We start from the raw sequence: 243,793 nt of genomic DNA, 5'->3' as shown, positions 1-243,793 counted from the left end.
GACCTCTCTGTGGTGCACATACTCTACTTCCTCGTGTTCTTCAGAGATACATATCATATCAACACAATGTTGAAAATAACAATACTGCACAAGATGAGACGAGAGCATCCGTCGTTGGAGTATAAGTATGCGTTTTTTGTGCGAAACTAGTAGCATGCAACAGAGTTACGTAATTAAATAATTCAAAAATGAATGTATTTGAAATCAGTTACAGTTACTGAGGAAAAATATGCAATTACAAAGGTTCCATCCTATTATATTGTTGTCGGTAAAAAGCTTAGCCCATATGTAGAATATAATAATCATTGTGTTGCTCCGTTCTAATCTTAAATCAAGTAATATTGAAGAAGAACTTTCAATAAAAGTAATCAGTGTTGAGTATTGTGTGTATTTTCAGCTTTCAAGTGTAATAAGTGTTACTTTGTATTACTTGTAGTCGTCCCATTACTTATGGCATATTTAGTAATCTGTAACCTATTTTCTAAAGTAACCTTCCCAACACTGTCAGTACGTCTTATCTAATTGTATTCACATGGTGACTCTGACACTCCAGGTTCAGTTTCACGAGCCATGATCAGGTTTTGCTTACTCGCCATCACAGATTGCAGATTCTGAACATCAGAGGAATGAGGAACCCGGCCAGGAAATGCTCCTTCCTCACAAATGCTCCTTCCATTCCAGCATCAGACCTGCTGACATGCTCGTTTGGTGCTTCTGCTGCATTGTCTCCACCAAGAACATTGTGAAGCCCACGCAGCCAACACCCTGAGCTACAGATCCGAATCACATGTAGGTCAAAGCACATATTGTGAAACCCTTTTTTTCTTCATTCGTAATACAAAGTTTGGCCGCTCCCGTTACCTTCTGTTGGTAAAGACAGATAATAGCTCATGTGAATCAGCTGTATAAAGGGACTCCTGAATAAAAGTAAAACAAGGAGACAGTGTAGCACTCAAATAGTGTCTGAATTAATTTCACCTGCTACTTTATGAACCTCATCTTTACTCCTTTAAATGTGGATAACGGCCTCAGAAGCCAGCCAGAACAATTTAGGTCACCTTTTTGCTTAATAGAGATCTTAGTGTAGCCACTACTGCCACATCTCTGAAAAGGTTCCACACATTATGCTCAGATGTTTATCTCGGAGTTTCACGCTACTAATATATAAAGAGAGGAAGCAAATTCACATAACATGAGAGGTCTTCGGGCCTGTAGAAGGCGCATAAAAAAAATAAAATAAAAAAAAAGCAGCTAAATGTCTTAATCATGCTCCGGTGGATGTGAGCCTGCGAGCTCCACTGAGGACAATGACTGTGTGCTTTGGAGCAAGAGATCAGCGACAGCAGCAAGGACGATGATGTCTGTGGAGGCCGTTATATAACTGGAGCTGAACATTTTGTCTGTCATAGTTACAAGGTTAAAGAGGGATACATGAATACCAGTCATAGTCCCCGAGAGTCATGTGCACCGTCGTTCCACCGGCCCGAGTTCATCCAGGCTGACATCATTCAGTTCGGCATTTTTGGAGCAAAAGGAATGTCTGTGTTTGATGTTATTAATCAGCATGTCTGCCTCTTTAGACACATGACTTCTCTCAGGGGTTCAAGGCTCCTTACTGGTGATTCAGTTAGAAAGCCCATATGGGACAAATTATTGTTGAAAGAAGAGTATTTATATAAGTCTTAAAACATGTCTGGAGGGGACCTAGAGGGGACCTATGTTGATATACAGTATGTATCTTCACAGAGAGCGATGCACAGACCATGATGCCAGTTTGTGAGAAGTTATTAACTCCAGTCAAACTAAATGAGGGACAAACTATATTGTTGCAGAAATTGAACCCCATTACAATTGTACAAAAGTATTCTAGGACTTAGATTCCTTGGAAGAGTGAAAACTATCTTTGAGGGTTGGACAGAGGGCTTACAAAACGATTGAAACATCAGGAACTATGTGTAACAGGTTGTTAAGGTGCATGGGAAATCAAGTCCAAGTTATTCCCAAGAGAAACAAGTGGTACAGCCAAGTGTCAAGCAAGTACAAAGGTATCCACGTACAGGTAACATGAGAGTTTCCATATAATATTGAACAAACTTTTTCACGATGACTCCAAAGGTTTGAAACATCTTTTAGAGGAACAAAATCCAAGATTCGTTTCCTCGGACTTCCTTAGAGACAATATAGCAGTAAGCCGCAGTTATCTTCGGCTTCAGCAACAGCATTTACTCTTTGTTTCTAAAAGACAAACAAGCATTGATATCAATGTGAGGAAGTGAAATGTAGTCAACCTGTTTCACTCCATTTCATGTGTGTTTGAGGTGAATCAACGTGGGCTGAACGTTCAACATTCATTCTATGCGGAGCGCCTCTGTCTTCTTAAAGAGACAGAGGGTAGGAAGGATGTCGTCGCCCGTTGCACAGACCTACACCATTTGTGCATGCCCAGTCACACAAAGCAGCTCGAGCAATATTCAGACTAGCCTTCAGTTTAAGCTTGCAGGACATGGCCCAGTAACCTACTTTCCCCACAACATGCTCTGTAACATCAGAGACGGGGTTGTGTTTGTCATCAGTTGGCAAACCTTCACAGCAGCATATTTTCAGCAAAGAGACTTAAAAAGAACAAAAAACAGACGCAGCACTGCGGAGGCAAAAACAGAAGAACCCAATGATCACAACGATTTATCCGTCCATAAGTCTTTTGCTCAGTTTCCTCTTAAAGGTGACATACGATGTTGTAAGCTGATGCTCTTTGCTTATTAACGGTAGAGGAGACACAGACATGTATAGGGACAGAAGAAGGAATTAAATGGCACAAAGAGGACAGGATGAAGGGAGAAATTGTCAAAAAGATTGTGATACTATGGGGCTAATTGTGAAAAGGATTGTCATAATTGTGAAATGCTACACCATAGTAATGGGTTTATTAATTATAATTACAGGATAATCAGTCCTAGTTATATAAACGTTTCTTAAAATCATGACAAGCCTGCACTTGATAGATAGATTATGAGATTTCTTGTATAATAATAATTATATTAATAAATTAATTGTATTGCCTGCTGCAAAAACTGGGGTCCCCCCCCCCTTCCTCTGTGTACATCCCATCCCACTGCAGTCCATGTATCAGGTGAACAGCACTATAAACTATAACAATACAACCTGAAATCCTTAAACTAGTGTTCTGAGTTTCCAGGTTAACATAAACCACAAACACCAAAAGTGACACATAGTAACATAGCATTGATAGTGAGCCACTGACACAGTTTCACTCGAATAACGATGACACTGGTGATAAAGTACGACCATTGACCACTTGGAGATTGTGGACTAATGGACTGTGTGCTGATTGAATGGTTGAATTGCTGTTTTAGCAGTTGGTGTTGTATCTATCCTCAGTTTATTTATATGGGATAAAGACAACTTACCAGAAATTGCAACATGAGTACATTTGGATTGGTAAGAGATTGATAATGTCTGCAGTTCAATGAATTTGCTTTATTGCCCAGCCTTTATTTCTACCCCATAATTAATACAATAATTATTTTCACAAGTGAGAAAGTGAAACAGCTGTCAGCAGAAGGCAGCCATAGCACATAAAGGACAAGGAGTATCGGTGACTCCTGATCTCTGTTTCTGTAGGAGCAGACTGTATACTGAAATCTATCTAGCCCACGGTGTAAATTAGGGTTTGTTGGATTCAGTGTCGGGACCAGAAATTAGCTGAAGCGAGAGGACGGCACCATGAGTCACGAGGCCGGCCCGAATGTTTAGCAGCATGATGTAAATGGGAGCATATGATGCAGTGAACACCCCGGTTCAGTCAGTCATGGACCAGCCCATCCTGTCCTACTCAGCTGTCAGCACACATCCTCATCGCTATTCATGTCTGCTGGGCCGAGCTCAGCACTGACGCAGCAAGCTCAAGCCTCAATGAGAGTGTACTCGGATGAAGACGAGGAACAATAATTTTGGACACCGACATGAATTGCACAAAGGCTCCTTTCAACTACAACACAGGCATTTGGTTGTTTTTTTTGTGTGTGTGGGGGGGGGGGGGGGGGGCAGGTCCCCTTAACAAAGTGGCACAGTTGCCATGGACTTGGCATCAGTCTTTTAGTTTAGAGGAGTGAGACATGATCCTTGCCTTATTAAACTCGTTTTACCATCACACCATGCAGCATCTCTCACTTACCCCAGTCCCAATAGCCTATGTCTTCACACACAAACAAACCCTCTCCATTACCCTTTTAAATGAATGCCACTGACTTAGGCTTACAGTTCTTTCTCCTCTGATCATACAATGTTGTACTTTTCAGATTTAATAACGTGCCATTGTAAAAAAAAGCCCCAAACCCACAGCTGGTGTCCAGGTGGCAATGTCAACACATACAAAACTTCAATTAGTTACAGTACAGCACTTCATTAAGAGAGACCCTTCACGCTGCTGCACACAACATCAGTGCAAGAGACAATGTCCATCTCTTCAAATACACCACTACAATGCACATGTAGGTTCAATATTTAAACTAAAACGTGAAAAAGCACTCACTGCCTCCACACATCAGCTAGTGTTAAACTGAAGAGTGTGAAGAAAGAGAAAACTATGAGCATGTTTAATTTCAGCGTCACGTTACAAGTCAAATCGAAACGGACACGGTGGAGCGAACCGTTCGCGCGTAACGACACAGAGCTGGAGCCTTACCGTATTCTGCGAGATAAAACGGGGGTCAGAAGAAAATCAAAACGGAAGCATGCGGGAAACCGAAACAAAAAAAAAAAAAATCCCCGACGTCCTATATTCCAAAAAAGTTGCCCAGAGATGGAACACAGCCTGTGGAGGAGGAGGTCCTGACCCAGCCCACACACCTCACTCGTTATACAGTCTCCGGTCCGGGCGAGTCCTGTCCACATGCACGGATGAAAGCTGAATGAAGAGATTTCTCTGCAGCCAGAGTTCGTCCACTCTCAGAGTCCCGCCCACCGGACTATATACTCTACGAAATGAAGTTATGCGTTTGTGTGTATAAGTGGTGGTGGTGGGTGGGCTTTAAAGATGCCCTTTAAATGAACAGCTCGTACATTAATGTGATTAAATGCGCTCCGGAAGATCCGTTAAAAATGTTTGAATTCTAATTGCCTGATCATGCAAATCATCAACAGGTTATTAAAAGCTCTGAACGCCGGTATTCCATATTTGTACAGTACACTGGTGTGCTTGGTGTGAGTCATGCCTTCTGCTTTCTGAGTCATGCTTTCAAAAGCTATTATATACAGCCGATCTTCACATATTGGTCCATGCAATGCTGAAAATGTAAGACAAAAGCAGTTGTGAGAGGAATTAGTCCTCTAGGTTTCACATAATCCAACAAGGCGTTGAACACTGTAATCAGTTCTGGAAGTAAGGGCCCCTCTGAGACCCCGAGGATTACTGTCTCTAAGAGGCTGTAGCGGACTCAGTTTTATAAACTAAAGTGAAGATATTGGTATCATGTGAAACTAGACGACGTAAGGAATCCATCGGTACCATATCATACAAGGGGGGGCTGAATAACGCTTCAGATGGGCTTCTTAGGCATCTTCAAAGGGTCCCTTGACCTCTGACCTTATGTTGATATGATGTGATATGTTTATGAGAAAACCCACGAGTCTCCTCTTTACAGATATGCACACTATGATTATCCCATGCCGTTTTGATACCAAAGCACAGCATAATGTGGTATTCTGAAGGGATTTTTGAAATGGTATAAACCCCAAGATTTGCTACAATTATACATGAACAAATTAATTACACAAAACTTGACACATATTACTGACTTGCTCTACTTAATCTTCAGGTTCGCAGTTTTTGGATGATGTACACCATTTGGAATATACTGTTCATCTGCTGTCTCAAGATCCCCTGTCCCCCCTAAAAAAGACTAAAATGGTATGTGGCTCCATTACAAGTATGAAATACCTGCGTTCAAAATTGGTAGAACGGCAAAATGTAGAAAGCACTGATGCAGAAATATGGCCCTTGTGAAAGTTATATTCTATATCATATCACATTATTACATATTATAGCATATTAGTGTTGTAACTGGTCGAGGTTGTGGAGCTAATTTTGACTTTATTAATTGGGTATATCGAGTCGCTCCACCATGAATACACACCTTTACAGCGGAAGTGTTGTCACTCCTTGTTTTCTTTGATTCCTCTGTTCCTTACAAGCAACATGTCAGAGGCTTGTTGAGATACTGCACATACTTAATGAAAGATTAAATGTGCCGGCTGAACGGCAAGTCTGACATGCTATAATTTAGTAGACAGGTGAAATGGTTTGTTGTGAGTCAAGGCTTCAAAATAGCTGCAAGGCTTGAAGGACTGTTTTGCACAATGACAATAAATTATTATGGTCACTATCACATGGCAAACAAAACAAAACAACTACAGTAGCACATTCCTGTGGTGCATTTTTGGAAGTTGCATCAGGAGGAATGTAAACAGCGGCAACAAAAAAATCAGATTGATCTTGTGTGGTGACTTTTTTTCTTATATACGGTATATGGAAACTGTCCATAAAAGTTTTAAGCTAAGACACAACAAACACTGTGTGGCTCAGTGCTATTCTGCAGGAAAGCACTTTTATAATTATTACCCATTAAGATACAAAAAAAAGGTATCACAATATGTAAGTGTCCCTTGGAAATGAATACTAACCGTAGATTACTGAGATACAGATTTAAGTAACAACGACATCACTCTCCCAGAATGAATTTCATAAGGGATTTGCTATCATGGTAGGGAAGAATTCAAATTAAAAATTGATGCAGCAGAGGGCAAGATTTTATGACTTTTTGGTGTGCATCAATTTTCAAAAATAGTGGATCCTATACTTCGCATAATGCAACTTCCCTGTGTTTTTAGCAAGACCCTGAGAAAACTCCTCCGGGGGCACAGATGTGATAACCCTCATGACTAAGAAACTGACTGAGTGCCCCTTTAAGATAAAAAGATCAGCAAGCCTAAAAGTGTTCTTGAAATTAATAACAAGGCTATTCATAATTATTTGACAGAAAACGTCTGAGACCTTCAATCACAATACATCTGTGATGAAAGGTCAACTTTTAGTCAGGTAACTGCACTACGCTGCCTTTCTTTTTAAATTGAAGTGTCTGCAGAGACACTATATTGCATACTCAGACACTTGGTATTGAAATTTATTTTGGAGTTAATATAAAAAACAAGCTAGACCATAGCTCCAATTTCATATGCTAAGCATAATGGTCAAACCACACACAGACACAAAAAGTCAATTTAGTGGCATACATGGCAAGTGGACATACTGCCCATGGTGATACCACAACTCCTAAATCCAATAACAATCCATCTGCCTTGCAGTTGTAATGCCAGACGGAGAAGGATGTTACGTCAGTCATGCACTTCTTTTGTGGGCCACAGTGGTAAAAATAGGTTATAAGGGGATTATGCCTTTCTCAGTTCTTTCTTTGTGAATGTCAGATAAGTTGGGGAACAAAAAGCAAGAATCATAGCACATTTACCTTCAGTTTTACAAGTAACTAGAGGCATCTTGGTTGTTGTTTTTTTGAGACTCAGAAATGTTTTTATTTCAGCAAATTATTGCCTGTGAAAAAAAAAGCAGTGCAACACTAGCTCATTCAATTGTTTTTACTTGTTCTGGACCATCTAAATACGGTAGGTATAATTTGTTTGTACTTTTCAAAACTTGTCACAACCACATTGGAAACGTCCACTTTGACAATGAGCAAAAATAACTGTACCATTTTATTAGAATCATATGGAAATCTAATCTAATCTAAAATGTAGAAGATCCATAATTACCTAATCATAACAATAAATGCACTCATTGAAATAAAACTACTGGACATTTTGCAGGAGGGAATTTGATTGATGTTGGTAAGTTTGGAAAATGACCACTTTAGAATATACCCTGTACCTTTTCTTTGTTACCATTAAAGCCAAGGAGGCCTCTTACAAAATGAAACCCAGATGCTATCTCTGGAGCGACGGTGTCCAAATACAGCCCAATTATCAAACAGGAATGCACATTTCATTGAACAGAAAATGGTCAGAGGAACACCGTCTTGTGAACTATCTGTGTGCCCAAACATGTAAACAAATACGATTTCAACAGTTTCAACTTTATCAATGTATACTGTGTATGTAACCTTTATGTATTTGACAGCAACATTTTGTGAACCTTAGGGTGCACACATTTCCTTCTACAAGATGATACATACATATAGAAACGTATTTTCCCTTAGTTGAATTTGAAAACTAAAGTAGGGAAATATAAAGTATGTCTGGTCATTAAATAAAGCAATTATGTTCCTAATTTGTAGGACTAAGAGTTGTAAATATGAGCATTTTATCATTTATTCATCTTGGATTAAAAAAACAAACAAACCAATATCGCACTGTTTCACTGGAGGGCGCTAACACAAAGCACCAGGTGGCCAGGGAACAACTTGAGAAAGGAGGAGGCCATTCACTAGCCTGTTTTAGCTACACACACTTAGCTACTGTTAGCTAGCCGGCGGCTAACGAGCAAGCTAGAACATCAGTTTGTCTTGATGTCGTCCGTCTCATCAAGTGATGGCAGGAGAACGGTGTTCACAAACCGAAGCTGGTGAGTGCTGTGCGTGCATTTGATCCGCGACAAAACATTTAGTATTCTCACAGTTTCCAGCTGTGTGCCTGCTAACGCGCTAAGCAACCGAGTGCAACCCGGAGCTAGCTAACGTTAGCTCGGCTCAATAGCAACATTAGCTAGCACCAAGCCAACACACTTCTGTTTCATTTCAGAACTGTATTACCTCATTGCCAGATTTCTACAGTCTGGACCCTGTAAAAAGGCATCACAGGTAACGACACACAATAAGCAAGATATTGACTAAACCCGTTGGAAAATAATTCAATAAGTAGCTGGTGCTAGCAGCTAACGCTAACTGTGTCCGTCTGTTGTTAGATTCTGATTGAGGAGCTGGAGGAGTATGAGGTAGGTTCAGCTGGTCCTTTCTGTGTTTATTGACATGTGAGGTTTCCGTACTGTTGCGTATCAGTTCGCTTTTTGGGGAACTTTTCAGTAATTGTGGTTGGTGTCAGATAAGGGAACGTGTTGCCGAGCCGTATACATACTAGCAGTTTGGTGCCGTCTCTAACAGCTTGTTTTTTAACTTTAGTTGGTCCCTCAAAGATGGAGTTGGGACGGGAAGAATTACAAACGGACCTTCCAAGACTGGGTGAGTGTGAACTGTCATAATTAACCTTTTAATTAAATTAAGCGCATAACCTTTACGTTAATCGACAAGTATCGCTTAGTGATGTGGATATTTTAATTAAATTAACCACCCAGAAGAGATGCTGCGGTAATGTGTTTGTGTTTATTTGAACACATTTAAACATTTATATTAGTACGGGCCCGTTGGAAATAACTATATATAGCCTTTGGTATTGTGTGGGCTAGTAGGAGGAGATTAGAGACGAGGGTAGGTAGTGATAGGCTGAGCCAGAGCCAGAGAGCTCTCAGTCATCCGTTGGAGCCAATGAAATCACAGTTGTATTTGCGAGCGAACCGGAACATTCGTAAGAGACTCTTGTGATTGGCTGTGAGCTTCTCTGCACCGCCTGCTTCCTTCCCTCCCCCTCCCTCTCCTTCTTCAATGTTTTTTTCAACTAGCTGCATTACAAAACCATGTCACAACAATGAGCAAGTATAAACAGGAAGTGAATAAAATAAGTTAGGTCATTTTTGAGGAAGAAGTAATAAATTACAGAGGGTCTAAACAGTCGAAACAGTGTTTAAATCGTGTCTTTGGGGATGTGTTCCAGTCTCATAAGTTATGAAGTAATTAATACGAATATCGACAACAATCTAGTTTTTATGCTAGCTGACATTTTGTTGATTAAAGTGAAATTGATTTAAATTGAGCTAAACGGATGAATTGGTCGGGCCGACATATTGAACAGCATTAGCTTATTGCTGATATTTTGGTTTAGATGTACATGTCTGCTGATGTCTAAAATGTCCCAGTCTGTACACGTCATGGTCACAAATCCTCAAATTGGTCCATTTAAATAATTGCGGTTTTGCCTGTAAAAAGCACTGTCTGTTAAACGGAGCTGGTTTTAGTTGTTTGTTGTAGCATTTTTTTGAAAATATAACAGAGATGATAATATTGTAGTGTTCGTTATTAAATGCTACTTATATATTGTATGTATTGTTGTATTGGTTTGTGTTATTATTGTTGTTGTTATTATTATTAATAGCAGTCTGTGACTCCTGCAGGTGATTTTGAACCAGCACATTCCTGCAGACTATCTGCTCCGTGTTTGTCAGCGCATAGGCCCGCTTATAGAGAAGGAGATCCCACCTAGTGTTCCTGGAGTCCAAACACTCCTGGGGCTGGGAAGACAGTCCTTGCTTCGTACTACCAAAAGTAAGCCTTTCTCTCCAATCCTGTAGTTGTTTTTGTGTGGTTTGTTTGGTAATAGATCTGTATTTAAATCAGTGATCATTCCCTTTCCACACTATGCTTTTTAATTCATTACCTGTGTAATTTAGGTTGTAGCCACAAAGTATGCAGTGGCTCAGCTGTTGCTGCACTCCACCGAGGCCGTCCACCAGAACCTCCGGTCACCAATGGAGAGGCTCCCAGTGTTGGTGTGTAAAACTTTCAAAAATATATTTCTACCCATTACGAGGTCCCGACGCCCCGAGACCAATTCAGTTAAATCTGCTTTAGCAGTCTGTAGCTTCCACCAATCATTGTCATTTGTCTTCTTATCAAGTGGCTATCTTGGATGCTCGCCAGGCCACAGGCACAGCTCGCTTCAGCCAGGCCCTGCCGGCTTCCTCCTACCAACATATGAAGATACACAAACGTATCCTCGGCCACCTCTCTTCAGTCTACTGTGTAGCCTTTGACCGCACCGGCCGCAGGATATTTACGGTGAGTGGTGATTTTCTGGTTCAGATGATTACTGCAGCAAAACTCTACTTGAAGGTTTTCACTCGTTTGTGTTTCCGTCTGCTGAGTCGCACTTGAGCAAACTATTGGCAGGGGTGAAGTACGTGAATAGAAGGTTCCAGATGAGTGACGATGGAGGCTCTTCAGTCAAAGCTAGTTCCCAGTCAAGCAGTGTTTTTTTTTTATTTGTTACCAATGTCCTTTGTGATTTAGGGTTCTGATGACTGCCTGGTGAAAATCTGGGCCACAGATGACGGCCGGCTCCTGGCGACCCTCCGCGGCCACTCAGCGGAGATCTGTGACATGGCCGTCAACCACGAGAACACCCTCATCGCCTCAGCAAGCTGCGACAAAGCCATCCGAGTGTGGTGCCTGCGTACCTGTGCACCCATCACTGTCCTGCAGGCCCACGGCGCCTCCATCACATCCATACAGGTGAGACTGGTGCATTTTAAAGGAATAACTCAAACAAATGTGGGAATGCAGCATGATGTTTTTAACCAACACTAACTTTCTGTCCCTTTTAGTTCTGTCCTGCTGTCAAAGGGACAGCGCGGTACCTGGGCTCCACCGGTGCAGACGGCATGGTGTGTTTCTGGAAGTGGCACTCGCTCAGCATGAAATTCCAGTAAGTGTTTTAAGCATCATTTGAAGCTTTTTGAGCTTTTTTTTCCTACCATTTCTAGCTCCAGCAGTTGTCCGTCTCCATGGAAATATCTCCAGCTGTTGTGTTTCTCCTCTTGTCTCAGTGATCAACCCGTCAAGTTTGTCGAGCGGTCGCGTCCCGGAGTTCAGGTCTCTACTTCCTCCTTCAGCAGTGGTAAGCATATATTCCCTGTCTGCATATATTATGTAGCCCAGACAGTGATGAAGTAGTGTGTTTTTTTAATCATTGTAGGGGTTTTTGTTGAACGATTCTGTTGGCAAAGTGGGAAACGTTTTGATAGTTTGTTTTAAGATCTAAACACATTAGTAGTGCTTACTGATATAAGGCTATTGTTGTAGGCTGCGTATGTTCTTGTCCATTTCATTCTTTCTTTACTGTTCATAGGTGGTATGTTCATGGCCACCGGTGGCACCGATCACTTGATCAGAGTCTACTACCTTGGTGCTGACACTCCTGTGAAGGTCTCTGAGATGGATGCACACACGGTAAGAAACAAAACGCATTCTTGTTCCATTCTGTTTCCCTTCATTGAAACAAGAGCTCTCCGTAAATTCAATACATGTCTCCGCTTCCTGTTTCAGGATAAAGTTGTAGTCGTCCAGTTTAGCAATAACAGCGACAGGTGAGTGTGCTCACTGGGATCATCGACTTCAAATTGTTTCTCCGTGTGGTTTTTCGAAGCCTCTGACTTGTGTGTTTGTGTGTATGTGTCCAGCTTAAGGTTTGTGAGCGGCAGTCGCGACGGCACAGCCAGGATCTGGCATTACCAGCAACAGGAGTGGAAGAGCGTCACTTTAGACATTGCTGCCAGGCTGCCCGGGTAAGAGAGTGAACAGCATTACAGAGTTTGATGGAGCCTCGTCCGTCTCCGCGAACCGCTCAGTGTTTCATGCCTTGATGGGATGTTTTCCTCCAGGACTACTGTCGCCAACGGGGATGATAAAACCAAGCTGGTGGTGACCATGGTGGCCTGGGACCGTGCAGACCGCACCGTCATCACGGCGGTGTCCAACTACCTGCTCAAAGTGTGGAGCACAACCACTGGCCAGCTGCTGCATGTTTTATCTGTGAGTGGCTAAAGCTGGTATTTTCTGCTGTGCAAAAAATAACAAAACTGCCACTTTCTTCTTTTTTTTTTTACCAACCGACCGCGTGATGCTCTCTGTTCAAGGGTCACGACGACGAGGTGTATGTGCTGGAGGCTCACCCGTTTGACTCCCGCATCATGCTGTCTGCCGGCCACGACGGCAACATTTACATGTGGGACCTGACCAAAGGAGCCAAGATCCGCAACTTCTTCAACATGGTAATTCGTCCAACAATGATCACCCATCCGTAGTGTTCTCTCTACGCCATCATCAAGCTCATGTTGACATTTCTGCTTCCAGATTGAAGGGCAAGGCCACGGGGCTATTTTTGACTGCAAGTTCTCGGCCGATGGGCAGCATTTTGCCTGCACTGACTCACACGGCCATTTGCTCATCTTTGGCTTCGGCTGCAGCCGACCGTACGAGAAGGTAACGACACGTAACTGTTAAAAACTTTTTGAGGTTACACATACTGTTCTTCAATCATAAAATTCTGAATTGTCAACAAGGATCTGAAACATTGAAGGCACGACTGCAAATAAAAAAGGAAGCAAGCCCAAGTTTTTTTTTTCCCCTCATTACCTACACCAACGTACTCTTTATTCCCTCCAGATTCCTGACCAGATGTTCTTCCACACGGACTACCGGCCTCTCATCCGTGACGCTAATAACTACGTGCTGGACGAGCAGACGCAGCAAGCCCCACACCTCATGCCTCCACCCTTCCTGGTGGATATTGATGGAAACCCTCACCCTCCTCACTACCAGCGCCTGGTGCCCGGAAGAGAGAACTGCAAGGAGGATCAGCTGGTACCCCAGCTAGGATACATGGCTAACAGTAAAACCTGCTCATTTATTACTCGTACCGCTCCGAATGCTTGTATAGTAATTGTATTGAGTATTTATTGTAAGTATAACTGACAGTTTCACCCAAGATCTGCCTCTTTTGCTGCTTAGGTGATGGAGAGTTGGTTGAGCAGGTACTTGGGCAGCAAACGGCAGAAAACAGAGAAAGCCTGTTGGACGATCTCATCAGACAGTTGCAGAATGAGCAGGACGAGCGTCACAACGAAGAGGAGCCGGCTCCAGACGCAGAGGGTATGTGTAACTGTACATTGTGCAAAGTAAAGCTGTTTACTGGGATTTTAGGTTTTATATGTTCTTGTTTTGTCTAATGTGCTCAGTGTGACTTAACGTATGCCTTTTTAAAAGTCTGAAATGTGTTGTAAAACTGAGCATGAGCATTGTGCGGGTACTAGGTTTTTAATAGTTGATTGTTGTTAACTTCTACTGCCAAAGTGCCATATTTGCCAAGTAAGTTATTGTCATAATGAACAAATCTCTTCGTATTTTCAGCGGGTGATGAAGCAGCGGTGGAGGCCTCCTCTCCGGCTGCTGAAACACACAGGAGTGGGCAGGTGGGCGGGGTGTGGCAGATGCAGCACAATGCCCTGCGTAGTCAAGTGGCCACCGAGAGGGACCTGCTGGCCTGGAGCCACAGAGTGATGGTCAATGAAGTGCCAAAAGGCATATCCAGGTGAGGCAGAGATAGTTAGATGTAAGGACATTACAGAGAGTCTATTTAGATTTTTAAACAAATTAATATTTTTATATATATATATGGTTTTTTTTGTGTTCATTTCACGATGGAAATTATAATTTTTTTATTAAGAGTTGTGGAGGAGTGCAGACGAGCCAAAGGCGACATGGAATGTTCTCTATACAATGCAGAGAGGAGGAAGAAACCAGCAGCCTGCACACCCAAGGTATGCAATGCTTACCGTAAAATAAAAATATATATATATATATATATATATACACATGCCAATTTATTCCTGCTCAACTTATTTTCTAACCTCCTTCCATAGAGCGATCTGCTGACTTCGCGCCTGCGCTCCCGGCCGACCAAGAAGAAGCAGCAGCGCCACGCCTATCAGACCCGCTCAGCTCCAGTCCGCCGCGCCGGGACCAGGAGTCGAAATTCCAGCAACCGACGTAACTCTGACAGCCAGTTGGACTCTGACAGTGACGGAAATGTACGCCCCGTCTTTCTACGCTCCATCTCCTAACGTCACATGACAAAGTGGAGCAGTGTCTGTTTACCAGCATTCATAACAGTGACGGTGCTTTCTGTCTTTTTGTTGACAGGCAGCAGCGCAGGCGGAGCAAAGCGCAGCCTCCTCTGACGGTGAAACTCGGTGGCAGAGCGAGAGCAGCTCCAGGTGAATGTCTTCTACTGAGCGGCCTTTTCCAGATGTACCGGTAGTTACGACCGGCCAACTCACATCCACCCCTCTTTCCCTCTCAGCAACTCCTCCAGTGAATATTCAGATTGGACAGCCGACGCCGGGATCAACCTGCAGCCGCCGAAGAGACCGACCAGGAGGTCTGTACAGCCCAAAGGTTACAGCAGCTCTGAGGAGGAGGAAGGCGATGGCGAGGCAAAGGAGGCCAAGAGGAGGGATCGTGAGAAGAGGAAGAAGCCTAAGGAGACCAAACAGGTACGCCAGCAGCCCCTTTACTCGCAGTGAATGTCTCCACCACACGGTGCAGGAGAAGTTCTGGACTTGATCATGTCATTCTCATTGCACATACCTAGAAACCCACAGCCTCTCTGGCTGGACTCGATGCGGAGGAGTGGCTTCCACCGTCGTGGATAATGGAGACCATCCCGCACCGCTCTCCTTTTGTTCCTCAAATGGGAGATGAGGTAAGGAGTGTCACTCTCGTATCAAACAGAGAAATACATTGTGTCACTTTCATTTTGATCACGATTCTCCTGTCCTCCAGCTCATCTACTTCAAACAGGGCCACCAGGCCTACGTCCGGGCGGTGCGCAGGGCCAAGGCCTACAGCATCAACCCTCAGAAGCAGCCGTGGAACAGACTCGACCTCAGGGTGAGGCGCAGTGTTGCGTAGAGGCCCTCACATGCTCCATTAGATGAGCTGTTAAGAGAGTTTGTTAGCAGCAGCCAAATGTTGTAACTTTCGGAAAGTGGTAGTCTTATGGTCAGGCCCACTTTCCAGGGCAGTTGACCAGGTGCAAAAAATTGGCAGAGCTGATCCTCTCCGTCGGTCTTTCACCACTGTTCACAGCTGAACCGCATAGTTCATCTCTGTGGTCAGCCTGCTGTGGTTGTTGCTAATTGGCTAAGCTAAGGTGGTGAACATTGAAAACGTTGTACCTGCTAAACATCAGCACGATAGCGTTGTCATTGTTAGCTGCCTAAGCACAGCGCTGCTAGCATGGCGAACATGGCACGATAGTCGCTGTAAGCATCTTCCAAACAGATGTTGTTTTTGGCTTCAGGGGGTTGTTGTGAGTGAAAACAACTTGTGGAGAACAGCGTCACTGTTTTACCCTTTGTGTATTTTCCTCTGCCCCCTCCAGGACCAGGAATCTGTGAAGGTGGTTGGGATTAAATACGAGGTGGGACCTCTCACCCTCTGCTGCCTAAAACTGGCTTTCTTGGACCCACTCTCAGGGAAAATGACCAATGAGTCGTTCTCATTGAAGTAAGCATCTACATGCAGTACAAACAGTGCAAGATAATAATTGTTGCAGCGTGTGCATTTCATTTCGTTTTTCATTCCCACACTCTAAAGGTACCATGACATGCCTGATGTCATAGATTTTCTGGTGCTGCAGCAGTTTTACAACGAGGCTAAAGAGCACAACTGGCAGCCAGGTGAGTAGTTTGAAGTGATGTGTTTACCACTCATGATTTGATTTTACTTCACCTATTACTTACTTATCATCAGGGTGTTGTCCAACATACACAGTGCTGCATGAATACAAGACACAACATTGAACCAAACAAACAAAACCATACTGCAAACATTTAACACATCGGACGTTACGAAAAGTGGATGCAGTGCAATCAATTCACTTCCTTTAGTGTTCGACCGAGGCCTACTTAGAACCCGAACTCTGACTTATTAGTTTAATAGGCTGAGGAACAAAACAGTTGTTTAACGTGATCTATCTAGCCTGGGGGGTTCTAAATCTTCTGCATGATGGCAAAAGCTGATTTTTCAAATAAAATGTCTGTGAGAGGGGTCTGACGTATCGATACCAGCCAGAGACAACATTCCTTTAGTGTACGCGGTTTAAAAACAGATCAAGAACATGTTCGTTGTTGTGGATAGTGTACCGTCCTTCTCTTTAGTTTGATCCGGTCTTCGCTTTGCTCTCCTCCAGGTATGAGGTTCCGCAGCATCATTGATGACGCCTGGTGGTTCGGCTCCGTGGAGGACCAGGAGCCTCTGCAGCCAGAGTACCCAGACAGCCTGTTTCAGTGCTATGCAGTGAAGTGCGTCTGTGTTTCTGCAGTGTTTGTGCTGCTGGAGTGTTAATGCTCTTCTTTGCTGAACCGATGTCACGCGTCATCACAGTTGAATCAAATAAGCGATTTGTAATCTTGCATACAGTGTGATTTCATTGTTAACTAATTCTCTTTTTTCTTGTTTCGTCAGGTGGGATAATGAAGAGCGGGAGAAAATGAGTCCCTGGGATATGGAGCCTATTCCTGAGGAAGGTCAGTGGTATTATTAATGTGACAATTCCATCAAGTTATTAACCGATGCAATTTTTGTCATGTCAAAAGAGTTTTACCAAGTTTAAAACACAATTGTACTCCATAATAACTGCAAATGAATAGATGTACTGTATGATATACCATTTCCATTCAAACTGGACTATATGTCGAAGGATGTTACTCCAAAACATCATTTAATTATGATACATTTCGTCTCATTAATTCCTTTTGAAAATAGGAACTAGAGCATTAAGGCCACATTATGGTTGTGAATCGGGGCTTTAGAAGACCTTTTAGTAGAGTACAAGTATTTTACATAGTAGTTTTGAGCAATTAACTAAATACCTTTTCATTTTCTGACACGCTCTGTGGCTCCATCAGCGGCGTTGCCTGAACAGGTCGGTGATGGCGTGGAGGTGGCCGAGGAGGAGCTGAAGGCTCTGCTTTACACGCCTCAGGAGGGAGAATGGGGCGCTCACACGCGAGATGAAGACTGTGAGAGAGTCCTCCATGGCATCGATCAGCTTCTTACTCTGGGTAGGCCACCAGAAGGGTCGACGGCTGTTTGTTCGTTGCGGGGGGGGGGGAGTCTGATCTCGTACGTGTCTGCCATGTTTGATCTGGTTCCTGTCTGTCCACAGATGTAGCCAAGGCATTCGCGTTGCCGGTGAACCTGCGGGAATACCCTCTGTACTGCACCGCGGTGGCTTACCCCACTGACCTCAGCACCGTCCACAAACGACTGGAGAACCGCTTCTACAGGTGAGGCAGCGCGCGTGAACACGCATTCCACCCTCGCCGTAAATTCAACGTCCGGATGCCAATGCGTTGACATTTGAGCTTGAAGTGTGTTTTTTCTCATCCGCTGCAGGCGGATCTCTGCATTAATGTGGGAGGTGCGCTACATTGAACACAATGCCCGCACTTTCAACGAACCCCAGAGCCCCATTGTAGCAACGGCCAAGGTGGTGACTGATGTTCTTCTGCACTACATCGGGTAAGTTCATGGAATAGCCACTTCAATGGTATTCTGGGGTAACAGTAATGAACACTGCTGCTCATGTGACTGATGCCTGAGCCCTCTGTCTCCTTCAGCGACCAGAGCTGCACAGACATCTTGGATCTGTATCACAAACTGAAGTCTGAGGTCAGCAGTGGAGGAGAAGATGAGGTGAGAATTCGGTTGTGTTTTTTTTTTTTTTAACATTATGGTACCTATTCTTTTCATTAGATTACAGTATTTGCTGTAAATCGTCGTTTTAAGTTTGTATGTGTGCCTCTGCAGGCTGAGTTGGATGTGGACTCTGACACCCCGGGCACATCTTCAGGACATTGGGTAAGAGAGTCCAGTGTCGTAGAACACCACAGACTTAAATCATCTGCAGTAGCTCCGGTGTTAATTCATTTCCTCTTCTCTCTGCCAGGGAGCCGACCCGAATTCCAAGAAGCGTGGTGTGGTTTTGGATGTGACTCTCTGGCTCGGTCAATGCAAAGAGCTGGTGCGTCGAATGATTGTCTCGCCAGATTCCGAGCCGTTCAGGCAGTCCGTGGACCTCTTTGAGTATCCGGTAAAACAACTTTTAAACAACATGAACAATGCGTGCCGAGGGTGTGTAATTATATCCAGGAGTGAATTAAAAATGAACCTCGTTAACGTTTCCACTCCGCCTTGTTTTGCGCAGGACTACAGAAACATCATTGACACTCCCATGGATCTGTCTACAGTGTCGGAGACGCTGGGAGCAGGGAATTATGAAAACCCGATGGAGTTTGCCAAAGACGTGCGCCTCATTTTCAGCAACTCCAAAGCATACACGCCGAACAAGAAATCCCAGGTGAAGTAGCATCACTGGGATTGAGAATGCGCTGCGGCCGTATCTGTGTAAAGTAGATTCACTCTCACCGTCTTGCTTTATGTCTAGATCTACACCATGACCCTCAGCCTGTCGGCCTACTTTGAAAAAAACATCATCTCCATCATCTCCGACCACAAGTCGTCCGTTCAGAATGAACGGCGGGCTCTTCAGAGACTCAGTTACACAAACAGAATGCACAACGGAGGCAACTCCCCGCCTATCAGCCCCTCCCCCAGGTGCTGATCCTCATCGACACACTCGACACTCCTTATTATCTAATTATCTTTTTCATTCCAGTGTGTCTGCAGCTCCTGAAAATATCTCAAATGTGCTACTTTGAACGCGAGGCCTGTTGTGCGCTTATCATTCAGATTTAGAAAGTCCTAGTCTGGATCTAGAAAGCTGTTTCAAAGCCGTACATTTACGCTGCAGGCACCCTGCTGTTATATAATGTTAATTATTCTGAAACGTTGCTTCTTCTCCCTGTTTCCATATGTCCAGCTCGAAGGGGAAGCATAAGTCCAGACACAAGAAGGTGTCCATGCCAAAAAAATCCCAGACCTCAACGAAAAGTCGTTCTCAGAGATCACATCAGGGTAAGACTGCACTGTTGTGGCTGACTGTGTTTTTTAGGTGCTAGTGTTGTGCAGGATCTTGCTGTTAATTGTTTGGTAGCAGTGTTTGTGTTGTAAATATTTCTATATGATTCTGACTGTAGAAGGAAATAGTTTTTCCTTTCATAGATACGGTATTGACATGTTTGAATTCAGCACGTTTCAGGAAGCTTTGTGTAATTCTGTTCTTACTGAAGATCGGACGTAATGCATGACGCGAGGGAATGTCCTGTGAAAAGTAATGCGATTACGCTCCCGATTAGTGATTGGCCGTCTGTTGTTGCTGCTGCAGCTCAGCGCAGCAGCAGTGTAGCAGAGGAAGAAGACGTCCAGCCTTCTTCCCCAAGTTCAGGGACGAGGAGCGAGAGCAGGGTGACCCACAGCCAAGCATCTCCAGTGAAGAAGTCAGGTATGACGAGCAATACGATTCCGACGCAACCGTATCAACATCTTTCATTTCAATGTGAGGTTTAAAGTTGAGGTTGCCGAAATGAACCATCGTCCTCCTTGTGTTGCATCAGGGCACCAGCGTAACCTGCAACTAAGTAACGGCTCCAGACAGCGCCACGGGCGAGAGGCGCAGCAGTCTGACAACGAGGAGGATGAGCAGGAGGAGGAGGAGGAGGAGGAGGGGGCGGTGTCCGGATCCAAAAGCTCCTCGTCGGAGTCATCCTCCACCTCATCGTCCTCCTCTTCCTCGTCCTCGTCGGACAGCGAGAACAGCTCCGAGTCTGAGATGGAGAAGTACGTGGAGGGGGGAGATCACGACTACAGCAAAGCCCCCTGCCTGTCGGTGTGCCACTCGGCTAAGGGGAAGGTGGCGGCCTCAGGGAAAAGGAGACACAAAGGAGGAGAGGACGCGGCACAGAGACCTAAAAGAGCACGAGTGCAGCCGCCGGTAGATGAGGAGGAGGAGGAGGAGGAGGAAGATGAGGAGGAGGAGGAGCAGCAGCAGCAGCAACCGGTAGATGTAAGACATGACAAGGAGGAGGGAGAGCTGGAAGAGGATGGGGAGGAAGAGGAGGAACCCAAGGAAGAGGAATCCGAGGAAGAGGAGGAGGAGGAGGAAGAAGAAGAAGAAGAAGAAGAAGAAGAAGAAGAAGAGGACAACTCTGAGGTGCAGACGGGAGCGGTGACGGCAACAGCAGCGAGCAGACTGAGAGGCAGCCAGTGCAAGTCTCGGCGGGTCAACACACGTAACCAGGGCCGCAGGACAGTTCTGTACAGGGACGAGTCGGAGGACGATGGCCGTGGGTCCAAGGAGGACCCCCTCAACCTGGGCAGGTCCCGCTCAGGACGGGTACGCCGCATGACTGAGAAAGCCCGAGTCAGCCACCTCATGGGCTGGGGTCACTGACACGACGCCCCTTTTCAAACCTCAATTAATAAACAGACTGTTTAACGTGCGTAACACTTCAGGGACTTTTTGTACAAGTGTATATATAATATATATATATATATGTACATATATAATATATATATAATATATATATACATATATATATATATATATATATATATGACTTTTTCTTTTCCTTTTTATCTGACACTGCTTATGACTCTCAAACTGATGGTGCTCATGATGTGTTGCCAAGTAGTTTCCTTCAGACAGAGCCACTGTTCAACACGGATAATCTCCAACTGGACTAACTCACCTCGGCCTTACTGCTCGCTGGAGGAGCTTTTTAAGAAGCGCCGCCGCTCCTCCTCTTCCTCCTCTTCCTCCTCCTGTGAGTTTCAAGTCTAGTACTAAACACTAAACCCCTCTTGTCTCCTCCCCCTCATCCCTCCCACAACTTTTCTTGCTCCTGGTCACCAAAGAAAGATACGGAGATGCCAAAAAAAACGGTGCTCATGTTTTTATTTCTCTGTTTTTTAGTTTTGTTTTCCTCGAGTAATTTAACAAAACTCTCCACGCTAGCGGCCACTATAGTTCAGTCACGACCACCACCGGACATGTGCAGTGTCACTTAAGGTCACCGACGTCTACTTCTTTGGTACTTTCCTCACAACCACACGCCTTAGTTTTCAGAGCTGATATCATTGAGAGTTCTGTCTGTGGCTCCAGTGTAGTGTGGGCACGAGCAATACTTGCAATACTAGGAGTCGGAGTGGCTGAAGTCAGCAGAATACAGTACCGTAGTAATACCACAGCTCCCACAGCCCTTGTCGCACAACTTTACGTCCTTGGCCTGTGAATGTTAGATGTTCCTCCCCTGCTTCCCTCTCTGTGGTGTTCTTCGATTCAGTTATTACGTCAGAATTGGGTGGTTTTTTTTCTTTTTTCTTTGTAGGGTAAAGTGATTTTCTGGGGTAAAAAAAGCCACTGCATCCCGTTAGTATCTCTACTGGTGTACTCCCGGGTGGATCAGACCCATTCACACTTTCTCCACCCACCATGTGCAGACGCGAGGTGTCCCCGGTGTACTCTCTTCCACAGAAATATTTATTTTTTCATTGCGTTGTACTAAGGTTACTTTAACTATTTGTTATGTTAATAGTGATGAGGAAGATGAAATATTTGCACATTTATCTTCTCCACGTGGCAGCTGAGTAATAGAGAGAAAGAAGTGATTTATTTTTGTGTGTCTGTAAGAATGTTTAAATGTTCAGTCTTTGTTTTATTTTACTTTGAACAGGTAAAACAGGATACAACTAAGTCTATTTTAACTTGTGTATGATGACGCTGAAGGTCTCGTCTGATTACAAAACCGTGTGCGTGGCTTCTTTCGGCCTTTCGAACCGTCTGGGCTGATGGCTGTTTTTTAGCTTCAGGTAGATCATCTGCACAGATTACTGCTTTTGTTTTTTTTGTTCATTATATGCTACAATCAAAATCACTGTCGTTTTTTTGTTTTCTGGCTATTTTCCTAATGAGCGATTCCTCATCGTCGATTGGTTTGTGTTTCTTGTAGAATTGGATCCTTGTTGTCGCACCAATCATGTTTACTTCGAAGCTCGTGTGGGGCCGTCGGCTGGCAAAAATCATTTGAGACGGCGTCCAGTCAGGAGAAACCAGGAAAGCTGACTCACAAATAGTCAACACTGGGTGCTCTAATCCGAACACACCTCCGCTATCACGCTGCCTCTGTAAGGTCGCAGACATCAGAGAGAGGCCGAGGAGGTTGTTCTGTTTTTTTTTCCCGGTTGAGGTAGGGGGGGGGCTGAAGAGTTTGGTCAGCGTCAAGTGCTCTGAGATATTAAAAACACACAAATCAGCATCACGGGTGCTCCGAGCGACAGCGTTAACCGAAGTCTTGAAATTATTCTGGTTGAGTGTGAGATAACTATGATTCATATTTTGGAATCTTATTTTCATACAGTAGATGGCTTTTAGTCTCGCCTCGATGCGTCAGATTAGATGACAGATACAGTAACATTCTACTGTAGGTGGATTAAGATTATGTGACTCTTTTATACGCAATAATTTGATTGTGGTTTCTTTTTTAATAAAAAACAAAAAAAGATCTTAAAATGAAATGTGTTGGTGTTGGTCTTCTGTCGAGATGTTTGAGGTCTCGTTCTTAAATGATTTGCTGATTCCTGAAGCGTCAAAGAGTGGTTCACCAGCACTTAAACTGAGTCGGCTGTCGTCTTCTTTTTATGACGTGTGGTCATAAACATGCACCGGAATCAAGAGGCTCAGAATACCGGGGCTGTGATAGACCGCCGTAAACCTCACTGTACCATCTGCATTACTGCACTGAGAGCTGGGGTGAGTCAGACGAGCAACAAACAAGGTGGAGCTGTGACGCACCTTGCTCTGCCGCTCCTAGAAACTGCAGAGGTGCTGGGGGATCATGGGAATTAAAATGGATCAAATGCATAAAGGCCACTTTAAAGGGAGGCAAAGCATGATGTCATCTACTCGTGTGGAGGATAAAAGTTGGAAAAAAAGATGACGGTGGTGTATGAATGAGGTCAGGTGAAGTTTGTGTTCTGTATTTCATTGGGATTAGTTACAATAATTACATTAGGATGTAGATTAGGATTACATGGTCTGTATGGATGCATCAATGAAGCAACAGACATGCATTGCTGGTGTTTTTCCATCAGATAATTACAGGTATCAGCAGTGGAATACCCAAATAGCATGTATAGTCTTCTATGTAAGGCATTCAGGAAATAACAAAATACCCATCAACCTTCTGAAGACTAAATAGGCCCCTCCCTAAATAGTGTAGTTTTTTTTGTGCAAATGTCAAAATCAACGCTCAGGTTTAGGATGTAGCTGACGTACTGTGGTGAGAGCATCAGGATTATTATTTTTTCCAGTTCATAGTGTTTAAGTGTCGTACATAACATTCTTATAGTATTTCAGTGTTGAGGACCAGTGGGAGTTGTAAAATTGGAAGGAAAAAAAAAACTCAACCTTTTGGGTTTTAAAGTGACATAATATAATAACTCAAATAAATAAATGATCCAAACCGTACTTTTTCTACCATCTTAGGTCATGCATGTGCATAACCACATACATAAAATATATGAAAAGGTTTGGGTACTTTGCATGCCATCAATAAATAAACTACGGCTTAATGAAATTAAAACTGACAGTGAATCTCAGGCCATGGAAGACTCCAGACAAAGAGCGGTTGTGTTATATTTATTACCACAGTAATGCAACAATCTAAGCAACTAGATATCAGAACAGGAATATTTGAGTTTCTCTACCGGTGAAACAGTTCCGTAACGACACACAACACACCCAAAGTCTCGAGATAGATACATCACTTCAAAGCTACATAGGGCACTACTGCACACAGGATTATTTAACGTCTTCAATAGTTAGTTGTGAGATTCACAAGCATGTCAGAAACACCATCTTCACTCAATGTGTGCATTCACATTGTGCTTCAGTCTCAAATTTAGTTTGAGCAGCCCACATATCCTAACCTGTGCTTAAATTGTCTGTTCTAATAAATATATATACAGAGTACATGTACTAGCTATGCATACACAGTGAGCAAACACACAGAGTCAGAGTGCAATACCTGCTGGCTGCAGTGAATAATTGACATGTGCAGAAACATTTTTGTTCATGATGGCAGGCAGAACCCTGACAGAACATTCACTATAGGTCCACTACAACAAACTACTGTCACCATGTGGTACACATTGGGGGCAGAATTCAACATGCTCTCTGTGTTTTCAGCAGAAAAAAACAAGACAAGACAGCCAAGGCTTTCATCGTTATACCATCAGGAGGTGAATCCTTCAGATGTTTCTCAGACATGGAATAGCAGAATGGATGTGATGAAATGAAAAGGGAATTCAGCTCCTGGTTTATAAGCTCTCGCACTATGCCAAAATGTTACAATGCAAAAGCACGACTAAACACGAACACCTGCCACTGATCTAAGGGGCTGTAGGAACATTATGAGGAGAGTGATTTTTTTTTTTTTATGGACAGTTTTTCAGAGATTTCTGTTTTTGTTATTAATTTGTGTGAGCCAATCCGAATTTAGCAACATTTAAATTAAACTCTGTTGAGAGTTGCTGTGTTTGCACATGATGCCAGGCCACTGTCAATCAAATCAGATTAAACCACACCCACACAGTCCTGATGAAGATGAAACTCTTAATAAATAAATTAATTCCTGAGCTTCAGTCCCCTCCCCTCACAATTTTCATACAGTCCTAATGGTACCTACTTGGACCTCTTGGTTCTGAAACTTTGAAATAAGTTGTTTACATTCACAAATATCAAACTTACGACAACATTGACAAACCACAGAAACGTTTCTCTAATGTCTGCCCTCAATAAAGGGTGTCCCATTACTATACAGTGAATACACAGGAATACTCACGTGCTGAAATTTACTCCACGGAGACTGATGATTCACAAAACAGCTATATGGGGTTTTTAACCGTCAGAAACATTAACATTTTATCATGAATCAAACTTGAAACCAAATCACTTTTGCTGCCAACAGGTGTTATGTTGGAGAAGTGCATCTTCAAGCCTTAGAGAATTGTCACATGACAACTTTCTCCTCCACACGGGATGATGACCAGTGTAGAGACCTGCCAAAGCTGAGCGGACACGGTCGTCCACCCACTTCAATGCAATCCTCTCTCCGAGCCCTCAGCAAAAGCGGGCTCCTCGCATTTCTTTCCTTTCCTAAAGTGTTCATCTTGAAAGGGTGACATGCTTTGCCTCCAGAAACCTTTCAGTTCGGGCCTTTTCACGATCTTTCATGCCATAAGCAGGAGGGGGTTTCGAAGCATCAAACAACACTGCGCCCGTGGGTTGCCTGTTGTGTTTTTGTAAAACTTCCATTTGTGCCTCTGCTCGCAGAGCACCATGCTGAAAGCAGCCTACGCGCCTCCCTGCGGGCATGTCACCGTAGCTACACCAGGCCGGTCTGCACGTGGACATGTAGCGGGTAGGGGTGGTAGACGAGTGGGGGCTGGGCCTGGGTGATGAAGTAGCTGCTGTAAATCGGCTCCGTCACGTACGGGGCCGGCTGGTAGAAGCAGGTGACGTTGGCCGTGTTGGGGATGGCGTTCTGCTCGCCCAGCACCCTCAGAGCCAGGACCGTGATCATGTTGAGCGTCTGCCTCCTCTCGTGTCCCATCAAGCACACCGTGCTCTCGTCTATCACGCGCCGCAGGGTCATCAGGTAGTCGTACTTGCTCGTCTCCTCGTTGCCGAGGAAATGGCACTGCAGGTAGGCCTCGATCTTGCGCTGCTGCTTGCTCACGTCGGGGAAGTCGATGAAGAAGCGGGAGCACATGTATCGCTCCAAGGACTTGATCTCCGTCTCGCTCGCCGGCCTGAAGTTCCTCACCAGTAGGTCGCTGTATTTGAGCAGGCCCCCGCCTCGGATCTCCTCTGGGTTGTGTGTGGCGATGAGACGGTGGCGAAGGTGGTCCATCGCCTGTTCGAAGTCTCCGTACATGCACTCTGCTTCGACGGTGATGGTGGGCTCCCCTGCTGCCCCGGCCCATGAGCTTGGCCCGCAGCTGTTCGGGACGGCGTCCGTCCGCTCCCACGGTTGATCGTTGATCTGAGGCTGAGCGTTTGCTGCACGTGTGCGGCTTTGTGTTTGGGAATCAGGAGGCTTCTTCGGGTGTTTTGGCTTAACGGTTTGTTCCGCAGATTCATTGGAGCCGGTCCCATCCTGAGATGTACCGGCTTGGCGGCATGCGAGAGCTGTTAGGGCGTCTAAGGTCTCTGGCTCGGAGGCCGGAACATTTGAGGCATGAACTTGAGCGCTGTCCACTGAGGGAGGCTGAAGTGGTTTGGGTATGTCTATGGGTGGAAACAGCTGTGTTGTAAGATCGGATAAATCAGTCAGTAAAGACCATTTCTCAGGCTGACTGATCATCTTCCTTGACATTTTCCTTTGTAATTTTGGCGAGGGGCAATAGTCCGGTACAACGCCCTGTGACGTGCTGCAAGTCTTCTTCGCTGGAGGAGGAAAGGAATATTCATGATGTGAATCTTGTGGGCTCGATGTATTTTCAGAGTCGACTTTGAACTGAATCATCTCTGCACAATGGACGTTTTCCTGCGGAGCTGCCTTTTCTGCTGGTTGGGAAGCCTGTGACTCAGACGGCTCTTCATCGCTCTGGGGCTTTAAACATGCATGCGTCATCGGCGGATCCCTGACAACTGCCGGTAAAGTTTTAGGAGATGAGACTAAAGGGTAATCACTGCGAAGCTGTCCTTTCTCTTCTCCGTTGCCGTCACATAGCTCAAACACAATGTCCTCTTCTGAATGAACGTCCTCTGTGCCGTCCACTTCCTCCCGCTGTGAGTTGACGGTCTCGTGCTCGAACACTTCCTCTGCCTCCTGCTTTCCATCCACACGCTCAATCTTTGGAAGATCTTTCTCAAGCACAGACGCTGCTTCATTCAGGCATAGACTTTCACCGCTCAAGTCTTTTCCAACATCCGCTTCAACGTCCCGAGGAATGCTCGGTTTCGCTTGCACTTTCTCGTTATCCTCACTGTCTCTTTTAGACAAATCCCCAGCGCTCAATGCCAACTTTTCTCCCTGTTTCCTTTCGGTCTCCCAGTAAGACTCCAGCACGCGGTCTAATATTATCTGGAAGGAGTCCACGCTGAACTCAAACTGTCTTCGCAGGGAGCTGATGAACCGGAGCCCCACGGTTTTAGCTCTGTTGTTAGAAAGCGAGATGAGGCTCCATCGGTCGTGCTCATTGAAGACTTTCACCATCTTTTGCACGTAGGCCTCCTTCATTATCAGGCAGGTGATCTTCCGTCTGTTAACTCCACAAGGGAGGAGGTCTCGCAGGCTGCCCAGCACCACCTCCTTTATCACCTGGAGGTCCTCCTGCCTGGGCAGCTCCACTCCAAAAATGATGTCCAAGTCTCTATAGCCCATGCAGTTGTCTCTCACCAGGACGTGGCTGGCAGTCGCGCCATTGAGCCGTATGTCTTTCACCTGGATGTCTCTTTCGATCAGCCGATCCTTCACCACACGAATGATGTCCTTCGCTCTCACCTGCAGCGTGGGAAAATTCCCTCGTCCGTGGATGGGGATTACCTCGGTCAAGACCTCGTCCAGAGCTTGGATTTGCTCGAGGGTCAAGTTGTGGAACCTCTTCTCCGCTTGAAGCTCCATCATCCTCACCTGTGAAACAGAGATCTGACATATATATATCACAGTGTGGCTCATGTGATAATGGCCAGTGACAGACTGAAGCAATACAACAGAGTATTATTAGGCCTTCACAGATCTGGCATTTGCTCCTTTTGTTTCCTGCGCACACATGCAGTCAAACAGATATAACACCTGTGCCGAGGGCTTATGTCAGAGGTGTTTCCACCCTCGTTCCTCTCTGATTGCAGTGTGTGCTATATGCAATGTGACGTTGTTTATCAGCTAGGTTTGAGAAACTGCTCCGATTTTCTTCAACATTTAGCAAAAAGGGCAGTAACATACTGAAAGCGAGGTCTGAGCACTGAGTGACTAATTTAAGTTTCCCATGGTGAAGTTCTCTGCGCACTTGCACGAGGTAATACAACAAAGCGACGGGTTTATCTGTTACATGCAAATTAGAATGTGTAAATGAATGCTGTAAAATAACAACCCAATGCATTGTGAGTGCAAAGGTTGTTTTTTTTCTGACAGTGAACAAATACATTCCAGTTGTATTATGAACGTCATCAGCTGTTTCTCACATGATTTTACTTCTCACAAGATAAACATTCAGTATTCGCCATGTTGAAATGCCTCCATGATCATGTGCCCGTCTGCTGGTTACAGGTGACTCACCTGTCTGTTATTCACTGGCTGGCAGCTGCAGGGACAATCTGATCGACAGATCTATCAGGGACAGCCTGGACTTGTCTTTTTCTCCTGCACCTGTATGTGTGAGCTCTTTTCCCGCCGAAGTATAGAAGTGCTGAATCTAAGTGTCATACCAAAAAAAGGCATTCATCCTGCGGTTGCACAATAGGCCACTCAATGATTCTGATAAATAGCGATGTGCTTATTCCTGCTGTTATAATGTGACAATATCGTGTACAAGGGAAAAGGGTGCGTCATCATGAACACTGACTCACTCACTGAGGCAAATGTTTTGCCTCACTGAGGCAAATGTGTATATATATATATATATATATATATATATATATATATATATATATATATATATATATATATAGATATATAGTTTGGGTCAAGATATAGCAGATACTCGTGCATTTAATGCATTCAATTCAATATAGCCAAAGCTTAATATCAATATTTTCAGAAATATGTTTTGCAGTGAAAACAACCACCAGTTGTCCCGCTGCCCTGGTCGTGTTGCACTACATCCTCAGCCTGTGTTAGTATCAGGGGGTCATCAGGTTAAATAAAGTCAGTGGGTAAGAACACAGTGTGGCCCACAGCAGCCTCTAGTGAATCTCAGGGGTTACATCAGCTCGGTCCTGCAGCAGCACTGCCACTCGGCTTCTTTATAGATAAGAAGACGATATGAGTCATACAGCCTCTGAAAGAAACATCACTCGTTGGCTCTCCTGGATTATCTCCCTGTGCGCAAAACGACACAAAACGCACCATTTAAAGTGGCGTTTAGGCTTGTGAAATTCATCAAATGTTCCACCAGTGAATAGATTATAGCCTTTTTTTTAAAGACTATATTAGTCAACCTATATATTTTGTCGTGATCTGGAGGCACACATATCGGTGGATATTTTAAACACTTCTATGACCAAACAATATTTTGCACAGGGCACTTTTGTTGTCTGATGTTTTAAACTCAAATATTGTTCATTTATCAAACTCACTAAATCACCACATCGTTCATAATGAGCTCAGCATCTGTGCTCTATTGTGCATTTATGTTGAAGGCACAGATGCAGGTCTCAAGTTGAACATTTGGGGAACATACTGGAGTAAAATAACATTAACTGCGTTTTTTCTCCAGACTAAAGGCACAATAATGCAACAGAAACACAGTTTTAAAAACTCACCTGATGTATGGTCAAAATGCAAAGTAAAACCAGAGTAGCAACACAAGAAACGCAATAAAAACAAACCAGTGAGATATCCAACAGGTTTATCCGACCCCTCTGGAGAGGTTGATGCAGAACTTCACGCGGACAGTTTCCTCTCAGCGCAGTAGCACTGTTTCCATGGCAAAGCAGGCGTCACGAAATCTACGGTAAATCACGACGCTCGGTCTCTGCGTCTATAGCGCTACAGCAGGGGACTGACAAACACTGAAGTGTTCAAAACAAACAGGGTGTCGGCTGTGGTGTCGGGGGGCACGTCCTAACTAACACGAACAAATAGATGAAGTTTAGACTGTCGCTGGTGGAGCACACCGACGTGTCAGGCGGAGCGAACCGGCGTGCCACTGCACTGTTGCGGGGTGAGCATCACATCAGACCGGGGTGAGTCATCGTGATCCACACCGTGAATCTAATCATCAATCAGCCGCGTTCACCGCCCACAACTACCGACACTACGACACAGCCCCGTTAATCCCACATCAAATAACACCAACCCGAAGTTTAACATCAAACGTGTCACGTTTTAATGTTTAACAGTTGTTTTTCTTTTTTTTCATTCGCATTTTTTGCGAGGAGGCAGCTCCCGTCGTGACGTCGAATGAAACACCGCCACCACGTGACGCTGACGTCGTTCATATTTTGGTAAAGACGCCAGGAAGTGCGGAAGAAGGCGAACGGGGCGACAGACTGAAACCAGGGGAAAGGGCTGAAGTTTCACTGACAAGTTTAGCTTTTTTAGTTTTTTTTTTGCTGACTAACCGTAAATTATTTCATCGTGTTAATCGTCGGACTCGCTAAAAGTCGCCTCAAGATGCCGTCAATGGACAGTATCCTTTAGAAACAACGACGCGTTAGCGTCGATATGGAGAAACAAGACCGAGCACAACAACATGACGATACTGGTGAGCTGTATGCCCGACAAGACAAATGAAACACCTGCTCAATACGTGATATTGACCAAAACCATATTACATGCTTATTAAATAACCTCAACATGTCCTAGTTATTTCCAGACGTCATAAAACGGGACAGAACTGGACTCGAAGGCCTCGGAAGCTTCAACGCAAATGACAGGAAATACCCAACAACGGACATATGACATACAATGTAACCATGTAATGTTAGCTAGCCTCCAAATACTAAAGTAAAGAGCCAAAGCGCGCGCCTACGTCTTCACGTTTGACTTGTTTTACTATGTTTATGTAATCTCGTTATGACTGTCTTTGATCTAACAAAGCATTAATAAAGTCACAGGAAACTCAAACAACACCGGTTACAAAACTGTATTTGTCACTGCACGTCTACTCGGTCAAGGGTACAGTTTTTCCAAATATGTCTATTTTAAATATCAGACGAAATGCCAGATATTTTATGGCATTTCCAACAAATATGAGCAGATACAACTATAAACAAATTTAGAAGCTTAATACATGTATTTTAAGACCTCCCGTTGCTATTTCCTCCTACAACACAGACAGACTTTTTAGAGTCATCAAAGGTTGCTTGTTGTGTGTTTGGACTTTGTGCTTCCTTAACCTCGTATCACAGAACAGCTCTTCAATTTAAAGTTCGCTGCCAAAGAACTTCAAAGAAACTCCAAGAAATGTGACAAAGAGGAAAAAGTGGAGAAGGCTAAAATCAAGAAAGTAAGTGGGCCCCTCTGAAGCCGGTCATCAAGGTAACACATGACCAAAGGCCACAGAAGAATTTTACTCTACCGCCTTGTTTTTTTTTTTTTTTAGGCCATCCAGAAGGGTAACATGGAAGTGGCAAGGATCCACGCGGAGAACGCCATCCGACAGAAGAACCAGTCTGTGAACTTCTTGAGGATGAGCGCTCGGATAGACGCGGTGGCAGCGAGGGTCCAAACTGCAGTTACAATGAACCAGGTACATTGAATACTGCTGTAAGACTTGGAAATCAGCTACAGGCTGAAGATTTTCATTTTAGACTTGCGTGTTTTGTTTGTTGTCAATTTAGTGATGGCGTTTTATTTTTCAGGTCACAAAATCTATGGCTGGAGTGGTGAAAGGCATGGATGCCACCCTGAAGTCTATGAATCTGGAAAAGGTAGAGAGTCATTTACACATGAAAAAAATCTGTTCCTCCATATTTCTTTTTAGCAAAAACAATATAAATGTCGTAGTCGCTGGTAACAAAACTCCTCATACTTATAAAACAATGTCTCGATCCCTTTTTTTCATTCAGATTTCGGGTCTCATGGAGAGATTCGAGCGCCAATTTGAAACTCTGGATGTTCAGACGGCCCACATGGAGGAGAGCATGAGCAGCACAACAACGCTCACGACGCCACAGGTACATTTCTCTCCTCTACGCTTACATTCTCTCTTGTTGTGTTTTTTTTACAGACAAACACATTCACTGTGAATCTCATGTGTGTTTTCAGAATCAAGTGGACTCTTTGATGCACGAACTGGCGGATGAAGCAGGGTAACCTTCTCATTCTTTTTCCTCCCCGTTCTTTGTGAAACGATGTTCAATCACGTACACGGGTCTGTGGTATGCATTCTTAGATTGAAGCGTCAAAGACACTGTGTTTGTAATCTAAAAATAAGCTTTGTTTGTGTGTTTAGATTGGACCTGAACATGGAGCTCCCTCAGGGACAGACGGGATCAGTGGGTACCAGCGTGGCCTCTGCAGAGCAGGTACACGTGCACACTTGGTGTTAAAATTGTTCTCCACATCTGGCACAGATACACTTTAAATATACATTAAAAAAAGAAAAGAACACAAACCAGATGGCTTGTAGCAATGTAAGTTAATGGTTTAACACATGACCTTAAAGACAAACAAAGTCAAACAATGACATTAAAAATGCAATATTTGCAATAAAAACTTCAATGGAATGGATTCTTCTCTCATCTTCCTCTTGCTCACTAATGCCGGTCGTTGCGCTCTCTCTCTTGTCCAAAGGATGAACTGTCTCAACGGCTCGCCAAACTCCGAGATCAAATGTGAAGGACGACTACAGTGGACCGGCACCGTCATGCAGAGCTCTAGAACGCTGCCTGAATACTACTCCCAAACATATTTTTATTTTTCGTCATGTCTTTTCTCCTCTTTACTTCTCGAGTGTCTTTGTAGAGGAGCTACTGTATCATCGTCTTGTCCCGCAGGTAATAGCCCCTCGTTGGTTCTGTGTTAATAATAACCTTTTGGATTCTGTAAACTAACTTGAGATGCTGGTTGCTGAAAATGTATATATTTCTTAAATATACATATTTACACAGGAGGTAGATGTAATGTAACTTTATTGTTTGATATGTATACTTAAGAACTTCATACATTTAGCTGAATACATTGAGTGTGGCAGTTATTATCCTGTATTCATAAGCCAATTTCATATCACTATGGTGAATAAGCTGAAGGTTTTGGAGTATAGAATTATATTTTTACCTTCATACGTGCATGATTGCAGAAAACGTATATGCTTTTTCTCTTGGTTTGAGAGTGTGAAAGACTTTCCTGCTTACTGTTGAACTGACGCCTTGTTTCGATTTGTTGTATTTTATTTCTGAGGAATATTTCAAGAAGATACCGGATGATTAGCCGGGTGTTTGTCTGGTCATCTTAAGCATATTCACTGATCATTTGGGGAGGGGTTACACTATGGAGACTACATACAGTAAACAATAAAATTTTATAATACTTTTATCTCTTTGCCTTTTCAATAAACTTTTTGTCATGAGATGCATTTTTATTCCATCTATTGTGAAAATGAACTGCAAAGTCACGTACTTTATATCCACGCCAGAAATTGCAGCTTTTTATGTTGATGTAGTGGCTCATCCAGCTGGAGGGGGAGGGGGGGGACAAAAAGGGTCTCATTTATCAACATTATGTAGGAGCTGATATTTGTACAACATATATGCCATCTAAAGAACCAGAAATAAACTGGCTGAGTCTGAAAGTACACCCAGTGCTAAGTATTCGTAGAAAATGTCAGACTTTCAGTGCAACAAAAACAAGACAAGGACCATTACATAAATGCTTAATATAATCATGTAAAAGATGACGCACAGTGTTTCAGGTGTGTGTAAAGTGGCTCTTCTTGCTTTAATATGTTATTTCTGGCCATGTCATTGCCAGTCTTCTCTCATTTGCTCATCAACTCAAAGAGGACAAGTGGTCTGAATCAGCTGCTCTCTGTCTTTGCCCTTTGTCTGTTGCTGCTGGGTCCCTTTTGGTAATCATCAGCTCGCTTCAAGAGGAAGTCCTTATTTCAAATATATATTTTTTTATATTCTCCTCCACTGCATGCAGATGAAGTCAGTCATATTTTCCATCACTGTGGGCTCTAAAACGGCAATTTCTGTGTCAGAAAGACACATTTTGCTTCTCTTCAGCTGAACAATGTTCAGTTAGAGAAATGTCAGTGATATTTAGGAAGATTGTGGTATTTGGTTTTTGAAGTCATGGTATTAATTGTAAAATGTCTTTGTTTAAAGACAGCCCCAAGTAAACAGTACTGATGAAGTAGGGGAAAACCTGGAGCAATAAGCAATATTTATTTTACTGGTCCATTTCCTTTGACAGAGTATTGGTCAAACTGCTCCTGAAACGCAACCACACTGTATTCCACACTACGCTAACACACGCGTACAATGTACACAGTCTGTGTATTTAAATGGAGACTGACCGCAGATTGCACCGCTGCATGACGTTCCCAGAGCGAGGAGGCCAACCCGGACGTGACGTCATGACGCCATGACTGTTTCCTGCCATCTAGTGGCCATTGTCAGGACCTGCAACAACTTTACCAACTGAATTTTACATCTTAAGACTTTCTGTAATTACTTTGTTGGAGACACAAGTTAAAAAATATGTTTATGTTGAGTATTATGTACAGTAGTTATTATTTACTTTTCGATGAGTTACATTAAACTGATTCTTAAATTATCCTGCCAACCACAAAATGAGAATCTACATGTCCCACTGTTGATCGTGCAGTATTTTGCAAATATGCATTTAAAAAAAAGGTTTCTCTGATGCAATATTGGACAAAATATACTAATAGTATCTTCTGAACCTATTTTGACACTACTAAAGAAGAAGATAGAATAAATATTAATCCCTGTGTCATGCCTGTTAGGCAATTTGAACTTTATGCTTCCAAAATACTCTAACAGTAACTACTTTCCGAATCCTAATTTAAAATATTTGTAACCATAATATTGAATTTGTGTGTGGCCTCAGTGGTAATGGTAGCAAAATCTGTCAGTGAGACAAAACTCGGGGCATTTCGCAAGAAAGCCATCATGTGACTTTGGCGTAAACAGGAAGCAGCTGATCTTCACCTCACTACTGCCTGCTTCCATCAAGTAATGTGTACAACTGTGATCTGAAAATCAAAAAATAAACTGGTAGTCTGAAATAGCTTGAATTCAAGTAACGGATCTACCCTATCAGGGTAAGTAGACTACTGAGTTTTAACTTAGCTAGCTAAGCTAACACTGCCTGACATGGCTAACGCTAACGCTATATCTGGACAATTTGTCGTGCTAGCTAACTTAGCATTAGCTTAGATGTTTATCCGGAACGGAGAAAAGAGTTTAAATAAAGTTATTGAACTGTGTACATATTCGTCCGTGTCTAATAAACTCACGTCCGGATACACATGTCTGACTTGTTTGTCATGTAAGCGTTTAAACGTGTCCTTTTGTAGTAATATCGGCTGTCTGCTTCATGAGAGCTAACGTTCAGTGACAGCTAAGTTAGGTGAAACTATTTGTGTCTGTTCTGCAGCTGACGGAGAGCAAGAGGAGAGCTGCTGCAGACACTTGACTAAAGTCACCTGACTTGCAGCTCAGATAAATACTCTACTTCGTGTCTGCCGAGGGGGATGTCAAGCACAGCAATGAAGAAAAAGGTGAAGCAGGAGCTAATCATTGACCCTTCATCAAGTAGTGGTACATGTACGGTACTTAAGTGCAACATTGAGGTGGTTGTACTTTACTCCAGTACCTTCATTTCATACCTCCTGAAGTTTTTAGCATGAGCTGTTTTCCAATGGCTCTAATAATGAATAATCACATCTTGATATGTAGTAGTTGCTATTTTAAGATCTGTCCTAAAATACACATCATTTAGAAGTCAAGGAGTTTTCAACCAAACCAATCTACATTAGACTACACTTATATTCTGCACTTCCAGCAAAAAATATCTTTCCCCCATTCTCTAAATGACTGGTGATTTAACGTCATCACACACATCTTCACAGACCTTTTTAAGGCTGATTCTAAAATTCTTCAGTGTCAGTTTAATTAATTTAAAATGATGAGATTAAGTGCTTCTCTCTCAAAGTTATATTCCTGGCAGAGTGGAGATCTCATTGAAGCATTTCAGGCCATTGTGCAATCAGATAATATTGAACAATTTAATTTATAAATGACGTGAAATAAATCTTACAAATCATTTACAGGTTTTTTGGTGTCAAACATTTCTTAGACTGCTATGTTTTGCACAAAACCCCTCTTGACGAGCAACAACATTTACATGTAATTAGACGTTAACGCACCACAAATCATGTAATATAATATAACACTATGGTACTTTTGCTTTTCACGTTTCAAGAGCACGATGTTGCTTGTCATGTATATGTAAGTTAAAGGACTTTTACATCCTCTGAAGTGTTTTAACATTGCGACACTGCTAACTTTATTTGAGCAAAGAGTCTGATTGTTTCTTCCACCGCTGGTCATAAGAGTAGAGGAGAGATGAAGACTTTATCTTCGGCGATGAGTGAATCTGTTGCATTTGTGCTTTCAGGTGTTACTGATGGGAAAAAGTGGTTCTGGAAAGACCAGTATGAGATCAATCATCTTTGCTAATTACATAGCTCGAGACACACGCCGCCTCGGAGCTACAAGTAAGAGTGCTTTAAAAATAAAAGGCGCCGCATGATGTCCCATATTTCTTCATTAATATCATCTATAAAACTATATTTACATCCTTTGTTAAATGTAGTTGACGTGGAGCACTCCCATGTACGGTTTCTTGGCAATCTGGTTCTAAACCTGTGGGACTGTGGAGGGTAAAGTACAAAGTTTATTTGCCATTTTTTTGGACCGACTTCTTCAATCTGAGCTCCTCTGTGAAACGTCGCTCTGTGCTTCCTTCACCCAACAGACAGGACACGTTCATGGAGAACTACTTCACCAGCCAGAGGGACAACATTTTTAGAAATGTAGAGGTACTTATTTATATATTCGACGTTGAGAGCCGCGAGCTGGAGAAAGACATGCACTACTACCAGTCGTGCCTGGAGGCCATCCTGCAGAACTCCCCCGACGCCAAAGTGTTCTGCCTCGTTCACAAGATGGATCTGGTGCAGGAAGACCAGAGAGACCTGGTAAGCTGTAACACTGGACATAACTTTATGTGCTAATACTGGATAACTTCAACAAAAGTATAAAAATATGGTCCTCTTATTCTCCCCTCCTCCACCCTGGATGTCATATTTGTTATTCATTAATGAATTGATGTGTGACTGTTCATGACTGTTTCAACAGATCTTTAAGGAGCGCGAAGAGGATCTGAAGAGACTGTCCCGACCTCTGGCCTGCACTTGCTTCAGGACGTCAATCTGGGACGAGACCCTGTATAAGGTTGTGACGCTTGACTGCTTTGTATGTCTGGATGTCTGGTAATAAAGTCGACACAGTAAGAAACATTTCTAAATGTCTTCGCAGGCCTGGTCTAGCATAGTCTACCAGCTCATCCCAAACGTCCAGCAGCTGGAAACCAACCTGAGAAATTTTGCGCAGATCATAGAGGCGGATGAAGTCCTCCTGTTTGAGAGAGCCACCTTCCTGGTGAGAGAAACCTCTTCCTCTGGTCTGATGTCTGGCATCTGGGCAGACAATCTGGATCCAGTAATGAAAGTATTGTATTTATTTTGTAAATGCAGGTGATCTCCCACTATCAGTGCAAAGAGCAGCGCGATGCTCACCGGTTTGAGAAGATCAGCAACATTATCAAACAGTTCAAACTCAGCTGTAGGTGAGTTCACTCTGCACAAACGTCGCCGTCGCACCACACATCACCCACCAACCTTCTGTTTTTAATCATGTTTCTGATTATTTCTTTATTTTGTGTTCCAGTAAACTGGCAGCCTCTTTCCAAAGCATGGAAGTGAGGAACTCCAACTTCGCGGCCTTCATCGACGTCTTCACCTCCAACACATACGTCATGGTCATCATGTCGGACCCCTCCATTCGTAAGCAGCCACAATTAACAATTCCTCAGCAGTGAATGTGCGGTTAAGAAACCAAACCGCCGTGATTAAATATCCATGTCTCTGTTATTTATTTATTTTTTCAGCATCTGCAGCCACTCTCATCAATATCCGTAATGCTAGGAAACACTTTGAGAAGTTGGAGCGGCTGGATGGACCCAAGCACAGCTTGCACATGCGAATGCGCTAGCCGGTGCTTTTGTCCCCGTGGAAACCATCAGCCAATCAGTCCACAGACCGCAGACGGCATGTTGCGGTCGTCCAGCTCCGATACATACGAAGCAGCCCTGCACTGTCTCCTCTACATCTTCTTATTTCAATCACAGCTATTTACTGGAGAAATCATATTTTCTTTTGGTCTAAGTTCTACAGTGATCGTAAAGGATCTTGACCTTTCGACATGTACTCTTGGAGTATTTGCCCCGTAGCTCGACCCGTTAAAAGTCAAATGAATAGTTGTGTTTACTATGAAGGGGACTACCTTTGCTGTCACATTTTGTCTTACACGGTCCATTCATTCACTCCATGCAGTGACTCCCAGTGATCGGGGAACGGTATCTCCAAATGATAAGCAGAGGAGTCTGTCTGATTCTTCAAATGCAGTTTGTCAGCTATTACACTTTGAAAACAATATATAGTTCTATTCAGAAAAATATGTGACGTGTGTTTTTTTTTTGCTTCTGCTTTTACATTTTGACAATGCTCACCACTTGATCAACATTTTCAAAACAATTGTGCATATTTTGTGAACAGATACACATATTAATACATGTTTACTTCCTGTAAAAAGACTTGTTGCTCAGAGATCGTTCCTGTTGTTCCTTTCAGTCACTGCAGCGTCTCTGGCCACGAGGCCTTTTGACACTCTGCACCAGTTGTCCTGTGCACATGACATGTGGTGGCAAATGTTTGGTGTGTGAGCGAGAGTGGGGAAAGGGGGAAAAGTTCAGTGCACCTGTTAAGCACTTTTCATGGAGTCGACAGCAGTGTATGTGCAGATGGAACAACGTGTTACAACACAATCAGTTCACTTCAGTGACAAACAGCTGAGTTAAGCTTGTTATACAGAATGAGTCTTAATTTCCTTTATTGTCTGAATTAGCACTTAAGCCCTTGAAAACGTGGCTTTAAAGCTGAAGTTTTTCTTTGTAACATTTAACAACAAAAAATCAAAGTAAGAACATCTTTAGGTTTTATTTGTTAAGAGTTTAACACTTTCAAAACTCTTCTGATCTGCTTCACCAGGTCTGTGTGGATGTGGTTTGATCAGATTTAATTGAAAGTGACCTAACAGTTAGAACAACCTGGCAGTCATCAGTCTGACTTGAATTCAAAAGTATGTGATGTAACCTTTTTCTAACTGAGCTCCTCCTTCTTTTAAGCAACATTAACACCACAGTGAGAAAAGAAATGTAGTTCTATCTAACGAGAATATAACCAAACATTGTTCTAACTTAGATAATAGTGTGTTCATGTGGTGCTCGTAGTAAGGGGCAGATGAAGAAAATATATCAAATTTAAAACAGAAGGAGGCATCCACGGCAATTCAAATGATAACTGACTCACGCCAACACCATCCATTTCTGGACGATTTTCCATTAAAAAAAGAAAAGAAGCTTGTCACTGGACTTTGAGTTGGGATTGTCTTGTCACTACACCAGCCTTTAATGGTAATGTCAGTGGGAAAAATCATATTCGGCAGTGCTGACCAAATCCCATACTGATGTAACCGACAGTCAGCCCGGCCTGTTGCTGTGCTCTTAAATCACCGTGGTCAGCAATTCTTCAGCCAGTAGGTAAGTTGTGTTAAATTACATGGACATGATGTGATTGGTGGAAAGTATTTTGTCTTTCTTTTGACAGAGATGAGAACTAATGAATACTGATTTTATAGCAAGACCATGAATGGGCTTCACACTTCACCTCATTTCTGCTTTTCATTTATATCAGAATATTATTTTTCGCCGGTCTAAACTTTGGTGCCATCCACCCACAATCCATATGTAATTATGTTTGCATTGTTTTTGTGCTTTATGGGTCAAAACGTCATCAACGCATCTTGGTTTGGATTGGGACAACTTAGGTTGTAAAGTTTGTGAAGTTTTAGTCTGGAGAAAATAAAAAAAATGATCAACCCATTCATTGAAATATAACTGACTATTGTTATTTAAGATTTAGCTCATGTATAGATATCTCTTTAATGGCAAATCACACGTTAACTGGGAATCTGACTTCATCTCATATTAAAGGTTATATTTCGGCCAAGATCTTCCTATTCTGCAGGTTTGTCATTGGAGCTATATCACGAGCTGTAGCTACCTCTCATTAGCTTCTCGTGTGATGTCGAGTCTTCATATATATTCATGCTGTTTGACCAGCCGACGGAAGGTAACTGGAGATTTGTCCATGGCACTTGATCCCACCCACTCCTTCGGGGGCTGCAGGGGATATGCACTCATTACCTCCTGCCCCTTCACTATAGCCAGCTGTGCTGCAGAGGCATTGTTCCAGCGGTGCTTATCAACACTGCTCGTGTGGTTGAGTTGTATCCTGGAATGCACAGGGCTGAATAACTGGAAAATCCCCAGTCCCTACTGCTGAGAGAGAGAGTCTCCATGACAGAAATGGGGGCAGCTGAATGCAAACAGAGATTAAGCGGCTCTCTCATTCTAATGTAAGACTGGCTGAGTACATTTTAAAGCACATGAAAATAGACTGAACACCTGAAAAAACAGAAGCTGCACATTGCGAGTGAGTCACTTCACCAGAGACAAAATTATTTTCAATGCGCAAACTCACAACAGCCAAAGTAAGAAATAGAATGTCAAAAGGTTGTTGTGATAATCACCAAAACAGACCGATTCAGATCTAACCTGGAAGATAACAGAACATAAGGACACTGGAAAACAATTCTGTTTGTGTATGTGAACTCAGCAAATCACCTTCTACCATCTCTCCTCTGACTTTTTCCCCAGGAGGAGCATCAAGAGACGAGGTGTACGGGAACGTAATATACAAGTAGAGAGAAGTGAATCCCTCCGCTGATGCAATCCAACACGAGATGTTTACAATTACAAGTGACCCAAAAACTAGAACAACCTGCAATTCTTAAGAGCTTTTTAGTCGGGAAACCTAAAAACAAAGTGACATTTGTAGGTTTTCAATGTGCTCCAGTTTAAATTCAAATGTAAACACTAAAAATGTGTTCTCAATTCTTTGAATTCGCTTGATCTGGGATATATCTTTAACGCCACCATTTAAACACACTTTCAATTCACTGGTTTGAGTCGACAAGAACTCAAAGACTGCATGGGCGTGGCAGTGTTTTCCAATTTCTTTTTCATGTTTTATTGACATGCAGACATCTCTTTACACTCAGCTAAACATTTACACAATAGAAGAAACAATTAAAAAAATCTCCTGAGTGTGACAGTTTTGCTGGGCTCTTTTTGTCCTCCAGTTACACATCACTCCGTTGCGGGCACCCCTCCGTATGGGCAACAGGCCCAGGGTCTGTTCCACTGAAGGTCTCGCAGTCCGTTTGATTTTGTTGCCGCTCCAGCAGAGTGATGCGCTGCTTCAGCCGCTGCTGAGTGTGTTTGTATTCGCTGAGCAGGCGGGCGAAGCGAGTCTGGAGGGTGTCCAGAGAGGACTCCAGCCTCTCCACCTTCTCCTCTGTGTCCTCTTTCTGCAGCCCGCCGCTCTCGGTGTTCTCATCAAGCAGGCCCTCCTTCATCAGGATCTCCCGGCCCCTCTCCTCGAGCACAGTCTTGGCATTTGGATACTCGGTCACCGCTTCCATCAAGTCGTCCTTAGAGAGGCAGAAGAGATCCGAGTAGCCCAAGCTGCGAATGTTGGCTGTCCGGCGGTTTCCCATTTTGCTACCTTTTATGTTCAGGATGCTGATTTCCCCGAAGCAGCTGCCGGCGGTGAGGAGAGCGTACTGTGTGACCCCGTCCTCGGCCACCACAGCCAGCTTTCCCTCTTTAATGATGTACATCTCCTTCCCTATGTCCCCCTTTCTGCAGATGTAGTCCCCCGGACTGAAGACCTGGGGGCGAAGTTTGAGCACGAGCTCCACCAGCAGGCCGGCCTCACAGTCTTGAAAAATGCGCACTTTCTTCAGGGTCTCCAGGTGTACATTAATTGCAATCTCCGCCCGTAGTTTGTTTGGCAAATTCTTCAGCACCTCCTTCTCGTCTACTGCTTGCTTGTTGGTCCAGAGATAGTCGAACCATTTGATGACCCGCGTCTCCAGTTCTTTGCTGACCTTGCGGAAGTGCATGTAGTGTTTGATGGCGTCGATCCGGGCTTGAAACTCTGCACGGGTGGCGTTCATGTTGGCAATCATGGAACCAACATTTCCCACAATTGTGGCAAAGATGAGCACCCCAACAAGAAAGTCAAAGACCACAAATAGGTACTCCTCGTCCCGCACAGGTGCAGGCATCTCTCCAATGGTGGTGAGAGTTAGAGTCGACCAGTACAGACAGTAGACGTAACTCCGAGTCAAGGAGGAATACTCAGGTTTGGAGATGTTTGGGAACACCCAAGTGTCCGAGCCAAATCCCAAAGAACTGGATATCGCGTAGTAGATGCAGGCGTTCCAGTGAATGATGACCAGGATGTAAAGCACCAAGTTGCCGATACGGAAGATGTTGGGGTAGTTGGTGCGCGTCTCAGTGCGGTCAAAGAATTCAAACATGCGCGGGAATCGAAGCAGACGGTTAAACCTGAGCTGTGGCGTATGGATGCCAGTGGAGATGTACGCCAGGTCCGTGGGCAGGATGGACACCACGTCCAGCTTGAACTGTAACGTTCGGACGTAGCTGTCTCTGAGCTTGGCATGGTCCTTCACCAGCAGACCTTGTTCCAAGAACCCTGAGACAAGATCAGAGCACAAACTCAGATGAGCCGTGATCACAACTCACTGTCGTGTTTTATTTCTGCGTTTCACCATCTTTCAGCTCATTGTTTTGGTTTTATCTCTCGGAACTTTACTGTTTGAGACTTTCATTAACCCTGTTTTCTGTGAAATATCTCATAAACCTACCCCGGGGCAGACAGGAAAGATAATGTTACGGACTAGCTGATGAATTTATTGGAGCATTTAGCAGTTAAAGAGCCAGATTATGTCCCGCTGGAGTTGGTGGAGAACAAAAAGTAGTTAAAAGGAGAGTGAATATTAGACTAGCAATTGTCACGTGGCCAGAAACTCAACTCCAAACGAATGAGTACACTAACACTGAGTACGGGGGCCCCCCAAGGTTGTGTGCTCAGCCCCCTTCTCTTCACCCTGCTGACCCATGACTGTAAACCCAACTACAGCTCCAACCACATCGTGAAGTTCGCTGACGACACTACCGTGGTAGGTCTCATCAGCCACAACGATGAGACTAACTACAGGAAGGAAGTGAACCAGCTGGTCCGTTGGTGCCAAAATAACAATCTCTTCCTCAATGTGGGGAAAACAAAGGAGATTGTTGTTGACTTCAGGAGAACCCACTCCCAACCCCCCCTCCCTCTGACCATCAATGGTGCTGCTGTGGAGCAGGTGAGCAGCACCAAATTCCTGGGTGTGACAATCACAGATGACCTCACCTGGAACAGCAACACCACTGCACTGGCAAAGAAGGCCCAGCAACGCCTGTACTTCATCAGGAAGCTCAAGCGAGCAGGAGCCCCCCCCCCCATCATGCTCTCATTCTACCGAGGCGCCACTGAGAGCATCCTCAGCAGCTGCATCACGCTGTGGTTCGGAAGCTGCACCGCCTCCAACCGCAAGAGCCTGCAGCGCATTGTGAACTCTGCCCAGAGGATCATCGGAGTCTCACTCCCTACACTACAGGACATTTACAACACCCGCCTCACCCGCAAAGCACTCGGCATTGCGGGTGACCCCACCCACCCCTCCAACAGCCTCTTCAGCCTCCTGCCTTCAGGGAGAAGGTTCCGCAGTCTCCGTTCGAGCTCTACCCGGCTGAGGAACAGCTTCTTCCACCAGGCGGTCAGGATGCTGAACTCTCTCCCTCCCTCTCTCCTCTCGCTCCCCCTCTCTCCCCCCCTGCCATCTCTCCCCTGACCTCTCTACCCTCCCCCTCACCCACCTTTCCCCACTGCCTCAAATGGAACATACCAGGACATCTACTCCCCCTCACACCCCTTCCCTCATCCAGCACCAGTCACTTTTTCTATTTATTTATTTTAATTTTTTATTCTCTGCTGCTACGAACAAATACCCCCCTCACACACCCTTCCCTCATCCAGCACCAGTCACTTTTTATTCTCTGCTGCTACTTGTTAATCCTTTATCTAGGCCCTTATGTTCTTAACTTTATTCTATTTTTTCTATTATATGTTATATGTTCATGTCTATATTACACTGTGGGACTGCGAGAAACGGCATTTCGAATTTTCTGTATGCATAACACATGTGGAAACTTTGACAATAAAGTGAACTTTGAACTTTGAACTTTGATGATATTGTTTTGTATTTTGAAATAAGTTACCTGTGCGAAGTCGGACGCAAGTGTCAATGATGTACACCAAGTCAGAGAGGTAGTCCAGCACCAGCCAGCAGATGTAATTGCTCACCTGTAACTTATCAAAGCATGCCCTGTGAGTAGAAAAAAAAAAAGAATTACTGCTCCAGCCTGTAAGTGGTCAGAACACCCATCCACCACATCCATCAGCAACAGATAACGACTGTGGTGTCATTACCTCGCTACAACAAGGAACCAGTTGTAGAGCACTGCCGTGGCGATGACAAATAACCAGCGGTAGTAGGCGTTATCGGCTGGGGACACCACAAAGAAATCCCACTTTTTCCTGAAAGCATGGAGAGATTTGCAAATACAGTCAGACACAACTGTGTCTTGAGTAGTTGCATTATTACTGCAAAGATATGCGGGAAAATAGAAGCAGCAGCAAGATATGAAGCAGGCGGGCATACCTAAAGATCCCTTTGGCATTGTTGCCATTGGCATCTGGTTGCGTGTTGCTGATGCGGCTGGGGGCCATTCGCAGCTCAGGGCCACGAAAGCGTTCCAGGAAGGAGTCCGGCCGTTCCTCCTCCTCCATCAAGCTCCTGTGTGCCCATTCCCTCAGTCTCACCACCAGGTTCACCAGGCTGACACACACACACACACACACACAGAGGAAACATACAAGCTCTCATAACATTTTAAAGAACTGTATATGAAAATAAAGGCATGCAAGTGACACAAGGTAGACATCTCCAAGGAGCTGCAGAACAACTCAGAACATATTCAGAAACAAACACAGTTTAACTTGATCAGATTCTACTGGGATTTACAAATAATTTAACACATTTATGTTTTAAATTACATTACATACGCTTTTATCCAAAGCGATTTACAATTTTACATAAATGTAAGAAGATAAAAACAGTAATTTGTTTCGGAGAAACATCCTCAGAAAATAAATATTTATCTTGGTTTATCCAGAATATGTTTTTGAAAAGACTTATTATTATTTTTTAAATCCCAGAATTAGTCAAACAGGTCAATGCACTTTCTGGAATTATCTTCAATCACAACTGATCGTCTTGGTTTTTATCAAATGTTTTGCACTTTTTTATGAAGATTTTACATCAAGAATTAGTTTTACACAACGACAGAATAAGATGAAAACCATTTCTCTGGTTTTATCGTCTTTCACCTGACCAATATGGCCTTTCGGTCATCGAGGTCTTTGTGCAGTATGTCCATTATGTGTATACTTTTATCCAGCGTGTGACCTTAAAAAAGACTTGAACAAAACTCTCTGTAAACTTTGTTTGGGTTGTGGGCTGGTTTTAAAAAAAAAACAGACAACCTTTGCAACAAAAAATAAATAATTGAAAAAAGCTGCACAACAATGATTCACCTTCTCTGATCGGTCACTTTTCTAACAGTTGCTGTAGCTTTACCTTGAGATGGCTCCGTTCCCTTGAAATGAATTTCTGGAATTGCATCCATGAGGGTCGAGGCCAGCGACTCTTTGTAGCTCTGAGGATGTGTCATCACACACAGATGGCACCCTGGGGGGGGGGGGGCAAACATACATGTGGCCTTTTACTTCTTTGCTTTGTTTTTGTTGCTTCTCTCAAACAACCCCCTGAGACAAATACACCATGATCCAATAGCTGTCCTCACCTGCTGAGAATGCTCTCGGCTCTATCGATGTCCTCATCCAAGGTGGTCTTCACCGACAGACTGTGTGGCGACCGATCTCTCTCAGCCGTCTGGCCCGTCATCCTCAGATCTGCAGGTGAGGACGAACACTCATGTTACTCTTGTCATCTGCTCTCTGTGACTGCCGGTGTCTGCAGAGATGTTCTGTGGGAGTGTTTATGTGTGCGTATAGCAGATTCTCCTCAGGGGACAAGAGGGGGGACGACTGGGACAGCCTGCCACGGTCCCTCACCTGGCCTGTCACACAAGCAGCCGGTTGCCGTGGTGAGTGAAGCAGCTACAAAGAGAAACTGCACGATACTGATGCTGTTTGAACCATGGAGGTAATGGAGGTGCACCTAGAAAGCCACATCCCTCACCCCCAAAAACATGCAGGGCAGTGATGTTCTTTCAGCCCGTGCAGTGCCGACACATGTCGCGGTGATTCGGCGACTGTTGCTGTTGTGTGACTAATTGGTGGATCATTAACGAAAACACAAACACACACACTTACACACACCTACACACACGCACAGTCCGCCTGAAGCTCCGCGCCTCAGTGAGCCAATCAGCTGCTCTCCCTCAGGAGCAGCATCACTTAGGAAACCAGGGTTTACTGAAGGGGCTGCCAAAAGTGCTGAGAGACTAACGACATGTATTACTGTATTTGTTTATGATGATGCTTTATTGTATGGTTCCGTCATGTCTGAATAATTTCTCAATTATTTCATAGAGAGTTTCCTAGAGAGAGCATTGTCATTTTAACGCTTATTAATTCCTTATGTAACAACTAGCAAACAACATGGAGAATGGAGTTTATATATTATAATATATTTACTTTGGTTTTAATGGAGCTTTTCTTTCAGAGAATTTCCTATTTTTGTGTCAAATTACATAAAGCTATTTCTAGGAAATGATCAGAAACTAACAGACCTGTCAAATAAAGCTTTATCTTGTTGTTTTGAACATGTAAACAATACATCTCTCATTGCACATCCATATTATCTATTCTATAGCTTTTTATTTAATACATTATGAGACTTACTTGAGATTTACTTGCAACTCACTTACTTAAATTTAATTTGATTTAAACAGTATTGAGTGAAAATACATTTTCTAAAAAAAGGGTTTTATTTGTCATTAAATTGTTTTCTTAACAAGGCAGCACCTGTGGATTATTAGCATTATAATAAAACTACAGTTGCCAGAAAAAATTGAAAAATCTATCATTTTACACACATCTTTATTCATACCTTCAGTTTCCTTCAGTTACGCCAATAAAATCCTTATGGTGACTTCACACAGGAACACCCAGAGCAGCTCTTCCATTCTCAGTGCCCACAGTGGACGCTATGAGAGGAAAAAAAAATCAAACTTCATCCAACACTTCTTGAAAAGCAGTCACAAGTCCTGTTCTTGCAACACGTTCTGCCTCTCTTTCTTCTCTCTTCTCCTCTTGAAGTGTGTCCCCCTCGTTCCCCTCTCAGATGCACGAACACGCGGTCCACCTGATCCTCAGCTGGACCGAGCACCTGCAAGAGTGCACAGGATGTGAGATGCAGGGCGGGGAAGTCTGTGGATGGTTCAGAGCCCAGATGTCAGCTTCAGGCCGAGGAGTCTTCTGGGGAAACCTCTTGGCAGTGCTTTTCCTCTGCATGCCTCTGACGCTGGAGAATAGCGAGAAGCAGCGCAGAGCAGGCAACTCAACAGGGCATTACCTCCTTTGTTGTGTTTGGTGATCAGTTCTCTTCATGAATCATGTATTATATTACATATTGATCATAATGTTTTATGTAAGGCTGTTTGGCATTTCCAAGTTCCCACTATCTTTACATTCTGCATTAGTATACATTGATATATTGGCATAATCCTGTGTATATTATATTTATAGTCTTTGCTTGAAATATTGGCCTGTAGTGGTGGAAAGTTACTATAAGTACAACACTGAAATGTTGTACTTAGGTAATTTTGAGGTACTTGTACGTCACTTGATTACGTGCTACATTTATACTCCACTACATGTACACTGTAAAAGGTACTTTTTCTTCCACTTTATTTGACAGATACGTTTATTACTCAAATAAAACCAAATGTTTATGATACTCCTTCCACCACTGTTGGCTGGATATTTTCTGTATCATTAGAATATTTACATCATATTTCCTCAAAAGTAATGTTCTGAACATTTATTTTCTCTAAATATGATTTTTAGTTTGATATGAGACATGGACTGGTTGTTGTCTGATCTGCCTCTCCATCTCGCCTCTATTCAAACCAATCTTGTGGATCAAATAAAAATGTATACTTTATTTAAACGCTCTTTCCAACGTCACATGCACAGACACGCCACCCGATGCAGATGGAGCTTGACGAGCCAGATGATGAAGGCCACAGGGGACCGGACCGCCTCCTCATCACTGTGACAGAGCCCGACAGTCTCCGCTCTAATCAGATCCTTAGAAAGCCAGAGACTCGCTGAGAAACCCATCAGGGAGCGGAGCCCAGAGGACTTTACATCTGACTGATCCAGGCCAGTGAACAATAAACTACAATCTGCCAACGCTATCCCCTGTTGTACTGCAAGACTGTTGATGGACTGTGACGAAATAGAGACAACAGAGTATAACAAAGAAATTATAATGCAATATTATGCATTTCCTCTTGGGACAGGGCAGGGAGAGGAAACACAAACAACAATAAATAGGAAAGGATATGAAAGCGTGAGGGCAGTAACAGGAAGACACGATAAGAGAAAGGAGAAGCAGGCAGCAATAAAAGGCAAATGAGGTAAAAGCTCGGCTCATAAGAGTGATGTTCTGTTGGAGGATATCTTCCATCAGATCGGTCTTTAGACAGCAGATAGAGTTTGACATGGAAAGGTATTTCCCTGTACCTGAAGGACTTTTCATTCATGTTGAAGGAATATTTGGCCTTAGAAACAGCAGTTTCTCCAGAGCAGCGGACATTGACTTCATGTTGAGATTGTTTGACAATGTTTTTTTCAATCTCAAATTCAATACAATTTACTGAAAAGAAAGTGTGCAAAATATGTTGTTTATGGGTGTAACGTGACTTTAGCCTGATACTGCACAGTATTTATGTTATTTACTTTTATCCAGGCTGTTGAATATAAATGGGCCACTTTACCACATCAAATGTGTGAGCAATGGATTCCAAAGGGCATTTAGTAAAACTAAGCGTCCACAAATTCATATTCAGATACAATACTTGACATGTAAGAAAAATAGTCTCTATAGTTCATATGCTTTCTCATTTTAACATTAGACTGTGTCATTTGCTATCCTCTTCTAGTTGAGCGATTTTTGTAATTGTTTTACTTTGATTGATGCGTTGGTACTCGTGTGTACCACCGTTTGTTCATGTCTTGCATTATTAACTACTGTAAGGGACTGAGGGTAATTGGAGGCATCGACGTTCCTGGCAGGGGGCTCCACCCACACTCCCATATGAGAGAATTGGGCACAGGTGTGCTGAGAGGAGATTTGTACTAGGGCTCCTGAAGGAGTTAGATTTTCTGTTTTGTTTGACTTTGGGTTAAATAAATAGCTCTGTTAACAGCTGACTTGACTGTCTTTGACTGCTGAGCTGCCACGCTGTTGCTTGCCCTTTGTCCAATCCTATGGTGTTTGTAGGATTTAGCATACTATGATCATATTTACATCACTATACTCGGATAAGTTTGTCTTTCAGGGAATTTGAGCTATGGTAAGTATTGTAACCAATTTGATCTACATAAACATATTAGTGTAGTGCGTAATTAGTGTAGTGTTGAAAACTTGCTGAATGTTGGCCTTTGGTGTTGCTGCTACAATATCAAATGTGTCACGTTCTAAATGCACTGAAGCAGATGAGAGTCGTGGCTCTCGACATCAGTAATGCGAAGGACACAGATTCCTTACTTACGCAAGAGTTAAATCTGTGTTTTTACTATGACAAAGGATGCGTTTCTTTTGGGTCAGTAAAAACTACATTTAATCCACCTGGATTACATTTTGTAAAACCACTAAACATGAAAACTTTTGAGTACTTTTTATGACTGTACAAAAAAACAGAATAATATTTAAACTATATACATTAAAAACCTGATCTATACCTGATCAAAACATTTGGGCCACCAAACGAGCAGTTTTCAATGTCATATTTATTGTTACAAGCACATAAGAGTAGACATGAACATGAGGCCAAATACAATTTGGCCATTGTCATAGAATATCATGAAACTATGGAATGAAGTTAATTTATATTTGGTAATATTGAATACAAAAGAAAAAACCGGAAAACCTGAAAGCGCGAGTACAAGTCGCCTTTGAGACGAGAAGGCACAGCAGGAGCCAGCAGAGTCCAGTCCGCCTGCTCCTCATCCAACGTAACAGACCAAAGACGACAGACGTCCAACACAACACCGACCAGACGGCCCCCCCCCCAAAAAAAACAGCATTTACCTCGAGTAATAACCCCAAGAAACAAACGAGTAAGGATACAGACAGCACGCCAGGCTGGTCAAGCCTATAATTTGACCGTATGGCTTCTGTATACAGATATGTAGAAGTTAATGGTGCCAGTTATTAAGACGTGCTTGTACTTCATTAAGCAGAGGCAATGTTTGGATGTTTTTAGGCTTGTGCTCGACCATCCCGCCTCTCGCTTATTTTTTTTTTTTACTCGTCCGTATGGTATTCAGGAATGTGTGTTGCTTAGTCAAGGATATAATTTACCTATCAGTCTGAGTAAAAATATGTAAACAACCTTGCAGCTGGAAATACGAATACTCGCTTTAAAAAACAACATTCCTTTACATTAATCCTCCCGACTATGAAGAGAGCCATCTCTTCAGACAATTTAGTTATGTGGATTTATTTTAAATAGGACAGTCGTCAGTAAACGCCTCAAAAGAGACAGGGACGCATGCGAAATTCTGCTTCTGACAGCATTTTATTCTCATACAAACAAAAAAAAACAAAAAAACACCTTCATTCCATCAGTTGGGGCGAAGCTCTTCAAAACTCGAATGGCTTGTGGGTAAGAATAAGTGTCACAATGATCCCAGCCAGTCTCTTAGGCTCGCTTCATCCCCCGGCCCATCAAGCAGGCAAAGACCGTCATCACCATTTTGGGCTTCACCTCCACCAGGTCTTCTGGGAGAGCGTAGACGCGGGCTCCGATCTTCCTCGCCATAGAGATGGCGTACCTAGGGACCAAGGAGAGGTTGATCGTACAGAAACGGTTCACACGCGGTTTCCAAAATAATGGCAAACGGCTGCTCCTCATTCTTTTTGTCTTTGCAGATCTTACTTGGCGTTCTCCAGCTTGTCCTCGTCGGAGAGGCTGCCGGTTCTTAACAGCTCGTAGTCGACGCTGCCGGGCTGGATGGCGTCTATCAGTTCCACTACTGCCAAGCTGCTGCTGATCTCCTTGTCCTGACCGCCACACGACACACGGATGAAGAGACTAACACAAAGGCGCACCTGACTGATGGCTTATATGATCTGTGTATATCAAACTACCACAAGCTAAAACAAAGACCTTTCAGTTTAGATTATTCAGTAACATCTCTTTCACGTCAAAGTTCCACATTAAAATGTTCTCACATGGTTGTTTTTCACAGACATGTAATCAAAAAGAGGAAACACGGGTTTACCTTGAAGCTTGAAATCTTGGTTGATTTTCCAGCTTCTGCCAATGTTTTGTTCACCCACTTTACGATGACGTCATCATTTACTTTCTGTCCATCACCCAGTCCCTCTAGTACATTCAACGTATATCTGAAAGCGTGGACAAGCAGAACATTTGTCACATTATTAAACATGAACTGAACAACGGTGTAATTATTTTTCCACTGGTGCCCAAAGACTAGAAACTTAGAACATCAGGGAGGAAACTTTAATTCTGGAGAACGCATATCATCCTGGTAGCTTCATTAACAGCACCACTGGTTTGACATGGATGCGTCTTTTGCATTTCAGAGATTCGTTTCTATTTGGTTCTTTTCTGAAGTGATCCAGATGCAGTTGCGTTTCACCTTCTCATCAGCTGCCACACCACGGCCAGAGTCAGGGTAGCGTTGCCATCGTTCAGGTCCTGCCCGCCGATGCCAACGAGGGAGAACTTGGCTGATTTGCCCAGCTCCACCGCATAGTTACAATTCTCCAACTGGAGGCACCAAAAAAAAAAAAAGAGTTGGCAAAAAAGACGGCCAAAGCGGAGTTGTTTTTATTTTTTTTTTCTCACGTAGGAATGATTCAAAACAATCTGATTCACCTTTTTCATGTTGGTTCCCAGTTTGGGGTAGGGCGGCTTGTTGACCTTGTTGTTCCAGTCCACAGGCACTTTAATCTTCTCGTAGAGCTGAAGGATGACCATGGCATCCTGGAGGTCTCTAGAAGACACGATCGTGTGACATAATCATTAACAATGTGACAAATTACGAGTCCTCGACAGATACAGGAGAGAGATGATCTGCGTGTTTGCATCTCGTTTCTGGTACGTACCCATACAGATGATTGACATGTGGGTTCACTCCCAGAGAGTTCATCCAGTTTCTGAATGTCCTCTCTTCCCGTGTCTCACCTAGACAGCAGAGGATCATGGGATTTAGGGGGCTTTTAGGTGACGTACTGGGGGTCTCAGTAATAGTCAGTTCTAAACATGCTGCCTCATCAGAACTGAATTACCACTACGCTCCAATACCAGGACCTGTAACTCTCTCCAGACCCACCTTCCAACAGTCCCCAGTTAATGTCCTCATTCTCGGGTTTGACCAGCGCTGGATATTTGTTGAACAGATTCGCCACGAAGGCGAGGTTGAGTTTGGGGTTTCCGCTGACGACGTCAGCCGGGGTGACAAACTGCCGACAGCCGAGTCTGTCGGCCTGCTGGAGCATGGCCTCGGCCCTCTTCAGGTCGTCCTTCTCCTGAACAACACACAAGAACCACATGCTCCGGTCAGAGACACCGTACAGCTGTTACCGTGTGGCGAAGATACTCAACCGGGCGTGCCGACTGTCAAAGTGCTTACGCTGAAGCCCGCCATGTTAATGTCTATGCGTGGCTCATCTTCATCGGTGCCTTTTGGGGAGATTTGATTCAGGAGGTGGAAATAGGCCCTTGAGTCCTGGAGAATCATAGAAAGAAAATCAAATCAGATGTCTACCAACGAACGAACAACACAATCTGCTTTGTGACAGACTCGTGATGTAGCTCTACTCCAGGTGAAGTATTGATGAACTTGATGCTGCTTGTGAGCTACTTTCAACCTAAATCAAGTTATTTAGATGTTTTCTCTCGTCGTTCTGCATCTGCATTAGCCCACCTTGATGTCGGAGCTGAAGTTGTTGATCTTCTGCCAGCCAGCATTTTCCAGGTGAAAGTTTGCCCAGCGCAACAGCAGTTCTTCTGGAGACAGCTTCATCAGGTCCTCCAGGGTTTCCCCGTCTCTCAGCAATGCTGCCAGCGCTGTCGAGGAGTGTTAATGATCAGTTAAGACACTTGACAACCGACCAGTGACACCCTAGTGACGAGAGCACAGGTGCTCAAAGACACGTTAATGTAGTGGACCTATCAACCGTGTCCTGTACCTTCATTTCTGCTGAGCTCGATGTCAGCGAACAGACCGATCTTGATGATCTGCCACAGCAGGCCCAGCACCAGATGGGGTTTCCCCTCTTTTAGGTCTAAAGCGCCGATGTTTACCACATGGCAGCCGATGGCAGAAGCAGAGTTCAGGCCCAGGTTCAGATTCTCCTGCGAGGTGGCAAAGCATCCGATGTTGGGAAGATCAAATAAAAGTAAGAGAAACAGCAACCCTGATGTACGGTAAACTCAACTGACCTGTATCGTAAACGGTGTCAGCTTCTTCTTGTTTATCGTCCTCTCGTCGATCGTGTCCGGCACCGACAGGTTTATCATTTTGCTGCGCAAACGTACAAAACCAAACATGACATTTCATGCAGTATGCTCACCGTAAAGTGATGAATGAATGAATGAATGCGTGTGAACCCATTATGAAATGTTCGTCCTAGTGGCCAAGCAGTTAATCATACAGACCAAATCTACGTGTCGCCAGCTCGAGGTGAAAACAGGAACTCTCACCAGAGTACTATACCGTCTCCGACACACGTGAAGAGGGAGTCTGTGTCGGGATTCATGGGCAGGACGTGTTGGCAGTCGGGGTCGTTTTCCAGAGCGGTGTTGATCCAGTTCACAAAAGCATACCGCTCCTCCTCTGTAGGGGCGAACGCACACACACACACACACACAACACCATCATTAGAACGAGCCAGTATCGCTCATATTGAGTCATTCAAGCTGCTCCATTTGCTCATTGGTGAATGGAGCATCTGTAGCTGGAGGGCAAACGGGACATAGTCAGCAGTTAATGAGCAACATTAGAAGGAGAGAGTGTGTGTCCTACCGGAGAACGAGTGTTGTGTGCCTTCGCTCGACTGCACAGACGTCCCCCCGATAGCCAGGATGCCTTCTTTTCTGTTGATCACCTTGCGGAAGGTTTTTGCTATTTGACTGCCCTTCAGCTCCTGGACGATCTAAAAAGAGCCCAAAAGAAACACTCAGAGACCGACGACCACCGCGCCTCCGAAATCATGCATTGTTGTTTTCGGCTGAAAACTCAGCGGCCACTTTATTACGTTGGTTATTCAAGTCCAATCTGATGCAATGCAGTAAAACCCGTTCTGCCATCAATTTCACCATGTTCAGTTTTTGCTGACAATGTCAGAAAGGTGTAAATATCATTTTACATTTATTACTGAGGTCATAGTTAAAGGTTGTGTTGTACTGGACTACACTTTATTCAGAAGTGTTTCTCTCGCTCTCTCAAAATATCATGCGGTCCAGCACAACATCACCTCAATGAGAGCACATCAAAATGAAATAATACCTAAATGACAGTCAGCAAAAAACAAGGTTATTGACATCACAAAAGTAGACTTTATGACAGAACAGCTGTATAAGATTCTACAGGTGTACGTATTAAAGTGTCCACTGACAGCGAGAGAAATCACAACCACATCAATCATTACGCCGTGACTCTGGTTAAGTGATTCAGAACCTTTCACAAATCACTCATAGTGGATATCTGTCATTCATTTAAAAAAAATAAAGACTTCATCAATGGTGTAAAAACATTTTTTTTTGCTGCAGCCATACTTGTGTGTAAAAGCCTCAATCATCTTCTCTCCTGTTACTGTTGGTGTCGTGTAGCGCTCCTGTCAGCCTCCATGAACAACCTGCCAGCTAAAAGGCTGAGAAGATGAGATAAACATCTAGACGAGTGAGTTCTGAACCAACACCGTTAATGGAACAGAAAGGTCCCGGAACACTTCGGGCTGAAGGGTTCATGGAAGAAACTGATGTGTTGTGCATTTAAGTACCGGTACACTGTAGTGATTTAAAGAGAGACTGTGCATTCACCACTCTAATCTAAGTATAGTGTTCAGTGTGTGCGAGTGCCAGTATACCATTATCAAGAGTAACAGTACACCACCAGGGCTCCACACTAACACCACCCTCTTGTCCCCACATTAAATAATTACCCATAAACAATAAATCTGTCTCAACAACAACACCACCCAATGGGACCACAGAGAGCTCTGCGGTTCATACTCTGATAAGACGTATTCTACGGTATTGTGCGAGATACTTCCTGAACCTGAAGTTATCGCTGCTTCATCCGTGACCTCAGCCTCTCGGCCACAATGAGCTATTCAGCCCGACTCTGACAGACCGTGAGCACGAGGTCACAGGGTGCCAGCTTGCATTTTTTTTGGGCTGCTCCGGGTAAAAGAGGCAACCGCAACAAGACAATCGTGACCTCGCAAAGCCGATAAGGATTTCAAGTTATTTCAGCAACTTAGCAGAAAGCTATTTTTTTCAGTTGTATGGGCAATAGGGAGGACATCCACATTCATTTGTATTTAATCTGGTTTGTTATCACCCATAACAACATATTTTAAAGGGGTGTTTTATGTGGAGCACACACACCTTTCTACCACAATGGCACAATGCTGTTTGGCAGCTCACTGGAAAGTCCCAGATGTCCTCCCTTCCCCCCGGCACATGAACACAGCACAACAAGAGGCAGAGAAAATTGACTTTGGAAAGTAACCAGAGAAAATGTATCAAACTATATTTTCAAACAGATAGTTAAAAAAAAGGATCCGAGTCTTATATCAGTGACATCCTTTTAAATCACTTCAAACCTTTATTTTTTAAATTAGATTACATTTTTGCTGGATTTGATTCTATGTGATTTTTCTTTGTACTACTAATCGGCTGGTTTTATTTAATGGTCGTCTTGAAATGTTTCAACCCTGATTTTTGCATGTAAATTACTTTTTGATATAATTTGATTATTTCCATTATTATCATCATTATTAATATTTCACACACGACTTTGGCTACATCTACAAAAGGTACTCGGATGACCTGGAAACCATAAAGAGTACCTCAAACCTGAAGTAACTAACAGCTTAACTTCAAGACTGACTCCCAGATATTCGGGCATCCGAATCAGAGTTATTATCATATTCAGGGTTAAACTTACTAACGGCCAACTAAACAGCCACCCGCCCTAAAACAGGTCACTTGAAAAAAACAAAACACAGCTGGAGACGGTTGTTTGGTCGACCCCTCCGATAGTGAGATCTTGAATCAGCTGCACTCCTGAACCAGAAGCTGCCTCTGTGAATGACTGCTCAGTCATCATTGCTGAAACTAAATACTGGAACTCACACCACTTTGCTGACCTCACTTCCACATCCCCTGAGTATGCATATATGTATGTGTGTGTGTGTGTGTGTGTGTGTGTGTGTGTGTGGCTCGTAGAGGCATTTCAACTCTGTCGTGAGTGGAGCTGCTCAAAGTAGCTCTGCGTAGTGGCCCCACCCAGGAGGGCGAGGTGCTTCTAGGCAGAACAGAAAACAAAGACCAACTCAAGAGTAAGAAAAGCTCCGAGCAGAGAGTTGAAACTTTGTCAAGCTCGACGGGGCAAACCGCTCCGAGCTCCGCTTAACGTACCGACAGGAACTCCTCGAAGCTGATCTTATTGTCATGGTTGCGATCCAGTTTCTGGATGATCTCTCGAACCATGTATCCAGGCTGGCAATGGCCGGTGTCTTTAAGGAGTTCATTGAGCTCATAATCACAGATATATCCATTGCCGTCCAGATCTACAGAAAACCCCAAAAATAACCATTAGACACCAGGACATTTGGTACAGATGGGGATAACATACTCACGGTAACTTGGCCTTTACTCACCACATTTGTCAAAGATCTCTCTCATCTCCTCCACCTCCTCTTTTGATATCTTTCCAGTCATGTTTCTGTGATTGACCCGAGGTGGTCGCTCAGAGAAAAAGTGGGACTGCGGAGAAGAAAAGAGCACAGAGTCGTCAACGCGGTCTTGAAACGACAGACCCATCCAGACTGCTGAACGCTCACGACCTTTCTGCCAACAGAGAAGTGAGCTTTCCTCCAGGCGGAACAAAAGTCTCCCCCACATCTTCTGTCAGGACTTAAAGTAGTGCGCACCTCATATATCAACACTGATCCCCACCCCTGCTGATCCTATCTACTGTTCTCTTTGGTTTCTAATTTCAGCTCTTTTCCAAGCACGACTCTCTCCCACAATCAAAGTCATTTCCTGTTCCATTGTACAGCAGTGAGCCCATGCTGTAACACAAATGCCAGAGAAGCTGAGACCCCTGCACTCCTTTGATGATTTTACACAACACTCTCTGACAAGGTTGTTAACGACAACAGCATCTTCTCCAAATCCTCGAAAACTAACAGTTTCTATGATAATCTAATGGTTTTTTTGCTCTTTCATTGGCTCCACAAAGCAGATTTCAATCAATTTATTTGAGTGTTGAATTCATCTTTCATGCAAACTGAGCTAGATTTAATGAAAAGTGCGATTTTATGCGACGACATTACATCTGCGGCTTCTTCCCGGATATGCTGGTTCATCACGAAGCTGTTTGGGGTATTTTTTGACATTTTAAAATCAGAGAGCAGTGTAAAGACTCAAGTCACATGAGCCAGCGAGACTCAAGTCTCGGTTGTTTTGCTCTTCTCAACAAACCACAGTGTTCCTGAACTCCTCTGAGGCAAAGCGGGCCGTCTGAAAAGTCACTGAAAATAAGGAATTCCTTCCGAGTGCCTCATTCCCGTTCTGCAGCGGCGGAGGAATGCACGAGGCCCGGGCAGAGCGGGCTTGGCTTACACAGAGGTGAGCAGGGTGTGCTGCCTCGCTGTCCCAGGCTAAACCGGTACGGTGGCATTCCTCTCCAACACAAAATGTTCAGAAAACAAAAAAGGTGAGGTTTGTAATGCGGTGAACGAAGGATCCCAGATTTTTCCAGAGAGTAACGTGTTCCCATTTCCTGATTTAAAGTAGAGATTGTTGTTTTTATACAGTGCATTAGTCAGAACGATGGGCAGGGCCATTTCTGGCTTCTACAGTGCTTCGACAGTCAAACAGTCTATTATCCCGCTGATCATCAAATTATTATTATTAAAAAGGGTAATTTAAGCCTGAATTGGTGAATTTCTTTAAAAGGTTTCAGCCCATCTAGTCTTCCGGTGTCCACGGCAGCCTCACAGCCTCACATTGAAGCAGACACACAATGAACAAAGGTCCAGTAACCGTGCATCCTCTTTCATGAATGAACCTATTAATAGAACTCATGAAAGATGATTCAACGGTAGCCATGTGGTCTCAGAGATGTGACTCAGTTCCTCAGTTAAAACCATCACTTTGCCCAAAACATAATCAAAAGTGAGTTCCCTGACAAAGTCATTCAGATGAAATGTTTCTATTCATTAAGCACCAACACCAACAGAGATACCTTTAAAATGCCACTCTGTGAATCACAGAGAACAGGGTGTTTTTCTTCTATAAAGTACGACTAAATCAGGGAACGCACAAACTCCTGACTAACCGATTAGGAAAATGACGACGCCTGTGTTGCTATATTTACCGTTGCTCCAAAAAGGGATGTGAAATGTAGCCACTGGAGTCAGCACCCAGCTACAAACACCCCCCCCCCCCTCCACCTCGCCAGCCCTTCGGCACACCCCGGACAGAGGGAGAGTGAAAACAGAAGAGGGGGTTAAGTACATGGAGCGAGGGCACAGATGGCAGGCGACAACTGTGAGGCGAATCCCTGGTGCCCCAGAAGAATGGAGCGTTTGTAACCAGCCGACACAAACAACGGCAATAAACCCCACGTCACACTAGACCGTGAGTTCAGAGCGACAGGCTCCGAAGACAGTTGCCGTCTTTGACAGCTGGACTGTGCGCTCGGAGAGGGGAGACAAATTCCTACGCTCTTCAACGCGGCAGCAAACTCCTAAATGGAGCGGCTAATGTCGGCCTAAAAGCATATCAATACGACTGATGGAGTTCAAAAGACATTATTGACCCAACAGGCCCGCAGGTCATCCAGGGCCATGTGATGGCTAGCAGCAGCAAAACAAGAGCAGCTGGACTTGTGTTTCAGATATTTTTTCCCTGCTCACTCATTCAAGAAGCTCAGAAGCAGTTTCTCTCCAAGCATTGGCTTTAATTGTCGAGCCGGAAAAAACAGCACAATGCCACAGTTTGTGATCTTTTTTTGCGGGATCTTGGAGTGGATTGAAAGCGAAGGGCTGATCCCCTGAGTTAAATCTGCAGAGCCGACACACCCCGCCCCGTCAGCGCTTCATCCACACAGCTACATGGGAAATGTGAGGCACACAAATAGACCCGAGTGTGGTCAAGTTCATACGCGCACACACCCAACATAGTCTGCAAGAACATTTATTTTACTTCGTCACAATCACCCGCAGATGTGAGTCAAACTGACTCATACGACACCGAACAGTCTGTGACAGCAGCCTCCTTTATTTCCCACTCAAGGCCGTTGTGGACGAGTGAAGCACGGCCGCACCGACAGGTGAGGAGAAGGTGACGACAACAAACGCCGTGTGGAGTTTACACAACTCTGACATCACGCGCAGCTGCTGGGCCTGGCGGTGTTATAAAAGGCGTACAAAGCGAAGGTAACCGGTGAATCATCATGGAAATATTCAAATGAAATGGTCCGGTGACGGCATTCCTAACCGCGAGCAGCTAATCTTTACAATTTACCTATCCCAGAAATGAAAGCTGTAGTAGCAGGTATAAGAGGCCTGTGCCAGCTAACCATCACTTAGAAATGTCATTAGACAGGTTAGTGAGGCGCTGATGAATCAGATGGGTCGGGCTGTTAATGCTGCAGGTAGCCACACCTACAAGGGTTTGCCATTCATCAACAAAAACAGTACAAAGCATTATCCTTTAAACGCTGCATAGCCAGACAGTACAAGACACGGTCACTGTGGAATCCCACACTTTCCTCACGCGAATGTCGCCCCTGAGCGAGATACTCCATCTCTCTCTGGTACAAGGCCATGTACCGACTTCACAAGCAGGGGACGTATACATGGAGAGAATGTATGCGTGTGATAAATAACTATTATTTTGTGTTGTAGTACAAGTACGGAAAAAAGAGAGAGCAGCCCAGTCCTCAAATCTGACCTCTACATATGCAGTACTTCGATAAAAGAATTCATGGTTTTTTTGGACAATTCTTCCTTTATACTATCTATCACTATGTGTCTGCTGATTTAGATTCAAGACTTTTTTTTTTATTCACAAAGTAACACATTCAAGGGATTGTATAGCCTCGGTGGAGAGCGCTCTCTAAAGAGGAATAAGCTTGAAAAAAACAGATGCAAACAAAAAACGTAAAAACAAGTGCAGATAATAAGTAACTTGATTACATTCACTGCGTTGTAAAAAACAAGTGACGGCACATGTTTGAAATCCTGACAGTGCAGAAAGTAGGGCAACCTGTTAATTCACACAGGTGTCAGCGTGTTTAAGAGCAGACACCAAATACAAGCACACTCCCTCCTCCTCCTCCTCGTCTGTCTGGTTTGTCTTTACAGAGACAGCATCAGACGTAAAGACTGTACTGAAAACTCCCTACAGTAGTTGCGCAAATGGGATTCTGCTGCATGAATAAGGGAAACACACATTTGACTGAGCGGATGTAAAGCATAGTACACATACCACACACACACGCACACATTCACAAGCAATTTCACCACACCAATCAGGTTACTGACGGGCACAGTTCAAATGATTTATAGCTCGTTTTTTCCCCCACTGTTGACACTATCAACAGTACTTTATCTCCTGTCCTGATGCCAATAATGGACTTAATACTTTTGAAGTAAACAATCAAACCTATTTTACAACATATCTATCAAAGTATGCCACTGCACAAGTAATACAAGACCAAAACATGAGATGCAAGGAAGAGGACCACAGATGAGGGCCTGCACTCACAACACAGTTCTTGTTCCAAGTGTCAATATTTATGAAGTTAATATGCGGGACTTGCCGATACTATCAGGCGGTCTTGTTGTTCAAGGCTGTGCTAACAGTGATCCACGATTGGGATCCCAGATGTACATGTGCTGCAGCACCAGATGGCTCGACGGGGAAAGATCTGGTAAATCACCCAGATTAGTAAACCAGTTTACACAAGCACACAATCCCACTTAAATAAAGAGCAAATAAGAACAATGTCTTTCAGAGGATCAATTATACCAACTCATGTACAGTGGAGTGTGGCACATACTATAACATACATTAAAACATATTGTAGACATGTGCTTGCATCAGATAAGGAGACCTGATCTGTGTTCAGAAGCACAGCGAGGTCACACACACACACACGCACACACACACACACACACACACACACACACACACACACAGCATTAATTAATAGTGACCCATGCTTTACAGTGATGCTACTAGTTCCCGTGTGTTGCCTAAGTTCTGTCTTTGAGTAGTAGAGTTAGTTACTTCTACTAAAAGTGATCACAAATTAAAAGAGGCTGCTGTATTCCAGTATTTCCAGGAGCTAAACAGCGCCCAGAGGAGGACTCGTAGGATGAATAGGCTACAGTGAAGGTAGCTAAAGCTAGCTGGCTAGCGACTGATATTTTTGCAAGTTTTACGCGCAGGAAACTGTCGCTGTTTACTCCTCCAACTCCATCCCTCCTCACGGAGGATAATGGGTATCACGGAGAGGAACGACCAAGACACGGAGGGTATTTTGTAGTAAACGCAACCGAGACAAACTCTCGCTGTAAGTAGTTGTTGGGATAGAAGTTGCCAGGAAATTGGTACTCACTGTCGGTGCGCCTGAAATTTCCAGACAGCGTCCAGTCTGCAGTCCTGCCTCCTCCACGTCGAGACAAAAGTAGAGACAGCAGTGGGAATGTTGGCCCCGCCCAGTCGACGACGTCACCGCCAGACGTTGACATCCGGCCTGTGGAGTAGTATTTGTGCAAAACAGCTACAGCTAAATATATATAAAATAAAAAAACGTCTTAAATTCTGAATTTTAAAAGGTTAGTTCATAACAAAACGTTTTAAAGAGATTAACAGATGAGGGCAGCACAGTGTCTGTTTCTAATGAATATTTGACCTTGTTTCATCCAAGTTATGTTGACTTAAAAGGATAATTCTGGATATTGATTGTTTGAATGTAACTAAGGCACCTCCAGTTTTAACTGATGCCATCTGGATGATGACTAAAAGTAACCTAGAGGGCATCAGATAAAAGTAAAGATGTGGTCCAGCTAACTGGAAACAATGACGTCAGAATACACAAGCAGACTGAAGTCAGCTTGCAGTTGAAATTAGGAGTGCAGTAGCTGAAGAATAGTGTGCTAACACATTATTAATATCCAGACATCCATCAGTGATGTTTCCTTGTAATGTAATCTACAAGAGGGCCAGTTACAGAAATAGAAATATGCTATCAGCAGGGCCTACAAGAAGTCATTGATGAGGTGGATCAATGATGATGGTTTTAGATTGAAAAACAACAATGATGCGATTCAAAGAGAAGTTTACTTGAGGGTTTAAACATGTTTAATTACTCACGGGCAAAGCATCAACAAAATAGTATAATTCAAAAAACAAACAATAACTATAATGAAGACCTGTCTGGCTAACTTGTGGAATGACTTACATGATTGACAGTGACATGAGATCAGTACACAAATGATGGTATACACAGTGGGTTTGTTGACAGTGCTGATCATTTTCTTACTCTTATGTTGTGCATGCAAATCACTTTAGCAATAAACTAAATGCAAAGGCATTTCCACGGTAGCAGTACAAGAAGACAGGTAAATGCTGCTTCTGCTTGTACTATGTTGAAGGGGAAAGGGAGTCTGGCTTATTATGGGAAACAGCTCATAGAACTTTGCTGGAAAAGAGAACTGCAAGAAACTTTCTTGCATTTCTCTAAATGTTGAAAAAGTAGTGTTAATACTGATTGTATAATAATAGAGGAGGGTTTGAAGAAGTCATAATGACAAGAGCAGTCATCGAAATATTTTACTTGAAATATGAGGCACAGAGTGAGATGATGAGAGCTGAACTGAGGGACAAGGATACACAAGTATTGACACGAAATAATATCCTGTTAAAGGACCAGTATGTAGGATTTAGGGGATCTGTTGTAAGAAATATACTATTCTCTTCATGCTCTCACTGAAAATAAAAATACTTTTTTTTGTTTGAGCAGGTCTCTTCCACAGAGAGGACCGAAGTTGACAGTCTTCTGTTGGACAGATCATTTATCAGATCATTTTCCTCCCAACCTAGGCCACTAGGCTCTTCTACAGGCTTGGAGAGGGAGGGGGGAGGGTATTCAGTTGGTTGCAATCTGCAACCTCACGGCTAGATGTCAGTAAATCCCACACACTGATCCTTTCACTGACATACAGATGTTGTTCAGGAGAGAAACAATGATAGTTTGTAGGATACATTGTAGTGAAAGCACGTTAACACTAATACTAGTTAAAACTGCAAGGGATCCAATAAAAGCAGCCGGTTTCGTGAAAGAAACAGAAAATAAATATAATAGTTAATCCCCACTCCGGGGCAGCAGGTGGCAGTGATGAGCAATAGGTTGTCATTGTAGGTCACGCGTGATAACAAAATACGGTAACTAAATGAAGAGAAAGGGACCATTCACTGGTCATTCACACGCCTCTTTATAGTTTTGCGTTTGCTGCTGGTGGGATTGTGAGCGCGGGTTGAGCGCCACGTTTTTGCTAGAATATATCGGTGTCATGAAAGTATAAGGACTTGAACGACTGCCTCACTTGCTTCGCGATATGTCTGCAGCGATGCTGAGGTAAAAACTGCGGACGGAAACGCGGTGTTCTCTAAAAGAACGTTACTAAAAGAACTGCGAGCTAGCATAGCAACTAGCTAGCTGTAGCAGCTAACAGCTATCCGGAATGATACCATAGATAATAATAATAATTCTAAATTAGTTAACCTAACGTCAGCTGATAACCTCTGACACAGCACGTGAGGTCAGGTGATTTAGAAAAAGGTGTTTTTTCTTGACGCCTTAGCGATAACGTTCACGTCAATGCTAGCTAGCTATTTTTCGTAGCTATTGCTACATTAAACGTTATTGCTAGGGTTACTTAGGGTGAGTTGAACGTAACCTAACGTAGTGCGTGATAACGTTATGCACACAGTAGCTAGGTACACCTGACTAGAATGAGTGCAGTCTAATACAACATGTCATGTAATAAATATGCGTGAAGGTTATAATGTCTTAACTCTTAGGCCATCTTTTGGGCTGCAGTTTGGTGCTGGTGTTGAATTTGAATTGCGTCATGTAGTTAGCTAAGTAGGTGTTTTGAGGGCCCCGAAGACCAGATGAAATCAGTAACCTCAAAAGTTGATGTCGAGTAAATTGCCCTCAAGTACCACAACTCACTCTACCCAAGTTTTCAATATGAGTTGTGATGTTTCACTGCAACACATAATGTCTTACATCAACACAAATGCACAATCACCTGGAGTACTGACAGCGTTAGACTTTATCTGGTGTCCTGCAGTGTGGGTCAAAAGCTGCATTGCTTGTGTCATTCATCACTCTTTCTGGAAAGCTCAAATGTAACACCAATGAAACACGATAGTCTCTTCATATTCTACTACTAATGTATGTATTGCACTATAAATGTTGAGATGTAGGTGTTTGATGAGATTTAAGTTAACGTTAAATAGTGTCTTGGACGATAAACGGTTGATTCCACCAAATTCACTTCATATTACCAATACTAACAAAGTATTAATCAGGCTTTTTAAGTACAATTTGATTCACCAGCTAGCCACTTCTAACTGACAAGTTAACCAAAAACCATGTTTTCTTCACTGTAGCACCACTACAAGCAAGCTGAATGTATTGGTCAACAAGCTGCACGAGTACTTGGCTCATTCTCCTGTTGACAGCAATGGAGCACCGACCTCAGAGGATGCAGATGGTACACTTTTCTTTTCTTTTACTCTAATCATGCATAATTGAAAAATCATATTTCTATAATCTACATATTTTCATGCTTTATAAACAACTAACATATGTTATTACAGGTCGGACAAACAGGAGCTGTTCTGTGGGGAACTTAACAAGTCGTGCTGCAGCAGTGGTAACTGAACATTCTTGCAAGACTAAATCAAAGCAAAGAACGTTTGTCGTCAAATACATCGTCAAATACAACAAGTTCTATTCATAAGTAGATACTTGAAGCCCCCATGCTAAACTTGCATTAGAAAAGTGGATAATAATGTTTGTTAATGAAATTACAGTTAACTCTTGAACAAGAAAATAACACGTATTTCAGTTGCCGCCGTTATAAAAAAAGACCAGAGTGTATTACACATTAGTAACCATGTGAAGATGTACAGCTCATGACCAGGGTTCCAAATGAACACTTGGCAGTTGCCAAATGCGAGTAAATGTAGTCTTTGGTTATGGAAACCACCCATGACTCTGGCCAGTAGAAACTAATGAACTTCCTGACAGCTGCCCTCTCGCCCGCACTCCTGCTCATCCCCAGCTCTCCGTAACTCTGTGCACCGCCATCATTAGACAATAAGACTATATTTTGAGGTTCATAATATTTATCTGAACACCCACATATGTAGGATATTACTACAGACAATCTGGTAGTGATGTTGTGGAGACTTCTAGCCACTAAACTACACCATTACCTCTGACTATGCTCACATTTTAGCCATATCTTTTTGTTTTAGATGACAGGAATGTAATGCAACGTTTTCTTTTAAAGTTGTAGCCCATTGCTTAAAAATACAACTGTTTGCGTCACGATCTCCCTGTCACTGTTGTGTTAATTATACTTCTAGTGACAGTTTTATTAATCTCCCATGGTTTCTCCCTTCTCCTCAATGAATAGTTGTGGTCTAACTCCCTGGAGTACACAGTTCTCTGTAATTCCTATTAATTCAGTATTCTTGCAAATTCAGATAGTTGTATCTTACCGCTTCATTTACAACATTCATAGTCTCCTAGAGTGAAATTGTTGTCATAAACGAAGTACTAGCTGCTGAGTGAGCATCCCCCTTTGGGACATTACTTAGATATTCTAAACACCACCATTGACGATTATGAACTGAAAACTAAACGAATAAAATGCTTTACTTCGTAGGCAGGAGTGGATACCAAACACTCAAGGAGGTGAGTCAGTATTTCATATTTAACCTGCAAGCATAGATATCAATCAGTCCAGATTTAATGCCCACATATTTAATGCAGCTCATTGCTGAACATACTGTATAGTTAATGCAATGTGCAATTAGGAGGCAGGCCATTTGTGCTGGAACCAAGTGAAAGTTGTTGCACCGGTAGCCCCCTGACTCCTTTTCCACCTTGAAAGTACACTGCAGACCTGAGGGGACTGTTGCTTGACGCTACATGTTTTCTGTTTCACTGATGTATCAGAAAGCCATCTGTTGTGGTAAAGCACTCTGGACTGGATGAATCCGGGGACTCGAATGCGAGTGAGGATGTGGATTTACCAGTTAATGCAAACGGTCGCCTCGACATCACCAGATTACCAAAAGGTAGGCCTTCACTTTTTCCCCCCTTATAGTTTCCCCGTTTACTCTGCCTCATAACTCTGTTCTGCTGTCCAAATAATCATAATAATTACACATTTGATAATGATGGAATGTCTTTGATTCATTGGCGATGTGTTTTTGTTTACACAGGCACTGTACTGGTGAGGCCTGAACCTGTTGACAATGGAAGGGACGACTTCAGGGGTCCTGAGTTTCGCAGCCGGAAATCAGGCGTACTGCGGAAAGAGTTTTCCAGAAGACGCGGAGGTCCGTCACTACTGGTTGATATTGTCATGACATTGCACATCACTGATTATGACCAATGATTACTGAAACAAAAAGGAGACACGTGCTGGGGTTACATATCCATTCATTGCCTGTGGACAAAAGACACAGACTGAAAAAAACACTGCATTTAGAAAACTCTAAATACAGCTTGGTCATTATCTTGATGTGTGAGAGAGATCAGTGGATACTCAGACTTTGACGTTATTAAAGCCATGTTTTCACTAATGACAGTGGTGTCCTTTTACAGGAGTTGAACACATGGAAATTGTCAGTTGCACTGCATGTGGCCGACAAGTTAACCATTTCCAGAAAGATTCCTTCTTACGACATCCAGTCCTGAAAGTACTGATTTGCAAGGTGAGTCTGATTATTTAAACGTCTGAAACAAATCCTCAATGTTCTGCAACCATACATCTTATCTTATCATTATGAAGTAAATGTTGATTGCTCAGCATTATGGCTTTAGAATAATGACACCATCGATGTTGAGATTGGTTCCTTATCAGCCTCGCTTTCACTTTGCAATACCGATGACGATTGAGTTGCGCCTAAAGAGTCCAAAATGAACCAGCCCCACATGCGGGTAGATTTTATGTTTGGTAAATAAATCTGGAAAGGTCATCTGACACACTGGTTGTGCAATTAAAAACTGTGCAGAACCGCATTTTGGTGTCATTTACAGACATTTAGTGCTTCTGTCCTTCGCCGTCATTGTGGGAGTTTGGCAAACACTCACACATACCAGCAAAACTGACCACCTCGAGTGCTTTTAGTTTCTCGGCTCTGTTTAACAGGCACTTCCATTACTCGGCTAAACTATCACTTGCATTTCACCGGCGTCTTGTTTCTGTCCTGTCATGGTGGACTGTTACATCTTACATTGCAAAATTGTTCTTTAAATTCTGCTCTGGCCTGGCGGAGGCTCCATATTGTGAACCAAGACTGTAAACGGTTGTTGGCAGTATCGGCAGTGTTCCATCAATGAGCCTGGAACTGAAACCACTGTCTCTGAATTTGCCACAATCACTTTTCACGACCGTAGGCGCCCACGTCCACCCTGGTGAATAATGTGCGTCACATGCAGCCATGAGAACGACAGAGTGGGTCCGTTGTGTAGTTGAAGTATTTGCTGCCGTACTTTGGAGGTGCTTTGAATTGCACTCGTTTTCCATCGCTGGCGCCCACCAACAATGGAAAGTTCCAAATCATCCAGAAATCTCGTGCTATGTCCGGCCGCTGTGTTCGGGAAGGCAAGGCAACAAACTCCAGCTTGGCTGACCTCCAGGAATAATCTGTGACACGGTGCTATATCTCAACTTGCCGTTATATTGTGCTGTGAAAATCCGAAAATGGTGAAAAAGTGCAGACTTTCAGCTACATTCACAGGAGCTCTGTGTTTATTTTCATGTTCAATATGAGAGGCAATGTGACGCACCAGTTCAGCAAACGTTAAAGCTGGCATCCAAAAGTGCTAGTGTCTCTCCCAGTCGATACTTCTCATCTCTTGCATCAATGTGCTGTATTCCCCGTGTCTGGTCGAACACATCTATATTTCTTGTAGAATTTGGTTTACATTTGTTTTGTTAATCAAGAAAATCTTCATGTTTGTTCAATACTTTTGTCCACGCTCTCTGCAACTCTTCTATTTACCGTTTTTTATTTTTGTCAGTCTTGCTACAAGTATTACTCAAGTGATGACATCAGCAAGGATGGAGATGGAATGGATGAGCAATGCAGGTAAGATTTGTTCTATTCAGTATTTTAACTGAAGTATAAACATCTTACATTGTGCTAAACTTACATGTGTTTTTACTATCTTTCTTTTCCTCCCATGCAGATGGTGTGCCGAAGGAGGCAACCTGATCTGTTGTGACTTCTGCAGCAATGCCTTCTGCAAGAAGTGCATTCTGCGAAATTTGGGCCGGAAGGAGCTGTCTGGCATCTTGGAGAGCAAATGGTACTGCTATGTGTGTAGCCCGGAGACCCTGTTTGACCTGGTGGTGGCCTGTGACAACGTGCTGGAGAACATGGAGCACCTGTGGTATCAGCAGCGCAGGAAGAACCGCGTGGAGCCGGAGAAGTCTGAACTTTACGCCATGTTGCCACACCTGCCACAAAACATTCCTTTAGATAAATGGGATCACACCGGAATGGACGGTAACGTGGTGTTCAACTATAACACGCTGCACGTTTCCAAGGACGTCACCAAAAAGGCCAAACATTTAGTGGACTCGACGAACATCTTAAACCGGACCTTTGTCAACTTCATTCATACTGTGACAACAAACGAACAAGCCCCCGCTGTTCGCAATCTGTACCTCAACTCTTTCTTGTCAGTAGTGAAAGGCTTGCGAAAATCCCTCGCGGCACTCGAGGATAGCCTGAAGGAAGAATTCAGTGACTTGGATGTCTTGAGCTGTTGGGAAAAGTTCTTCAACGATGACTTTGATGCACAACCTGCAACCGATGCAGACACAGAGTCACACAAAAAGTGCTTGAGTGACTTGCAGAAGTTAGCAGCGGAACATTTGGAGGGTTATGATTCTGACTCCAAAGGCTTCCCGGATGGGAGAACTGCACACGCCGGCCCTGGGAAAACCATGGATTTAGATCCACGTGGAGCGAGACAGAGGGCACAAAAGATTGGCCTGAAGCTTTCTGTGAGCGGGGTCAACATGACGAAGAAACTAGTAGTGAAGCTTACACCTGTACCAATGGCGCAGGGGCCATCCTCTGATGCTCCGGAGAAGGACGTCCACACGAACGATAAGAAGTCGGAGGGAAAGGAAGACTCGGACGCTGAAGAGACGGGTGTTGTAGGTGCCAAAGCTGATAGCAAGATGAGTACCGACAACTCTAATGCGTCCCTACACCCGGAAGAGGAACAGGGCAACAGACGCTCTCCTCGAGTGAAGACGACACCGTTGCGTCGACCTAGTGACGTCAAGGCCAAGAAGTCTCGTTCGACAGTAGACAGCGACAGTGACTCCGACCCCGAGGAAACCTCCAGCTCAGCACCAGCCAAAAACACCGAAGAACAAAGTGTGAACAGAGCAAGAGACGACTCTGACTCGGATGAAGTCCCTGCCGCTCTGCTCGAGCGAGCAGCTGTAACGCAAAGCTCCGATGAACCCCAGAGTGACGAGAATGGCGGAGAAGCGTCGACGAAGGTGACCAAGAAATGTCTCTTTTGGCTCACTAAGAACACCCCGATGTCACCGGAGAAGATGCGCCGCAAGCGCAAACTGTTGGAGCGCTCCCCCGAGTCTGACTCGAGTAACAGGAGGGTCAAGTCACGAAGGGGGAGTGGGACAGATTCCTCGAGTGATGATCAAGATTCACAGAAGAAAGTCCAACACTTGAATACGCTGAGGCCAATCGGGAAGTCTCACCTCGTCAAGCGAGAAGAAGAAGGCGGGGCTAGAGCGCAGGGAAGGATGCAGGCTGGGAAGTCTAAGGCTAAATCTCACAGGAAAGAAATGGAGTCGCCATCCTCCTCAAGCGACGACAGTGATGCTGACGACGACGAAGACGACGACTCTGGGAGTGAAGGAAGTGATCAGAAGATGAAGCCAATTACTGAAGATGTGGCCTGTATGGGGGCAACAGCATTCCACCAATCATCGGGTGAGTCTTATATTTATTATTGTCTATCTAAATCTACAGTATATCTTGTCAATGGATATAAGTAGATTGCTGTAGGTCTCCTGGTGGAAAGCTAAAAGCTATAGGCAGAAATGTGTGATTGTATCAGAATCTTTAATAATACACACACACACATTCTTTGATCATAGATGTAATCACTCTGCTCAGAGTAATTCATTTTGCTCATGTCTTTGTTTTTTGCAGGAGATGAGGAGCAGTCTGGGCCCTCGTGGGCAGCAGAAGATGATGATGATGATCCCGAAAATAGGTATGGTTCAAAAAGCCCGGATGTAGAGTTAGTAAAACACCCTGTATGTAAAGAAAAGGCAACTTTGAACCCCAAACCCCAAAAATCGAGCAGCACTCGTGTGATCCTCACTCATTTGCGGTCTAGTCAATCAAGACCAAAGCGTAGCTGCAGCAGAGGCCCAGCAATCAAATACACATGGTAGAGGTACTCTGTTAAGCAGATGGCCCACACTATGACACACTGAGGCTGGATGAGGCTTCTGAATGAGAGGCAGCGTACTCTGCTCGTCTGTGTGCTGTTTTTTGAACCTAAATGGTATTGCTTTTCATTTTTATTAATACAGAACACACATAGAATGCTTGTCTATGTTTTACTTACTGTGCAATCCAGTATACATGTAAATGATAGAGATAGCATTTTACTTACAGATTATATTATTAATATTATATTTTATACCTGACATGATAATCTGAAACAAAAGGGAAACCCGTGAAGAGGTCCGAGCATACTTTTGAACAAATGAATGAACTTATTTAGCGTTACGGCGCCGCCTGTTTTCAATGAGAGTATTTGAACAAATGTAAAACGTTTTGAACTTCCTCTTATGATTTCTTATACAATGACTGTCCTCCAGTCAGCAGCACTGTTGACTTAACTGTTATTTACGGGTGAAGTACAAAGATTGAAACATGCCTGTCAGATTCTCTGCCCACATTTACGTTAAGTATAAAATTACAAGTATTATTTTTTCAATCAACCAAAACTTTTAAGCATGTAAACAACTTTTATGCTTCACCTTGAAACCCATCTTTTTGATGTTATGCTTTAATTATAATAAGATGGCAAAAGTATTGTTTGTTAACATATCTGATACAATGTTACCTGGCTCTGTAAATGCAACTCAGCTTTATGATATTCAGCTTTTCCGTTCTTTTACGCACACAAGTCACATTCCCTTCCTTTTTTAATTTTGGACACAGAATATATTGAGTAATTATTTAACCACACATTTACTTACGGCTACCGTTTCATGATTTTGGTTTGCCTTTGATGCCAGTGTTGATACATTATGTCAGAGTGTGATTTTATTACTTTTGTTTTGAAAAAGATGGCAATGAAGGTAATCGGGCTTCACCGTCTGACTGCCACACAGAATTGGAACATTTGTAAGCACAGTAAATGTTTCTGGTAATAAACACCCAAAGCCTCACCCAAACACCGTCAACATTTGTTATATTTTCTCTCCACTGAATTCAAGTTTTGTAATATACAAATCATGGGGAGACGCCAATGTCAACCAGCTGCAGTTGAAATGATTTGAAGTGCATTTCGATAGACCTTCCTCTGGTATTTACACATGGTTACCATGATGAATACTCCCGGTATGCAGTCTCTTCTTTTGTAACTATTTCATATGCAAGCGACCAGCTCTGGAGTCGAGAAATAGTTGTTTTTTTCTGCCATTCCAGAAACTACAAATACGAGTCCTTCTGGGCTGTCTGCACTCCCACAATCCCCCCTAATGTAGTTCAGAGCAGGCTTTATGGCTGAATGACTCTCTGGAGGTCTTGAGTGCTCATTTGTACCATTAAATAGACACATCCGGTGTATCACTGGCTTCACTTGCACTCAAATGTCTCAACTAAAAGCCTTTAACATGAGAACCAGGTACTGTTTCCCCAAATGATCTCAATGACCAGATCACATCCGTCCCATTCTAAATATTTGGGCTGTGATGTGTGGAGTTGCTGTTCAGCCTTTAGTGGTATTTATTGGTGTCACATTGCTGCTACTACTGCCTTTACATACTTATGCAGCACTGACCTTAGCTAACATCTGTATCTATTACTGTTAGAATATTTGAGATGCAGAAACAACTGGTAAAGGTGCTGCTGGAGCTCGGGAACGTGCCCTTTTTGCACATGTGAAATATGCTATAGTGGTGATGAGGGCTGGAGATCTTTCAGTGTTTTCTACTGGTAGATGTCAGAGACGGTTTTATTTCTCTGACGTAGCTGCTTTCACTTCAAGAGTTGTCTCTCTCAAGTTACAAACAAGTATTTGCCCGCTGCTTTACCTGAAGTAGTGGCGAGCCGTGCCACACAGTCTCTGTTTTGTCTGCGGAGGATTTGAGATATTTCAGATTTCTGGATGAAATTTTGTTATTGCTGCTCAAGGCCAATAACAACAGCACAGGCTTTGTGTGGAGGTCCTGGCGTCAAAATAGGTCATGTGACCTACTCTGTCCAAGAGAGACCCTTCCGCATGCATACCGTTGCAAAAGATGCGGTCGTAAAAAGATCTATTGTCACATGTTTTTTTTGCCATTCATGTGTTTGGCTGGCCTGGGAACGCCTCAGTTGTGATATGTGCCCAGTAAGTAAGGCACTATCTTTGTTAATCAAAATACTTTACAGTCCTCGTGATGACACTCATTGGAAGCTTTAAGTGCTCAGTCTTACCACTGGAATATCTCAGAGCATGCATCGGACACATTCAGTGCAGCGAGCTTCATTGTCTGTCGAGGGTCTCGAATAAAAGTTCCTCACATGAGACCCTGATTCCAAATATTATATTTAATGACCAGTTGATATAAATCCCATTCTAAATATTTGGGCTGTCTTTCCACTCGTTTAGTGGTATTTATTGAAACCGATCATCAAAACCCGCACCAGTGTTTTTGTATGTTTTACCCCACTTTCTATACACAGAATATACATTACTGCTGACCATTTCTCTAAAGCATACTGTAGCTTTTAAAACTAAAGAATGCATTTTTATCGTATTCAAACTCGCTGACCAGCTGTTGCGTTTTTCTCCAGCAATGCAGATAAAAACAATTTGTGTTTAAAAAAAAAAAAACCTTCCGGGTCAGTGCTTTGAAGTGGGACCGTTGTATATCTGAGGATTGAGAGTGGGTTGTGAAACAACTATTATGCAAAGAGCGACCAAATTCACATTGTGCCTTTTTAATGACATCCATGTTTGTTTCTCATGTTTTTTCCAGGTCGGATTTTCTGACAGCACAGCAGTGAATGCAGTGCTGTTAGGCAACGATCACTTAAATCTGGGATATCGTAGCCTCCTATTGGCCCGTTTTTCTGTTTTCAGCTGAAGTGAAAGCACAACTTTACCGTTAGGAAAAAAAAAAATGGTCAGCAGAAATGTAAAGTTTACCTTGTTCATAGCTAGTGGGCTAAAACGGTGTTATTCCATTGAAATCCACACAGCATGCGATTACCAGTGGCCGATGATGCCAAAAATCATGTGTGGCTGTATGTTCATTCTCTACAGTGTTTTTCTGTTTCGTCCTATTTCCCAGTTGAGGCATGTCTAAATGAGATCCGGGGCTCTGGCCCGTTACTGCTGCTGTCGTCTGGCAATATTTACACGTCTTTTACTGTAAACTCTCACAAAGACATTGGATTAAACATCTGTGAAAATGGCAGTTTGTCCTCTCCCCAGTGACCTGCATTGACAACCACACTTTGAGATCAGACCTGTGCGTGTAATGCAGGTTGACCGGAGAGTAGAGGAACTCGAGCCAGACGCATGGAAGCTGTTTGACTCTCGGCTATATCGCGTGTAATTACAAGTCCGCTCCGTGTTGTGAAATGCGTGTTGAACGCAGGTAGATGTAGAAGAGGGTAACTCATTGAATGTACTAAAACACAATATGGTATTGAAATCATGAGCTTTTTCAATTTAGGAAACATGAACTGTATCAGGTGATGTGCATTATTTTCCTCATTTTTTAAACCTTTATTCTCCACCGGAGTGAAAAGGGGTTCATTAAGATCCGTTGTAATTAGTTTCATTCTGAGTAAATATTTATGTATAGACTTTGTCAGTAATTGAGTGTTTGTGTCTCACATGTTTTTCTCTTGTCTTTATTACAACTATAATTGGCTGGTAGCACCAGAGGAGCCGGTTTCCTTCCAGTCAGCTCTCGGTTTGTGTTCAGAAAGGCCTGAAGCTCTTTTAACTGCGAGAGTCACGACTGGATGAACAAGAGATGAATGCAACTTTTATTTTTCACATGGAAAAAAAAAATGGAGTAGTGTCTGTTACAGACTCGAGCAAGCGGAAAACATTGTAGGAAATAAAACTCCCTCCCCTTGCCCTAAAAGGAGAATAAAAACGTATGTCTCTCTGTTTTTTTTTTCTGTGAAGAATACTTGTTGTAATAAATTCTTACTCTTAAAAACGTCTCCGTATCATTTTTCCGGCTGGCATTATTTTACATGTATGTCTTCCAGTGTTGTGCCAGTTCACTTGGTCTGTGACTTGACTAACAGCTGTAATTTGGCACATCAGTCCAAGACTATTATTGACACATCATGTGGATTACTGAAGATATCTGATTGGATTCATGATTTATTTATCATCTGAAGGACTATTGACTCATAACCAACACTAAAAAAAGAAAATGCTTATTTTAAGTCCAACTCTAATAACATTTGATTGTGATTTTGCCTTCGAGTGTAACAATATCCAGCTGCAGACGATGTTTCTGATCATGAAATGAACTTCAGGTACCTTTTCCTTCTTTTCCACTTTCGAAAGAATCGCTAAGAAAATGCTCTTGGCCCAAATCAAAGCCAACTACTCGTCGGGCGATGATATGTCTTCGGATGAGGAGACGCAGGACGAGTCGTGGGTTGAGAAGAAAAAACAAGGAAATGAAGATAATGAAACGGATAAAAATTGTAAGTATCCTTTTTTTAAAGTAGCACATATGTAGCTTTTCACTTGTGCATTTTCTTTTAAATAAGCACAGGTCATTTTTCTTTTTTATTCCTATTGATCTATTGTAGAATTTGACATTTGCATTTTTTTAACCAAAGTTGTGGCTGGTTGTGAAAATGTAAAATGATACAATAAATCTGCAGCAGGGGAGGAATTGACTTCAGACTCGTCCGACATCGCGTCTAATGGGCCAAACTCCAGGCACCACCTCCTCCGCCTCAAACTCACCTTGGATGAGGGAACACCGAGTGACGAGACTGTGGCCGAGAGCGCAGTAGCAAAGCCGGAGGGAAAGCAAAGAGCCGGCAGCAAACACCTGAGCTGTAAGGACACGTCTCACCGTAGAAGCCCAAACTGTCTTTAACCTACTTTGCATTAATGTCTGACTTCGATATCTGTCAAGCTGATTGTGAAAGTGATGGCGAGGATGATGGCGAGGATGATCTCGGGATGAGCGAGGAGCTGAGTCAGTCAGAGGATGAGGCCGGTGGAAAGGGACCCAAAAGGTACATGCCATCGGTTAAATCAAAAAACGGTAACAATAGCTCAAGTAAAGTAGGGTGACAGTCAGCAGACTGTTATTCAGCAATATCTGTCTGAAGTCTGCTGATGTGAGACTGACGGACCTCCTTTGGATCACATTTAACTTCATATTGCCGTCTGAAAAAAACTAATTCATTGTCCGCCGCACACACACAAGTTTGTGTGTGTGATATGTACTAAGTTCATTGGAGTTTCTTATTCTCTCCTTTTTATCTCCAGAGTATCCGGTAAAGTGAAGGAGGCCCACCGTAGTTTCGAGCGAAAGAAACCGGTGCCCTGCATCTGGTTGTCTGACTCCAACAGTGAAAAGGTCTGATGTCATAACCAAATGGCTTATTATTATTTATGTTATTTAATCTGTAGCTGTTCACCTCTGATGCTGATACTCTGATGTCTAACGGTCATATCGCTTGGTGGTTCTTAACTGCATTTGAGCAGAGTGACGAAGAGGATGCAGACGGGGAGAACAGCGACTGCAAAGGCACCCCTAAAGGACGCAGAAAGATCCGCAGAATCATTGACGACGATAATCTCCGTGCTGAGACCCAGGAAGCCCTCAGAGAGGAGCAGGAGAGATGCAAACGTCTGGCAAGCAGGGATCAACAGATGGACGACAGGAGAGAGGTAGTGCAACACACAGCCGGTCCAACAGACCATTGGACCTCACTGTGTTAGTTACAGTCATTTAAAGCATTGGGGTTTTCTAAGGGACCAAACAGACAAAATGCCCACATTTGTTTTCCAGATTATTGATATAACGGATGATCCGTCTCAAGTGGAGGGCCCCGTCACCACCAAGCTGATCCTGGATCAGGATGAGCAGACCAAAAAGCCTCTCGTTCAGGTGCACAGGAACCTGGTGGTGAGACTGAAGCCTCACCAGGTGGACGGTTAGTTTGTCTTTTCAATCACACTGATCAATCCCCAAAAAACACAACTGGTCTGCTGGATTTCAATGGCAACATTTTGGCACACTGGTTCGTCTGTAATGGGTGTGACATTCAGCCATTAATGCTGATGAGTACTGCTGCATATTTTCAGGGTTAAGTTCAAGTTTTGTGTTCAGACGAAACGTAACTGGCCATGTTCTCTTTGCGCTCTAACACAGGGGTCCAGTTTATTTGGGACAGTTGTTGTGAGTCTGTGAAGAAGGCCAACTCTTCTCCTGGAACAGGCTGTATATTGGCACACTGCATGGGCCTGGGAAAGACTCTGCAGGTGAACACACATCCACTCTCAATATTCTCCTTTGCTTTCATTTATGCAGAAAAAATGAATGCAGCAAACATTTCAGCACCCTGAAATTCATTATTTTAGTGCTTGTTCGTCACCCTTCTTAAACTATGCTTTAATGACTACGCTTCATATTCATATCTGTGTTACGTTATAGGTGGTAACTTTCCTCCACACGGTGCTGCTGTCGGAGAACCTGAAATTCAGAACGGCGCTGGTCGTATGTCCGCTCAACACCATCCTCAACTGGGTCAGCGAGTTCAAGAAGTGGCAAAGCGACATGAAACAGGATCAAGTGAAAGTATGCAAAATCACAAATGGGCAATACTTGATTTTTGTGCCTCAGATGCTTTATGCCTCCCACTTGGTGGTTAATGTTCAGACGCAACAAATATGTTTCAGGTCACAGAACTGGTCACATTAAAGTTTCCAGACCGGGTCAGGGCTCTGCAGAGGTGGCACAAAGAGGGAGGTGTTATGATAATGGGGTATGAGATGTACCGCATCCTGTCACTCGGCCAGAAAACCAGGGATGAGGAGGGCAAGAAACAGTTAAAGAGCATACTGGTGAATCCAGGTACAGTAACGGTGTCATGGCATGATATCATTAGAAGGTTTTGTGTGTCATTGAAAGTGTTTCAATCCGTTTTCTCTCCTGTGTTTTTTCCTTCAGGTCCAGACTTTGTGATTTGTGACGAGGGACACATCCTGCGCAACGAGGCAACCAATATCTCCAAAGCTATGAATGCCATCAAGACCCAGCGCAGAGTGGTGCTGACTGGCACACCACTACAAAACAACCTGAATGAGTGTAAGTCTGCAGCAACACGTCATATTCAGTATACCATGAGATCACACTTTGTTTGAAAGGATATAGAATATATGCATCTGAATATATATGAATTTAAATATATTATTTAAATTGGCATTTTTTAAAGTTTCTGGTGAAATGAAAAGGCAGGTAACCTAGGCCTACCAATTTTATTTATGTAACAGCATTTTCATTATTTTGTATAACTTGAACTTGTTATTCCTGAGGACACTGAGAATTGAAAAATACTATATTAAATATATATAAATAATACTTACTATGTTAAATACTATTAAAAATGTGTTTATTCGTGCTAGCTTAGCATGAATAAATGTTACGTTTTGTTTATTTGTGTGTTTAGAATATTGCAATCAGTTGATATGACTTTTTTTAAATACAGAAACTTCATAATTTTATACTCACTTTAATCTGCTTTCATGCCATCATTTTCCGCACAGCGGACTTGAGTAGATCCTGAAATTAGCTTCCCTATGCACTGAATCAAGCATTTATTATTGAACTGTGACCCCAAGAATCTAAATCGAATCATGAGCGATCAAGAGAGTCCCACCCATAATGTCTTATGTTGCTCCCACAGACCACTGCATGGTCAATTTCATCAAGAGGAACCTGCTGGGCTCGCTGGGCGAATTCCGAAACCGCTTCATCAACCCCATACAGAATGGCCAGTGTGCCGACTCCACGTCACGAGACGTCCGAATCATGAAGAACCGAGCACATGTGCTTCATGCTATGCTGGTTGGATGTGTGCAGGTAAAAACAATGCTGCACACTGAATATGTACACATACAGTTAGCTTTTATATTTCGGCTCCCTCAACACTGTGTCCATCTTTGTTTCCCTAGAGGAGAGATTACTCTGAGTTGACTCAGTTCCTGCCTCCCAAACACGAGTATGTGCTGGCAGTGAGGATCTCCCCGCATCAGTACAAGTTGTACCGCTACTACCTCGACCACTTCACCAGTAAGAGTCTTCACTTTTTTCACTCTAAGGAATGTAGATATACTCATTTTAGTGTACGTTTTAGTTTTTTTTCTGTCCTACGACGTGCCAATCTTTTCACTAAAGTACCTATACATTTATTGGTCAAGAGAGTTGTGAAGATATAGTATTTATTCGTCTTTCCGTAGCTCTAGTTTAGCCTTTAAGGGGCTCAATGTATCGCCTCCACATGGCTCTCAACATGGAGTCGGATCAGCCGGCATCTTGAACTTTAAAATGAATATAGCGGTCGAACCCAAGTCTGGCAGAAGAGTGAACGTTTACTCATAACTCATCCAACTCAGTTACACTCAACTCACTAAAATATCAAAGGCTGAGATATGATGATCATCAACTGATGACAAAAAGGAAGTAAAACGTCAGCAAATGGTGGTGTTCTCTAAAAAAAATGCAGAAATTTCATTTAAATTCTGTGTTTCACCGATGTTGGACCATCTGAAGTACATATACATGTTTGTGGTTCTCCAGGTATGAGCTCCGTGATTAACGCACCTAAGGTGAGAACCGGAGCAAACCTGTTCAAGGACTTTCAGGTGCTCGGCCGAATTTGGAGTCATCCCTGGTGCCTTCAGCTCAGCCACATCAGCAATCTAAAGAAGGTACAACAACAACTATCACCACGCGATGGAACGCTCGTTGATTTATTAGATCTTAAGCGTTTCATATTCGAATCAACACTTAACTGGATGTTTACAACAGAAACATTGGAATAAGAAGACGAAAACGAAAGCGACAGCTCTGCAGAGAAATGGAGAAACCGCTGCGGCTGAGAGGTGAGACTTATGACGACGTGACGATCTAGACTTTCACAAATCCTCATCACCTCATTTCTCATTAAATCTGCACATCTAGTGGTTTATGAAAATAGCTCAACTGTGTGATCTTCTATGTGCCTTTGAAAGCCGTGTTCATTCAGTTGAATTATGTCTTCCTGTAATTATAAACACGCAAAACCTTTGAAAATAACATGTTGTGTAGATTGGTGCCAAACAATACGTCAACTCTGGAACAACAAACTGTGAAAGCAAATCAGAAGTACTTTCTGGATCCACTCTGGTTCACTTAAACTGCTTAAAGTTCTCAACCTTATTTCATGACATGTTTTATTGATAAACTCTTTATTCCCTTTCTTTGCCCGATGTAGTGGACTGAGAGAGAACCAAGCAAAAGAAGGGAACAACAATGACGGCAGTGCAGCGGTTATTGTTGGTGTGTCCGCAGGCGCCGCAGCAGTGGACGGTATTAAAACTCCCATTTCTCACCAATAGTCCCACCCTGAAGGTTCGCACACTAAAATATTTGTTTCGGTGTAGGAGAGAAAGCGACCATGAGCTTGAGGTCTCAGAGTCTGGATGAGGTCTGGTTCAAGAACCTGCTCTCTGAAGAAGACGCCAAAATCATGGAGCACTCGGGGAAGATGGTGCTCTTGTTTGAGATCCTCAGACAGGCTGAAGAAGTGGGCGATAAAGTGTATGTTGCTCTTCTAATCTAAAGGCAAATCCAAACACAGACAGACTTTGAGCGGTCTGTCGAGACACTGGCTCGTCCTCACATCTCACCAAATCAATGTGCTTTTGCATTTCTAGGCTCGTGTTCAGTCAGTCTTTGATCTCGTTAGACCTGATTGAGGATTTCCTCAAGGCTTCTCACAATGCCCGAGACCCATCGTCATTCAAAGGTATTCTGTTTATGGCAAATCAGATCTTAATTCAGAGAGGAAACATCCTCCTTGGTGGTGCTTCACTTCTGATTGTTGTGCTTCATTCTGACAGCGGGCAGCTGGATTAAAGAAGTTGATTACTATCGACTCGACGGCTCCAACAACGCTGTGTCGAGGAAGAAATCGGCCGATGAGTTCAACAATGACTCCAATTTTCGGTACAGATCATCTGACTTTTGTTTCAATCTTTCTGTGTTGATGAGACTGAAATAAGATCCGGACGGAACATTTCAAATTGTCCCGACAAAGTTTGTCTTCTGATTGATCGTTCTCTGTTTTAGCGGCCGATTATTTCTCATCTCAACGAAAGCCGGCTCACTGGGCATCAACCTCGTTGCGGCCAACAGGGTCATCATCTTCGATGCCTCGTGGAATCCCTCGTATGACATCCAGAGCATCTACAGAGTGTACCGCTTCGGTCAGCTCAAGCACGTGTTCGTCTACCGCTTCTTGGCTCAGGTGAGCTCCTCGTCATCTGTAGCAGCCCCTTTACAGTTTGTGGTGCGCTGGCTGCACAGTGCCAGGAATAGTTGTTTATCCATTTAAGTTTTAACATGTTTTCCCATGAATACAGCTATAAATGACCAGTTGAACAGAATGTTATGGTTGCATTATGTGTTTTGGGGACAAAATGCAAAGCTTCTTGACACTTTCAGTTCTGCTCCATGAATGAATTTGTTCTGTCTTTCCCTCAATCTTTGCTGTTTTTCTTTAGAAACACTGGATAGTTCTTTTGAGGGCAGTACAGTTAATCTGCTTGCCATTGGATTGTACTTGTTTCTGGACCCGTAAAGCTTTCAGTTCATTACTGCGCTCATTTTCCTCTCCAGGGCACCATGGAGGAGAAGATCTATGATCGCCAGGTGACCAAGCAGTCTCTGTCCTACCGAGTGGTGGACCAGCAGCAGATTGAGAGGCACTTCACCTTTTTTGAACTGACCGAACTTTACACGTTTGAGCCGGACCTGCTGGACGACCCCAACTCTAAGAAAAGAAAAAGAACCACCTCTGTTCTGCCAAAGGTGACTTTTATTCTCAGGTTGTTTGAGGCCCATGTAAATATTTTAGCAGCTGTCTGGAATTGGCAGCATTGAACGACTTTTTGTGTGTCTGTTTTCTCAGGATAAGATCCTGGCGCAGCTATTACAAACGTGTAAAGACCAGATCGTGTCTTTCCACGAGCATCAATCTCTGTTGGACCATAAAGAAGACGAGGAGCTCAGCGAGGCAGAACGCAAAGACGCCTGGGCCGAGTACGAGGCCATGGTAAGGAGCTGTTCTAATGAGCAGGGCTGCGTCCAGTCTAGACTTTAAAGTGTTTTACATTACACCTCTGTGTGCTGACTGTATGTACACGTGTGTGTGTTTCAGTCTTCCAACCAGAACCCCTTGGATACGAAGACCAATGACGAGCTCATGGTATACATTTATGTCATTTGCATACATAAACTGCTGCTGGTGATGTTTGTGGGTTTATGCAATGGGTTTACGTGAAAATGTTTTGCAGGACATGCTGAGAAAGAGCAGCGCAGATGTATCACTGGCCCATCTGTCAGTGCAGAAGATGGTTTCTTACACCATCAAGGACTACATGCTAAAAGTGGTGAGTGACATTCAGGCGTCGTGGTAACGAGATGAATGGAAGATTTAAAATAGGAGTGGATTTATTGACGTATTGCTTGGTGTAGGCTGCAGGAGTATATTTATTGATTCTGCACTCAGGTGTGGAAGAAATCTTTTTATTGAAGAATCTTCAAACTTGCAATTTGAAGAAAGATTCTTTCCTTAGTTTCAGAGACAACATGTATGATTGTGGATGAGCATTTCATGCTCATAAATACAGCAGTCTAGTCAGAGCAGTGCCGGCATCGTCTCTGCCTTCAGTCTGAATTGGAGGTGGTTTTACACGTCTGTCTGTGGCAAATGGTGACAAAGGACAATACACGTCTGGCCCCCATGGCCCAAATGTGAATTGAGTCTGGGGTTTGACAGGAAGAATCGATTTACATCTCATCTCATCCAACCACTTTTTATGTTGCAGCGGCAACAGAATCCTCAGCAGCCGGAGGCCGAGGTTTTGGCCAAAGCTCAGAATTGTAAAGCGTGGGATGAGAAGGAGCAGGAACGTAAGCAGGCCTTTTATCAAGAGGCTCTCGCACACCAACAAACGGTAAGTCATTTATTACACGTGGGTGGGTGAATGCGTGTAGGTACATGTAATATGTACAAATAGCCATTCTCATGTTTCAACCAAATCCCTCCACACAGCTCACACACGGCATTCACGCCATCCTGAACAGTCGAAGGAAAGCGATGGAGACGGCCGTGAGCACCGTGGTCCAGCCCGGACCGACTTGAAGAAGAAAAAACTCCGCAACACGTTATCAGATGTTAGAGTCACATTTACAAGCTGTAGGATTTGAAGTCATGTCAATAGTTTTGTAACACTTTGAGCACTTTAACTAGCACAGGAATAAGTTGTCTTATTAGCTGCTTCGTACCAAAATCTTTAAACACAGTAGGTTTACTGTATATGCCTTAGTAATGTTACCATGACCTGTTTTTTCTATTCGTTTGTGTTTGTTCCACTTATGTAATAAATTAACAAAATCACAGAAAGTGTTATTTTTAAATGTTCATGTTTGTGAACCAGTAACAGCCCATGACAGTTAGCAGAGATATGTTTAATGTAGGAGTGTTAATAGTGATTATATCGGTTTCCGGTTGTTTAGGAGTTCTGCTGGACAACGAATTTGAAACTTTTTGTGAGGAAAACTATTTTTCTCATATCTTCCTCTAAAACCAAATTCATATTTTCTGCATATGTAGCTTAAATGTTGTGACTGTGTGCAGCTTGCGTGCTACATTCACTTCATGACATAAATGACTGCTGGAGGAAGCTCCGTGCCCGTAACTTTATTAGTTAATTAATGCAGCGAGTCAGCTGCAGTGGTGTAAAGCCTTCAAGGTTCCCCTCAAGCTCCACTTCACCCGACAGCAGTGCGTTCAAACATGTAGGAAAACAGGATCATTTGTTATAAATCATATTTTTAGGTGGTTTAAAAGGCATTCGACTGGAGAAATGCGAGTAACAGTCTTTGTGCACACACACATATAGCAATTCATAGAAAATGCAGTTTCACTTATGAACAAAATGTGTTGCGTTCATACAGTTGCATGCACGATCTCCATGAAAGTGGTATGAATTATGTGTACACAAATACAAATATCCTTTGTCTGTCCGATAAGTATTCGTGACACAAACCTTATCCAAGATTAATATCTTTTATGCTTGAGTTCAAAGGGGTCTACTTTGGTTCAAACCGTGGAAACACATGGATAGAAAATGGAGACTAAAGCTGGAATGATATTTAACCACCAAATCTAGACATCAGGTCCACTACCTGGAGGGTATTCTAACATGCACGGGACAGAAGAGACGTCAACATGTTGATCACAGTCACACCCATTGACATGTCACTTTAAAACAGTTGCTTTACTTAGATGTGTTTAGGAAAGAAGAGATGACGCTCACAGGGAGAGAAAAACCTCCACAACATGGAAAACAACCAGCGAGTAAAGGATGAAAACACATTCACGGACTGAGGTACTGCCGACTCATCCGTCCATGTGAACGAGTTAGTTTGGTGTAAAAAAATAAATAAAGAAAAACACTCCAGTCACACACGGTCCTCTTAAGTTCATTAATAAAAACTTAGTATGTTAAAAACATAATATTTTCAGTCCAGAAAAAATGAGTCCTTCACAGTGATGGCTGTAGTTCCCTGAAGTCCTGGAAGTTTTCTGTCAGAGTTTTAGTCTCCAACATGAAGCTCAATGTGCTCCTCCAGTCCGGCCACCGTGAAAAATAAAAACAAAAAGATGGCCTGGGCTTCTAGCTGTGCAGTTGTCGGGTAACACGGAGTGACTCGAGCAGCGGTTAGTGTCCTGTATCCAGGTCCCTCATGTAGTCCTGAAGGGCCAACAGCCTGGCATCGATCTCGGACAGCTCGGCCCCTGTATCTAAGGTGCTGTCTGGGGTCGGAGACGTAAAATGATGATGTGTGGCGGCCAGCTTGTTTTCAACTCAAATCATTTTATTGCAGCAAAAATGTGCACGACTTGGATTAGTTACCTTTGTGTGTTGGAGTACTGCAAAATGGCTTCCTGGTCAAATGGCCTCCTCTGGACTAGAAAGAGATAAAATGCACATTAAGAAGACAGCAAACCCCCTGAGAAGTGAACGGATGTCACGATAGAAAGAGAATGAGAGGGCAGCAACAAACTGTACCAGAGTTAAATGAAGCACCAGTTTACTCACCGCATTGGGTCCATTGTAAGTCTGTTTTCTTCCTCTGTAATCACAGAAAAACAGACTTTAAAATAACCAGCTAAAGAAACAGAGACTTCACAAAAACCTGTTTGGACGTACTCTCATCACCTGAACATATTTTGGGCCATTTCCTCCATATCCACTAAGGAGCTTTGGGAGGAGTTCCTGCTCCCTCGCCGCTCCACCGATAGACTCCTGCCTCTGCTGCCAGACCGGGCCGTCTGAGGATAGGCCTCTCTGGACCGGGATCGCCCCCTCTCAGGGACTGTGGGAGACGTCAGCATGTCCCTCCGTGCCTTCCTATGTCTGACACAGAAAACAGGGTTCACACTGTTGTTGCAACACCAAAAGATCGGCGCTGTCAAAGACGGCAAAAAATAACGGAGACAAACTTTTTGAGCTCTGCATCTTTCAGCCTGCGCTGCCTGTCCTGGATGTAAGCAGTTGGGTCAAAGCGTTGTACCCGGGACTCTGTTAGACAGCAGGTGAGAATATTTAGATTTCACCTCCTAATAAAAGGTAACGGGCCAAACTACTGCGACATCATCAGCAGTACCAGTGGGAGACGGTGACGGCCTGGGTATGTGAGCGCGAGGTCCCGAGGAGTCCGCTCTTCTGCCTCTTTCCTCTGACCTCTGGCCTCTGTCGTCCATCCGTTCTCTGGATCCCGAGCGAGCCCTGACCGTCCCGTACCCCGACCGCCTCTCGCGGGAGACGGAGCGAAAGATTTCCACGTCAGCCCGAGAACTCACGCGGCCGGACACCGGAGTCACTCTGCTGCAGACGCACAGAGAGCGAGAGAGCGCGCCGAGGAGGTAAATAACATCCAGAGTTCACATTTTTACTCCACATTGTAAGTGAATGGAATAAAGAGAGAGAAGGTAAAGACACAGTACATGATTAGATTGTCTAACCCTCTCCGTAGGAACGCCAGTTCACTGGTGAGATTCTTGACCCGAATGCGGAGAGCGCACTCCGATGCTCTCAGGTCCTCAAACTAGCCAGGAAAGGGAATCAAAAGAGATGTTAAACCCAGCTGAGCAACGGAAACCCCATGAATCTATTTCAGTCGACTACTTTGAGGAGCATCAGAGGTCCACCTGCTCCACTAGGAGTCGCTGCTCCTGGCATCTCTTGCTCGCCGAGCGTTGACCTTTGGCCCTCTCCTTGACGAGCTGCTCCTCCAGCGTCCTCACCACGTCTCTGACCCGCCAGTCCTCTCGTCCAGCTGCAGGACCACTTCCGCTGCTCTGCAGCCGCTCCAGGACCTTAGCCATCGCATCCTTTTCTTCTTTCACCAGAGCCAGCCTGCAAACAGTAGGAGATGGTAAAAAAGAAAAAAGAAAAGGTCCCGTGTGACTTCTGTGTATTGGTCACGCTGATGAGATGAAATGCAACCTACTCTGCCCGTAGCCGTTGTATTTCTAGTTCTGCAGATTTGTTGATTCCATGAGAGGAGACGGTGCTGAGCTCGGCCTTAAGAGCTCTGACTTCCTTCTGCAGGGCGGCCGGGTCAGGCTTACCCACATAGGGCAGCGGCAAGGGGTAGTGTATCCTACAAAGTACACTAGCGTCAGCAAATCACGGGCGATTTCCCAAATACTGAGAAACAAAATCTGTCCGAAACAGGGCATCTGTTAATATGTTACCGTGTAAGTTGCAACAGAGACACAAACCTGTCAAACTCCACGGTGTATATGAGGATTAGGTATCTTTTGGCAGTGAGGACAGAGGACTGCTGATGGCCGTGAGTACGACCAACCACTCCGGCTTTTCTGTTGCGTAGCAGCTCCAGGTCAGCGTAGGTCAAGAGGTCAAGTGTAACCGAATCACTCATCTGCAGAAAAAGCTCAAGTTAACGATCCGACGTTAGAAATAAAGCCAGCTGCCATCAAACAACCTACTACCATAAAACAACCTTTTCAAAGATTAGAAATGTCATGATTTATATTTACTTTCTCATGCTATGCCTGATCCTTACATGTACAGCACTAGAATGTTTTTTACAATTTCATTGAAACAAAAATAATAGCAATAAATATCTACTTTTCCTCTTCTGGGACTCATGAAACTAATGAGATATTAAGGTTTATTTAGATACAACTGTTAGACAACTTTTTACTGTCTTTGCACACATTTGATTGTGTTTTTGAGGTCTGTGTAGTACTTTAGTTTTAGTCACAATGGGCCTGACAGACAGTACTGATGTCTGTCTGTGTGTCTAGTTTTAGACCGATTCCTAAAAGTACCCAAATTTCCAATAGTTTCTGTTATTTTCCTCGGGGAAAAGCAGAGAGGGAATAAGACACAGCTCGGGATAACTGGACATTCCGCTCATGTGGAAACATTGAACTCGAATGAATGAGTCTCGCCTCAGCTCACACAGCCTCAGGCTAATTTGTGTCTGTTGGTATCTTTCTATTGACGTTGTATTTGTGCCACCTCTGCATTTTTCCCCCCCCTCGTTCTATCCGAGTGCACCTTCAAACAGATACCTTTCTAACAGCTGATTCTAACATGCTGCAGAAAATGGGGAATTGCTTGAAGTTTCCAGTTTTGCGGGTGAGGTCCTCAATGTCTGAAAAAAAGAAGAATAATTGAACAATGTGAGAGAGACTACTTGTGCCTGTTTTGGCATTTAATCTACAATGAATGTGTGCTACTTACATGCTGGATCAAAGTCCCCTCTCCATTGATCCGCTGTCATTGCATCAGAGATTTCGACTATCAGCAAACCCTTGTCCACCTCTACCTTCACAGAAAACTCCACTCCTCGAAATACAATATCCTCCATCACCTCAGAGCCCTCCTCCATCACGCCGGGTCTGTGTAGAAGAGGTAAATTATTATCATGGATTAGGAGGAACTGGAATAAACCCATCTGTTCAATAACAATATTTACAGGTTTGTCCTCCCAGCTGAGCCTCAGACCCATTAAGATCATATCAAATGTAACACGTGGACAAATCAGAGCCTTATTACCTTATTAAACAATCTAAATGAATTCAACTGTGTTCTACATTATCATCAAATCAGATGTGCATGTCCTGTTTACTACTGACATAATAGTTTTTATCGTGTTATATTTGTACTTAATGTAGATTCATTTGACATTCTGTTGTTTAGTAGTACAATAACCTCGTAGAAAAACCATTAAAGATGTTGGCTACAGTTAATACAGAACATTATAGATGTAAGTTATCTTCAGTTTAGCTGTAGATGTTTTTTATTTCAGTTATTTTAAACATATCCACTTCATTATTCTGTCTCACTCTCCTGTCTCACCTCACACAGCGTGTCTCAATCAAAACACACCGCGAGGGGCGGTAGCGAGCCAACAGAGTCCATTTCAAAAAGGTGTCATCATTTTTATTGGGGAAAAAGTTCTGGATGGTTTGGTTCATACCGTACGTCGAGGACTCAGTGAACGCCATAAGACATGTTTTACGAGGTAAGATGTTAACGTGCGTCTCTTCTGTTGCGTTACAGAGCCATTAGCTCTCGCGCTTCACTTCCTCTCGTGCAGAGAGTGAAAGCGACTGACATGAAATCTGTGTGAACCTCATCGTTCACTGTGACGTTTCATGCTCACAAAACATACACACAAGGGGGTAACGTGACTAGTTCAGGGTCGGCTCTATTACATGTGTTATTAAGGGATTCTGAAGTGTCGTTAACTCACGCTACGTCTTCTACTCAGCGTTTTCTGTCATTAGATCAGCTAGCAAGAGTAAACATCTCTCGCTAGCTACGGTTAGCTAGCATTGACCATTGTCGTTAGTTAGCGCTGGGTCACGCAAGTTTGTTAACTTGAGTCGCAACTAGCTAACCGAGCTATCCTAACTTAGCTCCGTGTTACTCAATGTGTGAATAAACGGAAAAACATAAAAACACCTGAACGTTACCTTTGGTCGCAGTAACGGTCCGTAATGAGGTGAGATGTCAACACATAACGTTAGCTTCTTGTGGGACAAGCATCGCAGGTGCGTTAGCTAGCGTTGGGTGAAGTGCGTGGAATAGACAGCCGCTTGATTTGTTGTACTGTACAGCTAGTCCAAACCAAGTTGGAAGCCACCGTGGAGACGGGAGCGCTTCAACAACCGGGAACCGTTAAATTCTTCTTCTGCAATTTGCTTTTCCAACGCTGCCGCTTCTTCTGCTCTAATGCGCGATGACTATCAGGGGCGTTGCTGCCCTCTACAGGCAGCGAGTATACACGACCTTTACTCTAGTGAGCGACTACATAGTGGTGGAGGAAGTATCAGATATTGAAGCAATATAACAATATATATACTCTTATAAAAATACAGAAGTATCATCAGTGGTAATATTGATGCAGAAAAGTGCAAAATATACTTTATATCACAAATAAAAGTACTCATTCAGAAAAATGGAGTCTGTGTATATTATTCACTTATTCAAACTCTTGCATTAATTAACTTCAACTGCTTTCTACACGTTTTGATAGTTTCATCTCTAACAGTCCATCATATTTTATGAAGTGATCACCTGTTGTGTATATATGTAATCAAAGTAAAAAAAAAACAAAGTAACTATAGTAGCTCAAGTTGTCAAATAAATAATGTGGAGTAAAAAAAGTACAATACTTCCCTCCAGAATGTGGTGGAGTAAAAGTATTAAAAAGCATCAAGTAAAATACATACAAAAGTTGCAATTAATTGATCTAATGATGAACAGACAGAACCAATAATCTCCTATTTGTCAAGCTAGTATCTGTTTTTATTAAACTTTAAAATTATAATGGTGAACAAATTTGCCTCCAATCGCCAAATCAGTTGAAATAATTGCGTCGGCACTACATTTTCAACATAATGACAAAACATGGAACCAACTTCCATGTTGACATTGTCAACATCTGAGTGTTCAGCCTTCCACTGTCGAGTTAAGTGTTTAAATAGCAGAAAACAAGTGCTTGCTGTAAATGTTTGGTGAATCTGTTGCACAAGACCAGAGCCGACCCCTAGGGTCAGGGCTGTTTCCATGGACACGTTGATCACCCACAATGCAAAAAAGTCGAGTAAATAAGTCTGAAGTCTGCTGCTTGTCAGTACAGATGCAGAAAAACACAGGCAGCAGAGCAGTGTGACCTGGAGAGAGAGTGTGTGTGTGTGTGTGTGTGTGCTGAAGAATGACTGACTGAGGTGTTTTGGTCTTTCCGTGCAGAGCTCCGCATGGAAGAAACACAAAAGTTGTGGGACCTCATCTCTCCTACCCATGACTCCCAAGAAACCGCAGCAGTGGCTGCAAGTGGTCGGACATGCAGGTTTGTTTATCTGGTCTAACTTGTCTTTCATTTTGCTCCTCAGCGGGTCTACTTTGAAGTAAAGAAATTCATTTGGTTTGTCTTCTCTTTTCCTTTTCCAGGGAGCTTTCACGTTGGGGACCATGGCACACTGCTGAAGAGATTTTGTGAGGGGGAGCAACAGTGCTACCTGAGGCTGATGGAGGATGTTCTGAGGCCCTTTGTTCCAGCCTACCACGGTGTGGTGCAGCGGGACGAACAGAATTACAACATGATAGATAACCTGCTGACTCATTTCAACAGACCTGCCATCATGGACTGCAAGATGGGGAGCCGGTAAGGTTTGATGGCAATTTTTTTGTGACAGAGCAGAGGAGTTTTATTTCAGGCAAATTTAAAGGAGGAGACTTATAGCGCAGCAGTGAATCTCAAGAAGGCCGAATCGTTTGCTGAATATCAATATAATTCTAGTTCCACAGTTAAAATGCTCTTTAATGCAATTAATAATTCCCAGTAACAATAACAGTGAGGCACTGCCCTTCACAGCACATACCTCGAGGGGGAGCTGCTGGTGGCCAGAGAACGGCCCCAGCCCCGTAAAGACATGTACGACAAGATGGTGGCTGTGGACCCAGAGGCCCTGACGGACCAGGAGCGAGCCCAGCAGGCAGTGCTGAAAACCAGGTACATGCAGTGGAGGGAGACGCTGAGCTCCACAACATCTCTGGGTTTCCGTATCGAAGGATTCAGGGTAAGCGCATCAAAGATGGTTGACTTAACTTGATACATCGGGAATAAATTCAGCTCGGTTGACAATCTTTGCAGCAATAAATGTCGATAATCATAGTTTAATAGCTGCACATTTTGCATTATAATGCTGTAACTTGTAAGTTTCCTTTGCAGAAGTCAAATGAAGAATGTCACACAAACTTCAAAAGGACCAAAAGCAGAGAGCAAGTGATGGAGGCACTGGACAACTTCATTGATTCCAACACACACATTGTGGTGAGTGTGACCTCCGATGACTTTCATTCACTCATTGACGCATTTGTTGTAACTCTCGTGTGTCTTTCCCGTCAGTGGGGATATCTGAGGCGGTTGAAACAACTGCGGCAGGTCTTGGAGGCCTCAGACTTCTTCAGAACACACGAGGTTAGATGTGGGACGGTTTTGTTTTGTTCATATCTTGAACAGGATTTCAAAAAATGTGAAAGGAAAAAACAATTTAGCTTGTTCCAAAAGAGCTCGTTTGGAATTCTGTGGTGCCCATTGTTTTGTAGTTTGGTGTCAGAAGGCTTATGCTGATATTAGAGCACATTGGTCCAGTGGTGGAACTTTTTCCCTAACAGCTGTACCCCCTGCAGGTTGTGGGCAGTTCCTTACTGTTTCTACATGACTGGACAGGCAGAACAGGAGTCTGGATGATTGACTTTGGAAAGTCAGCGGCATTACCGGCACACCTCACCTTGGACCACCGCACTCCCTGGGTAGATGGCAATCGAGAAGACGGCTACCTGTGGGGTCTGGACAACCTCATTGATATGCTGGCCAACATGCTGCCCCTGACCTGAACTCCTCCCTAAACGTGTGGAAATTCACTCCTAAGCCTTCCTTCACCACTCGTGAGTGAGTGACTGCAGATGCGCTGGCTTCTGAAATGGCCGTGTCGTCAGAATTGTGAGAATTAACTCGGGACAGAATGAGGGTGTGAAAAAGGAAGCTGTGATTGATTACATCAGTAAACACTTTCAGCAAATTACAATTACAACATTGGTCAAAAGATCATTGGTGATTAATGTAAATCTCAACCTGAGGCCTGTAAAGTTTGACCACTAATTAGACCTACACTCACCCGTGCTGCCGATCCGCAGCCTCAGCAGGAGACGCCGACTCAGCTGTCTTGAGATTACACTGCTCATTATTTTAGGGAAAACATGGCACAAGCAATTTGAGGCCGAAGATATGGCTGGCCCCTCTGCTTTGGGAAGATCTGCAGTTTAAATGTCACTCTGTGTCATTAAAATGGTGCTAAAACGACAGTGGACCTTTTTTCCTGCATTTCTTTAAAGCTACAGTGTGTAGCTTTTTAGGGGGATCTATTGGCAGAAATGGAATATAATGCTGTCACTTGAAAATAAGAATCATTGTGTTTTTTTTGTTACCTTAGAATGAGACGTTTATATCTTCGTATACGTCTCCACGGAGCAGGCCGCCGTGTTTCTACGGTAGCCCAGAACGGACAAACCAAACACTGGCTCTCGATAAGGTACCTCAGTTCTCCGACACGCTTGGCACACAGGAGAAGGTTCAGTTGGTTGCAATCTGCAGCCTCGGTGCTCGATGCCGCCGGATCCTACACACCAAGCCTTTAAATATTTAACCTGTTAGATTGCGAAATAATTTTACCATTTCCACCGTTAAGAAAACACAAAACTTTGGCATTTGAGTGGATATCAAGTCCTACAGATACTGTTCATAGTTAAGACCAATAACAGGAAAGGTGTTGCTTTTGCATGTAGTGATTTATGGAGTTAATGGTTTACCATTAAACTTTATATTATTTTCAGTCTTGGCCTTCTCGGTCTTGGTCAGTTTGTTCACCACTTCAGTGCAGGCCGATGATAATATCTACAAAACCGACGGACGGATCGGCCCAAACTTTTGTTCATGTTCCCCGACGATGAATCCTCGTAACTTTTTTAAACTTTTCCTCTCGCACCACAACGAGGTTGACCTTTGAGTGGAATGTCTCGGCAACTGTTGGATTGCCTCAAATACTAAATGACATTCCCATCATCGTCAGCTGCACTTTGTGTTTACTGCCACTTAGCAAATGTCAGCATGCTAATCTCAGATGGTGGAAATGGTAAACGGTATCCCTGTTAATTAAACAGCCAAATGTTAGCATTGTGATTTTAGCTCAAAGCAATATTAACACAATATTTCTACTCTTTTTTTAAATTTTTTAATTTTATATTTAAAGATCAGTGACTAAAGTTTGTGGTACTCTGCCTAATTTACTGATCATTTTGTTGTCAAGTCATATGGAGTTTTTCAATTTGAATGAACGCTCCTTATTAATCCTTCCTGCAGCTGACACGTTGACAGGAACTCTTGAAATTTGCATCTTTTTGTCTCAGTCGTGCTCGTTGGTCTTGGTGACTCATGAAAACCAGCTGTTCTCGTCCTCCTTTGAGGCATGAAGGTTGATGGCATTTGATGTTTTTACTGTTTTGGATCATTGAAAGCATCAGAATTGTAGAATGTGTGTGTGTGTTACAGAAACCATGTGACGCTCATCATTTTAAAAACCTCTTTACAAAGCAATTTTGGATTGTATTATTTGGTTTTTGGTTGTTTTTAAATGAATAGTATATGCATTGATGGATTCGTGCAGTTATCCGCAGTTACCGATGTAACATTTAGCCATTAAAATATCAAATAAAAGGGACAGATATACGCAGTGCTGTAAACCTGAGCAGGTCCAAATGGTAATCAAGCTCTAAAGTTCAACACCTGATGCAGGGCAGGCTGGCGAGATGAAGGCAGATGTGCTCTCTGTCTTCCGCACCTGTCTGCTTCTGTCGTTCAGCCATCAGACGGCCAGCAGAGGAAACCCCTGCCCTTACCTGCAGCCCCACATGAGATTAAAGGGATGAGCAGACAGAGTAACAGAGTCATGCTCTACAAATCCTCCCACACAGTCTGCAGCAACAACAAAAAGCCCTCTGAGAGGGGCTGGAGGCTGCACAACACAACCGCAATCTGACCTGCCGGCTACCGAGCAAATCCCACTGGAGCACTTTGGAGTTGAGTGCCTTGCACAAGGGTATCTCAGTTGTGGTGCAGATAGAAGGGGTAAGCTCAGCTCTTATATTTCATTGAAATGTATCCTGCTGTACTGGCGAGCTTCATGGTCACGTGATACTTGTTTAATGTTTAGGCCGCCGCCAAATATTAGTTTCAGTAGCAGGAGAAGCGAGGCTCAGAGCGGATACAACTGAGTGATTTAAAGGAGCAATTACAAAAAGCAAAACCTTGTGACACTTGTAGCTCTTTTACGGCGAAGTCGCATTGAGGCGTGATGAAGGAGGAGAAAAGAGGAATAGTGTTTTCAAAATGAAGAGATGACTGCGCCAATCAGTGTGTGCTCCTAGGCAGAGGGGGTGAGCAGGGGATGATGATGTCAGTGTGTGACAGATGAAACATCAGACACCCTCTCAGTTTGCACAAAAAACTCAGAGGCTTCCTCTCGCTGGTCATTGTTCATCAGATCCATGGAACGAGCACAGCAGACCGACTCCGAACTGCTGTCAACAGAACCAGGTACAATTTGTGTTTTGTTTTACTTTAAACTTAAACTACTTGATCTTGTGAGTAGATTACATATTATAAACTGCTGCTGACTCAAATGCTTTTATGAATTCAGTAATTTCTTAAAATATATGAACCTATCCAAAGTGTGAAATGTTTGCAGTCAGTTTTTTTTTGTGGTTAAAATAATTGTGTATTGATAAAGAGGAAAACAGCATATACAGTTGTGCAAAATAAAACTATGATAAAATATGTATATTGTAGTTGCTACCATCATATATTACATATCTTTTTTTCTTTTCTTCTTTTTCTTACAGACTATTCTCTTCAGATGCATCATTTCCCTTCACCATTAAAGCAGCAGAGTAACTCCCACCAAGAGGTGTGCAGACTTTTAGCAGCAGTTTTCCAGCTCAATGCATTGCTGTATATGTAAACCAAAAGTGCTCTGTATATTCAGTGCATGTATGTTGTGTGGCGGGTGATGCATGTCGCACATATTGCGAGTGTGTGACATGTGAGTGTGTGAGCAGGTGGTGCATGTTGTCACGGTGGTGCGTCTGTGCTGCTGCTGTGCTCATGGCCCAGAGGAGGGCTGCTGGGGGCTGCTGCTGCTGCTCCAGGGCGCCCATGAATGAAGACAATGCCCGTTTCTGCCTGCTGGCCGGGCTCATCCTGGTCTACTTGTTGTGCGGAGCGGCCATCTTCTCAGCCCTGGAACACCCCTTTGAGCTGCGCGCCCGCCACCTCTGGAAACAGCAGCTGGACAACTTCACCCAGAGATACAGGGTCAACCTGGGGGCCTTGCACACTCTGCTGCGGCAGTACGAGGAGGCGAACGGAGCTGGCATCAGAGTGGACGCGCTGAGGCCCCGCTGGGACTTTTCTGGAGCTTTCTACTTCGTGGGCACAGTGGTCTCCACTATTGGTAAGCCTTTAAGCTTCTTCTTTTTTTTGTCTTGCCAATGCAATTCAAAAGTTCTTAGATTATTCTTATGAGATACCAACTCGTGCTGTTTATCAACCTTGACCTTTTTAACTTCTTATTTTGTGTCTCTTCTTTAGGCTTTGGCATGACCACACCGGCGACCATTGCTGGAAAGATATTCTTAATCTTCTATGGTCTCATCGGCTGTGCTGCCACCATTCTCTTCTTTAACCTCTTCCTGGAGAGGATCATCACAATGTTGGCTTACATCATGCGCTGGTGCCATGAGCGTCGGCTCAGGTGTGCTGGAGTTTGGGTGGTGTCGAGCAGGGAAGAGTCCTCCGGCGAGGAGGACAGCCTGGAGGGCTGGAAACCATCAGTCTATTATGTAATGCTGATCCTGGGTGTGGCATCGGTTGTGATTGCATGCAGCGCCTCCACTCTGTACAGCCCCATGGAGAACTGGAGCTACGTGGACTCCCTCTACTTCTGTTTTGTGGCCTTCAGCACCATCGGCTTCGGGGACCTGGTGAGCAGTCAGAGACAGCAGTACGAGTCTCAGGAGGCCTACCGACTCGGGAACTGCATTTTCATCTTGATGGGGGTGTGTTGTATCTACTCACTCTTCAATGTCATTTCTATTATCATCAAGCAAACCCTAACCTGGATTGTGGGTAAACTGGTCTGCTCGGGGTGGCACCAGTCCTGCTCCTGCTCTAGAAGCGGGTGCCGGTGGTTCTGCTGCCCCTGCCTCAAGAAGAAAAACCACAACCGCGTGCGTCCGCTTGCACACCTCCGACAGAAACGCTTAAAACGCAACACCGTGCGGCCCGTCTCGTCCCACTGCCCCGCAGGAAGACACCGCTACACGGACGGCTCGGTGGAGACCGTGTGCGACAGCGAGACGGACGCAGGCGCCGCCGCTGATGGGGTGCACGTGGGCCGTCGTCTGTCAGGAGAGATGATCTCTGGCAATGAGTTCATGGTGTCCAACAAGGTGTCTCTGGCACTGCTACAGAAGCAGCTGAGCGAAACGGCTCACCAGGGCCCACGGCAAAGCTACAGCCATCAAAATGGATTCTCCGGGGGTGTGGGGGCCTTGGCCATTATGAACAATCGCCTACAGGAAACCAGTGTGGATCGGTAGCACCAACCAGATGTCATTCTTGCGTAAATGGCTTTGGGCTCTCTATGATGGAGCCCTAATTCCAAACTGTTTTCTTGTCCAAAATACAACTCTACATACGTATGCTCATTTATGACTGAGAGAAAGTCAATCATTTATCCTCAGTGTGACCAAACCAAATTCTGTGACCGGAATAATTACCCTAATTTGAGCAATTTTCAATGGATAATAGCAGACCTCCAGCGGGGATTCTGGACATCCAATAATTGATCACATTTTCTTCTGTGTAGAGAAAGAGAGCAAAAAGCCTGAATACAATTTAAGGAATTTAACATCACTGTGAGGAGGGGTCTGATGTCCTGAAGTGATTGGCTCATTCAAAAGCAATCAGATGAAAGAAGCAGTGAAGGGCCACTTCGAAGGGGGCCGCTGATTTAAGAGTGCTGCACATGTTCTCTGAGCTCCTGATGAATATGGTTGTGTGTGAGGTGGTAGTCAGTGTTAGTGAACATTCAGACATAAATATATCTACAGTCTCCTCTTGGATAACTAGCTGCTTATACAGCATAACACATTTGAATGGTGGTTGAAACAGAGCTTCTCAAACGCACCGCAGGAGCTCACCAACACGGAGAAAGAGACATTTTATATCTGTTGATTGCTCACAAGTCGGCCATCGCGTTTCATCGACGCATGTCTTTGAAATTCTTAGTAATCATGAAATAGCGCTGAGATCCGGGGTTTTCAATCGAGCACATCCAATCAAACGAGGCCTCGAGGACGTCCTTGACAAAAGTCATAGTCGCAGGATCACAACATCAGAGCAGAGAAGCAAGATTCAGGCTCTCCTCTGCTAGCTGGAGGAGATCCTTTACTATGCAACAAACATAACCATGTTAATCCATTCTGTATCATCTACAGTTTTTCATCAGTGCATGGGATGATGATTGTGGGGAGAAAATCGTCCTCCTTAGAGACACACATCCTCCATTTTCCTCCAGTGGTCCCGCTGGATGAATTGTCTTAATTGTTAATTTGAGAACAATGAGAAAAAATAGTTCTTTAGGGAGTTATCGTGGGTAAAAATACTGCAAGTAGTCAATTAAATATTCTTTATTTAGGTTTAAAACAGTCATGACTCCTAAGTCCTAACATGTAATGTCTATACACAGAAGATTACTCACTGAATAATAAAACAATCCAATATATGATGCGGATTAAATGACCCATCCTGAAACGGACCCGGTCTGATGCTGTTTGTTTTATCTTTAACTACATAAAAGATGAATAAGGCAGCACAGACATATCATCAAACTTATGGAAAAAAACACATTTCACATACACTGTATACACAAATATGGTTATATGAATATCGAAAGAATTATATTATAAGAAATGTAGGCGTAGAATTCACGTAAAATAGATTTTGATCGGTCAGTAAATACAGATTTTAGGGTATTTGGCCAATTTTGGGATGCTTTTAGTTCAGAATTTGTTCACAATCCAACCGTTACATGCTGTATAAATCTTTAGATAATAATCTAGTTATTTGAACACATAACTCATAACATATCACGTAACTTCACTCGGCGAAGTGGATCTAATTCTACATGTTTAAAGTAAACACAAGTTGTCGAAGTAAACACCTTTTCAAAAAAAGGTTTAGATTTTGTGTGAACTGTATTTTTTTCTTGACTGTGTGCATGCGTTGAGATTTAAATAGCAGAATTAAACATTTCATTCGTGTTTATTTGCCTGTCACTTTTTGCCATGACGAAAAAGCTAAATTTGTGCACCTCCCATCAGCTGCCCAGCCGCTAGCACTGTTAGCGCTCCCTGTTAAAGCTAATGGATATATGTTAGCTTTTGGGCTAGCAATAACCCATTTTTCCTTCCTTATTTTTAAAACGTCTTCTTAAAAATACAACTCTACATACGTATGCTCATTTATTATTTTATCCAATGTATAATGTATCATTTCACAGCTGGTTGTTCTTCAGTTTTACAGTCATTTGAAATTGTCATCTGTATTTTCTGTTCACTGAATATGAGGCAGAGGTTTGTTGCTGGATCGTGTCTCTGAGTAACTTTTACAAAATGTCCTTCTTGTATAAATATAAAATGTAGTTGGCTTTATTCGATCTATTTTGCATTGTATTTGTTATGACAAGATGCTGTTTGCTAGTATGATGTAAACAAACACCCCTGTCTGTTCAACATCTCCCTTTTTGTCAAAGTGCACACATGAAAGAAAACAGTTTTAATAATATTGATATTAATTACAGTCCTTCCACGGATCCTTGGAGAACAGCCCGGCTTCTCAAGAGCCTCCCAGGCCCTGGACAGACAGGCAATGGAGAAAATAATGGTGAATATAGTCTCCATGGTGAAGGAAATAACATGTCTTCTACTGGTTAGAATGGGACGGTGTGTCGATTGTACTCACATTTGGCAGCATGGGCTTGTAGGTCTCTCTTTGTTGATAGTAGGCAGAAATAATGCAGTTCCTTCTGCAACACACAAGTAACACGGTGTAATTTCACAATACAGGGAACACGCACACACACACACACACACACACACACACACATTACACATTAACATGTTTTGTGTCTCTTACTTGCTCTGTATGCCTCCACCTGGTGGTAACCCGGGGATGTCGGTGGATGCGAGGACTGTGAGGACAGACAGCAGGTCAGGTTCCTCCCCTCTGACGCACAGCTCATCATAAATCTCTGTTAGATATTAAAAATATAAACATGGAAGAAAAAAACAACTTGTAAGCACATTTGGAAGTTCCTGGCAACTACTTCAAGTTTTTAAGTATTCTTAAAGTCTTAAATAATAGAGCTTGGCGTTATTCTGTGTTTTTAATATTGTCAACAAACGAATCAACCGTGAAAAGTCCAAAACCAACAATCCCTTTGAACGTGTCTCAATAATTTCAGCCCTTAAGCCTATTGGTGCTTAATACATAATCTGCCAAAACAGCTGGGCCCTGTAGATTAGAACAAACATTACTCAAACAGTGCGTTTGATGCTGCAGATGAATACACCTTTGGTGTTCTAGAGAGCATTTGCCACATTTGCCATCTGTATGTGGGGTTGACTAAAAATAAACTACAGTACCCATGTTCATGGTGATGAAGGAACATGTCACCCAGTGCAACAGTGGGGCTCACTGATATGCTTTTGGGCAACAATGGAGATCTATGGCAGAGAGCAATAATCTATACCAGAAACGTATCGAATGTCATCGTCTTATACTTTAAAGGGTTAAACCAGAGTATTAGTAAAAGAGGGGCATTGACTGTTTTCCCATCAACTATCAGTCTGATGACGGATACGTCTCTGGGGTCACGGTGCTATATTTCTGGGGTTCTGCTGTAGCCAGCGGATATCCAGGCCAAGACTCCCTTTACCGCTGCTTAATGTCGTCAGTCCGATTAGCAACTTGAGATGCCAGACTGGAGTTCGAGTTGAGTGACGACGTGTACGACCAGATGGCAGGTAGCCAGTTTACAAGCTAATTTAAACAAAGAAAAAGCGGATTCATCGTCAGACGATAGCTGTTGGGTTCCTAGATTGCATGTCGGGCCAACGTGTTCCACCTCTTTTGCCCTCCATGCGGACTGTTTACCTGCATTCAACCAAAGTCTGGTTCGGTCAAGACTGCTCGGACAATAGAAACAGAAAACAAGAACTCTTCCGACACCAAAACCATGTCTCGTTGCCTACAGAGTCTTTATGTGAATGCAGAATTCAGCATATGAATGCAGAATGTGTTCATAGAGATTCCTAGAATGAATTGAACCACTGCAGGTACAGAAGAGGTCCATCTCAATGTGCTTGAACTGCAAATCACAAATCTCAAGAAAACAGACAAGTATCAACGGTGACAAAAATAAGTGCCTCACATGACAGTGCATTGCCTGTAATGTCCCTGGTGTATCAATATTGCTCACACACACCTGCTACTTTGGACTCCAGCAGGTCCTCCAGTTCAGCCTCCTGGTGTAATGCCTCTGCTGACAGCTGGGGGGCTCCAGGGAAGCACAGCAGGATGATGCTGATGTTGTCCAAGCTGCCCTGTTGGAGCACAGCGATATCCGCAGAGGTGAGTAATGACGGTTGGCCTTACAAATGTCAACATCTGACACATTGCTACATCTTGGGGCGAACAGTCTCAGAGATGGATCACTTTCACCTCAAAGTCACCTGGCAGGCGCATCGTGGCAGAAGCAAATGTAAATTGAGCGTGGAAGAAGCGGTGACATTTTGAGGTCATTGTGCCAGACAATTATTCTCCCTCACTGGTCTGAAAACGTTCTTTATTTTTAAGGACCGTATATGACGAGCAATTGTATTTTCTTAACCTTCAATCTTCTGCACTCTCAGAGCGAGAGAAAGAGCTGAAATGAGCCCTCATAGGAAGCCAGAATAATCCCGTCTAACCGGTTCTGACCCGCATGCAATCTATTTCAAGGTGGTATCTCACACTATCATACACAGTTAACCACAGCCACAGTCTAAATGGGACTGAGCCAAAGCTCACAGAGGTCAGAGCTGCTTTTTGTTAATCTGGTTCACTTCCATACGGGCATGAACACGTTTGAAGTGGCTTTAATCATTTTCACAATGGATCACATTGAAAGCGGTCGCTCATAGTGACATCCCCACAGAGTTAACCTCACCTGCACAGAGCATTTTAGCGTCTTTCAGCGAATAGTTTTGTTCTTCAGCACGCAACTTTATTGTTTTAGATCTTTCTCACTGCTCTCATTTGTGTATTTTTGTACAATTAATCAAATCGAAACTGTTCTCCTTCATAAAGCTGTAAAAAAAAAACAACAACTGGAAGGACCTCGGCAGCTGTCAGATCAAGCCAAACCGACTCAACACAGTCACAGTTTACGGGATTATGTTATTACTGCCCACTAAAAAAGATACGACACAGTGTTATACTGATGTTGTGTTTTGTGTTTCTACTCGGATAGAATGATTTGGCAGTTAAACTGAACCTGTAGAAATGCATTGAAAAGGTCAAGATGACACGTTCACATGGTTCTGACCTTATAGAGGCAGAGGTCAATGACTTGGGTGCAGACATCCCTCAGGTCAGTGCAGACACTCAGCCGGTTGTGGATGAAGGCGCACAGGTCCTCGTTGCTGATGATGTCCCACACCCCGTCACAGGCGAGCACCAGGAACTCGTCTGCTGGCGAGCGCTCCACCACGCACACCTCTGGCTCTGGTGATACCATCTGCTGGGTGGGCGTCCGGTTCTCCGCTCCCTTGTAGCCGAAGTCCCCGAGACCACGGGACACGGCCAGGGAGCCGTTGATCCGTTGGATGGACACGGAGCCGCCCGCACTCTCAATGCGCTCTTTCTCCAGAGGACTGGAAGGTTTGTGGTCTTCGGTGGAGAAGCAAACCTGGCCAGACCGGCGCAGCACGGCCCTCGAGTCGCCACAGTTGGCGAAGTAGATGTAATACGGCGAGATGAGGGCGGCCACCACGGTGGTACCGCCCCTCTCCCAGCCTTCTCGGCGTGCCGCGGAGTGCAGGTGCTTGTCTGTTTGCAGGAAGCCCTCCATGATGGCTCCTTTGACCCTGTCGGGGTCATCCTCTGCTCCCATCCCACCTGTTTGCACATATAATGTTGGAATACTTTGTGTTTTCTGGATCCGGCATACCATAAAAACACATTATTACTGCAGGATGCAATGAGGAATGACACCAGGGAAAAACTGTTTCAAGATCAAACTAAAACATAGGTGAGCGTCACATGCAATTATAAAAGACAACACATCAAATATTTTGTATTCATTCATGCAAATCCTTCACCTGTGGTTAGGATCTGACCCAGAAGGTGCTGGGAGCAGTACTGTGCCACAGTGCTGCCTGCGTGACCATCGAACACAGCGAAGAAGCTCCAGTCGGCCAGTTCTCCACCCAGCTGTGGCACACAGTTGTGGAAGTCCTCCATGTTGGCTCTCCAGCCCTGCATGCTTCCCAGGGCGTAGGTAAGGCCCCAGCGGGCGCAGCCCTCCTCCGTTAGCTTGTCCAGGACTGGCCGGTCCAGGTAGGGGCTAAGAATGACCTCCTCCCTCTCAGCGTCCCCTGGCTGCTCTCCCTCAGCTGCTCCTCCACGGCCCCCTTTGAAGAAAGAGCTGACCCTCTTCTCTGTCTCTTTCACCAGCTGCCGCATAAACGCAGGCATCTCCACGCTGCCCTTCCTGGCTGTCCTCATGGCTTCTCTGCCCAGCTGATGTGGGTGGAATCTTCTTCTATCCCTTCCTCGGTGTTTGTGGCTGGGCCGAATGGCGGAGCTGGGCCTGATGCTGGGCCTGTGCAGTGTCTGCGTATAGCCCTGCCGCTCCAGGGCTCAGAGCATGGCCGCCTGAGCTGATAGATGCTCTCAGTGCTGGCTGCTCACCGCCCTCTCTCTGCTCATCTCCTTCCTCTCCTCTCTCCTCTCTGGAGACCTCAGTGATCAGTGCTCTCTCCTCCACTCATCCTTCCTCTCTTACTTGTTCTCTCCTCTGCGCTGCTGTGATTTCGCCCTCTTTCTCACTCTTTCATACCTCTTCCCTTGTTATTTTTCCCTGCTTCCTCTGCGATTGGCTGGCTATTTATGTGCACCAATCCCTGCTTAGCTTGCATCGCCACTGTCTTGTTATGAGCTCACCCTCTCTCACCGTCTTCCTATCTGGAGCTCTACCCCTCCCACGTTTGGTAATCTGAGCGTGTGATCGGTTGGGATTATGGGCTGCCACCACAGTGGATTACAGGACTGTCGGCCCTTTAGCACACAGTGTGTTACTGATGGTGGAAAGAAGAGACACGGAACAGAAGGTTTATTTTCACAGGTTTATGCACACAGATGAGCCCTTTAAACTGATAATACACTTCTATACATTAAACATGGTGACAGTGCATGTTAAATGTCAGATTGGACTCAGGGTTGAAGTGTTTTTGTATTATTATATATTATTATTATATAGTTATATTCTCACTTTAATACTTTAATGACAGATCTTTTTTAATCTGGAATTTAATGTGGCAACGAGGCAAAATTAGCTGCAGGCCAGATGTGGTTCTCAATCATTGGTGTAAAGTAGTTTTGTTGAAACTATTTCTAAAATAATACAGTGAGCCACAAATCAATATCTTTATCGACAAAAAAAGCAAACTTGAGTGGCGCTAAAGGGGGAAAGTATGCTGCATGTTTGCTGTTTATTTCATTTTGAAGATATCAAAAATGTGACTTTGGTTTTGCATGATTATGCGTGTCACCACAACACAGTTTACAGCAGTTTTTTTTGGCACCCATTCACCAAATAACTGCTTAACTCGGTGGAGTCAGCCAGGATGAGATCACTGCTCTCTGTAATTCTCCCCGTACTTTGATTTTGGGGCTGACACTCTGCCACAGTGGTGCTGATGGGACCAGGCAGGAAAGGATGGAGACACTCTTTTAAACATTTAATCAAGCTCACTCGTCATGGCTTTTCACACAGTCAATGTTTTTTTTTAAATAGATTTTTATTGGTTAGATGCCTTAAATAAAAATAACTTTTTGTCATATTTGTTCAAACTGTGACTATACCCCAACAGTAGTACAAGAGAAAGATAATCTGAAATATATAATCGTTCTCATAAAAAAAGCAATATTATGGTATGCTATTAACATACTATACTGTGACTTTTTTCGGCCTGCTGCACTTCAATATACTACACTGACTTATTGACATACAATACTGTATATTTTGAAAGACTTTTTAAAATGACTGTACTTTGACTTATTATGGTACTTTTGAAAAGTACTATACGCAATTGAATTACTTTTTTCAAAATGATTGTCTAACTTTTTTCCAATGCTTTTTAATTACTTATTTGACATAATCTGAAAATGTCATGTCCGTTTCATACTGTTCTTTACTTTTATTATGTTTTACTTTTATTATAATTTTTTAACAAACTATATTTTGAGTTTTATTTTCCTTTTTTTTAACCATACTATATATATATATATATATATATTTACAAAATATTATACTCATTATTTTGAGTAGAATAATTCGACCACCACCATACACACAAACACAGTTCTGAAATCAGAATTCCGCCCCTGCTAAGGGACTCGCATGCTGATGTCTCAGGTTCCCAATTTGGGTGTGTGTGTGTGTGTGAGAGAGAGAGAGCGAGAGGGAGAGAGAATCCAAACAGGGGTATCCAATACAGGATAAAATTAGGCAGCCGGCCCTTATATTGCTGACGAAGCTGGGGTGGCCAAAAAAAGCCTGGAGTGCGAGCCAACAGTGGAAGCACAAGGAAGGGAGGAAAGCAAGCTGGATCGTCGCTGAAATGGCCACCAAACGTAAGAAAATACATGGTGACAGCTTAAAGTAAAGTGATTTAGAGCAGCGCTCAGAGTCCAGCTGTCAGACGGAGGAGGAAAAGATCATTTATTTGTTCCCCTCTGCTGGGCAGGTGTGAATACAGACAGGATGACCAGTCAAATACTGAGACATGTCTTTCATTTGGTGGACAGATGGGACTCGACTAAATGAGACCCTACTGCTGATTGACTGTTTGTTTGTTTCATTCTTAAAGGTCCACATTGCCCCATACGAATAGAATAGAATTCATACTATCTTGATCCCTTTAAGGGGGGAATTTTTCTCTGCATTTGACCCATCCCTGTATATGGGGAGCAGTGGGCTGCCAATGACAGGCGCCCGGGGAATAGAAGATTTAGATGCTATACAAGATATATTTCTTCTTCTGCTATTTTTTATATTATATTTGACCTTTTTTAGGATCAGAGTGAGGTTATGCCATGCTTGCAAAATGACGGCATAAGTATAAGTGTCTCTGTTTCTGCCTCAACAGCTTCCTGTCCAAATTTACCGATTCAAAAAAAAAATCTGAAATAAATTCACCGATATATTTCGTTAGAAACCTGGTTATGAAAATGGGTTGCTGGTTTAATGTGTGTGTGTGTGTGTGTATGCATGAGTCAGTTACTTGTAAATTGTCTTTTGAGATACAAACTGTTGTCAGTGTTTGTGTGTTTGCATGTTTAAGTGTAAGATTCCCAAATGTGTTTGTTTCATTCAGAAAATTACCTTGAGATTAACACTGGCGTTAGGAGGCTAAATGAATGTTTTGGTGTTTGAACATCTAATGTCACTCATAGTATAGTTATCACATCTTATTATTGATATGCATTATCACACTATCATGCAGATGCATCTTTTTTCCTGAAATATTGTCAAGGACAGAAATTAGCAATAATAAGTAATAATATGCTACTTCTTAGGATGTCCTTGATCTGAATACGAGGCCTGAATTTCCCCCAAATGAACAGAATGACAACATTGTAAAGATAAAAAGAAAATTGTGCTGAATCGAACTTCAAGATACGACCAACAGACATCTGTTGTATCCATGTATAGATAGCTGGCATATTTATTGACTCACTTTCTGTTCTTAAAAAAACTCAACATCTATGTTTTTCATTTTTGCCTCATTTAACTAAAATGTCTCTGGCACAGAGGGAGAGATGTGTGTCACGTTTCTGTCAACACCAGCAATGTTTATTGTAATAAACAGAGGAAGACTGAAGAGGATCTGGGTCGCTTGAGTCAGCAGTTAGTCACACACACAGTTAGTCACTTTCAAATTGGTGTCACTTTTCAAAGAATTTTTTTTGGAAAACTGATATGAAGTTATCTGAAACAAAGTCTGAGCCTCTTTAAAAGCCACAGCGAAAGGAACATATTTTCTACCATGCAAATACAGCGCCATAAAAAAAACTCTCGCTTACTCTCAGGGATCTTTACAGCCAATGCAATCTTCTCTACACCCTTCTGTCATCTAAGTGACACCACAATGACGAGTTAACTGGTTGTAGTGATTATGGCTCGACAGTCAAAAAGAAGGGAGGAAAGAAAACACGGCTTCATTGGCAGGTATCGCAAAATAAAACCTTAAGATGATCACACAAGTTGTCCGCAAAATAAAACAAAAAAACAAACGTTTCTCATAGATTTCTATATTCACAAAAAATAAAAGTACCTTACCCAACTGACCAAGGCCTTAGTAAGTGTGGAGTAGATGATCTACAAACTTCATCCCTGTGATCATCATAATTCATTGTAATTCATCTCGTTTACTGTTTCTAACGTGCGTGTGTGTGTGTGTGTGTGTCTGTCTTCTTGTGCAGTTGTGGATCTGGTGTATTGGCGCAGAATGAGTAAGACTGGTGTGGTGTTCACGGGGCTGGTGATCAGTCTGGCCAGTCTGTTCCAGCTCAGCGCCATCACCGTGCTCTCCCACATCTGTCTGGGTGTGATGTCCGTCACCTTCATCCTCCGTCTTTGCTATAAACTGCTGGAGCTGCTGCGCTGGAACCCCGGGGTGCATCCCTTCCAGTGAGTCTGTCGCTGTTGATTCAGACTTCATTTGCGTGTTTTTCTGACTTCAAGCCCACAACCGAACGCTGCTGCGCTGCGCTGCTCTGTATGAGTTGATCATCAATCGTGTTGCACGTGTGGATAAACGTAGGGCCTTGTTTTGTATCCCTTCAGAGTTTGTGTTCTTCAGGGCCCGTATATGCGTCTCTTTCTCCAGGTCATATCTGGATCATGACAGCTCTCTGACAGATCAGGAGACAGTGATGCTGGTGGAGGAGGTGGTGCTGCTGATCGCATTCGCCTTCACCGAGATCAAACGGCTGATTTTCATCGAGAGCATGATCGACTCAATTAAGGTCAGAGTATGACACTATGCAGCTTCACAGAGCTGCATAGTGTGGTTGTTGACTCTCAGTTGGATCTATAGCACAATAGATTACTTTGTTGATACAGTATTATTGCATTAAGTTAACAACCCCTTTTTTTCTGTGTTCTCTCAGTTTATTGTGCTCCTGTATCTGCTGTCCTATGTCGGAGTCCTAACCAGCGGACTGACTCTGGTGATAACTGGTGAGTTCTTCATTCAAAAATGGCTCACGAGTGTTTTCTAATCTGCCAACTCTCTGATTAAGGTCTATGGGCAAACAAAAGCTACTCAGTAAAAGTAAGGGAAAGATCATGGACAGGGTTTAAAGAGACCAACTTTGACAAGAGCGAGAACAAGTCTCCTGTTTCAAAGTCAAAACGAGTGTCCAACCGTTCACCCTGACCTCATCCACACAGACACATGTTGCACTCCACAGATTTCAATGGAAAAACGTACTTCACAAATTAAAATCAACCGGTACCGTAGTCCTGAAATCATTTCTCCTTTGTCTTTACAGCTGTGATCGTCGTTTTCTCCCTTCCTCTGTTTTACAAAAAGCAGCAGGTGAGCGTTTCTTGTTTTTTTTTTATCTTACAATCAAAATCCTTCATTGAACTGCAACATCTACTTCAAGCAGGAAAAAGTATAAACCAGCAATATAATATTATTATGACGACTTTGAAAATGACTTGAGAAATAGAAGTTGGAAACAGAAATGCTTTGAATGCACTGACCTGTCTGTCATCTTGGTAACAGATGCGGATAAGGAGGATAGTTAGAGCCGTCAAAGCTTTTGTAAAGAGAATCAAAAACATGTAAGTAGCCTGCTCTTTAACGACTGTTCCTTTACGTGCTCATGCTAACACAACGTGAACATCATTTTGTTGTGATGCCCCTGTTTTTCTGCAGGTGCCTTGGTCTGTATGATTCAATGAAACCGGCTCCTGCCCATGCCCATGCACCCGCAGCTGCACCAACACCTGCATCCGCATCGAAACAGAAAGCCAAGTCAAAGTAACTCGTTGGTCACGTGTCAAAAGCACCCAGGCTTTGGAATTTGGAAAATGTTGGAATGGTGCATCCTCTGTCGGGCCGCTTTGAGGGGCAGCTCATTTCCGTTTCTCCACCATGATGTTTGTTTATCGGAGCAAGATTTAATTGATCCCGACAGCTGAAACAAAGCTACCATTCACTCACGGAGGAGGAGTGGAAATGTACGAGGAGAAGAATTTTATTGACCGAGATGCTTTCTGTGGGATGCAACCAGTTCACACAGTCATCTACACTAAGCAGGGTCAGAATAGCACGGCGTTTTATTCCCTTTGATAACATGTCTATTTTTACAGAACAGCGAGCACCGTGTTCCTGTTAAGCTGAAGAATTATTCATAACGAAGCATAATTGCTGCTCTCATTATGTAGCATCATAAATTGTTAGCTGGCTAGAATAAATCTGACGTGAACATCACCTGCCATTCATTAACATGAGTGGTTTAGCGCTTGCTACATTGAAGTATGAGCAAAAGCTTTTTAAGAAGAAACTTTACAACTTTTATGAGAAACAATGAGTGCATCGTCCTCTGCTCTCCATGCTCCTTGTATTTTATCAGTGACTTCCCTCTGCTCTCGGTTAATGATTAAAGTGCAGCAAATCTTAACAAGCGAGAGCAACTTTAACCGTCTTGCAGTAACTCCAGCTGATATTGGACTGATATATGGCACAAAGTTCAATTTTTTTTTTACTTTACAGTGAAGACAAGTTTATTTTTGCACTCATATTTGAACTGCTGGTTAAAACTTGGTCAATGGAAACAAAAGACAGTTACTGAATGGAAATGTTATCATCCTGAAGGTAAAATCATCAATCCTACCGCAGCAAGAAAATTGCATTTGACTCAAGAACTTCCTCTGTGATATTTTTTGTCAGTCCATAATATAACAATTCAATGCTTCCAGCGAGGATCTCATGTTTTCATGTCAATACAACTGGTCGCTGGCACAACTCCATGTCAACATTTTCCAAATCAACCAAGAATGTGGTTGTTTGTTTCTAAAGAAATAACAGACGTCGCCATAAACTTACACAAAACACCTCACGAAGCAAAATCTGATTTTTTCTTGAACGCAACATGATTGTTTTTTTTCTGTTTTTTGTCAAAAGTTGTAAAACCTTAAAGGAAACAGAGTTCTCTCATTGTTAAAGTTTTAATATTTAAATTAGTTAATTGGACAAAGTTGTTGCCGTTAATGTAACTCCAGACACTTCACTTGTTACCAGACATGGAGGGTTGCACTTGTCAACTTGCTGTGTGTTACATGGACAGTCAAACTTACAGAATTATATTTGATGAATTCCCACTCAATGTGACAAAGTCATTCAAAAATCCCCCCGTGCTTTAACTGACATTAAGTTGAGGAGATAATGACAAAAGCTTATATTTTGGGTGACCCATTCCTTTATTTATCCTTTTCTGACAACTGTACGGTTTCATCTGCCAAACCTGAGCCAGTTTATATTGAGCAGTGATTTCAATGCTGTTAGCGTGTCGGGTTAATGTTGGCGACCATGTGGTGCTCTCTAGTGGTCGGTGTTTCCGCTCTTCAAATGCAGCTGCACTCATACTAACATGTCTTAATGAACTGAAGTGATTTCACACTATAAGCCCAGGTTGAAGCATCCTTCAGAGGGCTTTGGTAATTTCAGTATATAATAAAAAAAAAAAAGGGTCAGTACACCTCAGTTATTAAAAGAAAACCATAAAAGTGTGATCCTGATTAGAAAGATGTTTAAAGGGAGGCATGACAGGGCTTAGCCTACATTGCGCTTTGCTTTTTTTCCTGTTAGTCATCACTTTTATCTTTTCTTTTAGATTGACTTATTTCTATATTTGTTATTTTTTATTGTTATTTCCCATTATGTTGCTCCCAAATAAAAGGTTATTTACTAAAAGAAGAATTTGCATGGTAAATCCGTTACTTGTGTTAACTTTATTAATAATAATGTCAAAGTCCTTTTTTAACAGCAGATGTTTGACTTTTAGCAGAAGCACAGGTGTCCCTTACATTAAAGATGTTCTGGTCAAAATGTACCAGGAAGACATGACAGTGAGACAATGAGCAAACATGCAGCACCAGGGCCCTGAACCTAAAGCAGCGTAACGGGCTCCAGCCATCATTGTGTTATTTATACCTGTGCTATTACTGTGAAAAGTCAAATGTCCTCTTGAAAAGGGTCCATTGCTCTGTGTAAAACAGAGCAGGCAAACCAACCACTGAAGTTCATAAAGCTAAATAAACAGGAGACTAAAATGTTCACAGTAAACAGCAGAGGTTCGTTAAAGAGACACATGATAACGTGGGTTAATCTGCCACCCAGGACACAGATTTAGTCTAAATCAACACAGAACAAACATTCCTGAATGATTTCTGAGCTGCTGACTGACAGTTATGCTTCCCATTAAACATGCAGTCCAGTGTGATATACCATCAGTGTGGATTGATTTTTAGATTTACAAAAAAAACTCCCTTTTCCTCGTCTTAATTAATGCGTACTAGCCATCTGTGACTTAATATCGCCACCTCTCTAAAATCTAGCAACACTACATTATACTTTTAATCCTACACAATGACGTTCTCAGAGAAGCAAAGGGTCAAATGGACCTCGTATATAAACACTCGGTGAAGGCAATACACTCACCACCGGGCGTTGCACTGCCATGTCTGTCCACTAGGTGCTGCTCGTGAACGTGTCAGCTGCGCCCCTTCACGAGGAGCCGATCATCACTGATCACTGACTGATCTAAGGAAGCAGATGCATCCCGGCATGTTAGACCCAGTCAACACAATGCCCTCAAATACAAACACTGCATCATCTACACCATCCGTTCCCTGGTAATAAAAACAGTTGTTCTCTCGGTTGTGAAAATGTCAGTGGCTTCAATGTGACTGTGACCTTGAGATGAAGTTACCTCAGAAACCCTCCACGCGTCAATTCAAACTCTCAAGTCTTCTTCTCTTGTTTCTGCACGGAGTGACTCATCTCACGGTGCGTTTGCTTTCAGGGGTCTATTGAACACCTCCATCTGCTCGTCTGAGTGAGAACAGATGATCTATAATCTACTGATGTTACAGCATCATGTCACTCAAAGATCACAACACTGAAGACATGTAAAACCTACAGTATACTATATAGAGGAACGTCAATATGGCACTTCAGACAGTTCTTCAGAAAGAAGTCTGACAATTGTTACAGGAGTATGAAGTACATAAACTACTTGCCACAAGATGCTCTGAATACTTCACACAGTACAGTAACACCTCAGATTACTGTTTGCCTGATTAGTAGGAGGTTATGACACTGTCATAGGGGCTATATTTATACATTTACAAATTACTATTTCTGCAGCCCAAAAAAAAGAAGAAAAAAAAAAGCATTGTGTCACAACACTACAACAGCAAATCACAGAACTGGGACAGAAATACCCAAATGAATCCCGTCATGGTCTGTGCTGCAGTTAGTACATTTGGTCTCAGTGGACCTAAGCAGGTTGGATCTGCAGTGGTTTGGTCCAGTGGTGTGCCTGAGAATAGAGTCTGTGATTTATACTTTGTGGTACCCTCTCTAATAAATGAAAAAGTGAAACAGTGTTTGGATATAGTGGATATTTGTGACCCTCAGTTGTTTTCTACCTACTCATGTATAGTATATGGTGCACAAGCTGATTAGAGAGCAGATGTGATTTCTAAAGCGTCATCTTGGTATTCTGAGTGCTAAACATGAATAAACAGGATATCTGCAAACAGAAATAAGAAAGAAAAAAAAGAACAACTTTTAGAGAAACGCACCTATTCACTTTGAGAGTTGAATAAGAAGATCAACACCTCTCTCTTGTCTGTACAGCAAATATGAAGCTAGAGCCAGAAGGTGGTTTGCTTCGTTCAGCACAAAGCATAGAGGCAGAGGGGAAACAGCTAGCCTGGCTCCATCCAAATTTGAAACAAATGTTGAACTACTCAAAGACAAATAACATTTAACGACATGAAATAAAAAGGTAATGTGTGAGCGATGTTGTCCTCTAATGCTGCCAGTTGTTTCCTCCTCTGGATCGATGGCTCAGTGAATCAGGTGAAGCCTGAGTCAGAGCGAATGACTGTGCCATGTGCACGCGGAGGCCGTGTTCAGCATGTCCATCACACGTAGTGTTCGCGGTGGTTGATGTACACCCGGTCTGTCCCACTCTGATGACACACCCACTGCAGGCGGGACCGCTGCTGGGTGGGGCTTCGTGCTGCCGGTGGTCCTCGCCTTGTTGCGGGGGGCCGCTGCCCGTCAGTCGGCTCATGCCTGCGGTCCGCCCTGCGCGTCTGTTGATTGTAAATGACACAAAAACAGTTGAAACGTCTCATGCGCTTTCTCACGTCAGAGCATCAGAGAGTCACGTAAAAGTTTGCTTCCTGGGTGAGACTAGAAAAGGTACAAGCCAATGAAAGGTTGAGTTGAGCACACAAATTAAAGATTCAAACCATCCTACATATTAAATGAGCACAGCCATTAAGGCCTCCTGTTTAATACACTCGGATGATGACAGTCAGTCAGTATCTAGGTTGTTATTACTTCCTGTTGTGACTCAGCGCGCATCACCAGCTCACCAAGCGTTAATCTTGTGATAAGTACATAATGGATTCAGATGAAATGGATTCAGATGAAATGGATTCAGATGAAATGGATTCTGATGAAATGGATTCAGATGAAATGGATTCAGATGAAATGGATTCAGATGAAATGGATGGGGTTTACCTGAGAGAGCCAGGCAACTTGTGATGCGTGGACACCCAGGGGAACGGCCGGCGCTCTCTCAGAGTAGGGAGGAGGCGGCTTGTGTGTCGGCGGAAGGTCAATCCTTCAGAGAAAGAAAAAGAAACCGCGGTGAGGAGAGATTTCATTTCTGGTCAGACACCTGAAAGAGGACGCGAAGGAAAGAAGCAGCATACAACAACGAGTTAAGTAAATTAGTCATTTAGAGACGGGCTGCTTGAAGGAACACCTTTTGACTCAAATAACCCTGATGATGCAATAGCGAGGTCATCCGGGTTATCATGGGTTCAGCTTGGAAATTGCAAATTCATATCACAGAGCCTGCGAAACGAACTGGAGGTGTGGAGTTTCCGAATTTATTGAAAGCCCCCCCCCTCCACTACTAAACTGAAACCTAGAAACTAACCCCATCCATTCATAAATGATGTCATGACAGGCATTGATTCTCTGGCACTGTATATCACTTGATGCTGCTCTTCTCTTTAATAACTGGGATGAGGAGTGGTAAGAGATTCCAGTCTAGTGACACGCCGTCCTGCACTCACGTGTGTGTGTGTGTGTGTGTGTGTGTGTGCGTGTGTGCGTGTGTGCGTGTGCGTGTGTGCGTGTGTGTGTGATGAAGGAGAGGGTCGAGGCCTGCGTCCACCCGCCCCCTCCCCGTCATCCCCACTGGGACTTCCAGCCACGGTCACACTTAAGATGCTCAGTTTGTAGTGGCATTGACCACAGAACCAACACGCGGCAAGATAGATACGCCGTCCTGCAGTGTCAGTGTGGTGATGCAGGGCCCACACCCATGCACATAGGATTTCCCCCCAGTCAGCAGTGTCTGAAGGTGGCCTGTTGTCACTGTCACGTAATCAGTCGTGTTGAAACTCAGTCAGGGGTATACGCCGTCACTCAACTTAGGATGTACAATTTCATAGAGGACAATATGTTTGGAGTAAAGAAGCACGGCAAGGCAAATGCCATTGATAAGTTGACAATATGAGGTTGCCATGGTTGGTAATTCAAATAAATATGAGCTGAAACAATAATAATCCATGTATGACCATTTTTTTGATTTCAACTTTTCGCACTGTACTTCCTAATTATAAGCTGCAACTTGAACAAGTCTACGTCCCCTTTCTCATACACGATTGACTGATCTACAATTGACATTTAGAATTCAGCACATTGATTTCAATGCATCAGGAGTAACATGTACAGGAGTAGCTTCCTTCCCTGAGACGTGCTCGATGAGTGTAGCTGTGCTTCCCTACAGTGAGCATGCTCAATGACACGAACACAGGGATGGATGAGAGGGGGGGGGGGGGGGGGGGGGGGGGGGCTCAACCTGCAGCCTTGCAGATATGGTCCACAGGTTCATAATAATGATTTGCATGTAATGGGTAGGTGGTTGATCAGCAGTGTTGGACACATTAAGTACAGTTCTCTTACTGTAAATGCTAGATGGCAGCAATAGAAGCAGCGGTAATCACGGTTATGCAGAACATAGACAACAGAGACCCACAAAATGAAATGTCAGTCACGGGACTCTGGCAGAGTGTGACCCAGCGCCTTCTGTAAATAATTCAACCTCAAAGTTATTCTTCTTGGATCCAACATTGACATGAGCACCGGTGCACTGAACAGACTGAACGAAATAGGACAAGGGCTTGCTGCCAGGACGGCAATTATCTGCCACCCCTCAACCTTGTCCTGCAGCCTGCTCCACGGGGAGGAAGGAGCAACTCCCCGAACCCTCTCTGATGGGCTTCAGTCAGCCTCGCAAGGTATCGTGTCATTAATTAACCAACGGACATGTTCCGCACGCATGAGTTATCGGTCACACTCACACTTTGTCGGTGAAAGCCGGCGGCGGGGCCTTGCGAGCGGTGAGGATTACGATGATGAAGACAGCGATGAGGAAGAGAGCGAGGACCGCGCCCATCACGGCGCCGGCCACCACGATGGAGTTTGACCTCTCTTCTTGAGACTGGTCTGAGATAGAATAGAGAGAGAGAGAGAGAGACTGTCAGTATAACACTGACACAGGAATATCAACATGAGGAAGTACAAGAGAAAGAGTCAAAAGCTGCATTGAAACTTGGGATATCTGTCACAAGATGCACAACTCAACCTATGCACCCAAGAGGCAACGAGAGTGACGGCAGCATCAGTTCAGACCTGCAGATGACAGAACGTACCGTATAGACGTCACCATCCGCAGGCAAGGAAAGTAAAAGCTTCTGCAAGTTTGACACTTACCTACAAAGCATCTGAGGCTTGACCTTTTAATTGCAGTGAAACATTTTCAAACTTGCAACATGTAAGAGATTTGTTAACTGGAGCAGTTTGGAGAGTACAACAAACTGCTCCCGAGTGTCATCATGTTTCTTCTCTCCTCAAGGACTGTCCTCCTTGTAATGCAACTGTGGAGAGGAAAGGAAGGGGCTCTTAACAGACTTAAAATGTCTGAGATGGGGGAGCGATGCAGATGCCAAAAGAAAAAGGGACCATAAAAGCCTCTGAACTGCACTTTGAAACTCTATTACTCACTAATCATTTACCTCCCTCTGCCCGTGCATGTCTCTACATTGTCCTTCCTCTGTCTTTTGTGAGTCGAGTTCTAGCTGCTGTTGTAATGTCTGCTGAATTTGCTTTGTTTGACCATATGCTTGCCTACGCTCCATGTTGTCCACTGAGAGGATTAGGATTAAATGTGATTAAGATGCATTAAACTCACAGAGCAGCCAGTTTTGGCCAATCAGCAGTATTGTGTAAAACTGACACTGAAGGAAGAAGGACGAAAGGTGATTCCAGTGTTGAGGTTGGACAAAAAAAAAAAATCAACAACGTGCTGAGATGAGAATCCTAAATAACAGTTCAATTAGGATGCAGATTGAACAAGCGGGGACTCGCCCCTGAATGCCACTTCTTCCCCTCCCATCTCTTCTCCTGTCAGGCTGTCCACTAACAGCTAATCACCATTCGATTACCTTTGATGGCTGCTGAACTATGACAAGAGCCTCTTGAGTTGATCAAAAAGCCTTTAAAAATGCAGTTCATCAAGCTGCCTGCTTTAATGCCTGGTGACAGACATTTTCGAGGGCATTCATAATGTGACGAGGGATGAAAACTGCTCACAATGCATGAAGCACCATCAACAGCTCTTAAGGTGCATCCAAACAGGAGTCTATTTGGGACAATTGAAGGCATGGACGTACAGGTTTCTCTCTCGTTTGAACATTTCATTGGTACAAATAGCATCCCTTCTGGAGTGGCTTGGATTAGTGGTGGCTCAACTGTCCCCACACTGGGATCTGGCTCCAGTGCGAGGCCGTCTCTCCTACTTCAGCACTTTATCTCACGCAGGCACACATCATCACTGTGAAGTCAGGAGAAGTGCATGCTGGTGCTCGGCGAGGTCAGCGTAGCAGACCTGCTCATTACAAATTAAACACAGCACACCTCGGTGGCTCGAAGAGGAGGGATGGAGTCCCCCCCCCCCCCCCCCCCCCATGTTAAAACCTTAACAGCAGGCAGCAGTGTCAAGGGTCATGGTATTGCCCAGACAACAGACCCCATAGGGAGCAGATGCTGGTGTAATAGCAGAGAGGAGGGGGGGGAGAGAGTTTAGAACGCTAGGTGGTCTGTCGTTTTTCTCTCTCCGACTTCTATCTCAATATTTTCAGCTCAATGATGGCGACAACTTGAACCAACCTCTGTCGAGGAGTTAATATCAAAGAGTCTCTCGCACGCTGCATCCCTCTCCGCTGCCGGAGACGTCTGCTCACTCCTTTGTGCGTCGTGAAAAGTATCCTTGGAAACTGTTGTGTCGCAGGCAAGAAGCAAACCCACTGATCCTCCACACTAGTGTCATTGCCTGGCTGACATCACTACACCGAGCTGCTTCCCTTTTGTCCGCTCCACCGTTCACGCCTCGTTTCAAGGTCAGAATGACAACTGCCACTGTGACCGTGATAAGAGTCTACAGAAGGTCTACAGAGAGGTCAGCGGGACCTTTCAGGGAGACCATGCTCCTGAGGACCAGGAGTCCAAGTTCGACGGTGTCACTGTCACATCAGCGTAGAGGAGCCGTCGGCGGTGAAAGCGTACGGGCGTACGGGGCAATTCTCAATTCCAGTCGCTAATTCTCTCTTTCCTGCTCTGCCTTACACAGCACCACACTTTAACTCTCAGCCCCCCCCCGGCATCCCTCTGCTTTCTGTGGCCAGGTAGAGCTCGCAGGAAGACAGCCTCCATCAGCAGCTACGGATGAGCTTGTTGCCATGGGGACAGTCAATGGGCTGGTGAGTGGGGACTTTGGGCCAGACATAAACACTCGGCGTTTAAAAAAGACACGGGGGGGGGGGGGGGGTTCACGAAAGGAGACGAGCTGTAGGGGGGTGCGAAGAGGGTCTTTCCGTCTTGAAACGAAGCAAACGATGAGGAGGTCAGAGGAGGTGCCGGGTCTCCCCTCGCTCCAGAATTCTGTGATATTAAAAAGTGTGATGAAGACGAGGTGAAGTGAGGAAACGGGATTTTGGATTACATCATGCAACTCCCACATGTGCACATTGGGTTGGGGGGCGGGAGGAGGAGGAGGAGGGGGGTATGCAGCACGAGGGAGATAGAGATGATGTCATTTATAGAAGCACAAAGAGGCTGAGACCGAGCAGTCGTAACGGCAAGCTCAAAAACCTCCAGAGAGAATAACTCGCAGGTGCTAAGGTGCTTTATTGAACTAAAATATCTCAAAACGATTGACAAAATAATGCTCCACTGTTGTCGCTGACATGAATATTTTTTTTTGTCCCTTCCAGAGACTTACATTTTCTTCTGTATATACAAAAAAAAAACAAAAAAAAACACGACCACAAGGTGCTTTTCATTGACAATGTGAGACTGAAGTTCATTCTTCACCTCGGCTGTGGAACAACAGTGAATCTACAGAAACCAAAACCCCCGACGGAAAACTGAGACGTCGCGATGCTCTCGCTAATTTTACATCAAAAATGCATTCAAGCTTTTGTCCTTTCGTGTGTATTAACGCCTCCAGGTTTGCAAACACACTACGCCATTAACCGTCACGGTGACTGGGGCAGAGAAGTGAATATGGCACTACGGAGTCCTCCTAACACACAGTAAGCAGAAAACAAAAAGGTGACAAATAAATCTCAGAGCGACACCACAACTTCTTAAATCCAGAAGTAAACAATGATAAGGAAACACATTTCTTCTTCTAGGTATCTAAGGCACTAGTTGTATTTCTCAACCCATAGTGAAGGACGTTTATCAAGGTAAAGATATTGAGGACTGACCTTTATACAAATACATGTCACAGTACAAAAGAACTTCATTTATCCAGGTGAGGGCTGAAAAATGACAAGTCAAGCAAAAAATAGTCTATTGATTCGTGGAATATCCTTCTTAGTGCATCGAAGCATAGGAGTTACGCTGCCGTGCTTCCTGTTCTCTGCATTCATGTGACCAGAGACGTCAGCAGCACAGACACCCCCAAAACCTCACCTTGAATTAATCTAAATGAGGTTCTGTGGTTCACAAATTGCCAACTGAACACTTATTTTTGGCCACTCCCATTCAAATCTCACTTACATGTCGTGGTATCCAATAATGCATACAGTTTAGAGATTCTCTCAGACCGCCACACCAACACGATGAAGGTGGAAGGACATTTTGTTTGAGGAGCTCATGACATTGAAACATTGCATTAAAGACATTTTACCGCAGCATCACTGGACAGAAACATTGTTGGAGTTACGTTTCATCATTGGAACTGCATTCTACCAAAGAAAGAGCGCGTTCGATAGATTATCCGGTGCTTATGGCGACATATCGCAAACCTTTCTGCACACCACTGAGTAAGTGAGGAATTGTGTTAAAGTAATTGGAGTCAACTAAAACGTAGCTACTTATTAGAACAGGAAGCTTCGGTCCATGGGAATAAATGAGTTCTGGTGTACTGCACAGCGTTTGAGATGAGTTTGAACAACATGAGCCGCAGTATGCGGGTCATCTCTACTAGAGAGTTACAGTGACACATTATCAAATCTCACGAGGAGAATTGCAGCCTATTCGCCGCACAAAATTCACATCCTGACAAATAATTAGTGAGGGTCCATAACAATACAACTCATTCCCATTTTGACAACTGTTACTGTATCATGTTAAAGTGGCCTAAAGCATCTTTTCACTTCTATTTCCGGCTACACGACCCTGTATACAACAGTGATACTCATTTATATAAGCTTATAATCAGTTTTTAGCTAGTCAGCAATACCTATGTGAGACTCATCATATTTATACATACAAGTTAAACAAATATTTGGCATCTGGCACCAAATATTGAATAGGTGACCATACTACTAAAGTTGGCATGTATTCACAAACACTAGTGCGCATGAAAGAAACTGTTGGATCTCCTCCATGCTGTCTGGTAAATAGGTGCATGTGCCAAAATTATTTGTACAAAAACTGAAATTCATATTTAAATCTCTAAGTTTGACACCTGAACTACTGGGGCTCCATAGCCCAACGATGACACGGACATTTCAAACACTTTCTCCTCACTTCACTCACAGTACTTGGTATGCCTGCAACGTGGGAGAGTCTTGATTAGCAATAAATGTGTCTGGTAACAAATTAATAAATCCAGCCGCAAATCCCTTTTAGAGAAGAAACAAAAGAAGAAGAAAAAAAAAAGGCATAGGGTGTGTTATTTTAGAAAGGATAATTATGAATGATCGTGCAATAAAATATCTTTTGTCCCATCTGGCGAGGAAGCACTTTGCTGTGGCTTTGATAACCACGAGCGACAAGTGACAGCACATCCATCCCAGATGACCTGATTCATCTTCATAAATGTGTATTTGACTGTAGTAATACTGGTAGTAATAACAAACGCTTAATTTACAAAAACACCAACTAGTGAACATGACTGGAGTGTGCAGTTGCACACATGGATAAGCAACAATAAGCCCATTAATGCCTCAGAATTGGGGTTGTGTCGCAGTCATGTATTTTTCTACGGGTTACTCAGAGGAGTGAAATTAGTCCGTCGGCAGTTATTTGTGGTCGGGCGTACTGGCTGCCCTCTTGAATGACTTCTTTGTGCAATGAAATACTTTGTGACTGGGAGGCCAGCGTATGGTGCCTGCGTTCAACAATACCCCACGCTGACAGCACTCTTGAATTTTCCAAGAGGCCTGGGTTGGTGCCAGAGTGCAAACTCTCAAAACACATCCATTACCATATGGTAGATAACAGGAGAACGTGTTTGAGGCTAAATCAAGAAGACAACCAGCCAGAAACTCTTCCCCGAATCAATAAAACACAAATGTTGCAGAATGTTGGAGCTTATTTGCATCTCAAGGCTCGACTGTTTGATGAATCCAGTCCGTTGTTACGCTGAGCTGTGCCTCGTTCAGGCAGACATCCCTGCTTGCCCTCCCGAGGATACACAGTAGAAATGCTCTTAAGGTTCCCACTCTGAGCCATCAGTGTTACCAGGACATTATTAGGACATCGGCGGTCAAGTCCTCAAGCTCACAAGTCTCCCATCATGGTAAGTTACATAACGGGTCGACATTTCTGGTAGAAAACAAATGACGTGGTCGTCCGTTACAAAGTTTTGCAAAAGGCAGTGCAATATATTTTGTGATTATAAATCAGTGTGACGAGGTCATCAGTTATGAAGTTGTTCTGATTTCTCAGTGGGATAAACCTTTTTTTTTTAATTAGCCTATATGCCTATACTGTGTCCTACTGAGTTTTAGAAAAAGGGACCTGTGATCCTTTGAATTTCATGGAATTACTTCCAGTCATGGGTTCTGTACCATTCGTGAATATCAGCCATTCATATTCAGAGGTCAGAGGTCGCCTTAATGAATCAGTGTAAGCAATATCAACACATGCAAAATGGGCAAGTGACACATAGCCCGAGAAGGCTGATTCTGCGGAAACAAAAACAAAAAAAATCGTCCTACCACAACCACGTGTGGTCTGTAAGCCCCCGGGGCTTCAACTCAACTGAAAGACATAAGTAAACACATTGGCAGTCCATGTAGTAAGGCAGAGAGCGCACATACATCATGATCTTTAGTTAGTCTAGTGACACGCCGACTTCTGTAGGCATGTAGATGTTGACCGTCAAAAGTGGTTGTGCAGTCCAGTCTGTCGAGTCTACAGTCTGCTCACGCCAAGAACAGACACTGTGTCTCAAGTGTCGACCAGGAGACTTGAACCAAACGAGAGAACTACAGAACTGAGATTAGCTAGAAGTGTGCATGTGCGAACAGAACAGAGATAATGTGCTTCTTCTTAATTCGTCTAATGAAACCTTGGGATTTCCGTTGTTCCTCTGCTCCTGCGGTGACCGGGGAAGCTTGTCAAACGTACCACTCCCTCCGTGAGATGACGGACCCGTCTGTGTGAGAGACGTAATCCCCCTCGGGCCCGTTATCGTAACAGTCGTCTGACAGGTGGGCGGGGCCGTTTCTCTGCGGTTTCGGTGAATGAGGGTATTTGGCACATCTGGCCTGCCGTGGACTAGAATACTGCGTCTGCTCACGATGGGGATTCTGCTGATTGCTGTGATGACTGCTCTCCCTCATTGCCCTAGTGTAGCCATTAGAGGGGTACTCCTCGCCGTTGTAGTTGCTATGGCGACGGCGGTCACGCTCACGTTTGAGCTGGCGGTCCCCCCACTCCTCCCGGTCGTGGTCCTGACGGTGGGCGCTGCTCCCGGCTTTCGTAGGGTGGAGCTCATGCTGCGTGGGGGCCTTCTGGAGGTCGTTGGGGCCCAGGCACTGTTTGGTGTAGTAGTTCCCGTGGAAGGTTTGCGGCTTCCGTAGGTAATACACGCCAACCAGAGACAGCAGCAGTAGCAGAAACAAGGCCCCGCCCACAGCCCCACCCACTATGGAGCCAAGATTACTCTCGGGTAGGGCTTCACGCGTGGGGGAGCTGAGAAGAACATGCCCCTTATCATCGACTAAGGTGGAGGAGGCAGAGCCAGTTAGGACAGGAGCAGTAATGGTGGAAGGCATGGTGGGAGGATCTAATGGAGGGAAGGAGGGTGAGGGAGTAGAGGGTGGAGGGGAGAGATGAAGAGACAGAAAAGCAGAGAATGTCAATGCCAACTACATCAGCATTTTACTAAGTAGGGATCACTACCATCAACTAAACCACCACACATACTAAACCAAGGAGCACATGCCTACGCTTTGCATTGCCAATTCGTCAGAGCATAGTGGGTGCATACTTGGATGATTAAACAATGATTGGCAACATTTATTTGGGAAAATGAGCCGACACAAAGCAAAGAATCTCTCAGTCTGTGTCTTCATATCTCGAGGACAGTTCGGCCGATCTACTTGACGTTCGGCAGGTGTATTCTCTACTTGCACAATGTAGTGGGATGTATATCCGTTTCACAAACTGCCCGTCTGTTTACTTTCTGTCAACTCTACAGTAACTGTACATTCGCCTCCAGTGATACAGGGCTTTTTCACAGTTAGCTTTGTACATATTGTATTTACAGTTTGTTTTTGTAGTGTTTTCATCATTTTGATAATCACCTCAGCGTCTTTAAATAAGAAGGTTAGCCAGTCAGCCAGCCTTGTTGCCTCCTAAAATAAAGGTGAGCACCGTTAACTTTACGAGGAGTGCAGTCAGCTCAACAGGGTTTTACTCTTTATCAGTTTATGTTCTCCTCTGGGAGCTTTCACTCCTTTCCAGCTTATCCTGAGGCATGGTGACCTGATGTTAAAGCTGTGAAAATCAGGCTAACATTGGCGCGCAGATCGAAAAGTGTCTGATGGTATGCCACTATGCTTCAGCTGAAATTGCCGACTAGTTCCACTGACATACACCGTTTCCTTATGGCAGGTGTCTCTTGAAAGTGGCAGGCCATTGTCAGACAGTCACCTGTACCACCCCCTGATATTGTTTCCTGTCTATATTGGCAATGTAGTGCAACATAATGCCATAAATAAAGGAATGTATACATTTGTCTCGTCTGTTCTGGGGATATGTGTGATGTGTTTGAAATGAAGGTAACGTTACTTTAGGGTTGACAGGAAGTTAACAGCCGTGCAGTTCGTAAAGAGGATCTACGTCCAATTACATTGTGCATGTATTGAATGGCTGGGGACCCAAGGACCTTTTGGCTTGTGACTTCTGAACCGTAAGTCTCAGAAACAAAACCCCCTTTCCTTGGATTTTGTGGGTCCAGATGAATCTATCCATATAAACCACGGCCATTTGCATATAGATTGATTTTCCGCCATTTTGAATGGTGTCTGAATCAGATGTTTTGCTGCTCCTCCAACAAATTTTGAGCAATAGTCACCAAATTTGGCAAAGAACATCTCTGGACCAAGCCAGATAAAGCTACTTTATATTTTTGATGTTTTCTTCCATTGTTTTGCTATAGCCGACCGTCGAAGTAAGCACAAATGCTGTAGGCAGGATATTGAAGGAAATGTCCCATCTCGGTGCCACCAATCGGTGGCGCTATAGCAGCATCATCTGACTCTAAAGGAAGGATTCTGTCTTTTTTTATATGTATGACCGCCCTTTGCATATCTCGAGAACCACTCATCTAATCAACTTCACACTTGACATGTGCAAGCAGCTATACCGCGGTTCTCAACAACGTTTCAAGCGGCACTTCTGGGGCAATCGACCAGTTCTGGACGGGCACGCGCTCTGAACGGCCACTGCACGAGATAAAATAAAGAGCTAAATGATAAGAAACACCATAGTAGTGTCTATGACTCTCCCAAGATAAATCCCACTAGTCAGTTATTACAGATGTGAAATGACTCAAACAAGTAATCACTACCCACACGTACAGTACAGAGGCTGCAAACAGCAGCTAGTCTCTAGCCTCCTAGCTTTTACTGAAGCCTGGTTACAGGTTCGCGTTTCTTGTTTTCTTGATTATTTTTAACTGGTATTTTTTACTCACCCAGTTACTTTTATGTCAATTCAAATGTAGGGATGTTTTTGACCACCACTTCCTGTAACAATTAATTAGCGCAGCTTTGTACAAGATGAGTCATTTATTTCTTGCTTTGTTGGCGAAGAAGGTTTTGGCTGTTTAGCAAAGTCCCTTAAACTTCCTGATTCCTGCAATAGTCAGCGTAAATAATACCAATTTAAATTACATGAATTATTGTTGCTGAAACATCTTAAACAAGAGTTTCTCAACATTGTGATCAAGACCCAAGGGTCACAATATACAGATGGAGTTATAAGAGATAAGACTGACGTACTGGTATGTGTTTGACAAGTTCAACCAATAAAAAAAGTGATTGGATTAAATATCAACATTTCGATATTTGCACATTGGGTGATCAAAAGACTACAAACTCCTGTGCACTGTCATGCAATCCAGGACAATAGTTGCGATTAATTAATATTATTGAAAAACTATTTCCAAAATGTTGATGTCAAAAGTATTATTGTTAAATGTGTGACTTACTGAGGTGGCTTAATGACGAGACGAGAAACACGAAACCATTTCCTGACTATGTTGTGATACCAATTTTAAAGTACATTTACAAAGTATTTTGTATATTTCATGCTTAAATCGCCTGCGAATATGCCATTAGAACATGCAATCATTCGAACACCAAACTTAGACTGTACTGGATAAGGGTGAAGCCCCCAAATTACAGAAAAGCCAACAACCACAATCAGAAGGAGCTAAAGTAATGGAAGATTTACATCTGAGAGATGACACCAACCCGAAGGATGGTAGCCTCTAAGTATGTGAATTGTACAAATCCATGCGGAGGCATTGAACCGACAACATGCGAGAACACCAACAGCAACACATACAACGAAGGGTACGCCAACATGTGTGAGCTTGCGCACACCCGTACAGGTCCTCTCAAAGGAAAATGAAACATGGATGATAAATAATAAATAGGAGTTGAAAAGATCCAGTTCATGTTTTATGAATCTGGGATATCATCTCACAGTAAGGCTGCAAGCATTTGCCTCTTACCGCATGACACATGCAGAAATAAAAGAAACACAGAAAAGGAAGCAAGAGAGATGTAAAAGAAGATCACATCATAATCAGAACTCCATTCAGGAAGAGAGCTTCCCACAGACAAGACAGATTTTGTGAAACCAGAGGAGCATGCTCATCATACACAAAAGAGAGACATACTTAGAAGCCAAGCCAAGAAGACAGAGCAGGGGCAGTGCTCTGTGCTCAAAAGAGGCCTTAAATATGTGCAGCTGTTTGGCCCAGGACCTCCCCTTTTGAACATCTGGAGAGCTAATGTTAATCAGCATACAATTAGGACTAAATGTAAAGGTAAAATATTATCAGCGCCAACACTATTTGCCATGAGTGAATGCTTGGTCGACTGTCAGTATGTACAGAATGGGAGTGATACAGTGTCACATTTCAGCTTGAAGGACAATGTCACAGGCAGTGATACCCTCTGTGACGTGCGTGCGAGCACAGTGCTTCCTATGGGAAGAGAAGGCAGCAGGAGTCAGCTGCGCGTACACTCTCGCTCACCTTGTATGAGAATGCGCACATCCCGGCTGCGGCGGTTGATGTCATTGGCAACCTCGCACCTGTAAACTCCAGAGTCATTCCGCTGGAGGGGACGCAGGAAGAGCAAAGTGCTGTTCATTATTTCCACCCCTTCTTGCATTTCACTGTCCAATCTATGATGCACAAGAGACACAGATGTTTAGACACATGAAGACACACCTACAATAACCACACACATGTGACAAAGATATTTTAAAATATTGGAAAAGGAAAGCCAACGCTTCAGTCTTCGATTTAGATTATAATGGATGTCCTTCTTCTTCTTATTCATTTTATTAGTCTGGTTTTTTATTTCACTTATATATTTTACATCTAATTTCATTGTCTATCTGCCCTTGTTTGAATGTGTTGCATTTCTTTTTTTGCAAAGCACTTTAAGCTAAAAACTCTTGAACAAAAAGAGCTCTATAAATATAGCTATCATCACTATTTGTATTATCATTATTAATAATAATAAGACTCATCAATTAATCTTACTTCAATACTTTTGGAGAAGAAAAACGGAAAGGAAAAGGAAAGTATCATACAAACAGAAACACACACCTGATCCATCTGAAGTGATTAGCCGGTGGGTTTGCGTTGGCTTTGCACGTCATTTGAACATTTTCCAGACCAACATACCAGTCTCCATCATAGCCCACAACAGAGATATCAGGAGCAACTAAAGAGAGGGGGGGAAACAAACATTTCAGATTTCACTACAAACGTAGACAAACAACCTGAGAAAACAGTGTTCAATCATAGCGTTAAACCGTAACAAGGTATACGTCAAGGTCAATTTTCATATATTAAAAATATTTCTGCTGTTGTACTAATAGTTCTGGCTGTAACACTTCTTTACATCAGCAAACCTGCAAGATGACCATTTGCCTGGTTTGTGTGTAGCCTTATATGGAGTCTGAGGTCAATCATGGCCTCGAGACACGAGCCCGTTTCCTCCAAATATGCATGAGGTGTTTTAATAATATATGAAGTCAAAAACAGAAGCAAACGGTAGCAAACGGTAATGACGGTTTCCACAATTTCAAACCAAATCATCACCACTATTCCCCAACTGTGGGGTCAGTTATCATTGTTTTTTTTGAGTCATCAACAAAATGTTTGGCGGTGCTTTTTTTCTGTGCTATAAGTTAGTTTTTAACGGAACTAATTTGACTCCTTTCACCAGTCTATTTGCACCTGCCCCACAAAGTACAGATGTGTGCTCGAACATTTATGGGGGCAAACGTTTCTACTTTAGAGGAACACAGCGACATAGAAAAATAAAGAGAAAAACAAATTTTGAAAACGGAAGAAAATCAAGGAAACCACCAAAGACAGCCTTTCTTAAACCATAATTAATACCTGCAGGAAGCTTGCATGGATTGTCCATGATTTAATCTATGTCAATTCAGCCATTTTCAAAAGTGAATTGCTGTTGAAGGGCTTCAAATAAATCAAACATCAACACTGACAAGGCCAAGCAACATCAACTGAATGCTGTTGGAAATCAAATGCCTTAACTTTTTAGATTGTCCGCCTTTACTTTCTGCTAAATACAGTGTTCGACTGTTCAAGGAAAGCAAAGGAAGGGAGCAAGGGAATCACTGCTATACTTACCCCCTTTTACAGTGCAGACTGTACTGCTCTCTAAAACACACTCACTTCATAATGAAAGTCTTACAGCAGGACCGAATCACGATCAATCAGCATATTTACTATAAGGCCCCTCTTTAAGATGTTGACATGATACTCCAAATAGCCACTCGTAAAGGCACTCACACTGCACATTGAGTTGGTAGGGGATCCTGAAGTCACTCTGCAGGGCCGGGTGGCGGACGACACAGGTGAGTGACTGGCCCTGGACGTGACGTGTAGGCTGCCAGAGGTAGCTCACTTGCGTGCTGGTTGTGCCGTTTGTTTCGTCAAATAGCTGCACTTCGGACTGTCCAAAAAGGTTGGACTCCCAGGACACCTCAGCAGGGGGCCGGGCTCGCTCAGCAATACAAGTGGCCACCACAGTATCGTTGCCACCGTCGACCAAAGCAGAGGAACCTGCAGACACGTAGACTTTCGGCTCCACTGTGAGACAGACAGGGAGCAGAGATACGTAGAAAAAGAAAAGAGTTGGCAAATTAGAATTTCAAGACCGTTCTGAGGTTATTCTACCGAGTTAATTGTACTTTAAAAAGGTCTACATTACATTTCTGTTTGATCAATACCAGTTTTCTTTTGATGCGTTCTCTCCTCTCATGTCATTCCACTAGTACCTATTATTAGCCGCTCTAGCAAACCCTGCGATATGTGAAAACGGATTCAGTGAGCACGCACACAGTTTGTGTGCCAGCAGTGACAACCTGTGATGATGCAACCAAAGGATCAAAAGAGCATACTTTCAAAGCCAGCAATTCATTATTACCGTTTATTGAATATAATTGGAATTTTATCATGATGTTACGTAGTTATCTTTGAACAAAAGTTGTCTGCATGAATGATTCCAAGCAAGTCGCGATGAAAAACTTGCAAAACTTTGTGATGTAGGTTAATGCATACTAGTGGAATACAAATCATTGCACTGAACAATTTCGTTATTTTTACACATTAGTTATATCTTCATATATATTAATATCAAATAATATCTTTCATTAATACTGTGATATTGATTTCAACGACGTTGTCCAGCCCTATCAATCTAAAATGAATTGCATCCATATTCACAGCTTGACAAACGACGATTTCAACTATCGAAAAATATTTTCTCAATCATTTAGTTTAAATAATAGAATATGGCAAAAACAAATAGCGGTAGTCACCACAATTTTGCTTGTTTTGTCCAACAAAGAGTCCAAAACACAAAGACAGAGTACCAGCAAATGTTCACATTTGATGTATAGTTTAATAAATATTCAATATTTGATCAACTAAATGATTAACTGACCATTTGTTTCAGCTGTACTTGCCATCACAGGACTCGTTACATAGAAGAACACACGTGCGTGTTAATACTTACCAAGCACATTGACAGTAATGGAGGCTTGAGTGTTCCCAAGAGGAAATGTGGCAACCTTACAGGTATAGATCCCGACATCCGCATAGCCCACGTTTCCCAACACGATGGTGGCATCGTGCGAGGAGGGCGAGCGGAAATACAATCGATGGAGAAACGCTGGCGGGATGGAGATGCCATACCGTGGGTTGTAGACGGCTACTGTGACCGAGCCTGATGGCAGGCGGCGCTCCCAGGAGCTCTGAGTAAGAGTGAGGTTTGAAGCCACCTCCACCCGGCACTCTAATGTCACATTCTTCCCCAGCACAGCGTTCACCCTCTGAGGCACCAGCACCTGACTGCACCACACACCTGCAGAAGAGACACACAGAAACAAGACTTTAACCACACACACACACACACACACACAATCGTGTTCATTTGCAATCATGTTCGGATAATCTAGCACCATGAAGCAAAACAGTTTGAAGTTAAAAGCATTCACGCTGAACCTTTGTTAAAACTACCTTAAAATGTATTACTCCAACTTCTTTTGATGCACAATGCTAATTAGTAGTGCAATTGTAGATCTGTGCTTATCCAGATCCCCTCCTTCAAAAGGACAAATTCATTTTTGGCAAAAAATAAAATTGTACTTACCGTTGAATGTTACGAACATTATTGGCTGTCTTGAGACCTTTTTAAACAATGAGAATCAATATAATTGCGAGCCTTTAATTAAAACGTGGAAACCATGGCATCAGTAACTTTTAGCATTTTTGATTAAAAATGACAAACGATAAATAATTCACCAAATTGTATTTTTTGCAGAGTATTTTTTGCTTAACGACCAACCAATTAATGGACTAATTGTTGCAGCTTTAGTTTACGTTTCTCAAATGTTCAAAGGATTTGCCATTTTTTCTTTGCTTTATATTATTAAAAATTTTTAATCTTTGAGTCGAACTAAACTCATCTAAAAATAACACTTTGGGCGCCGTCACAACTTTTTGGACATTTCAAGACTAAACGATCAATTGATTAATCTAAAAATAATCAAAAGATAAGTCGATGGTGAATAGAATTGTTTGTAATTGACATGGCAGACAATTCACTTATGTGGTTGATATTGCTTTATTCTAATCAATGTCACATATTCAATTTTCAATTTAAAAAAATGTGAGACAGACGGGTCTTCAATCGAATACCGAGTAACAAATCCAGAGTACCACAATAGCATCAGGGAGAGAGAAGAGTATTTTCAGGGTTACCTCTGACGTCAGTCGGACTCGTTAAAACAAAGTTCGGTACCATGTGACATCTGTGGGTATCAGACCGGAATCGGAGCTCGATACCGCCACAGCAGGCGTTGGGCTTTTCAACAAATAACACACAGCTGACTGATACGTCGATACATTTGTTTTGTCTCTATAGCTTTTCTCCTCCTGACCTGAATTTGGCAATTAGAAGCATGCCGTCTGCATGTCCTTTGTCCAAATATAAACCACCCCACGCACTCAGTCACCTGCAATTGTCAGAAATGTGGCACGTCTCAAAAGCGGAGAGCTCAACGTCGTGTTGAAAGTCAAAAGGGAGATAAAGGGAACAGGCTGAGACCGGCAGAGAAAAAAAAGGGAAGAGATATGCAAACACGACAATGACATCATCGCTGGGAGAAGAAAAAGAGGGCTTTGAGGGAGGAGAGGCAAGAGCAAAATCATGTTTAAACAAAAGTGAGAGGAAATGTATCAGGATTACAGTGAACACAAAATAAAGGAATTACCTTACTGAGTCTAGAAAAGACAATATAGCACTGCTGGACTGCCAAAGCCTTCAACCACATAACTAATTGCAAAAAGCTGCCAGCAGGAAGATATCATCATAAATCATAACCTTCCGCGCTGCTTGGCAACTGACTCCAAATATTCTATTGTTGTTTCGCCAAAAAACAGCTCCGTCTCTGGCCGAGCACCACCTAAAAGGCAATGTCCTCAAATATTAGTACTTTATAAAGAGGACATTTCCCTCCCCTAAATGTTCATTTTTTGTCTTCTGTTCTGGGATAAGAAAAAAGTTTAAACACTGTTTTCACTTATTTGACTTTAATATATCTATTTTTTTCTTATTAAATATGAATGTTGGTAGGTTCAGGGGTTACTTACAAGGTTAGTTATTGGGGACTGCAACATATCAAACTTTAACACGTTCGGCCCAGGTAGGGCCGGCTGTAAATATCTCAAATATAAGCCAAATCTTAAATTGTGGATATCACATCTTGATAGCATATCTTGTGCAGTGGGTATAATGAGTCATCGTATTGCTCATACAGAGAAAGAGCAGCCGAAGTCATTGCAACAGTGTGGAGATGTTCAGCTGATGATGCACTATTCCTGTATTCATGTGCTATTTAGGGTATGGGTTCCAATTCACACTAAAATACACTTGCGCACACACACTTTTTCTTGTTCCTGCTCATAATAATACGTTTTATTGTATTTTTCCTATGTAGCAAAATAGGACTTCAATCTAAATTTCCTTGTGCAACCCTGTTGCATAATGACAAATAAAACACCTTGTAACGGTGAATATAGGGCATTCCCTCCCCATGTGCTTCCAATGGAAGTGATTGGGACAAAATCCCCAGTCATCATTCTGTGCAAAGATGCATTCCACACTCAGCTGAGACTAAAATGAGAGTTCAGCAGTCGGTTAGTCAAATCAAGAGGGTCTCAAAGTTGCAGTCATTTTAGTACAGCATTTCCTTCGTTTCACAATGTTGCTGGCCAATGAGAAACACACAGAGGGTTTCCGCGCACGGCAGCTCGATTCTCGGGATGTCATGAGATCACACAAGAATCGCGGGATCACACATTTCATGAAAATCCAAGTCATGTGTTTGTGTTCGGTTACACACAGCACAGAGAGGGGACTGGTCAATCTAAACAACAATGGCGGCCCCCGAAGGGGTTAGCGTAGATGCAGCAATAGCATCGGTTATATCAGAAGTGGAGAGTATTTCTTCACTGAAAGAAAATCAAAGAACAGCACTAGAGGCTTTTCCCAGTTTTGCTCTTCTCCCGACTCACTTCGGTAAGTGTTTGATTGACAGATCATTCATTGCATCACCTACTAGTCATTTCTTTTAAAGTGCCAGCCCTTTTCCATAAAGCGTTCTGATGGCAGCTTCCCAGATGGTTCTGTTGGATGAATGGTACCCACTTGATTTGGCTAACTCAGACTGCTGAAGCAAATTAAAGTGTATTGTTCGCCATCATGGTTATTGCTTTCATTTCCACTGGTGAATGGTCGGTATAAACACAAGTAAACCCATACGGCAGCGCGAGCCTTTTCCTCAAGCAGTTAACCGATTTCACGACTTGTGTATTTGTCATAAGGCTAGATCAGGCATGGGCAAACTACGGCCCGCGGTCCGGATACGGCCCGTTGGGCCTTTTAATCCGGCCCGTCAGATATTGGTACAAAATTGCCCAAACTATAATAAAGACAAGGGCTGGGCAGTAGACCGGTTTTTTATTTCCGGTATGATATGAATTCTTCACACACTATTATACCGGTGCATAGCCGAAACAACTGCTGTCTGCTTTCAACAGGCAGCTAAATGTATTCTTTGCCGCTGTCAGCGCTAGTTCTCTTATATGTATTGAGAGAGAACTCTACTTATGGTCATACCTTTATAACACAACAATTAACAACCCACAACTAACGCTCTTTAACAAAGAAACACCACAGCACACAACAGTCTGTGACACAAACAATTTGTAACACTAATAATTGTACATTTATAAAATTTCACCGCCGAACTGCATGCTGGGTACAGCTCGCGAGCAAGCCTGCTAGCACAACAGTCTGCTAACAGCTGTGAGAGGCTCCGTCGCTCCAGTTATGTTACATTAAAGAACAGAACAGAGCGATGCAGGATGAACAAAGACATACCGGAGATGCACCGATAGAGTTTGATTACCGTAATATGCGTGGTATTTGTTATAAATGTATGTTGGTGCTAAGAGGGTGATAAGAAGCTGTACAGGGAGGGGCTTAGGACCCAGGGGAATGTAGGTGAATGAAACAGGAAGAAACGGAAGACACGCCACACAAACAGCTGTTCACTGCTCGTCACGATCCTGCAGACCAGTGATTCTCAACTGGTGGTTCGTCGCGGACCCGTTTTCAGTGGCCTTTGCTTCATGCAGCGGAGTTATTCACGCTCCTTTCCAGCATTTACGTCACTTGTTCAGCTGTGCAGGAAAAACACCGACCAATGCGTTGTAAATCACGTCACGTGATGCAGTTTAACCAATAAAATAAGGGTATTCCTGACTGCAGTGAGATGTATCCACACCGTGACACAGGGGGGAGAGACAAGGAAAGACTACAGAGCAGAGCTCCGATAATGTTAGATGTCACAGTTAAATATTTGTATGTTCCCTTCAAAGAATCAAACTGCTAAAAAGACTACAGTCATTAACCTTTACACTAAAAACTGTGTCAAAAATGACTGCTTATAAAGTAAGTGCATGATAAAATATGCATTTATGCAATAAAAAAATACCGTGTAAGATCCCAGTTAACTGATGAACACCTCAGATCTGTTCTGAGAATTGCCACAACCAAACTGACACCAAATGTTGACGCACTGGTTAAAAAGGGTGATCAACAACACTGTTCCCACTGAAATTAAATGCAAGTTACTTTTTAGGTCATGGCTTTTACATGTAATTTATATGAGTTCACACAAACACTTCATTCATCTGCTACTGGCCCGGCCCGGCCGTCAAATTTTAAAACTCAATGTGGCCCCCGAGCCAAAACGTTTGCCCACCCCTGGGCTAGATGGCAAGAAAACAGCAGAGTAAGGAAAGAAAGGAGCATCTTCCTGCACTGAATATGTAATGGAAGAGGTATAGCGACTGTATTAAATTTTTATTGTGACATGACGACAACCTTACGTAAGCCTGCCCTCGTTTTTCTCCAACACGGAATAAAAAAGTGATGAGAATAAGGGCAAAGCCTATCTGATCTTATAGGCAGCCTAGCTAGACATAGCAATAGGAATGTATTCTCTCTTCTTCTTGAGTTTTCAGACACAAAGAAAAAGAAACTTTATGTTCTTGCATCCTCAGATCCTCAAAGAGAGCAGCTACTGTAGATACAATGAATCTCATTCACTCTCTCTCACACACACACACACACACACACAAAAACGGATTATAGATATCCTGACATCAAGGACACATTGCTCCCTGGGGACACCCTGGTGCTCGTTCTCACTTTAGTCAATATTACCTTCACATGCACCACTTATGTGGCAGCAAGTGTATTAATATGTGTGTCTTGCCAGAGGTCAGTGAGTCTGGTTAAAAGTGGAAATCAGAACATAAACGGTGATGGTGGAAGTGGCTGAGTAAGCTGTGCAGAGCAGGACAAGGAAGGGACTAATGATAGTTTGTCAGTGTGGCTTATCAGACCTGGAAATCAACTTTTTGAACACGTTTTTTTGAGCTGCACAAAAGGCACACGTGCACAGCGGTAACGCAATATGCATTTCCAACCGACGGCAGAGGGCAATAACGCAAAAGTGTACGAACACTAATTACTTCTACTACATGAAATAGGCTAAATCAGCAGTATGGTGTCTTCTAACGTCACAAAATTCCACTAATCAACAGACATGGTCCAAATTTCTGTTCTAAAAATGTTCAAACTCCCCAAATGTGTTGTATGGAAGTGTCTTCAACATGTTTGTTCGGCCTTAAATCTGCATATATGTTGCATTTTTTTTAAAGACACTGTTAAACCACTCATTGAAATGTACATCCAACTAAACAGGAGGTAGACCAATGGGCACCTGCCTGCTCCTTGATTTGAACTCTGGAGGAGGTAAACATGTTCCCGTTGAGGAACTTGACAGAACATGCAATACATTACTTATGTGAGAGAGGGTCTGGGTCACTTTACTTTTGTCTCTCGCGTCAAGTCTTAAACAAAAGTTAAAGATCCGTCCATCAGTTCAGTTCAAGAGCGCCCTTTCTCTGCACACTGCCCAGTTGCCTAAGTTCAAGGGAGGACCACTACAACATAAAACAGTGCAAGTGTCTCGGCATGTGCAATATAGTCATTATTTTTCCATTAGTCAATGGATGGAGCTATTGATGAGACACTGCTGTAAAATGCTGCTCTGATGTGATCACGTCTAAGATAAGAAGCCCATTTTGCTATCCTATACACACATGTCAGTTTTATGGACAAAGTACAGCCAAAGCCGAGTTAGAAAACTATTAGCGAGTGACTAGAAACATGGAATGCAATCCAACAGCCCTTTCAATGCAGTTTGTGGTGGTGTTGCATTTAGCTGAGTCAATTGATGTTCTATTGAGCATTTTAGGGGTCTTTATTGTACCTTAAGATGGCGCAAGAGAAATATGGTTAGAGAAACACAAACTGTCAGCCTCACTCATTGGTTGGTCATGGTACACCCACCTGCAAAGGCGGGACACTTAACCATGGATTGCCCTCTGAGCAAACCAAAGTTTTAATTTGGTCTGTATTTTCTTCCCATTACAATGTTTTATTCGGGGCGTCTTCAGGCTGGTTTACAGCATCACACTTGTTAACGTCAAACATGCGTTTATTTTTGTGGAGGAAGGGTAGTTGGTATAAAAAGCTGACTGTGGGTAAGACATCTTATCACGCATTGCCATATTTAACCATACACACTCCATTGGTTTCCTTCAGACACACATAAGCTAACTTGAGAGGAGATATGTGGACAGTTTGAAGACAGAGTTTGAGCTCTCAACTGTTGGACCTTCGCCTCTTTAGTTTTTACAGCAGCACCACAGCGCCGTGCACAAAGTTGGCGTGTTTCAGGCTTGAGTTAGTAAATTGTTCAGCCCTTAATTAAACCATAATGAGCTCCACTGCAGGCACATGGTGGCTGACCCTCCTCCTCAGTCTGAGAGGTGCTGACATTTAGCATTGTCTTCTCTGGTGACACCAATGTCAGCTCCTCAACATTTTTGCAAAAAGCAGCTGGCGTGACACACACAACAGCACCATGTTACTTTAATAGCACATGTCTCAGAAGTTAATATGGCTGCCACTGACTATGCAATGACCCCACAGTATCGGTATAGATGAATTAATATACCATTGCCTGCGTTCCTCGGTGGTTTCCGTGGATTGTTTCTATGGTAGCCTCGGGTCGCACCATCATATACTCTCTCTAGCTATATACCGCTCCGAAGCGTTGAAGTGAACAAGTGGACAACTTCCCTCTGGTCTTTCCCTGACACCTGCTAAACTTGCTTAACTGGCAACTTACAATGACCCATACTTGAAAACGCACGGTCGGAGCTGGTTTAGCCGACCCGTTCGCTCTGATTTCTGCAAGATGCACGAGTCGTTCGGCTCCTTCACAAAACTTCTTGTGTCACGTTAGTAGAACAAGTGAAAACTGCCGTGCAAAACCCCCGACTCACCTGTAATACTGCAGAAAAGGTGAAATAACGCGACCTTGCCCTGCTGTCCGACGTAACTCCGCTGATAGCGCGGTAACATTTTTTCATGAACAGTGCAGTGTCTCTGCTACAGGACCCGAGCGTCGGCTGCATGCCAATTTAACGGTATGTGTTGAACGGTGGAACCTCCTCAGCAACAACTCCAGAGAGGCAAGTGGACTGTACCATCCACTCCACACGGAGCGGGGAGACCGGGGGCTCACCTGACAATGAGAAGTAACCGCTCATTTGTCGAGATCCTACAGCAACATCCCCTCTGGAGGAATGGTCCATTAGCAGACACATTACGTCACCTCTGTTGATAACCCACACACATTGATTGATCAAATCACTTTATTCTTCGCTGTCTTTGACGATAACGCACTGCAAATACAATCTAGGCTACATTGCTTTACCGCTGTCATAAATTTGATCTGTTTGGTTTGTTTCTCTGTCTGTCGGTCAGCGGTAGGTCTTGAAATTATTAAACGGATTCCAATTAAATTGGGTGAAAAGTTAGACCACTTAATCAAGAGGAACTGATTTTTTTCTTATTTAGCAAATGCAATTTAAAAAGCAACGTTTTCCTTTCGAACTAATAGACTTTGAAGTTAGAGAAACCTTTTTTATTGCCTGATTGGTGGTCCAACCCATTGACTGCATCTTCCAACCACAGACTATTTTTAGGCCACGCCCATTTCCTCCTCCATTTGGAATAGTCAGCAAAACAAAAATGTCACTACTTCTATAACTTTCATCCAGTGTTCTCAAAATTTGGTTCACAATACATTTTTGGTGTTCTGTATCATTTTCCTGTAGCACAGAAACAAGTAGTCAGCATTCTTACTTGAGCGCATTATGCATATAACCATAATTAGATCAAATATGCCCTCATCAACTCTGAGTGATCTTTTGAATATTCATAGCATTTTGCCTACAGGTGGTGCTTCAGCAACAAACATCAATGGGAGATGTATTTTGTAACATCATTGATGTTTGCTGCGTCCCATTCAGTTTTGCTTGCAGGGCCCTGGTACATTGATGGTTCACTATTGGCCTCCTGGGAAACTATGAACTGAGCTATTGTTAATGTTTTTACTTCCACCGGTGTTTGTCCTTCCTCGACAAATCAAAAGGTGTGCAGTAAAAAGGTCTGTCATTAGTCCCTAGTTCTTTATTTTGTTTGCATATGATGAATAAAACAAAAATAATTAAAGAATTCAATATCATAAGGTGCACAGGTGGAATGAAAAAAAGTCCTGTATACTTGCAATAGAGAAGATTAACAGATCTAGTATGAAAACAGTGGATCTGAAACTTATAGTTAAAAATAAACTGTGAAAGGAAATGGTGAGAGAATTGTTAAGAAATTGAAATACAACCTATTTGAAGATTATTGATGCTGAATATGTTGATACCTCAATTCCCAACCAAACCAATAATAATTAATCTGGATACTGTGTCTGTTATGCAGGAGGTCATGGTGGTAGATATTTGGAACATCCTATCCTATCACTCATTTATCCATATATAGTTTTACCATTATACTTGTAAACTTCCAAAAATAGCCTAATTTTCGCTATGGGCTTGATTTGTGACAATTAAAGGCTGTGGAGAATTCGAACAATTGCTCTCAATGGTCAGTCATGGCTTCATGGGTCTGTCTGCTGACATGTGGAGTTGCTGCTCATAATCACAAGTTAATCTTTGCAAAATAATAATGTGTGTGTGTGGGGGGGGGGAGCACCCCCTTCTGCTGACAGAAAGCTAACCAGGTCAATGCTTTAATTTGAGTCTCAGTGCTGTCTTCAGAAGAGCCACGAGGGATACAATTACTCTCCCACCATCCTATTCATCTGCAACTCTATCGTGCAAACGTATGAGCGTGCGAGTGTGCACGCCAGCATGTCTTCTTCTTTTTCTTTTTTCTTTTTAAATCTATCTCGAAGTGGGTGAAATGAGTGCATTGAATATTCCCATTGTTCTTATGTTCAGTCAGAATATTTTCCTTGAGTGCAATGCATTAACATGAAAGCTATATGTTGCCGTGGCAAAGAATGTAGAGAGAGAGAGAGAGAGAGAGAGAGAGAGAGAGAGAGAGAGAGAGAGAGAGAGAGAGAGAGAGAGAGAGAGAGAGAGAGAGAGAGAGAGAGAGAGAGAGAGAGAGAGAGGAGTGTAGACTGAAAGACTGTATAATTCAATTTAGGGGCTTCTTCTAAAATCACAGCCATATTAGAATTTGTTCATTCCAAAGTTTCCCACTGACATTTCCACAACCCCTCCTTGAGGAGCAGTGGACTTTTCCATTAGACATGATTTAGCTGATGATGACCACCACTTTTATTTTACTTTTGTTTGTTTTTTTGCTCTTTGTTTCATATTTCCTTTATCTTTCACCAGCAGCTTGTTTTTTTCAATTGAACTTCAATTTCTCTCTAAAATTGCAAGATCTTGCCAAATCAACAAACACAGTCAAATGTTTTGTAACTGTTAGCGTTTTAAGCTCACGAATTTAGCAAAACAACAGGAACACTTGTGCAATCCATTGCATTCATGTAATTATTGTTTCGGCTATGGTGTTATTGTGCAGGGCTGTATTAGCAACTCAGCAGAAGAAATATAACTGACTTCACTCAGTTCTTCTCTGATACACTCTCAAGAAAAACACCACATTCTTGACACAATCAATACTTCTCTCACTGTCGTATATTTTGCAGGCTACTGCACTGGTTTGCATGATATTGTTTATGGATTCTTGGCATTTGATCCCAATCCACTGTGCAAAGTTTCCACAGACTTTTTAAAAAGCCGGTTTTGTCTTTGGAGAACATTTTTAATAATATAATACATTTGTTTTTCTGCATGTAGCCCAAAAGTACACAATAGACATTGCTTAAAAGGGTTGTCTGAATAATTCTTTGGGCTCCTCCTTCAGATCACATCTTAGCTATTTAGCAAAGACAGTGATACGCTTTCTGTATACCTCCCTTGTTCATGTATTTGGCTCACACATAATGTCTTTTCTGGATGCACTCCCTGTGAGCACACAATGGAAACACCACAAGTGGTTAAAGTGACCCGTGTGTGACCAAAAGTAAAAACTAAGGCTGTGTTAATTAAACTAGCCATTGTGAAACCAAAGCCACAGAATTCACTTTCTCGGTTGAAGATATGAAGAATTTTGGGATCATGATAACAACCTTTCTCTTCTGCTCTTGCTCCAAACAAAAGCTGCTCTCCGTCAGCAGGTACTTTCTCTCTCTGGAATGTTTTTCAACCCTTCAAGTGCTCTTTCACGAAGGCGAGCGAGGTATTGAGAGGGCTTGAGGATTGTGGCGGAGTAAAGATCGGTTAAATTAGTCCACCTCCCGCCCAGACGCTTCTTTTATTCTATGGGTCAGCACCTCCCTCCCTGTTTGCCCACATGAATTGGTCTCGCTCTGCTTTCTGTCTCTATCCTCTCTCCTACACAAGCGTCCATCTGGACTGTGAGAAAGAGGAGGGGACAGGAATTTCATCAATAATATCACAAGTTGGCCTACAGAACTGCATTTTTCATTTTAATTTTACAGTGCTCAGGTGCCATATGCTTAGATATTTAAGACTAAAATAAAAGGCCCCAGTTACAGTCCAAGTGTACTGTTGAGCTATTTACAAACCAAAAGTGACATCTGCTGGTTGAATGAATGAACTCTTTAACTGCACGTTCAGACTTCACGTCATGCTTTTAAGATTTCATGAAACGTACCTGGTGTCCATGTTTTGTCCGAGATGAAACATGTGAGCTATCGTTATCCAAATATGATATATTTTATTCTCATAATACATTCTGTGAATAAGTATGTAAATCCGTTTTGGTCAACTTGTGTCATATTCCTAATTATATATAGAAAAGCAGATATAGATAACAATGATCCACTAAAATAAGAAAGTGTGTCCTTTTGTGTTTAATGACAACAACATACTTTCCAATGTTTTTGAATTTCCTTCATGAATGGTGAACACATGATTAAATTATTCATTTACCCGTCTGCTTTTCATGAGTTTTCAGCATTTTTTTAGAATATTCAATGAACGATTGATGCAAATTATGTATTTGATTTATAGATTTTTGAGCTTTTTACGACAGAGTTTTGCATGTAAGACGACAATGACACAACTTTAAAGGAAGTTATGACACACACATTTTGTTATATTTTTTCACAGTTCTATCACTGATACGAAAAAACAATCATACTGTACATGGATTATTCACTTCATGTTGAATATTTTCATGATATCTATATATTGTGTCTTTATGCATATTATCAGCAAAAGGGTGTATGAAAAAAAAGATTGTGTGGTTTGAAACAGTCAATTCTTTAGGAAATCATAAACGTTTGTTTCATTTAATGATTTTATCACATTTTTAAAAGAGCTATTTACGAAATATATTTACTAAATAATAAATGTATTTAGATATAAGCATAACATGTACAAGTAAGTCGTGGAGGAGGATTATGAATCTTATTTAACACAACAATGTGTCATCATGTATTACAGTGATCAAATCTCTGGCAGCTTCTTAGTGTGTACACATGTGATTGATGTGTTTTATTAATACAACTTTCAATAGTGGTGAAAACTAAAATTTGACTTGTATGCAACACGTAATGGCTCTTGATGTGAGGAAGTGATTGAAAAGCGTCTGCACTTCTTTTTCTTTGTATCAGAATCAGAATCAGAACCGTTTATTGAAGGTACGTTGCACTTACAAGGAATTTGACATGGCGGGTGGTGCATACCATTAAACAATCAACAACAATCAACACAGTGCAACAAATAGAACCGTATTCAAATTTATAATAAAATATAAAATATAGTGTACAAACAAACAGATAACAGTAATATAAACAAGTAATATTATGAGTGTGAATCAGTACATTTCCAGTTCAACATAAGGTTCGCAGACATGATTTTAGACTTTACAGCTCTTCGAGAAAATAATTGCAATTTATATGTACATGAAGTTGTTACATCAGTTTAGAGAGAAGGATTTAAACCACACTAATCTGAATAAGACCAGATACAATTCATCATAGACTTTTTCATACACTAAAGTTCATCACACAAAAGAAAAACTAGCTTACTACAAATATAATTAGCCATTTCTACTCGACACGAATGTGCAAGGAAATAAAAATATCATAACACAATTACTGTAATATAAATCAAGAGTTAGGAAATGTCTTGACAGTGGTTCTGAGGCCAAAAGCGAAATAGTATAGGAAGACAGGTCTGAATGCGTGATCTCTGAGGCCATATATGAGCGGGCTCAAACACTTAGGCAAAATGATAAGACATAAAAAGAGAACGTACCGAATGTGAACGGCGATAGCTGGATTTATCTTCAACAGGGTGACGGAGTTCATCACATCAGAGAGAGTGGAGGTGAGACTCAGGCATAACTGAATCAGATGTATAAGCATTGTCTTTTGGGGCTTACTGGAGTTACGGTCACTAGATGAGGCTGACTTCACAGTAATCATGACAGCAATGTATGTGTAGATGGAAACCGTGCTCACTAATACAAAACATGCGATGGTGATGCTCTCGTTTACCGTGGAATAAATTTGTAGCTTGAAGGCGTGTTTGTGGCAGATCCTTAGCACAGTGAAGCCTGTACCCTCCAGACTAATATACAGCAAGAGCTGCGTGAAAAAGTCCAAAGAGGCAACTGTCCACATAAGAGCAATGGCCACTCCTGTCATCCTGGTGGTGACAATATTAGCATGCCTCAGTGGAAAACAAATGGCAACATACCTCTCCAAAGACATCACAGCGAGGTTGAGGGGTGATAGTTTAACAGTGATGCGTCCGAGCAATGTGATAAGAATACAAACAAAGATCATCATTCTGACCATGGTCACGGCAAGGATGTACAGCACGATTGACACAAGAAGCTGCAGAGACTCAGCGAGGAGCAAATGACCAAACAGAATGTAGCGCGGAGACTCCAGGAGGAGAGGCTTGCTCAGCAAGGCAAACAGCATGACGGCGTTTACGTACAGAAAGAAAAGACATGGCAGGACAGACAGCAGAACTTTGACTGGCTTCTGAAACAGCATGTCCTGGGTAACCTCTGTTGTGTTATTCATGACCGCTGCTTCATGCAGCGTCTGTAAAGGCAGAACAATACATAGACATAATCACATCTCACTGATCCTTAATCAACGATATATGAACAGTCCTGCATCTTTAAAGCCTGTTTAGGATGATTTTGTCAAATAATATCTTCAACAAGCATGTCGGCCTGAAAAAAAGCCACAATTTCAGTCAATACAAATAAAGACAGCCTCGCAATGAATACAAATATTTCAGAAATACATATAACCCTATGAAGTTGACAAACAGATTGAGACACATTACTCACATATTCCTGATTTGGACTTCATTTGACAATGAAGGTTTGTGGAAGAAATCTGAAGCTTGAACCACCCTCCACTACATCATGTCCTTTTTGTACAAGTAATCTATGTCATGACATCATCACCTGTGGCAGTTTAACCAATCAAAGCTCTGCATTTTCTTTTTTTTGAAGGAGAGTTTGAAAAGTTGTGAAAAAGTGCACAGAAATTCAACCAGGGGTTTCTAAATGGACATTTGTGACTGCTTGAAATTGCATGACAAGCAATAAAGTACCTTTCATACCGACGCGTTACCTTCAGCAGCCTGGTGAAGGTTGACCTGGCAATATCAACCTGCAAAAATAATTGTAAACTGACTATATGATGAAAATGTGTTGACAAGATGTAAAATTCAGTTGGCCTGTAGGTAGTGCCATAAGACCGAAACCAAAATGTGGTGTTAATTGGCTCAGCTCTACATCATCTAGCTTTCAATTGCATTGATCAGTCTAAACTGTATACTTTGTCAACCTCAACTGGACTTTAAGTGTTTGCATAAACCACAGAAACTATAGAGTACATTTGAAACAGCCCGCGTGGTATTCTCACCTTTGTAAGTGGAATTTTCTCCAAGGTTCGTCGTTCACAAGACTTATGTGCTTTCAAAACATATGTCCGAGGAGATTACTTTCAATGTTTTTATGAATTACTTTAGTTGTCTACCCTTTTCTTATTGCCAACATGACATTGAAATACAGAAAACCTGAAATCACGTGTTTATGCTGTGCAAATATTTCTAGTGTGAAGATACAAACACAAGGATTGCATTTTCACAACATCCAGCATGCTTTATTGGCTTAAAGTCAAAGTATAACTGAAGCTGACAGGAGTTTTAGCAGGTCAGGGATATGTTGACACAATTACATTCCAGTATGTACAAAGTAATGTCAATCAAACTAAATACAAAAAGTAAATAAATTGAATAAAATCAAAAGAGGAAGTTATGACACACACATTTTGTTATATTTTTCCATAGTTCTATCACTGATACTAAAAAACAACAACAATCATACTGAACATGGATTATTCATTTCATGTAGTATTATGTTCATGTTGTATATATTGTGTCTTTATGCATATTAACAGCAAAAGGGTGTATGAAAAAAAAGATTGTGTGGTTTGAAACAGTCAATTCTTTCGGAAGTCATATTTGTTTCATAACATGATTTGATCATCATTTTTGGAAGCGCTATTGACTTAAATAAATGTATTTAGATATAAGCATAAAATGTGCAAGTAAGTCGTGGAGGAGGATTATGAATCTTATTTAACACAACAATGTGTCATCATGTATTACAGTGATCAAATCTCTGGCAGCTTCTTAGTGTGTACACATGTGATTGATGTGTTTTATTTCTACAACTTTCACTAGAAAGGGAGTATTGATGGTGAAATGGACTTGTATGCAACATGTACGGTAATGGGTCTTGGTGTGAGGAAGTGATTGAAAAGCTGCTGCACTTCTTTTTCTTTGTAATCAGTACATTTCCAGTTCAACATAAGATTCGTAGACATGATTTTAGACTTTACAGATCTTCGAGAAAATAATTGCTATTTGCAGTATAAAGTTGTTACATCAGTTTAGAGAGAATGATTTATACCACACTCATCTGAATAAGACCAGATACAATTCATCATAGACTTTTCCGCTAAAGTTAATCACACAAAAGAAAAACTAGCTTACTACAAATATAATTTGACATTTCTACTCGACACGAATGTGCAAGGAAACAAAAATATCATAACACAATTACTGTAATATAAATCAAGACTTAGGAAATGTCTTGACAGTGGTTCTGAGGCCAAAAGTGAAATAGTATAGGAAGACAGGTCTGAATGCGTGATCTCTGAGGCCATATATGAGCGGGCTCAAACACTTAGGGAAAATGATAAGACATAAAAAGAGAACGTACCGAAGGTGAATGGCGATAGAGGGTTTTATCTTCAACAGGGTGACGGAGTTCATCATTTCACAGAGAGTGGAGGTGAGACTCAGGCATAACTGAATCAGATGTATAAGCATTGTCTTTTGGGGCTTACTGGAGTTACGGTCACTAGATGAGGCTGACTTCACAGTAATCATGACAGCAATGTATGTGTAGATGGAAACCGTGCACACTAATACAAAACATGCGATGGTGATGCTCTCGTTTACCGTGGAATAAATTTGTAGCTTGAAGGCGTGTTTGTGGCAGATCCTTAGCACAGTGACGCCTGTACTCTCCAGACTAATATACAGCAAGAGCTGCGTGAAAAAGTCGAAAGAGGCAAATGTCCACATAAGAGCAATGGCCACTCCTGTCATCCTGGTGGTGACAATATTAGCATGCCTCAGTGGAAAACAAATGGCAACATACCTCTCCAAAGACATCACAGCGAGGTTGAGGGGTGATAGTTTAACAGTGATGCGTCCGAGCAATGTGATAAGAATACAAACAAAGATCATCATTCTGACCATGGTCACGGCAAGGATGTACAGCACGATTGACACAAGAAGCTGCAGAGACTCAGCGAGGAGCAAATGACCAAACAGAATGTAGCGCGGAGACTCCAGGAGGAGAGGCTTGCTCAGCAAGGCAAACAGCATGACGCCGTTTACGTACAGAAAGAAAAGACATGGCAGGACAGACAGCAGAACTTTGACTGGCTTCTGAAACAGCATGTCCTGGGTAACCTCTGTTGTGTTATTCATGACCGCTGCTTCATGCAGCGTCTGTAAAGGCAGAACAATACATAGACATAATCACATCTCACTGATCCTTAATCAACGATATATGAACAGTCCTGCATCTTTAAAGCCTGTTTAGGATGATTTTGTCAAATAATATCTTCAACAAGCATGTCGGCCTGAAAAAAAGCCACAATTTCAGTCAATACAAATATAGACAGCCTCGCAATGAATACAAATATTTCAGAAATACATATAACCCTATGAAGTTGACAAACAGATTGAGACACATTACTCACATATTCCTGATTTGGACTTCATTTGACAATGAAGGTTTGTGGAAGAAATCTGAAGATTGAACCACCCTCCACTACATCATGTCCTTTTTGTACAAGTAATCTATGTCATGACATCATCACCTGTGGCAGTTTAACCAATCAAAGCTCTGCATTTTCTTTTTTTTGAAGGAGAGTTTGAAAAGTTGTGAAAAAGTGCACAGAAATTCAACCAGGGGTTTCTAAATGGACATTTGTGACTGCTTGAAATTGCATGACAAGCAATAAAGTACCTTTCATACCGACGCTTTACCTTCAGCAGCCTGGTGAAGGTTGACCTGGCAATATCAACCTGCAAAAATAATTGTAAACTGACTATATGATGAAAATGTGTTGACAAGATGTAAAATTCAGTTGGCCTGTAGGTAGTGCCATAAGACCGAAACCAAAATGTGGTGTTAATTGGCTCAGCTCTACATCATCTAGCTTTGAATTGCATTGATCAGTCTAAACTGTATACTTTTCAACCTCAACTGGACTTTAAGTGTTTGCATAAACCACAGAAACTGTAGAGTCCATTTGAAACAGCCCGCGTGATATTCTTACCTTTGTAAGTGGAATTTTCTCTAAGGTTCGTCGTTCACAAGACTTATGTGCTTTCAAAACATATGTCCGAGGAGAATACTTTCAATGTTTTTATGAATTACTTTAGTTGTCTACCCTTTTCTTATTGCCAACATGACATTGAAATACAGAAAACCTGAAATCACGTGTTTATGCTGTGCAAATATTTCTAGTGTGAAGATACAAACACAAGGATTGCATTTTCACAACATCCAGCATGCTTTATTGGCTTAAAGTCAAAGTATAACTGAAGCTGATAGGAGTTTTAGCAGGTCAGGGATATGTTGACACAATTACATTCCAGTATGTACAAAGTAATGTCAATCAAACTAAATACAAAAAGTAAATAAATTGAATAAAATCAAAAGAGGAAGTTATGACACACACATTTTGTTCTATTTTTCCACAGTTCTATCACTGATACTAAAAAACAACAACAATCATACTGAACATGGATTATTCATTTCATGTAGTATTATGTTCATGTTGTATATATTGTGTCTTTATGCATATTAACAGCAAAAGGGTGTATGAAAAAAAAGATTGTGTGGTTTGAAACAGTCAATTCTTTCGGAAGTCATATTTGTTTCATAACATGATTTGATCATCATTTTTGGAAGCGCTATTTACTTAAATAAATGTATTTAGATATAAGCATAAAATGTGCAAGTAAGTCGTGGAGGAGGATTATGAATCTTATTTAACACAACAATGTGTCATCATGTATTACAGTGATCAAATCTCTGGCAGCTTCTTAGTGTGTACACATGTGATTGATGTGTTTTATTTCTACAACTTTCACTAGAAAGGGAGTATTGATGGTGAAATGGACTTGTATGCAACATGTACGGTAATGGCTCTTGGTGTGAGGAAGTGATTGAAAAGCTGCTGCACTTCTTTTTCTTTGTAATCAGTACATTTCCAGTTCAACATAAGATTCGTAGACATGATTTTAGACTTTACAGATCTTCGAGAAAAGAATTGCTATTTGCAGTATAAAGTTGTTACATCAGTTTAGAGAGAATGATTTATACCACACTCATCTGAATAAGACCAGATACAATTCATCATAGACTTTTCCGCTAAAGTTAATCACACAAAAGAAAAACTAGCTTACTACAAATATAATTTGACATTTCTACTCGACACGAATGTGCAAGGAAACAAAAATATCATAACACAATTACTGTAATATAAATCAAGACTTAGGAAATGTCTTGACAGTGGTTCTGAGGCCAAAAGTGAAATAGTATAGGAAGACAGGTCTGAATGCGTGATCTCTGAGGCCATATATGAGCGGGCTCAAACACTTAGGGAAAATGATAAGACATAAAAAGAGAACGTACCGAAGGTGAATGGCGATAGAGGGTTTTATCTTCAACAGGGTGACGGAGTTCATCATTTCACAGAGAGTGGAGGTGAGACTCAGGCATAACTGAATCAGATGTATAAGCATTGTCTTTTGGGGCTTACTGGAGTTACGGTCACTAGATGAGGCTGACTTCACAGTAATCATGACAGCAATGTATGTGTAGATGGAAACCGTGCACACTAATACAAAACATGCGATGGTGATGCTCTCGTTTACCGTGGAATAAATTTGTAGCTTGAAGGCGTGTTTGTGGCAGATCCTTAGCACAGTGAAGCCTGTACTCTCCAGACTAATATACAGCAAGAGCTGCGTGAAAAAGTCGAAAGAGGCAAATGTCCACATAAGAGCAATGGCCACTCCTGTCATCCTGGTGGTGACAATATTAGCATGCCTCAGTGGAAAACAAATGGCAACATACCTCTCCAAAGACATCACAGCGAGGTTGAGGGGTGATAGTTTAACAGTGATGCGTCCGAGCAATGTGATAAGAATACAAACAAAGATCATCATTCTGACCATGGTCACGGCAAGGATGTACAGCACGATTGACACAAGAAGCTGCAGAGACTCAGCGAGGAGCAAATGACCAAACAGAATGTAGCGCGGAGACTCCAGGAGGAGAGGCTTGCTCAGCAAGGCAAACAGCATGACGCCGTTTACGTACAGAAAGAAAAGACATGGCAGGACAGACAGCAGAACTTTGACTGGCTTCTGAAACAGCATGCCCTGGGTAACCTCTGTTGTGTTATTCATGACCGCTGCTTCATGCAGCGTCTGTAAAGGCAGAACAATACATAGACATAATCACATCTCACTGATCCTTAATCAACGATATATGAACAGTCCTGCATCTTTAAAGCCTGTTTAGGATGATTTTGTCAAATAATATCTTCAATAAGCATGTCGGCCTGAAAAAAAAGCCACAATTTCAGTCAATACAAATATAGACAGCCTCGCAATGAATACAAATATTTCAGAAATACATATAACCCTATGAAGTTGACAAACAGATTGAGACACATTACTCACATATTCCTGATTTGGACTTCATTTGACAATGAAGGTTTGTGGAAGAAATCTGAAGATTGAACCACCCTCCACTACATCATGTCCTTTTTGTACAAGTAATCTATGTCATGACATCATCACCTGTGTCAGTTTAACCAATCAAAGCTCTGCATTTTCTTTTTTTTGAAGGAGTTTGAAAAGTTGTGAAAAAGTGCACAGAAATTCAACCAGGGGTTTCTAAATGGACATTTGTGACTGCTTGAAATTGCATGACAAGCAATAAAGTACCTTTCATACCGACGCTTTACCTTCAGCAGCCTGGTGAAGGTTGACCTGGCAATATCAACCTGCAAAAATAATTGTAAACTGACTATATGATGAAAATGTGTTGACAAGATGTAAAATTCAGTTGGCCTGTAGTGCCATAAGACCGAAACCAAAATGTGGTGTTAATTGGCTCAGCTCTACATCATCTAGCTTTGAATTGCATTGATCAGTCTAAACTGTATACTTTGTCAACCTCAACTGGACTTTAAGTGTTTGCATAAACCACAGAAACTGTAGAGTCCATTTGAAACAGCCCGCGTGGTATTCTCACCTTTGTAAGTGGAATTTTCTCCAAGGTTCGTCATTCACAAGACTTATGTGCTTTGAAAACATATGTCCGAGGAGAATACTTTCAATGTTTTTATGAATTACTTTAGTTGTCTACCCTTTTCTTATTGCCAACATGACATTGAAATACAGAAAACGAAAGTTACGAATGTAACTACGGTTCTATGAATCCTGGATGACCGCCAGAGGCAGTGCTTCACACTGGATATCTTCCGTCGCGCGCATGCGCAGGTCGAATATTTATATCAACAAAGTCACGTGTGACCTCGGATGACCCCCGTCGTCTATAAGTTCCGGTGTCATCCTGAGCTCAGTCCTATGGAATCTTCTCGCGAGTTCACGGGATTCCGAGTGACCAAGAACTCTGGCGGTCATCCAGGATTCATAGAACCGTAGTTACATTCGTAACTTTCGTTCTATTTCATCCTTACTGACCGCCAGAGGCAGTGCTTCACACTGGATGACTTATACCAAAAGAGTCACGAGGAAGCACAGTAACTACCTCTTATAGCTCCGGCAGAGAAAATTGTCCAAAGAACCCTCCCCAGTGGGTGAGGGTTGGCAACGTTAACTCTGTAGTGTTTGGTGAATGTGCTCGGTGATGCCCATGAGGCCGCTGCACATATATTCCCCACAGGCACACCACTCAGGCTTGCCCTCGGTGTGCCTCAACTTTGCCAGCTGGATAGGCCGGTTTATATGTGAACGTATCCACACCCTTGGGAGAAACACTGCATTAGGCCAGAAAGTGACCCCCAAGCTATCTGAGTTCCACCTCAGACATGATTCTTCCACTGATAGGGCATGCAGCTCGTCCCCACATTAAGCTGAATTGACGGCAAGGAGAAAACAGTCTTGCCGATAGCCATCTCTGCTCCGCCTGTGCCAGGGGTTCAAAAGGAGACAAGCATAAGGTGTCCAGTACCAAGGGTAGGTCCCATGCAGGGGAGACCGGCCCTTATCCAGGAGGGACTGTAGAAACTCAGTACAGCAGGCACGGGGCGCTGTACTGGGACCTTGTTCTGAGCCGCACACCAGTCGGAGAACAGCTTCCACCTGTTTCTTGTACTGCAGGCAGGTAGACCGCGCACTGGCATTCAGAATAGTCAGTCAGACTGGTTCTATGCAGCCACTCAGCATCCGGTCGGGCCCTCCCGTGACCCATAGTTGAAGGCGGCAGGGATTGGAATGCCAAATCCGACCCTCTAGTTGCGACAGGAGATCCCTCCTGTCGGGGAAGAACTCTGACAAGCTTATAGCAAAATCAGAGGGAATGGTGGAAAGGCATAAAGAAGATCCTCTGGCCACGTGTGAGCCAGGGCATCTTGACGCAGAGGGCTGGTCCTCTCCGTCAGGGAGACCCAGTGGGGGCAGTGGGTCGACACGTCTGGATGCAGCCGCCACTCTCACGGTGGAGGCTTGTGACAGAACAGGAAAACCACAACCTGGTTCCGTTCTCCTGGTGGATGCATTGCCCACAGGCTGGTCAGGCGAGGGGCCTCCCAAGTCAGAAGGCCACAGTGATCCCCGTAGCAACTTCTGCAGATCTGGTGCCCCATCGATAGTTCATGGGAAATCACAGCAGAGGTGCTGTCCACCGGACAAGCACATGCTTTCCCTTCAAACATGGAAGGAAGTGTTCGAGCGCTAGCTCTAGAACCTGGACCTGCGGTCTTTCAGCAGACAACTGCCCCCAGGCTGTCCTGTTCTGTCACACTGCACCCCGCCTTGAGAGGCAGGTATCTGTTGTGACAATCTCCTGGTGGAATGGAACCGAGCCCCTGGGGCTCAGTTCCTGGGACACTGTTCGCCAGCTATGCACCCCCTCCATGGGGATAGTGAATAGGCACTGTTTTGATAATATTATTGCCCTGTATCTGTGCCACTTGGCATCCAAGTGAAGGCTGTTCAGCCATCCGCAAACCCAAGGGAACGACAGTTGAGGCAGCTGTCAGTTTACCCAATAGTCGGAGAAAAGGATGTAGGGCAACCGTCTGCCCCCTCGGAAGAGGGAGAGGTTGTGGGGGTTGTTGGCCACATGCTGGGGCGACAGACAGGCCCTCATAGGGCCACACTAATGAAGGTTATGCTCTGAGAAGGGCTCAGGTAGCCCCTCTCCATGTTCACCTTGAGGCCCCCGGGCCACGTGAGAGAAGGCGAGCAGTGTCCTGTGGCGCCTGAAGCCGGGATGGCGCCTAGGTCAGCCAGTCATCTAAGTACGGCAGTATGTTCACGCCCTGCGATTGCAGGGGGAAAGGACAGCAGTAACACACTGTGAACACCCATGGGGAGATGGGAGAGTCCGAATGGAAGCACCCAGGACTGAAAGTTGTGGTGATGCACCATGGGAACATGGGAATAGGCGTCGATAGACGTGAACCACTCTCCCTTGGAAATCCGCTGCTGGGAGAAAGAACCCCGACAGCCGGCCTGGAGACATCTCCTGGCACCCCTGCCGGGGGGACGGGGACGTAAGTAGGGTTGTATAGGTAGCGGTCCGGCTTCTCAGCAGGACGCCGAGGCCTGTTGCGGCTACTAGGGTAAGCTGGAGGCTGAGAAAACGGCCTTGTGGGGCCAAAGTGGGACCCCTAGGTCTGGGGGTGCAGGCATGTCCCTGCAAAGACCAGAGAACTGCTGCCTGGTCTGGCTAGCTCTAACAGTCCGCTGAAGCACCTGTATAGCAGCTGACTCGAACAGCTCACCAGGTTCCACTGGGACAGTACGGAGGGTCCTCCTACATGTCTCAGATAGGGGTGACTGCGCCAGCCAAACCTGGCGGCGAGTCTGAACCAGGGTGGACATCATACATCCACGTTCCGTCAATATGAGAGCAAACGCCTGCAATGAAGCATCACTGAGCAGAAGCGTCGAAGTAGCCCGCTGCAGAGAATCTGCGAGGGAAAGCATGAGGTGGGAGAGGGAGTTGTCGATACGGTGCACAGCGCTGCAGTGTCATAAGCTCTGGATAGCAGGTCATCTTTGACCCGACATTGGGTCGAGGGCACCTGGCATCGGGCCTCAGAGTCTCCTCAGGGGAAACTGATGGACGCCATAGTCGTCTAACTGGCTGGCATACGTGCAAGGCCAGATTTGACACCTCCTGCATGGTCTGATGTAAGGCGGGAGAGAGCCCTGGTGTCTCCACCATGCACGCAACTCCCTCAGATATTCCTCGGAGGGAGGAACAGAAAAGGTGGTGAGGGCGGGAAGGCGCCTGAAGAAGGCACTCACAGGTGGATGTTCCAGCTGCTGTGTATGCCAGGCGTGCAAGCGCCATACAAATGACCAGGGTAGGTTGGGCTGGATTCAGCTGCCCTGACAGGGGGAGGTAGACCTCCCGCATCAGGTGTTCCACTTCAGCCAGCCTAGCAGACCTTACTGCTCAAGGCGTGATGCCGCAGGTCCTGCCTGGGTTCTCCGAGAGGCCCTGCCTCGGAAGCTCGAGGCTAGGGCAAGAGGTCAGGGCCGTCCTCCGGCTGAAGAGGAGCTATACAGGTCCTACAGCCGGGAGAGTTTAACATGGCCGCGATTCTGGTGGAACCCTTGTCCCACTAGTTGATGCGGAATTCCAAATCAGTCCGAGCAGGAGCGCTCTGCTGAATGTTGAGAGAACAGGCAGGGGGCAGTCAGTGGCGAGTGATCCTTCGGACACTCTTCCCTTGGCCAGCCGCTGCGGATATTGGTGACCCACCAGTTAGCCTAAGCGAGAGCACTCTGCTACTGTGGAAACAGGTCAGGCAAAGTCCTTATAGTGAGAGGGGCGAGGACACTCTCTAAGCTCACTCTCGTCACTAAGATAGTTGCTGCAGATATTTGTGTCCCACCAGTTAGCTTGAGCGAGAGCACTCTGCCACTGTGGAAACAGGTCAGGCAAAGTCGGACAAACGGACAAAAAAGACCACAGTCCTTACAGTGAGAGGGGAGCGAGGACACTCTCTTCACTTGGACAGTTGCTGTAACTCTTGGTGTGCTACCAGTTAGCCTGAGCGAGGGCACTCTGCTAACTGATATCCGCTACCGATATGTCCATAATGTTTACAACAATCAATGGACACAATCCGAGTATTAGCTTAGTCTAGTTAGCCGGAGTGAACTCGACAGCCGTAATGCGTAAAAACCATCAATGGGCACAACCTCAATGTTGATTTAGTATAACTAGCATTCACCGAGTTAGCCTGAGCGAGCACATTCTGCTAACTGTGATCGTTGTAATGCTACAAAGTTGATGGCCACAGCCCCAGTACCAGCTTTGTTTAGCTAGTTTCCCACTGAGTTAACCTGAGCGGGGACGCTCTGTTAACTGTGACAGCCGTAAGGATACAAAGCTGATGGCCACAGCCCCAGTATCAGCTTTGTTTAGCTAGTTTCCCACTGAGTTAACCTGAGCGGAGACGCTCTGTTAACTGTGACAGCCGTAAGGATACAAAGTTGATGGCCACAGCCCCAGTATCAGCTTTGTTTAGCTAGTTTCCCACTGAGTTAACCTTAGCGGGGACACTCTGTTAACTGTGACAGCCGTAAGGATACAAAGTTGATGGCCACAGCCCCAGTATCAGCTCTGTTTAGCTAGCTTCCCACTGAGTTAACCTGAGCGGGGATGCTCTGTTAACTGTGACGGCCGTAAGGTTTACAAAGTTGATGGACGCAGTCCCAGCTAGCATCTCACCAAGTTAGCCTGAGTGAAGACACTGCTAACTGCGAATTACGTCAGATGTAAAGATTAAATCTCAATGGACACAACGCCAATGCCGATCTAGTGTCTCACCAAGTTTGCCTGAACAGGAACACTCTGCTAACTGTGATATCCGTAATACTGTGAAGGGCGGGCCGACAGCGTAATTCTACGCTCTCGTTAGCGCGCCACTCGATTAACTAGAGCGGAAGCGCTCTGCCAACCGTGGAACAAACAACTGTTATAGAAAACAATGTTAATCGATCTTACCGATTGCTGTCATCACGACTTAGCTGGCCCTTATCAGACTGGTGACGACCGATGATAGGGGCGTCCACCAGTCCGGGGCTCGATTGTCCGAACGGCGAACACCGTTCCCTCCGAAGAGGGACAGCTCGTCGCAGCCTTTGGAGGGCGAGAGAACCGCAACTCCGACCGGTGGTCACAAGGCTACAGCGACGAGCTCTAATATGTCTTGATCGTAGACACATCCTTGCTTATGCTACCATGGTAGCTAACCTGCGTCGCGAGAAGATGAAAAAGGACTGAGCTCAGGATGACACCGGAACTTATAGACGACGGGGGTCATCCGAGGTCACACCTGACTTTGTTGATATAAATATTCGACCTGCGCATGCGCGCGACGGAAGATATCCAGTGTGAAGCACTGCCTCTGGCGGTCAGTAAGGATGAAATAGAACCTGAAATCACATGTTTATGCTGTGCAAATATTTCTAGTGTGAAGATACAAACACAAGGATTGCATTTTCACAACATCCAGCATGCTTTATTGGCGTTAAAGTCAAAGTATAACTGAAGCTGACAGGAGTTTTAGCAGGTCAGGGATTTACACAATTACATTCCAGTATGTACAAAGTAATGTCAATCAAACAAAATACAAAAAGTAAATAAATTGAATAAAATCAAAAGAGCAAGTTATGACACACACATTTTGCTATATTTTTCCATAGTTCTATCACTGATACTAAAAAACAACAACAATCATACTGAACATGGATTATTCATTTCATGTAGTATTATGTTCATATTGTATATATTGTGTCTTTATGCATTAACAGCAAAAGGGTGTATGAAAAAAAAGATTGTGTGGTTTGAAACAGTCAATTCTTTCGGAAGTCATGTTTGTTTCATAACATGATTTGATCATCATTTTTGGAAGAGCTATTTACTTAAATAAATGTATTTAGATATAAGCATAAAATGTGCAAGTAAGTCGTGGAGGAGGATTATGAATCTTATTTAACACAACAATGTGTCATCATGTATTACAGTGATCAGATCTCTGGCAGCTTCTTAGTGTGTACACATGTGATTGATGTGTTTTATTTCTACAACTTTCACTAGAAAGGGAGTATTGATGGTGAAATGGACTTGTATGCAACATGTACGGTAATGGGTCTTGGTGTGAGGAAGTGATTGAAAAGCTGCTGCACTTCTTTTTCTTTGTAATCATTACATTTCCAGTTCAACATAAGATTCGTAGACATGATTTTAAACTTTACAGATCTTCGAGAAAATAATTGCTATTTGCAGTATAAAGTTGTTACATCAGTTTAGAGAGAATGATTTATACCACACTCATCTGAATAAGACCAGATACAATTCATCATAGACTTTTTCCGCTAAAGTTAATCACACAAAAGAAAAACTAGCTTACTACAAATATAATTTGACATTTCTACTCGACACGAATGTGCAAGCAAACAAAAATATCATAACACAATTACTGTAATATAAATCAAGACTTAGGAAATGTCTTGACAGTGGTTCTGAGGCCAAAAGTGAAATAGTATAGGAAGACAGGTCTGAATGCGTGATCTCTGAGGCCATATATGAGCGGGCTCAAACACTTAGGGAAAATGATAAGACATAAAAAGAGAACGTACTGAATGTGAACGGCCATAGACGGATTTATCTTCCACGGGCTGACGGAGTTTATCATGTTAAAGAGAGTGGAGGTGAGACTCAGGCATAACTGAATCAGATGTATAAGCATTGTCTTTTGGGGCTTACTGGAGTTACGGTCACGAGATGAGGCTGACTTCACAGTAATCATGACAGCAATGTATGTGTAGATGGAAACCGTGCACACTAATACAAAACATGCGCTGGTGATGCTCTCGTTTACCGTGGAATAAATTTGTAGCTTGAAGGGGTGTTCGTGGCAGATCCTTAGCACAGTGAAGCCTGTACTCTCCAGACTAATATATAGCAAGAGCTGCGTGAAAAAGTCGAAAGAGGCAAATGTCCACATAAGAGCAATGGCCACTCCTGTCATCCTGGTGGTGACAATATTAGCATGCCTCAGTGGAAAACAAATGGCAACATACCTCTCCAAAGACATCACAGCGAGGTTGAGGGGTGATAGTTTAACAGTGATGCGTCCGAGCAATGTGATAAGAATACAAACAAAGATCATCATTCTGACCATGGTCACGGCAAGGATGTACAGCACGATTGACACAAGAAGCTGCAGAGACTCAGCGAGGAGCAAATGACCAAACAGAATGTAGCGCGGAGACTCCAGGAGGAGAGGCTTGCTCAGCAAGGCAAACAGCATGACGCCGTTTACGTACAGAAAGAAAAGACATGGCAGGACAGACAGCAGAACTTTGACTGGCTTCTGAAACAGCATGTCCTGGGTAACCTCTGTTGTGTTATTCATGACCGCTGCTTCATGCAGCGTCTGTAAAGGCAGAACAATACATAGACATAATCACATCTCACTGATCCTTAATCAACGATATATGAACAGTCCTGCATCTTTAAAGCCTGTTTAGGATGATTTTGTCAAATAATATCTTCAACAAGCATGTCGGCCTGAAAAAAAGCCACAATTTCAGTCAATACAAATAAAGACAGCCTCGCAATGAATACAAATATTTCAGAAATACATATACCCCTATGAAGTTGACAAACAGATTGAGACACATTACTCACATATTCCTGATTTGGACTTCATTTGACAATGAAGGTTTGTGGAAGAAATCTGAAGATTGAACCACCCTCCACTACATCATGTCCTTTTTGTACAAGTAATCTATGTCATGACATCATCACCTGTGTCAGTTTAACCAATCAAAGCTCTGCATTTTCTTTTTTTTGAAGGAGAGTTTGAAAAGTTGTGAAAAAGTGCACAGAAATTCAACCAGGGGTTTCTAAATGGACATTTGTGACTGCTTGAAATTGCATGACAAGCAATAAAGTACCTTTCATACCGACGCTTTACCTTCAGCAGCCTGGTGAAGGTTGACCTGGCAATATCGACCTGCAAAAATAATTGTAAACTGACTATATGATGAAAATGTGTTTCAGTAAACACTAACAGTTTCCGTTCTAACACTAGGGAATTAACAACCACTGGGAGTCGCGCTCATTAGAGAGAATGAGCGACGAGAAATCCCCCATTCCTGGAGCTGTAGCTCCAGAAGACACCGCATTACGAGATGCGGTGGCTGATGTCCTCGGACTCACAGCAAAGGAAAGAGAGTACTTTGCAAAATACACTGCTGTCCTATGCGACGAGCAATTAGAGCAGCTGATGGCTTATGTAAATAACCCAGCAGGTAACAGAGAGCGCCTTATTCAGAACGTAATCGGCGAAATACTGCTCATCTACCATCAGAAAATGCAGCTGCAAGCTGCCCGAACCCGGGCACAGAGCGACGAGCAGCAACGCGAGATCTGGACACTCCGAACACAGGTTCAGGAGTTGTCACGTGACTGTAGAGCCCTACAGTCAGAAAATAGTAGCCTGCGCAGTGACCTCAGAGAGGTCAACCTAGAACTCTCTAAAGCATTAGATAGTGATGACAAACTGAAAGCGCTTCAAGGTGCTCCAGCAGCCCCGGTAGGTACCGCTACCCCCTATCGAGCCTTTCAGCCCAGTCATTTCTTGGTCTCGGCTCCCTCATTCCCCGTGACCCGAACCACCTTGCATTTCTTGAAAGCGACATCCCCAACCAGGAGGAGAGAGGACCAACACCAGGTCCTAGTCGGCCCAGGTGGCTTCAAAACCACCTCAGGCGAACGCAATCCTCCACGCAGTTCACGCGCGCGACAAGAACTGACCCCATCCCCCTCAGGGAGGGAGGATGACCGTCGTTACCACCATCGCGAGTATGGAGACTCACACGACTCGGACGGCTCAGGCCCCATCAACCTTGGAGGCCTGCGTACTCGACAGATTGAGTCTCTGGCGAAAGACGTAGAGCGCTTCAATCCCGATAATCATGACTCGAGCATCGATGACTACCTAAGGGAGATCGATCGCTGCCTCCTCGACCTATCGCGCCCCTCATCGCGCGAAAAGCTAAAGATAGTGTGGAAAACCACAGCGCGAAGCGTCCACACTTTCATAGAAACGCTCCAGCCGAGCATCCGCGACCGCTATTCATCCCTTTGTCACGCCCTTAGGGAGGAGTACTCCCTGTACTCCAACCCAGCTTCTGCCACCCTCGGCGCCTTTGCCATTTCCCAGGAAAGGCTAGAGTCTCCGAGAGACTACTTCCGGCGCTTGAGATCTGCGTACTTCCAAGGATGTAATGCCCCAGGTCTAGAAGAAGACCATGCCTTCAAGTCGCTATTCTTGCACAATCTCCACGACAACGTGAGATACGATGTTACTATGCACTGCAGAACGAGTAACCTCACCATGCCAGAGATTAGGAAGTACGCGCAACTTGCATGGGAGACACGCGGACGGCCGACAAATCGGTACGAAGACACCGCCATAGTCTTAGGCATCCAACAGTCGAGCGACTCCGACCTAGTGTCGGAAGACGACGAGAGGCCTTGGCCTAGTGAGCCCTGGTCACCCCCGAGGAACAAACGACCCTGGCGGTCGAAAGACCAACGGAACCAGGGGGGTGAAAGACGCCCTCAAGGGCAACATCAGGTAACACTGACTCGCAGCCCACCTGACTAAGCCAAGTGACCTTTCCCCCTGCTGCCAAGTCGACGTGGTAGGGGGGGGAAGAGAACTCAGCACACTTCCGGAAACGACCACTCCCATTTCGCACCTCGTTCTTCAACCTTCTTGGGCGACCTTGTTCGCAAAGGCAATGCCCGTTATGTATATATCTATACATATTCTTCAGTCTTACTGGGGGGCCATAACACTCTTGCTCTACCCGACTCCGGGTCAGAAACAAGCCTCATGTGTTCCCCCACCTTTTCGCATACACCTCTAGGGTGCCACAACCTTCGAGCACCCTTTCGAGCACCCTAGCTCGTAAGATCTTTCGTCAACTAAGCCTTGTTCTCCTGCTCTGTCAGCATGAGCCACCTCCAGCTTGTTCAACGAAGCCACCGCCTTCTTTCAGCCGAGTCATCGCCCGGGCCTGTCAAGTCGCCAGTGCCGTAGGTAACTGAACTTGACCTGTGCGCCGGACCTGTCTCCATCTCTAATTAGGAGGGTGGGGGAGGGAGATATCACCAGCCCGCCATGACACACTCCAGAGTGAAACTGTTCGCGACGTTTCCCTGAGTGCTGACGGTAACGTGGGGATATCCGCCCTCGCCACGTGAACAGCGCGAGGGGGGTGGGCTCTCTGACAACAGAAACTTAGAGAGATGCACTTCACAGGAAGTACACTCTAATCTCGCCAGTGCCGAAACCAACCGGCAGAATGGCAGCTTACTATTGACTACTAACGTTTAACTGCATGCTTCAACTCACCCTGTAGACATGCACTAACCGCTAACACATCCAACTTCAACCAGAACAGTTGCATGACCTGAAAAACCATTGTGACTGTAAACTTATGCTCCACTCTCATAGAGAACCCTTTGCATGCTTTATAGACTCTACCAGAAGTAACCAAAGAAGACATAACCTCTGCCGTAGCAGTCAGATTTAACCCAGGACCTCATCCGAGAAGGCTCAGCTGTCAACAGCTGGAGCAGCGAAAGACCAGCCTAGCTAGTCACACTAGCCGTGCTAACGAAATCTGTAAATCTGCTACCACTACTGTTATGCAACCCTCACAGTTACCTCTGGCCTATAGTCTTGGCAACGCAACTCCAATATCGATAGATTCTAAAACTTAGACACAGGACTCCCTCTAAATCTACCGATTAGAAAGAGATAGACGCACATATCATGTACCAATAGATCCAGAAGCGACACACTAACTGGATTCCCTCCTATTCATAACACCACGTAGCCAACCTACGACTGCTCCACCGACGGACTCCAGTCCTGTCTAGGAGTTGAACCAGTAACCACTGTTTGCCCCTCACCTGCTACTTGTCTTTCTATTCTTTCCTTCTCTCTCTTTTGTGTTTTGTTTTATTTGGGTTGTTACTTTCTTTGACACTATGCCGCAATGCTAGATTATCACAACATCATAACAGCGATTGAATTATTTGGGAATAATGTTTTGCTCACCTATGATTTGAATTGTGTATGATAGTAGATGTAGGTAGAAGTAGTTAAAGTCATCTGCCCAGATGCCAATGAACTCTGAACCTGAACACCATGAACTTGACCACTATGAACCTTGAACTCTATGAACACTGAACACTGCCTGTTTTAACCACTGCTTTTGGTCTCAGGAACACTTGGACTGTCTCACCTCTTCAGGTTTCCCAACCACATGGATGCACGTGCCAGCCCTTGGTTTGCTCTAAAGACCGAAGCCAACACCTCGCTCTTCAGACCAAAGGGGGGATGTTGGGGTCTGACCATATGGCTTCAACATGTGCTGTGGACAAAGAGAATCAGGCCTTTCCTTTTTCAAGCAAAGGTTTCATCCTGATTTGTAGTTTGATGAGAGCAAACCTCCTCTGAAGGAATTTCACACTAGGGTGTGAATTCCCCCCCCCCCCAAAAAAAACTATGGTTCCTGAAGTCACCTGAATGCACCGCTGCAATCTCTTCGGCCGAAGGCCAAGAGACCCCAGGACCCCTGTGGTTCAACTACTATCCAACAAAAGTGCCTGCAGACCACACCTCCTTGCTTTTTCCCTTCGACCTTCGTCGAACAGGGAGCACACAAAATTCAGTTGGCCTAGGTACTGGACTTCAAGTGTTTGCATAAACCACAGAAACTAGAAGACTCCATTTGAAACAACCCGCGTCGTATTCTCAACTTTCTAAGTGTAAATTTCTTCAAAGTTCCTTGTTCACAAGACTTATGTGCTTTCAAAATATACGTCCGAGGAGATTACTTTAGTTGTCTCCCCTTTTCTTCTTGCCAACATGACACTGAAATGCAAAAAACATAAAATCACGTGTTAATGCTATGCAAATATTTCTAGTGTGAAAATGCAAACACAACACTCTGGTGTTAAACTGAAAGTATAACTGAAGCTGACAGGAGTTCTGTTTCATCCCTCCTGACCGCCAGAGGCAGTGCTTAACACTGTATATCTTTTGTCTCGCACACGCGCTGGTCGAGTCTTTATCAACAAAGTCACCTGTGACCTCGGATGACACCCGAAGGCTAAAGGTTCCGGTGTCATCCTAAAATCAGTCCTTTTTCATCTTCTCGCTTATGCAGGCTAACTAACAATGGTAGCATAAGCTTAAACTAAAATATGTCTACGATCAAGACTTATTGGAGCTTGTTGCTGTAGCCTTGTGACCCCCTGTCGGAGTTGCGGATATCTCGCCCTACAAAGGCTGGGACAAGCTGTCCCTGACTATCGAGTCCCGGACTGGCGGACGCTCCTGCCATTGGTCATTCACCAGTCTGATAAGGGCCACCTAAAATGTGAACAGCAATCGGTGAGATTGACCAACATTGTTTTCTATAGCCGTTTGTTTGTTTTCCACGGTTGGCAGAGCGCTCCCGCTCTAGCTAATCGAGTGGCGTGCTCACGAGAGCGTAGAGTTGTACACTGTCAGGCCACCCTTCACAGTGAGCAGAGTGTCCCCGCTCAGGCTAACTTGGTGAGATGCTATTTAGACTAAATCGACATTGAGATTGTGTCCATTGATTGATTATACATTACGGATTTCAAAGTTAGCAGTGTGTCCTCGCTCAGGCTAACTTGATGGGACGCCAGCTAGACTAAGCTGACAGTGGGATTGTGTCATTGACTCTGTAACATTACGGTTAGCAGAGTGTCCTCGCTCAGGCTAACTGGTGGGACACCAATAACTACATCGACTGTCCTAGTGAAGTGTGTCCTTACTCCCCTCTCACTGACTGTCCCCTGCCTGTTCTCTCAACATTCAGCGGAGCGCTCCCGCTCAGACTAACTTAGTAGACCGCATCAACTAGTGGGACAAGAGTTCCTCCAGACTCGTGGCCATGTTTAACTCTCCCGGTTGTAGGACCTGAATGGCTCCTCTTCAGCCTGAGGACGGCCATGACCTCTGCCCCTCTTGCCTTGGCCTCGAGCATCTGAGGCATGGCCTCTCGGAGAACCCATGAATGAACTGCGGCATCATGCCTCGCGCAGTAAGGTGTGCTAGGCTGGCCGAGGTGGAACACCTGATTGGTGAGGTCGACGTCCCTCTGTCAGGGCAGCTGAATCCAGCCCAACCTACCCATTCCATGCTGGGCCACAGAAGCAGCAGGGGTTCCCTTCAAGAGGGCTAAGTCCGGCATGCTGTTTGGCTCTCGTTCCTCGGCTCATAGTTCTTATGAGGGGGGCAGTCGATAGCTCCATGGGGTCTGTCATTCGCATGGTGCTGGGACGCCTGCAGTTGGATAAACAGCAGCCGGAACCTCGGCCTGCGAGTGGCTTCTTCAGGCGCATTCCCGCCCCCGTCACCTTTTCTGTTCCTCTCTCCGAAGAATATCTGAGTGGGTTGCATGCATGCTGGAGAGACACCAGGTGTCTCTCTCCTGTCTTACATCAGATGGCCGAACCCTGGCGGCCTGCAGGATGCAGCAAAATTTGGCCTTGACCGTATACCAGCCATTGAGTTTCCCCTGAAGAGACTCGGAGGTCCACTGCCAGGTGCCCTCGACCCCAATGTCGGGTCACAGATGACCTGCTCTCCAGGGCTTACGACACAGCAGCGCGTATGGGCCGTATCTGCAACTCCCTCTCTCACCTCATGCTTGCCCTCTCAGCTTCTCTGCAGCAGGCTGCTTTCGACGCTTCCGTCACCAACCTCAGTGATGCTTCACTGCAGGCATTTGCACTCATGTCGAGGGAACTCAGGCATCTGATGTCCACCCTGGTCCGGACACGCCTCCAGGTTTGGCTGGCGCAGTCCCCCCTGTCGGAGACATGTAGGAGGACCCTCCGTACTGTCAATGTTATAGAGCTACAGGCCGTGCACCTAGCGCTCAAACACTTCCTGCCATACTTGAGGGGAAAGCATGTGCTTGTCTGGTCTGACAACACATCTGCTCTGTTTTCACATAAACCATCAGGGGGCACCAGATCTGCAAAGTTACTACGGGTGTCCCGTGACTTGTGCAGCTCCTCGCCTGACCAGCCTTTGGGCAATGTAATACCAGGAGAACGGTCGTGGATTTCCTCTCCTGTCACAAGCCTCCACCGGGGGAGTGGCGGCTTCATCCAGACGTGGTACACAGCATCTGGGGCCTCTTCGGCAGGGCAGAGGTGGATCTCTTTGCCTCAGAGAGGTCGACCCACTGCTTCTCCCTGATGGAGAGGACCAGTCCTCTGGGTCAGGATGCCTTGGCTCACACGTGGCCAGAGGGTCTTCTTTATGCCTTTCCACCATTCCCTCTGATCTTGCCAATGCTTCTCAGAGTTCTTCAACAGGGCCACAGACTTTTGCTGGTGGCCCCCTTATGGCCGGCCAGGACTTGGTTCTCCCTCCTGCACAGACTCTGCTGCAAGACACCCTGGCACCTCCTGTCGCAACTAGGAGATCGGATTTGGCATCCCAATCCCAGCCGCCTTCGACTATGGGCCCGACCGGCTGCTGATTGGCTGCATAGAACCAGTCAGAAGGACTATTCTGAATGCCAGGGCACCATCTACCTGTCTGCAGTACGAGAACAGGGGGAGGCTGTTTTCTGACTGGTGTGCGGTTCAGAACAGGGACCCACTACAGTGCCTCGTGCCTGCTGAACTTGAGTTTCTGCAGTCCCTCCTCGATAAGGGCCCTCTACTCTGAGGGTATACGTGGCCGCTATTTCGTGGCAGCATGCTAAGGTCGACAATGACACAGTAGGGAGCCACAGGGTGGTGTCCCTTTCTAAAAGGGGCTCTGCGATTGCATCCCACGAGCGCCCCGAAGGCCCCCTGCTGGGACCTGCCCTTGGTACTGGACACCCTCTATGCTTGCCTCCCTTTTAACCCCTGGCACGGGCAGAGCCGAAATGGCTGTCGGCCAAAACGTTTTTTCTCCTTGCCATGGCTTCAGCTAAACGTGTAGGCGAGCTGCATGCCCCTTCGGTCAGTGAATCATGGGATACCCCTCACAGGTAGACATTACTCCACTATATCCTTACACAGCAAATAGTTGTTTGATACGATATTAATGCCCCGGATGTCGTATATTGCTCCTTTAACTTTATACAAATTTAATTCAACTTAAAAAATATTAAGGTTTGGTAAAAACTTAGAGAATATTGCCGAATGAATGTGAAATGTATCTACTGCAAGTATAAGATTTGTCATGTAACTCAAAAAATGATCATGCACAAATAAAACGGGGCAGTGACAAAACAAATGCATAACACACAGGAGTTTGAAGATATGCTGTCATAAACATAACTGTTAGTGGTGTTAGATAAAGTTAGGGTGCTGTTGCATTGTTGCAAGAAGTTTTTTAGACCCAGCAACAGGTTGAACTAGTTTCAACGGTGTTCCTGGCCTCATAAACACACAATATCACAACTTAAGAAAATTGTAGTTACTATACAGGAAGAAAATACAGAATTTGATTATTGACAGTATATCTGCAGCACTGTACTGGATCATTTAAAAGGTTTTATCTTCTCCAGCCACTTGTAAATTCTGCACTTTTCTGCTTTAACTTTATCCCATACATGCTTTTAAGACCTTGCTGAAAATGTTTATCGAGTACAGAAGATTATTCGTTAGGCTCAATATGATGCTCCCAAAATAACTTCTGTTCAGAACAACATGCCAACTTTGTTTACAGACTCACATCTCATAATGACCTCTGTGACTAATTCTTTAGAGGACAGTCATTAATAATTCAAATATTGATGTTGCACATAATTGCAATACATCGAAGTGTGTTGATCCATGGAGAGACAATTAAAACCTGCCTTTCATTCCGTGGAGTGAATCAGGCTCCATGAAGAAAAACACATCACCTTCTTAATAAAGTTTAGAAAACTTTTTGTGAACAAAGTGCAGGAGAACAGGTCTGACTTTCCCTATTTAGGGTGGTGTGGAGAAAAAACATGCATTATGAAACTGCAAGTTGCAAATGTTCAAAGTTGTGAAAAAATTATATAAATCATATTTTATTCAGATAGTGACACGTAAACACCAACAAGGGTACTCAGGTGTTCAACACTCATGGTTATTAAATGTTCATTGGAACATTGCTTCATCTTATAAGAATAATCATAAAATAATGTTCATATTTTCTATTTAAAAAAGGTGACATAACTGATTTTAATCTTCAACTATAATACTAACACCAATGCATTACATTTCAGATGATTTTTTTAGCGTGAGAGCTTTTCCTTAATCTGGCAAATTGTTTGCGGCCTCCAGGCCAATGTCACTGATGCAGAACAAAAGCATACTGTCTAGTCATGTGTTAACTATTCACTGAAGAGGAATTCAAATGTGGACTGGCCGTCAGAGTTTTATTCAACAGATTTTATGTAAAACAAACACTTAAACCATAAAGTGAGACTGCAAAGACTTAAGGCCGAGGAGATCTTCCCTAAACCAAACTCTGGTGTCAGCTACAGCCGCTTTTCAAGTAGTACTTGAGCAAAACACACGCTGCCTTCTAAACCGCAGTGAGTGGAAACTGGGCTTCATCTTTCACCTTAGACTCAGAAGCTGTCTCAACAGTGTGATTTGGGAGTTTAAATGTGCGTTATAATATTTGGGTGCTGCAGCAAACGCAAGAGTGTAAAAGAGATGATGGAAAACTAAAATAAACACTCAAACTACCACAATTAAAATTATCACAATGTCCTTTTATTACATTTACCAAATATACAAGCATGGGTGACATTTTAGCTGCATCGATCTTAAATCATTGTTGGAATTCAAACATTACAAACATATTAAGAATGATGCAATCACTCAAAATAAAACTTCAAAACAAAGAGCGCATTACTTAAAAAATATATTGTGAAGGAAAAATCAAATCCCAGTGTTTCAAAACAGAAATAAGGCAAAGCTCAAAGGCAAATTATCTACATTACAAAAGCAACAGAACAACAATAATAATGCTTGTTGTATTTTCTTTAATTTGCTGTTAAATTATACAAGGATGTGGATGAATCTTGAAATATTTCCTCTATGGTCGCTGGCTGAATATAGACTGAAAAATGGAAATTAGCTGTGGAGAGAGTATTACAAAATTATTACACAAAATATTAAATTATATTATATAATCAACATAATGTATGTCATTCTGTGAAACTAGCCATTCAAATTCTCTTATAATTCTACACAAAAAGTATGTAAAATTGTTATTATGTTACATATAATCAGTATGGTGTTTACTTACCACAGGTATCCTTCCTTAAAGTCAGTGAATTTGTGCCGGACCATAAATGTTGCTAGAGCATCTGCTACCTAGCAACAGATGACAGAGGACTACGTTACTGAATCTGGATCAAACAGGTGACAGCTGAACATACGCAAAAAAAAAGCAGACCTGTCAACTGAAATAAGAAGTGATACTAAAAACAGGACGTGTTCGGGCAAACACCCCTTACTTTTTCCGGTGCGTCCTCATGGACAGCATGGCCGCACTGAGGGAGGACCTGCATCTGAAACTTCCCTGAGAACAAAGAGTGAGATTGTGGATATATCTGAGGTCTGTGTATTCTACTGTACGACAAAACAAATCACACGCGGCGGAAAAAAAAAATGGTAAACTCTGCAGAAAATCTCGGTTTGTCCTTCTTACCTTGCATCTGTCCAATAGTAAGGTCTTTGTCAAGCCTGTCCACTCCTGTACAATGGAGTACGTCAGGGGTGAAATTGTGCGGTGAATGGTAAAATTGCTTGGAATAAAAATCATTTGTATTCATCCAAACTAATGGGCCTGCCCTGAAAGTCCATCAAAACTGCCTATCCAGAAACTTTTTTTTTTTTTGTGTGTGTCTGGAGTGCCAAATAATATCATGAGAAACTGAGATCTAACCTGCGAGCAGCAGCAGTTTTGGCACAGGGCAGGTGAGAAAGAGGGCAGACAGGCCTCTGAACCAGCCCTCCCAGTATTTTTCCGTCTTTGACAGCTCTACTCGCCAGGTGAAGATACTTTCCTTTTTTATCTGTATGGAAGGAATCAACCCTTTAGTTACGTTCCAACCTCTCACAAGCGCATACACGCTACAGAAGAAAGACAAATAGTCAGAGAGACAAAACCTCTTGGTCATCCTCCTTCATCCTTTTCTTGTTGGACTCTTCCGCCACCTCTTCCTCCTCTTCCTCTTCTATTATACCTTCAATGCTATTAGACACAGCTGGACTGCTGGTGGATTCCTCACATCTGTGAATATCGGAACAGATCAAATGAACATAGAGCACAAACCATGCGGGACTCAACCTGATGAAAGACCGAGTGGACGTACTTCTTCACCTGGCCTCCCATTGACACTCGCGCTGACTCCATGTTTCGGATCTGGCCACTCTTCACACTGAAAGCAAAGGAGAAAACATTTTTCAGACACTTATTAAACTACTGTTAGAATAAGAATGGAGGCAATTAAAACTGGACAATCAAAGCAGTGAAATGCTTTTAAAAAAGGCTGCTATTGGTTTTAGTAAAGAAATGTTTATGACACCGTTTGTTGACATTAACCAAATTGCAGAGAAGTATAATTTGGTTCAATCACACATCAAAGATGCAGCAGTATCACCGACTGTCTCGTGATTACCTCCACTCAATGGCGTTCTCCAGAGATTTAAATGTCTTTGGGCGACTTCTGAGGAAATTCTGCATACTGTTCAAAGCATCCATTGCTGTACCTGAGTGCAACAGACAAATAATATATGTCATTAATACACCCAGTAATACTACACCAAGCTTTTTGATGTGATTTCATTACGAACATTCATCGTATGAATTCACTGCTACTTTAAAGTAGTAAAATCAACCTGTTATTTGGTCAACAAGAGTCATAAATTGCAAAATATCCATCTCGTATAGTGGAGCACTTACCTTCTACAACGTCAATGACACAGAGGCCAAGCAGGGATGGTATATGATTGGCAGCGGCGGTGTGAACTGCAATGGCCCCACCCATGCTGTGACCAATAACCATGATCGGAGGAGGGTTCTCGCCATACAGCACCTCCACCACTTTGCCAATGTCCCTTTTGAATGAAGTAAGAATAACCTGTTAATGGTGTCACATTTCTACTACGTATCAGTGTTTCTGAGAATACAGTCGAAAACCTCGAGACAGAGCGCATTTAACAATTATTTGATTTCTACCACCACAAGAACCCAACAAACTCTCCAAATCCCTTTCTCCCTCCTGGACTGAACTGTGAAAGCAAGACCATGTAAAGATGCACCAAAACATTCCCGGCCTTTAGGTGGGAAGCTGTAGAGATCAGAGCTGACTGTGAACTTACTTTGCCATCGTGTCCGCAGAGAGATCATCCGGATTTTTCACTTTGGTGTCGCCTGCAGGCAATTAGAGAATTAAATGTCATTACCTGCCGCTGCTTTATTTCATCACTCTACATCATTGCAATACGAAACAAAAATTAGAATCTTCTTCACAAACAATGTTACGGGTGTGTTACATTTATTACAGCATGCAAATGATGAGCTGAAAGTATCAGGATGCAGTGATCAACCTCTTGTACACAGACTCACAGGATGTCTATATGTGCATATACTGTTGCAACACATTATTCAAAGGGGATTGATAATGACGACACATATTTACCATGAGCTCGAAGGTCCATAGCCACCACCCTGCAGTTGATCCTGCTAAATATGACAGCCTGTCAAAAAACATACGGAAACCATTGAAATCTAATAGTGTACAGCAAACATGCTGAAATAAAAGAGCAGCTCCACAACTATTCCACATAATGTTCCAATTAATATCAAAGTTAAGAGGTGATAGAGGTTCTGTAACAGTCACTATGCTCACAGTGAACACTGCCCAGGAGAGCGCAGAGTGTCCTCCTCCATGAAGCAGAAGCAGCACAGGACCATGGGCACCGCTGCAGTAAATTCTGAAAATGTTCAAGGTGGTCAAGGAAATCGAGACCAGAGCTGTGCCGGTTACAAGATAAGTAGATGCTGCTGAAAAGAGAATAAACACTGATTGTATAAACTGCTTACCTTCTATACTAAATTGAAGTTAGATGGCACACTGGTGTAAAGAAGTAGCTCAATCTGAAATTACCTAGTTGGATTTGAATGCTCTGGGTGATTGTCACACCAAAGTTTCAATAATTCATGCGTATCTTCTTTTTTTCTTTTTGGACAAACACAAGCAGCATTCAAGGATATATCTTTGCCATTTTCATTTTCCACCTCAACATCTTCCATGGTTTCAAAGTACTGACTCCAGGACAGGGGGGAGAAATCTCGCTTTCGTCCAGGTCTGTAAGAAAAAGAAGAAAGGACGAGCGAAATGTAAACCAACCCCATATTGCAGCAGGATTATTAAAAGAGTGCAAGACATCGTTGAGAAGCACAAGCTGGCTCTCTGACACGAGTTGTTTATTCAAACTGTCAAATGCTGTAAAGAAAAATGGCCCATATAGATACAATATTATGAGACCAGATTATTTAAATGTCATGTAAGCAATAAATTGAGAAACCACAATTCACTGTTGACTGCTTCATTTATCATCTTCACCTCAGACTTAAAGCACTCTAATGCTCCTCTGGCTGCTGGCTGTTTATTTGGACAGGAAAACAGAGACTGAGGACTTTTTAAAAAGGTTAATGTTTTAGGGTTTTGCGTGTTCTAACAAAAGCAAAACCAAGTTCATACAACTATTGTAACATGGTAACGAGAACAATAAACAAGCCCTGACCTTACAAAGGAGGTGTAAGTGGACACTGGAGGTGGCCCAGCTGGATCTGTTCACAATCAAATCTAACTTAACCCATCTTCAGAGAATACTTATGACCTTATATTAAGATCAATGTCTTCAGACCAATGCTTTTCGTGTGTCATAAATGCTCACTCTTACTCTGACATATCTAAGCTGATGCTGCATGATTGAACTGAGAAATTCTATATACATACACATATATATACATACACATATGCATATGCATGCATGCATGCATGCATGCATACATACATACATACATACATACATACATACATACATACATATATATATATACACATACACACACACACATATATATATATATCATTTCGTTGTATGTATATATTATACAACGTTATAATGCGTAGGTTGTATTCCAACTCTTCGGGTTAAATTGCATTGCATCCTCCGCTGTTGGTCAAAACTCTGGCAGCAATAGCTAGGTTAGCTAGCTAACGTTAGCTGTAAATATACGAGTCCAACGTAACAGAGAGCAACTGACGTGATGGTGTATAGTAAAACGATAACGTTAGACAGCCACCAGAGTTGACAGCATGCTATTAGGACGTTAACTTAGCTGGGCTAACTCACCCCATTTTCATTTTGGAGCTGGACCCGAACCCTCCTGCCATAGGAGGTCTGGAGGGTAACAGGTTTAAATGCAACTGTTTCTCCATGTTGTCGAAAGCGGGGTCGGTCTCCGTCAGGAACTGTTTAATGCGACCTTCCTTCTCTTCCGCAGCATATGATATTGTTTTTAAAAACCTGCACCGACGCTAGCCAGGCATTGGATATATTTCTCCGACAGGCTAACGGTCAGCGCTCTTCTTCTGCTGCTGTGATTATTTTTGGTGGGCCTCTTCTTCTACGATTTTATTTCTTAGTAGCGTGACACGGAACTTGTAAAGCATTACTGCCATCTATTGACGACTACTACACATCAGTGGTTTACGACATGTTATTGTTTGCCCACTGAAGATTGGGAAAGATTGCATAGTAGAAACAAACCACGTGTCATCATTTATTTAAACCAAATAGCAGCGAGCTTCTTTTCTGCACATGCACAATCTGTCTGAGGAGAGAAGTGAGAACATTTCAAGAGATAAAAACTCACTTCAAAAAGATTTCACATTCCCTCAGCTGAAGTTAACTTTTCAACAGATGCTGTAATCTTCCCACAGATGAAGCTAAGAAACGACTACACACAAGCCAGAGCACATATTAGGATAACGTTATATCCTCTTACATCAGCCTAATATTGAACACAAGGTGGCACCAGCACACTGCACGGTGTCTTCTGTAGCTCTGGGGAAGCTTTGTCAAGTCTGAAAAAATAACTGGTGATGTCCAGCTGATGTCATCAAAACATAAATAATAGGTGTGGAGTTTGAAAGATGGGAGTGCCAGACAGGGCGGGTCTAATTAATGACGCCATTGAATTGCATCTTGGCAAATGTAGTTTTTTTTAGAGATGAGGGGCAAAAGTCTGGATATTTTGGCCGAGCTGCATTAAAGACACTTCATTTTGTTTTGGAAAATTGTGTCTCACACAAGTCCATTACGTTTTTGGTATTGTACCCTAAACCAATGGAGATCCCTTAGAAGCGGCTTGTTAATTTGTGGACAAAACAAATATAAGTGCAGTGCAGAAGAGTGTCTTCCCTGCTGGCGACTTCTTGAGGAATATCTAATAATAGTAATACTCATAATAATGGTTAGGAAAAAAGCAGCAGGTGTTTCGGTGTGGTTATCACGCACGGAACTGCAGATTTATGAATACTAAAGTTGCAGATTAAGGCCTGTATCGTGTCACTGTTATTCAATGGGAGACTTGTTGATTCAGTTACATAAAGAGTATGTTGAGACAGCTGATCGTCGACAGTTGCAGACTCGCTAATTTGATTGTGAGAGGCACAAGCGAGGACACAAAGAGGTGAAGGTGAATAAGCTAAACATTGGGACAAAGATGCCTTCATCGATTATAAGGAGGACTCAGGTGATAATCGTCTCCTTTGATCAGCACCGACACAATGCAGAAGGAGGGCAATGTTCACTTTGAGGTTACACCCTCTCAGCAACAAAATCCCCCCATAAATAAGCCTCCTACTGAATAAGAGTTTCCATTGTTGCTACCAAGATGCACATAAAAAAAATAGCAACTTGTGAGGAACATTTATTGATTATTCAACTCAAATCCATTAGTTTGCTGTAGAGTCTTTCTGTCCAACCATCTGATCTTGTTTACTGGGCTGATGTTCCAGTTATTTCCAACAGAATGCATGAACCGATGTACATATGTGGAGCATGTGGCCCATACTGTTCCTCGTGGACCACATTCAGATGGCAGATCATGTGCGTTCTCTAATAGTGAAAACATTTAATTTCAGATGCTTGAAGGCACTTTGACTTCAGCCATGGTTGTTATCAGTTAGACCAAATTCTGGGGTGATGGGATATTTGTCTTTTTGAAATTTGGGTGAGATTTGTTTTTTACGAGTTTTGATTTTGTTTGATTTAGATTACAGTAACATGTTTATAATGATGTAGATCGAATTTTGTTACATATTTTGATGTAATATACAGTTTATTTCTGTTCTATTGCTGTGAAATACTGCATGTCAAAATTCATTCCAAAAGCTTTTGACGAAGTTGATTGAAAACCCCAAAAGCATAAAGATGGGACAAATGGATGGGATTTGGTACTAAGCAAGTAATGATGATACTAAAAAGCAACAATTTGACTCAAATAAATGTATTGACAGTCTTGCTGGTTCCTCTTCTTTCCTTCATCCCCTAACTACCGGTAGTTGAAATAAAGTTAAGACTGAATCAGGAAAACAAGCCATTTCACCCGTCACTAACCTTGCACTGACGCAGCAGCTGATTTATTTACAGTGTAATGGTCTTTATTTATAGTGTAATGGAGATTAGCTGTTTCACAGCACTGTTTCAAAGTTCGTGGTATTTAAAGTGCATGCAGGCGAACAGAGTGGTCACGGGATTCTGCCAGCTCAGTTTAATTTTCAGAGACTGTCGGCGAGGTCACTGTAAACTGGTTGAAGCCGGACCAGCAACTTGTTTACTGGGCTGACTGTACTTACAGGTTATGCTCTCAGAAACCTCCTTTTAGGGTCAAGAAAGCAGGTGGTGAAAACCCCTCACTTCCTCTTCTGAACCATTATTAAGATTGAACAATGTCCCATCTATGCCTTGCAAATTAGACAAGTAAAGAAAACAATGGACGAGTGCCTTTAATCTCTTTGTCCAAACACCTGTGCACTGTGGACACAATGTTCAATTTCCGTTTAAATATAGATAAGTTCTCACTTCAGTAATTTCTGCTGTGTGCTTCATTTAAAAATAACACTATTACTTGTGTTAATATTATGTTGATTAATAATAACTTAAGTATATCGGTGTATGGAATATGAATTAATTGTATCTGTACACAGTAGTGTCTATACATTATTGAAGTAGCCAGACCCATGCAGCATCAAGATAAACAGATTCATCATCGGTAAACGGGGGAAAAAACAGGTGTGCATGTCCCAATGTAAAGAAATAGCAGTGAAGTTTTGGGAACAGAACAACGTCTTGCCACATGAAGCAGCAGGTGAAACATTAGACATGAGGAGACAGTTTTGCACAGTCAACCGCATGACACGACTGACGTCAGCTGGAATCCTGACCTAGAGCTGCTGTGGAAAGTCACATGTGTGTCCTAAAACACCTCAACTAGTTTTTTATTTCGTGCGGGGCACTAAGTACAAGGAAAGGATGTAGGACAAAGGTTATCCACCCTAGAGCTCTTATCAAATGCCCCCTGAAAACATTTAGGGAATCCAGACAGGCCTCTCTGTCTGATTGGCCACATTTATCAACCAATAGAAACATGAAGTATGCTCCTCGACGTCAGTGTAGTAATACGAGCTGCTGTCCCCACATGTTTATGTGTGAAATGGTATGTCAACTTTAAGGTCTGGGTTTAAAGCTTGAATATATTCACGATAGTGCCAGCAAGTTTTACTGTGAAATTAGAAACAACATGAACATATTCTCAATGATTATATGTGCTCATAGTGTGTGAGTGCATTCCAGGCTACCATGATGACACTGTTAGGAACAGATCAACAAGTGCTCAGATGTCCGGCTGTGTGCCGCAGGCTAGTAAACATGAGATATACATAACAGGTGGGTCATGCTTTCCGACAGTCATGAGCAAAAGGTGCTTATATAATCAGCAGCTTCTTCTTATCCTTCAACATAAAGAGACAGGGACACAGAAGGGACTAACTGCCTCCAGGATTGTGTATTCTTTCTCTCAGCTGGATTACAACTTTCCTGGAAAACCATCCAGGTAAACTCTTACACAAAAATAACAGTGATTAAAAAAAAAAAAAAAACTTTATTCATGAGCTCAGACTCAACCTATGTCACTTGATATTTAGTTTAAAAATGAAACCAATGTAAATAAATATTGAAGTGCTTCAACTATTAAAAGTTTTGTACCTCTGATTAAGTTATACGGTATTACTCAGCGATCATAATGATACAGCTATTAATGAAATGTGTGAAAACAACTATACAAACTCTCCTTGGATGGCAAATAAATGATAAATGCTAGTTTTTGAAGTGAGAGGTGGTATGCTGGCTGTCTCATTTCAAACAGCGTTTATGGCCCAATGCATTTACACAACAGAACCGATTCTAAAGACCAGAGTACTTCTCGAAAAAACTTGAAGTTTACGGGCATGCGCAATTTTTGCATGAACACATGTTTTTTTTACACTCAAGTACAATCAGGTTTTACCTCAGTTTCTGTAGATATGTGGATGTTGTAATCAGAAGAAATTGGGATTAAATGTGAGATGTGTGTGTTTGTCTTGAGCTGAGTGATGACTTTCTTTGGCGTATGTGGTTTGATACACACAGGGGTCCTGGTGGGAAAAAAATCATTAAGAGCAGATTTTTCTATTAATGTCATCAACCTAGACCTATAAATGGTTGGCATCAAGCCCAAAGACGCGGTGCCCTCTGCGGCAGTTAAATTCTTCGGAGCAGGCACGGCGGGCTGCATTGCTGACCTCATCACCTTTCCATTGGATACCGCCAAAGTCAGACTACAGGTTAGAAGCCAAGAAGACATTTTAACTTCAGAGTTTGCTCCAAATATGGCTTGATTAAGATTTGTCTAAACCTGCTGTTGACAATCCTTGAATGTAATTTTACTGTCCAGATTCAGGGAGAGTCTCAGAAAGGGGCCAATGCGGTGAAGTATCGGGGAGTGTTTGGCACCATCACCACCATAGTGCGCACAGAGGGGCCCAGCAGCCTTTACAGTGGACTGGTGGCAGGACTCCAGAGGCAGATGAGCTTCGCCTCTGTCCGAATTGGCCTCTACGACTCCATGAAGCAATTCTACACTCGAGGCACTGAGAGTGAGTTGCATAACCTGAGTATCATTGCGTCATATAGGAACCAGGTGGTTTCTTTCCCGCTGCTTCATTGTGACTTAAATACTCATGCTGCGCAGGTGCTGGGATTGTTACTCGGCTCATGGCGGGATGTACCACGGGAGCCATGGCTGTGGCTTTTGCTCAGCCAACAGATGTGGTGAAGGTGCGTTTCCAAGCCCAGGTGCGGCTGGCTGACGGTGGGAGGAGATACAACAGCACCCTGGATGCCTACAAGACGATTGCCCGAACTGAGGGAGTACGGGGCCTTTGGAAAGGTGCTTGTCATGTTACATCTTATATATATATATATATATATATATATATATATATATATATATATATATATATATATATATATATATGAAAAAAGCATTATATCTGTTTCTTATCATGGTATCTAAGTAACCATTCTCCTTTTGGTTTTTTTAAGGTTGTATGCCCAACATCACCCGTAATGCCATTGTAAACTGTGCAGAGCTGGTGACCTATGACATGATCAAAGAACTCATCCTGAAGTATGACCTAATGACAGGTGTGGCGGAAAAGCAAAGAAATGATCGCAGAAACTGAAAATATGATTCCAATTTCTTACACTTCCAAATATCAAGTATTGGGGAAGAATGTGATTCAGCTTCTTTCCTCCGACAGACAACCTGCCGTGTCACTTCACGGCTGCCTTCGGTGCAGGCTTCTGCACAACGGTAGTGGCTTCTCCTGTGGATGTGGTCAAAACGCGGTTCATGAATTCGGCAGATGGCCAATATAGGAGCGCTACCAGCTGTGCTCTCACCATGGTGAAAAATGAAGGACCCAGCGCCTTCTATAAAGGGTAAACACACGCTTGCAGAGCGGTGAACCAAACCACGATAATACAACCTTTTTGGGACACTTCCTTACCTTCCTTTCCTTTGTCTCCTTTAGGTTCATGCCTTCTTTCTTGCGACTGGGGTCGTGGAACATTGTGATGTTTGTGACATATGAACAAATTAAAAGAGGTATGACCAGGACACAGCAGTACTGGGAGTCGCCGCTTTGACCTCAGCTTGACTACTTTTTTAGACGGCACTGCACAGACACAGCGGCCTAACCTTCACCACGATGCAGTGGTGACCCGGGGTTGGAAAAGGGCGTCATGAAGACTCGTGGCAGCGAGATGAAGCTCTACAACTTAAATAAACAGACTCTGAGAGCATCGTTGCAAGAACAAAATGATGCAAGTATGAAAAGACATTTTATGGATTGTAATGGAGAGCACCTTTATCAAAAAATGCTGATTGAGGAGTGAAAGACGGATGTGCGATTGTAATTCCACAGGGTGACTGTATGTTTGATCTCTTTTCAGGTACTGTATATAGGGTACTAAAACCTTGATCAGCTTGCTGTTACATAACTTTGAAGATGGATGTTTACAAGAATGAACTGTGAGATAATGTGAACAATGTTACGGTGTCATTTTGTTTGTTATTCAGGGTAGGTTTTCCCTGAGGGCAATAGACAGTGACCTTATGTTGCTTTCAGTTTTATGGTTTACAATGTTTACCATTGTTTGTATATGCGATCAGGGACTTATAGGTATATCATTGTGCTGTTCACTGTAAATAGCATGATTTATTGCTGGTCGATAAGTTATTAATATGTTGCAAACAATGACAAATGATAGCAAAATGAATAAATGAAGTGCCATGTTCTTCTTTGTTTATTATTCAATTTTACTTTTATGTTTTGTTAGCTGTGTTACATCAGCCAAACCTGGAATACTGTTTAAAAGTATACTGTGTGATTAGATACAAACAAAAGTTCATAAAGTGACTGAAGTGGAGTGATAAATTAGATTTAGATTAGATTACAGAAATCAGAGCATCTGGGGATGTAAGTGGGACAGTATTCTGTATGTTTAATTGTGGCAGAAATCAGCAGTATACACCATCTCAAAGTCTTCGGACAAATGAGATAACTGCACAGGATTTACTTCACATGTTATAATTTGATGACTAAGGCAAGTTTTTTCAAAATCAGCCAGTAAGAGAAATTGCTATCAAACGATCAAATATTACAATTCAATTCGTATTTGATAAAGAATATAGTGATTTGGGAAAGTAGACCGCAAAGAAATGGCTTCAAAACATGTCTTAGTCAGAACCTCTATATAACCCAAATAATAAACTACAAGTAGCTTAGTATTTAAGTACAAGGAGTGCTCAGGGCTTCAGCAGCTGCAGGGAAAGGGTCTGCAGTGAGGTATCGTGGAGTCTTTGGCACCATCACCACCATGGTGCGCACAGAGGGACCCAGGAGCCTTTACAGTGGACTGGTGGCAGGACTCCAGAGGCAGATGAGCTTCGCCTCAGTCCGCATTGGCCTCTATGACTCTGTCAAACAGTTGTACACCAAAGGCTCTGATTGTGAGTATCTATGAATGTATTCCGATCTTAGCTAGTCAAGGGAGTCCTGCACCTATCAGACCTGACACCTGCCTCCCCTCTGGTTCAGATGTTGGTATCGGCATTCGACTGCTTGCAGGATGTACCACCGGGGCCATGGCGGTTGCTTTTGCTCAGCCTACAGATGTAGTGAAGGTCTGCTTACAGGGACAGGCCAGGCGTCCCAGGCAAGCCAGACGCTACTGTAGCACTATTGATGCTTACAAGACCATTGCTAAAGAAGAAGGCATTCGTGGTCTGTGGAAAGGTACAGTAGCTTGAGTTTAAGATTATTATTTTGTTATTAAAGAATCTGCTTTCATATCTTAAAACAAATCTTTTTGATATCATCATGCAGGTACAGCTCCAAACATTGCACGAAATGCAATCGTCAACTGCACTGAACTGGTGACGTATGATTTCATCAAGGATTCCCTCCTTAAGTCCACTCCCCTGACAGGTAAAACAATGGCTGCAGTACAACATGATGCAGACGCATGACATTATGCCCCCGTGCTCTTCTCTTTGATGCAGTAACGTTCATCTTTCGCTCCACAGACAATCTGCCCTGCCACTTTGTATCGGCCTTTGGTGCTGGGGCTGTGCATAACAGTGACTGCCTCTCCAGTTGATGTGGTCAAGACAAGATATATGAACGCTGCTCTTGGCCAGTACAGCAGTGTCTTTAATTGTGCTGCTGCCATGATGACCAAAGAGGGGCCGCTTGCCTTTTATAAGGGGTAAGCATTGACTGCGCGGACAATATTGAGAGGATTAGTGAGGATAAACATCAAACATTTATAGAGGTGGGTGAAGAGAGAGCAGGGTTGCAAATGTGCAAAACAGCGGTTGATATGAACGAGTGGCAATCAATCACATTGTTGTCATGTTCCCTTGAGGTTCATGCCATCGTTCTTACGCCTGGGCTCGTGGAACGTGGTGATGTTTGTGACATACGAGCAGCTGAAGCGAGCCATGATGGCAGCGAATCACAACTTCACAGCTATACCCTAACCATCATTGTCTGTGAGAAGGCGGATGTTGTAGCACAGCGGTGTTGTTTACAAATGTCTTTGCGTCTTGTTGCCTCCTAGTGTATATTTCAACTCAAAGTGTCAACGTTATACAAATTGCGTTGATACTTCACTCTCTCATGGCCACATTAGTCATGAGTCACAGGATGGCAACACATGTAGTATAATCTGTTTATTTTGGAAAAGAGAGAGCTTGTTTGATCAGATGCTTGCTCTCGGCAGAGAGCTTCTTGGGAAACTGGATGTCAAAAGCAAGGATGAGGTTTCCCCTCTGGGACGGATCCTGGGACAGCGGCATTCCCTCTCCAGTCACCACTTTGTTGTACGAAGGGCTGTTGTGTTGGTGAAACAAATCGGAGACAGGAAATTGGTAATTGATGCACAAACCTGAAACAATGCCAATTCATCAAGAAATGTCTGTAATATCAGTGTACTGTTTATATAAAGAGCTGGACTTTCTTATGATCAGCTCTCTCTGTTTTGATCTTCATGTTTAAATCAGCTTTGAGACTGTCACATTAATAGGAATGACAAAAAATGAATTCAGTTATGTAGTATTCCACTTACTGCACAATGTCATTGATGGGGATACTGATGAGCCTGCCATCTAGTGTCTGCACATCCACAGAGAACCCGGTCAAGGCCTGTGGGAAAGGCTCAGTGTTTATTCTGCTTAAAGGAAATCTTTAAGTATGACTCATAATTATTCTGGCTCTCATTAACGTGACTCACCATCTTCAGAGTGATGTGAGCCTTGTAGAGCAGGTCGTTGTGTTGTCTTCTGAACAGGGGGTGACTCTTCTGTTGCAATATGAACACCATATCTGCAGGGATGAGGTTTGGTCCCTAAAGGTAAAATACAGCACACAGATAACCCTGCAGTTAGGCTCATATCAAGCAAAATAAAAGAGGTAAGAGAGACTAAAAATAAGGCAGTAATTACTTAGCGGCATATATTCATACAAGCATGTGTGAGCACCTTGAAAGAGATCAGCTGAGGCCACCTACTGGTAGCATTGCATCAGATCCAGTGGAAACAATATTTTCTGAGCTGTTCATATTTAAGCATTATGTTCTGTTATCTTTACCTGATACATATATCCAGTCTTACATTCTGTGGTCAACAGCTTGAGCAATTTTCCAGTCATGCTTCAGCAACATTATCTCAAACACATATTCACCAAACATAATTACAATACACATTGAGACTTGCTAAAAAAAATAAAAAATACATTCAGTATTAAGCTAATTAATAACCACTTTATGATTCATCCCATATCATCTGAAAGCCGGGGTTGTGTATAATGAAGTCCCATTAGCTGAGAGATCAGCTCGAACAGAGTGTTTGATAAATCAGCACCAGGGACAGCGCCACAAGCCAAAACTCAGGGCATAACACACTTTCTTGTAAGAAATTCTGCATTAGGCAAAGAAATAAAGGAGTCATGCAGACTATGACCACAGCCTTACTTTGCTTTTATCCAAAATAACTCATCCTCTCCTCAACTAGAACAACTTATACTAACTTTAATCAAACTAGTGAAACCATTACAAATCACACTTTCTCAGCCCATTTTTCTGACCGTTCTCACAGAGGCAGCAATCGGTCAGCAGAGAAGAACTACAACAACAGGTCAAATCCCCTAAACAGTAATACAGCACATTATGGTTATCAGTGACCATTAGTACAGCTGTCGTAATGGTGATGTATTGTTCTTTTACCTGATCTCCCTCTTTGGGGAAAATAATTCTTGTTCCTTCTTTCCATCCAGGCTTCACATCTATAGTCAGGATCTTGTCTTTGATGCTGGACTGGCATCCATCCTCATTCATAACCTGTTAACCACAAATGAGGCTAAAATGAATAAATGTATGAATTCAGCTGTGAGAATTCAGCTGTGAGATGAAAGAAGATAGTTATCTCACATGCACAATAGCTCTTACCCGGCGAGATATCTTAACCTTTTTTGTGCATCCGTTGAAGAGATCATCCAGGGACAAAGAAAGGTCTCTCTCCATGTGAGGATCCTGTGTCTTCACCGTTCCTTGTTGCAGGCCACCGAACTGAAGAGGTGCATCAATCAGAAAGAAGTCTAGCAAAACAAAATAAACTTCAGTTAATAAGTATGGCATTTGAATGAGCACATTCACTTCATGGTCTGTTTCTCTCACCTGCGAATGGGTTGTCGCCTCCAAAAAACTCTCTGAATGTTTTGTCTGGGTTCTCATGGTACACATATTTCGATGACCAAGCCCCATTGCTGCCAACCTCAGGCGGGACACCACCTTTTAGACCCTCCTCACCAAACTTGTCATAGGTTGCCTTTTTCCGTGCTGTCACAAAGAACATAGGTTGTTGTAGACACATGCTGCCAGTCTCCATGCAGTGAATACAGGTTAAATGTGTGTTGGTACTCACGGTCGATCAACACTTCGTAGGCTTCACCCAGTTGACTGAATTTCTCGGAGCTTCCAGTCTCCTTGTTGCTGCTCGGATGAAACTTCAATGCAAGACGTCGATATCTAGTAATGTTAAAAGAGGGAAAGTGACAATAAGCACAGACGCCTGATGCGTCTGAAGTTTTAGTTAACGTAACGTTAACATATTGGTGGCTATTTTACCAAAACTTACGCTTTTTTGATATCCGCGTCTGTTGCGTTTGTGTTTATTTCCAGCGTCTCGTAGTAATCGTTAAACATTATGGAGGTAAATGCTCACAACTATCTTAAAAAATGAAAGGAAAGCTCAGTATGTCCCCGCGCAATGTGGGTCTCAAAATAACAAAGCTTGACACGTTGTTTAGCTTGGTTTCCAGGGTAACAGCTCGGGATGCTCTCGCGGGACATGCATTAATGGCTGAACGGCGATCGGTCATTCTTGCAAGTCTCGCGAGAGCAGGATCCACACTGTCGAAGAAAAAAAATAAACAAACCATTTGACTGCTGTGTTCATGTAATACAAATAGTTATAGTTTGATGTCTTGCTGGGTGTTGTTAGGCCACGGTGGAATAGTTATTACTGTTACTCTCAGTCACATATAAACTTAGTATTACACTGACTAACCCATGAAAGGGGCTATACAAAGAGTTAGTTGGATTTATTGATTGCTGTCCCACTGCATACAAACTGAGGCCTTTTATTTTAAGTGATAGGCTGAAGATTTACAGATCAACATATTTAATTCATAATTCAGATTTTAAAAGATACTGTGTCAGTAGTTGAAGCCAAATCCTAAAGCGGTCAATAAAACATTGATGAATTCCAGCAGAAGTGACAAGTGTGTTTTTATTTTTTCATTTAAAACCATTCCAGACAGAGACGTTAGGGGCTACTATGTCATACAAATCAGACTCTCCTCCATATAAGTTCACACAAAAATTGCACTGTATTTATCAGTAAGATCAAATTGCCATTTAGAGGGAACAGCAGAGGCTCCCTCCTCTGTCTGCTAAAGGTGGTGCAGATGGATGCATATTCTATTAGAGATGCAGTACTTGCACCAAAAGTGTAGATATTAACAGCCATAAAAAAAGAAAGAAATATGAATCCAATTGAAATAAATATTACAAGTCATTGTGGATTAAATACACATGTGGAATAATCACTAACAAAAGATCAATACCAACAAATTAACAAGCAAAAAAAAGCATGTAAAGTGTTCATAAAACTTAACTATATAAACCCAAAGCCAAGGAAGCCCTCTACAATTGAACTCCAAAAGGCATATATCTCCATATCTAATGTTTACACTGGGTTTCATGAGTATGATATAATATATGAGCATCCTTCTCAAATACTGTCTTCAAAGAAAGTTTTAATCTATGATATCTGTAGTCTTTAGAAAAAAAATAAAATTAAAGATCTATTCAAATAAAAAGGTAATAGAAAATGGAAGCCAAGGTAAACATAACCCATCTCAAGGGACACGTATGGGAAGAGAGGAAGGACGGTAATGTGGAGGGTGTAGCGGTAGTGTTGCTCTTGTAGTAGGTGTCGTGTGTTTGTGCTGGTCAGAGACCAGGCGGTGATGTGCGACTCTGTATTCACTTGTCGGTTCTTGCTGGTGCATGTTGGGAGAAGTGAGACTCTACTGGTACAGGCTCCACAAAGCTCGCTCTGTTTAAAAGGAGCTCTGGCACCACGGGGGTGCAGTAAACGTGTCAACGGAAGCCCCGACTGATTCACCTCAACACAACTCTGCAACCTTGTCCACAAATGATTCCAGTTAAAACAAAAGAACAGATTCATGAATGAATCCTTTCACGTCAATTGCAACAGCACAAATTAAGTTGACTGACAAATACGCATAACATTGTGCGTATTAAGCTTAAAGCAATATTTAACATAGTTTTTCAGAATATTGTCACTCAACACATAGTTTGATTGATGTCCTAAACACTTGTTTTCAGTTTGGTTCAAACGGTCTTCTTCAGACACAAACTACAGCACAGTGACAGCTGTCAGTACAGTTTCATCGTATACATGTGTTACAGTGCAAATATTCACTGTGAGCGATTTGTGACTTTCAGAGCAATTCTTTCTCACGATGGCGAGTATAACGGCTGTAGTGTGTGAGCTCCTTCAGGCTGGGGGACAGAAATGGGTGCAGTGAAAAGGTACAGATACAGAAAAACCAACTGGGTTCGATAAAAAGCCAGGAGAGAAATATCAAGCAATGACACGAGCTGGCATTAGCAGGAACAGCTTCCGTCGTTGGCAGGTACCTCTGGTGGCTTATCCATCAGCTTCACATCAATCACTGAAGGGTTTCAGAGTGAAGGAACATCACAGAACGGGACAATGTACGAGATATTTTGTTAGAACTAACATAACTTCACAATGTGCACGTGAATATACATTATTTACAAGTTCTGAAGTCATACTTACTAACATAATTTATTAAAACTAAAGTCGTAAAGTAGATAAACTCTTATCTGTAATCTGAATCAAACTGCTGGGAATCCAAATTAACTGCATCCTAGAGGTGGCGAGTATTTTTCTAAAATTATAACCACAGTAAAATAGTCAGTGAGCTGGAGCCAATATGTGCCCTGACTAGTAAAATAAATCTAAAAGGGACACATGTGTTAAACAGCAACAGCTAGCTGGGACTATCCATGTGACACGACATAAAAGAGCGAGGAGACCTCCGGACTCCCTTCTGTCACGACAGACACCGACGCCGTGTGCATGTACACAAAGGATACTGTCCCCTCTACTCTTGTCCTGTGTGTTGTCCATGCCAGGGAGGGCGGCTGCAACACGCCGGAAAAGCTGAAGGGAAAGAGAACCAAATGTTTTCTGTCAGAGACGGAAATACACTCAAAGCACGACAGAATCACAGGATGAAATCCAGATAGATTCCCATGACATGATTTAGCACAAGGGTCGCCTGAAGCTCGCACAGAGGAAGACAGCCACCAGAGCTTTCTCCAAAATTTGATTATAATTTAGCAGCATGTTTTTGAACCACTGCACAGCTCTAGTGCCTTGAAAAAAAAGGGGGTAACTGTGCCTTCGATGGAGCTTGGAGGACTTTAAGTGATTGACGGATTCACATGATTTTGCTCAACATGCCCGCCCACCGCTAAAAAGCGTAACATAGGACCAGACTTTATGCACATGCAACAAAAACTGCTTATCCGTGTCGCAGCAATGGCCGTTTCCACTGGTCGCAGCAAAGTAAACAGAGCTGTAGTTCATCAAACTAATTATGGTCCCGTTCTATTTAGCGTGTCACAGACGTTCCAGTGAGCCAGCATGCACAATAGGCCCAGCTAAATGGAACAGGGCCATTATAAATATGATCAATTACACTGCATTTACCCTGCAGATTTCAAAATGTGCTGTTGTGAAAAGGGCCTGTTGGTTTTCAAACCCTTACCCACCTCTAGGGCTCTATGATCAACAGTTGGCAATACAAAGCATTGCCTCTAGCAGGTAAGAGAGCTTGAAAACAAATCCACACGCCTCACTAGCAAACAGACAAAGCCAAAGTTCAAAGCACACCTTTATGCGCGCATGCGTGTGTGAAATAGAAGCCAATCAGAAGAGCGCATGAGCACTATGGACACACACACAGTGGCACACGCTCTACCTGTTTGACATTGTAGCCTGTCTTTGCACTCGTTTCAATAAACAGAACATTCATCTCTTTCGCTCTCTGCTCTCCCTCCTCTGTGGTTATCTGTCTGTGATGAGCCACGAGTCATCACACGCGCACGCGCACACACACACACACACACACACACACACACACACACACACACACACACACACACACACACACACACACACACACACACACACACACACACACACACACACACACACACACACACACACACACACACACACACACACACACACACACACACACACACACACAAGGGGGAAAAAAAACAGACTGTGATTACATTGAAGTGGATTGACAAGCCGTGCCCCTTCCTGATGCTACTGCCATCTGAGCTCCAGACCAAAAGTCGTCCGGTAAAACTTCAGGCTGTTCAATGTCCCACAATGGGGACAGAAGGCTTTACATTTTGGAAAGAAAATGAACGCTGATTTAACTGGCAAGTTTTAAAAAATGGCTGTTTAAGAAGGTCTAAACTATTCTAGGATGACTCTTTAAAAACTCTAACTCCCCCAACATCTGACCTGTGATTGTGTTGGGCGACCTTTTGGGGGTGGAGCCCAGGTGGCAGCAGGACGACGGAACACGACTCACACACACACTCTCACCTGCTTTACGTTGTAGCCCGCTTTCGCACTTGTCTCAATAAACATTACATTTAGTTCTTTGGCTTTCCGCTCACCCTCTTCAATAGATACTTGCCTGCGGTAGATAAGGAGGTTAGGAGATACACAGCGAAAGACATTGCACAACTTACTTCATTAAACAGGTGGATGATCACACGGTAGACGCTTTCAGATCAAGAATACCATCAAACATCACAGCTGACAACTATCAATACATTTATGAGCTTGATCTGTTGAAGATTAGATAACGTGGATTGAAACAAAGAAAGAGGGCATTTCATATAGAAGAACGTCAATGAGAGCTTTGACATGCTCAAAGGGCAGAGATCACTTGCTCTGCCTCAGAAAAGGGCAGAGGAACTCTGTATCGATAGGCAAGCAGCAACGATCAATGACTTCATTAGTAGGCTCTTAATGGAGAAGACCCACTTACACACTAGCAGGAGGAAGGATGAGCGGATTACCTTTTGTCTGCAAGGTCCGTCTTGTTTCCCACCAACATGATGATGACATCACCTCCTCTCTCCGTTCTCACATCATCGATCCATTTTGTGGTTTGCTGGAAGGAGTTGACATCTGAAAGAGAGATGCCGGAGAAACAGGAAGCGGCGCATCAGTATTCAGGAGATGAAAAGGAAGTGGAGTTCACATCTTGACCAAGTCTGTGTGCTTGCATCACATCATGCAACAAACATTTACCAACAGAAGTAAGCGTGCAAGTGGATTTATACTGATTGTTAATGAACGTTAACAGAGGACGAGGCCATTGCGGCATCAACACCAGAGTGCACAGGCGATCCACCTACTTGTGATGTCGTACACCACGACAGCAGCAGCAGAGTCTCTGATGTAGCTCGGGATGAGGCTACGAAACCGCTCTTGCCCCGCCGTGTCCCACAACTGCAACCTGATCTGTGGGGCAGGAAGGGGATTGGGGGGGAAACAAAAGGAGAAAAACAAAAAAACAAAAAGGGATGAAAATAAAACAAGAAAAAAAAATGAGGTAAGTTATGTTGACAAAAAGGCAAATTGAAAAGAAAAACGGAATAAAGTTAGACGAATGGGAAACGATAGAGGGAGTTCAAAGAGAACCTAGCGCATGCAGGTAGTGGATGACCACTAGAAGGAGCAAGCTGTCTTGGCCTGAGGGGGGGGGGGAATAAATAAATAATCACCCTTCACTTGTCATCAACCCTCCTCTCTTGATCAAGTAAGGTGTTTCATTTCAAAACAGGAATGGAGACAATAGATGATGGGGGAGGAGGGAGAGGAAGAAAACTTGTGTTGAGGAGAGAAAGAAACAAAGAGAGGGAGGACGGTCCGGCATCCAACTCAAGACTTGGAAGGCTGTACAAATGGCGTGTGTGTGCTTGTCAGAGAGAACATAACGGAGTGATTGTAGAAGAAAAAAAGAACGACACAGAATCATGTCAGAAATCAGCATCTGAGTGTCTGTTGATATAACACTGCAGTCAGTAAGATAATCTCCCCCAATCTGGACAAAGACAAGAAGAACCAACAATCAAAGACCGATTAAACAATCGTCAAAAAATTAATAACACTTACTGTTCGGTCTTCAAGGTACATTGTTTTCGACAGGAAATCTATTCCTATTGTGGCCTGAAAATGGGTGACAAGACGTTAAATATGCATAACGTTATTCAATCCATTGATGTTTGATTTCAGAACAATATGGACAATTATCAACTGTGATGAAATCAGGTGGAGGTATTGGTCTCACTTGGTAAGTGTTGTCAAAGCTGTCATACATGAACCTGGTGATCAGCGAAGTCTTTCCCACTAAAGAACAAACAGAAACAATAAAGTACTGGAAGTGCAACGATCATACTTTAAGTTCAGTTTGTTCAGAATAACTACATTAATGTGTTGCTCACATGAGGATAGTGCTGCAACTAACCCACCGTTGATTCATCCATCTCTTCTACTTTATTCTGATTCATTGTTTACATTTTAAAATTCCAAAATATTCAGTTTGATATAACACAGAAAAGCAGCATTCTCACTTGGTTTCACATTTTTAGGGCTGGATGAGGTGGTTGTTTGGCCTTTTTGCTTGAAAGACAACTTCAAAAATCATATAAATGAGCAACAAAAATACACAATATTACAGTTTAATAACAACCCCTGAGCAATAATACCTGAATAAGTTGAAACCATCTCCCTTTATGCCTGGTAACATTTAAAAAGATAAGTCTCATAAGTCACATGTTTCCTACACTGACAACATGCCAGCCTGATGTACAACTCTGCTGACAGTTTGAAATGTTAGGAAATAACATAAAAGGATGGATTACTATCTACGGTGAGTCATGAAGAGTTAAACACAAGATGCAGCATTACAGCTGAGTACAGTTGACGAGCCCTAGATGAAGAACACGTATAATGGACTGAGGCTGAAAGCAGCGCGTCACGCAACTCTCGCTACCCTTTGGAATTGTTATCTATTAAAAGGTGTGGTGCAGTTATTTGTAGGAGAAGTTGGAGGGTGGAGGAATGTTGAGAGACAAGAAGGGTTGGGAACCAGGCTCCCTGTATATTACCCTTCTGAATTGTTACTCCTTGCTGCGCCCTTAACTGACCAACTTCAATGATTCTTGGTGCTCCACGTCTATGCTTATACTCCTCCATTCTCTCAACACATTAGCTGTAAAATGGTTCACAACATTCCTTCAAACATGGCTGATGTTTAGCCTACAAGTCCAACACCACATTCAGCATGTTATTAGAGATACACACTCATACGGTTGTTTTGAGCACCCGCACAGGGCTCCCCAGCCTGCTTCACTGTGCTTGCGTTACATCAAGTGATGACGACATGGCCAAAGCCAACACAGCTGTTTACAAGGAGCCACAGCTGATCATACACAGTCTGACACAAACACACAAAGTCTGGCCTATCTGGATGAGAGTGGAGAGTCATATTACAGGACACAATGCCTTTAATAAATAATTACTGGCAGCATTCTTACACTATCGTACCCTGTTTCCACACTAGGGATGCACCAATCAGATCAGCTGGATCAGTATCAGTGTGGATCCTTATTAGGCAGATTGGATAATGTCAGGCCTCCATCAGTGATGGATCCACATGAAGTACAGTTTATTCAGTATCATATTAGTACTTTGTATCAGCAGATACCTCAAGTTGATATATCCTCCTCCGTATCGGGAGTGAAGTCTGTGCATAACTAATTATACATGCTTACACTGTGTGCTTTGTGTTGCCGTGCAAAACGCACAGCTGTGGAAAAAACGGAAAGCCGTGGAAGCAGGGCGTTGAACTATATAATTAACAACTCCACACCTTTACCTTTGAAAACGGATACATGATTGTTAAGGTACGGATCTATACTCCCTGCCCCCCTCTTTGTCTTCCAGGACAAGCACACCCTGTGTTCAGTTGTTTGGCTTGAAGGGGGGTTAATGAGTAGGGAGAGTGCAGGAATGCCACTGGACGGGTTTGGTCATTGGGATGAATCCCTTCTTCAAAGAAGAGCCCCCAGGGTAGCTGCACTGTGTAATCAGTGTCCTATTATTTTAGTACTTTGACTGAGATTTACAGCATTCTTCTTTAAACACAGTGTGTAACTTTAGCCTCCACAAAATACAACTGGTGTCATTTTATATAAAGTAATTTCAATTCTACCTAAAGTTACTATGTTAAACACTACTTGAATTGACACTTGTAACGTTCTCCTAACGTTAGCTGACTCCGTTCATAGTATGTTATCACAGCTCGCCACGGAAGTTAGTCAACAAGGGAACAAGTCGATTTCACAGACATGACTCAACCTATCTGGAAGAATATGAATCGCTTTTCCATTAAGCCGACGTGGACACGCATTTAGTAATAAGTAACGGTGTCGCAATACCACCACCATGCCCAGTTTAACGCAGCTAATGTTAGCTTAGCTAACTGGTTATCGTTAATCACCCGACCAGAGCCATAAAACTCTGGTGTTAGCTCGCTAACTTCACTTAAACCTCCTGCATAGCATCACACAGATTAGACATACACACAACTTTCAACGTTCACATCACACTCACCACTCTGTTCCCCGAGAAAGACCAATTTAAATTTCCTTAAAGGGTTCCCGAAGTCTCCGGCCGTAGACATGACTGTGTGAGGCGAGCCCTGACGTTACTTTTCGGGAGCTCCCGAGCTAGCCAGCTAATGCTAGCTAACCAGCGGTTGTCAGATATCAAAAGGTCTGAGCTCGGTTACGTTTGACCGGTTCGACAACCCTCAACACGGGCCACCTGGCGAGGTTTCGTGCTCTAAAATCCTTCCTGTAAGCTCCCAGACACTTTTTGATAACTCCCTAACTACTGCGGACAAGTTAGCATTACTGTCAGTTCTCTGACATGTCTCTACACCACAACTAGCCACCCCGGGCTACTCTTCTTCTTCACACACTAAGTTGACACTGTTTGCTAGTCGGCCATGTCGTTATACTGCCCTCTAGTGGTGGACACACTATGACAAAAAGGGTGTAGCCATATGGAGGAGCAACACACTGAATAATGTCACACTAATATGGAAAGACACGGATTGAATTATAAACCACATCTGTTTCAACAGTCGGACGTATAGTGGTCGAACAGAAGGCTCAAGGCTAAACCAAAAGAACCAGCCTGTGAATGAAGACTGTTGTGTCTTTGTATGCCCACAAGAGGGCGTACCCACCCCACCGCCAATGTCTCACCGAATAAGCAGCTTTCATTATTATATCTCACTCATTGGTCGTCCCATGAGACTGATAGTGGCCAAAACAGATGCTGAAATTTGATTCTAAAAATTGTAAGTATAATTTTTTCTCATTGAATCAGTATTCGACATGTAATTCACACCACAGACATGTTGGTGTTTTAGTTCCTCTCAATACTGAAATGTACTTACTTAATTCACATGTTTTACCACAGTTGCAGCTTGTTATTGACTTGATTTGACACATTTAGTTGGTGTATCATTCCTAAGAATGTCTGTGTAATACTTATGTAGGCTAACAATTCTATACAGGTCTAACACTTGTATAATATTAGTCAGGAAACTTAAGTTTAGACACATCCTCACTTAAAAATATAGTGCAAACATGTTGTAGGTGTTTTTTTCAGTTCAGGCGAGACTTTTCAGAGACGTCAGTGCAATGTGCACATGCAGCCTTATATTCAGTAGGTTTTGCTGGTAATCTTTCAACATCAAGCCAACTGGCAGGATTATGTGAACGAAATCAAATCACAGCAGTAGGTTTGAAATTGGAAGTTATATATCCGTACTATTTACAGGACTCAATGTAGCATCCCATTTGATTACTTATGACCTCCATATAACCGGACAGCTGCTGTCTAGAAGGTTAGAGCCCTGTGGGTAGATGACTTTAGTCACCTTCTTCATCCAAAAGACAGACAAACGCATGGACATCAACAGGGTTTATGTTTAGAGTTTATGTTTTACTGATCAGTAAGAACTCGTTAAATCAATTAACCTTGAAATTGTTTCACAATATTTTTATTGTAGTGACATGTTTCATAAGATTTACTGAATCACAAATTGCAGAAACATCAACCTGTAATTGTGATCACCAACGTAACAAGAGGTTCAAATATCTTCATCGATCCCAGTATACCAACAAAGAGAAAGCATCACAAACTATTGCTCTCTTCTTTACATACTAAGCTGTCCAAATAGATTTAAGTGATTTGATCATCAATTGATTTCCCCGAACAAATCTGCCTCAGTCTATAGGGGCGATGAAGGGCTGAGAGGTAAAATTGTGTTTTTAAGCCTTAAGAAAAGTGAGATATAACGTGAGGTTACTTATTTTGCATTGCCACCTATAATTGTTTCTCTAATGATGTTTCATAACCTCAAGACAGAAGGAATCCACTATGTCATATTTGTGGATGAAAACAGCATGCAAGGATCTTGCTGAGGCACTGACTGAGCTGGGATCTGCTCTTTCTTCCTGCATTCATTTGTATAATAAACCACGATTCATCACAGTGTTACTGCACATTAATTGCTAATCACCTCTTATTTCCTCATGCTATCAAGTGCCGTTGTTGTGAGGACAATATCACCTTACATATGGGACATGTAACATCAAGCTGAAAAGAAATTGCATATTTTATGATGTTGGATCCTGCAGAATGCCAGTTTTTTTTTTACATTTGCAGTTCTTAATACATGCAGTGTGAAATAAACACACATTCACGCATTTCCCTTCATTCGAACCTTTACGAATATGAACTGCATTTGTGCTATCGTTAATGTTATTGTTTATGCCGATGCATGTGAGTACAGTATGCACGTTTCTGCATGCTTGACGCAGGCTGTTCTAGGTCACTGTAGACACACCTGCGCCTGCCTGCCTCTCTCTCTCTCTCTCTCTCTCTCTCTCTCTCTCTCTCTCTCTCTCTCACTCATGGGCCATGCAGCTCTGAAATCTCTTCTTGGAGCGCCGACCGGCTGATGCCAGCACTTCAGCTGCTTTGTTTGCGACCAAGCATCGCCAAACTAGAGCCATTACACTCCACTGCCCACCTCCCCTCCGCGCACTCCCCAACAGCACTGCTACACCATATGTCCTTGGTAAGGGAAAGACCCCAAGTCCCCCAGCTGAAGATGCTGAACGAACAAAAAAAATCCTCTTTCGCTCCATCTACCCCACTCAGTCTTTCTCTCCCCCGCACAAACACATGCAGAGGGATTTTATCATGTCTTCATGCTAGATAGATCGATCGATCACTGATGCATTGTAGAGGTTGTTGTGGAAGGTCTGTGCTCTGCTATTTGCCAGTTGTTGTTTTTGTTTTCTCAGAAATCTCAGGATTTGAGGATATCAGATTTTCCAAAGTGCTCCAAAGGCACCGCCGTATTGTGAACTGTCAACTACAAGAGCATGTCATCCAAAAATCAAAGACGCGGAACTAAATAGAGCACAAATGAATTGAACTTGTCACGTCCAGCCATGACTTCATTCTGTGCTGGTCTCTTCTCATGCCACTGCATCATTTACTTGACTCAGACTTCGAGATGGGAAAGCCTTGCTATGACTCACATCTTGGAGAAAAACAAATAAACGTATGGTTCTTTATTGTCTCGGCGTGTGTCTACTCTCTTTTCTTGTTTCTTTTCATGAAGATGTACGCGTGTTATGTGTGTGCGTGAACATGTAAATTACACTCCGTGTATCTGTTGGAGGGAGTCCATCCCATTTCCACACCACCTTTCCATAGATCTGATGAATGCAGCATTCAATGTCACAGCAAAGTATTACACAGCGCTCATCTCTCCTGAGAGCGAGAGGGATCACAGGGGGCTGTAATGGAGGATGGGGGAAATGAACAGAATGAGGATAGAAAGAGATGATGAGGAGGGGGATTACGGGACGGGCATGAGGGTTGGATCAGGGTGAAATTGGTGTTTTGTCATCTCCAATACAGTAAAATGGAAAAAGGGGAGGGGATGGATGGGGGGATGGGGTGGAAGCAGAGACACAATCCCCCTGTAAACCTCCTGGAAGTATATGGGCTGGATAATGTGTGACATAGAGAGAGAGAGAGAGAGAGAGAGAGAGAGAGAGAGGAAAGAGAGGAAGAGAGCATTTAAAGAGTACGGGGAAAGCTCCCAGACTGGAACAAAGGATTGCAGTGGAGAGACAGGGCAAAAGGCACGGTTTCCCTGCCACATAAGGCAGGAACAGACACAGCAGTACGGTGGGAGGCATTCTTGCAAGCATAAGTAAAGCAGCGATCAGGGTAGCAATCCAAGCATATTTACTAGAGGAGCGAGGGAGGGAGGGAGAGGAGAGAGAGCAGATCTATGAGAAGAGAGGGGGGGGGGGTGTTGCATGCTCACAGAGTGTGACAGAGATAGAGCGATTCCATGAGCGAGGAAAGGAACACAGAGAAAGAGAGGGAGAGCACAAAGCAGAGATGGGGACAGAACACTGAGACTAGTTTGCGAGACTGAGAGCTGCACACAAGCTTGAGCAAAGGAGGGGAAGGAGGAAGAGAGAGAGAGGAGGTTGAAGGAGAGCAGGAGGAGGGGGGAGAGAGGGATCCAGGACGATGGAGCCCAGCAGTTGGCTTCTCAGGAGAGCTTTTTCATCCCCGCTCTCTGCAGCAGACATGACTCTGGGCATTGGACTGTGCTGAAATTAGCCAGGGGGACAACACAGGACAGCAGGTCTGCAGCACACTGCCTCGGTTCAGCCTCACTGGATGCAGCAAGGCAGCTGATTTATTACTGAGGTGCTGGGTGGCAGTGTGTTTGCGCGTGCGGCTCTGAGAGAGAGAGAGAGAGAGAGAGAGTGTGTGTGTGTGTGTGTGTGTGTGTGTGTGTGTGTGTGTGTGCGTATGCAGGTTTTTTATGGGTCCTTGTAGCGCTCTGAGCCGTGGGAGCGACCATTCCTCCAGCCCGTAAAATGACATTCAGCAGGCAGCAGCTTTGTGTGCTGTAGTGGATCTGCGGTCCTCAGTAGGAAGTGGGAGAGAGTGGGATTTTCAGAGCTGTCATCGAGTGTGCGCGCGCGCGTGTGTTTACAGTGCTGTTCGCTTGAGGTGAGCCAAGGAGGATCAGCTACATGCGGTGTGTGCGTGCGTTTGGGTTGTAGCAAGGGTGCAGCAAAGGCAAAGATCCTACACAATGCAAGGACGAGCGCAGAGCGGCTCTGATGGCACGGAGCGCAGGTAAAGCGCAAGGAGTGCCCTGGGGGTAAGGTGGGGGACGAAGGCAGGGGACAGGGGAGGAAGAGGCAGAGGGGGACGGAGCGAGGCAAGTGGAAAAGAGAGGGTGATCATGGCTGTCACACAGTGAGCTATAGCATATGCCGTAGCGCAGAGCAGAGTGGTGCGGCAGGGGGAGGACAAGCATCGCTGCACAGGGGAGGGGGGGGAGAAGGGGAGAAGGGGGAGAGACTGAGGGAGAGAGGAGGGGGGAGGCAATCAGCTCAGCACCTCTCCTCCGCCAGGAGGAGAAGCACAGCGGGACGGGCCCAGGAGAAGACGCTCACTCTCTGTGTGTTATACACAGTCAAAGACGCGCTGGTGTAGAGGTCAAAAAGGGAGCTGCTGCTTGGGACCGGGTTGGGTGTACCCCCAACCGCTGGCCGGCAGTGTCCACGAGAGCACAGTCCGGTGTCCTGGGAGGAAGAGGAGGAGGAAGAAGAAGGAGTCCGCTGGAGAAAGAGGGGTCAGCTCCCCAAGTCCCGTTTCTTCTGAGAGCCCTGCAACCTTTCCATCACCATGGGGGAATGGACCATTTTGGAGAGGCTGCTGGAGGCCGCTGTCCAGCAGCACTCTACCATGATTGGAAGGTAAGACTGTAAAGGTTTTAATTTCTGGTTTTGTTTAAATTGATGAGCTGGGTGCTTTTATGTAAACTATGTGTTATTCTGTATCAGTTGATGACCCCCCCCCCCCTCCCTCCCTCAGGCTTGTCCCAGTGTTCTCCTCTGTTCTACAGTCCCCCACAGTCATCACTGCCTCCCCCGTCCTTTCCTTCTCAATGCTCTCCTCACCCGTGTCCTCCACAGCCATCACTAGTTGAGGGATAAACTTATTGAGCATGATCAATAGCAGGCTTTACTGGGCATTACGGTTAATTCAGAGAGGTTCCTGTCTTATTAGCCTTGATAGATAACGCTTGATGCTTTGGCCACAGACCAATAAGGAGGAGAGGGGAGTGGGAGTGAGATGAGAGCACAGGTGCGGAAGATGAAAGGATGGTGAGCAAGCAGGTGTGGAAAGGAAAATCAAAGGGGGAGTAAATGGCTCTAAACTCTGTGTGAACTTGAGACAAAAAAAACCAAGTTCATTCAATTTGTCCTTATCAGCAGACACTTTACTTGCATCATAGTGAAAGTCTGATTTGATCTTTTCTCATATCTGGCGTGAGAATGGTTTTGTGGTGGAGGGTTGAACAGATGAGCTTTTAGTTTGATTAGCAGTGGAGACATGCCGTGGAGACATGCTGTAAAATCTGTGTGAAAAAAATGAGCTCCACATCATCTCTGTGTGATTAATTAAAAGCAAAAGTGGAATTTTCCCACCCATTAAGCACAATCCAAATGTCACGCTGGGATGCTCATTGGGAAAAGTATGTCAAAGTGAAACCTGCATGTATGGATTTGTAATCCAAAAATTGCTTTTCAAAAAAAGAAAAAGAAACAACAACGCCAGATTAAGAATTTGTCTGCACTGCTGGGCTCATTAACCCAGACCTCAGGTAGTCCTCAACAAGGGCATGGCCTAATCTTCTCTCTGCTCCAGTGGATTTTGTGCGTGTGTGTGTGTGTTGCTGTGTGTGCAAGTTAAAGGAGTGAAAATTGGCTCATGCCTTTATTGACTACAAGCACTGTGTGCACAGAGCCATTAGACTTTATCCTTCAAAATCAGTGACTTTGTAACTGCATCAGAGCAACAGAGATGATGTGAGCCGCATTATTGCAAAACTTCTGATGATCAGGGATCTGAAACCATGTGCGATGGAGATTTTCCTTCCAATCAAACACTACACCAAGTCATTTCAGTGAGTTCTTCCTCTGTGGTTGAAAGTGCCGTAAACGATGAAATCACCTGGTCTAGTCCTTAGACGGAATGAAAACCTGCATATAATAGAGCATGTTGACTTGATTTAAAGATGCATTAAGAAATATTTTGTGGCATTAATTATACGACTCCCTCCTGCTTATGGGATTGGTAGTATTGCCGGTATCACTGAGAATCTGAGCTATCAGCCATTTTCAGCTCATTGTTTTGGTGTCCAGAGCGACAAAAACCAAAACAATGTCTGTTCGTATGCGACCGTGGGCCACTGCTCCCAACCCAGAAGCTAAAACAAGCTAATTGTTTGCTAACTGTACAGCGCGAAATGGCAAAGAGCCGAAGTAACTGGTGAAGAAACTTGAACATTTAAGAAGCCTAAAGAGAGTCAGATATATTACTCATGCGCTGGAGGACCAAGCAAGGGCTAAATGCCAGTGAATATTGGAATTACATTCAACAGGTGGCCAGAAAAAGGAGACCAAAGGGATGTCCGTGTTGCTCTGTTTCTGCTGGATTTGTAAGTAGGCAACTGTTTGCTAACATGTTAGCCATAACAACTTCATAAGCTAATTGCTAACTGTTGTGAACTTGTTCTGGAGTCTTTCCGCCCCCTAGTGGTCAAAAATTACTTAATGCAGCTTTAAAATCCAGTCCTGGCAGCTGAATCAATAATACCCTGTGAGCACAGGGTCATCATTGGATGATTCAATGACTGTAAGCCACCTACAGTTTATTTTTCAGAGGCACAGAGGCAACTCTCAATTTGTCTGCTACCTCTTTCAAAAGTCAAATGAATACTCTGAAGATGTAATGGCGTCCTCTTACATATGCATCATTTGAGCTATTTGGTGATCATGCACTTCACTGGCTGAACATTAAAAAGGGTTTCCCTGAATACCTCAAACACATTTAGTCTTTTAGAATAGTTCCTTCTGCACCAGCTTTTGTTCTTCATTTGAATCTAGATTAAACTGTGAAAACCTCCAAGCTGACATCAGATTGTTGGAATGACATTATGAAGCAGTAAAATAATTTCCTCATACAGTCAGTAGTTTGTGTGATGCCCAGGACACCAGCTATTTGCTCCTGTGCTGAATATAGTGAAATGCTCTGTAAATGATCCCTTTGTGTTTTGGCTTCCCTCAGACTGTGTTTGTCCTACAAGGCTCTCTAGTTGACCCTAGGGCATTAGCTGTAATATTAGCCGCTTTCCAATGAGGTTCCCTCTCTCTACTCTGCTTGTCTATGCTATACGAGTCAAGAAACATTGTCTTTGGAATCACTTTGTACAGTATTTTGTGAGTATCTCAGGCTGTAGATCCCTTAACTTGTTTTTTATCGTCAAGCATATTTTAACGTTGTCCCTTTAGCTTGTTTGCAAGATATTTCGCAAAATGTACTGGAGAGTTCTTATGCAGTTTGGTTGACAGAGAGACCTCAGGTCGGGGTGTAGCAGTTATCATTAAGTGGGTTCTGGGTCTTGGCTTTTTTACCTGTAGACAGGCATTTTCAGACGTTAGACGTTCTTAGACAACCTAAGCAATAACACTAAAACTACTAAAGATAACGACTTGATTCCTAATCCTGAGCATGTGCCTGCATGGTCAGGAAATCAATTACACTTAACATTTAAATGATCCGAATGATGTCTTTGGATGTACCAGCAAGTTGGAGAATTGTTCACCACTCGCACAGTTTTGTGCTGTGAAGATGCCTCCTAGACTGTTAATGAGCAACTCCACACTAAATCAAGTGTGGAGTCAAAATTGTTGCACTGACCTCTATGGGTTGAAAGGTTCAAGTCTGTTGCACCACTGACCACACCCAACAGCCCAGTTGGGTGTGGTCAGGTGTGGTCCGCTTGTGAACACAACCAACTGTGATGTAGCGTTGCACTGTTGTGCACTGTGAAGTCCTGCACTTCACGGGGTGTGTGGCCGGAGCATGCAGCAACCGCTAGATGGCATCACGTCGATAGGATGTTCAGCCTGTGTGTAGTTTCTTTGAAAGAGTTTGCATGTGTGCGCTTGCAGTTCAGAGGATGCGGTTCCAAAGAGCAGAACAGTGATGTCTCCCCATGGCTGAAAAGTCTCCCCTGCATCAAAACTTTGGAACACGGTTGCATGTCGGTCATCTGTTTGAGTGCCAACCCTCTCTCTTGCAAGGCGAGGATGTAGTTCCACCATGAGACATCGTCAGATAGCATTGTTGGATGTCTAGACTGTCTGATCCAGCTACAATTAAGCTCCTTCTTAATTGTAGGTTTTAAGCTAACCTATGCCCTGGCATAGGACAGATAATTAGCCTAGGCTACATAACAGTGTTAAAAATAGAAATGGACCATCTCTACGCAGTGGCATAGGTTAGCTTAATCATGGTCTTTGAAACAGACAAATTGAGAGTTGCTTCTGTGCCTCTGACTAACCCACAGGTAGCTTGCATATTGTGACTCATTCAAAGATTAACGTGTTTGTATTGTGATTTCCATATGCCTGACTTCTAACCGGGCGATGTACAGCGTGTGCATGGATAACCGATGACTGTAATCATGATCACACAGTGAGAGAAATCATTGTCAAGGCTGCACTAACCTCATTGTCTAGCCCAAACTAAATCGACTGCATATACAGTGATCATGACCCTGGGCCTTTCAACATTAGATAACTTACAGTTCGGTATGGCTCATAAAATGTCTCAATGTCTCTCACTCAGAGTGTTAATTGAATAAAGTAATGGAAATTTCTTCTATTGACGGGCAGAGGTAAGCTGCCAACCGGTGAGGACCCAACCAGGACTAATGATATACTTGGTGTACATAGTAAAAACACAACCCCACAAAGAATTTCTGCACATATTCAATCATAATTTGTAGGGAAGCATACAGTACTCTTACTTGCATACTTTTTGCACATATTCTTTCAAATATTTCTTTGCAGAGACTGTGTGTTGACTGACTTTCAAAGCAGCATGTTGTTACCCAGCATACCTCACAAGACTTCTACAGACCAGACTTTTGTCACCAAAATGTATACATTGTTGATATGTTGATTTACTGACTGGCGCAGTTGTTTAAAATATAACACCAGCAGCCTTGATACTATTTGCAGTCGTGTAATCTGTCTCAAAATGTTGTTCACATAATTACTCATTCACACTTAGTACAGAAAACACTGTCAGGCAGAGGTTTGCTGGTATAGGTCTGGTGTAGCACTTTACAACAGAATCAGGAAGTATTGTTTCTACAATTAAAAATGTCACATTTGTCATTCATTCACTTTAACTTTCATACCATTTATTATTCTTATTTATCAGACCGGTATTTGAAAACCTTGAGATTTTACATTATCATGCACATAAGACATGTTTCATCCAGTCGGACAAACAACTGCTCGTACACTTACAAAAACAGAGACTTGTCCACGCAACGCTGCAAACGATTCAATGTTGACGGCCTTTGTCTCGTATGATGGTTGATCCCGTCCGACCAGGTAGACCGTTTTCTCCATGTGAGATATCGCTTTCTTTAGATAGTTACAAACATTTTAATTTACTTTCTCATACTGTCCTGTGTGTAAAAAATGAAAACATCTCCTATCTAAAATAAATATGTATTGTATACTTCTACTTAAAGGAAATGAAATGTACCGAACACATACGGAATATTAAATATGACATACTACATATTTTCTTTTACACATGTGGTGCTCAGGTGTTTTGCCGACCACAGGTGTGCTTGTATGCGTGTTCAACTGTGAGAGCGCGAAGCCTTTGGGTTTTGAGTTTTACACCTTGCAGGTTAGGAAGGAAGAAAGGAAGAGTGTTGATGCATCTTCCACCACACTGCAATGCTGTAGTGAGGTCAGTGCCAAAGACAAGCAGAGCGGAAAAAAAAGAGGCAGAGATAATGGAGGACTGGAGTGAGTGATCTAAGGATGATAAAATAAGAAGGGCTGCCGGATGGAAAAATAGAGGAGAGGATGTGAGCTGTAGAACAAAAAAGGATACAGGGGGGCATCCTTGGAGGTGGGGGGGGGGGGGGGTAGGAGACAGAGGAAGGAAGAGAAGTTTCCCCACTGCAGTGGTTCAATGCTGAGAATCTGTCAGAGCTCCTTCCTCTGGAGCTGCTGACTGACCCTGCTGCTGAGGAAACAGTCCGCACACACAAACTCAATATGTGTCCTCTGCAATGACGATGTCTTCTAAAAATACACAAGACCTTTTGTGTGTTTTAATTTAACATTCAGCTGAATGTAATGCTCCCACTGTAGCTCTCATAAGAGGTGAGGACGATGACATCCTGAAAGAAATTACATGCAATATTCACCGTCTATGCAAACACGGCAGTGCAGGTATATGTCTGAACAAACAACACCTTTAATAAGAGGCAAAAGCTCTCTGTTGTCAATAATGGAATGAACTCATGCATTTTGCATTCCATCATATGTATTTCATTTCAATCAGAATAATAGTTATTTTAGAAAATCGAGTTTTACATATATAATTTATGTACACTGTAAAAGAAATCTGTATCCATTTACCTTTTATTAGATTTTTTATCTATCTATTATTTAACATCTATCACTCCCCACTACTAGCAATATAAGTACTTCATCAAATCTTAATAAATGTTATGTGTCCCTTGTTGTAAGTTGCAACCGATTTCAAGTCATTCATTAAAAATGTATGAAGATTTGTCCAGCCTCTTAATGGAATGGACAGAGCGGTGTATAAAAAACCTTGAACTCTGTTCATGTGGTAAAAACAACAGCCCTAGAATAGACGCTCTTGAAAGGTTTGATGAAACCAAATATATCTGCATCCTTGTTTGCTTGCTCTAAAAACAAAATACATAGACGGTCTGCCTAAAAGTAGTTCCCTCCGGTAGTTTTCGTGCACGTACTTGTGCTCTCTCCACTTTGCCTAAATAGGTCAGGATATCGACAAGAATGAGGTCTCCTACTTTGAGACGGGCACCCTACTTCTTCTCCCAGAATAATTTGAGATGTAGGAATGCTCTGCTTTCATTGAGGGCATCGTCCTGTCGACTTCATGTGTCATTAATAATAAGCTTTCTGTAAAAGAAATCTATATTGCCTGGGAGGACTGTGTTGCAAAGCAAAACAATGGAAGCAATATTTCAGCGTTTAACAGGATTAGTAATCCATCATCGTTGGGCGAGGAGCGGGACTGTCTTTCAAATCAAACCGGTTCTCTGCACATCTAGAGTTGTCATTCGTTTATTTGTGCAGCAATCCGTGATGTTGAATGTTATTGATTACACTGTTCGACAGGGGGATTCCGCCAGTAAAGCTGAGCTCAGCGTTCATCCAGCACAGGCTATTATTCATTTCAGCAACATATTGATGGTGTGTGTTTCAGCTTCACCGGGCGTGTAATGCTTCCCTATACATAGCTTAAATGTTCTTTGTTTCAATTACATGTTTGAATTCCCTAACTAGGTTAGGACGGAATTTCATTAATTTGAATGGCCTGTGAGACTGTTTTTAGATTCCAAAACTCTCATAAACCAGAAGTACAGTACAATGTTTTGGGGCATGATTAATGGCTCTATTTTCAAGATCATGAAGGCAGCTACAAGTAGACCGTGCAGAGATACGATTTTAAATCTTTAAATAAATATGTATCCAACAAATACAGATATGAGTCTTAGAAATCTGACTGTGTGGTTAAGATATAATACAGTCAACATTTTTGAACTGCTGTGGGTTTGTTCTAATTAACAAGAAATAATCATTGTAGTCCAATGAACACCAATCCATGTATCAGAAAGTAAAATGCACTCTTTGATATAGACATGCTCTTAATTACGTCCAAATAAAAGTTGTTCTGAAAAATAAAGAGAATGTGAGGCAAACATATCGACTGCACATTTTCTGTAATTTTGTATTTCGAATGAAAACATATGTTTTAAGTTGCTGTAGCAGTTCATTAATTCAGAATGCATTTTTAATAACCACGAGTTCTCTTCACAATGATAGTACGCAGTAAGCTATTACATTTGGGAAGTGCAGTATCCTCAGGTGCCTGAATGTGCTTTTGCATCATCTTCTCTTTTTAGTGTGGTTCGTGTACTTTACATTTTCACTTGCAACCGAGTAGAAAGTTCTAGCAACGACTATCAGCAACAGCCAGGTTGCATCACGTTGGTAGAAATATGAATAATCTGCCAGAAAGTTGGAAAAAAACACAAGCAGGTGTTTGTGAGAGTTGGTGGCCGTAACCCTTTTTTACTTTTACCCTTCAGTCACAATGTCTTGATGTATTTTTGCAGTAACAACACAGCTTACCGTACATCTGATGACAGCTACATGTTGTCAAAATTACAATCAACCTTTTCATATTAGCGATGGATCAAAAATCTATATGCATAGTGTGAAAGGGGTTGTTTCCAGCGATGACACCGCAGACAATCATCACCCAACTGTGCAGGTCCCCATCTTCCAGCTCATGGTTTCGGTTTCACAGCCCACACTGTCCTCATCAACCTTGTGTCCAGCTGCAGGCAGCTGCTTTGTACACTTCAACAGCAGTGAAGTGAAAACACCTGACTGTGACATTGTGGTTGCCATGGTTAACTCTGCAGCAAAGATTACTTCCTCGTCAATTGTTCACATCAATGAAACCGCAACTGAAAGAGGGGAAATACATGATAAAATAAAATAAAGCCCAACAATTCAAACAGAACAAAACTTCAATTTCACCTGGGAAGCATTTTGTATTCCCATCGTCTATTGATCGGTTCAGGGGGACGATATAGGACTCCTATAGGGTCTGCAGCACATTTTCCAAGGAGCTGGAAAACATATCATTTCCCACAAAGTCTTCCATTCACTTGAATCATAAATTCATAACATCAATTCAGGCGTCTCCTTCTGTTTCCTCCTTTATTCCTGAAAAGCAGCTGGAAGTCATTTCCTTTCAGAGTTGTTGAATGAGCTGATGATAATTACATTTCTGCACATGTTGTGGCTCAAAGGAAGTTCCCATCTTGAAAAGACCTCTGTGATTTATGTGTAAAATAATAAATATCAGTGAGATGCCGACAGCATTTATAAAACCATTTATGTATCACACTCTCAGTAAAATGATCGCTGATAAGTATTTAGAGAAGATGACAGAAGTAAGTCAACCACCACACAAGTTTAGCTTCATATTAATGTATTCGTCACGCCGGCTCCCAGTGGCACCTCAGGCGGTCATGCAAGTCTGCCTGATACGTGTGGGCAACTATTAAAACAGTTTGAGAGGAACAGTAGATGAGGAGCGGGTGGGAAGAAATGTCTGCACTCCGATAATTAAGCTGCCTAATTTCTATGCCTGGTGAGGTCTTTATTCATTATGTGCTGCCATCAGCAATCAGTGGAGCTTATTATTGAGAGCATACGGGCGGGAAGAGTATTTTTACTCCGAGTCTCTCTACACATAACACTGCACTTAGCCAGTCCCTCAGAGGACTGCGCACTGTAGACAGAGTGTACCTATACCTGCAAATATACTTCATATGTTTGTTGACTCATATACTTTAAAGGCTCATTTATATTCCCAATATATATGTGTGTGTATGTGTGTGTTTGCCAATGCATCTGATGTTGCGCTCGAGGCAATTGTTGTCCCTTGAGGCTGGCGACAGCAGCTGCTGTATGAATGAACGTGTGTGTGTGTGTGTGTGTGTGTGTAAAAGCCTCTGGGAGAGACAGTGTCTGCATGTCCAGCCAACACACCAGCAGAAGAGCAGCTACTATTACACTACAATCTCACAGGTCAATCAGCTGCCTATGCACATCAGTTTACACAACATCGAAGTATCACATCATTGTCTTTACCTCCTCCTCTCGTCGTCCCTCTAGACATCGACGTTAGATTGTCTGTGAGCTCTGTTGATCTTTGCACTTCATGAAAATACCAGCTGTCACTGATGCAGGACAAGGAAGATTGAAAACGACATGTGAGCCCAATCCAGGAATACAGACTCGATTCATTTTATTCCAAATCTTATCAGAGCGCTTGCACAGTGTCAGGGATTTAGAAAGTCTCCAAAAATGTAATGATCGGTCTGAAAGGAGGTCTGAAAGGAGAGCGGGCTGAATGAGGCGATAAGTGGTGACGGAACCATGAGATAGATAGAGAATGCACTGTATTTCATCAACTCAGCCTTATCCTGATATTCTTCCCTCGGCTTTCAGATACTACAAAATATTTTTCATCGTTATGGTGGGTATTGAATATTCTGCAGGTCCAGGCTGTCCAGTGCCAATCTGCCCTAACGTACAGTATTGGCTCGTTATCCTGCAGCACTTAAAACACTGATGTTTGCAGATAACCTTCGTCCACTATTTTCTGCTAATGCAGCAATCTGCCCCGTGCTGATTATCCTGTTATCCAGCAGAAGTGTACACACACACACACACACACACACACACACACACACATGCAGACACGAACACACACACACAAGCTTGCAAACACACACTGCACTCAATACTTGCAATGTCTTGGAAATTTTAACGACATAAATCTGCCCAACACACAAAGTTTAGACGCAATATCTGCAGTACAGTACTTTAGAGAAGTTTTCTATCTCAGGAAAGTCCACAAGTACGTCTGAAAATCCTGACTGTTAAGGTGAATAAAGCTGCAGTGGTCACATGGCGTGAAATAAACCTATGGAAGGGGGATGCAACGGGGAGCCCGCCATGAACAGCTTGTTGTTGATCCCCACCGTCACAATTATTTACACATGGTTGCATAGAGAATTAGGAGTTATGTATTTATAATTACGATAGTGCCAGGTGTCCATGCGATGAGGTAAAACGTCTCTCCACTGGTATTCAGTGAAGAATGTCTCCACCTTTGAAGGCAACTTCCTGTAATAAACCTGAACGTTTTCGACTTAACAAGTTGATGAGGGGCATCCAGATGCGTTGTTACTTTTGGTTTATGTTTAATTTCGCAATGATTCCACAATGACTCCTGCAGACCGTCTCATTTATTGGGGAGACACAGGTTCACCGGCCCTCGATTAGAACGCCACACATCACTAGGTTGTGCCCAACACTGGTGTGTACACAGAGCGTGTTTTATTTATAGCAACTGAACTGTGTTTATATGTGTCGCGCCAAGCAGGGAAAACCAGTTGAAAGTTCTGATGTGCTGCTTTTAGACTTTCAATGCAAAAGGCACCAAAACGATAAAATCGCTTTACTTGTAAATAGACTGCATCATAGTTGCATGTCTTAAGTTAGGTTTTTCTGCTGTATTGGTGTGCATGAATAGAGAAACAATATTAAGGACCTTTAAATGTGTCATTTTTCTGGTATTTCTGGTCCCTGGTTGAGTATGTGCTGTGAAAGAGGATGCCATGCATGTGGAGTAAGTTAAAGACACTAAACAACAACAAGAATGTAGACATAAAAAGTCGGCAAAAATGAACCTCAATGGACCTGGACTCGGAGCAAGCCTCAGATACAGTGTTGAGTACATATAAGGATAGAGGATAGACAGTATAACATATAACAACATATCATCTACTGAAGTTCCATTACAACATCAGTAAATAAAAAATGCTCAGTCTGAATTTGTATTTGAGACACATTTGTTGTTGTTTTTTTACCACGAGAGACCTGTCCAGTCTGTGAGCTTGTGTCACTATACAGAGATGTGGACAGCAGGCAGACTTAGTGACATTTCGTTAATGCTGTTATGATGTAGTAATTATCACTGGCATGAGAAGAAGCAGACCTCGAATAGAAACAGACAGTGAATGCAGACGTTCTGCAAGCTGCCTTCTATCCTGTTATATCGTTTTAAATCAGCATCCAGAGCCGCATATTCTCACACTGACACTGAACATGAGTCGTATTTCCTAAACAAATATTTGCATATAAATGAGCGGTGTCGATCACAGATTTCTATCTCATTGAGCAGAATGCGTCAAAGGGCTCCTTGTGGTGCAGAGCACCATCAATATCAGCGCTTTGGTCAAATCTGCTGCTGTCAAACCCGCAGTGGAGGCAGATACATCGGCTCACAGCGGAGGATCACAAAGTGACTGAATGTAAATCACATACACGACCCGCATTTCACTTCTGAAAAGACCAAAGGTGCAGAGTAGCTTTATTCTGTTGTATTTCCGAGCATACTGGAAGTCAGTGTAGCGTACGGCTCACAGCTGCTCCGAGCACTGACGACCGAACATGTTTGCCATTTTGCACAAGTCACACACATGGCTGACTCTCCTTCTTTGTCTCTGCGTACTCATGTCTGTATTACACACACACACACACACACACACACACACACACAAAAACCACACACAGGCACGCTCTCGCAGGTGGAACAGGAACAGTCCTGCAGCGGCGCGCTGTTCTATTTTAGGTCTGTTTCACGCCATCACTTATTCCTCTGCTATACCCCTGAACCACTGGAAGACGTTTATTTTGTTCCCCTCCCCAAGAAAAAAATACATTTTTCTCCATCAGACCTTTAGTGTCTATACAACCCTTTTAACTCCTTACCTTTCACAAAGTCGCTGGTTGCTGTGGTAACTGGCCATGCAAAGCGGGTGTGGGAATGTTTGAGGCCTAATTAAATGCTATGGAGTCTCATTTGACAAAGACCAACTTTTGATGTACTTAAAAAAGCACAGGAATTGTTTGATGTCACATCACTTGAATTAAAGGCCAATGTCATACGTGCTATAGCCGCCATTAAACCCCAGTTGTTCGAACCCACCTGGGGCCAACTCCCATCTGTCTCTGTCCCTGCTGTTGCCTTGGGTGGCCCATCTTGTGCGTGGAAACAAGTGTGTTCTAAGTAATTGGCTCCGCCACGCAGGGAGCGTGCACATCCACTGCATTGTGGCATAAATACCAGGGAGCCCCGTGATGTGCAGGCTTTCCTCGCTCATTAGAAAGAGCTGACAGTGCAGCACTAAAGCCCCAGTCCTCCTCCGCAGTGCTCCTGCTGGATCGACACCAGAATATAACAGTACAGCACACCGGTCTCTCAGAGGCCTTGAAAAGCAGCCGCACTGCTCTCTAGATCCTCCTGCCCCTGGACACAGCTCTCTCTAACTGCAGCAATGCACTAATGAGCCTCATCGGGAAGTCCCCACCAGCTTCTAAGAAGATGCCACCTGTATGTTTCAGCACTATGCTGCTAATAATCAGCACTCTTACCATGTCACTGGAAGCAGGAGAAGCCTCGAAGAGATGTCAAAAAGAGGTTGTTAAAATGTGTTAAATAGCTTTGCAACGATGACGAGATTTGCGATGACAGCAGGAAATAATATCGGACAAATACTAACAATTCATTTTACGGCACTAGTCCTTATTTCCATGGATTGGTGAACGGCAATCCCTGTTTAAGCATATATGTGCAGTCACTCACACTGGTGCCCATGTGCGTGCTGTTCCATTTCTCAGCAGCGAAGATGAGTGTGACATCACCTTTACCTTCCGACGACCCCTCCTGTTTCAGTCTCTTATGATTAGTCAGCTCATGTGTGCACGCTGTCTAGAGTTCACCTCGACCATCCTAGTGTTGTTTGTCACGCCAGCTGTGCGATAACACAAGCACACACACACACACATTCATGCATGAACATACACATGAGCACACACAAAATGCACATAGTTTGGTCCGACAGCTTGCCTGAAAACTGTTTTCATTCTGTTGCCCTGAAATAGTTTTAGCGTACAACATAAACAAAGCAGCATCCAATCAGCATTCAGATTATGTTAAACCAAGACCTGCAGTCAATTTGAAATTGTCAGAATCATACCCAGATATTTCCTGAGCCTGTGCATTTGTTCCTCACTAACTGATATTGCCTGTCTCCCTTTCAACCCCTCCCCATCCTGCCCTTTCCTTCTCCTTCTGTCTCTCTGCAGGATCCTGCTGACAGTGGTGGTGATTTTCCGTATCCTAATAGTAGGCATAGTGGGGGAGAAGGTGTACGAGGACGAGCAAATCATGTTCATCTGTAACACCATGCAGCCCGGCTGCAACCAGGCTTGTTATGACAAGGCCTTCCCCATCTCGCACATCCGCTACTGGGTCTTTCAGATCATCCTGGTGTGCACGCCGAGCCTGTGCTTCATCACATATTCTGTTCACCAGTCTGCTAAAGCGCGTGACAGAAGCTACTCCCTCCTGCATCCTTACATGGATCACCACGGTCACGGTCACCACGGCCGCCATCATGACCATCACGCTCGCAAGCTTCACTCTCGCAACATCAACGGCATCCTGTTGCACCCCGACAGCAGTAAGGAGGATCATGACTGCCTGGAGGTCAAGGAGATCCCCAATGGACCCCGGGGGCTCCCTCAAACACACAAGAGTGCTAAAGTGCGACGGCAGGAAGGCATCTCCCGTTTCTATGTCATCCAGGTGGTGTTCCGTAACGCACTGGAGATCGGCTTCCTGGCTGGCCAGTACTTCCTGTACGGTTTCAATGTGCCAGGGATGTTTGAGTGTGATCGCTACCCATGCGTGAAGGAGGTGGAGTGTTACGTGTCTCGTCCCACGGAAAAGACCGTGTTTCTGGTCTTTATGTTTGCAGTGAGCGGCATTTGTGTGCTGCTCAACCTGGCTGAGCTCAACCACCTCGGCTGGAGGAAGATAAAGACGGCCATGCGAGGGGTGCAGGCCCGAAGGAAGTCCATCTGTGAAGTCCGCAAGAAGGATGTTTCACACCTGTCCCAGACCCCAAACCTGGGCAGGACCCAATCTAGTGAGTCAGCCTACGTCTGACAGAGGCTCCTCTGCCTGGGGGTTCGAGGACCTCTTACATTTTGGAGAAGAGCTTTTCCTAGGCCCAGGACCTCTGATCATTAGGGCACAAAAACCATCACTGCATTATTATTCAGGAGCACAGACGGACTCTGTGCAGTCGTGACAAAGCATCAATTCACCAAGTAGAGTCTTTGACACCTCATGAGGGCAGGACCACCCTCCTAACAAGGCTACTGTCTTGCTGTAACAAAGGTTACACAAAAAACTTTCATGATGCCTAGGTGACACTAGGTGCCTTCAAAGAACCCAACAGACAAAAATGAGCAATCACTAATAATATTAAAATACTGTAAAGATAGTCTGAGGTTGAGTCATTTGAAGTTCTTCATTATTTGCCTTTGCTGTAGGTCAGAAATAATCCCCTAATTTTCCAATTATGTGTGCATATGCAAAAAGCTTAAGCGTGTGCATGCATACGCATGTGAGTGGGGGAAAAAAAGCCAATGAAGTCTTAAGTCAGAAAATTCAATGCTAAGCTAATCTGAGCTTCTGAGAGAAAGATGATGTTATTTGTCACTGTCCATGACCTTCGAGTAAAGTCACTCGATGGACAAACAAGCACCTTTTTAATCATGTTGTAAGAAATGCCCACGGAGTGAAACACAAAAAAACAACAGCACTAAAGCTTTCAGCAGGAACTGGAACACAGTATTTGTTGTCGGTGTACCAGGCTTTTTTCTTAAAATACGCCACTCTTGTTCATATTCTTAGGTGCCAATCATACGACAGACTGACATTGCCTGGGAGCTGTTGTTCTAAGCGAGACACACGGTGCATTGAAGATGAGTTAGATTCACTTTTCAACACTGTGTCACGCACCACAATGCTTTCAATGCCTGCAAGGCACACTGTTTACTCCCAGAACCAACTGAGAACAGTCAAGAAAAGTGTGCCAGTGTTTCCACTTTGGCTCATTAAGCGTGATCGCTGTCTGAGGGGCTGAATGGAGTTATATCAAGAGTTTTTTTCAGTTAAACAGGAGAAAGTATTGTAGTCACAAATATTTTAACGTGTAACCTCAAGCTTTTTTTCACAAGCTGATTTGGTGCCATATTTCAAAGTATGTGTACGTGGATACAATGTAAGAATTACACTTAGCCTTTTTCCCTATGCGATGTAGTCGGCCTTCACTTGGATGAGGAACATGGGTTTGGGTGGTAATGAAGATTAATCATAGATTGCCAGCTTTAACAATATATATTATTATGCACCCTTTGTTAAGCCTCCGTCCTCTAATGGAGACTATATGTTCCGAAAAGCCCCCCCCCCCCCCCATGGACTTTGAAAAAGGCATGTTACCGAAGCATTAATAGAATGGATAGATTATGACATGTATCTTAAAAAAGAGACTGTTTTATTTATTTGCATCCTGCTCCTGTGAAATGTAATACTCAGCATGCATGAAGATGAAAACTATAAAGAGATATGAACATAGAATCCCATTTGCGGGAATATTGAAAGTGAATACCTGAAAGGCTCCAGAACTGCAGCAATAATAATATAAAGTATGTGAAAAAAATATGTGAATAAATTATTATGCAAACAGAGATTTTGGCTGTGCTGTGTTTAACAAATGGGTGGTGATTACTGTGAAAGGCTGCCATTTTACTTTTATCAGGATGTTGTGATTGTTTACACATACTAAAGGCATCTTAACACTACTCCTACTACACTAATACCACAGTGTGAAAATACTAAAAGTTCAAAATGCTGTTTAAGTATTTGTGCAGAGGTTTTATCAGCAAAATGTACTTAAATTATCATGCAGAAAAAAAAGTCTGTTTTAGAAGTTCATCATATGTTTTGTATATAAAATTTGAAGTAAAAGTACAATATTTCACACCAAGATGTTATGGAATAGAAGTATTACTGCAAGTAGCAGAAAATGCCAATACTCAGGTTAAAATGTACTTAAATACCAGCCCGGTCTCAATCCTTCGGAAGATGATTATGATTTGAGTTCCGACTCAAATACATTTTTTACAATACTCTTATTACTAAGTACTTTAAAAATACTCTTCGGTATATTTCCCAGGTCATCAAAAAACAACGATTTGGGTGCATCTACTGACACACAAGGCACCCTTTTGCGTCTGTATGAGACGCAGCAGGCTTTCAAGTATAACTCCAATGTAAACCCATCAGCTCAGGAAGTCAGGTGGCGCAGTATAAAGAGAGACTTGAGTAAATATACTTCTTTACCTTCCACCACTGCTGGTGTGGATGGCAGTGTGGTATTACTGTGACATAAAACATACAGTAGCTTTTCGAGCTGTACATAATGCATACACAACACAGAGTATATAATGCAGTGCTCTCAACTGCACCGATTCAAAAGCTACTTTAACATTTATTATTCAACGCTGAGAAATGATACATCTCTGAGATACATTTGTGCAGTCTCTGAGATTCTGTTGATACATTATAGATTCAACCTGTATTTCCTCGATATAAAACTCCTGACTAAAGTATATTTATAATGCAAGAACTTTCCAATGTGTAATTGCTCATTTTCACGAATAACTCCTATGTTTTTGCAGTGAAATTGGATATGTATTGGGTTTTTTTACAGTACAATGTGTTTAATACTCACACTGTTGTTTCTCAGAATCAGCGTGACTCATAGGCAGGTAAGCTATAAAAACAGAGCTGATAATTCCAGTAATGAGCGAGGATACCGGGGAAGAGAGGAGAGAAGTGTGGGGGCGGTGGACCTTTTAGCATTATTAAACCTTCAGGCGTCATGTGGCCGTGTCCTGGGGAACACTGAAAGCACAGTGGGACCAGAGGAAGAGGGACAAGGGTGATGATGATGATGGAGGACTGTGTTAATAAATATATACATTCACAGCAACACGCCCCCCCCCCCCCCCCCCAACAACAACAACAACACACACTCACACACACATAGTCAATAAATGCCGAAACAAAAGCATTTCTGAGGATGCAGCCAGGCCGGTTGCTGTGGTGACAGGGGCACAGTAATGATGTTAAGCACCACAGAGACTACAGAAACAGCACTGCACCATCTCTCGCTCCGCTGCAGCCTGAGACTCTTTCATGGAGAAAGTTAGACGCCTGCTGTTCTGTGCTTTATCTTGCAGCTGCAGCACAAGTGAAATACAGTAATTCCCTGCTACAAATACCTTCAGTTACAACTCTTTCAAAAATAATTTGGTGCAAAGTATTGAGCAGAAACTACAAAACCCTATAATAATACGCCCATAATATTACATGTACTGTTTGAATGAAAAATCCCCTTTCAGGTGCATCTTCAGATGGAGGACATGTGGTCAACACACCCTGGTCTTGGTCATGACTTGATCTCTGCTGAGGTGGTCTTGACTACCGCACTGATGTTTTCCACAGGAGTTAAAGTCTAGTTTTCCATATTAAAATGTGTATATTATTCTGTATAATAATTCTACATTCAACATTGATCATCTAGAGAAGTTTTTTTTTAATCCATCAGATGCAGTCGTACAGCCCAACGTAATTAAAGAAGACACTTTAATAGCTCCTGGCTCTCTCCGCCTTCAGTTTAACGAGAAGACATGATACACTGACGGTGTATTGTACTGAGTCAGTAATAGCCTGGTGGAACTAAAGCATAAAAATAGACGGTTAACTGCACCGTGTAATCACATGGTTAGCGGAGTTATACAGAGTTTTACAGTATAGTAGAGGTCTGACGTGCTGACTGTTAATGACAAAAAGAACAAATTAACAAAATGTAACAAGATGGAGGGGCAAGCTGGGCCAAACATAGGAGCCATATGCTGGCTTCAGCCCAAATCATTTCCACAACAGTGGATTCTGAGGTATATTTGACAGTCATAAGCTGTAAGATAACCATTGTTTCACCATTTTTGTTTTCTTAAATGTTCCTTCCTGCTCTTCACTAAAGTGACATTTTAAATGTATTCATGTGTGGGTATGCAGTGAATTTACACCCCATAACACTTTTGCATTTCTCAAAGCATGAAACACTGAAACATCAGTAAAACCAAAGGAATAGTTATGAGCTATACCACTTAATATATACCACTCCGTTAGATCTGCAAAAAAAACATCCAGGTTGCTACTCAAACCAGGAAGTGACTGGCTTGCTGAATGTTACTGACTGGTGTAAGGCGTTCAATGTAAATCCTTTTTTTCTGACCTTGACCTTAAAAAGAAATCCAAGAAAAATAAATATATTTTCTCTGTAAGGATGAGTCTGTGTCAGCAGATTGATTGGCATCGACAATCCATTCACAGGCGTTCACCTCTGCCTCCTCATCAAATTTTCATCCGCTCTGTGAGCTACTCTCCACAAATGATTCATTACTATCCCCCTGATAAGACAGCACTAAGCGAAAAATCATTTCATTATTCCTCTCCCCTGTTCCTTATATTTCCCCTCTCTGCCTCTTCATCCATTCATAAAGATGAAATTGGAGTTGGCTTATTCCTCTCTGGAGCCTGCTCCACTTCTAGCCTCCTAATGTCTCGGCCCATCAATTTGTGTCAGTCTCCATTCTGCTCTCTGCAGTGACTTGGTCTCCTTGCATGATAGCCCTGCTTGGCACAGTCTCTCTGCCCTTCCTCTCTCTCTCTGTCTCCATCTGGTCCTCTCCTCCTCCACCTGACTCATTCCTCGCTCTTTCCACTGCTTCCTCCACCTCCACATTTTACTCTGCCCTCCTGCCTTCTTCTGACCTTCTCTGTCCTCTTTCATGTAGGCCTGCTCCGGCTTTTCCACCTAGGTCTCACGTGAATGTCTTCCTTGTTTATATCTGTCAAAGCTGCTGAAGCTAAAGCACTGCAGGAAAACCATTATTCAGCCCCTTCTCCCTCCTCAACTGTCTTTGACCCCAATTCCTCCCTTTTCTGTCAACACAAATGCTTTTTTCTGCCTTTTTCAAAGAGAACGCTGACAAAAAAAAACAGGGACATTTTCTCAACAGCTCACCAGCTTTCATTATCTCCTTTTATAACTCTGCTGATGTCATCTCTCTCCCCAGTAATCCTGGAAATATGACATATGTGGAGCAGACAATATGCAAGTTTTGTCTGATGGTATTATTCAAAGCCTTCCAGATCAAGTCAAGACTATTACGCCATCTTACTGGATTAATTCATATTTGGGAACTTGTTGTATGGGGGATTTAGGGTATATCTCTAAAATACCCCTGACAATACACTCAGCACAAATCTGGCTCAAATGCGGATGTTCTGGTAATTTAGTTTCATGACATGGATGACAAACGGAGGTCTGTATGACTGATGTTCTAAGATCACTAGTTAATAGCAAGGCAAGGCAAGGCAAGTTTATTTGTATAGCACATTTCAACAACAAGGTAATTCAAAGTGCTTCACATGAAACCATTAAAAGCATAAAGGCAAAAGTAAAGGAGATTTAAAACATACATTGAAACAATAATCGATGTCTCCCTGAGACATTACGCTGCACGCACTCAACCATACACTGCCGCAATTCTGCAATTACTCGCACACAAACCACGTCTGGAAAAGATCTCTGCCGATCTGCGTTTTATAGTGTACGCCTTGCACAACGGGTGACCTCCTAGCTCCTATGCAGCATTATCGGTCCATACACACATCAAAATACTAATTTGATCTGATTTCAGCCATGATGTAAACAAGTAATTACCTGATTACTGTTGAAAGAAATCACACACACCATCTCCACATGTGAATTGCACTGTAGACCCTTTTTTTCTGCACAGCTGGTTCCCTTCTCATAGCATTATTGGAGGGGGGAGGTGCACAGCAGAAGATTAATATGAACATTTAGGGGTCACAGTTGAGAGGCTGAGTAACAGCAGAGTGAACATTGTGTTTAGTGGTGAGGTTCACGCTGAAACACAGCGCCCCCTAGAGGACCAAACTGCACACTACAGCCCTCGTGTGAGCAAAACGTATTAAAGCAAATCCCCCCCGCTGTGTAATCAGATTATCAGCATGTCGAGTGTGTCTTCACTACATCTGAAGTAATGCTGTTCGGAGTTTCACCAGGTTAAAACTACTGCAGTACTGAGCAAAAGACAGAAAGTAATTAAAGCTGCAAGCACTGAAGAAAAGTCAACATGTGCACGTTTAAAGAATCAGTCTGTTGTTAATCTTTATTTTTCTGATTCTTATTATTCTTACATGTTTCATTAGTTCTCCAGGCACCCACAAACCAACCATAGTGGTGAAATGAAAAATGGATTAGTTGATTAACAGTTGATTAATCAGCAACAACTGTGATTATCGTTTTTTAAGCAAAAATGTCAAAATAAATGGCAAGTTCTCCCATTTCTTTCTGTGATAGTGAACTCAATATCTGACTGATAAAAAAAACTGTTGAATAATTTGGAAAATGGGATCTTGGGCTTCAGGGAGTAACGACGAGCTTTTTTTTTTTTTTTTTTTACTATTTTCTGATACTTCATACACTGAACAATTAATTGTTTATTGAAGGTCTTATCGACCAGATACAACTGGACATGTGTGTTGAATTTCAAGTCAACATACGGGGAGAGGGGCGTGGCCTTTCAGAATTAAAATCAACTCTTTTTTCCCCTGTCCTGAATGCAGGCCAAAATTGGTAAGTTTTTGAGCATGATAAAGCCCCTTAAAGATCAATTAATTTGGCAAAAGAAGAAGAAATGCAACAGTTTCAACAGACATTGTCGGTGCTCGGGCCCTTATTCTATCTAGTGGCCTTCCGGCATAGATTGACAGACTGTAATTGGAAAGAAGGTTGTGAATAAATGAGGAATTTAAACAGATGTTCCCTGTTGTGTCTAACTGGTATTTTTTCCAAAAGGATCAGTACTGCAGGACCTCCTGTGGTCTTAATCTAGGCTTCTTTATTCATCTCTCATCTTCCCTTCTCCGACAGCTCACTGCTACTGATGAGCTGTGGCTGTGTGCATGAAGAGCTTATCCTGTACACTGGTTCAAAACATTGTCTGTTTCTTAATATAAAGAGCAAGATCCTTTCTTTATCATTTGTCCTGATGGTTCGCTTTTCCGTCCCACAAGACAAGACTGCAGGTTGTTAAATAACTGAAATAATAATAATTGCCGTTCAGACACACTACTCAGTATGTGGAGACCCAGTTTCAAGGACCAACGGTACACAATCACGTTAGCATTTAGTTTTAAGTTGGCAGTTGGCCACAGGAGCTTTTACAGAAATATGCAAGCATAATCAGGACTGCAGTCCCATGCCTAATAAAATGAGGCAATGCATTAACAAAGGTTAAAAGCATAAGCAGCATCCTTGGCTTGATACCAAAAATTAAGATTTAATGATTTTACCCTCTTGATAGTCATAGAGTCGGTAAAGCTTCAACTACAAAGTAAAACATGTGCATGTTGAACAATATTAGCCACATGATTTAAACTGAAGGACAAACCAAGTTCCCTTTGTTGTACAAATCACATTTTGTCATTTTTCTTTACTTGGAAAAACAAGCTATGTTAGCAGCTCTGTGAGCTACTAAATGCTAACAGTCTCCCAACAGTCTATGCATTCTGCAAATGACAATGCTAACATGCTGATAGCTAGCAGGTATATTCACTATGCTAGCCTGGAAAACTAAGTACAGTTGAGCAGGTATTTACCAAAGTATTGGACAAATTTAAAAAAATGTTCTTGGGATGACACCAAATGAAAGGTTACTACAAGTCATCCTGTGGGGGAACATTAATGTGTTTACCAAAAGTTGTTGAGGTATTTCAGTCTGGACCAAAGGGCTCTAATGTCTGTACATTCACTGTGCTGTCACACTGACAGATGCTGAATTCTTACTTTTGACCAAAGACAGCACACTCTACTTTGAGTATTTATAACTCTCTAAAAGTCAGAAACCACTCAGACACATTTTATGGAGCATCAAAAATTGTTTTGGGTTTTAGACCCAAAATAGGTTTTTACTTTAATTATTCAGACTGAAAACAACAAAAAGCTGCACCATGGTCGCCCTTGGTGCTCAGCTATTCTTCTCCATCTGTTTAGTTTCTTTGTGTAACAGCATACTATTTTACACCCCGATGACGTCACAGTGTTGCATCCGCCATGCAGCCCTTTTTCAATTAGCAGCTCTCAGCATGGGCATCAACACCCTGAAGTGTTTACTACCTAAATCTGTAAAATCAGTTCTCAGGACGAGGTTGATTCTAGAGGACGATGCGCGTGACATCTAAAATTGTCCTCTCGTTGAACATAATCACATTTATAAGTAGCAGTGTGGAATACAATGCTGCTTTTAGCTGTTTGCACCCTTGGAGTTAAATCGACACCACAGAGGAAGAGGTCGGCAGTGAGAGGATGTCTGCTCTCTGTCACCCTGAGCCACCAGATGTTGCTGAAGAGCAGAAACAGCATGTAGAGACTCACAGGAGGGCTGGTCTGCATCTGGAATTTTAAAAAGCGTAGTTCCTGCAAAGGCAGCAATTTAGAGATGCAAAATAAAGACAGGAGACAATGTCTGACTGATATAAGTAGCATCAAGCCACCATGTTCAGGACAGGTATACGGCTTCAGTGAGAACAATGACAAACTGTTACCAGATTGGAAAAAAGTGAGTGTCCCCCCCCCCCCCACCCAGAGCTCAACCACATGTTGAATTTCTCATCTGTGTGTATTTTCACCATTAACCCTTTTGCTGGATATTTTTTCCCATGTTCTCTCACACACACAGTTATCTGTCATCTGGTTGAACATGAACAGTCTGCCAAGAAACACCCTCCAACTCCCCATCCCACCGTGTCAACCAGTTCACTGTATATTCAGGTGGTTACCACTAGTACAAGTACTCAGATCCTTTACTCAAATAGAAGTGTAACAATACTCCATTAAAAGTCAAGTATTAAGAATGTAAGGTACAACAGTATTATTACAAAAATGTGTTTAAAGTATCAAAAGTAAAGTTTTTATGATGCACAATATGAGTATTGTAATATATCCTATATTAAATGAATGGATAAGGAAGTGATAATAGGTGAAAACCCAGATGAAAGCAAAAAAGGGCAAAGTCTGAAATATGAAAGATTTAAAAAAGATTAAAATTAATCAACAAAAATAATGTATGAAATACAATACAAGTTATTATATGTATTTACTTTTTATGTATAAATTCACTGCGTCTCAGTTAGATTAAACACATTATGTTCGAAGGATAGCTATTCAGTGTTTTGTCTTGAACTGAATTAATTGTTTTTCATTGCGACATAAATTCCACACGCCCCATTAAAATAAAACCACCACACAGAAACTAAGGCGAGGTGTATTTCACTTCAGTGTTGTCCTTGTCAGTGTTGTCTTCAATTTCTGTTCTTTTGAAGTTGACTCGATTGATTAAGCAGTATATCATTTATTTATAATAATAACTATTATTGAGTGAAAAAAGGTCAGCTGACTGCTCTTGAATTTACATGGGGTTACAGTTTGTGTGCAGGAAAGAGGAAACATTCTACTGCAACAAAACCACTTTCAGGTTGTGATATTCATTAACCCTGTAGATGTCCTGGTGGTAGAATGTTACTGTTAGTCCTGTACAGCTGAAATGACACAAAACATAGCTGACATGTACCTTAACACCCACATATTCGTGACCGTTGGGCTCGGTTGATGACTTCACACGTTGCCAACTCCTCACAGTGTTATCACGTCTGACGTCATCGTTACATCTCAAAGCCCTCGGAGGGAGTGTCTCTCCTTGCTGTCTTGGAAACCGCCTGGATGCACAACTGCAGCCTCTGAGCTGAAGCTGTGCCCAAGGACAAGAGTCAGCTCCAGATGTCTGAATTCATATTTTCAACGATATCAGGACGAAATGCTGTGATGTGTTATATAACCTGTCACGGTTTTGGGTTGTGTTTAGTTGTTTCTTCCATTTTATTTAGACTTTCCCTGCCTCTTGTGGCCTGTGTTCACTTCACTTCCTGCCCTTGTCTGTTTCCCGCCTCAATGATTGTCTGCCCCGCCCTTGATTGAACCCTGCTGTGTCTCATCACCTGCACCCTCCCAGTGTATTTAAACCCTTGTCTCATTGTCTGTGGTGTATCCTGGTCTGTTGTCCTGCTGATCATCCCTGGTATGTTCCCTTGTTCATCGCTGCGCTCCCCTACCGTGTTCCGAAGTTTTGTTTTCTTGGACAATTTTGTCACCCATTTTCTGACTCCTCTGTTCTGTGAATTTTGTGTTGGAACATTTTCTTTACTATTAAACCACCGATATTCAACCCTCTGTCTCCCTGCATTTGGGTCCGTCCTTCCCTACACCGTTAAACGTGTCGTAACCCGCTTCTCTCCTTCCTCATTGATGTGTCTTGACATGAAACTCAACAGAGAGGAAGAGGTTCACATTCCACAGCAGCCTGTTTCACTTTCAGACACAAACTTCACCAGTTTGAATTAAGGCAACAAGTATTCTCCCATATGTGCTTCCATGCTCTCTAATTACTGTAACTCCCTTCCTGTGCTCCCTCAAACTGCACTGTTCGCCACGATTTGTTTTTCTTCCCTCCCTCCTGATCCTGTCTCGTTCTTTAGTGGTGGAGGGAGAAATTTGGAGAATTCTTTTCAGTGACCACACCAAACTATCCAGTCACATGCTCTCTTTTTCTTTCCTGTCCTTCTCCTAAATAAGGAATTACAGTTTGACTGGGGGAAAAAGAGTGAGCAAAGGGGCGGGCCATAGAGTGAAATAAGAGGACAGGAAGGCATCTCTTTCGCTCTCTTTCTGTTGAAGTCATATATTTCATACGAGGGTGTTTACTGTATTTGTTGGCAGTCTTGTAGGGTACACTCGGCACTGTGTTGTAAGGAAGAAGAAGAGCAGCAACACAAGCCCTAACCCACCTGTATTCACCTGAAAGCTACTACACAAAGTAAGTAAACTCCTTTTTTTTTTTTTTTTTTTTTTTGTTTTCTCTCTGCCTCATTCATCAATCTCAGTTTTTTAGCTTTGTCGCTGGCGGTCAAAAGATTTCTTTAAGCTTGTGGCTAACTCTGTGCAGGAAACATGACAAAAAAAGTGTAAACATACACCCCACCCTCGCACTCTGTCTCCTTCTCTTCGCTCCCGTTTGATCATACACAAACGGCTAAACACTGTAAATTATGGTTTTATGTAATCCTGTTTCTTGTCTACCTTTTGCTCTCACTACTCTTATCATACACCGCATGGCTTTAGTGGTTCCGCCTTCAACATGTAGCCAGTACTGTCTTAAAAATGTCATTTTCTAGTGTAATATATGCTCTGAACACCAGTTCAGGATATGGCAGGAAAAGTCTGCATGTGTTTGCCACATATGTCGTCACGTTTATGGACCATGGTAAAGTTTTATGTGCAGGCGTGTGCTTTCGACTGCGAGGGAACTTAAAGAGTGACCTTAGGTGGTGGTTGGGCTGTTCTCACTATCTTCAGTGATAAGATAGAAATACAAAATGTTGAATAAACAGTCTGTGTCAGCAGCTGGGACTGTGTCGAAATAATCATGTGACCTAGTTAATCCATTGTGTTCACACAAAGGTTTCAGAATGACCTTTAGTCTTTTCCTGAGCCGAATGAGTTCCACATCACTGAGTTGAGATGGTGTTAAATTTGACTCTGTAGCAATGATGTTGTTTTGTGCGGCCCTGTTGCAATAAAAGTTGTGACACATCCTGTAATAAGTTACTATGATACAAAAGTTTGAGTGGGGGGTGAGAGGCGACTGTTGAGTAACAACTGGAGTTGCATTTGAATGAGACGGCTAACCCTCGGATGACACACGGGAGCGGATCAGTGGGCTAAAACAGAGTGCTCAGAGTAGCAGTCAAGGTATTAAAAACGGTATAAAGGTAACGCATAGGATTAATGGAAAAGCTCACTCAATAATTTTATGAGAAAAAAAGTGTCACATCAGTGTTTTAATTTTTTATTCAGGCTTGCATAATACTGGAAAAATAAAAGCTTTGCAAATGATAAACTGGAAGACTTTTAAATATAGTTGTCGAGCGAACTTGTATCGCAATGAGTAGCTTACAATATCAACAGTCACCCTACAGAATCCCCCCCCCCCATGCTGAGCACTGCAGTACACAGAGCAAAGGTTTACGTCACAAAAGCAGAATAATCTTGTTGCAACACATTCAGTTCGATGAGTTTTAATGAGGTACTGAAATTAAACGTTCCCTCTTTGCCACAGCATGTATGAGACTTAAACCAGTTTATGACACTTGTTTTCCATATTTAGACACCTTTGCAGCACACGTCGCTGTTCATTGACATCATGGTGTTTGTGTGGTGTTGTAGCTGTGACTAATTACAAGATGTTCTCAGTAACTACTAGGCCGACTACCAGTTTATTTCTAAAGTGTACAGGTTTACATAATCATTCAAACACCAAACAAAACGGATTGAACCTCTGTCTTTGAGAAAGAGGTTGTTCATGAGTTTGGGATGTTTACATATTACCTTCATCCTTGCTGTTGACAGACCGGTTTAGGAGTCACTTAGCTGACAGGAAGTTGCTTCTCCCCCACATGCCCATGTAACCGCTGCAACCTCGGACAATGAACAGAGCCACGAGCGTGATCTGTGGCAGCAAGGGCTCCAGTTTGGATCTGCTTGACACGAATGGGCTGTGTCACATATTGTGTAAGACTGAGAAGCCTCTGTTTCACAGGATATGTAATAGGTGTGTCTTTCTGTCCTTTTATTGAACCAGTTTCAAAAACAAAACCCAGATTCTTGCAGACAATATACCATGGTATGTCTCCAGCCTTGTTCAAAGGCAACACAAATGCAGTTTCCATTTATTTGCAGAATATACACATACTAGATATTGTATGCGTACTTGAGGCAGGAAGTGAAGAAAAGTAAGGGCAGAGGGTTTTCCTATCGGCTATCAACATCTCCACATGCTATCTGCTTTTCTCGTTAAAAGAAATGGCTCTATTGCGCTACTCGATTATTCAGAACTGTAAAAGCAAGAGCTGTGGTTTGGCGGGTTAACAGGTAACGTCTCATACTTTCATGTTTTAACAGGCTCGATGGAGGGTTTTGTTGCTTAAAGGTTGTTGCTATGTTGAGCAGGACATGTCGGGGGAGGGAGGAAGGAAGTAACAGCAGAATAAGCAAACAGGATGCAGGGATGTTTTACTGAAGCCAACAGGAAGCTCATACTGTATTAATAAGTGAGACAGGCCAAACGTAATTACTTACAGCAGGGTTGTCATTCTTTAAGACATTAGCAGTACACTACAGCATTTTCAGCTTCCAAGGAACAAAATGTCTTTGTTCAATAAAGGTTTGGATAATAGAAATATAAAGCTTCAGTCTGTGGTTGTTTACATTTTGGCAAATGTGCTAGTTCGGTTTCTGGTGGAAAGGTGGATGAGAAGATCGCTAGCTGTTTCCACCTCTTTTCAGTCTTTATGCTAAGCTAATCCAACCAGTGCCAGGTTGTCTCTTTATATTTCAACACACAAAGGAATTGTATTTCCCAAAATCTCAAGCTATTACTTTTAAGCATCAGATGCCTGATTTCCACATTTAACTCAATTTGTCTCGAACCTAATTCTAACCCTAACAAACGTCTGAACAATAAAACAGCCTCTTGAACAAGTGGGGACCAGCCAATAAACATCCTTATTCTGAATGTTTGAGATTAATAGGTTCTCAAAAAACAGTTCTAACACAATAGAAACACATTCACGCACGCATCAGGAAGAGAGTGACTAATGCTGTTTGTTCTGACTGCAGGCCAGGAGTGTGGGTGTGAGCAGGGCGGGGATTTGAATGTGAACCTTCTGTCATCAATCAAACATCGATCTTGAAAAGAACACAATATGCTGCCGGGGAGTGAAGTTTGCTAAGCTATCCATCACCATCTTTCCCTTCCAACAGGTTCAGCATGGCAAACGTCGGTCCTTCCTTTGGTCTGTCCCGGGAGGTGCAGAGTAAGATTGATAAGAAATACGACCCAGAACTGGAGGAAAAGTTGGTGGAGTGGATCGTCGCTCAGTGTGGCCCTGGAGTTGGCCGGCCTGAGCCAGCCAAGATCGGATTCCAAAACTGGCTCAAGAACGGAGTTGTGAGTGTTGTTTGCACAAGTGTAAGCATTGTAGTTTCAACTATGTACAGTGTATTTAGAGGGATCTGCTTGGTTTGTCTAGGTGCTGAGTGAGCTCATCAACAGCCTGTATGCTACCAACCCGCCGATAAAGAACTTTAAGAGCTCCAGCATGGTGTTTAAGCAGATGGAACAAATATCCCTGTTCCTCAAAGCAGCAGAAAACTATGGAGTCACCAAAACTGACATATTTCAGACTGTAGATCTCTTTGAAGGTAAGACGAGAACGGGTATTATTTCAGCAAAATTAAGTGTTTTGCAGATTTACAGGAATGAAAGTGTGGAAATGACCTGTATTCAGTGGCGAGGAGCACCGGTCACTGCCCCCTCCCTGTATTTGGTGTGTTCGTCTGAGATTGTTTCATGTCTTCCAGGCAAGGACCTGGCCGCTGTCCAGAGGACCCTGATGGCTCTGGGTAATTTGGCTGTCACAAAGAACAACGGTTGTTACAAAGGAGACCCCAACTGGTTCCACAGGTGAGTTTCAGGAGTTTTGAACTTGTCTCTCTGTGGGGATTTTGTCATTCAAAGGTTTCATTCCAGTGCTGAGGGATGAGATTGTGGACTGAGAAGATGTGTGCCCGTATGTGTGCAGGAAAGCCCAAGAGAACAGGAGAGATTTCTCAGAGGAACAGCTGACCGAAGGCAAAAATGTCATCGGCCTGCAAATGGGCACAAACAGAGGAGCATCTCAAGCTGGAATGACGGGCTACGGACTACCCAGGCAGATCATCAACAAATGATGACTCCGCGCAGAGATTAAACTCTCATTCTCATGCCCTCTGAAAGGCCAACTAGGACCATGAGAAGTGTAACCTGACTGTTTTCAAGGCTAAACTGGACCAAAACGGGGACCAATGTACAAGAACATGTGCACATACTTCGCGTTGAGTAGGCCGACACCAATAGATACCTAAACAGTGTAAAGTTGACTGAGCATTTGACATAGTAAATTGTAAATGATAGTTTTTTCTTAAAGGATAATTTCAGTTTTACATGTGTTAACCTACTTCCTAAAAATCAAATGTGCCTAACTGCAAACCATAAGATTTTAGATTTTTTGTTACCTTCCGAACATCCAGAGGTTTCAGTTCATTATAAAATCATCTTGCATTTGACATTTAGTCTGTTTTATTCTTTATTTCAACAGCTTCATCTATGCAATTTCTAAGCCGATTGGTGCATTCAAGGACACTCCGGTAACTGACATTTGATCATTTTTAATGGGTGAAATGACTAAATCCATTATTTATTTTGACACTATCCGCCGGTGTTGCTGCGCTGGCATATCAATTCTGGCACATCGGGTCGTGCTTGAATGCACCCCCCCCCAAGAGTCAAGAATTAACGATAACGAGAACTGATCTAGTTGTTAAAAGTGATGGATAATCTGATCTCAAGCAAGGTTCAATTCTTATTTGTGACAAGTAGCAGCCTGGAAGGTAAGAAGTGCAATGTGGTTTACAATTATGTTAAGCACAACATTTTAAGTTAATAGGCTACAACAAAACACGTCCACTGACGATGTCAACTAAGTTATTTTAGAAGGTGAATTGCCTGGTTTAAAAATGATTTAAGAAAAACATGGACTTTGTCTTTGTTTTTTACCTTCTCTGTAACACAATCTGCAGCTAGATTTATAATCAATATGTCGAACCTTCTTTTGAGCGTTTAATACGTCATCTGAGTGATTTTGAAATAGTTTGATTTACTGTTCTAAGCCTCTTGTGTGATGAATAGATTAATGCTAGATTATGAAAGTAGCAGGCTTTGTCCACCTGTACTGATAACACTATTGATCACTCTAAATCACGATGCTGTGTGATTCCTTATACCCTGGTGGCACCAGGCAAACAGTAAAAGAGATAACTAACGTGCATAGCAACCCACGATAAACATGTCACAGTCTGCAGGAAACTTTACGCCTTGCTTGCTTTAAACCTGAGCTGTACTCCACGTAGAGATACGCAGATAAAAAGAAAAGACAAATCTCCCAAATGTGGGAGGAGAGAGAACATGATGGGTGGATTTTTCCTGGCCGAGCTTTGCCTGGTTGGATGGAACGAGGGAAACAACCGGGATTCAGAGGACTGTCGCTACCTCCTGCCAAGGTTTTGTTTATACTTTGTTTTTCCTTGGGTACCGACGAAGCTGTTCAGCATGAACTGTCTCAGAAAAAGGTCGGAGATGGAAAAGAAAAGCAGGAAGGAGAAGACAGAAAAATAATAGTTAGGTTTGATGAGAGAGCGATTATGACGAAGTGGTACTTTAAAAAAAATGAAATGTCCAGGTGGAGTCCAACGCAGGAGATTAGTATGGCTGGGGTCAGACGGAGAATAGGTCAAGAAAGAACAGAGGACCTAAGAAATCAGAGAGCATTCCCAAAAAAGGAGTGTTCATTGCAGAGGGGGGGTAGACAAAGACTTCCTTCCTTCTCATTCTTCGTCTGTTAACATGAAACTGTGGGAATAATGTTTTACACAGAGGGGTAAATTGGTATATTGTAAACTCATGAGAAGCCAGAACAAATTTAAAAACCATGGAAAGCATGAAGTAACCAGGTCTACTGTACAAGTGGTGGTGTCATATTCTTCAGTTTGTTTGTATAATCTATTTTCACAATAAAAGCATTAGAAAGCAGCTTCTCATTACATGCTTGATCACTGTGCAGTCACCCTTATATTAAACAGTTCATAAATACTTTTTACAGCACTTATTTGCCTCTGGTGGAGCGAGATAATGCCCTGTTAGTAATGTCCTCAGCACTAACGCTTCCTCCTGCTGTTGATGATGCTGCAGGACATTAGTCTCTGTGGGACAGCGGCTGCTTTTCTCAGCCGCAGTTTAGATTATTCTATTTGCCAAAAAGGGTTTATTGTTTCAACACTAACTCATGTGCTTTGGCATCAGTGAGATCCTTGAGTCCCACACTGCTCATCACTTCTGGTCCGTTATAACATACCAGCTTTGTGTCCCTGCAAGACATTTTTACAATGGACCTCTGATTCTTTTTTACTGGTTGTGAACATCAATGGCAAGCTGCTGAGGTCAAGACACAAACATATTGTATTGTAAGTGCAGGCCAGGTCAGAGAACTATTGGACAATAAAACAGATTTAAATAGAATCACTTAACTGAATTCATATTTGACATTTAACTGTCACTGAGCACTTTGTAGTCATTGGAGGATGGTGATGTCAAAACAAATTTCTGAAATGCATTACATCGTCGTTTCATCACCTTTCATGTCTGGGGAGATAAAAGCTGACGTGAACCCTTTCTCATTTATTGTGTCAGGAGCGCTGCTGCATGGACGACTGTTAATTCATCATTTATTGACTGACTAAGCTAACAACCTTTAGCATACATAATTTACCCCCTGAATTACATCGACTATTGTTTGTCACACTGTAGGGGAGTGCAACTTGTTGATGATACATGAATAATCGGTAAAGTGAAATGGTTAAGAATGAATTGATCGTCAATTGATCATTTGAGACTTGAGAGAAGAAAACTCCTTGAGCAAGGCACTTAACTTCCTAAAGCGCTGCAGTGGAGCTACTCAGTAAAACACTGTGTATGTGAGTTTTATGTCGACTCAAACTAGACACCACGTGACTTTGAGGTCGAGGTCATAAACGCATATGTTAAACTCATACTTCACTGCTGACCTGTCACTGTGGAAGGCAGCTGAAATTAATGAAACTAAAAAAACGCATCTGAAATATTCCCCAAACGAGCTAAAACAAACACTCCGTTCTTTTTTTTTTTTTATAGATCTTTATCGCTCACAGTCTGGATGTTTAAAACATGTCTGCAGCTAATCTTTAGCAGCACAGCGTCGTCTGGTCTTTTTGACACGGGAGCTTTTATTTTTCATTCCTTCAGGGTTTAATCAAAGCGTGGAAGCACCAACACACCACTGGCCTCACCGCAGAGGAATGCACTGTGCTGCCATACGGGGGCATAACAGGGGCGCCGATGAGCCTCAAGGTTGAAGGAGTTGCCTAATGACTGGAGAGATGCCAGTTCAAATCCAAAGACTGTCTGTAAAAATATGAATGGGGCTGTTTACACACCTTGTTCTACCAGTCTGAAGGCTCAACCTCGCTGTATTGACCACTGGAGAGCAAAAAATCTACCCGGAGCCCAAAAAACTGTTTCTCAATAATTGACAGGACACCTTGACTTGCAAACATCACATTTGACTTTCTGTTTAGATCCATGAATACCCGCCTAACCCACTCCTGTTACACTCTCGTATTCGGAACCCCTCCCTCTCACTCTCTTTCGCCATCTTTGGGTCCACTATCGAGTTCTTACAACACATCGATGTTTCAGTAGAGAGCTGACTCCATTATCACCCGAAGGTATATTTAAAAATGTTCTTAAAATGTATTTCCAGTCGTGTCTCAAGACGAAGGATGCAATGTTGCACAACTACAAAAAGAAAACGGGTACAAGAGAAGTAAACTGCTCTTATCAGTGTATGCGCCGTAACTTTTTGAGCCTTTTGAGACACCATACAAAATAATGTGGAATTGAAGGTCCAAATCTGATCCAGTCGTGGTGAACTAAAGTAGCCTGGTTCAGATCTCAAGACTCAAGAAAATGAAAAGCAGTATCAGTCTGATTATAGACAAGAACTAATGCTACAGTTGGTGAAGACATCAAGACATCTGAGAGAAAGGTGAGAGAATCTGTCGCCGCTACTGTAGAGACCTGGCTTCAATCTCTGGCAGCGATGCTTCTGGCTTGGCCAGCAACATAACCGGCGAGACTGTAATCCTGGGACGAACAACAGAACAAGTGGTCCAGTTTACATCAAGTGACGAAGGGCTGATAATGGCGTCAAATCAGAAAATGCTTCGCTGTGTCGTTCTAGAGGGCACGGTCAAACTTGTTCAGTGCAGCGGTCAGGTGCTCACCACTGGGGAGCTGACAACAATCTGGCCATAAATGGAAGGAGAGGCATAAACACTGCAGGGCTGATGAGCTGATTGGCAACCGGTGTGCTGATTGCTGATTGCAGGCAGGAGTGTGAGCGGGGTGGAGCTGGAAGCCAGAAAAAACTCCAGGAAAGCTTGAGTTATGGCGTGAGCGTGACAAGTTCATCCTCACTCGTGTAACCTTTTCAGGCACAAAGAGCTTTTCCCTGATTTACACCAAGAGCAGGCCAATTGTTCTATTACAGAGATTGTTTGTCACACATCTTAACATCAATCTCTATTTAATTTTGACAAAACTAACCTTGTCCTACAATAGATGTCTTCCCATAGATGAGAAGGGAATACAATCTGAATTTTCCTTGTAGGCTTGTATGGTTTGTATGAAATGTAAGGAAGAGGCCTGAGGTTATGAGAGAATGCTTGTACATAGACCTTAAAAATGAAGTGTGAATATAATAAAAAGAAGTGACAGAGATGAGAAAAACAGCCTGATTAAGACACAGTGATTGGCTGTGGACCTCGAATAGGCCAAAGGGCAGCATGTCTCACTGAGCATTTCGCTCTGAACTACATTGAAACGGCAAACATTCAGGCATTAATTGACAGCAACCGCAATGTTAGCCTGCTTTGGTTTGCCTGCAGCAGGGTGATGTCAGTCCGAGGTCAATAAGTGACGCCACGAAAGGCAGCAGTCAGGAAGTGATTGCCCTGTGTGTGAAAGGCTGGGGAGGTATACAGGACGGCCTGACCTGAGACCTGCTGAATTAGCTTAAGGACAAAGACAATTAGGGAGAGGTGCAGCACAAAAATCAATGGGTATAAATGAATTTCGATGACCCGTTCACAGAGTAGAAAGACCTTCTGGAATTATTCTACACCATTCCAGTGAGGTGTGTTGTGGCAAAATGAAGAGACGAGACGGCGAACTGAAGTTGCAACCAGCGGGAATTGTTTTAATGCATATTCGTCAACATCACACGAACTTGGCATATCGAAACAGATTCCAAATCGTACTGTCCTCAGATCACTTTTATAGTCTAAATGCACGCCTCTTTTGCTGTGCTCACTTCTTAAGAATGTTGTTTGGTTGGTGGGCACCAACCAAACAACATTCTGTCTGCAAACAACTCTGTCTGCAGGCAAGGACTTCTTTTGCACTAAAATCACCGCTCACTTGCCTTCCACTGGTTTCATGGAGGTGTGATTTGCAGTGGAGTTCCTCTTACGCATGAGTGCGGTTTCCAAGATGGAGACGAGCAACTGTGTTTAGAAATAGAGAGGCACTTAGCGGGAGTCTGCAGGTTTGTACTCGTGGTTAAGCATCACATCACATACGATAAACATTGCCTCCAGGCCGAGGTTAACATTCAGACTGAATATGTGTGTGTGTGAATGACTCATGGGCATGAATAATGTTGATGGGGGAACCACAGGGGAAGGTGCAGTGGTGCGACCTACATGTGTCGTTGGCTCTGTCTGCGGCTGCATTGAATGATGAAAGGGTGAGAGGGGTCGGTCACAGCCGGTATCGGGTGTAAATGGCGGGTAATCCGAGTCAGGAAGCAGGTGTTTCCCCTCGAAACTTTTGGTTTGAGGCCAAATATTGAGATCTGAACCTGCCATTCAAAACGCCACCAGAGGAGGACAAAGCTGTTGACTCAGCGTGACAAGTTAAAAGCTCAATATATACTATAAATATTCACTTGAATCCTCAAAGTTCACCTGCCTTGGTGCCAGAAACCCACATTTTACTTTGATCAGCCAATCACGGCTGCCTCCGACACAAGTTTTTTTTTTTAAAGGGCATTGTAGTCATAGATAAACTCAAATAGAAACTGAATTATTCTGAATAAGAGGCTGCTTCACATGCTCATGTTTCATTGTCATGTCCATCTTTATCGAATTACAATGATTTCCTTGTTTCACGCCATCATACTGTATTTATTAAAATCAAATCACTAAACATATAATATAACAAACCTCCACAACCCCTCGTGTACTTTACTACGTCACACTGTGCTCATGAGGGCCCTCGCCTGGTTACTAAACATCAGGCAGAAGCATTTTTACAGCATCTAATAAAAATCCCACAGTCTCTCGGCGACTAAGATGTAAAATAATTGCTCTGCTACTAAGCATAAAAATGGCACATTTTCATGGGGGGGGGGGGGGGGGGGTTCCTAAACTTCTGCGTCTATGATGACAACAACTTCTGTATTTCATTTCCTCTGAAATTACAGAATCTGATTGTGAAGCGAAAACATGTGGACTTGTTTCAACTTTTGACCACGAAAACCCACATGGTTCACCGATCATCATTTATGAACTCATGACATCTGAGAGAAATCACACATAGAATGTGTCTCACGGAGATCAAAAACAGTCTACACGCCATGAGTGAAATTCAGGCCACAAAGCCACTTATTTTTAAGTAAAGTTCAGTGGAAGATATTTCCACAGAGGACATCACCCGTACTGTGTGCAGCACTGTTTTTGTCCTCTAGGATTAAGCATTTGTCTCGCATTAAGTGATAGGTGAGAACGTGTGTCTATATTGCTCTTCACATGCCCTAAAGCTTGTTAGCACTGAACAAAAGCCAAATATTTGAACAGGGCAATAGTGTGGAACAACACACAGGGCCAGATATAGATTGTATCAGGGTGTTCCCAACTTGCCGTTGACACGTCTGTCAATGTCGATGCCTGTTGGGATTAGAAAATGATCATTTCCCATTCAAGCTGCGTGGTGATAGACGTAGCATGCCATGGATGAATCCATATTCAACATGGCCAGTTATAAGACTTTTAACAGTTAACAGTGCAACGAACTTCACACTCCGTCGGCAGCCTGCGGTGTACGGGGCCTCCAGATGGAACGACTATTTCTGCTACGCTGGGACATTTTTGGGTCACACTTAAAATGAATGAGAGCAACATGAAAAGTGAGGCAATTATTAACTGGGTATTATACAACTCGCCAACAATCACATACGCTCCGGCACGCCTCACTACATATTTAATGAGGGCGTTTTTTTTTTTAAAACAAGTCTCTGACTTCGGTTGGTGAATTATTACATGAGAGCGATGCACTCGGTGAAGGCAAACTAATTAGGCAGTCAGGAAACTGGCTGAGAGAGAAGAGGCGTGGATCCAGCAGTGGATCCAGCAGTGAGGCCTGCTCGGCGCGTCCTCGCAGTTGTTGATAAAACGGTTCCCTCTGCTGGTGAGAGTGTAACGCACGGTGCTGCAAATCATGATTTCAGAACCTCAGCACACATTTGTAACAGATTTTGATAATGAGCAGAATTAGAAGAAACAAAAATAAACACTCCCAATACTTGTTTCGATTCTTCTTTGTTTTGTTTTTTTATTGGAATGCTTTACCTCAATAACGTGACAACGAGCCAAAACAGTGCAAATGCTGTATCGCACTAAACACACACTCCCACAATCTCAACCCCCCCCACCCCTCCCTTCAAACATCATTCCCCTCCAGCTTCACACGTCTTATATACAGCCGGGGGTCACTTCTCCACACTCACACGTCCCAACTGACACCATCCAGTACCAGACACACTGTAGACAGACAACCGTCCCCGTCGACACTTAAGGCACACATACATACACCATTTATATACACAGCACGCAAACGTGCAGAGCTTAAGACAGCAGCAACGTCGGAGAACGTCGCTGCTCGACGAGAGACTCTCGGCCCACGGTTTGAACAGAAGAAATGACTGCGCCACAGTAGCAGCTCACAGACCAACGCTTTGCTTTACACCACCTGTGTTTGCCTTTTTTCAGCATTTGGCATGACAAGTGTTCAGTTCAGCCGGCTTCAGTAGCTTAACCGTGTGGCTACTTTTTATTCCAGAAAAATATTCAGGAACTACACCACATAAGAGATGTCGGGGTGAGAGTCGACAACAAACACAACAGGGAGAGGACAAAACAAAAAGAGGTGCGAGACGGAATAAAGATGTGAGAAAATACTGTATAGTCACGTATTTAGAAGGGAGAGGGAGAGACAGCCTGCGCTATCAAAGTGGGAGTATTAGTGTGAGATACAGGCGCAGAAAGAAAAGTCTCAAATCAATCTGTATATTCATGAGGAAAGACTTGTGTTGTCAGCGGGGTGAGGTGAAAGCAGGAGCACTGGAGCTGAAGTCTCTATTGTTTTATGTTGTGAAAAATAAAATCAAGTGCTTTAGTAAGTGCATTACTACTAAAAGACAGTGTACACACAACGTCACTGGCATGTTTTTTTCCTTCTATTTAACAAAGTCCTTCAACAGATACCCAGGTGACAGTCAAGAGGCTGTTCGGAGCAGAATGTGAAAAGCTGGCAGGTCTTAGTTTGGCAAAACAAAGGTTTGATATGTGTTCAAATGAAAAGTCACAGTAACTTCATCTGGACACAGAGTAGAATGTAAATACACGAGCTGGGATGAGCAGCAGGGTCAGGGAGTGTTTGGAAGACGTATGTAGATTCAACATCGCTAATGAATATGTGTGTGAATAGGTGATTTTTTTGACTTCTTGTTCACTCGTTTAGTACAGCGAAGAGGAGGCTCGTCTTAAAACATGCATGCAGCCGACACCGACGTCAGGTTTCAGATGAACATTTAGTTCGGTGATGATTTGAGGCGGCACAAGGACAAAGTGGTGATCAGCAGTGTGTGTGGTTTGTGGAAAATAACTCTCCAGATATACACTGATCTATTATATATTGATCAACGGTTTAAAAAGGACACCTAATTAGTTACACGCGGAGTTCAAAGGTGAACATTTAGCAGACTGAGTGCTCCTTGTTTTGCAGAGTATTTCAAATAGCACGCATAAACAACTGGACAGACAAAACTCCATCATAATACATTTCTGTAATTATATTACATGACATTTGCGTCACTGGATTATGCTTTGAGCAAAATCGTCAAAATACTGAGAGCTACATTTAAATGCTACTCACTACCACACAGTGTGCATCTCAGCAGTGGTTCCCAACCTTTACAGGAAACAATGCCACCAAAGAGTGATTTTTATTCCTCGGATTGTTTCAAAAATTATTATTTTTCTCATGACTGGCTAGCGGCCCCCCGACTCCGGGTTGGGAACCACTGCTCAGTGTTGGATGACGTTCTGCCTGCTGCGAGTATGCTGAGCTGGACTTCTCAAGTGCTAGTAGAGAAGCCGCACAGCTAACGGTTTTACAAAACACGGAGGAAGAAATTAGAATGTTTTTCTATTTGTATCATATCTCTGTGACACCGATGACTGAGGCAAACAGTCATTTTATCCACAGGCCAAGATTAATGTGTGTGTGTGTGTCACTTCAGTTCCATGTGATCTCAGAATATCTGTCTGTGACTCAGAGAAGTCGGACTTTGTAAATCATTTTGCAATAGAAGTTACTCCTGCAATCACAGTGTCTATATCTGCAGCGAGGTCTCTCCCCCTCCTCAGCACCACTCCACACCCAACCCTGATCCTCCACCTCTCCCGGGCCCACTCACATCAGGGTGCCTCTTCCCCCCCTATGAGTGAGCCCTTCCACCTCCAGATACCAGGGACATGTCTCCCCCCCCCCCCCTCCCCCCCCCCCCCAGTCTCCCATAGCGGCGGGTGAGACATGCCTCTGGGTAGACGTGCTGCTCGGCCACGGCCCTTAAACCTGCGACGCCCGCCTCTCCTCTGGCTTCTGCTCCAGCATCTGCAGCAGCAGGTCGCTGAGGGGCTTGGCCATGGTGCGGTAACCTGTCGGCGTCAGGTGGAGGAAGTCAAACATGTCCTGTGGGCTGATGGCTCCATCGGAGTGGACGAAGTGCCCGCTCACGTCCAGGAGCAGAGCCTGGCCCAGTCGGGGCAGCCAGGAGCGCAGGAAGTCGTTAACCGCCGTGTTCTTCTGCCTCAGGGGGTTGGGTCGCTCACCTCGAGGCAACAAGCCCTGAGGGACACAGAAAACATTTCGGACTCGTTCATTTAAATGAATTTGCTTAGAGTTAAACCTTGATATTTTGTATTTTAGTAAGAGAGCATAAATTTGACTCCCTACAACGGGCCTATTGACTATGACTGGCCTATCGTGAGCCTTCCCCATTGAAAGCCAGCGGCAAGGACCGTCTGCAAGGCCTGCTGAGCCACCAGGCAATACCAGATGATCTACATGCAATTATATTTGAACGTATCTAGTGCACGTCGTTGTATTTTTTACCTTTGAATTTTTACCAATTGTACTCCAATTCTGATTATTGTTATTATCACACATTAGCCATTTAGCATAGCCTCAAAAGTATGCCACGCTGCATTTCACTGCACATTTTGAATAACCATGTGAGAAACAACACCTTGAACTAATTACACGGATAGAAAGACTGACAGGTACCTGCATATTCCTTAACGGAGAGCAGAAATAACACAACTGAAAGCTGGCGACTTGTGAGGATCACCGACATCAACTGGGTTTTTACATCAAGTGTGGTTATTTTTATCTATATCGTGCAATGTTTAAAAAAGGTACCTGACCAATCCTAACACGTCAGTGTTTCATGTCAACATACTTGTTAAAAACAAAGGCGAAGACATACAACTAACTACTTACCAGTACAACTATCTTTGCCTTGGGGAGGCGGGAGGTGAGCAGCTGCGCAATAGCAAGAATTCCTCCTGCAACTTGCTCTGCTGTGTGTTCCTGATTGTTGGTTCCCACCCACAACACCACCACCTGGACGAGAACGCAGACAAGACGCTCTGTTCACTTCCTCTGAACTCCTTTTTAATCTCCAGAAGTGTGAGCAAAGCATGATATATATTTTATTTGAGAGAATGAGTTCTCATGGATCGATATCTGGGTAATGGGTGAGCAATGCGAGCTGTTCCCTATGTCAGCATCATTAGCACAGCCAATAAGCACAGTGAGGGTAATACAACAGACCATCGCTGCTACAACGTTTTCCAAAATGCACACCGCAACTTAACAACAAGGCCGGCTGGGGTCATAAAAGCTGTTCTGCACAAACTCTCCTCTCTGACAACCATGGACATCAGGCCGTCCAACAAGATGAGGAGGTCGGGGACAGCTACATGCAAACAATTCTGTCTTAGTAGGCTCAGCTCACCTTGGGACGGATGTTCTGCAGCTCTCCATTCTGTAGCCTCCACAGCACATTACAGGTGGTGTCCCCTCCGATGCCAAAGTTGAGCGCATGAAGAGGGGAGAACACCTCCCTCCAGACCTGTGGAAAGGAAACCAGACATTTGCATTTCATATGACAATTTCTGACTTTGGGGACTAATATCAAAGAGCTCATAGATGCTAAGCTAAGCATGCCGATCAGTAACAAGATGCATTACAACAATATGAGAGTTGTATCGAGGCAACATAAACGTATGCACATTTACGCTGTGTATTTAGAAAACTAAATGAAGATGCTAGTGCCATGTGAGAAGTCCAATGAACAGGTTTGGAGAGGTAAATATTTTGTCTCACCTCATACTGCTGCATTAGTTGTATCATAGAATCTCCTACAAAAAGCACCTCTGGTTCAGCATCCTTACACTCCTGCACAAATCTGGTGTGCTGTAAAAAAAACACACAAAACAAACATGGCCTCGTCACAACAGAGCTTGTGATGGATAAATAAATGAAAAAACGCATTTCATTTACACAGAGCAATACAATTGAATCAGTTCCATGTTATGCATTTCAGTCTGAGTTGCACTTAGAACACACTTAAAGAGTTAACACCTTTGTGTTATGAGTTTTCTAAATCTTAGGATAATACTTGTTAGCTTTCAGAGTCAGACAAAGTCCTGCAAGCTCATCACACAACATAACTCGTCTGGTGCCCCTTCTGACAGAGAGCTTGGAGCAAAGCAGACGGTCTCAGTCCTATAAGCTTCGGAGGATTAACCCCGCCGGCACCTAGCAGGAGGTTCCATTTAACAAGGAGCTAGATAAAGTGGGGCTCTGAAATAGATTCGTCAAACTTTACCTCACATGTGTAACTAATATCATTGAGAGTACTATCAAAACATCACCTCATGATATTGCACAGATCACGCCTCCAGGCACAGCATCACAAGCATGAACATTAATGCAATATGTAATGCGTTGTTGATGCTGTATAAAATGTTTCATTATTAAGGGCAGCTGACCTTAAAACATACATTTTCCTGTAGCTAATGTTTTGTTTGTGTCTATTTAAAAAAAAGCCAAAGAATAAGGAAAACCCTTTGAGAAATGATATAAATCTTCTAGCTGGTAAATTTTACATAAGGAATCAATGGGGTATTTTTTTAATGATACATGGGGATGAAGACTGAATGTTTCCTACACTTATAATAATAAAAAACACATACCTGTGACATCCACCGGTCATCTCCTTGTACATCCTCTACTGGCTGAGCCACTGCAGCTGGGTTCATACCATCACCACTCATCCTACAGGAGACACCGACTCTTATTCATGCATACATCAAAAAAAAAACAGCCATGCAGATGACGTTATTCAGCCATATAGACACATTGCACATGAAACCATGAAGGGTTCGTATTGTTGTTAGGAAAGCCTCAGAACCAGCTAGCAGAAACCATTGCTGTGATGCAGCAGCTTAACGTTTCAGCAGCAGACGGACTGACCCAATTAATAGGGATAAAGGCTACTTTCGCTTTCAAAGCGGGTGCTTATGGATCACACATCAGATCGCATTAATCCCGATAGGTTACAGTTTATCGGACGTTAGCTTGCTAGCTAGCCTGCTAAACACTGGAGGCTGTTATGGCTGCATCTAGCGTCAATGCGTGACGTTATACACGCCCGTCGTTACTATGAAGATGTACAGGAATTATGTTGTTTTTGATTTACGAGGCAAACTACCTGGCAGGGTGTCGGCCGCGTCACTTCTCGGCTCCCTCGGCTTCAGAGGTACTCTTTTGCCCCAACTTCACGTTACGTTGGTTGAGGCTGCTGATGCTCGCTAGCAACCGTTTGCCGACTCTAGCTAGACGAGACAACAAAAGGTGTGTGAAGAAGGCAAACAGCAGAGAGTATTTTAGGGGGAGAGCTCAGATGTGACAACATTAGCCGTAACACCATTGGAGGGCACTGCAGTCAGTGAGCTACAGCGTACGAGGGATTTTTTTTACCCTGATAGTTGCCTGTCGGGCAGCCATCCCTTTATGCCTGCGTACATACCAAACTATTATAGTATTATAACGGCTATAACTAACCCCTGCTAATCATCTGTACCAAAAACAAAAATATGTATACCTTCTGTAATATGTAGAGGTTGTTTAAGCTGATAACTTCTAGGTGCTCTATTCTGAAAGACAAACCCCAGGGCAAACACAACACAGTAGTAGCTGGTCCCGCAATGAATCATGGGTGGGTCGTTGGTTTGAAAGTGCGACAAATACAACTTTACAGTCTAAAACATTTTACTTTGGATTCCCAAACAACGTTTTTTCTCTGTTATTTAAGATACATGAAGTGGGTGTCAGACACCAGCGATGGAGGAAATACCTCTTAGTGAGAGAGCATCATTTGGTTTTGACAACGTACAGCACTGCCGACATCTTTGCTGTATGACACTGAACTCTCCAGTGTATGGGCCCATCTAAACTCACCCATGGACATATCCGACCCGAGAGACTGCCGTGCCAGCTCACCGCAATGCATCATGGTCATTTGAGGTCAAATGCTGCATTCTGGTGCTGTAGGAAACCAAACTTGTACATTCCTATGGTACATCAACAGGAAATATCAATTCAAACTATTAGAAATATATATATGTATGTTGTACATCATTATTTAATATTATAATAATGATAATTTATACCTGAAGATAAGGATGATCATCATTTGTGCATTATCGTCATGTTTCATTTCATCTATCAGATGATTCTGCTTGGAGGATTCTTGATGCCTGGTGAGATCAAACAACCTACATCTTCCCTAAATGCAATAACAGATCAACAGTAATACTCTGTGATATTCCATAGAAAATGTAAATATAACCTGTGCTGCATGATAACAAGAAGCACATACGTTTTTAATATATTGGAATTGAATGATGTTTTTTTTGTTTATAGTGAAGTAAAATATCTTGGTAATTTTTTAACAGAACACATGTCTGATGATAACGACATTTCCAGGCAATGTCGTATGATGTATGCACAAGCAAACAGTCTCTCACGCAAGTTTGGTCTGTGTACAGATGGAGTGAAGATGTCTCTGTTCAGAGCATATTGTACTCCACTCTACACTGCACACTTGTGGTCAAACTACAAAAGAAAGAGTTTACAGAGACTTCAAGTAGCGTACAATGACGCCATGAGAATACTTTTAAAGAGACCGAGATGGAGTAGTGCTCGTGAAATGTTTGTGGCTGCACGAGTCAACACTTTCCAAACAGTTTTAAGAAATTTCATGTACAAATTCATCTGTAGACTGAATGACTCTGTAAATGGGATCATACTTGATTTAACCAACATAAGGTTTAGCACCACACGCTACCAGTCCCAGCTGTGGCGACATTGGAACAGCTGTCTCTTTGTAAGGCATTGCTAGGCCTATGTACTTTTATTGTTTGTGTCTGTCTTTTTATGTATCTGTCTGTATGGACCTCGAGTCTGAAATAAAGTCTATCTATCTATCTACCTTACCATTATAAATATTGCACATTTATATCTTCTTATTTGCTGTCTTTTAACTACTTCATTTTGCACTGGATACTTTAACAAAGGACTGCACAATGTACTTGTACAATGGAGTATGTAACAAATAAAGTTTGAATATGTACCCCTGTGTTTTAGGTCTTTTAGGCTTTGGCAATTTACAGCATGCATATGAAAGATCATGGTACCATAAAATCGAAGCATGCCTTCCCCATAAAGTGTCAGTCCGGCACAGTTAGCGACAGACCGCTTACAGCTGTAAATGCAGAAATGCTATCTTACATATGGGTGTCAACGGGACGGACGTGACTTTGAAGTGCAGCTTCAGTTCATGTGTCTCTTAAGTCTGTATCAGTGACCTGGGGCTTCTAACCCCTGCATCCAGGACCAAAGGAGACGGGGTGTGGCATGGGATGTTTTGTGATGATGTTCTAAAGATGTTTTTATTGTGTTTTATTGTGTTACTGCTCTCTTTAGGAACCCTCTGCGTGTGACCCGTGGGACAGGCAGGTGATCTGTCGCATGCTTGCCCGACCCAGAATCCTCCACTTGTTGGACTGTTTGTTTACCTGCAGACTTTCATAATATCTCCGCTTTTTACTCTCTTGCGCTGCCTTAAGGTCACCAACTGGAATTGACTCGTCGGGCCGCAATCAAAGCCAGATGGGAGAGTCTGCTTAAAATTGCCACTGTCATTAATAAAAGGAAGTTATGTGACTTTGCTGAAACCTTGAGGGCTGTGAAAAATCACTCACTTCTTATTGCCAGAGGAAGAATAAGGTGAATTTATCACAAAGGTCTTTACTGTGCAATACTCAGATAAGTCCAGAATTGCTTAAATTAAAGTCCCATAAAAATGTGTTTTGCTTATCGTTCCCTCGCGTGGATGTTGAAACGGCCCTGTGCAGAATGTCTTTCACACTATGAGGCAGTTTTCACATTTATCTGCTGAAGGAGGAACGTTTCTCTCCTCTGAGTTTAAGTCGTGTACAATTTGTGACATCACGACTTTCCAAACCAACCAATGTGCAACTTGTTCCCACATGGTGATGTTGAAACCTGAAACCTTCACTGCACAGACACTGAGAACGGACTTTTCAGTGACGTAGGAGACATCTTGTGTCCAGCAGATGAACTTTTGAAATATTTTGTCATATCGATTCTGGATTTTTCAACAAGGGAAAGGAACTTGTAATTAAATCTTGAAAATTCATATCAGACACAATTTGTTGTTCCAACATATTTGTATCTGTCTTGAACATATCTTGTGAGGATGTGAGTTCATAATTGTGAATTTTGAAATGCATATCACAAAATGAAATGTCCAAGCTTTCACACATCTAATACATGTCAGGAACTCATGGTGTTTCTTTTCAAACCTTGAGTATTTGTTTTCTCTTCAGAGGGAAATCAACAGGCTAATTGGTTTGAGGTGGACCCCACAGTTTTACATAACACTTGAATATATTGCTGTGTTTGGCGTGAATACATAATTAAACTGACTTCTTCAGTGATGCGACACTGTGGCCGCCAGATGGTACCATTCAGCAGGAACATTACCATAACAAGTACAGATGAACTGGACCCTCTGTTAACAGTTATAAACCTTCAACCAAAAGAAACAGAGTGAAAGAGTGCTCGTGTGTGTAAATACACACCTTAAAGCGTCGCTAACAGCCCAAACTAAAAGCAGTCACACAGTGTCGAATGGCAGGTTGCGCAGGTAGGCAGAGTAACAGGTTGTGCAAGAGGTGAGGGAGTAAACACCGCCCATCAGGTGTGTGTGTGTGTGTGCGCGCAAGAGTGACTCACGTCTCCACCACCGAGGAGATAGTTCCACAGAAAAAGGCTGCGTTTACCTCGACGGTCTGCGGCGACATTCGCGTTCATGACTCAAGTGTATGAAGGGATTTGAAGGGAGGAATTAACCGGCCGGAGTTGAGGCAGTGTTCATTAAATGTGTTGTCCTATGTATCGGATATGGCCTCTGCTTCTTCTGGGAGGACTGCTGGGGCCAGGTGAGTTGGAACAGCTTCCTGGAGAGACTCTGTCAAGTTAAAGTCTACTCAAGCTGAAACAGTGCTGAAGAGGGCTTTGTGTGGGAAGCTTAGGCTACCGAGTGTCTGTGTTCAAGTTCAAGTATTTGTTCACATACGCAACATATATGTGACACGTCTGTGTTAATATTGCTAAATAGTAGTTTTTGAGACCATGGATTCTTTTCTCATACTGGATTCTTATACTATTATTATATCTTTATACCATTGTGTTACAAATCCTTGTAATTATATGTATTTTATTCACAATGTAGGCTGTCATCAATCCATAATAACTGGACGTCACTGAGAGTAAACACCTTTTTAGCAATAGTCCTATGTTTGAGTCAAGACTGCTGTGCGATAATAAGAGGCTGATAATGTCAACAAATATATTCTTCTATTACTCAAATATACTGTCTATATAAAGTATATAATGTAACATCTAAGTATGTCTTAATCTTCTTAATTTCACTGAGTCAACAATATGTTTGTAGGCCTACTGTATATCGAGTGTCCTAATTAAGTAGTGGTAAAATGCTGTGTGACTTGAGGACATGAATTATAATTTACACATTCTCTGTGATTTATACGACAAACCCAGATGTGCCATCAGATTCCACTGATTGGACTGGAGGTGCTTTAACAAGGGTGGAGATTCAGTGCCAATTTCAGTGTTATTTCGTGTCATGTCAATAGGTTTTTTCAAAATGTTAATACATTTAAGAGGAGACGCGAGGTGAATAGATTAAAACATTGAACTAACAGATACCATGTAACTTCCCCAGTTGATTAATTACATTAAGACAATTTCATGTTTTAGTTTTGTTTCCTGAAATGTCATCTTTAAATATACAAATGAGGTTATCTAATGCTAACCTTTGGTGAATTTAAGAGAAATCTACAACGCAAATAGAAACAGTAGTAGAATAAACACCTATATGTGTATTTTGGACCACTAGACTGAGAGAAGACATGTTCTCAAAGCAAAATTGACCAAACTCTCAAAATTGACCAGTGCAGGAAAACAGTTTTTGCCCGCGGAGTCTCGTCTTTAAAACAAAAAAAAGTCTTCAATCTTGCAGTTAAAGCCAGTCAGTCGTAGAACATCTACCATGAGAACGTCATCTGGATATCTGAACATAGTTCCATTCTGTCTGATAAGCACTCTTCGAGCGGATAGATAACGTGGAGCAGGCTTTGTTCCACGGCTAATCATAATGTTCCCAGGCCAGTGAGGAAACTGCTGCTAGCAAGTAGCACAGACCTGTTTTTATTGGCAGCATACACATGCAAAGCCTTGGAAAGCTTCTCACAGGCCATTGCTGCTATAATTCTTCTTTAATTGTTGGACAATAACAACAGTTAATCATAAAAAAATATTTTTGATGGGCACTGAATGTGTTTTCTAAATCCCACTTTCAGTTTTGATTCTGCTCATCCGTCTCATGTCAGTTCCTTTCTGATGAGATCGTTGGCTGTCAAACAA

The 243,793-nt window shown here is 43.1% G+C and overlaps 25 protein-coding genes and 1 pseudogene across 32 annotated transcripts in view; 12 read left to right on the top strand and 14 right to left on the bottom strand.

The window, feature by feature from the left end:
* Positions 1 to 8,528: 8,528 nt before the first annotated feature.
* Positions 8,529 to 23,237, top strand: brwd3 (bromodomain and WD repeat domain containing 3). Its single transcript, XM_079283256.1, has 40 exons — positions 8,529 to 8,653; positions 8,830 to 8,888; positions 8,993 to 9,022; positions 9,207 to 9,266; positions 10,313 to 10,463; positions 10,589 to 10,687; positions 10,816 to 10,976; positions 11,208 to 11,429; positions 11,522 to 11,622; positions 11,744 to 11,814; positions 12,046 to 12,146; positions 12,243 to 12,283; positions 12,377 to 12,481; positions 12,578 to 12,728; positions 12,833 to 12,967; positions 13,050 to 13,178; positions 13,362 to 13,587; positions 13,707 to 13,847; positions 14,106 to 14,286; positions 14,422 to 14,515; positions 14,618 to 14,785; positions 14,898 to 14,971; positions 15,058 to 15,250; positions 15,349 to 15,459; positions 15,540 to 15,647; positions 16,141 to 16,265; positions 16,356 to 16,438; positions 16,951 to 17,062; positions 17,226 to 17,287; positions 17,669 to 17,824; positions 17,929 to 18,049; positions 18,159 to 18,284; positions 18,383 to 18,458; positions 18,573 to 18,623; positions 18,712 to 18,855; positions 18,970 to 19,122; positions 19,210 to 19,379; positions 19,645 to 19,739; positions 20,050 to 20,166; positions 20,279 to 23,237. The coding sequence occupies exons 1-40, from the start codon at positions 8,620 to 8,622 to the stop codon at positions 21,112 to 21,114; spliced, it is 5,373 nt and encodes a 1,790-aa protein (XP_079139382.1). The 5' UTR covers positions 8,529 to 8,619; the 3' UTR covers positions 21,115 to 23,237.
* A 2,870-nt stretch (positions 23,238 to 26,107) lies between these two features.
* LOC306788042 (terminal nucleotidyltransferase 5D-like) lies at positions 26,108 to 30,261 on the bottom strand (the record flags this gene model as incomplete). Its single annotated transcript, XM_079283370.1, has 3 exons — positions 30,211 to 30,261; positions 29,006 to 29,141; positions 26,108 to 28,360 (listed from the first exon to the last, which is right to left on the bottom strand). The coding sequence occupies exon 3, from the start codon at positions 28,352 to 28,354 to the stop codon at positions 26,108 to 26,110; it is 2,247 nt and encodes a 748-aa protein (XP_079139496.1). The 5' UTR covers positions 28,355 to 28,360; positions 29,006 to 29,141; positions 30,211 to 30,261.
* A 515-nt stretch (positions 30,262 to 30,776) lies between these two features.
* LOC306787750 (charged multivesicular body protein 1b) lies at positions 30,777 to 33,962 on the top strand. Its single transcript, XM_079283010.1, has 8 exons — positions 30,777 to 31,079; positions 31,801 to 31,898; positions 31,995 to 32,141; positions 32,254 to 32,322; positions 32,461 to 32,568; positions 32,660 to 32,703; positions 32,847 to 32,919; positions 33,188 to 33,962. The coding sequence occupies exons 1-8, from the start codon at positions 31,064 to 31,066 to the stop codon at positions 33,230 to 33,232; spliced, it is 600 nt and encodes a 199-aa protein (XP_079139136.1). The 5' UTR covers positions 30,777 to 31,063; the 3' UTR covers positions 33,233 to 33,962.
* Positions 33,963 to 35,559: 1,597 nt separating this feature from the next.
* rraga (Ras-related GTP binding A) lies at positions 35,560 to 39,277 on the top strand. The gene is made up of 10 exons (XM_079284140.1): positions 35,560 to 35,684; positions 36,020 to 36,143; positions 37,043 to 37,142; positions 37,241 to 37,307; positions 37,403 to 37,625; positions 37,786 to 37,881; positions 37,966 to 38,088; positions 38,184 to 38,275; positions 38,377 to 38,492; positions 38,597 to 39,277. The coding sequence occupies exons 2-10, from the start codon at positions 36,117 to 36,119 to the stop codon at positions 38,698 to 38,700; spliced, it is 948 nt and encodes a 315-aa protein (XP_079140266.1). The 5' UTR covers positions 35,560 to 35,684; positions 36,020 to 36,116; the 3' UTR covers positions 38,701 to 39,277.
* Positions 39,278 to 41,970: 2,693 nt separating this feature from the next.
* On the bottom strand, positions 41,971 to 46,767 carry cnga2b (cyclic nucleotide gated channel subunit alpha 2b; the record flags this gene model as incomplete). The annotated part of the gene is made up of 6 exons (XM_079283369.1): positions 41,971 to 43,391; positions 45,020 to 45,126; positions 45,231 to 45,338; positions 45,463 to 45,639; positions 46,441 to 46,551; positions 46,667 to 46,767. 6 exons carry the CDS (start codon positions 46,765 to 46,767, stop codon positions 41,971 to 41,973), a joined length of 2,025 nt encoding a protein of 674 aa, XP_079139495.1.
* A 4,061-nt stretch (positions 46,768 to 50,828) lies between these two features.
* Positions 50,829 to 63,018, bottom strand: LOC306788286 (plastin-3-like). The gene is made up of 16 exons (XM_079283748.1): positions 62,955 to 63,018; positions 57,979 to 58,084; positions 57,737 to 57,888; positions 55,116 to 55,245; positions 54,794 to 54,926; positions 54,533 to 54,614; positions 54,280 to 54,445; positions 54,015 to 54,157; positions 53,721 to 53,816; positions 53,421 to 53,616; positions 53,194 to 53,272; positions 52,964 to 53,081; positions 52,725 to 52,855; positions 52,344 to 52,467; positions 51,998 to 52,122; positions 50,829 to 51,893 (listed from the first exon to the last, which is right to left on the bottom strand). Exons 2-16 carry the CDS (start codon positions 58,037 to 58,039, stop codon positions 51,761 to 51,763), a joined length of 1,869 nt encoding a protein of 622 aa, XP_079139874.1. The 5' UTR covers positions 58,040 to 58,084; positions 62,955 to 63,018; the 3' UTR covers positions 50,829 to 51,760.
* A 1,820-nt stretch (positions 63,019 to 64,838) lies between these two features.
* LOC306788285 (transcriptional regulator ATRX-like) lies at positions 64,839 to 84,380 on the top strand. The gene is made up of 35 exons (XM_079283747.1): positions 64,839 to 64,976; positions 66,020 to 66,123; positions 66,230 to 66,285; positions 67,306 to 67,334; positions 67,599 to 67,720; positions 67,868 to 67,984; positions 68,253 to 68,362; positions 69,675 to 69,742; positions 69,843 to 71,632; positions 71,855 to 71,918; positions 76,467 to 76,609; positions 76,793 to 76,972; positions 77,053 to 77,155; positions 77,412 to 77,502; positions 77,631 to 77,816; positions 77,938 to 78,082; positions 78,301 to 78,410; positions 78,583 to 78,726; positions 78,828 to 79,002; positions 79,099 to 79,236; positions 79,835 to 80,010; positions 80,103 to 80,220; positions 80,728 to 80,858; positions 80,959 to 81,032; positions 81,404 to 81,498; positions 81,573 to 81,729; positions 81,846 to 81,937; positions 82,032 to 82,137; positions 82,261 to 82,438; positions 82,810 to 83,001; positions 83,102 to 83,245; positions 83,351 to 83,398; positions 83,487 to 83,582; positions 84,021 to 84,149; positions 84,248 to 84,380. Exons 1-35 carry the CDS (start codon positions 64,957 to 64,959, stop codon positions 84,335 to 84,337), a joined length of 5,721 nt encoding a protein of 1,906 aa, XP_079139873.1. The 5' UTR covers positions 64,839 to 64,956; the 3' UTR covers positions 84,338 to 84,380.
* A 1,497-nt stretch (positions 84,381 to 85,877) lies between these two features.
* Positions 85,878 to 90,440, bottom strand: ccdc61 (coiled-coil domain containing 61). 2 transcript variants are annotated; one of them, XM_079283749.1, is made up of 13 exons: positions 90,218 to 90,440; positions 88,980 to 89,137; positions 88,808 to 88,890; positions 87,989 to 88,149; positions 87,715 to 87,867; positions 87,413 to 87,620; positions 87,209 to 87,309; positions 86,869 to 87,089; positions 86,705 to 86,783; positions 86,421 to 86,618; positions 86,301 to 86,334; positions 86,115 to 86,169; positions 85,878 to 86,014 (listed from the first exon to the last, which is right to left on the bottom strand). In XM_079283749.1, the coding sequence occupies exons 2-13, from the start codon at positions 89,125 to 89,127 to the stop codon at positions 85,920 to 85,922; spliced, it is 1,536 nt and encodes a 511-aa protein (XP_079139875.1). In that variant the 5' UTR covers positions 89,128 to 89,137; positions 90,218 to 90,440; the 3' UTR covers positions 85,878 to 85,919. The 2 variants fall into 2 exon arrangements, with proteins under 2 accessions (XP_079139875.1, XP_079139876.1); XM_079283750.1 differs by having other exon boundaries at positions 87,227 to 87,309.
* Positions 89,649 to 94,746, top strand: LOC306788291 (inositol-trisphosphate 3-kinase C-like). Of its 2 annotated transcripts, XM_079283755.1 has the most exons (7): positions 89,649 to 89,763; positions 91,497 to 91,596; positions 91,698 to 91,911; positions 92,122 to 92,326; positions 92,479 to 92,580; positions 92,656 to 92,727; positions 92,940 to 94,746. In XM_079283755.1, exons 1-7 carry the CDS (start codon positions 89,752 to 89,754, stop codon positions 93,144 to 93,146), a joined length of 912 nt encoding a protein of 303 aa, XP_079139881.1. In that variant the 5' UTR covers positions 89,649 to 89,751; the 3' UTR covers positions 93,147 to 94,746. The 2 variants fall into 2 exon arrangements, with proteins under 2 accessions (XP_079139881.1, XP_079139880.1); XM_079283754.1 differs by having other exon boundaries at positions 92,479 to 92,727.
* A 1,710-nt stretch (positions 94,747 to 96,456) lies between these two features.
* On the top strand, positions 96,457 to 97,964 carry kcnk12l (potassium channel, subfamily K, member 12 like; the record flags this gene model as incomplete). The annotated part of the gene is made up of 2 exons (XM_079283759.1): positions 96,457 to 96,817; positions 96,955 to 97,964. The coding sequence occupies exons 1-2, from the start codon at positions 96,469 to 96,471 to the stop codon at positions 97,962 to 97,964; spliced, it is 1,359 nt and encodes a 452-aa protein (XP_079139885.1). The 5' UTR covers positions 96,457 to 96,468.
* Positions 97,965 to 100,117: 2,153 nt separating this feature from the next.
* ppm1nb (protein phosphatase, Mg2+/Mn2+ dependent, 1Nb (putative)) lies at positions 100,118 to 104,462 on the bottom strand. The gene is made up of 6 exons (XM_079283752.1): positions 103,791 to 104,462; positions 103,016 to 103,587; positions 101,915 to 102,032; positions 100,564 to 100,678; positions 100,390 to 100,453; positions 100,118 to 100,281 (listed from the first exon to the last, which is right to left on the bottom strand). Exons 1-6 carry the CDS (start codon positions 104,194 to 104,196, stop codon positions 100,264 to 100,266), a joined length of 1,293 nt encoding a protein of 430 aa, XP_079139878.1. The 5' UTR covers positions 104,197 to 104,462; the 3' UTR covers positions 100,118 to 100,263.
* Positions 104,463 to 106,239: 1,777 nt separating this feature from the next.
* Positions 106,240 to 113,401, top strand: rtn2b (reticulon 2b). The gene is made up of 7 exons (XM_079283760.1): positions 106,240 to 106,326; positions 108,178 to 108,385; positions 108,585 to 108,723; positions 108,868 to 108,937; positions 109,252 to 109,298; positions 109,491 to 109,549; positions 109,644 to 113,401. The coding sequence occupies exons 1-7, from the start codon at positions 106,314 to 106,316 to the stop codon at positions 109,750 to 109,752; spliced, it is 645 nt and encodes a 214-aa protein (XP_079139886.1). The 5' UTR covers positions 106,240 to 106,313; the 3' UTR covers positions 109,753 to 113,401.
* Positions 113,402 to 122,941: 9,540 nt separating this feature from the next.
* Positions 122,942 to 130,781, bottom strand: nectin3b (nectin cell adhesion molecule 3b; the record flags this gene model as incomplete). Its single annotated transcript, XM_079283368.1, has 6 exons — positions 122,942 to 123,612; positions 127,099 to 127,250; positions 127,681 to 127,798; positions 128,899 to 129,198; positions 130,127 to 130,474; positions 130,763 to 130,781. The coding sequence occupies 6 exons, from the start codon at positions 130,779 to 130,781 to the stop codon at positions 122,942 to 122,944; spliced, it is 1,608 nt and encodes a 535-aa protein (XP_079139494.1).
* Positions 130,782 to 142,829: 12,048 nt separating this feature from the next.
* On the bottom strand, positions 142,830 to 143,783 carry LOC306788038 (odorant receptor 131-2-like; the record flags this gene model as incomplete). The annotated part of the gene is made up of 1 exon (XM_079283366.1): positions 142,830 to 143,783. The coding sequence occupies exon 1, from the start codon at positions 143,754 to 143,756 to the stop codon at positions 142,830 to 142,832; it is 927 nt and encodes a 308-aa protein (XP_079139492.1). The 5' UTR covers positions 143,757 to 143,783.
* A 2,047-nt stretch (positions 143,784 to 145,830) lies between these two features.
* On the bottom strand, positions 145,831 to 146,727 carry LOC306788037 (odorant receptor 131-2-like; the record flags this gene model as incomplete). The annotated part of the gene is made up of 1 exon (XM_079283365.1): positions 145,831 to 146,727. One exon carries the CDS (start codon positions 146,725 to 146,727, stop codon positions 145,831 to 145,833), a length of 897 nt encoding a protein of 298 aa, XP_079139491.1.
* A 2,103-nt stretch (positions 146,728 to 148,830) lies between these two features.
* LOC306788036 (odorant receptor 131-2-like) lies at positions 148,831 to 149,727 on the bottom strand (the record flags this gene model as incomplete). The annotated part of the gene is made up of 1 exon (XM_079283364.1): positions 148,831 to 149,727. One exon carries the CDS (start codon positions 149,725 to 149,727, stop codon positions 148,831 to 148,833), a length of 897 nt encoding a protein of 298 aa, XP_079139490.1.
* A 7,331-nt stretch (positions 149,728 to 157,058) lies between these two features.
* LOC306788035 (odorant receptor 131-2-like) lies at positions 157,059 to 158,012 on the bottom strand (the record flags this gene model as incomplete). Its single annotated transcript, XM_079283363.1, has 1 exon — positions 157,059 to 158,012. The coding sequence occupies exon 1, from the start codon at positions 157,983 to 157,985 to the stop codon at positions 157,059 to 157,061; it is 927 nt and encodes a 308-aa protein (XP_079139489.1). The 5' UTR covers positions 157,986 to 158,012.
* Positions 158,013 to 167,392: 9,380 nt separating this feature from the next.
* Positions 167,393 to 172,305, bottom strand: ppme1 (protein phosphatase methylesterase 1). The gene is made up of 14 exons (XM_079283753.1): positions 172,055 to 172,305; positions 170,907 to 171,000; positions 170,542 to 170,634; positions 170,332 to 170,389; positions 170,012 to 170,063; positions 169,593 to 169,747; positions 169,309 to 169,399; positions 169,003 to 169,068; positions 168,797 to 168,920; positions 168,573 to 168,702; positions 168,336 to 168,380; positions 168,142 to 168,206; positions 167,931 to 167,998; positions 167,393 to 167,759 (listed from the first exon to the last, which is right to left on the bottom strand). Exons 1-14 carry the CDS (start codon positions 172,138 to 172,140, stop codon positions 167,756 to 167,758), a joined length of 1,131 nt encoding a protein of 376 aa, XP_079139879.1. The 5' UTR covers positions 172,141 to 172,305; the 3' UTR covers positions 167,393 to 167,755.
* Positions 172,306 to 175,681: 3,376 nt separating this feature from the next.
* On the top strand, positions 175,682 to 178,596 carry LOC306788292 (dicarboxylate carrier UCP2-like). 2 transcript variants are annotated; one of them, XM_079283757.1, is made up of 7 exons: positions 175,682 to 175,820; positions 176,456 to 176,589; positions 176,700 to 176,901; positions 176,997 to 177,194; positions 177,350 to 177,451; positions 177,568 to 177,748; positions 177,841 to 178,596. In XM_079283757.1, the coding sequence occupies exons 2-7, from the start codon at positions 176,464 to 176,466 to the stop codon at positions 177,953 to 177,955; spliced, it is 924 nt and encodes a 307-aa protein (XP_079139883.1). In that variant the 5' UTR covers positions 175,682 to 175,820; positions 176,456 to 176,463; the 3' UTR covers positions 177,956 to 178,596. The 2 variants fall into 2 exon arrangements, with proteins under 2 accessions (XP_079139883.1, XP_079139882.1); XM_079283756.1 differs by having other exon boundaries at positions 175,733 to 175,820; positions 176,396 to 176,589.
* Positions 178,052 to 180,383, top strand: LOC306788034 (dicarboxylate carrier UCP2-like; annotated as a pseudogene). Its single transcript has 6 exons — positions 178,052 to 178,136; positions 179,130 to 179,321; positions 179,410 to 179,607; positions 179,698 to 179,799; positions 179,898 to 180,079; positions 180,239 to 180,383. The product of its transcript is annotated as a dicarboxylate carrier UCP2-like (transcript).
* Positions 180,384 to 180,520: 137 nt separating this feature from the next.
* dnajb13 (DnaJ heat shock protein family (Hsp40) member B13) lies at positions 180,521 to 183,073 on the bottom strand (the record flags this gene model as incomplete). Its single annotated transcript, XM_079283758.1, has 8 exons — positions 180,521 to 180,705; positions 180,941 to 181,017; positions 181,106 to 181,219; positions 182,096 to 182,209; positions 182,318 to 182,466; positions 182,546 to 182,707; positions 182,793 to 182,896; positions 183,006 to 183,073. The coding sequence occupies 8 exons, from the start codon at positions 183,071 to 183,073 to the stop codon at positions 180,546 to 180,548; spliced, it is 948 nt and encodes a 315-aa protein (XP_079139884.1). The 3' UTR covers positions 180,521 to 180,545.
* A 568-nt stretch (positions 183,074 to 183,641) lies between these two features.
* On the bottom strand, positions 183,642 to 191,545 carry LOC306788296 (ras-related protein Rab-6A). Of its 2 annotated transcripts, none has more exons than XM_079283761.1 (8): positions 191,202 to 191,545; positions 188,875 to 188,933; positions 188,700 to 188,753; positions 187,940 to 188,045; positions 187,598 to 187,709; positions 187,116 to 187,209; positions 185,582 to 185,648; positions 183,642 to 185,133 (listed from the first exon to the last, which is right to left on the bottom strand). In XM_079283761.1, exons 1-8 carry the CDS (start codon positions 191,269 to 191,271, stop codon positions 185,066 to 185,068), a joined length of 630 nt encoding a protein of 209 aa, XP_079139887.1. In that variant the 5' UTR covers positions 191,272 to 191,545; the 3' UTR covers positions 183,642 to 185,065. The 2 variants fall into 2 exon arrangements, with proteins under 2 accessions (XP_079139887.1, XP_079139888.1); XM_079283762.1 differs by lacking the exon at positions 187,116 to 187,209 and adding an exon at positions 186,472 to 186,565.
* A 4,858-nt stretch (positions 191,546 to 196,403) lies between these two features.
* Positions 196,404 to 210,482, top strand: gjd1a (gap junction protein delta 1a; the record flags this gene model as incomplete). The annotated part of the gene is made up of 2 exons (XM_079284072.1): positions 196,404 to 196,474; positions 209,618 to 210,482. 2 exons carry the CDS (start codon positions 196,404 to 196,406, stop codon positions 210,480 to 210,482), a joined length of 936 nt encoding a protein of 311 aa, XP_079140198.1.
* Positions 210,483 to 221,204: 10,722 nt separating this feature from the next.
* On the top strand, positions 221,205 to 225,762 carry LOC306788255 (transgelin-like). Its single transcript, XM_079283696.1, has 5 exons — positions 221,205 to 221,413; positions 224,419 to 224,605; positions 224,688 to 224,859; positions 225,019 to 225,121; positions 225,240 to 225,762. Exons 2-5 carry the CDS (start codon positions 224,426 to 224,428, stop codon positions 225,385 to 225,387), a joined length of 603 nt encoding a protein of 200 aa, XP_079139822.1. The 5' UTR covers positions 221,205 to 221,413; positions 224,419 to 224,425; the 3' UTR covers positions 225,388 to 225,762.
* A 9,451-nt stretch (positions 225,763 to 235,213) lies between these two features.
* Positions 235,214 to 238,665, bottom strand: pafah1b2 (platelet-activating factor acetylhydrolase 1b, catalytic subunit 2). 3 transcript variants are annotated; one of them, XM_079284138.1, is made up of 6 exons: positions 238,470 to 238,665; positions 237,952 to 238,051; positions 237,080 to 237,169; positions 236,709 to 236,825; positions 236,192 to 236,314; positions 235,214 to 235,537 (listed from the first exon to the last, which is right to left on the bottom strand). In XM_079284138.1, the coding sequence occupies exons 2-6, from the start codon at positions 238,030 to 238,032 to the stop codon at positions 235,259 to 235,261; spliced, it is 690 nt and encodes a 229-aa protein (XP_079140264.1). In that variant the 5' UTR covers positions 238,033 to 238,051; positions 238,470 to 238,665; the 3' UTR covers positions 235,214 to 235,258. The 3 variants fall into 3 exon arrangements, with proteins under 3 accessions (XP_079140264.1, XP_079140263.1, XP_079140265.1); XM_079284137.1 differs by having other exon boundaries at positions 237,952 to 238,033; XM_079284139.1 differs by lacking the exon at positions 236,192 to 236,314 and having other exon boundaries at positions 237,952 to 238,033.
* Positions 238,666 to 242,081: 3,416 nt separating this feature from the next.
* LOC306787784 (myelin protein zero-like protein 2) overlaps positions 242,082 to 243,793 on the top strand; it is a 6,958-nt gene continuing 5,246 nt past the window's right edge. Inside the window, exon 1 of the mRNA XM_079283058.1 lies at positions 242,082 to 242,286. Coding sequence (XP_079139184.1) covers positions 242,226 to 242,286 — 61 coding nt within the window. The 5' untranslated portion in view covers positions 242,082 to 242,225. The remainder of the gene's footprint in view (positions 242,287 to 243,793) is intronic.

The sequence above is a fragment of the Melanostigma gelatinosum genome (genome assembly GCF_949748355.1).
Source record: "Melanostigma gelatinosum genome assembly, chromosome: 14".
Taxonomy (NCBI): Eukaryota; Metazoa; Chordata; class Actinopteri; order Perciformes; family Zoarcidae; genus Melanostigma; species Melanostigma gelatinosum.
The sequence above is the reverse complement of the archived record's forward strand: the minus strand, read 5'-3'. Positions and strand labels throughout refer to the sequence as shown.

What these genes read in the sequence shown, in the direction of transcription:
- brwd3 (XM_079283256.1), top strand. Translation starts at nt 8,620, where the DNA reads ATGGCAGGAGAACGGTGTTCACAAACCGAAGCTG. An exon ending in CCTCCATCACATCCATACAG is followed by an intron (nt 11,430 to 11,521) that starts GTGAGACTGGTG and finishes TGTCCCTTTTAG; the next exon opens with TTCTGTCCTGCTGTCAAAGG. An exon ending in TTTAGCAATAACAGCGACAG is followed by an intron (nt 12,284 to 12,376) that starts GTGAGTGTGCTC and finishes GTATGTGTCCAG; the next exon opens with CTTAAGGTTTGTGAGCGGCA.
- LOC306787750 (XM_079283010.1), top strand. An exon ending in CTGCAGTTACAATGAACCAG is followed by an intron (nt 32,142 to 32,253) that starts GTACATTGAATA and finishes TTTATTTTTCAG; the next exon opens with GTCACAAAATCTATGGCTGG. An exon ending in CAACGCTCACGACGCCACAG is followed by an intron (nt 32,569 to 32,659) that starts GTACATTTCTCT and finishes GTGTGTTTTCAG; the next exon opens with AATCAAGTGGACTCTTTGAT.
- rraga (XM_079284140.1), top strand. Translation starts at nt 36,117, where the DNA reads ATGTCAAGCACAGCAATGAAGAAAAAG. An exon ending in CAGTTCAAACTCAGCTGTAG is followed by an intron (nt 38,276 to 38,376) that starts GTGAGTTCACTC and finishes TTTGTGTTCCAG; the next exon opens with TAAACTGGCAGCCTCTTTCC. An exon ending in CATGTCGGACCCCTCCATTC is followed by an intron (nt 38,493 to 38,596) that starts GTAAGCAGCCAC and finishes TTATTTTTTCAG; the next exon opens with CATCTGCAGCCACTCTCATC.
- LOC306788286 (XM_079283748.1), bottom strand. Translation starts at nt 58,039, where the DNA reads ATGACTGGAAAGATATCAAAAGAGGAGGTGGAGGAGATGAGAGAGATC. An exon ending in GCTTCGAGGAGTTCCTGTCG is followed by an intron (nt 55,246 to 57,736) that starts GTACGTTAAGCG and finishes GGCTCTTTTTAG; the next exon opens with ATCGTCCAGGAGCTGAAGGG. An exon ending in CGAGCTCAGCAGAAATGAAG is followed by an intron (nt 54,158 to 54,279) that starts GTACAGGACACG and finishes ACTCCTCGACAG; the next exon opens with CGCTGGCAGCATTGCTGAGA.
- LOC306788285 (XM_079283747.1), top strand. Translation starts at nt 64,957, where the DNA reads ATGTCTGCAGCGATGCTGAG. An exon ending in CAAGTCGTGCTGCAGCAGTG is followed by an intron (nt 66,286 to 67,305) that starts GTAACTGAACAT and finishes TTTACTTCGTAG; the next exon opens with GCAGGAGTGGATACCAAACA. An exon ending in CTGACTCCAACAGTGAAAAG is followed by an intron (nt 77,503 to 77,630) that starts GTCTGATGTCAT and finishes GCATTTGAGCAG; the next exon opens with AGTGACGAAGAGGATGCAGA.
- ccdc61 (XM_079283749.1), bottom strand. Translation starts at nt 89,127, where the DNA reads ATGGAGGAGGGCTCTGAGGTGATGGAGGATATTGTATTTCGAGGAGTG. An exon ending in TAGAATCAGCTGTTAGAAAG is followed by an intron (nt 88,150 to 88,807) that starts GTATCTGTTTGA and finishes CTTTTTCTGCAG; the next exon opens with ATGAGTGATTCGGTTACACT. An exon ending in CAGTACTCCAACACACAAAG is followed by an intron (nt 86,015 to 86,114) that starts GTAACTAATCCA and finishes CTCCGACCCCAG; the next exon opens with ACAGCACCTTAGATACAGGG.
- LOC306788291 (XM_079283754.1), top strand. An exon ending in TCCGTATCGAAGGATTCAGG is followed by an intron (nt 92,327 to 92,478) that starts GTAAGCGCATCA and finishes TTTCCTTTGCAG; the next exon opens with AAGTCAAATGAAGAATGTCA. An exon ending in ACTTCTTCAGAACACACGAG is followed by an intron (nt 92,728 to 92,939) that starts GTTAGATGTGGG and finishes TACCCCCTGCAG; the next exon opens with GTTGTGGGCAGTTCCTTACT.
- ppm1nb (XM_079283752.1), bottom strand. Translation starts at nt 104,196, where the DNA reads ATGAGGACAGCCAGGAAGGGCAGCGTGGAGATGCCTGCGTTTATGCGG. An exon ending in GGGTCAGATCCTAACCACAG is followed by an intron (nt 103,588 to 103,790) that starts GTGAAGGATTTG and finishes ATGTGCAAACAG; the next exon opens with GTGGGATGGGAGCAGAGGAT. An exon ending in TTGACCTCTGCCTCTATAAG is followed by an intron (nt 102,033 to 103,015) that starts GTCAGAACCATG and finishes GTGCTCCAACAG; the next exon opens with GGCAGCTTGGACAACATCAG.
- rtn2b (XM_079283760.1), top strand. An exon ending in GCATGATCGACTCAATTAAG is followed by an intron (nt 108,724 to 108,867) that starts GTCAGAGTATGA and finishes GTGTTCTCTCAG; the next exon opens with TTTATTGTGCTCCTGTATCT. An exon ending in GTAAAGAGAATCAAAAACAT is followed by an intron (nt 109,550 to 109,643) that starts GTAAGTAGCCTG and finishes GTTTTTCTGCAG; the next exon opens with GTGCCTTGGTCTGTATGATT.
- ppme1 (XM_079283753.1), bottom strand. Translation starts at nt 172,140, where the DNA reads ATGGAGAAACAGTTGCATTTAAACCTGTTACCCTCCAGACCTCCTATG. An exon ending in TGTCATTGACGTTGTAGAAG is followed by an intron (nt 169,400 to 169,592) that starts GTAAGTGCTCCA and finishes TGTTGCACTCAG; the next exon opens with GTACAGCAATGGATGCTTTG. An exon ending in ATGAGGACGCACCGGAAAAA is followed by an intron (nt 167,999 to 168,141) that starts GTAAGGGGTGTT and finishes ATCTGTTGCTAG; the next exon opens with GTAGCAGATGCTCTAGCAAC.
- LOC306788292 (XM_079283757.1), top strand. Translation starts at nt 176,464, where the DNA reads ATGGTTGGCATCAAGCCCAAAGACGCGGTGCCCTCTGCGGCAGTTAAA. An exon ending in CCGCCAAAGTCAGACTACAG is followed by an intron (nt 176,590 to 176,699) that starts GTTAGAAGCCAA and finishes TTTACTGTCCAG; the next exon opens with ATTCAGGGAGAGTCTCAGAA. An exon ending in CTACACTCGAGGCACTGAGA is followed by an intron (nt 176,902 to 176,996) that starts GTGAGTTGCATA and finishes CATGCTGCGCAG; the next exon opens with GTGCTGGGATTGTTACTCGG.
- LOC306788296 (XM_079283761.1), bottom strand. Translation starts at nt 191,271, where the DNA reads ATGTCTACGGCCGGAGACTTCGGGAACCCTTTAAGGAAATTTAAATTG. An exon ending in CTTTCTCGGGGAACAGAGTG is followed by an intron (nt 188,934 to 191,201) that starts GTGAGTGTGATG and finishes TTTGTTCTTTAG; the next exon opens with TGGGAAAGACTTCGCTGATC. An exon ending in CGTGGTGTACGACATCACAA is followed by an intron (nt 187,710 to 187,939) that starts GTAGGTGGATCG and finishes TCTCTCTTTCAG; the next exon opens with ATGTCAACTCCTTCCAGCAA.
- LOC306788255 (XM_079283696.1), top strand. Translation starts at nt 224,426, where the DNA reads ATGGCAAACGTCGGTCCTTCCTTTGGTCTGTCCCGGGAGGTGCAGAGT. An exon ending in ACTGGCTCAAGAACGGAGTT is followed by an intron (nt 224,606 to 224,687) that starts GTGAGTGTTGTT and finishes TGGTTTGTCTAG; the next exon opens with GTGCTGAGTGAGCTCATCAA. An exon ending in GACTGTAGATCTCTTTGAAG is followed by an intron (nt 224,860 to 225,018) that starts GTAAGACGAGAA and finishes CATGTCTTCCAG; the next exon opens with GCAAGGACCTGGCCGCTGTC.
- pafah1b2 (XM_079284138.1), bottom strand. Translation starts at nt 238,032, where the DNA reads ATGAGTGGTGATGGTATGAACCCAGCTGCAGTGGCTCAGCCAGTAGAG. An exon ending in ATGACCGGTGGATGTCACAG is followed by an intron (nt 237,170 to 237,951) that starts GTATGTGTTTTT and finishes TTTTTTTTACAG; the next exon opens with CACACCAGATTTGTGCAGGA. An exon ending in AGGCAAAGATAGTTGTACTG is followed by an intron (nt 235,538 to 236,191) that starts GTAAGTAGTTAG and finishes TGTGTCCCTCAG; the next exon opens with GGCTTGTTGCCTCGAGGTGA.